The sequence below is a fragment of the Narcine bancroftii genome, chromosome 6, assembly GCF_036971445.1.
Source record: "Narcine bancroftii isolate sNarBan1 chromosome 6, sNarBan1.hap1, whole genome shotgun sequence".
NCBI classification, from domain to species: Eukaryota; Metazoa; Chordata; class Chondrichthyes; order Torpediniformes; family Narcinidae; genus Narcine; species Narcine bancroftii.
In genome coordinates this window covers 9892241-10168532 of record NC_091474.1, presented here as the reverse complement: position 1 = coordinate 10168532, position 276292 = coordinate 9892241, and the positions used below count along the sequence as shown (strand labels likewise).

The following is a 276292-nucleotide window of genomic DNA, read 5'->3' as shown; positions in this document are numbered from 1 at the left end:
AACCGTGCATCTTGGCGCTCACAGTTCGGCAGCAGCAACCTCCTTTGAAGAAGACCGCAGAGCCCACCTTACTGACAAAAGACAAAGGAGGAAAACCCAACACCCAACCCCAACCAACCAATTTTCCCCTGCAACCGCTGCAACCGTGTCTGCCTGTCCCGCATCGGACTTGTCAGCCACAACGAGCCTGCAGCTGACGTGGACATTTACCCCTCCATAAATCTTCGTCCGCGAAGCCAAGCCAAAGAAAGAAGTTAAACTAGTATTATATGAAAGATTTTCTTTCCTTTGCTATCTATTGACTAATAAAGACCATATCCTTTGGCTTCATTACTGTAAGGGGCACTGGACAAAGTGGCGACTTTCTTCCTTACAGTAGACAAAGTTAAAGAATTTCATTTATGTTACATTCTAAATGGAGTGTTACACTACAATAATGGAACCTTTACATTTATTACTGAGCATTTCACTGTGTTGATGTTATTTTCCACTTGCGTTTTCATTTGATCAGTCTCTTCATATGGTCGTGACGTCTATCACAAAACTTGTCAGGATTTCTGTCTCACTCTGTGAGGAAAAATGGAATGAAACAGTTCAGTCTGCAGAGCTGTGATTGTAGTAAAACCACATCAAAATGCTGGAGGAACTCAGACGGTCTTCCAGCGTCCACAGGAGACAAAGATATAATGCTGATATTTCGGGCCAACATATCAGTACTAGATCTTTGTCTCTTATGGATACTGAAAGAATGGCTGAATTCCTCCAGTATTTTGGTCCACCTCACTCCTCTACACCCCCACGTCAGCTCTGCTTTGGATACTGTAAACATTCCATCTTTCTCCCTCATTCTGATAATGGGCCACTGAACCGAAAGGTTGACTGGTTTATCCTTCTGTTTGGTTGAATTCTTCTTGAATTTCTAATTTTGTTTTAGATTCCAGCATCCACAGCTTTGCTATTTTGCATGTCATTGAACACCTTGGCATGTGCCCAGGGTCTTTTCTATACAGTATTAGCAAAGATAATGCAGTGAAAAATTGCAGTAATTCTTCAATTTTAGTGAATGAATGTTTATTTGTAATAAGTTAACAAGGTGAGCCACTTAGCGTAGCGGTTAACGCAACACTACTACAGTATCAGTGATCTGGGTTCGAACCCCACGCCATCTATGAGAAGTTTTTACCTTCTCCCATTATCTTCTTGGGTTTCCTTCGGATGCTCCAGTTTCTTCCCACCTTGTAGATTAATTGGGATATTTGAGTGCATGAAGTCGTGGGCCAGAATGACCTGTTACCGAAGTGTATATCTATATTTAAGTTGATATACATTGTACTCTGCCTATAAAACTTAATTCCATTGAACTTAAAAAAAAAAGTGAACTTTGGAAGCATGAAAAACATATTGCCATTTCTTTCTCAATAAAGTCTTGATAAAGGGTTCCAACCTAAGACATTGACTGATCATTTCTATCCATGGATGTCACCTGACCTGTTGAGTTCTCCACCACTTCTTTCTTTGCTTACCTTTGCGATGAATGGTGTTTTAGTGAATTTCTAGCTGTACATGTTGTATGAAACCTTATCATACTTGTATTAAATTTACTTTCCTACTATTTCAAAATAATTATTGTAGTGTTCAAAAGAAATGGGTTGATATTTTGATTTGAATAGCATGGAGAGGAAATTAATGGGCTAAATTAAATGCGCTATAACACCATGAACATACCTGTCATTTTGTTAAGCTGTAGTTGGAAATGAAATCTATTTTAACTTTGTGTCTGATATGATTGTTATGGATTATTAAAGATCATTTACTCAATGTAATGAACTTATTGTAATAAAGGTTTTGTTCAAGATGGAAAACATTATTTCATTTTGCAATCTCTTAAAGTAAAATTATTAGAATATGCAGGAACTTTTATAGGTTACATTAATTAACCTTAAGCATCAACAATATTTCAGTAAATGAGAAGAATGGTGATCCTATGGATTTAAATATTTTTTCACTGGAGAGAAAAAGTTAAGCACATTTTCCCTGGACCATAGGAGAGGCTAAGGGAGGGATGTAATAAAAGATTTGTAAATTCATGAGATGGTAAATAGGCACAGCCTTTATTCCAGAGTTACTGAATTTAAAACTAATAATTTGAAAATCCATGTAGAGAGTAGAGAAAGAGCAATAAAGTCATGCCATTATGGATATTTCATTAGTTCTTGACCATTATTTTTTTCCATCCAACTTACAGCATCTACTCATTTTTACTACAGAATTTTCAGATATGTGAGCAGAACAATCAAAATAAATTTTCAATAGGTTTGTACCTGATTCCTGTTCACAGACGGACTGCAGGTGAGTCCAATTTTACTAGAATTTCATTTGTCAAAGACTCTAAAAAAAATCTCTGAGACTGATACATGTTTAAAATATAATTTCCATATAAACCAAGAGCAATCAAAGAAACAAATGAAATTACTCAATGATTCACCTGGTGTGAACAAAAATTCAAAGGGCTTTACAGAAGCATTTACTTTTTTTTGTAAGTGAGTAGGGATTGCGACTCATTTAGCAAAACATATAGTGCATCAAACTAGAAAACACTTTCCAGATTCATCTTAGTTGGGAGACTTCTGTGCCTTCAGTCTCATTACAACATAACACCAACTGTGATATGATTATCATTATTCGTGTGGGTGTTAGGTTCTGTTTCATATCCATTTCAATATGCCACAGTAATTCTACATACGTAGATGATAAGTGTGTGTGTAAAACAAAAATAATCTTAAACCGTCTGTGCCATGGTCCATGACATTTATTCAAATATATCAAAGTAATTACTATACATATTTTAATTTCAAAATTCTAAAGAATTCACATTTATTCACTGCAAGTTTGCAAGCTAAAGATCTTTATCTCAAAAGGAATTAGTTAATTGGCACATCAAAGTATTGTTTCTCATTTGAGGTTGGCTGCACACTGATTTACTTAAAATTATTCCCATAAGCATACTAAATATATCAAATAAAAAGTAATTGGAAATCATATTGGTGCGTCATTTTATACAGTTGTTCTCCAAAGCACTAATTAGATGACAGGAAACAGGAGCTTGAAAACCACCTCCCCAGGACCTGCTCATAATATTCATGGAGTTTTTCTTGCACAATATTCCAAAGCTTTTCATCCTATTCTAGACATGTGTTGTGTTTTTAATGGGGATATGAAAGCTTTGCATGTATAAAATAACAAACTCATCATGAATAGTTTATAATTGGAAAATGTTCAGTGTATTTTGATAAATAAATCCTTTCACTGTTTTGACACATTAACAATAGTCGATTAAAATATTAACTTCTTGCAAAGTATTTAACGACAGAAGTACCTCTTGAATTGCACCTTTTTTTCCAGATTGGACTCTTGCAGTAGAGTTCATTATAAAGCAGTTATTAATTACCTTTGATAATTGTTAATAATCATTGATAAGTTACAGTCTTCACCTCTTAATGTCCTAGTAATAATTTTAAGGAATGAATCTTCTGAAATCAATAGTACAAAAATATTGCAGTGGATCGTTAGCAAATTACTATTTGGGGAACTTGCTGCACATAAATTGTAATGTTTCTTAAAATATAACAGTAACTAAACTTCAAAATTATAAACTGCTGTGCGGGGGGGGGAACAAAGATTGAGAGATATTAAAGTTGTTTTAGTTTCTTAATTGAAATAAATACCTGCCATTTCTTTTGAATTTTCCTTTCTCTTTGTGTAGTTCCTACATAATATTCTATATCCAACATTTTGCTTCCTTTTGTATTTCTGTTTTCCTTTAGAATTTTATACAATTATTTTTGCTATCAAATAACCCACTTTGCCAATTTAAATTGATTTCAAAACTGTCACCAAAATATTCTAATATTATTCAGAGAAATTATAATGGGAGACAAGGAGATGTCAGAGGAACTGAATGAATACTTTTGGATCAGTCTTCAATGTGGAAGACATTAGTAGCATACCAGAATTTTATGACTCTCTTGGAAGAGATGTGAGAGTGGTCAAGATCATGAGAGAGAAGATGCTTGGGAAGCTAAATGGTCTAGGTGTAGATAAGTCTCCAGGAGCAGATAGTTCTGAAGGAAGTATTTGTAGAGATTGTGAAGGCATTGGTAATAATCTTCCAGGAATCATTGGAGCCTGGCTTGGTCCCAGTGGACTGGAAAATTGCAAATGTCTCTCCACTGTTTAAGAAGGGAGCAAGGCAGCAGAAAGGAAATTATAGACCTATTAACCAGACATCGGTGGTTGGGAAACTTTTGTGTTGATTGTCAAGGATGAAATTAAAGAATACCTGGAGGTTTATGAAAAGGTAGCTGCAAGTCAGCAAGATTTCCGTAAAGGTAAATCATGCCTGACAAATCTATTGCAATTTTTGAAGAGATCGCAAGTAGTATAGACAGGGGAGATGCAGTGGATGTTGTGTCTTTGGACTTTCTCAAAAGGACTTCAAAAATATGCCACACATAAGGCTGCTAAACAAGATGGGAAGCCGTGGAATTACAGATAGGATACTGGCATGGCTACGGCATTGGCTGATCGGCAGGAAACAGAGTAGGAATAAAGGGATCCTATTCTTGTTGGCTATCAGTTACCAGTGGTGTTGCACAGGGGTTGGGGTTGCTTCTTTTGTATATAAATGATGTGGATTTATGGAATAGATGGCTTTGTAGATAAATTTGTAGATTATAACCAAAGTAAGTGGTAGGGGAGGTGCTGAGGTTAACAAAAGGCTGCAGAGAGATTTGAAAGATAAGGAGAAAGGGCAAAGAGGGGACAGATGAAATTACAATGTTGGAAAGTGTATGGTCATGTACTTTGGTAGAAGAAATAGATGGGCTATTATTTAGATGGGGAGAAATTTCAAAATTCCTAGGTGCAAAGGGACTTGTGAGTCCTCGTGCAAGATACCTTTAAGGTTGACTTCCAGGTTGAGTCAGTGGTGAAGAAGGTGATTGAAATGTTGGCATTCATTTCTAAAGGAATAAATTACAGAAGCAAGGATGAAATGTTAAGGCTCTTATAAAGCACTGGTGAGACCTCACTTGGAGTATTGTTCAGTTTTATGTGCCGTATTTGAGAAAAGATGTGCTGATGTTGGAGAGGGTTCAGAGAAGATTTACTGGAATGAAACCAGGAATGAAGGGGTTACTATATGAGGAACGACCGTCATCTCTTGGACTCTACTCGTTGGAGTACAGAGGATGAGGGGGGATCCACATGTTTCCCATGGTGGGGGATTCTAGGATAAGAAGGCATAATTTCAGGACAAAAGGGCGTCAATTTAAAACAGAGATGCCGTAAAATTTCTTTAGTCAGAGTGTCGTGAGTTTGTGAAACTTGAAGCCGCAGGTGGCTGTGGAAGTAAGGTTGTTGGGGATATTTGTGACCGAGATGGACAGGTATTTGATTAATCGGGGCAGCAAGAGTAACTGGGAGAAAGCCAGGGAGCGGGGCAGACTGGTGGATGGATCAGGTTCAGTTTATGATTAGAATGCTGCAGCAGACTCGATGGGCCATTGGGCCTACTTCTGCTCCTATATCTTGTGATTATTTGCAGTTTTGGTTTGAATTGAAAATATTACTTATGTACATTTGTAATCTTCATTCCAGCCAACCTGCCTAAAATCTTCTTTGTATCTTCCTTAATCCAATTTTATCTTCATATTTTTTTATTTTCTAGATGGATCACAAAGTAATCACGACTACCTAGGTATTTATCCACAATTTGCACTCAAGCCTCAATTGTTTTAGTATTTTGTATGCAGATCCAGCAATGTCAATTTACTTTAAGGTGAATATTTGAAGAGAAGGCCTTTTATACATCAAGAGGCCTGTAGGGTTTTTAATGAGACATTAGTAGTTATGGTACATGTACATATACTTAATCAGTTTGAAACTACATAATGCAGAACTAATTAAACAATGTTAAACAGTTTGATAATAAGTGGAAAAGATAACTTGAACTCTCTGGAGGACTGAATATTCTTGCCTTTTATAATTGTGGGAGAGTGAGACATACATGTATGTTGATTCTACCAGAAACTGCCCGCATTCTCCTGAGTTATGCTTATTACTTTAATGTGATCAGTCATGTTGCCTGTCACTGGACAGATGAGGGTTCAGTGCAACAATTATGACCTTGTGCCAAAGATTACCCGGAGTATGTACAATTACAGCTGGGACCAAAATACAAATTCCCCGTCACGCCAATTTGGGTGTTCCACCCTTCTGAAGGCAAACATGTACACCTGCTGCTCTTTTTCCAAGGGCAGGGGTGAGTAAAATGGAGTGATGCACCTGAGGGTAGCCCTTGAATATGATGTGGTTGGCTAACTCCCTGCGTGAGAAATCACATTGCTGATTGTTGCTGAGGCCACAGACTGATTATTGATCCACAAATTGGTTGAAAAAGGAGAGCTCACTACCAGGCTGGGCAAGGAAAGGGCAGTGGGTAATGATGATGATGCATTGGAAGATTGCTTATTGGGGGTGAATCAGGGGACAGAGCAGTAGGATGTGGGAAGCGTTTATCAAAGAAGTGATGGAATCGAGAGGATGAAAGCTAGCAAAGCGGGGGTAGGATCTGAAGGTTGGCAATATGCTTAAAGTTCAAAGTTTATTGTCAGAGTATATACATGACATCATATGTAACAGATTATTTTTCCTGCAGGCCATGCAGAATTTCTAATTATTGGTAATTATGAACTGTACTCAAGAAAAAAAGATACATATGCAAAAGAAAGAAATGTAAGCAAAAAAAAATGTAAACAAACTGCAATACAGAGAAAAAATATTCAATAATAAATAATGTGCGAAGTAAGAGGCCTTAAATGAGTCTGATTGAGTGTTGTTCAGGAGTCTAATGGTGGAGGGGAGGCAGCTGTTCTGAACCTGGTGGTACGAGTCTTGTGGCATCTATACCTCTTTCTTGATGGCAGCAGTGAGAACAGAGCACGTCCTGAGTGGTGTAGACCCTTGTTGTTTGCTGCTGCTTTCAGATGGTAGCATTCCATGAAGATTTTCTTGACGGTGGGGAGAGTTTTGCCTGTGTCCACTACCTTTTGTAGGGCTTTCAGCTCAGAAGTACTAGTGCCCCCATACCAGGCCATAACGCAGCCTGTCAGCACACTTTCCACCAAACATTTGAAAAAGCTTGCCAAGGCTTCCGGTGTTGCACCGAACCTCCGCAAACTCCTGAGGAAGACTGCAATGGGAAGGGATGGTGATTGATAGGCAGTCTCGTTCTCCTGTTGTCCCCATCACCTGCTTCATCAAAGAATGAGAGAAGAGTTTGAGACAGGAACACATCATTTGTTAAAATATTGATTCTGACGACGCTATTTGCAAATACCTGTGAATTTTTGTGGGTATTTGACAAGTTGCTTGCGGTTGTCAAGCACTCTACATCAACATTCTGGTGTGAAATCAGTTCATTCGTAAATCTGGTGCTTTCTGAGGTGGGGTGTCTATTAAGGCATATTCCAAGGTGAATCGTCATAGTTTTATTTTCTCCATGTAGGGGAGTCTAAAACTCAAGGACATTGATTTTAAAATGATAGGAAAAAGATTTAAAGGGACAAAGAGGGTGATGCATATATGGAATAAGCTGCCAGAGGATGCTGTGGAGGTGGGTACAAAAATAAAACTTGAAAGCTGTTTGGACAGGTTCATGGATACAGAATCTTTAGAAGAATATGGGTCTAAAGATGGGCATGGATCAATTGGACCACAGGAACTGGACCATTCTGAATCGATTAATGAGGAAAATGTGGGATATATTTGGACCGAAATCAGAAGAGGGTCCCACCACACTTGTTTTGGCAGACTCTATCCATGCCATGCAAAATGAATCCTATTTCATCACCTTTAGGCATAACATTAGCTATGTTAAAGCAGATTACAGTATATTAAGATATTGATAGTTAATCCACTTGTGAAATAAACAAGCGCATCTGGCAAATGTCCTCTTTAAGACTGGCATACTGGATGTTATTGGAAAACTGTTAGTATATTACTTATAAATTATAAAGCAGATTGGTTGATCATTAATGCTAAAAAAGGTCCGCCAATCATTTTGGTGCAAGCTTAATGCAGTTGCCTGTGCGGATCCAAATGTCAGCTACTATGGTAACCAAGATATGAAATACAAGTCCAGAAAGAACATTGATAAAAGCCAGACAGATTGCTACATAATTATCTTTCATTGTTCACATTTAAGTAGTTGTCGCATTAACTAGTTGTTACAAACAACAAAGACAAATTATACTTCCATTTACAGCTTTAAATTGAACATTTTACTCATAGATGTAGCACTTTATCCTATATTTCTCTCAACTACATTAAATCGTGAAGAAGGTTCAAATTTTTCTTTGCATATGATGAAACAAAATTCTGTATCCTTCAGAAGACCGGCAATTCATCAAAATAAATCCGTATAATTATGTTTATTGCTCTGGAATATATATCAAAGGCTTTAACTCCCAGTTAAGCATAGAATGTTCTCTTAAATCTCTTCAAGATCAATTGCTGATTAAAAACTAAAAATGGATAATGAAAGTGGTCGAGTGCCATGGCTGTGGGTGCTCCAGAGACATGAATACTATATGACTTTAGGTGCTATCTATAAGTGGGCTCATCTTGTGATTGTGTAAGTTTTCCCAGATACTCCATTAGACGTCCATCCCAGAAACCTAATAGCCTGAATACGCCTGGGATTGTCTGATCTTAGAAACTAAGCAGCCTCTGGCCTTGTCAGTACCTGGAGGGGGAACCGCCTAAGATCATCGGGTGCTGTAGGTTTCTCTGAGGGGCGCTGGACTAAGTGACGACTCTCTGTCTTACGGCAGACAAAAGTTAAAGAATTTCATGTGTATTACATTCTAAACAAATGCAGTATTACATAACAATAATGGAACCTTTACCTTACCTTTACATCCCAAGGACGTGCTGTTTGGTCATTTAATCAGCAACTGTAATATCTCTTGGTTCAAGTCAGTGACAGGAGAATTAGAGGATGGTTGATAGGTGTGTGGGAGAAAATTGGGAAATAAGAAAAGCAGTTGACATTGACTCGGTGGGGCAGATAACCTCCTTCTACATCATAAAACATGGTGCGAAATATGCAAAAGGTAAAATGGATCTTAATTTAAATGATGACAACAAAAAATGAAATACATGGGAAGAAAATTTAGGGATTATCCATTCTCCAAAGTGCAAAAATAAGCTATGATCTGTTATTTATCTTTCATGAATCTTTGAGATTCACAGCAGTATTTTAGGAAAATTATGGCACATTTATGATGGTACAGATATTGTAGAGCAATAAATTACTAAGCAGAGACCTGAAAGTGGTGATACAAATCAAGACATTGATATTTTACTGCAGGGGACATCCTCTGTGATGTTTTGAGCTGTTGTGTACATTTATTTGGGGGTTATGTATGATTTTCATCTCAAGTTCAAGTTCGAATTTATTGTCAGAGTACATACATGACATTACAGACAATCATAAGATTCTTTTTCTACTTATTAGTAACTATTAACTGTACTCAAGAAAAAGATGCAGATACAAAAATGAAATGTAAACAAACTGATAATGTAAATATAGAAAAAAAAATTCAGTCATAACTAAGTAAGAGTCCTTAAATGAGTCACTGAATGAGTTTGATGTTTAGGAGTCTGATGGAGGGGTAGCAACTGTTCCTGAACCTGGTGGTAAGAGTCTTGTGCCACCTGTACCTTTCCCTGATGGCAGCAGTGAGAACAGAGCATGTGCTGGGTGGTATGGATTGTTCATGATTACTGTTGCTCTCCGACACCCGCATTCCATGTATATTTTCTCGATGGTAGGGAAAGTTTTGCCTGTGATGAACTGGGCTGTGTCCACTACCTTCGGCAGGGCTTTCCGCTCAGAGGTATTGGTGCTCCCAAACCCGGCCATGAAACAGCCGGTCAGTACACTTTTTCTACCACATATTTGTTGAAGTTTGCCAAGGTTTCTGTTGTCACACTGAAGCTCTGAAAACTCCTGAGGAAGTAAAGGCACTCACGTGCTTTCTTCACGATGCACATTAGTATGTTGGGTTCTCCGGGTTTGTGACCCCCAGGAATTTAAATTTCCTCATCCGATCCATGAATAACAGGAAGCATTGCATCTCATTTAAGTATTAAGATAAACAAGAATGTCTTTTCTTTGGCTTGGCTTCGCGGACGAAGATTTATGGAGGGGGTAAAAAGTCCACGTCAGCTGCATGCTCGTTTGTGGCTGACCAGTCCGATGCGGGACAGGCAGACACGATTGCAGCGGTTGCAGGGGAAAATTGGTTGGTTGGGGTTGGGTGTTGGGTTTTTCCTCCTTTGCCTTTTGTCAGTGAGGTGGGCTCTGCGGTCTTCTTCAAAGGAGGCTGCTGCCCGCCAAACTGTGAGGCGCCAAGATGCACGGTTTGAGGCGTTATCAGCCCACTGGCGGTGGTCAATGTGGCAGGCACCAAGAGATTTCTTTAGGCAGTCCTTGTACCTTTTCTTTGGTGCACCTCTGTCACGGTGGCCAGTGGAGAGCTCGCCATATAATACGATCTTGGGAAGGCGATGGTCCTCCATTCTGGAGACGTGACCCATCCAGCGCAGCTGGATCTTCAGCAGCGTGGACTCGATGCTGTCGACCTCTGCCATCTCGAGTACCTCGACGTTAGGGGTGTGAGCGCTCCAATGGATGTTGAGGATGGAGCGGAGACAACGCTGGTGGAAGCGTTCTAGGAGCCGTAGGTGGTGCCGGTAGAGGACCCATGATTCGGAGCCGAACAGGAGTGTGGGTATGACAACGGCTCTGTATACGCTTATCTTTGTGAGGTTTTTCAGTTGGTTGTTTTTCCAGACTCTTTTGTGTAGTCTTCCAAAGGCGCTATTTGCCTTGGCGAGTGTGTTGTCTATCTCATTGTCGATCCTTGCATCTGATGAAATGGTGCAGCCGAGATAGGTAAACTGGTTGACAAGAATGTAACACTGTGACATCTCACAGAAACCAACGGTTCATAATTTAAGAAATGTACCTGAAGTTGTAAAAGTGAGAGCTGACTTTTCATGGACCTGGTGCCAACAGAAGAAAAATAGCCTCTCAGGAATGCATTTACAAGAAATAATTTCTTTATCTGTGGTACAAGGAGCCACCTATACATCTTAAAAAAAATTGCACATTTAAAAGAATTGCTAAATAATTCATCAGAAGCTGCGGATATTCATGATTTCCCTGTGAATTGAAAGTCACTACTGAATGATTGCTTGTTGGCCATTATTATCCTCACTTCTGTTTAGAAGAAAAAGCTGAATGAAGGAAGAAAACCTGTTCAAGGACCATTCTAATGATTTCAATTGAAATGTACATTAAGATCTTAAAGAGTCTCCTGTATTTCATGATGTTAAATTAGACAATTTGAGACATTCTGTAGTCACCAAGGCTTTGTTTTCTACTTCTCAGACTTCCACCTGTGGTGGGAGAATAAATGTGCTCCTTGCATGAATCTTTCAATTTTGCAGTCATTAGGAAAATAGATGTCTGTCATTAAATAATGTAACCACACAATTAGTTCTTTTTAACTGCCAAATCATAACTTAACTATTATCACTTTAATCTGTAGTCTATACGGTCACTGCCAATCAATGGCTTATCCAATCAATGATCTTGATTCTATTTTCCTGCCCAATTCCAATTTGGAGGATAATCTAGAGGTGACCATGTTTCCATAAGACTGCTGTGCTTGGCCTTGGAAGTAGAGATTGTAGGTTTATGGATGTACCATCAGCAGGTAAATGAGTAATATAGTGTATTTTGAACATTCTGAAGTTGCCATATACACCAATATTTAAATTGGTAGAAGATGTCAATGGCTACATAGTCCTGGATGCTATTTTCACAAGCATTGTTAGGGCTACACTCATCCAGACAACTGGAGCATATCCGATCATGCTCCTAGTTTTGGTTTGTCAGAGTGAAAATGGTTTGGGTCAGCTGATAGAAAAGACCGTGACCCAGCCAGATATGCTCTTGTAGTCACGGTATTTATGTTGTTGGTTCAGTTGAGTTCCTGGTTAATGCAATCTGAATAATATTGTTTCTTAGAGACTCAATGGTGGCAAATCCATTAAGTCTCAAAAGTAGATGGTTAGATTCTCTATTGTTGGAGGTGACTTTATAATGGAAGAAAAGTCATTGATGAAGCAGCCGTACATGTTTTGGCCTAGGAGATTGCCTGAGAAACAAGAATAACAAGTGGAGCAGGAGCTAAAGTAATTGCTCTCATGAAACTGCAGTTCAACCAAAAATAAATGACAGCAAGCAATTGGGAGATAGAGATTCAGCAGAAAGGTGGAAAGAGAGAGAAGTGAGAGAACATAATGCAATTTCAATTCTGCTCTGGGAGTCTTGCCTATACCAAGTACCTTCTTTCTTGTGAATTTTGACTCCCCTCCCTTCCCTTCCCAGAGAGCATCACTTCCTCAGTGACCAGCATTCACTAAACTAGCACACAGATTATCTTGTCTTTTGTTTTAATGCTGCATATTAAACTTTGGTTTGCTATATTGATAATTAATTGTCTCTGCATCTTCTCAGCAATTGTACTTCAAATAGTCATTCAGTCTGAAGCTGCCCTGAACTAAAAAAAAGGCTGAATAACAAGCTGAATTTCATTGTTCATTCGTAGTGGGGAGGAGTAGAGAAGTGTGTGTGTATGTACTATAAGTTCAACCAGCAACCTGTCGAGCGCTGAAGGCATGAAGTGGTCACCCAGGTAGTGGTAGCAAAATTATTAATCTTTGGCAGCTTAATTGAAGTCTCCTCATGAAAATGTGAAGGCATCTATTTTGTCACTTCAGCAGCTATTACAGGTAATGAATAATCAGGGTTGGTATAGCTTTCATTGGAAATTAATTTTCCACCATGCTACTGAGGAATTTTGTATTAATTCTGCAAGTGACTTCAGAGTGAATAAATGAGGAGAGACCAAAAGACATAAAGGCTTCATACTCGTGCAGTCAAAACAGGTCTGACATAAAGTCTTCCTAATGGACTACTTAACCTTTATTGTCAATTCTCAGGATATAAGCTTTTGAGTTAAAATGAACATAAGAATCAAGGATAATTATGCAGTGCCTAGTTTCTCTAATTCTCTCTGGCAAGGATCATTTGCAAAAAAAAAACTTCCCCCAGAGAATATTAAGAGCTCCAGCCTAATATGAGAAAATCTTGAAAAGAATCCAGGCTCTGCTTTAATGCTGCCGTGAGAGAGTGTAGGGTTGTCAGGAGTACTGCCTTCAGATGAGGCTTTAGTTTAAACCAAGGCCCTAATTTGTGATCCTGTAATAGATTTTCAGAGATTAACAGGGCAGTTATCCCTGATACCCTGACTATTATTTCACTTCCAATGAATATCTTTGAAAACATTTTCTGATGATGACCTGATGGCTATTAGTTTTGTGTTGCACTATTTCTTATTTTTGGTGCAATTGCACTTGGAAAGTACTTCATTAATTGGTAGGCCCTTTTCGATAACCTAAGAATATGAAAGGCACTACCAAAAAGCATTTTTTTAAAACCATGCTTCATGTTTTGAAGATGTTAATAGCATTTGTAATGTTAAAAATGTCATGTTTAAAAACAGAAACCAGATTGATGAAAGCAAGAACAAAGCATGTTCTAATAGAGGACAGATTCTTTCCATGTCATAAGAAAATATTAGAAACTATTTAGCTCCTTCTTGGGTTTGTCATCATTGACCTTGTAATATAAAAATGGATAAAACCATTGCTTCAACTTGCACCAAGAAACATTTCTGGTAACTCCAGCAGACCTCAATTTATATGTTACAATGACAAAGAATTATAACCACTGTAAACCTTGCATAGATGGGGGGGTCTTTATTCCTTTGAAGTTGCCTTGCTAACACTCATCAACGCTATTGTTAAAGTAGACCAGAGGTTGCTTGATAAACAAACAAGAATACAGATGCAAAATTTAAAAATTCCCTTTGCAAAGCGTGAGAACTCCATTACAGCAAGTAGCACTGCCTCGTGGCTTACAAGTTACGTAGTTATACAGACAAACTTCCAGTTTTCCAGAACATTTGAACAAACTTTTACAATATAACTAGATGTTTCTTAAAATTCTCTTGGGATTTGTTAATCAGGGTCATGTCCCTTGCCTAATGATTAACAGTCTTTTACTATCTTTGCCAAATAAGGAGTTCATAATCGGCTCTCGCCTTGTTGAATTATTGCAGTAGGGCAATACATTTTTTTTTAAAAGTACCTGACCAATATGGATCGCTCTGAAATGTATAATTAATAAGTTAATTTTCCATGTCAGGAAAACCACTGCAATTCAGTGACAATGAACCTCTGACTTTTCAATAAACTCAACTGGCAATTGAAGATCCTGCAAGCAGCATGTACCATGGACGATTACTCATGATGTAGTAGATGCAAGATTTAATATGACTAAATTTATTTGTGAGCAGCAAATTGCTACAATTTAATAAATAATAAAAAAATCACAACACACTCTAACCCAAGGCTCAATTTTGACACATTTATTTTGTATGTCAATGACTGACCGTTAAACCTTGCTTTCAGTGTATTAAAATGATGAGATGTTTTCTATTTAAATTAATGCTGCCTCCTCTGCATTTATAATTAACCATCTGTTGTACTACGATAAAAAAAATTTTGAAACTAAAATACATTCTGCTTTTCAGTCGAGCCATGCTATGATATAGTCAGCTCTATTTCATTACGATGGCATGAACTGAAACTTAAGATCACGTCTCCAGAATGAAGGACCATTGCCTCCCCAAGATCGTGCTATATGGCGAGCTCTCCACTGGCCACCGTGACAGAGGTGCACCAAAGAAGAGGTTCAAGGACTGCCTAAAGAAATCTCTTGGTGCCTGCCACATTGACCACCGCCAGTGGGCTGATATCGCCTCAAACCGTGCATCTTGGCGCCTCACAGTTCGGCGGGCAGCAACCTCCTTTGAAGAAGACCACAGAGCCCACCTCACTGACAAAAGACAAAGGAGGAAAAACCCAACACCCAACCCCAACCCACCAATTTTCCCCTGCAACCGCTGCAACCATGTCTGCCTGTCTCGCATCGGACTTGTCAGCCACAAACGAGCCTGCAGCTGACGTGGACATTTACCCCTCCATAAATCTTCATCCGCGAAGCCAAGCCAAGAAGTACCAATAAATACCACTTGTGACTTCATTATTCTTGTTTACTGTTTAATGATGCTGTACCATAATTAATTGTTACAAATATTTTCAACAGGCTGCAGAATCTGCTAGTATACAATTTAATTTGCCACACATTTTGAAAAAATCTTTGACATCTCTATTGGTTTGCTAACAAATATGACTATAATGTGCGTTTTGAGAATGTTAAAGCCGCCTACAGATATTCAATCGTGTGGCCAGTGAGCTGCATATGTGGGGGATATTGGGTGGAGAGATGGTTGCAAGTGGAGTTGTGGGTCCTCACTGTACTGACAATAACCACACCAGCAGTCTGAGTAAAAGACAGCTTTAATAAACTAACATGTACACTAAGAGGGTCTTGTCTCTCTGCAAGACGAACCTGAAAGGCTAGACTGTAGCTCTGGACTGCTTTATATACAAGGTCACCTGGATGACCCCTGGTGACCTAGTGGTGTAATTCACCCCCCCTTTAAAAAATTGTTATTCACCCCCCCCCCCCCACCCGTCCTCCTTCCCTTGTTTGTAAGTTCATAAGTTCAAAATTTTTTGTGACTTCCACTTCTGGACCTCCTCGGTAGTGGTATAGGGGTGGGGAGTGCGGTCTACCTTTCTTGGTGTAGGTGTGGGAGTGGGAAGTACTAGATGGCCATGTGGCTCTGTGGGCTGGGGATCCTCTTGTATGGGATTAAGTCCTGCCATCAAGTCTAGGGTGGTGATATTTTGTGGGGCGGGCATACCCAGGGTCCTGATTTCCAGGGTGGGTGGTTTAGTCCTCTGGGGTGACTCGATGGACGACTGTTCTAGTGACTACTACTGCGCTCCTTGTTGATCCGTAGACATCTGTGTTTCCTCCGCGTTGTTCACACATCTGGCCGGCGCGAGATCCCTGGTGGCCACCGAGTCTTCTCTTCCATCTGGTAATGTGACGAAGGTGTACTGAGGGTTCACGTGCCTCAACTCCATTTGATTCACCAGCAGGTCCGCTTTGTGGAGTCTGCAGTGCTTCCGGAGGAGAACAGGTCCCCCCGATGTCATCATCCATTTAGGCAGTACTGTGCCCGTCGTGGCTTTCCTTGTGAAAGAAAAGATACGGTCATGTGAGTTCATGTTAGTGGCAGTACACAACAAAGAACGAATAGCATGTAGGGCTTCTGGCAATACTTCTTACCATCTAGTAACAGGCAGGTCTTTTGCTTTTAAGGTCAAGAGGACCGTTTTCCAGATAGTTGCATTTTCCCTTTCGACTTGTCCATTCCCCTGGGATTGTAACTTGTAGTGCGGCTGGTAGCAATCTCTTTCTCGTGTAGGTACTGCTGTACTTCTGCGCTCATGAATGCAGCACCCCCGTCTGTGTGTATGTTGTTTGGGTACCCAAATATGCTGAAGGTGGGTTGGAGGCATTTTATAACAGTGGGTGCTGATACATCAGAACACGGGATTGCGAAGGGGAAACGGGAATATTCATCTATTACGTTTAGGAAATAGACATTTCTATTATTGGACGGAAGCGGGCCTTTAAAATCGAGGCTGAGGCGCTCAAAAGGTTTGGTAGCTTTTATCAGGGTGGCTTTGTTAGCCGGTAAAATTGCAGTTTTCATTCCATACAGATAGGGCAGCTCTTGTTCACTGACCTCACTTCTTCTACCAAAAATGGGAGGTTTTGGGTTTTAATGAAGTGAAACAGTCTGGCGACCCCCGGGTGGCCCAACTCATTGTGCAAGCTCTGCAACTGGGACGTGTGGCTAAGGATGGCACAAGTGCGTCTGGACAGCGCGTCCGGGGGCTCGTTGAGTCTCCCAGGGCGGTATAGAATGTCGTAGTTAAATGTAGACAATTCTATCTGCCAGTGCAGGATTTTGTCATTCTTAATTCTCCCCCTGTTCTGGTTATCGAATATAAAAGCCACAGACAGTTGGTCCGTGATGAGGGTGAAGTGTTTGCACGCCAGATAATGTCGCCAGTGCCTTACTGCTTCCACAATGGCTAGGGCCTCCTTCTCTACTCCTGAGTGTCTTACCTCTGACCCCTGTAGGATTTGAGAGAAAAAGGCCACCGGTTGTCCGTCTTGGTTTAGGGTGGATGCCAGAGCCACATCGGATGCATCCGTTTCAACTTAAAATGGGATCGACTCATCTATGGACCGCATGGTAGCTTTAGCGAAATGGTCCCTAATGTCCCTGAATGCTCTGGTGGCTGCTGGGCTCAGTGGGAAAACTGAGGCTTTTATAAGTGGGCGGGTCCTGTCGGCGTAGTTGGGGACCCAATGGGCATAGTAAGCGAACAGTCCAAACACCTTTTTTAGTGCTTTCAGCGTGTGTGGCACTGGGAGGTCTAGGAGAGGGTGCATATGGGCTGGGTCTTGGCTGAGTTCCCTGTTCTGCACTATGTAGCCTAGGATTGGCAACTTCCTGGCGCTAAAGACGCATTTGTCCCTGTTGTCTGTTAGGTTCCTTTCCTCGGCTGCCTGGAAGAAGCATTTTAAGTTCGTGCTTTCAGTTGGAACTTATCTACTATTCAATCCATTTCTCTCTGAAACAGGGACACTCCATTGGTGACACCGAAGGGGAGTCGCAGAAATTGATACAGCCAGTTGTCTGCCTCAAATGCCGTGTAAATGCGATCGCTGTTTCTAATGGGCAGTTGGTGGTATGCTGCCTTCAGGACTATGGTGGAGAACACCTTGTATTGCACAATGTTGTTGACCATGTCTGCTATGTGTGGCAGGGGTCAGCATCTAGTTGTGTAAATTTGTTGATTGTCTGGCTGTAATCCACTACCACGCGCAGTTTTTCTCCTGACTTTACTACAACCATCTGGGCTCTCCAGGGGCTGATGCTCTGCTCTATGATGCCCTCCTGAAGTAGCCTGCGGACCTCTGTCCTAATGAAGGCTCTGTCTCTCGGGCTGTACCTCCTGCTCTTTGTGGCTATTGGTGTGCATTCTGGAGTCAGGTGTGTGAACAGCGGAGGGGGTTTTATGTTCAGGACAGACAGGCTGCAGTGTTGTTTCTTTGTAAGGCGTAGTGGGGGGGGGGGGGGGGTGAGACCTGTTGTGCACTATTGTAATGCTTTCTAACCAGCACTGAAAATCTAATCCCAATAGTACCGGGGCACAGAGATGAGGGAATACTAGTGATTTGAACCCTTCATATTTTGTGCCCTGGATTTCTAGAGTAACCCTGCAAAACTGTTTTATCTCAGCTGCAAAGCTGCTGGCTGCTAACAGGATCTGGTGCTCACTCGGGCGTATGGGGAGGGCAAGGCGCTTGACTAACCCCTGGTCAATAAAACTTCAGTGCTTCCACTATCTATTAAGCAATTTACCCTCATGTCATTAATTTTGATGCACACAGTAGCATCAGAAAAATTGTGTGGACTCACCTGATTCATGTGTAGGGAAGCAAGTCTGGCGTGTCCTTCGTGTCCTTCAATCTGATAGTACTCAGTGTCATGTTCATCTCCTGAAGACTGTGTCCTCTACTCTGTAGCAGTTGTCCAAGATGGCTGGCTCACATGGCATTCTTCCACTTCTGTTTATATATGGAGAAAGAAGAGCTTTCCTGCCTCTCATTAGCATGAGAATGGCCTTGGGGCTTCTGTAGACTTTTGGATAATGCCCACTGTTTTCCACAGTTGGAACAGACATTTTCTCTGGCAGGGCAGAGGGCTCTGGGGTGCTTTCTTTGTCCACAGAAAAAGCACTTGGGACCCTCAAGGTGCTGCTGCTGCTATGAATTCCTGTGAGGCAACAAACTTTTCTTTTCTTGGGGATAAAGAGTCCAGGAATGTGATGTTTGTCCCAGCCCCAGGGTCCTGTGAGTACTCCTCCAATTCTTTCCTGGTGCTTTCTAAAGCTTCTACAATGGCAGTCTCTTCAATCTGAGGTGCCTGCAAGCTCACACCAAGACACAAGAGCAACTTGTCCGTGAACTACTCTTTGCAGACGATGTCACTTTAGTTGCCCATTCAGAGCCAGCTCTCCAGCGCTTGACGTCCTGTTTTGTGGAAACTGCCAAAATGTTTGGCCTGGAAGTCAGCCTGAAGAAAACTGAGGTCCTCCATCAGCCAGCTCCCCACCATGACTACCAGCCCCCCCACATCTCCATCGGGCACACAGAACTCAAAACGGTCAACCAGTTTACCTACCTCGGCTGCACCATTTCATCTGATGCAAGGATCGACAATGAGATAGACAACAGACTCGCCAAGGCAAATAGCGCCTTTGGAAGACTACACAAAAGAGTCTAGAAAAACAACCACCTGAAGAAACACACAAAGATCAGTGTGTACAGAGCCGTTGTCATACCAACGCTCCTGTTCGGTCCAAATCATGGGTCCTCTACCAGCATCACCTACGGCTCCTAGAACACTTCCATCAGCGCTGTCTCCGCTCCATTCTCAACATTCATTGGAGTGACTTCATCACCAACATCGAAGTACTCGAGCTGGCAGAGTCCGCAAGCATCGAATCCACGCTGCTGAAGACCCAACTGCGCTGGGTGGGTCACGTCTCCAGAATGGAGGACCATCGCCTTCCCAAGATCGTGTTATATGGTGAGCTCTCCACTGGCCACCAAGACAGAGGTGCACCAAAGAAGAGGTACAAGGACTGCTTAAAGAAATCTCTTGGTGCCTGCCACATTGACCACCACCAGTGGGCTGATATCGCCTCCAACCGTGCATCTTGGCACCTCACAGTTCGGCGGGCAGCAACCTCCTTTGAAGAAGACCGCAGTCTCTGGTCCCTTAGGTGTAGCAAGGGTGGACCCTGGGGTACTGGGAGCTGCTGGTAGAACCTCTGTGGGCTTGTGTCTGCTGGCAGAGTAACCTGGGTGCTTGGGGCTGTTGGCTGAGTCTCTGGTTTTGGGACATTTGCAGAGGGCTTAGGAGGGATCCCAGCGATAGCATCAGGTCTCCGTAGTACTGGGGAAACTGCTGCTGGGGGAGTGACGGTAGTGGTGTCTGCTTTCCCTGGCTCTGGAGTGGTTGGGAATTCTGCACATATGTGGCGATTGGGAGCACGACTTGTGGAGATCCTTCCACCTGCGCTTATAGTGACCCCTTTCAGATCAGACCGGGGTTTAGGGTCGGCGGTGCCTGTACCAGCGAACCCACAGGCAGGCAGGGCTCTTGGCTGTTTCTTATCTGCCCTATCATACTTCTGTGGTCTTCCCCGCATTCCACCATGATTCCAGTACAGCGTTTCCTCGCCGTCTCTGTCCTCGGATGCACGTCGTCCCCGGATTCCATTCCTCAGGAAGAGTCTTCAGGTGGTCAGCAATGCACATTGGAGCAGAAGCAGCTTCCATCCTAGTAGCTACCATATTAGTTTATTAAATTGTACTGACAATAACCAGACCAGCAGTGTGAGTATAAGACAGCTTTAATAAACTAATATGTACACTAAGAGGTCTTGTCTCTCTGCAAGATGAACCTGGAAGGCTAGACTGTAGCTCTGGACTGCTTTATATAAAAGGTCACCAAGATGACCCCTGGTGACCTAGTGGTGTAATTGCATATCACCACACTCACCACTGTCAATGCCATTTGTGTCACTGCATCCAATCACCCACTTTGGAGAGAGGCCTTATCCACCAAACACAGAAAAACAACTGTGCCCAGGACCACACCAAAAAAAACCCAAATGCTATCGGTAACCAGTGAACAGAAATGCAAGAAGCAAACCATGGCAAAGGTGGTTTGCTTTGGATCTTGGGCAGTTACATCTCCACACTTTGCTCTTGCCATCACTCTGATACAGGTTAATCTTGGTCTTATCTGTGCACAAGACCTTTTTCCAGATTTTTTCAGGCTCTTATAAATAATTCTCAATGTGATAAATGTAAGAGAGGAAAGACTTCTTTAATCCATATGTTTTGGATGTGTTCTAGCCTTGAAAAATAGTGGTGCGATGTGTTTCAAACTTTATCCTTAGACCTTAATTTAAATCTAGAGCCTAATCCTTTGGTCACTCTTTTCGGTACAACTGGAGAGGATGATGTTATTTTAAATCCATTCAAATGTCGTACTCTGTTTTTTGCCTCTCTTTCGGTGAGACGTGCAATACTGCTTAGATGGAAGGATGCTGCCCCATTCACTCATGCTCAGTGGCTGAGGGACATTATGTCCTGCTTAAATTTAGAAAAGATTTGTTAATCAATTAAAAACTCAAATATAAGGTTTCAAATGTTGAGGGGACCATTCCTGAATTATTTTCACAACCTTTAGGCATAATATAAATCTGAAATTTCAGCATTTTATCGTTTTACTCCAGGAATGAAGTACTTTTTAAAAATATGCCATACAACATTGGTATGTGGATGGGGTTTAGAGACATGGCTATCTGTGATAAAATTAGTATCAGATATGCTTTTGTATTATGGATCAGTTCTTTGTACCTTTATATTTCGCTGAGCTATGTAATCTATCACTTTTATAGTGTATTCCATAAATGTTTTGTACATATATGTATATTTGTGTAAAACCAAATAAAATATTAGAGAAAAAGTTCGTGCATCAGAACTAGGAATGAGAAATTAATCCTGTAAAGCTGCAGAGAATGGGAAAGAGGCATGTCTCTGGGTAAAAACAATGACTGTGGGATAAGCTATAAACATTATCTGGCCATTAGTGAATTGGACCCCGAACATAGACAAAAGTAACAGTTGCAAAATGCAACACGGGAAGATGACCCTGGACGATTCAGCTGATATGTCTGTTACAACCAGCAAAGAGATCAAAAGAGGAAAATGTACAACAAACAAGAAAAGTCAATTCCATATCCATACCATTCTATTTTCCTCAGGTCTGTGTACCCTTAGCATATGCATAACTTTTTACAGTGCACAGTCTTGGTAACCACACAGTCAAAAAAGAAGTGAATGCACTGAGAAGGTGCAGAAGAGATTTACCAAGATGTTGTCTGGCATTAAATATTTCAGTTATGAGAAAGAGAATAGGCTGGATTTTTTTCTTAAGTTGAAGGATACTGAAGAGACCTCTGATAGAGATGTACAAAATTATGAGGGGGGATACTCAGGTAGGTGGTAGTCATTTTTTTTTCCTTTCCCATAGCAGAAATATCTGAAATTAAAGGGTGAAGGCTTAGAGAAAGAGGTGATCTGATGGAAAAATTTTTTCAGTCATATGGTGGTTGGAACCTAGATTACAAACGCTTGCATTGGTGGTGGAGCCAGTTATTCTCACCACATTCATGAAATATCTGGACGAGCACTCTAATTGCTAAGGTATAGAAGGCTATGGTCCAAAGGCTGATAAATGCGATTAATGTGGATGGGTACAGGACTTCATGGTTGGCCTGAATATTATTGACCAAAGGGGATTTTTTGTCTTTTGTATGAATTTATAAATTCAGCAAATTTGCTGAACACTTTTTATGAAATTATGCTGACTCTATTTGATCACCTTGTAATTCACTATATGCACTGTTTTTACCTCCTTAATAATAGATTTCAGCATTTTCCTAATGACAGATGTTAAACTAACAGGCTGATGGTTTCTACTGTCTCTTTGCTTTATTCTATTTGTGGTTTTACAAGTTACAGCAAATGCAAATCCTTTGACATCATCTGGGTGAGTTTGCCATGAAGAAAGCAGCACCAGTATATTTCAAAAACCTCACCCAAAAATTAGTAAATAATGTTTGCGAGTGCCCAGTTGAACACTCAGGAAAGCATCCAAGACTACATAAGACTTTCAACTCCAACTTTTTTTGTGTGTTGTACAGCACATTTCTAGCCCTTGGTCTTTTCCCATTTGACAAGCAGGCTGAATAATGGGAAATAAGCAAGTGGAAAAAGCAATCGATGTAATTTGTTTTTTATGTCCCCTCAAGAAAGGAAAAATGAGTGAGGTCTTAAGTGTGCAAGACTATGAATGTTACTAAGTCAGTGTCCGCTGCACAAACCATCTCCTCTCCAAATGGTGAACTGAAAAAATATTTGAATTGCAAGAATTTTTTTTTAAATTTGGTAATTTACTTTTCCAACAGGCAATCCATCATTTCTCTGACATCTCATGTTTTTATTTTCCCCTTTTGTACAACATTCACTGATATGTAACTGATAGCCAACTATCTCAGTGCAACTGAGCAACTGTATACTTGATATTTTTCGTTGACTATGTCAGACAAATGCAAAATAGTTTATCAGATTGCTAGTCATAAATGACAGGAAGATCCAGAGCAGAAAATTGAAATATACCATTTATATAAATTATGTTTTTGTCTATGCTGTTCTTACATAAATATTTTTTTTTAAATGACAGGATCATTGAGATGGAGGCAGGAATGTTTCCTCATAAGACTAGAACTGGGAAATAACACCTCAAGATTCAGAGGAGTAGAGCATCGATGAGGAGGAACTGCTTTTCCCAGAAAAGAATGGATCTGTGGAAATTTCTGCCCAAGGAAACAGAGGAGGCTACCTCATTCAATATACTGATTTAAGACCGAGTTGGATAGATATTTACATAGTAGTGGAAATTAAGGTTTAAGAGGAAAAGGCAGATAGATGGAGCTGAGTCCATAGTGTAAGGTAAAAACATCATGAGTTGGGACCGGAGAAGGAGTCACCCAGTACTAAGGAGTAACAGGATGCAGGTGTGACCTTGTACACTCAAGATAAGTGTGGCAATAACAAGATGATGTGCAGCAGACTAACAGAGAAGGGTAGCAACAGCTTATTCATTGGACAATGTAATGGTATGATAATTTACTAAGTGCGTGTCCTGAGGTATAAAAAAAACACCATTTGCTGATATCGGGAGAATGCGCCTTCTCCAACTAACACTGTTAGTTGCAAGTGTTACAATCCGGTAATAAAGAACCTTGATTTCGACTCAGTCTGGTGTCTGACTCACTCATTCTTGAACAAAGCAGACCTAACAATAGTCATGTCAGCCATGAATGATCCTGTTGAATGACAAAGCAAATTTAATTGGCCAGATGGCTGACTCCAGTTCTATTTCTTCTGTTCTAATGAAAGATGTTTGTGAACCAAAGTGTTCTTCCTCTAAAATCTTAATACAAAAGTTCCCTAAAGATACTTAATTACTTAACTAATTTCATCTGATAGATCAATGGTGCTGACTCTCTGATTTCTACATGAGGCCAAGGATATAGAGATTCCTTTTGAATTAACAATGTCAGCAAATAAAGAGCATAGTGAAGGTAAAGCCAATTCAAAATGGCATTTTTTAAAAAAGGTATTAATTATAGCAACCAGGCTTCAACCCGGGGGAAAAAAATGTGGCAAGTGAAATTTGTGAGCAGCAATATCTATTAGATTCACATGTTGCATTTGGTGACCTGTTGGTTGCATGGAAGCCTATTAATGTGTTCTTCTACACAAGCTGATAAACCTCTCGATGCAAACTTTCGGCAATTTATTGCATGTGCATAGAATGTGCTTTTAATACATTTGTTTCCATTCAAACAGCTGAGAAAATGTAATCCCAAAAGGCTGTGTATGTGATTTTTCTGTAACAAATGGTTTTCTTTCCAAGATTTGACTTGGCAAGACTTAATGTTATGAATGTGTAACAACTTCCTCCTGAGATGCCTGTTGTTTGAGAGATATTGGTGAGAGCACAGCAAGATTGGGAATTGCAGAAATGAGAGTAAATGAAAGAAGGCCTGATTCTGAGAGGACTTGACATGTTGATTGTGAGAAAGATATTTCATCTTGTTGAAGAATCTCGAATCAGGGGTCAGAGCAAAATTACATTTGAGCCACAAGGGCAGTAAATATTATTGTTTTCCAAGTGGCGTATGAGTATTTGTAACAGCCTTCTTCCGAGGGCAGCAGAAGCATGATTGAATACTTTGAATGGGGGGGGGGGGGAGTTGGGGGAGGTAGACAGATATTTGATAAGCAAGTGGATGAAAGGTTAGTATGGGTAGATGGGAATGTAGAGATGAGGTTAAAATCAAATTGTTCAAGATCTTGTTAAATTGCAGAACAGGTTGAAGGCCAGTGCCCACTCTTCTAATATGTTGAGGATAACCTGATGAACATTCGTCCCACAGATTAACTGATCATTAATGCGGTCTACTGTTACGGTAACCTTAGTCGAAGGAAAATTTTGGTTTTTTTGTTGCCGAAGTGATTTTAAAAAATTAGCACATGGAAGTGAAGGGCTTTAAACCATCTTCAAAAGTGTGTTAGGATACTGTGTAAATGCAAATTCCTTTTTCAGATAGAGTAAAAACCTCTGTTATCCAGAATTCAATCAACCAGCAAAAAAAAATCATGGAAAATAAATAAGTAAAAAATATGGATGTTTTAAATTGGCATGCTTCGCTGTTACTTCGCCAATCTGTGCAACATGCAATCTCAAGCAACTAGAAAATTCACTTATCTGGCATCTACTAATCCCCATATGTGCCGAATACCAGGGGTTTTACTGTATTGTGACAAATGATTATTGGATATGGTTCCAAGGACAAATAAAGCTTCAAACAAATATATTAAGAAGAGATTATGACAAACATTTGTATCGTAAAAATGCTGAAGACAAATCTATGATAAGAAATTGGATTAACTAGATAAAGATCATTGACAGGAAATTCACTGATAGATTTTATCAAGCACTCACTAGAATACATTAAAAAAAGCCTCACCAATCAATGTAGTTAAAGGTCACTATGGTACATTTCTGTCATCAAGACATTGTAACTGCTCCATTATTTATTCCCAGTATTTTCAATGGATACCTTAACAATTTTTGAGTAATTTATTTATTTTGATGACAAAATTAAATATAATTCTCTCTTTTAATAATTTATAATTTAAAAATAGAATTTATTTTTCTGCTAAATTGTTCTTTGGAACTGAGATCCAAACAATTTTTGCTTTAAGTCCACTTTCCTAACAGAGTCCCCTTATCTAAATTGAGATGCAAAAATGAAACCATTGGCAGATCAAAAGAATCTGATGAAATATAGCTTAAAACAACCTGAACCATCCAAGGAACCAACTGTAGCTTAGGCCAGGGATCCAAATTATCTCACCCAGGTTTTATTTATGAATCCTTACATGAGTGAAGAATCTGATCCTTGAGCTACAGACACACTGGTTCAGGTTGAGGGCAGAAATGGGCTACATTTGCCATCAAGATATTTCTTTGCTTTTCTTGGTGTTTACCTGTAAACAGGGTGAGATGATTTTCCTCCAAGGTAATCACTTGTTTCTGAAAAATCTTCACAAGACAACCTTGTTCAAAGCTACTGTCACTTATTGTGTGATGTTGATGGCATGTGTCTTGATGGTTTTCTTGATAGTATCTTTAATTTTTTTTGGCCTTCCAATTTCAGTATTTGCACATTCAGTGCACAGCATTTCTTTTGCTAAGTGTGCATCAAGCATACATACTGTATACTGTGCAGTACCCGTTCTGTCTCTGTTAGTGCTACCAGATGTCTCAAGACAAAAGTTATTGATGATAGTGACTTTACCATGTGACAAAAGAAAGCTGGCATAATAAATTCTATTCTGCATCTGCTTTTGACATTTGGAAGAGATAGCTACCTTAGTGGGCAAGGTGGTCTTCATTCTATAGTTCTTCAGAGATATGATAAGGCCTCCCTCTGTGCCGTATGTTCATGTGAATATATGTGTCAGCTCATACCCAGAATCTAACCTTTCAAGTTTAATTTATGTAAGTACAATGTTCTTCCTTGAATAAATTGTTGTATTTACCCTATAGTGGTATATATTAGAAAACACTGCAAACCCCCTATGATCCGGAAACTGGTAGTGTCAAGCACCCAGCAAAAAAATTGACAAAATTAAATTTTAAATAAATAAGAATAAAATAATAGGTAAAAATACATAAGTTAAAAATTGTAAAAGTAGCTGTTCTCTGAAGTTACACATAAACCTTTGGTGAAGATGGGAGCAAACATTCAGCCAGTGGAGTGACATGGTTGTGCTTTGCTGTTGTAGCATCTATTTGAATAAAGTTGAGTGAACACCAATGTCACCCAGGATGAAGTGTTAGTTGATACCACTTGCCGTTGGGGTGACTCTCTTAAAGTGCCTCCTTATCCCTGCTTAGTATGAGTGCCCTTCCCCCCACCCCCCCCCCCCCCCAGTCAGAGGCTTTATCTGTAAATTTGGGGGAGTGGAGGGTTTAATTATCTATAATGTTATTGTTCATCTTTTGGGTGGCTCTGTAGAGAAGGAGGAACCTGCAGATGCAGTGATAGTTAAATGTTTTCAAAGAGTGTGACTGAAAATAAAGTAAAATATTTTAAGGTTTATAGATTCACTCAAGTGAAATTTGTTCATGTTAGTACAGTATAGTATCTTCCTATTTTCTTTTAAACTGTTTATTCTTAATGCAGGTGTATTAGTCAGGCAGTATAAGAGTAAGTCTTAAGCAAACGGAAAATACACTTATCCAGCATGTACCAATCCCATAGATGCCAGGTTCCAGGGGCTTTACTGTATAAGTCAGTACTCCTCAACCTATTTTTCCCATTCAAAAACCGCCTTAAGTAATCCCTGACTAACTACAGAGCACCTATGACATCCTATGGTTTCATCACTAACATCGAAGTACTCGAGCTGGCAGAGGCCGACAGCATCGAATCCACGCTGCTGAAGACCTAACTGCGCTGGGTGGGTCACGTCTCCATCTCCTTCGACCATCGCCTTCCCAAGATCGTGTTCTATGGCGAGCTCTCCTCTGGCCACCGAGACAGAAAGGTGCACCCAAGAAGAGGTACAAGGACTGCTTAAAGAAATCTCGGTGCCTACCCCATTGACCACCGCCAGTGGGCTGATCTCGCCTCCAACCGTGCATCTTGGCGCCTCACAGTTCGACGGGCAGCAACCTCCTTTGAAGAAGACCTCACTGACAAAAGACAAAGGAGGAAAAACCCAACACCCAACCCCAGCCCACCAATTTTCCCTTGCAACCGCTGCAACCGTGCCTGCCTGTCCCACATCGGACTTGTCAGTCACCAGTGAGCCTGCAGCAGACGTGGACATACCCCTCCATAAATCTTTGTCCGCGAAGAAGAAGAAAGACATAAAGTGGTATATGTGAGTAGCAAAAAAAATGGTTGAGGACCACTGGTATAAGTATTTGTGATTGCTTTCAGTGGCTTCTTTTTCTCCAGACACAGTTATGTTATGCTTATTGAGTAATCGAGCTGATCTCCCATTATATAATTGAATTGTTGTCAATAGTTTAATATTTGCATGAAGCTGAAACCCTAATTTTAGTAAGTTTCTCCATTGAACCATAGAGTTTATATTTAAGCTGTTATGTTTTACCATGGTACATTGATGCTGTACTGAGTACAAATGAAAATCATCAATCGGGAAAATCATAATTTCCAAAAAAAACAAATCAGTGCTTATAAGTAATGAAGCTTTTTGTATGTAGAAATGTTCTTAAGACCTGTCACATTAATCCAAATGTAGAATGTAAACAAAAATGAAGTGCATTTACACAATGCACCTCAATATCTGAATCTCTGCCTCAGGAAACCTGCCAACTTATTTGTATTTTAATATTTCTCTTATTTGTTTTCTTTCCAGTTAAAATGTGATTTTTGACATCCATTTTAAAAATATTAAGGAATGATTACGGTGCTTTTTGATAATTTGTTAATTCTAATTCTGTAACTGTGGTTATGACTTTGTTTTCTAATAAATAAAATATGAAGTCCACTCCATTCATTTGCCACACAATCAAGTCAGTCCCTTTTCCCACTCTTTCACCCGGCCCTGCAAAATGACTTTCCCTCCTCTGTCTATCCAATTTCCTTCTGAAAGCCTGATTAATTCTAGTAGTAGTGCAATGAGTTCTGGCCACAACTAATCTCTGCATAAAATTAAGATTTCCTCACCTCTGATCCTCTCATAAATTTGTGTTCCCTGTTCCTCTCTATCCTATCTAAGCACATCATCATTCTGTGGAATGAGAACTTAAGATCGCTTCCCTTTTAACATATTATGAACTTAGTCTGCCCTCTCTTGCTGAAAAGAGATGACATTTCCTGTTGGTCTTTAGATGCTTAAACAGTAAATTAGATACATCATTAATTAATGAGCATTTTCATTTCTTGTAGTTAAGCATGAACTTACCTTTTGATTTAACTGTTTCACTGCAAAGCAAACATTATAAATCATTCCATTCATATAGTTTCCACTTATCATGTCCAGCATGCAGAAACAAGGAAAAAGTCATTCTTTGGTATAGCTTCATACCTCAAACTTTTTTGTCACATTTAGAACGTTAAACAAAAGTTTGCTTTGTGATACAGAATTGGCTTGCCCGCAGAAGGTGGTGTTCCACGGGGATCAGTTCTGAGACCCCCTCCTCTTTGTGATTATTTATAAATGACCTGAATGAAAAAGTGGAAGTGGTGGGTTTGTTGATGACACAAGGGTTGATGGTGTTATGGATAGGCTAGGGCAATTGTTTTCAACCTTTTTCCCACTCACATACTACCTTAAGTAATCCCTTATTAACCACAGACCACCTATGGCATAGGATGCTGGGCAAGGGGATTGCCAAAGGTTATAGAGGGGCATTGATAGGATACAGAGCTGGGCTGAGAAATGGAAGATGGAGTTTAATTTAGAAATGTATGATGTGGTTCATTTCAGTAGGTCAAATTTGAAGGCAGAATACAAGGTTAATGGAAGGACTTGAGCAATGTGGAAGAATTGAGAGATCATGGGGTCCATACCACAGGACACTCAAAGCTGTCACACAAGTTGATAGTGTTAAGAAAATTAACCATGCGATCAAGCATGTGTAAATTTTATAGGAGCACAGTTGTAGTGTGAATCTGCATGCCTCGCCACTCTGCCTTCCTTGTCTATCCTTCTATTGAGGGAGAGGCAGAGGGGTTCCATTCCAGCCCAATCAAGTAAAGTCAAGAAAAATGTAACAGACTGGGCACTGGCTGTCGGGCTGTGACAAATCCCAGATGTGTTCCCAACCTTTGTTGCAGGTGTCTTGAATGTTGTATGTAATTGTGGTCTGTCAAATGTGGGGAGTGGGGATATGGCTCGGACTCGACGGCAAATCTTGTACGTAATCAGTCACAAATTACGGTTATCTATTATGGAAATAGTTTGAGTTTTGAAAATTTATAATTTTTTTTTAAAAACCCATGGGATCAAGTTCAGGAGCTGTGAGGTAATGTTGCACATTACCATAAGACCACAGTTAAACCCCACTTGGAATATTGTATTTAGTTCTGGTCACCTCACTACATGAAGGAATGGGTGTAGAGGGGATTTGAAAAGATGAAGTTTGGATTGAAAGCCTGCCTTTTGAGGATAGGTTAAGTGAACTTGGTCCTTCCTCCATGGAGTGACAGGATGAGAGGAGACCTGATTGAGGTGCATAAGATGATGAGAGGCATTGATAATGTGGATGGCCCACAGCCCACCAGTCCCTGGGAGATGCATTGCCCATGATTCTGTTCATGACATTATAGAGCATTTAACAATCTCCCATCTGTCTTATCCATATGTTACATTCTTACAGAAGCTTATTAGGCAATTATTAGTATTTAACAGGAGAGATGTCCTGTGAGTCTTGCATTTACGCAAAGCATTTTCATATTGAACTCTTGAAACAAATTCATATTACTTTTATATGGAGTGAATTTACATTGACTATTCAGAAGAAATAAAAGCTGAAGCTTTAATTTCAATGCAGCTTGTTAGAAATCTTTTGAAACTTTTAGTTTTTCAAGTTATTCAGCAGATCTTTTCTTCCCTCGGGTAGAGATTAGAGAGGACGTAGAGGAATTTTGCCTTGTGTTCACTCACAGTGCAGTGCATTGCTCAATTGCAGAACAAGTCAGAATTTTAGATGCTCAATTTATGCATTAATATGCTATTGCAATCTTCCCTTTATTGAGATTAATCACGTTGTACAGAACCTCGTTTGACAGCAGGATATATCAGTTGATCAGCCAACCAATTTATGGCTCGCTGATTTTCTATTTGCTAGGATTAAGCATCAAAATGCTGGGAGAATCAGGCACGCTATGCTACTTCTCCGCAATATGTTCCTTCAAGTAAAAATGCTTTCAAGGAGCCTACGCTCACAGTTTTTCCCATTTACACTGTTTTATCACGTTGACTTTTTAAAGGTTACAAACCCTACAATATTTTAAAGGAGGCACTGGTTGGACAGATAAATGGGAATGGAATCAGTCTGTATAAACCACATTTACAAAGGTAATTGATATACTGTTTATATCAAACATGCCATAGAAGATGCAGGAATAATACCAGTGTGGACGATGAGAAATGCTGGAAATAGTCCATATTAGGTGGCATCAACTAAGAGAATAAAAAAGAGTCAAGACTTTGCTATCAGCTACAAGTCTGTACTTGCCGTTGATTAATGATACATGTTCTTTCTGCCTCTGCCAGGCCTCTGAATGACAGTTCTCTTTTCAAAGTTGGCTCCAACTTCATTGGCCAAATCCTCACTATTGAGATTGGATTGAAAGAGTCCACCCCCTCCATACAAATGCTGCCAATTGAGGTTCTCTGCCTGTGAAACCTCCCTGAAAACATGAGAGCTTGTGAAGACACGTGCACTCTGAGTGAAAAGCATTCAAAAACATTCCAAAAATGTTAATAATATTCAAACTTTTTTTCAAGCTTTTGACATTAAACCATGAAACTAAAATATACTTAAACTAACAGATGCAATGAAGGAATGCATCAAATGCTTTTAAGGGAAAAAAAAACTACATAGGATGAAAATCTAAATTAAAACTCAAAATGATGAAAATACTCATCAAATTGAGTTTTCCACATTTCTGTTCCATACAAATGAAAAACAGAAAAGACTAGATAAACTCAGCGTGGTGATACTCACATGGACAGTTATTAGTAATGCACAGAACTGCTTCAAACACTCCACAAATTTCAGGCCAATGTTTCAATTCAGTAATGTGTGGTTATCATTGGGAAAAATTAGATATATGTGCAAATGGGTGAAGTAAGGAAAGAACCAAAACTTGAAGGGTTATCTGATTTAATGAGACGGTAACAGAGCAAGTGAAGACCTGAGAAGAGATGTAATTGGCAGTGTCAATTCTTCACTAATAGCATTTTTTTTAAACATTAAAAACATTGGTGTTCGCCTGAAATTATTTAAGAGTTGGTCTAAGAGTGCTCATTAAGTTTTCCTTTAACTTTGTGAGAACAACATAGGAAGTGACGGACAGAGAAGTAATAGTATGAACGGAATTTTGAATTAAATTTAACAAGTACCGGTGCCTTCGACGCATCCTGGACATTTCATGGCAGGACAGACTCACCAACACAGAGGTTCTGGATAAAGCTGATTCTCTCAGCATGCACCTCCTGCTGCATCAGAGATGACTTTGGTGGCTTGGCCATGTACACCATAAGGAGGATGGTCGCATTCTCAAAAAGCCTGGTGTATGGTCGTCTGGCTGAAGGACGTCAACCCACCAGCTGGCCACAGCTGCGGTTCAAAGTTGTCTGCAAGCGTGATCTGAAATTCGCTCACATTGATGTGCTCAACTGGGAGCTCCTTGCTGATGACCATGGCCACTGGAGAAGCAGAAATGGAATGAAGAGCAGTGAGGAAAAGCAGACATGCCAGCTGGAAGACAAGAGGACACAAAGGAAGCAGAAACAACAGAGCCAGTTGACCACAACTCTGACTTCATCTGCAGCAAGTGTGGCAGACATTGTCACACCAGAGTAGACCTTTATGAGCTATTTCAGATGCTGCTCTGAAACCAACTGACTATCCATTGTCTTCTGAGACAGAAGGATGCCTATCTCTTTCTTCTTCCACAGCTGAGGATTTCATTCACTGCAGACATCACAGCTTGATTGTGTTAATTCCAGCTCTTGCACTCCATCTCCACCCTCACAGAATCAGTACTCCCCTGGTCATCATCTTCAAGAACACCAATCTCCATAGTTCTGACATAACATGAGAACATCTTCCTTTTCCCTCCCCTCCCAGCACATTAATTGGCACCAGACATTTCTCTCCTTTTTGTGATGGCTTCCTACAGCAGGAGATACTATTTTAGCTTCTCTCTATCCACTGCCCAGAAACAGAAATATGTTTATTAAAAAATGTCCTTACAGGAAGCAAGTGGGAAATTTAGATAGGGTGGCTGTGGATTGAGAATAGAAATTGGTGGGTATTTTTTTTTTACTAAGATGGAAATGGAGATATCCAGAAAAGAAAGGAAGAATAGAGTGAATCTGAGGGCAGGATAGAAGTTGGTGGCAAAAGTGATGAGATCTGCATGTGTGTATGATCGAGGGACCTAAACAGCCCTTCCAGATGAGACAGAGCCAACTTTGTCTATTGCATGCAGTGCTCTTGATGTGTCCTCCTTTTCATCAACGAGACCAATTGTAAACTAGGTGACCATCTTACAGAGCACCTGCACATTGTCCATAGGGGCCATCATGAACTTCTGGTTTCCATGAAGGCCTGTCTGTCCTCAGCAGTCTCCATTGCTGGAGCGAGGCCTAATTTAAACTTGTATGCCACTTGAATGGTATGAAACATTGAATTTTCCAATTTCAGGTAACCCACATTAGTCCATCCAGGCTCTCTCTTCCTTTGTTCATCCTTTCCAGTCTTCCCTTGCACTTCCCTCATTACCACCTGATTTCACTGTTCATCAGTCCTCTTTTATATGGTTCTACCCATTATCTCCCACCCTCTGTCTCTACCCCTCCACTTCCCCACCCAGTTCTTCTACCTTATCTCTCCACTGTAGATTTCCACTTATCAGCTACCAATCTCTGTTATACATATACCTCCCACTTCTATATAGTGGCTCTATGTTCTGCTGTAGGATCTCCATCTGATTCATCATTTTACCTCCACAGACGCCGCTTGATCCACTGAGTTCCTGCAATAATTTATTGTATCATCATCTGCAGTTTCTTGTGTCTCGGTAGTCAACTAGCTTTTTATTTCAACCGTATAAAACGTATTCATAGCTTACTATGTGGTTGTCTCTTCATTGAAGTGAAATTTGAATTAAGTGAGCATTTAATAAACCATCTCTGTTCGGCCTGCAAACCTAATTTTTAGCTACCTGTCACTTCAAATCTATTCCCTATCTATGCCACTATCTATGCCTCATTTCCTCATCAGAGAGTCAAAATCCTGACCTGCAAGTCCAATTGTGTAGCCAAAGTTTGTGTGCAACTTGTGAATGAATTTTTATGAATATAATTTTGTTGAATAAAATTGGGAAATTGCAGCATGGATATTAAGTCTGCAATTTTTTATTTTGAATTCCATGTGCACCTGATGATTTAACAGATAAAGAAAGACAGATCTGGCCAATGAAGACATTTCCATAAAGGGCATGTACTATACTTTCATCTAGCAGCAGGCTTTCATTGTTCATTTGAGAAAGCCTGTGAATACCAGCCTTTGAATCTGTTTTGGTTATCCATTTTAAATTCAGAAATTAGCCCCTGTAGGACTTTGTCTCATTGTCTTTAAACACTGCCTCTGCTCAATCCCAACCCTAATCCCCTTAATGTGTTCATGAGGCTGCCCCTCTCTTTTGGCAGCTGACTGCAGCTGAACCCCACAAATGCCAGTCTTCCTGCTCATTGATTGATGCCCAACACCATCCATGAGTGCACCCCATTCCCTGAGACCTATTTGATTGGTTTTCTTCCACGTTTCTGATCATAGCAGAATGTCAGAGGAGAGGCCTTCAGTGTATTAAACATTCATGGATCTATATCACTCATCACTGTGAGCCTTGGATACAAATTAATTTTGTCACATATGTTCCATGAGAAAACCTTTGATTTTTCTGGTGCATCCCACCAACTTAACATACCTTTATATGCACCAAACAATTTCCAGGTACTCAATTAAGACTATCTTGACTGAGCTCAACAATTTCAGTTATTAATTCTACTATTGTCATTTCCATATTCTCTGCCTTTCTAATGTTTACATAACATTACATCTTACTCTTCATTTTTCCTCTATTTTACCATTTATTCTTTAAAACCTTCTATGTGCTCACTCTTCCTCTCCCACACCACCACTAACTCCAATTTTTCCAATTAAAAGTTCACTGACCTGAAATTTTATCTCTTCTTTTGACTGCATTGCCTGGCCGAATGTGATTGCATTTTTTGGTTTCGACAAAGTTTGTGATTGATGAAAATTCAGGGTAACACAGGCATGCTTTAGCTGCCTGATCAATATCCTTGCTCTGAGTAAAACACTAAAAGTCTGCAGATGCTGTGATGGTAGTAAAAACACACTGAAGTGCTGGAGAAATTCAGCCGGTCTTTTCATGTCCATAGGAGACAAAAATATGTTACTAACTAAATCTCTGAGATTTCCTGCTTCTGGCTTATTCTGCATATTCCTTGAAGAAGGCCTCAAGCTAAAATGTTGGCAATATATTTTTGTCTCCAATGGACGCTGAAAAGACTGGATGAATTCCTCCAGCATTTTTGTGTATCTGTGCTCTGCAGAATTCTGTACAAAATGACCTGAATATTCTGAGAAGCTGGCAATAGAGGTTTTAGATCAGAACTATACTAAAACCCACGTTATCCGGAATTCAAGGAAAATAAATAAATTAAAAAAACAGAAATTTAAAATTGGCACACCTCACCATTAGTTCACCAATCACGTAACAAGTAATCTCAAGCAACCAGAAAATTCACTTATTGGGCATCTAGGTGCCGAATACCAGGAGTATTACAGTATATGGATGAGAAAATCGCAGTAATTTTGTTTGGGATTCACTCATTATAGCAATCAATACATGTGATAGTATGGATTCTATCATCAATGTGTATATGTACAGTTGGTAGTGTAGGATGACTGTGATTGGCTGAGAGCGTAGCCACACCTACTGACAGGTCTTAAAGGATTGCTCCTAGCCAGACCAGGTCATTCTGGACTGGTCGACCTACTTGTGATATGCTCCAGTCTTTTAGTTAATAAAAGCTTTGGTTTGGATCTTTTGACGCGCATTACAATACACACCGAGGAGAGTGTCAAATAAAGATTGGTGTGACTTCTAAATTTTTTTTTTAAATTTAAATTTAGATATACAGCATGAAAAAAGGTAATTTCAGTCCATGAGTCTGTACCACCCTATTTACACTTAATTAACCTACACCCCCAGTATATTTTGAATGGTGGAATGAAACCGGAACCCTGGTGAAAACTCGAGTAGACATGGGAGAATGTACAAATTCCTTACACACAGCTTGGGATTCGAACCCCTGTCCTGATCGCTGGCATTGTAAAGGCATTGCGCCAACCACTACGCCAACTGTGCTGCCCCTACACCAACCGTGCCACTCTTAACATACTTCTACTTAACACAGCCTACCTTCAATGCCAGTGACTAACCTCATTCTCCTCTATGGCCTAGCTTTCAAGCATCCCACTGAATCAAGCATTGCACTTTATGCCCCTTTTACACCCGTCGCCTGTTTCTGACAGAATGGACAGTTCAAGCCTTCATTGTGACTTCCATGCTGCTACCAACGTTATTCATATTTTGCGGCATTTTTCTTCCAATCACTGCATTGTAATGTTCTGGTATAATTATCCCCCTAATTATCAACAGATACTGTTTGTTTTCAATATATTTGAAAGTGCTGCAGTGCATCATATGGAAAACTGCATTGGTTTAGAAAAGGTGTGACTGCAAAAAAATTCCTCCCTCCAAATGCAAAAATAAGAATGACAATTTTAGATAATTATTAACCATTTTTAAAAATTCTGTTTGGTAAAGCTTGAACAGAAAAAAATCCAGGAAACGCAATCATAAAAATCTTTTATTTTTATGATGAAACATTTCTTACTGATCTGCATGTGCACGTTCCAGCAGGGACTGATTGTTTACATAAGCAGTATTACAATCAAACGTTTGGAAATGACACTTCCTGCAAAACAAGAGCTGAGACCAATGTGATCAGAGGACTGCAATTTTCATCCGAGGATAGTCTTATCCCACTTCAGTTTGATATTGCATGAAGAATAAATATATGAGAATAATAAGGAAATTCTTGTGGAAAGGGAGGAAACCGAGGGTAGCGTTAGATCAATTAGCAGAGAGGTATAATCAAGGTGGTTTGCAGTTACCAAATTTTAGAAATTATTATAGAGCCGCACAATTAAGGTATTTATCAGATTTTTACCAGACAAGGGAAAAACCAGACTGGACTAAGATAGAACTAGATAAAATAGGGGAGAAGGTACCGGAACATATACTTTATAAGTGAGAAGAAAAGCTGGTGCAATATAAAAACTCACCAGTACTGCATCATTTACTTAATACATTGAAGAAGATGCACTTAGAAAGGAAAAAAACAAATGACCAAATACCAAAATAATTATTGACGCAAAATCCACTAATCCCTTTTACAATAGACAACCTTTCCTTTAGAGAATGGGAGAGAAAAAGAATCAAAAGAATAGAAAATTGTTTTTTGGGAAATAATTTATTAACATTTGAACAGTTGAAGTACAAATATGGAATATCTCAGGGTACAATGTTTGCATATCATCAATTGAAAGCTTATTTGAAGGATAAATTGGGAAACAGCTTGAGATTACCTGAAGGAAGCAGCTTTGAATATGTGATTACAAACACAATGATAATTAAAAGATTTTTAACTAACATGTACATTAAGATGCAAGAGAAGGAAAATGAAATAAACTATAAACCTAAAAAGAAGTGCGAAAAGGATCTAAACATAAAGATAAAAAATGAAGTATGGGAAAAGTTATGTTCTGGATCTATGAATAAACACAAGGTTACACATGATACAGTATAATTGGTTACAAAGGGTATATGTTACTCCTCAAAAATTAAAAAAATAGAATTCAACATTATCGGATAGATGTTTTTGCTGAAAGAAGGAAATGGGAACAACATTACATGCAACTTGGGCATGTACGAAAGTGAATACGTTTTGGGAAGAACTAAATCAGATACTAAATAAAATTACAAAAAATAACATACCAAAAACCCAGAGATATTTCTTTTAAGTATCATAAGAAGTAAAGAATTAAGCCTCAAATTGGATAAAGTGCAAGAAAAATTCATTATGATAGCCTTAGCGATAGCAAAAAAAATGTATAATGTCAACTTGGAAAATGGAAGAGAGCATGAGAATACAGCAATGGTGAATGGAAATGAATAAATGTATTCCATTGGAGAAAATAACATATAATTTAAAAAATAAAGTCTCAATATTTGAAAATATTTGGAAACCATACATGGAACATATCAGAGAGAACTTGCCTACGACCTCCATCCCCTAAAATGAGAATGAAAATTATAAGATGACAAAACGACTAGATTCAGTGGGTAATAAATAGATGACACATTTTTCTTGTTTATTTTCCTTTGTGTGAAGATATTGTTTTATGGTTTTATTGTATATGTTGACTATTTATGGATTTTGGAGGGGGTGGGTAGAGGGGAGGGAAGGAAAGGGGGGAATAAAAGGGGAGAAAAGACCAGTGTGTAAATTTAATGAGAAACGTTTGTACATATTTTGGTTGACATGGTTCATAGTGTGAAAAAAATTTTAAATTATTTTTAAAAAATGAATAAATATATGAATCTGCCTTAGTAAGAAATTGAGTTTTAAAGTGAATGGAAAATTATCAAAGAATGCTGAGAGGTTACTACCTTTTAAAACACAAAATGTAAGTGGACAAGCTTTCATATCTTTTCAACTCGTGTGGAGCACTCATGTTAGCAGGAGGGCCTAATTAGTCTTTGCTGCGACTATCTCCCACTGCCACATCTCAGCACTAATCTAAGGATTGCTACTACAAGGGCTGAAATGTGAACCACAAAATGAGCCACTGTGAAAGTACCACAGGTCACTGAATCTCATCCGTGGTATTGAGGTAAGTCCTTACAAACAACCTCAGACAGGCCTTAGGCATCCCCGTTCAGGGCATCTATCACAGATATATCATCAGTTTTGCTCCTAATTCCAAGCAATGACAAATTTTTATCTCAATGGGCAAAATGTTAAAGTTTGGGTTGGTCACCTGCTGCAAATGACCTATTGCAGCCAATGAAATCAAATTTGTTCAGAATTTAGAATTGACAATCAAACTAATTCATCTAGTTGGCATAAAGTTTGTAAAAGACTGAAAATGTTAACATGATCTTCTTTTGTTTATTAATTTAATACCATCAATGCTTATGCTCAAGGATCAGAGAAAGCCAAGTGTTCCTCTTCCAATATTATGACTGGGCACACTCCAATTGGATGACATTAACATTGACTTCTCCACACTCCCCATTCTCCCTCTCTTTCCCCATCCCTCTGTCTTCTTTACTTCCTCTCTCCACTCCCTTGCGTATCCATTCACAGAGCTAATCTCCCTTTCCCTGTTTGCTGGTGTACCCTTCTTCCCTTGTCCACCCATTACTTCCTGCCTCTGCTCCTCCCCCCAACCATTTTATTCAGGCACCTGTCTACATTTTGCTCATACCTTGATGAAGGGCTCAACCCCTAAATGTTGTTTATGTATCTTTATCATTACTCTATAAAGTACACTGTTTGACCTGCTGAGTTCCTCCAGCAGTGGGTTTGTACTCCAATCAGTTCTTTCAGGCACACATGGATCTGCCTAACCTGGTGGTCTTTGAAAGGAATGCTGTCATCAAAAATGTAAGTTAAAATTATTCAACTGGGGTTGTTTTCTGCCTCCACATAACCTCCAGCCCCTCCTGACAGACTTCATTATTACCCCAATCATTTAACCTCTTCACTAACAATACTCCAGCATAGTTTCCCAAAATAAAGAAACTGCCTTTGAAAGTGTTCATGGTTTGTTGAGATCTAGGAAATCAATTTCCTGCAACCCTATTTTGGAAATAAGTACTATCCAATGAACTTGAATCACATCTCGTTCAGATATGATTGAATTTACAGTCCCATATCCATGGCCTTAAAAGTACAATTCCATTATTTTGATGATCATATAAATTATGTATACTTTCTCAGTCACACTGTTAAGATTTCCAGTTGTATTAACATTTTGTTTTCTTTCCCACATACTGTTCTTCTAGTGCACTGAAAAATGCTAAGCTAACCTAGCTGATTAACAGTTTACCAGAGGGGATGAATGATAAACCTCTAAACAACATCACAATTTTTCTATAGTTTCTATTTTTTTTAAAATAGGAGGCATAAATGTGAAAGGTGGATAAATACACACAAGAAAGCTGACTTTCAGATTTTTACATGTATTTTCAGACCCTGCTTCATGTATAGCAATGTGATTCTGCTTTCTCTTTCCCATGTTTTAAGATCAGCTTTTTCATTATAACTGCAACAAATATTTCAATATTTCCTACTCATCATTTGACCGTGTTTTTCCTTGCTATTGCTGAATGCTGTAGTTCTTAATTAGTGTATGCTACCAAAATATATTTTTCCAACTGACTGGTAGCTCATTGGAAACATGCACAATGTAAAACCTTCATTTCTTTCTCTATTGATCTCTCCTATCTCTACCACCCATGATAAGGTGCTACCCTATGAACACTAGGAGGTGCTCTTGCACTTTTCTTGGACAAGAATCAAGTTTCTATTTCAGGTCCATCCAGATATTGTTTCTTTCCCTCATGACAACAGTGGAAATAAACAAAATGGCCCTGTTTTTCAACTACAACAAGAATAAGTACGAAAGCTTAGTACTTTAACAATTACGTGAAAATAATTTCCAGCATGGAACACACTGTAGAAAATCAGGTAGTTGATAAACCATATGCTCCAACCATTAATTAAACCACAGCTAGGTATCTTATGTTTTAATTTTTACATGTGGTTGAGAATGAAATCCTTTTGGGGCCCAGTTATTTTAAGTCTTTGCTAACCTTTAAAATTATTTTCACCCAAAATAAATTCTGTTAATATTTACAGGATTTTTTTATTATTTCAGACTGAGACTGAAAACCTAGTTGTGCAATCCACTTGTGATTTTTGTCCATCAAGTAATCTCTTTAAATGAAAATATTAAAACAGAACATTCACAATTTCCTATTACTTTTGACAATCGGTGAATATTTTTCTAATGTTAAGTGACCTGAAACTTAGCTCTGTAATCACCAAAACATTATGTGAGGAGTGAAATAAAAAGCGAACATGCTAGATGTACTCATCCTCTGTGGAAAGAGGAACAAATTCAACATTTCAGGTTGATCACCTTTCATCAAAACCCAAACTTTGTTTTAAATCTTCAACTGTTGAAACCAAGTGATATTAATTAAAAATTATCTTTAATGTCACATGCATTCCTCTTCTTGAGTGTCAATTTTAGTCTTTTGATACCATTGCCAAGGTTTTGGTACTGCTTGGCACAGTTCTCACTTAGCTGACAATCAAGAAAAGGAAAATTGCATTTGTTCTAGTGTGAAAGCCAGTTTAAAGAACCAAAATGCCATCCACACCATGTTGGTGTCACATCAAGTAGAATGCTTCATTTGAGAGGGTATTTACATACTCAAAATCAACATCAAATGATAAGATTAAGAAAAAAACAAGAGAAAAAGAACAAGCCCTAACCCTCCCCCACCCCATCCAACCCAGGAAAAAAAAGGAGAGAAACAGTCACTAGAATTGAAGGGAGAAAAGGAAAAGGTTTCATTGGATTCATTCATCTCCTGCCAAGGGACAAATATCCTGACTTAACTGGAATCCTAGGTGGTTCCCAGATGCAGGCGGTTGAGGCCAAGGGGAAGGGGCATCATTAAGAATCTACACCTACATATTGAAGATATGTTCTCCAAATTTTTAGAAAAACATTGTATTTTTTCCTAAGGTTCTAAGTCATTTTCTCCAGGAGAATACAAGCATATATTTCTGCTTTCCAATGAGTCATATCAAGAGAGGAATTAGATTTCCAGGAACCACTATATACTTCTTGGCCACAGCCAGTGTGATCTGTAAAAATTCTAATTGGTGTTTCGACAGCCTCATTTTGGGTCTTAATTTGAGAGGGTATTTACATGCACACACTGAAGAGCCATCATAATATATTCAGAGCAAAATATTAATTGGTCTGAGATGCTGATTTAATATCGGTGTTGATATTTGGGAGTATAATAGTCCAGCTAATTCCTTCTTGCTTCTGAATACTAACAGTTGCTAGTATTCAGAAGCAAGAAGGATCTCTGTCTCTTTCTCACATAAAGAAACTGCAACAGAGAGGGAAAAAAAATCATAAAGTGCAAAAGTATGAGTCTTTAAATAAGTCCATGAATGAGTTTGTCTTTGAGGAGTCTGATGGTGGAGGGGTAGCTGATCCTGAATCTGGTGGTGTGAGTCTTGTGGCACCTACATCTCTTTCCTGATGGTAGCAGCAAGAACAGAGCATGTGCTGGATGGTTTGGATCCTTGATGATTTCTGCTGCTCTCCGACAACAGCATTCCCTGTAGATGACCTCGGTGGTGGGGATTTTGCCACTGATGTCTTGGGCTGTGTCCACTGCTTTTTGCAAAACTTTCCATTCTGGGGTATTGGTGTCCCTATGCCAGACCATGATGCAGTTGGTCAGCACACTTTCCACCACCTACCTGTAGAAATTTGCCAGGGTTTAAGATTTCATACTAAATTTCTGCAAACTCCTGAGGAAGTAAAGGCGCCGATGGGCTTTCTTCACGATGCCATTAGTGTGTTGGGTCCAGGAAAGATCCTCTGATATAGTGACTCCCAAGAACTTAAATTTGCTCACCCTCTCCACTTCTGATTCCCCAATGATCACTGGATTGTGCACCTCTGATTTATCCTTCCTGAAGTTAATAATCAGCTCCTTGCTTTTGGTGACATTGAGTGTGAGATTGTTGTTGGTGCAGCCAAGTTTTCAATCTCCCTCCTGCATGCTAACTCATCACCTCTTTTTAAACATGGTACCGACAGGAAATTTGTAAATGGTTTTGTTGTACTGGGCCACATAGTCATTGGTATAAAGTTAGATCAGGAGGCTGAGAATGCAACCCTGCGATGCTCTGGTGCTGGTGGATATCCTCCTTACTGATTGTGGTCTGGTGGTGAGGAAATCCAGGATCCAATTACACTGTGGGGTATATAGGCCCAGATCCTGGAGTTTGCTGATCAATTTTGAGGGGATGATGCTCCACATTGTGGACAACAATAGTGGGGAAAAAAAGAGGCAACATTTCTGTCAATGACCCTTGGTCATTTTTTTAAAACATCTGTAAGTATCCAACCATTAAACTGAGAATTTCTAATGAAGGATTATGGGCCAGACACATTGAATCTGCTTCACTCTCTGCAGATACTGGCTTATAGGTCAGTTTCTGGTTGCTCTCCTGTACTGTTGTTGGAATTCTACGTGTTTGCTCATTTCTGCAGTTGTTCTACAGAAATAGATCTGTCAGCATCATTATGCGATTAAACATGCTAAATTCAATAAAAGTTAACGTTTCTCCAGCTTCCTGCATGAAAAAGGGTTCAGCTTGAAGCTGTCTATCATAATCCCCAATTTTTTTTCAGGAAGCAAACCTTTTTATAAAAAAAATTGTTGTCCAGTGATATTGATCCTCATCAATATGACCTTGCAGAGCATTAAGTGCAATTAAAGACAATTCTGGATATGATTGTTGCATGATGAAGCCACAAAGTAGTTTTGAGCTGTTTTTGTCAGATGATAATTGTCTAGATCTAATTTCACCACAACATGAGTGGCATGCTGAGCCATTTCACAGAGCCATTAAAATTCAGCTGCATTGCTGTGGATATGCAATTTGAAATAAGCCAGACCAGGTATCAGATTTCTTTTCCTGGAGTATTAACAAGGCAGGTGGTTTTCTGCAATAATCTCATAGCTTCTTCAACACCACTCATGATAATTATGTTTAGAGTAAAAATCCATTATCTAGTAGGCCTGGGTGATGTTGATGATGTGGAACCAGCAGATTTTCTGAACTATTGGTGTAGCGGTTAGCACACCACCTTTTCAGTGCCAACGATCGGGACTTGGGTTTGAATCCCCTGCTGTCTGTAATAAGTTTGTACGTTCTCCCTGTGTCTGCATGGATTTTCCCTGGGGATTCTGGTTTCCTCCCACCATTCGAAGCATATTAGGGATGTAGGTCAATTTGGTATAAATTGGGTGGCATGGACTCATGGGCCAAAATTTGTTGTTACCGTGTTGTATATCTAAATTACTACTTCAACATTCATTTTATTCTTTTTTTTAATTCTTACACCTAATAAGGTTAGAGAGACCATGAGTACAAGGCCCCACCTTACAAAATTCTGGATAAGTTTAAACAGGCCACTGGAACCAGGGCCAGTGAGTTTTAAAGACTCTGTGGGTGCAAGGAATGCTGGAACCAGTGCTTCACTCAGCACAGAACAGAGGCCCTCAAGAGTGGAAGGAAACACAGAAACCAGCATCCAGTGAGCCAAAGGCTGAACTGTCAAGATTTCTGAATAGCCAGATGATGAATTATTGACTGTTTATTCCAGAATCCTTATTAGCCACTGAATCTAAATGCTCCAATTGCTGCAATGAATTCATGTTTCTGGATCATTAATCCAGAACTCTGGAATGCTTATGCAGTCATTTATTTACTTCACTAATATTTCTGACTCCAGTACATCCCATTATTTGTTCAAATGGAGTTCTATGGTCATTGATTGTATTGGAGAGAAGGTTTACAGTCCAGATTACATTGCTGAAGGAGGCAAGAAAAGGGAGGAGGGTTTTGTCAGAGTGTTTGAGTGAAAGTCCTTGTAGTTCCAGTAGTTTTGCATTATGTTGTTTGAATCCTGAATGTGATGTGGATGCAATCTCTCACTCTTATGTATATCTACAATGTTAGTGATGCCTTTTGTAAATGCTTCCAGCAGGAAATGAATTTCCTTTACCCTGATTAAGAAAACCTTTATAATTTTATAGTTCTGCTTCTATGACATGGTCTTATTATAGATAAATACCTGGTAGCATCTGGAAACAATGTGATTCTGGGTATGAAGCTCAGATGGAGATGGGAGAGGGTACCTTTACTTGTTTGGTATCGATTACCTCTTGGCCCCTCACTTACCCTTTTCACCCTCCTTTTCATGCTTGCTATCTTCCTTTGCACTTTCATCTCAAAACGATCCTAATGTGAAAAGTTGACTGTCCATTTCTCTCTCTATTCTCTACTGACTGACTTGCTGAGTACCTCCAACCTACCATTTTCTCAAGATTATAGCATCTGCATTTTCTTGCCTCTGATACATTATATTTTTGTTTTACTTAATGCCCATTATCTCTACACCTTATTTTTCATTTAAGTTTAGAGATCAGCAATATTTTGCACTCTCTTAATAGTTTAACTTGATGCTTGAAATGCATTAGTTAAAATGTGTTGTTTGACTGACATTTGATCTGTCAACAATAGATAACTGCTTTGTCGAAATCTGCGGACAGAACTTGAAAATCAGTGGAACAAAACGATTTTTCAAGGAAAATTAAATTGTTCATGAACTAATTGGGGTATGAAGAATAAATGGCAAAAAATAAATACTCCTTCAATGCAATTATATGCTAATAACCCTAAGATTAATTATGAGCAATGATTCATTACGTGAGGAGGAAAAGAGAAATGTAGTCATAAATAAAATAGAGATAAATATTATTAATACAAGCTACAGAAATAATAAAAAAACCAAGGAAAGAAGCATGAGGAGGCTTGGAACAATTAAATTTTGGAAAGATAAGGATTTAAATTACTAAGCTGATGTGGAATCAGAAATTCATGCTCTGAAGTGTTGATTAACACTGGGAGTTTTTAAAAGGTAGATTCTAAAATAAAAAGATAAAAATAGCACATACAAAAACAATTTTGTTTCAAAATTCTGTTGATAAAAAGGAGATCAGTGAAGAACTACAATGGATGAAGATGGAGATACTCAAAAAATGAATAATAAGCTTACATGTTAGCTCACACAATGCCTTGTTTTCCATACATAATTATCAAATTTGTTTGAAAAATAAAATATGAAAGGCCTGCGATTTGTGGTCCACAAATTTAATTCCAGCTTGCCCCTCTTGCCCTGTGTGTAATGTGTGAAGGACACAGGACTTGATCAGTACTCTCTGGTGATATGTAACACACACCTGGACACCATTTCCAGCCATGTTTTACTTATCAATGAGGACAGCTCCTGCTTCTCCAGGAGGCAAACTTCTACTTAATTTAAAGGGGCTCTCTCTGTTCAGCTATGGGAACCCGATGAGTCAGAAATTTCCTTTAGTTATATTCTCACCAGTTTTGCTTCAGAATAGGGATGGCGTGGTTAGCATAGCAGTGAGTGCAATGCTGTTACAGCACCAACGATGGGGACCTGGGTTCAAATCCCACGCTGTCTGTAAGGAGTTTGTACATTCTCCCGGTGTCTGTGTGGGTTTTCTCCAGGCGCTCAGGTTTCCTCCCACCATTCAAAATGTATCAAGGCCCATTGGTTAATTGGGTGGCACAGGCTTATGGCCTGAAAGGGCATGTTACTGTGCTGTATGTCTTTTTTTTTAAATTCCTACCCAAACTTGTAATGACGCTAATTACACCAACAATGGTACCAAATTCGTGACCTTTGTGCAACACACTCTAAAGTCCTCAATCATCATTCACCTGATTTGTTTTACAAGAGGTCACCTATCAGAAACTTGTCAATCATCTGACCTAACACCCCTACATCTAATCAACTAATTCCTCCCCTGAACTGAAGGTTAACTCCATCTTCCTCCTGAGGAATCCTTAAACCTCACATCACACACCCCATTCCTGATTTAGAACCTTTCTCCGCCCCCCCCCCACCCCACCGCATTCTTTGACGTCCCCTTTGCACACCTGCCTCCAACGCCAACATTGCTGTAAAAGCACAGTGCTAGAGAAACTCAGCAGGTCAAACTGTACATTATGGAGCAAGGATAGTAGGCTAACCTTCTCCCTGTACTCTCTCTCTCTCTTCCCCATCCTTCTATCCTCTTTTCTCCAGCTCTCCAACCCCTTCCCTCTCCATTCACAGATCTATCCCCCTCCTCCCCTTGTTTGCTGGTGTGCCCTCCTTCCCTTATCCACCTATTACCTCCTGCCTGTGGGAACATGCTCTTCTCGCTGCCCCTTCCCCCCCCCCCTCACCATTTTGTCTGGGCGCCTGCCTAAATTTTCACTCCTACATCGACGAAGGGCGCAAGCCCAAAAAGTTGGTTCTGTATCTTTGCTACATAAAGGACACTGTTTGACCTGCTGAGTTTCTCCGGCGTTGTGTTTTTATTTCAATCACAGTTTCTGCAGACTTTTGGGTTTTACTCCTGTCAATGTTGCAGTGTTGGCTACTGCCTTCAGTTTTATTTGTACACTGCTGAAGTTATGCCCTTCCTTCACACATTGTGGTGTCTGATGCTTTTGAACCTTGCTGCAGACCAATGAGCAAAATGGTCATTGATACATTATACAGCAACCATAATGCCTCATGATACACAATATGCACAAAACACCTTAAAATCTACACCAACAATAAGGGCATTAAAAGTTATAAAGTACCAGATTTTCACCAAGAAATTAAAATGTTTAAATTTGGCCACAAAATAAACATCTATATAAATGAAAATAAAATTTTATCAGGGCCACCATTTTTCAGAAGGATGTCAAGAACAGGTTGAATACAGTTCATATTCACCAGATGTACGAGGAAATCAAAATGTGGATACTTTTTAAAACAAAAACCATGTTCTTTTATTAAGAGTAAAGAATAAAGGAGGCAGGTTCAGTTATGATGGCATTGTAAGTAGAAACACAATGCTAAATCTTGCTGTTTTTCTTTAATAGAATCTCTCAGGAACAGATGACACTTTACAAGAAGAAACCGGAGGTAGTGAGTGGGATGGGAGTCAGGGAGATGGGACATAAAACATAAAGGCAACTTTAATAACAACTCAATAATCTGTAACATATTCTTCATTGAATATTCATATAATAATATGCTTTCAAAGGAACTCATTAAAGTAGCAGATTAAATTTTTCGAAGTACTTTCATTTAAAAAATGTATGCCTATCAGGGGATCAACTTTAAAAAACTGAATTATGATCTCTAAGGCAATAGTCACTCTCTATTGATAGAAGCAAAAACTATTCCTAAATGGTCTGTGTTCCCATATATTTGGAAAAATGACATAAATTGAACATATATTTCTGTTATTAACATTTTTAAAATAATGAGCCTCATTTCATCTTTATTACTTGTATGTGGTAAAATGAAGAGATGAAAACTTCATTTTGCATGCAGAATTTACAGTGTACCAGTTCCAATTTCAATGGCTCTATGAACCATTTTTTTGGACCCATTCTTATTTCATCTATATCTGTCTTGAAAGATGGCAATAACAATTTTCAGCTTCCTTTTAAGTAATGCCACCTGGCTAGTCTTTGCAGAAGAGTAATTTAATTGTCAGTCAACATTTAATAAAGTCATTTCACACTGATTATACCAAAATGACCCTGCAATATTTCTGCTCTTTTGTAGGGCCAATCATTCAGGTTGTGCAATCACTTCCACTCATTCCCTGATAATAATCGGCCCCATAATGTGTTATTTAACACAATGAGTGGTGATGACAATTTTTTTCTTTCCACAAGAGTCCTATCTGTTACATCAGCAACGTTGCACATCCTATAGCAGAACAAGCTCGTAAAACCATGCGCCTCTTCATCAGTGATTGTTGGAGGAAAAACAATGAGTTCATTAGACACTCTGTTCCTTCAGTCGCAGTGAGGGTTAAATGCAGATCCTTCTGAGTGCTCAATGTAGTTCCACTTGCATTCTCTCTCTCAATTCTTCAATTATCTTGTCCCTCTTTGAAAGCTGTAATCAATTTAAGTTGCCAATTGAAGGAACTACATAATGCTGATTTCCAATGAAAAAAGCTCTGAACTACATTTTTGGTCATAACTACCTGCCATTTTCCCAAATGCAGTATCTGCCTGAAGGCCAGTTAATGTTATTTAGGCTTCAAGTAGTGCCTGTAGCCTGCTTTGCATATGTCCTAAGACCTAAGTAATGAAATGTCTCCATAGAAACCAAGCACCCAGAGTGATACTGTGTGCACAGCATGTGTAAAAGAGGTGACTTGAAACATTTTGTTTACATCAAGCTATTTTCCATTGCATGTTGTTTTCCCTAACAGCACTCGTTTGTCCTTGCCAATATTTTGTCATTCCTAATTTCTTGGCACATCCAGAATATTGAGACAAATACTCTTTCCTTTCTTATTTCTGGAAGAAGGGAAAGAGTACAGATTTCCAATCGTCAAATTGCGACAGAAGCAGACCCTCGTGCCCACAGATACACGTCCAGCTGTTTGAGCACGTGTAGTTTGGTATGGAAATCTCAAAATTATTGTTGATCATTCAATAAACCTCTATGGACCGTACTGTTTTCAGTATTCCCCATCGCATGAAGAAGAAATATTTGGATGGATGTCAATTCAAGCTATTTGCAAATTAACCCTCCAGCAAAATATTTCAAAGATCTTATGTTTTGTTCTATTTGGTTTTAATATTGTTCTAAGTCATAGTTACTGCTTAACCAAAAAAAATCCTGTTTGTCCAATATAAAAACTATTGAAAAATGCAAAAATTTAAAACAATATTTTAAAAAATAATTTGTAATGTTTCAGTTTGTACATGCATGTTCAAATTTTTACTTGGAATTCTTTACAATATTTAGCATTCCATATAACTTAGTGCTGACTACAAGTTCATTGCTACTGTACCCAGCTTTATTTGCCTATCCAGCTGAAGCCTTGTTGCTGACATATCTTTTATTGATAATCACTATTTCTGCAAATATTTTACTACAAATTAAGTGAAATTATGCCCACTTTCTCACAGCAATAAAAAATATTTAGATTCAATCTCTTATGTACACAAATCAAAAATTATTGAATAAAACAAATTTCTCAGGAACACATATCATTAACCCAGTACTTCACAATTTGAGATAATGTCCAATAATGATTTTAAATATTATTTAAGTAATCATCTGCAATTTCTGCCAGGCTCGCACCTTAACCAGAAAATGCCCTGCAATAACAGAACAATTAATCAGGGAGGATCTGCATGGAACATTTTCCAATCACATTGAGTGTGATTTGATCTCCTCTTCAAGAAATGAAACCAATCAACTTCAAATTAATGACATTTAGATCAATGAAGATATTGGCCTGTGTTTTCCCCAGGGTGGAGATACTAAGATCTTTGACCCACAGCAATTCCTCAAAGTTTTAATGGAATAGCCTAAATTAGAACAAAGTTTATGATCACCCACGAGATCAGCCAACATTATTCCACAATACTTTTCCCAGCATTATGCAGATTAAATATTTTGCCTCATCTCAAAACACTTACTTGAAATGCATTTTGATTTTGATGGTAAACTATCTGATTAGTTGAGCTGGAAGATGCAGGAAATTACAAAATGTAATTTCCCAACTAGAGAAGATAGTAATTAGGATTAAATTAGCCTGAGCTCTCCAAGGTAGTGGAAAAATCGATCAGGATTCATGTTCTTATTTAATAACAAACTATGGAAAGTGTATACACTTGAACATAGGCCAAAGTTTGGAGCTGTTTTGCTGTAAAAGTTGTAGTAATTGTTTGGCTCATTGGCATTCAAGGGTAAACCTATATTAATTAAACACTATAATGAATATAGCTCTTCAGAAAAATCACTACTCAAGTATTACAAATGATTTTTAAAAATGTATATTTTAACAATTTCAGGATTCAAATCTTTTATTTATATGAATGCATAAAAATTGTTCTTGTTGCCTACGCTCTTAAACATGAATAATTCCAAATAACATCCTTCTACAAATTATCTCCCCAGAAATTTATCTCTGTTCACAACAGCATTAATGGAGTTAAAAGAATGCATTTCAGAGGTAGGGTACATTATGACTACGCGGTCCATTTAACACAAATGAGTAGGATTAATTACTGGGCACTGGCAATTGGAATGAAATCAGATTTTGGTTGGGGGAAGGTCTTGTGAGAATTAGAACTTCACCCAATAAAAAAGATTGCAGTTTCTAAAGCATAAATAAGTAAATAAAAACCTGCTAAAGGAATGAGGTGAGTCAGGCAACATCAATGAAGGAAAATGGATAGTCAAAGTTTCAAGTCAAAATATTGCTCCCAGACTAGCATTAGTAGTTGTGTATGTAACTTGCTGACATTTAATAATTCCCCAGATATTTTCTTCTGGTTTGGCAGATTTTACCCAGACTTTATTTGTTCTAGTTTAAAAGCAACCAGTAACTCAATTCTGTAGTACATAGTTTCATTGCCTTTAAAAGTGCAAGTTTCCATATCAATCTTCTATTCAAGCATTCTATTGAACGAATATCACTACTTGTCTTGATTTCCTGCCATGGTTAATTGTGGCTCCTCTCCCATTTACCATTTTATTCTGTTATCAATGTGAGACAAGACTGTTATATTTTAAGCATAAATGTGACAGTGTACTTTAACGTGATATGTCAAAACATTGATTAAACTGTAGTGTAACTCCAGCATGGATTCAAATCCATGTTATACAGTGGGTTTTCAAACACCATTTTAACACTTTTTTTAAATTTTAATCTGAATATATTATTTGCTAAGAATATGCAGATTTGAGAAAGTTCTAACAGTTGAGATGGATTTTACACACTGTCAGCTGTATATTCCCTTATCAACATTTCAATTTTGCAGTAAGTTGTTCAGATTTTCCTAAAAGTGAAACACAGAAGTCTACAGACACTGTGATTGTAGTTAAAAAAAAATACAGTAAATGCTGGAGGAACTCAGCCGCTCTCTTGGCATCCATAGGAGATAAGGATATATTACTGACGTTTCAGGCCTGAGCCCTTCTTCAAGGTAAAGTAGGGAGACATCTGAAGAGACTGAGAGAGAAAGGGGGGAGTCCAGACCAACAAACTCAAGGTGTTAATTGGATATGATAAGAGGAAAGGTGAGAATTGAAAAGAGACAGAGGAAAAAGGGAAAATGCTAGCAAATGTGGATCACTGCTGGTAATGCAGACCCCAAAATTTGGCCATGTAATTACAGCAAGTTAACATTTGATGCTATCCTTCAGAATTATCATGTCGATATCATTTAGAGCCAAGACAGTGAGATGGGTGGCTTTGTTTGGATGTTCTCTGTGCAAGCATGACTAAAACCCATGGAGGTTCCCTATTCCTGAGACATCAGATAGGAACTGTTTATTTGGGATTGGCTCCATGACAATGAGGGTTCCTTACACAGAGTTCAATGGACAATAACAGAACAATGAATCAGGGAGGATCTGCATGGAACATTTTCCAATCACATTGAGTGTGATTTGATCTCCTCTTCAAGAAATGAAACCAATCAACTTCAAATTAATGACATTTAGATCAATGAAGATATTGGCCTGTGTTTTCCCCAGGGTGGAGATACTAAGATCTTTGACCCACAGCAATTCCTCAAAGTTTTAATGGAATAGCCTAAATTAGAACAAAGTTTATGATCACCCACGAGATCAGCCAACATTATTCCACAATACTTTTCCCAGCATTATGCAGATTAAATATTTTGCCTCATCTCAAAACACTTACTTGAAATGCATTTTGACTTTGATGGTAAACTATCTGATTAGTTGAGCTGGAAGATGCAGGAAATTACAACATGTAATTTCCCAACTAGAGAAGATAGTAATTAGGATACCTTGCTTTTTTTTAAAAAAAACTTGATTAACAAGACAATTAAGTTGTCCAAGTGCAAAAACTGAATTAAAGAGCACAGGGCATCTTCTTTAACTCGGACATTTCTCTGCTAAAAATACTTTGAACGATTAGGTTTTAATTCATTGCAACTGCTCTCACTTTTCTCGACGTCTGCTTCCGCCGCCCGCCTCACGGTCATTCAGCTTGTGGGCGCCATTGGCCGCGAGAACTGGAGCCAATGCGGTGGCGCGAGGCCTCGGCGACCACTCCAGCCAATGGGCGGTGACGGCGCGGGCTGGGCGGGGCGGGGCTCGAGCCCGTCCTCGCGCAGCGTCAGCCGCTGGCATTTGCCCGGGAGCCCTCGACCGGGAGCGATAGAGAGACGGAGACCCCATGTAACAAAGAGCTTTGCACGGGTTGTTGATATTGTTACCAAGTCAAACGCGAGTTATTTCGTCGAAAGGCCGTTTTAAAGGCAATCTGCCCGAAATCAGAGCAGATTTTGCCTGGATGGCGGTTTTTTTGGGGGGGTTTAATCTCTATTTCTTCTCGGTGCAACTCTTCACAGAAGGGATGAATTGCTCAGTTCTTTTTACCATATGGTGGCATCAACTGGCAGGCTGAGGGCAGCCTGGGCACTGGAGGTCACACGCAAAGGCACCCTCAGAGGATAAAATGCCACCAATGTGTAGTGTCCTTCAGCTTTAAATAATGGTCTGCAGAATCTAGAGGACTCCAAAGTATGGTGATAAATCAACTTGCCTGTAGTTTGGCCTTTTAACCCACATCTAAATTGTAGGCCTAAATCTCTGTTCTGAATGCATCTCATGCATTGTACAGGGTGGTGATGATGGCGTCACGAAGGACCTGAGGCAGCTTTCCTTGGTCCCAGCAGAGCATGAAAAACTCATGCAGTTTGGTATGCAGAGCTTTGCCACCAGCCTTCCAGACCTCTGGGGGGGATTCCATCCATACCTGCTACTTTGCCACTTTTCAGTTGTTCATTTGCCTTATATGTCTCTTCCCGGGTAAGGACCTCATTTACATACGTAGGGTGTTTAGAAGGATTATAAGATTGCCTGTCCCGCATCGGACTTGTCAGCCACCCATGAGCCTGCAGCTGACGTGGACATTACCCCTCCATAAATCTTCGTCCGCGAAGCCAAGCCAAAGAAAGTGGCACTATCATGCAAATGAGTAATTGCTTGCAAGGAAAATACCTTGAGCACACTGCTCACTTCTCCAGTTCTGAAGAAACGTTAAATCCACGTATACAGGCTGCTGCCAAACCTGCTGAGTATTTCCGGTGCTCTCTCTGCTTTAATTCATGACATTTAATGTGGGTCACACCGTTTGGGCTTCTTGTCACTCGCTGTGATCCCATTCCCATTTGGGAGCAAAACCATGCAGAAAGTTGCCAACTCTGATCTAATTTGTACAAATTTCGACCACATCACCCATTGCCTCCAGCTGCTCTACTCGGCTAAACACAAAAAAAAAGGAGCAGGAATAGCCTTGCAAGCTATTCAATACAATCATGACTGACCGATGCTTGTCTTAAATGTATGCCAGTGCCCCATGACCCTCAATTGTTGATACCTGTCTCCTTAAATCCATCTAAATGCAGGTGTTTCAAATAAATTTCTGCTGCACCCTTATTTCAAATTCGTAAAGCTAATTAGTTAAATTTTACATAAAACTTGAAAGACACATGTCCCTTTTTTCCTTGAGATTGATCATAACAGTGTCTTTGAATTTACTCATTAGTCTCCACAGAATGCATGACAGCTATGGAGCATTGGAGTTGTGTAAAGTTTTCTCTTGTTTCAGAAGATTGAATGTTTATCAAACTGAAAATTTAAACTGAGAAATTGTTAAATCATAAGATAAATGAAAGCTGATTAAATTGCAGGTGAAACCAGCACTGGGTGGGGGTCTTCAAACGTGGGCTTAGCTATTTAAAAATGTATTGAGAAAGCACTTCTCACTTATTTTTGGTTGTGGTTGCTGGGTCTTTTAAAATGTTCTAGTAAGGTGTGAGTAGTTCAAAGCTTGCAGGCGCCTCAGATTGAAGAGACTGCCATTCGTGCGGTACCGGATGTAAACAGCGTCTTCATTGTTGAGGTCTTTCATTGCTTGTTTCAGCATCATGCTGAAGAAGATAGTAAAGAGGGTTGGTGCGAGGACGCAGCCTTGCTTCACGCCATTGTCAATGGAGAAGGGTTTGGAGAGCTCATTGCTGTATCTGACCCGACCTTGTTGGTTTTCGTGCAGTTGGATAATCATGTTGAGGAACTTTGGGGGACATCCGATGCGCTCTAGTATTTGCCAAAGCCCTTTCCTGCTCACGGTGTCGAAGGCTTTGGTGAGGTCAACAAAGGTGATGTAGAGTCCTTTGTTTTGTTCTCTGCACTTTTCTTGGAGCTGTCTGAGGGCAAAGACCATGTCAGTAGTTCCTCTGTTTGCGTGAAAGCCACACTGTGATTCTGGAAGGACATTTTTGGCGACACTAGGTATTAGTCTATTAAGGAGAATCCTAGCGAAGATTTTGCCTGCAATGGAGAATAGCGTGATTCCCCTGTAGTTTGAGCAGTCTGATTTCTCGCCTTTGTTTTTGTACAGGGTGATGATGATGGCATCACGAAGGTCCTGAGGCAGCTTTCCTTGGTCCCAGCAGAGCATGAAAAACTCATGCAGTTTGGTATGCAGAGCTTTGCCACAAGCCTTCCAGACCTCTGGGGGGATTCCATCCATACCTGCTGCTTTGCCACTTTTCAGTTGTTCAATTGCCTTATATGTCTCTTCCTGGGTAAGGACCTCATCCAGCTCTAGACTCAAGGGTTGTTGAGGGAGCTGGAGCAGGGTGGATTCTTGGGCTGAGCGGTTGGCACTGAAAAGAGATTGGAAGTGTTCTGACCATCGATTGAGGATGGAGATCTTGTCGCTGAGGAGGACTTCGCCGTCTGAGCTGCGCAGAGGGCTTTTGACTTGGGGTGAGGGGCCGTACACCACCTTTAGTATCTCATAAAAACCCCTGAAGTCGCCAATGTCGGTGCTAAGCTGGGTTCGTTTGGCGAGGCTAGTCCGCCACTCATTTTGGATCTCCCGGAGTTTGGGCTGAAGATGGCTGCATGTGAGATGGAAGGCTCATTTTTTTCTCTGGCCAGGAAGACTTTGCAAGGTGAGCCTGGTGCGTAGATCACTTCTTTCAGAGCCAGCTCTCCAGCGCATGATGTCCTGTTTTGCGGAAACTGCCAAAATGTTTGGCCTGGAAGTCAGCCTGAAGAAAACTGAGGTCCTCCATCAGCCAGCTCCCCCACATCTCCATTGGGCACACTGAACTCAAAACGGTCAACCAGTTTACCTACCTTGGCTGCACCATTTCATCTGATGCAAGGATCGACAAAGAGATAGACAACAGACTCGCCAAGGCAAATAGCGCCTTTGGAAGACTACACAAAAGAGTCTGGAAAAACAACCACCTGAAGAAACACACAAAGATCAGCGTGTACAGAGCCGTTGTCAGACCCATGCTCCTGTTCGGCTCCAAATCATGGGTCCTCTACTGGCATCACCTACGGCTCCTAGAACGCTTCCATCAGCGCTGTCTCCGCTCCATCCTCAACATTCATTGGAATGACTTCATTACCAACATCGAAGTATTTGAGCTGGCAGAGTCCGCAAGCATTGAATTCATGCTGCTGAAGATCCAACTGCGCTGGGTAGGTCACGTCTCCAGAATGGAGGACCATCGCCTTCCCAAGATCGTGTTCTATGGCGAGCTCTCCACTGGCCACCAAGACAGAGGCGCACCAAAGAAGTGATACAAGGACTGCTTAAAGAAATCTCTTGGTGCCTGCCACATTGACCACCGCCAGTGGGCTGATCTCGCCTCCAACTGTGCATCTTGGCGCCTCACAGTTCGGCGGGCAACAACCTCCTTTGAAGAAGACTGAAGAGCCCACCTCACTGACGAAAGACAAAGGAGAAAAAACCCAACACCCAATCCCAACCAAGCAATTTTCCCTTGCAACCACTGCAACCGTGCCTGCCTGTCCCGCATTGGACTTGTCAGTCACCAACGAGCCTGCAACAGACGTGGACATACCCCTCCATAAATCTTCGCCCGTGAAGCCAAGCCAAAGCGAATGAGTAAGGTGTGAAAAGATGCGGATTAAAAGGGGGTAATTAGAATTGAGATGCAGATCAACAACAATTAAATAACAGTGGGGTTGAGGAACTAAATAGTCTGCACTTGATTCTTAGTGCTGTAATTTCTTGAGAACATGTTCTCCACATTATTTTTGAAATCTGCTTTTTTATTCTGGGTGGGAAGCTCTAGTTTTTACAACATGTGATCCAAAGTCAAACTTTATGCAGTTCAGACATACTTTCTTGAAATGAATCAAGACCTACTGAAATCTGGCAAATGTAGTATTTAAAACTTGGGTGATCATGATTTTGTTCCATTAATACATCATTATGGATATTATTTTTAAAGATTGGAAGGGGGAACTCTTCTATCATATCCAGATGTCACTGCAACTTTTTGAAGGATGGCATAATATTTGCAATAGTTGGAAGACTTTTCTACTCTTCCAGTCTAGAAATTATTTTTGCTGGGTTCTTCCACATTGTACAAAGAGTCAGAGATGATTGGTAAAAACAAATATTTCAGATATTTTCTTCATCAGTTGTTGTGAGCTCTTTATTTCTTTCCATTAGTTATTTGAATTCAAATTGATTGTGTCTCTTACAGATGACAAATCTAACCGGGAAGGAGATCAGCATTTCAAAATCTGATTGGAATGGTTATATTGATGTCATCAGCAAGATATCACTCACTTGCTTCCTTCCCATGATGTGGATTCAGCATCATCCTCTGAATAAGAAGATAAAAATGAATTGCAAAGATAATCTTTTAAACTGTCACTTTTCTTAGGTAATTGCCCATACCCAGAGTGAACCTTCATTAAAAAAATTATAGAAATATGAAGAAAATTAGCTGAGGCCTAAGAAATAGATTCATATTTGCAGAACTGAATGCCACATTTTTAAAAAAACAAGATATTTTCTCATCAAATACATAAAATCATTGGATGAAGTTTATCTCCATCAGATTTTCTTCCTCTTGCTAAAGATTTTGTGTGTTTATTTTTTGACCATAGAGTAGGAGAGCCTAGAGGGTAACAGGCTTTCCTAAGAGAAGAAAAGATACATACTCAAGCAAATTTCCAGTTTATGGAAATCAGACAATGGTATTAGATTTTGATTTAGGGAGCCAGACAGTTTGCCACTCTTTGCTCAAGCATCTCAAACTAGTTTTCTTTAAAATTGATATACTCAATCTATATTGGCCAACCAAAAAAATTATAGAGTGGAATGTTCAACGACACAAGGTGTGTGAGTGACTGTTTTGAACACTATCTTCGCCCGTGAAGCATCGAATGAATGAGGTCTTGGTGTTACTGAATTGATAACTTTTTTTTCCATTTGAGTGGAAGGTAAATAAGCTGTTCAGAACTGAGGCCGGCTTGGAGGTGGGGAAGCATTGTGGTGCAGAAGTGATCAGGGCTTGATGAAGGTAGTTTGGATGCTGAGTTTGGCTCAGTGAGAGGATGGCCAATGACTAAAGGGTTGGGGCCTGAAAAAGGTCCCATTGATTCAGCCCTGCAGAAGAATAGTTAGGGTCTGGGAGTGGTTGATTGCTTGAAGGGGGTTCATCAGATGTTTGACAGCCAATGAAGAGCCTAACCAGGGATTGGTAAAGTAGTGGGGTGTGGATTTTAAGTGTTAATGGATGATAGGGTGGGAGGACCAGAACAGAGTCGGCCTCTTTAATTGCAATTTTGTAGGGATTTATTTTTATTTGAATCTCTAGGTTTCTCTCTTCCACCAGTCAGCACATTTCTCTTTTATTGATCTTGATCTTGTTTTGGGTTTTCATTCTGTGCATTTAGATTTTAGTATTATTCTAAACTGCCTGAGATTGTCCGATCTTGGAAGCTAGGCAGGCTCAGGTCTGGTCAGTACTTGGAGGGAAGTCCGCATAGGAACACCAGGTGCTGTAGGTTTCTGTGAAGGGCACTGGACAAAGTGGTGATTCTCTGTCTGCCTTATGGTAGACAAAAGTTAAAGAATTTCATGTATGTTACATTCTAAATAGAGTATTAACATGACGAGCCTAAAACGTGGGTTATGTATCTTTATCTTTGTTATCAAAAGTACACTGTTTGTACTCCTGATTTTCTCCAGCATTTTGTTTTTACTTCTGTATATTCTTGAAAACTTATTTCGTCCTCATTAATATTTCCAAAATGTCTACTTTTGTATCATCATTTCACTTTATCCACATCATTTCTATGAGGCAAGTTAAATTGGAAGAATTAAGAAGGCCAACTATTGTAAGGTCAAGAATATGTGTGGAGGTATTACCATTAAAATCTAGCTGATCTCACATTACGTACTGAAAAGATGCATTTCAAAATGTCTTCAGTAATTTTAAGTTTTGTAAAATGTGACTTTGAAAGATAAAGTTCACCATCAAAATGTTTGTGAATCAATTTGGAAGAAGAAAAAACAGAGCGAAGTGTCATTCAATGTGGGAAGTTGAATAATATGGGTTGCTGTGCTGACCGACCATGGTTAGCTATTACTCTTGATGTTTGTGATTCAGAAAGGATTCCTTATTCTGATACAAAATTAATTCCAGATTTATTTAATTTGATTAGAAACTGACATTTTGGTGAAATGTATTTAGGCTCGTGGTCATGCATCTCTAGTCAGCTGCTAGCCTGCTGCTTAGATCCAAGACCCTTGGCTTTTTGCCACCACTTCCTCTTCTAACCAGCTGTTGAACAAATCCAGGGTAAATGTAAGAAAGTGATTTCAAAAACAGAGAAAAAGTGTAGCAGAAAATAGGCGCCACTGATCTGTGTGAAATTATGCTGTTCATTTAGACTAAATGGTTCCAAGCACAATCCACATTTATAAATATAGAAGCAATTTGATAAGCATGCTATTTTTTTCTCCTTGAAATAAACAGAAGGTAACTACTGAATTTCTCAAACAAAATAAATGAACTGATGACTGACTTTTGTTACAATCACTCAAATTATTTATTGACATCAAAACAAATCCAACCAGACAAAGTTTTTGGGGCCTTTTGTGGTATGTGAGAAACTGTTCTCCAGGTTCCGATCCCGTGATAGCGTAATTCTGCATTTATTATGAGTACACAAAGTTGTGATTTAACTTCACTGAAGAATCAAAAGACTTGAAATAAGCTCTTTTTATTGAGCAATCCAAGTAAAATTGAATAGAATGCAGCCAGTGTGACTTTAGACAAACTTGGCTTCTGTGTCACAACCTAAGAGTGAAACCCGTTTGTATAGATTCTTTGTTCTACTTTAGAAATTTAAATTGGGAACATAAATTGAGTGTCAGAAAAGAAAGAAATAATTGGAAAACTGGATTTCTTTGCTTTGAACTTCCCTAATGACATAGCAGACTTTTAATTTATCTTGCTAGAAACAGTTTATTTAGTTAAGATACATTTTGTGAAAATAGTTGGCATTTTTGATAGATGAAATTTCAGAGCAGTAACCTCTTCCTTGTCTCAAAGCAAACAACATTGTAACATTTTAACATGTTTGAAGCTTTTCATATCTGTTTATTGCAATACTTCTGAAATCGAATTGAACATTTTACTATGGTTATTTCTGTTGCAGAATCTGAACAATTACAAAAATGTAACAAAAGAAAAATATGGCAAAAGAGCTCCATTCCCAGACGTAAAGCAGAGAGACTGAAGGTGCTGGGAACATTATCAAGTACAGAGATCTGGAGTTTATTCCACTTTGTTGCAAACTACAACCATAATGTGTGCAATAGCCAACTGCATGCATTAAAGGAGTTTCTGAATTTTGTAAGTGTTCTTGGCATTACTGCAATATAATTAAATCTCTTCCATTGTATCAAATACTCTGTCCAAATGAACATTAAACGCCACAACCCTAATGCAGAAGAGATTATCCTTGACTTACGGTCAGGTTAGCAGGTGCAGGGCTGGATGTCTCTGGGGGTGAGGATGGTTTGGGTGAGAGTGGGTTGGGATGTGCTGGGATGGAATGTATGTTTGGCTGTCAGTACTATGACCAGATTCTCAATCGCATAATTAAACGAGGTATGTTGTCATGAGATTCTATGGATTCTTGGGTGAAAGTTGAACCCGCAAATTAAAGACAGCTTGCGACACAATATTGGATTAACTTCCTCGCATTGCATCCAAAGAAAAAAAAAATGACTGACTGAAATAAGTATTTTACTGTATATAATACAGAAAATGATTGAAACGTTCAGTTCTTAATAATAAAGAGAACAAAGGGATTCTATTTTGTAATATTTTGCTACACTATTTTACTATTGACCTTAAAATGTGATGTATAAAGTTTTTAATGTAGGCAATTGGTGATGCTATCTTGGATTTTGCAACGTGAATGGACATCCTCAACCAGTAGAACTGCTGCCTCATAGCTTCAGTGATCTAGATTCAGTTTTGACCTCTGGTATTGTCTGTGTGGGGTTTGCATGTTCTCCCATGACCACTTAACTTTCTTCCAGTTGCAGTTTCTTCCCACATCCAGAAGCTGTACAGGTTGGCATATTACTTAGTCACTGTAAACTGTCCCTTGCATGCATAGGGGGCTGGTAAGAACTTGAAAATTCACAGAATAAAATGGGATTAGTGTAGGATTGGTGTTTCACATGGTGGGCTGAAGAGCCTGTTTCTATGCTGTGTTTATCTATAAATATTATGATGGCAAATTATGTGTATGTCAGTGAATTTGTATTTGGAAGGAAACGTGGCCATTGAACAAATGTGCAAAATACAAATGTCCTTTATTGGATAGGTTCAATTGTTGCAGGTGTTGAAGGGTTTGTGTAATTTTGCTATTGTTCTCTGAATCTTCATTTGCTGCCTTTGTGTGCCTTTTTCTTTCCCTTCTGAATTACTTTGAGGAAACTTCATCACAAACAATTATTTTTGGAGTTATGGCAGCACTTAGTGTTTTCCTTGATCCATCCTTAATATGCAATTGGAGTGCCAAATTGGCACCAAGCATCTCATAAGGAAAAATCTCAGTCAGTGTTGGAAAGACACATAGTTGTCATCAGTCATTCACTATAATCTAGAAAAACAGAGAAGCACAAAAACTGCAGATGCTGCAATCTTGAGAAAACAACAAGAAGCTGTAAGGACTCAACAGGTTAGGTAGCATCCATGAATAGAAATGGTTAGACACGTTTTTGAATAAAGACAATGAAGACTAAAGTGGGAAAGGCTAATATCAAGTATTTCAAAAGGAGGGAAGAGGGTGTTGGTGGGGAAAATACAGGGATGGGGCTAAGAGGAAGTAGGGTGTAATTGGGTGAATTTGACTTTCTTATGAAAATACTGCCTCAAAATTAAAGAATTATTGCAGCTCTGGGGAGACAAGTTGGTAATGTGTAATGCAATGCAAATTTGAAATTAAGTGGTAGTTCTACAGAATCTTACAAAGATTGAAGGTAGCCAACTGACTCGTTCAAATTATTATCCACTATACCACTAATTTTTGGTGTTATCCACAAACTTACTAACCATGCTGACTGCATTGTTAACCGAGTCATTAATATAACTAACAATTGGGCCCAACACCAATTTCTGCTTCAGAGGCCTCCAGTCTGAGTCAGAACTCTCTACTATCACCCTCTGTCTCCTACCATCAAACCACTTTTGTATTCAATTGGCAGCTCACCTTGGATCCCATGTGATCTGATCTTTCAAGCTATCTTTCGGGAAGTACCTTGTCAGGGGCTTTGTGAAAGTCTGTATAAATAATGTCAGTTACCCTGATCTCAAAAATCTTCTTGATCACCTTTTTTTAAAAAAAAGCTCAATAAAGTTAGAGACCTGATTTCCCACACCCAAAGCTAGACTGACAATTCTGAATCATTCCTTGCTCCGAATCCCCTCGAGGACACCTATTGTCAATGTTAAACTCACTGGCCTGTAGTTCCCTGGATTATCTTTACAGCCTTTTATAAAATAAAGATACATCAGCCAACTGCCAATCTTCTGCTCTTCACCGTGCTTTTTATGGAATTCCCCGCCCCTTAAACTTCAAAGTTCAAGTTTATTGTCAGGGTTTCTAAAATTATTTTTTCTGCGGGTCAGGCAGAATTTCTAATTACCGGTGATTGTCAACTGATCTCAAAGAAAGAAAGAACTGTAACCTTCCCCTCCTTCTATCAGAGAACTTTCTTACCCCTCTGCCCTCTCTCCCTGTCATTTTTCAGCTTCTTTCCCTTCTTCCCCTTGTCACCTATATCCACCTGTTATCTTTTAATTCTGACACTGCCTTATTTTCTGCGCTCCTGAAAAAGGGTTCCAGCCCAAAATGTTGACTGGCTTTTGCTTCGATGTTGCATGTCCTGCTGTTTCTCAAGCACTTTTGTTTTCTGTACTGGACCCCAGCATCTGGAGATTTCATATTTACTTTCGCCTTGATTATTCAATTTTCCCTTTAGAATAAAGCATGACTGGGAGAATTGGCAAAGAGCATTCAAGGCATGGCAAGCTGTTGAAAGGGAAGGAGCATGGGAAATTGTACTTTCAACATGAAATAACATACCTCAGGTTTGATTTTGGAATCCTCCATGCTTCTTGAAATTGAACTCATGGTGTCTGGCTTCCCAGCATATCATGTATTATATTTTTCAAGTGAACAGAGAAGTAGAGATAAAGACCATTATGTTCAATAGTTTCTGCTCCACTGCAAAACACAGCTCTTATGACTGGTCCAGTTATACTAAACATCCATCTTCCTTGTGGGTTTTTGATAGATTCCATTGCTTTTGACGTATCTTGAGAAAACAGGAAATCATTCCTTCTTTCCACTTTCTGCTACCAAGGATTCCAATGAAGTGAGCTTGGCATCTGCTATCTCTTGATGTTATCATTTGGAGTTTTTCAAGTTGTGTTCATGTCTGTTAGTATCTCCTGAAGCCACAATGCACCTGCTGTTTCAAGAAGTGCAGACATGAATTGGAAGCTTGCTTCAGCTAGTACTACTCACTTTTGACATTGAATTCCTGCTGGTGTAAAAGCAAAGTTAATGCTGGCTGGACACAGAATTTATTCAAATAACCAGGCAGCGTGAAATTGCCGTACTGTCTGCATTGCAATCAAAGGAAATGGCTGTTTTCAGGGCTTTCCCATTTAGTTCTTCCTTTGTTAAAATGTCTTTCTGGTATTTTGTATCTCAAAACAGTGTACAAGTAGTATTCTGTTAGTTTTCTGTTTGAAAAAACACTTGGGCAGAAGTTTTTCAATGCATTGGATCAGTAGTTTGTGGGGGTTCATGCCTGATTCATGTCATGGAAAAGCTATTTTCTAACTCACATCATGTTTAATGTATTGTGCGCATTATAATTGCAAATCCTCATCCCTGAATTCAATATATATATATATATATATATAAATAACTGAGAAGGGCAACCGTATCACTGTGATTCCTGTCACTAAAAGTGCCCTGTGAATTTGAATTGGTTGAGTTTACTCAGTACAGGTGTTTCATGAAATACAGCAACTATACCTCTCTGATGACCAGTATGAAGAACTCCCAGACCCTTTGCTGGTTATCCAGGCACTATGTTAGGTAGGGAGAGGGCTTTGAGCAAACATTGAACTAAGAGCAACAATCTTCACAAACTGCCTAGTTAGCTTATAACAACAAGTGATTGGCATCACTCAAACATGTTCCTTGACTGCTGTGTATAATCAAACATGTGCTTGGAGCACCACAATTATGTTTGCAGAGGTGCATCATGCTTGGTGGACCGACACTTCCAAAAATTCTATGCTTATGACCAACTGGGTTTTATGTTAGACTTCATCCCAAACATATAAAAATAGATTTCTAGCACTGAATCACCAGAAATCAATGTTTGTAAATATTTTTGACAATGGTTGTATTTAGATCTCCTCCCCCTTAAAGTCATTTCCCCCAATGATATCTATAAAAATAACTATCAGGGTACAGAATGTATGATGGAATATAGGCACTTTGATTAAACTCAACCTGCCAAAATAAAATGGTGATCATTGTCCACATCTTCAATTGAAATAATGTTCTATGTTCTGTGTGGTACAGGTCAACATGAAGAATGTTGAAAAATTTGTCATGGTAATCTTTTCAATATCCAATGAAAGCTGGATTCAGAAATCAACAATTTATGAAAAAGTGAAGGAATTAGAGAGGACCAAGAACAATATTGTTATTGAATAGGAATAAAGGTAAGTTCAAGATTTAGGCAGCAAATTAGATTTTGCTTCCAGCAGTACAAAGCTGCACTTTTACATTTTGATGTGATGTTTGATTCACAGTGTTTCATTTCTTTAGTTTTGATTGTTGATCTATCCTTGTTTCCTGTTGCAAATAATTGATAGATAGCTTTGTAATTTTATGCGTGCAGCAGTAGTAAATGCCAGTGTAACTTTAGTGTCATATCATAGTAACTTTAAAGACAATGAAGAATTTAGATTTGTAATTATTTGTGGAAGTTGAAGGTATTCACCAATAAATAAATTTGTACAAGGAAGCTTGTTTAGTTCAGAATGATTTCAGATCATTTATCTGCAATAGATTATTTTTGAAACTCGAAATATTGTGAACCAGTGTTTGACATATAACCACCTTGCAGTGTGGTTATATTTTAGAGGTGTTCTTCTTGCAATTGGTTAAATGTTTATGCTTTTTTTCAAATTGAGGAGTACATTTTTCAATTAAACACTTACTAGTTTGCCCACTGTATTTTACCACTCTGCAATGTATTCTTCAGACTGAAACTCATCACTTGCCACAAGACTGCAATATGGTATGCTGCACTGTTCCACAATTGTAAATCCATGGGATTACATCTTCACCCTTTTAAAGAACTGTAAGATCAGCCAGTGTATACCATTAACAAGGCATGTCAAAAGGACCTGTTAATACATTGTCTTCAGAGCTCATTTGTCTGATTCGGTCTGCATACATAATTTTGCACAAAATAGGATTGGACAGTTCTTTTAAATGAACCACTTGACCATATTTTGAATCATGAAAACAGTTCTTTCTTGTATTGATTATAGCAATGTTATTTTATCTTTTATACATTGTTTCCTATGATTCTAATTATTAATCAGATGAGATGCCCTAAGATACGCTGTAAGAAATTTCCCTGCGAGATACTACTACTAATGCGAATGTCTGAAATAATTTTCTAGTTTTTTTTCATTGTTTTGTTAATCCATTGAATTAAACATCTCAGTAAATTGGTGATTGATGGTATTTCCAATTGATGAATTATTCTTTGATACATTCATAGCTCACAAAATAATTTAGTGACCATGGCATTATGTATGAATCAAAATTCTGGGGATGCTATAAAATTTGCCTGCCTGCTGAGTATTTCCAGTGTATTCTTGATGCTATTCCATTTTAAAAAGCATAATTTCACTGCAGCAGAAATGACAAACACCATTGATCTTAAATACGTCATTTTCTTTTAACCAAAAGCACATTGTTGAGCATGAAGACATAGTCGTAATTTTTGATTGGAGTCAAATCTTCAACAATTAACACGTTAATATAGTAGTAATGATATAAATGTGCTGTTATCACAAAGAAGACAATAATCCCATCTTGTTGGCAGTGGTTCAGAAAGATAGCGATTTTTAAAAAGTTAGAGAATGAAGTGTATAGCATGACATCGTCTCTTGAAATATGTCTCGACGAAGAGAAAAAAACTATCTAGCTCTTTAATAGGGTTCAGAATTAACAGTCGTCTGTCACACAGAAATTGGCAATGGACCAGTGATAGTGGGAGTGGAACTGGAACTGACCCACTGGATCATTTAATACATTCTAATGCTGATCCACTTTCACTGTACTAGGCTTGTGTGTACACAAGAAGCCCCTTGTACAGACTTTTAAGAAGTAATTTCAGTATCAGTGCTTTAAAAGGTGAGTAGCTTTTAATTTTTAAATTGTCAGTTGATTTGATTTTTCGTTTGAACCAGCAGCTTTTGTGAGGGGTAGTCCATGATCCTAAGGTTCCAATAGTGTGACTTGCATTCACAGAATCCACTGAGAAATTGTAAAAGTAAATGTTAACTGAAGCTGGCATGTATTGCCATGTTAAATATAAACTATATCCAAACTATTATTTTCAGTATGACAAAACATTCAGGAAATATAGTTATATAACTTTTACTTTTTGCTTTTGTTCCCCACCGTCCTGTTTAAAAGGCAGCTCAGACATTTGCAGCATAATATTGGTCACAATTATTTTCAAACAATGAAAAAGTGAACTGTGAGTAAATGTCATGAGCTTTGTAATGGTTGATTGGGTGTTAGGTGGCAGGAGTGATGGCAGGTAGGGTTTAATAGTGAGCAGGATTAATTAGAGACCAGTTTTCCCTACAAACCATAAGTTGAATTAAATTGGTAAGTCTTTTTACCATGGTCCATTTTAGGACAGTTTTATAATATTCAAATCATGACGTTTTCTTGCAGTTAGTTTTGAAATCAGTGATATTTTTGGATATTATTTAAAAAAAAAAAGGAGCTAAACATACTGCCTTACAGCATCAACAAAGCAAACAGAATGCTGAGCTGTGTGGTCAGATCAGTGGAATATAAAGCTGAGGATGTCATGCTGAGACTCTATAGAGCTCTGTCAGGCTGAACTTTAAATGGTGCGCTCAATACTTGTGACTGAAAGAGATAGCAAGACTGAGCCTCAGGACCAGACAAATGATGAAAGGTTAGATAAACTTGATTACTTTAGCATAAATAGAGTTTGATCAGAAGATTATGAGAGGCACATGGTGAAATAATAACCTGGAAGACTGAACGATGATCTAGAATAATATTTAAAGCATAATTATTGTGTGAAATTATTTTTATCGGTGCACTTTCAGGAAGATAGAAGAATATACAAGGTAAGATCATATGCAAGCTTTCATGCAGTCAGTGGCTTCATTATTATGAGCCTTGATTGATCAGACAATCAGATGATGATTGGACAGTGAAGGAAAATAACTATTCAAGGAATGATGAGGCTTATCTGGGAGGCGTCAATGACAAAATAGGGAATATTGAATCAAAGCTTGTACAGACATATTCCTTCATACTTTTGTGATTTACATTAAAAACTGTTGTTATTGTGCTGGAACTAGTACAAAGATTAAAATGAAAGAAATATTGCAGGCCATCTTCTTAAAAACTAACTCGCTGATGATTTGAGCAATTGAAGATTGAATGGGCGAATTCAGCAGTTCTGAAAGGGACCACATAAGTCAAGCCATCCCCAGGTAAATAATTCTGCATTTAATGTATTCATCTGACATATGCTGTGAGACAGATATGTCAGTAACAAACTTCTATTGGACTTTAGATGGAGTTAGTTGGTGGAACCTAGCACTTGGTTCCTCTGCACTGGGAATGTTAAGAAAGGGAATGACATTGAAATGTTTAAAGAATAATATCCAGCACAAACTTCTCATTTAACTATGCTTTTCACAAAGCCAGAATTTATAAACATCTTGTAACCAAAAATATGCAAAAAAATGTTTGGAATATATGTAAAAAAAAATTGAAGGAAAATAATTTTTTCCTGATCTGCAAGTGAAACATCAGAAAAAGTGTGAGCTACACATCTCCAGGCCCATTTCTTCATTATGCATGAAAGAGCAGCTCCTTGTATGTTCAGAGCCAATCTTTTACTTTTTCTGCGTGGACTAATTCCATAGTCGAACATTTCAAGCAGGGAAAGGCACGCAGGACTGGGAATTAAGAGCCCTGCATCCATTAAATTAAACAGATGGAAAATCACAGGCTGCAAGCAAGCTCTCTCTTAGCATCTGCTCCCCATGAACAGTAATCTCCAATTAGGAATCACCCCTCATTTCCCAAGTAAATATCTGGCACATTTTTAAATATTCCCCTCAGCACTTTTATTTGATCAGTGATGGTATTGTTTGCATTATCTAGCTGTTAATATTTCATTAAGGACATACTATAAAATGCTTTGCCCAGAAATTTATCTGCATTTTTTGACACTAAAACAACCTCAACACTTTTTAAAAAGAAAGGAATTTCTTAGTTGTGGTTCCAAAGCAGTGTTATAACCATATAACCATTTACGGAGCGGAAACAGGCCATGTTGGCCTTTCGAGTCCGCACTGGTTCACTGATTTTGTGCGCCCTCTAATGGTCCCGTTCTTCTTCTTCTTAACCAGGGTCTCAATATCTCTTGAAAACCAAGGTTCCGTACACCTTCTGTACATCTTACCTGTAATTCAGATCCTTTATATAAAAATGTTAGACAGAGTTTAATTAAACAGGTCTTAGATAACTTGCAGAAGCTGAAATGCATGTTTATAAACATTCATGTCATTCATTTGGGAGTACGTTCAAACCCCAAGACTAATGTACTTCAATCTTCACAGCATCTTCTCCTTTTGCCACATTGCATATTCACAAAATTATTATTATTGGCTAGGTTTGTCATTTTCTGCAGCCTTCTACATGCATCTTGCCTCTGTCATTTCTCCTGAGCAGCTCCAAGTGATGCTCTTGGTGCAATAAAGTGAACATCAATTGGCTTCATATGGTGGACTCCCTCATGTAAAACCATTCTGTTTCAGAAACAGTGGTTGTCAGGTATGATATTTCCTGGATTTGTAGCCCCTTTCTTCATAGCTGTAATCTCAGGAAGTACCTCATAAAGAGTCACTCCACAACATGACCAATACTCCTTCAGATACCGATGAGTGTTGACTTGGAATGAGAACATGCTACAATGATGAAAGACAAAGCTTTCTCAAGGGAAGAACCTGGAAGGACACTGCAATCAGCTGCAGCTTCCTTGCGTAAAAGGCTCTTAGAGCAGAAGTTGTTGTTGGGAGCACAAGTGCTCTTGATGAATGCTTGCAGTTTTGGTGCAAAAATCGTATTTATTCAAAATGGATTATTTTTTTAAACTGAAGAGATACAGCATTCCCTGAAGGTAGAAACTCACGTGAATAGGGTGGTGAAGAAGGCTTTTAGTATGCTGGCCTTTATCAATCATTGCATGGAATATAGGAGTTGGGAGGTGATGTTGAGATTGTATAAGACGTTGGTGCGGCCTCATTTGGAGTTCTGGTAATGTGCAGTTCTGGTCGCCTAATTATAGGAAGGATATAAACAGAGTGGAGAGAGTGCAGAGAAGGTTTACCAGAATGTTACCTGGGTTTAAGCATCTAGAGTATAGGGAGAGATTGGACAGATTAGGTCTTTATTCTTTGGAGCGTAGAAGGTTGAGAGGGGATTTGATAGAAGTATTTAAGATTATGAAAGAGATAGACAGAGTGGATGTGGATAGACTATTTCCATTAAGAGGAGGAAAGATTAAAACAAGAGGACATGAGTTAAGAATTAAGGGGCAGAGGTTTAGAGGTAACATGAGGGGGAACTTCTTTACTCAGAGAGTGGTAGCCGTGTGGAATGAGCTTCCGGGAGAAATAGTGGCGGCGGAGTCAATTGTATTATTTAAGAAAAGGTTGGACAGGTATATGGATGAGAAGAAGATGGAGGGTTATGGGCATTGTGCAGGGAGGTGGGACTAGAAAGGGGTGTTTGGTTCAGTGCGGACTAGAAGGGCCTAATGGCCTGTTTCCGTGCTGTAATTGTTATGTTATTATGTTATGTTATGTAATGCACCCTTCCTTCTCATAAGCCTGTGCCACCCAAATACATCCATGTGATCAATTAACCAACTAACCTCGTATGTCTTTGGAATGTTGTAAAAAAACCGAGCATCTGGAGGAAACTCGTGGACACAAGGAAAATGTACAAACTACAGAAATGAAAGGGTCATCACTTTATCAGTAGAGCTTTTCTCAACCTTTGCATTGTGGCAGTGGGCAGCAAAGTATGGTGTAGCATATCTCATTTTTATTAGCAGCATTTGCCAGCAAACCAAGATAACCAAGGTAACTCTGGGCTCCGCTCTTAATTTAAACCCTGTCTCAAGATTCTTTCAAGCTGACTTCCCTGAGAGGGCACATGCATACGTTCAGACACTTCTCTGACATCTTCCTGCCTTGGGTACCACGCCGTCTATTGCATCTTTCTCTAAATGCATTACCCACTTCTGATCTAATAAAAATAAAAGCATTTACCCTTATCCAAGTATTCTTCTGGAATTTCTGGCTATTTAACCATGAAAGAGAATCTGATTTGATGGCAGCTGGGATCCTGGTGCGTCTCAGTTGAGATTTTTTAAATAATTGTCTATTGTTTCTGCATGTATGTGAGGGAGAGAAGTTTCACATTTGTGGCCCGAAATGTGAAGTTAATAAAACATCGAACGCAAGTTTTATCAGGTAAACTTCTCAGTGTCTTTATTTTCCAGTTTCCTTTGTTCTCCTGCTTGTGCTCTTATCTCTCTCTCATACCACGTGACTTCCGGTACATCTCATACATATTCATTATCATGACAAGAAATGTCTCTTTTTTTTTAAAAAATGCTCAGAGTGGATATTTTGCATTGTAAAAATCTATCTTCTCTGTGAAAGAACAGCACCAATTGTGACTCAGACCAATGTGAGTTAACACTTGTTGAAGTGAATTTGGGATATTACACTACTGTTGACATCATTTTATAAGTGGAATATGAAACCCTCAATGCTGATGTGCATTTATTTTTTTGTACCAAATAGATTTTCCCAGTTTAGTTCAATTTTGTCACATGTACTGAGAAAGTTTGTGTGCGAGCAGTACAATCCAATGAAACAGCTTGTCCTCGGGCCAGTGCACTGACACACAGTTCACCCTCCATACAAGCAAGATATATAAATAGTGATCAAAATATATGCGTGTGTGATATATTTCTCGGATTGTTCAACAGTCTTACTGAATGTGGGAAGAAGCTGTTTCCTAGCCTGGTAGTCCTACTTTGAAGGTAGTGTCTCACCCAGTGGACTGGGTGGGAAGGGTCCTCCTGTTGTGTGGTCAAAGATATCATGGAAGAAAACAAAGCAGCTGCTTATCTATTGGAACATTCAAGCAGGAATGGACAATAGAGTGAACCTTTTAATGTTGAAGTCCTGTGAGAAGCCCCAGTATGAGTCAATTAAAATGTATATACAATCTTATTACACATTTGGATATTGTCAGTACTGATTCTTTATGATCACTTTTCAGAAATAAAGAAAATTGAATAAATAAACGTTTGTAAAAAGAAGAGAATAAAAGATGTAGGGGTCCCAGATTTACTTAACAGTTCTGTTCTGAGAACTCATGTGAACTGATTTTTCTTTAAGTGAGAATTGAACAATTTCTCCCAAATTGCAAAGGGAAACATTTTTCCTCGACAGGCCCTGGAGATTTGCAAAGATTTGGGGAAGGTTACCCTCAATTTAACTCTGAAATATGTTTGTCTGAATGCAGCCCAGTTGAGTGACGAGGAGCTAGTTGATCTGCTAATCAGCGAGGAAACTATTGGAAGCATTTTTTTAATTGTATGTAAATGAGAGGCAGCTAAGGATTTGTAATATTTGATCTTATCTGAAGGAGAGTTTGGAGAAGGCATCTTTCATTGGCGATCTCTTCATTGTTTCCTGGTGAAGTGGCTTGAGTGCTATGTATGAGAGCACAGTTTGGAAAAATTTGATTAAAGCTGACATCTTTTACTATTTCCTTCCATAACCCAGGGGCTCCCCTTTACAAATATTTCCCAACAAGAAAAGAAACAAAAATGAGAATCTAGCCTGTGGTCACATTATTTAATAATAGCTTTTCTTGGGCTTGGCTTCGCGGACAAAGTTTTATGGAGGGGTATGTTCACGTCTGCTGCAGGCTCGTTGGTGACTGACTATTATATAACTAACTATAGTTTGTCCAAATCCCACTTATCTTTGGGAAGAATAATGATTTTTAATGCTTTAGATGATATATAGCCCTGATCATTATTTGATAAGATCTAGATTCACATTATAAACAAACATTAGGAGAGTTTCCTGTGTTTTGGAACAAAAAATGTTTAACTCCATTAATATGAAATGCTCTGACTGAATTTACTATTAAAGTGTAGTATCTGCACATGTGACCAAACTCAAAAGGAGTTTTCAGAAGAATCACATATTCGTCCTGATGACTTTCCTGTCAGCGTCAAAGTTATCTTCTAAATTGAACCAAAGAAGCTGTGATACAAATCCTGAAGACCAAGATTCTGGATCATTATTCTTATGGTTCAGATTTAATCGTAAAGATGTGGTATAAGCATAATTCTATATATAATTGCATGGAATCTCCTCCTTTTCCTTTGGCTTGGCTTCGCGGACGAAGATTTATGGAGGGGGTAAATATAATTGCATGGAATCTACATCACAGGGAATCCACCCAAGCCAATTGGTCTGTTGCAGTATTTATACTGCCCACAAACCTCCTGTCCTTTCATCATGTAACCCTATCAGCATTTATTTGTTTTCCATTCATTATTCTTCTTTGGCTTGGCTTCGCGGACGAAGATTTATGGAGGGGGTAAATGTCCACGTCAGCTGCAGGCTCGTTGGTGGCTGACAAGTCCGATGCAGGACAGGCAGCGGTTGCAGGGGAAAATTGGTGGGTTGGGTGTTGGGTTTTTCCTCCTTTGCCTTTTGTCAGTGAGGTGGGCTCTGCGGTCTTCTTCAAAGGAGGTTGCTGCCCGCCAAACTCATTAATTTACAGTGATTTTTATACATTATTCAGCCAAGTAACTTGTGTTGTTATGGTATTGCAGACTTATCAAGTCACCTTAAGAAATTGTGATGCCTGTGCTTTAGTTCAAAGTTAGTCATTTTGTGGATCTTTGTCCTGGCACAGAATGAAATCAATAAGCTCTTTTTTTTTTAAGATATTTGAAATGTACAAATATTAAGACATCAGTTAATTTGTTTGGTCTTTCCTGGAGTCCGGAGGTAGTGAACCTTGATTCTATTGAGTATTATAATAGAAGAGATTATCATTGTGACTTCAAAACAGTACTTCAGTAGCAGGAATGTGGTTTGAGGTATCTTGAGGAAAATGTTATAGAAATCCAACTTTTCCATTATTGCCAGATTGAGGGGACATCCAAAAGACAACATACTTTGGAGTTACTTTTGACATTTTTGCTAAGTTAGCATTTTTGTCTTTGCTTATTATTTTATACAACTGTCATTAGTCACTTCACATCCTCAGGGAAAAAAATATCTATAATTGATGCAAACAAGGAAGGAAATCTTGGAAAATCTTGTAACAGAAGATGACTGGTGGGGTTGAATGTTCTGAAGATTTCTCTTTGAATTAGTCACTTTATCTTTTTGAACAGTCTGAGAGAAGACAATTAGAAATAAAAGACTATTTTTTTCCTCCTTAACACCACTTTGGCTTTGTGGACATCACTATCAGGAATTTTTTTAAAGTATAGCCAATTGGCCCAGTAATACTTTTAAGAACAGAAAATCTACCATACTTGCATTTTATATACTAAATGCATTCCTAATACCACATTAGGATGATTGGTCCTTAACTAAAGGTAACCTTTTAAACCACTTGGCTGTATCAAACCTGGTAACCATGAATGGGTATTAAATATCAATCTTACCACATTGATCTCATCCTAAAATTTAAAATAAAGCCTCTGAAATAATAAGGTAATGCTGGCTTTAATATTCTTTCTTCTTTGGCTTGGCTTCGCGGACGAAGATTTATGGAGGGGTACGTCCACGTCTGCTGCAGGCTCGTTGGTGACTGATAAGTCCGATGCGGGACAGGCAGGCACGGATGCAGCGGTTGCAAGGGAAAATTGGTTGGTTGGGATTGGGTGTTGGGTTTTTCCTCCTTTGTCTTTCGTCAGTGAGGTGGGCTCTGCAGTCTTCTTCAAAGGCCCGCCAAACTGTGAGGCGCCAAGATGCACAGTTGGAGGTGAGATCAGCCCACTGGCGGTGGTCAATGTGGCAGGCACCAAGAGATTTCTTTAAGCAGTCCTCGTACCACTTCTTTGGTGCACCTCTGTCTCAGTGGCCAGTGAAGAGCTCGCCATAGAACACGATCTTGGGAAGGCGATGGTCCTCCGTTCTGGAGACGTGACCTACCCAGCGCAGTTGGATCTTCAGCAGCATGGATTCAATGCTTGCAGACTCTGCCAGCTCGAGTACTTCGATGTTGGTAATGAAGTCATTCCAATGAATGTTGGGGATGGAGCGGAGACAGCGCTGATAGAAGCGTTCTAGGAGCCGTAGGTGATGCCGGTAGAGGATCCATGATTCGGAGCCGAACAGGAGCATGGGTATGACAACGGCTCTGTACATGTTGTTCTTTGTGTGTTTCTTCAGGTGGTTGTTTTTCCAGACTCTTTTGTGTAGTCTTCCAAAGGCACTATTTGCCTTGGCGAGTCTGTTGTCTATCTCTTTGTCGATCCTTGCATCAGATGAAATGGTGCAGCCGAGGTAGGTAAACTGGTTGACCGTTTTGAGTTCTGTGTGCCCGATGGAGATGTGGGGGGGCTGGTGGTCATGGTGGGGAGCTGGCTGATGGAGGACCTCAGTTTTCTTTAGGCTGACTTCCAGGCCAAACATTTTGGCAGTTTCCGCAAAACAGGACATCATGTGCTGGAGAGCTGGCTCTGAAAGAAGCGATCTGCCCACCAGGCTCACCTTGCAAAGCCTTCCTGGCCAGAGAAAAAAACGAGCCTTCCGTCTCACATGCAGCCATCTTCAGCACAAACTCCGGGAGATCCAAAATGAGTGGCGGACTAGCCTCGCCAAACGAACCCAGCTTAGCACCAACATTTGTGACTTCAGGGGTTTTTATGAGATACTAAAGGCGGTGTACGGCCCCTCACCCCAAGTCCAAAGCCCTCTGCGCAGATCAGACGGCAAAGTCCTCTTCAGCGACAAGATCTCCATTCTCAATCGAGGGTCAGAACACTTCCAATCTCTTTTCAGTGCCAACCGCATCGATGGTCAGAACACTTCCAATCTCTTTTCAGTGCCAACCGCTCAGCCCAAGAATCCGCTCTGCTCCAGCTTCCTCAACAACCCTTGAGTCTAGAGCTGGATGAGGTCCTTACTCGGGAAGAGACATATAATGCAATTGAACAACTGAAAAGTGGCAAAGCAGCAGGTATGGATGGAATCCCCCCAGAGGTCTGGAAGGCTTGTGGCAAAGCTCTGCATACCAAACTGCATGAGTTTTTCATGCTCTGCTGGGACCAAGGAAAGCTGCCTCAGGACCTTCGTGATGCCATCATCATCACCCTGTACAAAAACAAAAGCGAGAAATCAGACTGCTCAAACTACAGGGGAATCACGCTGCTCTCCATTGCAGGCAAAATCTTCGCTAGGATTCACCAAAATCTTCTTGGCTTTATTGTAATGTTGAACTAAAAACCCAGGAGCTCGTTTTTTTTTACAAATGTAATCTTTAATCCTTGGCAATATCTTAAGAGTCTTAAAGTGGGAAAACTTGGTCCTTATGGTTAAAGTATGTTATTTGCTTTATCTGTGGCAATTTCATTGACAAAATCTATTTATTTTTAAAATCTGGTCTGAAAATATACTCTTAAGTGTGATGTTCTGGGGCTTATGGGTATGCAGAACCATGTGAAGCAATAATTGACTATTGCCGCCTTTAACTTTTCTCAGTCTTCATTCATTAGTTGAAAATGAAAGGTTTTTTCATGCTGTAAAATGTATATTAGCCAAGTGATCATATCACCAATGTGGTGCATAAATCATAATCCATATTTTCTGAGATGCCCAGCAAACTGTATTACTGGATGATTTTCTGCCTGCCTTTGATGTTATTTGAAAACAGTGATTGATCTTATGCTCTGGGTCATTCCTCCTAAGCTTTCCTGTATTCTAGCATTAAAAGAATTTTTGTTCTTGAAACAAAAAATTTGAAATAACTCGTATTCAAAAGGCTAATATTTGCATTAGAACTTGCAGGTAGTGTGCAGGCTCATGTTCTTGACAGAATTTTTCCATGATTTTCAAAACTCCAGCAACTATTTTGATCTAGCATTAATTAGCTTTTCTGCTGTTTTAGTGTGCAGCTAACATTGGACAGCTGCAAAATTATGATACGTCCCCTCCTTTGTGGCTCTATGTTCCTTTTTGCTGACGATACCACAGTAGTGGGCTGTATTAAAGGAAGGGGATGAACCAGTCTACAGGATGGAGATTGAAAATTTGGATGAATAGTGCAACAACAACAACCTTGCACACAATGTCACCCAAACTGGAGAGCTGATTGTTGACTTCAGGAAAGGAAAGCCAGAGGTTTACAATCCAATGATCATTGAGGGATCAGAGATGGAAAGGGTGAGCAAATTTAAGTTCTTGGGAGTCACTATCTCATGGGATCTTTCCTGGATCCAACACACCAATGGCATTATGAAGAAAGCATGTCAGCACCTCTACTTCCTCAGAAGTTTGCGGATGTTTGGTATGACATCTGAAACCCTGGCAAATTTCTACAGAGGTGTGGTGGAAAGTGTGCTGACCATCTGCATCATAGTCTTCTATGGGAACATCAATACCCCGTTCATAAAGCCCACCAAAAGGTAGTGGACACAGCCCAGGACATTGCAGGAGAAACCCTCCCCACCATTGAGTACATCTACAGAGAACGCTGCTGTCAGAGAGCAGCAGCAATCATCAAAGACTCACACCACCCAGCACATGCTCTGTTCTCACTGTTGTCATCAGGTATATGTGCCACAAGACTCACACCCTGAAGTTCAGGAACAGCTGCTACCCCTCCACCATCAGACTCCTCAACAAAAAACTCAATCAGTGACTCATTTATGGACTCGTGCACTTAATTGATTGATTTTCTTTGTTCTCTCTGTATTGCAGAGTTAGTTTGTTTACATTTGTTATCTGTTCACAGTTCTTTTAATTTTTTACTTGTTTAAGCTGTGAGCAGTTTATTTTTTGCACTACCAATTTGGGGTAATTCTGTTGCACCCACAAGTACATTGACAATAAATCTGAAATCGTTTTAATCCTATATAATCCTGAAACTAAAGACATTCCAAAACTGTTCATCCAAATATTGAATTACTGGCTCATGTTCCTTTCCAATGCTCCAATTCTTTAACTTCAACATCAGGTATGAGATGTTCTCATTTGTGTGTTCTTCATAGCCTTCCTGATTCCCAAATCCCATCTCATAGTATTCTTCAGTTCATCTTTCATCACTTTATAAACATAGGCTTCACCAAGGAGAGGTAACCAATCCTTTAACTCACTGCTACCTAAGTTTTAAATGTAAAATAAATTCTCCTTGACCTGATATTACCATAACCAGAAGACCATAGAGACAGGAGCAGAAAAAAGGCTATCCAGCTTTGGAGTCTGTCCTACCACTTAATCATGAGCTGATCTATTTTCTTTCTCAGCTCCACTGCCTGGCCTTCTCCAAATAACCTTTGATGCCCTGGCTAATCGTGAAACTTATCAATCTCTGTTTTAAATATATGCAGTGACCTGGCCTCTGCAACAGCCTGTGGCAACAAATTCTAGAGAATTACCAGCCCCACGTTCAGTTCTGTGGATGCCTTTAAACCCTGGAGCTGTGCCCTCTTGTCCTAGACTCTCCTACCATGGGAATCAACCTTTGTACATGTACTCTGTACATGCCTTTCAACATTCAAAATGTTTCAATGAGATGCCACCTCATTCTCCTAAGTTCCAATGTGTACAAGGCAAGATGTTTCAAAAGCTCCTCATGTGATAATCCTTCCATTCCCAGAATCATCCTTGAGAGCCTATATTCATTAATATCATTATAGATGTATTTCCTCAAGAACTGTTGTTCCTTCCTTCAAAAGCATCAGCCTCCATCCATTCTTTATTCACCCAAAAGCTCATCTTCCAAAACCTGCCATATGCCCTCTGTACACATAACCATAACATTACCTCAAAGCTTACCCTTTTCCTTCTCATTTTAACCAAAATAATATCAACTAAAGTATTGAGAGTCAACTTTTATTTATAACCTTGTACCCTTAGCTTTACAATTGCTACTGTTCTGCTTGTTCAACTTAAGGTTGTGGAGGTAAAGTTAATTCCCCTCTAATTTATCATCTGGTAAAGGACATTTATTTTTTTAAAGTGGCTTAGCAATTGGGGAAGTGGGGACAATGGGGATAGAAAACAAGCCTCCAGAAAGGTGAAATAAATTAATGACAGTTAGCCAACCCATCCTCATGACTGAGGCAGAACTGTCTAGGTCTGAGATCTAGAAATTTGTCATGGTTCATTTTCTGATGTTAAAACTGGGTTATCTAAATCTTTTAAGCTCTTGATAAAATATTACCCATTCAAAACAGTGTTGTTGAGCTCCTATATGTAACATTATTTGCATTAGGTATGATGGGTATGAATTTCTGACATTAGAAGACCATTTCCTCTCAGTGGTAGTTTTAGAAGGTCACACCACAAAATAACATCACTGCTCTAACTACTGGGGAATTTTGTCAAGGAATATTTGCTTGGTCAAATTGTAAGAGGGTCTCACTGGTGTCATTGTCAGTGAAAGAAGCCTTTGGGTGCCCAGCAAATTTGTTGGGAGCCAGGCTTTTAGTGGAAGACCTTACCCTGGATCAAACTCGAAGAATTAGCAAGGTGCAGGTGGCATGAGAGCTTGGGGAACCAGGTGTTCTTTTCAAATACTTTAAAAAAATAAATATGAATTAAGAATTGTACATCACGGGATATTTTGTAGGATATTTCCAAAAAATTGGATGAGATCAAAATAACAAATTGCCTGAATATGAAAAATATGCTTTAGTTTAGAAATGATTTTGAAGTGTAATCATGGTTGTGTTATAGGCAGCCATGATGGTATTTTTCTGCATGAGCACCTGCTTTGAAACTTAGTCTGTTAAATAGTGATAATCAAATGAACAATGCTAATTTACAAACAAAGTAATGATGGCCCAAATATGTGTATAATTTCAATCTGGGCTTTGCTTAAATTCAAAGCTCATTTATTATTACACCGATGAAGATCTGGTCTAAAGTTCCTTGAGCTTGATGGTCTCTGATCAAAAGCAAACAATTCCTTTCCCATGGGGAAGGAAATATCAGCCATTATTTTTAAAATATGGTATGGAAAACATTTTTGATAAATAGACATTGGTTTTAAAATTGTAGAAAAAAGCAAAAGTATTCTTGCTCATCCTCAGGATTTGGTTGCTGGCACATGAGATTTTTTTTGCACACTTCTCTTGAATCACTGAAGCCCATGCAATGGAATTGCTCCTACAGTGTTGCAACTAGAAGTGTTTAAGATTTTTACACAGAAAAAAGAAATATGTTCAAGTTTGAATGAACCTAGAAGGAACCTGTGATTTTGTTTTAAATAGTCATAATGTGTAAGTGAATATGCCGTAAGTGAATCTAATTAGACAGATGGAAAGTATTTCATCACTGTTCTGACTATAGCCTTTTAGATTACTTTTTTAGGTCATGGAAAATGAAATGCATTTGCTGAGAAAGAACCTATGTTGCAGATTTTGAAACCATACAAAGAGATATTGTCATTTCTGGCTCAAGGTGAATTAAAGTACATAATTCTTTATTATTTACTTGTTTTCTTTTGCTCTCAGTCACCTCCTTCTGTTATTTGTTTATTTGAAATTATATGTGGATGTGGTAGTACCACAGAACATTAATCTGGACATTTAAATATGGAACTTTTCAGCTCATTTCGCTGTAGATGGTTAGAGGCAGCCAGAATGTCCTTTTCTAAAATTCCCAAATGTGATAGATAAAAAGTAACATTTCTGGTAAATTTCTTGGCTTAAATCTAGCAGAGTAAATATCTTTATGTCAAGAATGAATGCTAATTGTGAGTAAATTTTTCAAATATTCATTGCCAATACATGATTCTGTCCTTGTCACACATAACATGCTGCAAATCTTTTCATGTCATGAATTTCTTTTACTTTTCCCGTGATCAGAGGTGTGCATAACAATGTCAGAAAGCATTGGGTGAGGTGAGAAAAGATTTTGGCTTCAAATTATCTTCAGAGAACAAAAAAAGTGTATTGTTCATTATTTGCTCATGCTGCGATATTTCAGGAATAATATACAGACCATCATTTATTGGCTCATTTTAAATCTCATTCCATATTTATTTATTGAGGCTGCAAGCAGCACTTTAAAAATGCATTAGTAGTTCCCTCAGAATACTTCAAAGGAATGAGGGGTATGGTCCAAATGCATTTACTTTACTTTGTGCTTTGAAATACAATGTTACTATGTACAAAATTCAGTGTGAGAAATGGAAAATTATTATCAGAAATGAGAGCTTGAAAACTAGGTGTTTTGGAGACATTTTCAGCTCATAGCCAGTAAGAATTCTATCTCCTAAATAAATACCCATGCACAGAACTGGCTGAATAATTGATGAGCTGGAAAAGCTGGGGTTTTTGCAGGAAGTGGAGATTTCAAGAACACTGGGCCCTTGTGTCACTGTCACAGCTGGCAGCTGTACGCTTTCTGAGGTATTTTCCTTGACTTTAAGTCCTTATACAAATTTACACATCCTCCTTACTGCTGGACAAAACATCACTTGAAATTTTAAACTATTCTTTCTATTTATCAATGCGAGATACATTGATTTAGTGGATTTATATCAGTTATTTTTGTGAGTGTCAAAACTGCTGTGAACAGCAACCTGTTTAAAGTTATTGTCAGAAGGTTAATAAAGAAAAGACTGTATGAGCATTCATATTATGTTGTGTGTGTATTAGTAGACAGGATAGACTAGTGGGAGAATTTAAATTCAGAGGGATGTGAAATGTGTTTTGGATTAATATGATACCATAGATAAATGCAATGAATTTACAAATGGAAGATGATGAAAACCTCTGCACAACTAGTAATAATACATTTGGTTTAATGTCAGTGGAATGTTATTATTTCTTAAAATAACTTTGTGGATAAAGTATGTGAACAAGTCACTGTTGGATTTCAAAAGTGAGGATCAAACTATATTGACTCTGTCGAGTAGCTTGCTGTACAGATGATCAACCAAAATTAACAGTCTGTTGGGTCTTTTGGGTGGAATTTTGTCCCAGGCCTTGATCTTTAAACATGCAGCACTGTTATAACTGTATATTTTACTCCACTTCAAAATTTTAGTTCTCTGGAATATCCAAATAAAAGTAGAAAGTGCAACAGCAGAGTTGCAATCATTAATGCATTAATATTCTTTGTGGGCTTTTTCAGGAACTTTCTTTGCTTGTGTCAGATCAGTTTGTGAATGTTCTGATTTATGCATCACCTCAGTTTTGAAAATCAGACTTTTCCACAGTGGTATGCAGTAAAGTAATGTTACCGTCTGAATCGTAGCAGAGTGGATAATTGCAATTCTGATCACAATGTAGGATTTGCACAGGTTCTTATGCTATTGTCTTCCTAAGTGAAGACTGACACACAATATCCATTTGCTCATTGAAATCACTGCGGGATCAATTTGGATCGTCGCAGACTGCACATGCTTGTATATTTGGTCACCAAAGTACTATATTTCTGTGAAGTGGCACATTTTAATGAGACACTCATATTTTGTACAAATGATCTGCAATTTTTTGCAGATTAAAGGGGTAAGCTGCTGAATCTTGAGTTTTCAATTAAGAAACAACTTCAGCTTTAAGGCTCTGTTTTTCCGGACATGTCGATTCCAAAAATGATCTCTTTCTGAGTTTCTGTAAATACAGTGTGGCCTGTGTGTGACCCTGTATCCAGCCCACAAACTAATCTACTAAGAAATATATATTTTCACAAGATCTCAAGAAAAAGGAACAGAAGTAGACCATTTGGCCCATCAAATCTTTTCCACAAATCCACCCTGGCTAAACTGATCTTGTATCTACTTCCAAGTTCCTGCCATTTCCCCCTATCCCTTGATACCTTGACTAATTAGAAACCTCTCAATTCCCCCCCCCCCCAAAACTCCCCCAACAATCTGGCTTCCACAGCTGTGTGTGGCAACAAATTCCACAAATCCACAGCCCTCTGGCTAAAGAAATTTCTCCTCATCTCTGTTTTAAATGGGTATCTTCTAATTCTAAAACCATGCCCTCTTGTCCTGGATTCACCCACTAAGGGAAACATCTTATTCACATCTACCCTGTCTAATCCTTTCAGTAATCAAAATGTTTCTATGAAATCTCTCATTCTTCTATACTCCAATGAATAGAATCCAAGAGCCGCTAAATGTTCCTCAAATGTTAGCTCTTCCATTTCTGGAATCATCCTGGTAAATCTTCTCTGTACTCTCTCCAAAATTATTATATCCTTTTTAAGATATGGAGCCAAAAACTGCACCTCCAAATGAGGTCTCACCAGTGCCCCATAGAGCCTCATCAACACCTCTTCACTCTTGTATACTATTCCCCATGAAACAAATGCCAACATACCATTTGCTTTCTTTACTGCCAATCCAACCTGGTGGTTAATTTTTAGGTTATCCTGCACAAGGACCCCCAAGTCCCTTTGCACTTTTGAATTTTCTCCCCATCCAAATAATAACTTGCCTGTTTATTTCCTCTTCAAAAATGTACAACTGTACATTTCTCAACATTGTAACTCACCTGCCATTTATTTGCCTACTCTCCTAAAATGTCCAAGTCTGCAACCTTTTGGTTTCTTCAACATTTCCCACTCCACCAGTTATCTTAGTGTCATCTGCAAACTTAGCTACAAAACCATTCAATCTGTAATCTAAATCATCAATGTATATTGTAAAAAGAAGCAGTCCCAACACCGACCCCTGCAGAACACCACTAGACCAGGATCCCTTTATTCCCACCCTTTGCTTTCTGCCTATCCAACCAACCTAATATCTTTTCTGCAATTCCATGGGCTCTCATCTTATTAAGCAGTCTCTTATGCAGCACCTTATCGAAAGCCTTTTGAAAATCCAAATACAGAACATACACAGCCTCTCCCTTGTCCATCCTACTTAAGATTTCCACAAAAAATTCAATTAGGTGGGTCAGGCAGGATCTTCCCTTCATGAAACCATCCTGGCTTAGTCCTATCATGCCATACACCTCAAGGTATTTCATAACCTCGTCCGTGAGGATCAACTCCAATAACTTTCCAATTACTGACGTCAAATTAATAGGCCTATAATTTCCTTTTTTCTGCCTCCCTCCTTTCTTAAACAGCAGAACTATATTTGCAACCTGCCAATCCTCTGTAACCATGCCAGAGTCTATTGATATCTGGAAAATCAATTCCAATGCCTCCAAAGCCACCTCTTTCAGAACCCATGGGTGCACCTCATCCGGTCCAGGAGACTTATCTACCTTCAGTCCATTCAGTTTACTAAGCAAAGCACCATCTCTCTAGTAATCCTGACTGTACTTAATTCTATTCCCTGTGACTATCACGTATATTGCTGTTGTCTTCCTAAGTGAGAACTGACACAAAATATTCATTTAGTTCCTCTGACATCTCTTTGTTACCCATTATAATTTCTCCAGCATAATTTTCAATAGGTCCTATATCTACCCGTGTCTCTCTTTTACTTTTGATATATTTTAAAAAACTCATAACTAAAGATTAACACAAATCTGTTACAACCTGCACACAGCATCTTTCAGCTGTTCCTGTCAGGAAAGAGATAGAGGAGGATCAGAGCCAGCACCAGGTTGAGGAACAACTTCTTCCCACGGGCAGTGAGAATGCTGAACAACCAAAGGAACTGCTCACACCAATCATCTGAGATTCTCATATTCATGAAATAATATTTATTTATTTGTATGTATCAATACTTGTCCTGATATGTATTGTTTGTCTATAAATGTTTTGTGTCTGGTTGTGAGTCTGCATGTTTTGCACTGAGGACCAGAGAACTCTGTTTTGTTGGGTTGTACTTGTACAATCAGATGACACTAAACTTGATTATGTAAGCCTGCCAACAGGAGAACAGAGCATTGTTTGAAATTTGATTAGGAAATGGCAAAATAGATGAATGATGGAAAGAGAGGAGACTGGAGCAAGATAGGCTGACAGAAAACAAAAAAATGGAGAAACATGTAATGAATTTAAGACTGAAAACAACCTGTGACATTGAATGACACATTTGTAAATAACCTACAATCAAGATCAAAAAGTAAGGCTCACAAGAATTGAGATGTCAAGCCAAAGATAAATGTTCAAGAATAAATGGAAATAGATTACTTTCAAACATAAGGGAAGGCAGAACGTGTCTCCTTATAATCTAGAAAGAGACTATTGAACCCATCAAGTAAATGTCAGTTCTCAGAGTACCTATATCAGTCCCACTTCTCTACATCTCCCAGCAACTTTTTCTCATGCCCATCAAATCTCCCATGGTTCTCCTGTTGTCCATCGAACTTAGGGCAGTTTATTAGCAATTAATTTGCCTGCCTTAAGATGTGGAACAAAAAAAAATCACCTGGCAAAAGCCCACATAGACACAGGAAGAACATTGAAACCACAAGAACAGTACAAAAAGTCAGGGTCAAACCCATGTTGCTGGAACTGTGTAGCAACAGCACAGAATTTTCAGATTTTAGCATGCATTATAAATGTAGGAAATATCAAATGTTTGGTATTAGATAATATGAACATATCACATTCACAGTGTCGAGAAGCACGCTGTATTTCTTAACTCAAAAAGCTTTCAATAAGGTTAAATTTTATGGCTCTCATTATCGAGCTTTGTAAGAATGGGCCAGTTCCTAATATTTTTAGAGCAGTTTTTAAAGAAAACTTTGAACCAATGATGCTAACCCCTTCCAGTCAAATTCCCACATTTTTCCATTCTGTAATCTCTATGCCAGTATCACTTAATCTTGATATTTAAGGTATGTGTGCAGTTCAAATTGTTTTTAGATGTATGTTGATTCATTAGAAAGTAATCAGTGGATACTTAAAAAAAAACATTTCTCCAGTGGATAGAAATCTAAGTTATGATGAGAAAATCATGACAGAGATTGATTTATTAAAACATTTAAAATGAGGCAAAACAACTTTTCCAAATTCTATCAGAGACTCTGAGGATCACAATGGAATCTTGCCCTTGTATTGCTTTGTTTGGTTATTCTCAACAGGAAAATGTTTCCTTGAATTTAATTCAAAAAAGAATTGTAGTTTTTACTTCATTGATAGCCAGGCAAGCAATTTTGATGAAGTGGAAAGGTAGTTTACCACTAACTCGTATGCAATGGATACATGATTTATGTCTTGCTTGAGCTTGGAGAAAATTAGACATGACATTAAAGAGACTATGATTGAACCGGGAGCCGTGACTTTATTCTTTACATATTATTTGATGGTGACCATCTTTAGTAGAAGGGGTAGGATTATTATGGTTTTTTTTTCCTTTTATCTTTCTTTTTCCTTGTTTTCTTTTTAGTCGAAGAGTACATTAATTAGATAATTTATCATGAATACACTGCAATATTAGAATGTGAGCTAAAGATTTTTTTAAAGAAAATTTACATGGTCTTAAATACAATGTTCAAATGCAATGTACAAATTACTTATGACTCTTCCAAGTCCAATTTGTAATGATTGCATTGGCAGTGGCCAGGAAGTGCATAGTGGTTACCTGGAAATCTGACTCCCACTTGAGCATTGCATGCTGGAATACAGAAATGCAAATATATTGTTTTCCTTTACAATGTGCCAATATTTAGCATTATGATGCACCTAAGTATCAGTGGTGTGAAATGGGTCAAAAACAGTGGGGCAGAAATTTGTCTTTGGTTTCTAATGTTAAACACAGGTGAGAATTGTGCTGGATTCCTGACAATCTGTTCCATCAGCTTCCAAAGAATTGAGTATGGGAATATGAGAATAAAGAGCACCTGATACTCTTGTCACCATCTATCACTGGCTAAAAATAAGACAGGATTTTCTTCTGATTTTTTTTTTTCCTTTTTAGTTCTAAAATTTTTTTTTTTAAATGTTCATACTTCACAATGCAATAATATCTTTTTCACTTATTGCAAAGCAATTTTGGCACTTACCTCCATGGTTACATGTTTAAATCAAAAAAATACACAAATAAAAGTGCCTGAATTGCTATTTCTCCCATTGTCTCATGACATTACTCGGGAGAAAAAAAAGATGTCTCCTGGATGAATTTTGGTCTGACCAGCTGAGTGATCTGATTTAAAGGATCAAAATCTAATGAAGATACAAGGCCAAAGCAAAAGAAAATAATTATGTGGATCCTATGAGATAGAATGAATTGATTTGCCTTTAAAGCATATCTGCTAACCCAGTGGTGTGAGCGCTTCTCCTTTCTGGTGCAGAAACAATCTTACTCTTCCTTTTGACAGGGTGTAATGTCTTTAATAAAGTAAGGCAGAGCTATGTAATGGTTCAATGACCTCAGACTGGTGGCTATTGACCCTTTGACCTTCATCCTGATATTTTACAATTCACAGCAACATTTCTACAACAATAACTATTAAAGTAAGAATAGCTTATATGATACCAAATATATTTGAACATTTTAAGTAACAACTCTTATAAGTTTTCAACACATGAGAACCTCATCAGGCAGCAGTTTGCTTCAGAAATTTGCATGATTCCTTGGCCGTTCGAGTTCCTGAATTTCTTTGGAAAGGGCAAACAAGTCGCCACTGGATTGTATTGTATATTGCATATGATAACCATTCTCCCACAGCTGAATTCATGGGGAATAAATTAGTAACCTTTGAAAATGAGCCTGAGGATTAGAGTACACTGTTAACCCATGTGTGTTCCTTCTTCAATAAGAAGAAAGCCAGTATCATACTAGCTCCTCATTTGCATAATCCTGGATGCAGTCAGTGCTAACTGTTGTTCATTTGCTGCATGCCTCACTAAGACCTAATAGTGCAAGTGGCTAGACCTATCCTTATCTGCACTAAAAGCCTGCCAGCACTTATTGAAGGGGAATGTATTATAACTGCGTATATTACAGGCTGGCATTATGGAAGCCATGCTGGCTGAATAATTTGGAAGAATGGCACATGTGAAAGACCAAGCTCAAACATTTTCCAATAATTGCTTGGAGATGATTTTTATATTTGATGGAGGGAATCAGAGCTTGTTCCTCAAAAAAACAATGCCCTTCAGAAAATACTTTGAAGACAGAGAATAGACATCAATGATGGCTAGTGTTCAAATGAACACTAGTGTTCGAATGAAGGCCATGAATACGGTGGCTGGAGAATTTTGCATATGCATAGGCAAGTGAATGAATCTTCAAATGCTGTGTCCCACCAGCTCTGAGTCTGGTTGGGTTTCCTTCCTCAAATTTCTGAAGCGAAGATATGCAGTTTGTAGATTGGTAGCACTTGGGGAGACTTCAAGGGAATGTGGGAAAAATAAAGTGAAATAAGTGTAAATACATGCATAAAGGTTGGCATAGACTCTATGAGGTAGAAAACTGAACTCATTGTATTAATGTACCATTAACAAATCCATCATTGATCTTCAACAAATGCTATCATTCAGTACTCCTAATTTAATCATAGCTGCTTCTCACCCCTGCACAATTAATAGTGTGGCAAGTCTCACATTTACATCTCGCATCTGCCCACACACATTGCAACAGATTGCACAACATTCACAGACGCACTATTTCCACCTGCAAATGAGTCTAAGGCAACAAGAGTTAACTGACAAGGAACCATTGTTGATACCTGCAACAGCTCTTGCTCATCAAATTCAGTGAAGAATGAAGTCACCAGTTCTCTTATCAGTTTGGAAGAGAAGAGGGACCTGCAGTGGTCACAATCCAAGGTTGGCTGACTCAAGGATCCCTTGCAAATTTGGAAATTTGGAACCATAAAAGGAAAGAACCAAATATCAGCTTGTACAATTTCCACCAAAGATCTATGTTTTATAGAAATAACAACTTGGCAGAATTGGATGGTGCTTCCCCAGGAAGAATGGTGATAATAGTCTTAATCATCCCTTTATGATTAAGCATTCATTGTAGTATTCCTACTCATAGTTGTTGGAATTCACTTGCCATTTGTCACCAAATATGCAATTTTATTGATGTGTTCCTGGATTCTGCCACGGTCATTCTGTGTTTTAATTACAATCCTTTTTGTCTTTTGCTAATTTGGCAACTGTTTCCAAATTCTTGATTAACATAAATTGTGAACAACAGTGGCTTCTCCTCCAAACATTGTGGCAAAATTCTGCAGATATGTAGTGGCAAGTGTGCTAACCGGCTGCATCACTGCCTGAAATGAGGCCATCAATACCTCTGAGCGAAAGCCTAGCTAAAGGTAGTGGATACAGCCCAGTATATCACAGACAAAACTTTCCCCACCATTGAGAAAATCAACATGCGGCACTGTCGTCAGAGAGCATCAGCACTCATCAAGAATCCACACCACCCAGGACATGCTCTGTTCTCGCCGCTGCCATCAGAAAAGAGCTACAGGTGCCACAAACCTCATACTACCCAGTTCAGGAACCTAATACACCTCCATCATCAGACTGCAAAACAACAAACTCAGAGACTCAATTAAAGACAGTTTGTACATGAATTATTATTGAATATTTATTTTCTGTATTGCAGGCAGTTTGTTTACATTTCTCTCCCTCTCAAGTACATATCGTTTCTTTTTTAAAATTTTTTATTTTTCACACTATGAACCATACTGACCAAAATACACACAAACATTTCCCTCTTGAATATACAGTGTCATTTTCTCCCCTTTTCCCCCTCCTTTCCCTCCCTCCTTCCCACCCACTAAACGTTCAACATTTACAATATATTAAACCCATTAAACAATGTCATCACACAATGAAAATAAACAAGAAATTTGTGTCATCTACTTTTACATACTGGGTCAGTTCATTTCATCTTCTCCTTCTGTCATTTTAGGTGGTGGAGGTCCGCGGTAGGAATTCTCTGTTGTGTTCCATGTACGGTTCCGAAATTTGTTCGAATACTGTGATGTTATTTCTTAAATTATATGTTATTTTTTCCAATGGAATACATTTATTCACTTCTATGTACCATTGCTGTATTCTCAGGCTATCTTCTAATTTCCAGGTTGACATAATACATTTTTTGCTACAGCTAAGGCTATCATAATAAATCTTTTTTGTGCTCCATCCAAATCGAGTCCAAGTTCTTTACTGCTTATATTATTTAGAAGAAAGATTTCTGGATTTTTTGGTATATTGCTTTTTGTGATTTTATTTAATACCTGATTTAGATCTTCCCAAAACTTTTCCACTTTCTCATATGCCCAAATTGCATGTACTGTTTTTCTCGTTTCCTTCTTACAGCAAAAATATCTGTCTGATACTGTTGGGTCCCATTTATTTAACTTTTGGAGCATGGTGTATAGCCTGTGTAACCAATTATATTGTATCATACGTAACCTCGTGTTTATTATATTTCTCATAGTTCCGGAGCATAGCTTTTCCCATGTTTCATTCTTTATGTTTAGATCTTGTTCCCATTTTTGTTTGGGTTTACAACTTGTTTCCTCGTTCTTTTTCTCTTGCAGTTAGATGTACATGTTTGTTATAAATCTTTTAATTATTGATTTTTTTAAAAATTGAACTACCGAAATTGCAAGAAGAGGAGCTAAATAAATTAATAAAATCATTTGAAATAGAGGAAATACAGGATATATTAAAAAAAAAACTACCGAACAATAAAATGCCAGGAGAGGACGGACTCCCAATAGAATTCTATAAAACATTTAAAGACTTATTAATTCCTCCTCTCCTGGAAGTAATGAACCAGATTGAAGAAACACAAAACATGCCAGATTCATGCAAAACAGCAATAATTACAGTAATACCAAAGACGGGGAAAGATCCACTAACACCAGCATCGTATAGACCAATATCTCTACTTAACACAGATTATAAGATAATAGCTAAACTATTAGCAAACAGATTGGCTGACTGTGTACCAAAAATAGTAAAACAAGATCCAACTGGATTTATTAAGAAAAGATGAACAACGGACAATATCTGTAAGTTCATTAACTTAATCCATGCAGTACAAGGAAACAAGACGCCAACAGTGGTGGTTGCCTTAGATGCAGAGAAAGCCTTTGACAGAGTAGAATGGAATTATTTATTCAAAGTACTACAGAGGTTCAACCTACCAGAGAAATATATTAATTGGATTAAAGCATTATATAAGGGACCATTCGCGAAGGTGATAAGTAAATGGATATATATCAAACCAATTTAAATTAAGCAGGTCAACTAGGGTAAGAACAGAATATAAAATAAGAGGGATAAAAATAAAAGAGAAGGAATATAAAATCAGTCTATTTACAGATGATGTCATAATATACTTAACAGAACCAGAAATATCAATAAAAAAATTACATAAGAAATTGAAGGAATATGGAGAAGTATCAGGGTACAAGATCCATGCAAATAAAAGTGAAGCGATGCCAATGAATAATGTGGATTTCACAAAGTTTAAGAAAGAATCACCATTTAGATGGCAAACACAAGCAACTAGGTATACAACTAGAAAATAATCTAGGCCATCTACACAAACTAAATTATCAAATTATTAATGAAGAAATTACAAGACGACTTAGAACAATGGAAAGATTTACCACTAACACTGATAGGAAGGGTAAATTGCATTAAAATGAATATCTTCCCAAGGATACAATACCTATTCCAATCGTTACCAATACACCTAACAGAGAAATTCTTCAAGGAGCTAAAGAAAATAATAAGGAAATTCTTATGGAAAGGGGGGAAACCGAGGATAGCGCTAGATAAATTAAAAGAATGGTACAAATAAGGGGGCCAACAGCCACCAAATTTTAAGAATTATTATAGAGCAGCACAATTAAGATATCTATCAGATTTTTATCAAACAAGGGAAAAACCAGATTGGACCCGATTAGAGCTAGATAAAATAGGGGAGAAGGTACCTGAACATATACTATATAAGTGGGATGAAAAGCTGGTGCAACATAGGAATTCACCAGTACTGCACCATCTGCTCAACATTTGGAACAAGATTCACGTAGAAAGGAATAAAACAAATTATCAACTACCAAAATTAATATTGACGCAAAATCAACTAATCCCTTTCACAATAGATAACCTTTTCTTTAGAGAATGGGAGAGAAAAGGGATCAAAAGAATAGAAAATTGTTTTTCGGGAAATAAATTATTATCTTTTGAACAAATGAAGTACAAATATGGTATAACTCATGGTACAATGTTTGCGTACCACCAACTGAAAACCTACTTGAAAGACAAATTGGGAAGTAGACTGAGGTTACCAGAAGGAAGCAATTTTGAATATGTGATTACAGAGTACATATCGTTTCTTGAGTACAGTTTTTTTGCACTATTGATAATTAAAAATTGTGCCTGGCCTGCAGGAAAAAGAACCCAGGGTTGTATGTGATATCCTGTATGTATTCTGACAATAAATCTGAACTTTAAACTTTCAACACAACTTCCTGCTTTTGCTAATCTGAGGAACCATTTTTTGGCACCAATTACTCGGATTCTCTTTTAATACAAGATTCTACTTCCTTCACGTGTTCCTGATTACTTTGCAGTGTGTTATTGAAGGCTTTTTGAAAATCCACAAATGATAGCTTTGATGTTACTCACATCTGTCCTTTCAATTCCTCACAGAGTCTACTGAATTTGGTCAATTATCACTGTTCCATTTTTAAAATCACATTTCAGGTTCCTGAATATTTCTCTGATGCATTTTATAGTGAGGATTTTGCTATCTTTCTGATCATCGACTTTATCAAAATGTTTTCTAGTTCCGTGGAATTATTTTTTTTTTATGTGTAAGAATTCATTCAGCAGAATAGCTTTTTTTCTCCTTTATTTATATCTACTGTGCTCTAACGTTTCACTATCAATACCATGTGGACATCTGAAGTGTAGAAACATCTTCAAGTATACTGGCTATGATTACTTCCTCAACTGGAAGCACTTTCAAATTATTTTCTTCATTTATTCATTGCAGTTTGTTGCATTTTGTATACAAAGTAGGTATTCATACAGTTTAAAAAAAAGTAGCATTTTTATAGAGTTGAACAAAATTTCAGAGACCAAGTGCAACATCTTATGCTAAATTGTACTATTATTGGAATCAGCCAAGGAGCAATTACCACCCCAGTAGTATGGATTATTATGGAAAATAATATAATACAAGGTGGTCTTCTTAGCTGAGGATTACTGTTGGACCAAGCTCTGCTGTACCTGACCAGGAAGATTCAGTAGGTAGCCTGAAAACCAGCCTAAGAGATAACTGGGGACTTGTTGGAAATGGTAGCTTAGTGATTATGTTACTAGACAAGTATCCAATTATCTGGAGTTTTGATCTGAAGGCATGACTTCATGCTGGAATATCTTTTCAGACTAAGCTATTATGTCTTAGAAAGTGAGCATGCTTGTGCTGGTCAGTGGAAACCTTGGCATCGAGCCATCTATGGTCAACATGAAGTAACGGGTACTTGCATATCAATCACTTTTATCTATGTGAAGTTTCTTATAACCTTCCGCAGCAGCACACCCTAGAGGCAGCCTCAGGAAGGACCCTCAGACTCAGTATGAAACTTTCTCCCCTCACCCATGCTGATCCTTACAGATGTTCTGAGAGACTAATAATTTATGCCAAATTAGGAGTCATTTTATGCTCAATGTCAATTGAACTCAGATTCCTGCATTCATTTCACATAGTATCTTCATAGCCAGAAAGCAGAGGAGAATTACATCCCATTTTGGATTTGCAGACACATCCTAAAGACAAAAGGGTAGTGTTTTACCGAGTGTTCAACTTGCTTCATCATTCCAAATATTTTTTTTTGGAGTTCACTGGTTCTTCTTTGTTACTAAAGAGTATTTTTTGTTTGGAGGAAAATAAAAAAGTTGTGGTCTGAAATTTAACAGCTACCATAAAATAAAATTATACAGGTTTATACAATTCTCTCTAGATTCTTGACATGCATTTTATCTTCATGTTTTGATAGCTCCAGCCATTCAATAAAGCTCTCCTAGAATTCAAATGGCTGTACTTGTGCTCTGCAGTATAATTGTATTTGCCATCTCAAATTAAATATTGTTTACCGTGACCTTGGTGATTTGAAAACTATTAGCAATTTATTTCAGTGTATTAAAATTACAGCTGAAAGCTCAGCATTGAGCTTGGTTAAAATAATAGTATGGTTTGTATTGGTTGTTTATGGTTGAGTACACACAAATATATTCAATATCTTACTCTATGTTTACAATCAGAAATAAGTTTCTGATAACTGAAAGGCCTTTTTTCTCTACCCAGATGAAATAATAATTTTTAAAAAACAAAATTTCAGCATTTCAGTTAACTTTAGTGAAGAAAAGCCTGTATTTTACTGATTGTACAGAAAATGTTTTCATTATTATATTTTAGAATAACATTTATGCTGCTCTAAAATAGATTTTAAATGCTGTGTAAATCAACGTACAGTCACCTTTTATGATTGCTAAACATTTGTTTGCTGTGCAGCTAAAATGTGACCAGTCTTTCAAAAATTGTTATTCAATGTTAATGTTATTCAATGTTAATATTATTTCTTGGGCAATGTTATTACAATTTGTTCGTGGAGCTTAATTTATTCACATTTGCTCGTGTCTGCATTGATTTTTATGAAATGTGTTAAAGCCACTGCTGGTGCAGTAGCTGTTCTATTTCCTTTTTACGAGACTGTTCAAATAGGCCTTTGTGAAGAGTAAATAAATTACGCACTGCTTTGTTGGCTTTTTTACAGCAGCAGGCACTGTTCCAAGCAGCTGCTTTATTATAGATGCAGACCCAGCTGAACACAAAACAGGCAGCAGGCCGCACACTTCAAGGTCAAAGGTTGACAAACTGATGGCCTCATGCATCACTGAAAAGTTTTGTTAGTTGTACACCTACAAGTCTTCTCCATGAGTTTTGGTTGTCAGCAGCTCAGACTGAACAGCTGAAATTCTTAAAGGGGGAAGTAAAGACAAAGAAAGAATAATCATGACCAAAAAATGATTTGTATTTGTTCACATTTTCCAAAACTTGTGTTTTCACTTGTAATAAATACTGCCAGTGAAAGCAAAGGACTTTCATGTGGAATGTGATACAAGTACAACAAAACATTCAGAGCAATGTGGTATACAGTTTAAGTCTGAATATATAATTTCTCTAACATAAATATTTATTTTGGAAATAAACACAAGCTTGAAAAATTCTGCACCTTTAATATTTATTCCCTTTTCCAACAATAGAATTCAATGTGCAAAATAATTTTGTACAGAGATTAGAATTTCTTGACAGTGTGAGGGGAAACAACCAACCAGTACATGTGAGCAGCTGCTTTAAATGATTGCAAAACAAACTTTTTCAGTCAAAGAATGTGACTGAGAGACTAACGTAGATATTACCATGAGCAATATTAATGTGCAAACATTTAATATCTAATCCTTTGCTGTTATAATGGACCAATAACCCATTTAAAATAAGCAGATTAAACTATTTCTTGAATTAGCAGAGAATGAAATTTGATATGACATTGCAGAATAACATCACCCATAAGGGTTAATCTTATGTCTGAGCTCCAAGCAGGCAGCTCATCTGAAACCAGCAAAGGCTCATGAAGCTACCCCTACAGCCTCAAACAAAATGATGAAGCAAATCCTCAATTGATAAAAAGCAATTAATAGTGAATAGATTTTTCACAAAGTCATTGGCTCTGGTGGAAACTGCAGCAGAACTTTATCTATTTTTATCACTTTTCTCACTTTTAATGCAATAAATGAGAAAAAGCAGGGCTCAGCAGTTAATCTCTGCAGATTTTCAGATCAAAGATAACCAGACTCAGCTTGACTAGTTTTCATTTATTGATGGAGGTCTCCATATTAATGTGCTCAGATACCGACATATCAGTGGGTATATGATACATGCCTTACTTCCAATGTAGATAATAAATGGGAGGTGAAATGAGCAAGCTTTGCATGATGCATAGGGGGGAAAAAAATCCATGAATTGAATTGTAAACAATACGGACAGCTGGTGCTGTCCTAACTTTGTTCCAGATGGGGTTATTTGTTTTGTAGCAAAGTTTTTGAAACTTCTTTGTGTAAGTTAAGACTTCATTGTGCAGCCTAAATGAAGGCTACCCCAGGCAAAATTTGCTGCAACAGGTGTGGTAAGCTAATTACATAAGCACTGGAGTGGTTGATGATTATAGAAGTCACCTGCAGAACAGGGTGAGCAGGAAAATAAGGGCACTTAAGGGCTTTAAGAAGCTGCTGTCAGTGATTTTAAGTAAATCAAAGCCTAACTAAATATTTTATGAACTACTGACCTAACTAAAACTTTAATTGTTTCCTGCAATCTCAGAGTTTCTCTCTTTTATTTAATGCAAAAATGTATGCATTAATAAAAGTTTACTGTACACTTTAAATTAAACAAAGGTTATAAAAGTACTGTGTAGGATGTCAGAATCCAAAAGACTAACTCATTCATCTGAAACTTCTCTTTCCACCATTTTAGGATTTATTAATTTTGCACACACTTTAAATATTGAGAAGAGGAATTTAACATCAATGTATTAATTATGTGATTACAAGTACTGCACATAGTAACTTTGGATTCAAGAATAAAACAACATACATGAATGAAACATCATACAACAAAGTATAGTTTCATAGAACTGCTTTAATTAATTTAACATGCAAGTTTTATTTGAACATGTTTATGTCTTTATAGTTCCAACATCATTACCACAGTATATGATACTATAATTAAATCAATCAGTAAATGTGACATTTATTTTATGCAATGTTGGTTTTAGAATTTAAAACAAATAGTAATTACTGCCAGGGAGAATAATCAGGAAGCATTTCAAAATTTGGGTTTAATTTTAAAACACAATTTTATGAACAGGGTATGCATTCAAACATGTGTTCATGGAAGCTACCCAATCATGGGTTGAAAATATGCCCAGTGATGCTTTTGCAAAACTCTTTTTTTGCTTCTGTTAAGAATTCAGGGAAAATTTTCACGGAAACATTGCCCCACTAAATTACTGAGGGGAAAAAAATCCATCCTTTATTTAAAACACTTTGCTTGAATGAAATACTGTGTCGGGTTTAGCTCCAATTATTTATTAACAATTGGTGTTAATTCTGACAGCACGAGAATTCTGGATTATCAGCTACTGACACAGAAGAGGATAGGAAATAGGAGCAGGAGTAGGCCATCTGGCCTGTCAAGCCTGCTCTGCCATTCAGTGAGATCATGGGTGATCTGATGATAGTCTCATCTCCACCTAACCCCTGCCTTTTCCCTCTATCCCTTAATTCCCCTACTATGTAAAATCTATCCAACCTTGTCTTGAATATATTTACTGAGGTCACCTCCACTGCTTCAATGGGCAGCAAATTCCACAGATTCACCACCCTCTGGAGATTAATCCTCATCAGCAGATGAGGCTTGGGGTGTATCAGGATGATCACATTGAATGCTAGGGCAGGATTGAGGGGTCAAGTGCTCTAATGTCTCATTGAAACTGAGATTCAAGAAATGGAAATACATGATGATTTGAATGAAATTATTCAGTTTCATTCATTGTTATAGCTATCAATAAAGTAACAGCACTAAACTTCCCAAATTAGGTTAAGAGATAGGGGTGATATCACAGCCATCTGCTGCAGCATTGTAATGCGAGTCTCTGTCTGCAACAATTCAAACTTAATACAAGAATTGGATAATTCTGGTGCCACATTAAGTGCCAAACATTGATAATCTCCATGCTGGCCTTCTCCATTGGTTGTTCAGTGGTTCATCATTACTAAATTGAATTGCTTCTCTATGCTGGGGATTATCATTGATCAGAATATTAACTGGACCAGCCTTAAAAGTAGTATGGCTCACAAGCATGTCAAAGGTTGGATAGCTTGCAGTGAGAACCTCATCCTTTGAGTGCCCAAAACCCTTCCAATGTCTATTTGGTACAAGTCAAATCTATGTACTGTTTACTCAAGTTATAAAAGTGAATGTCTATAAGGACTACCATGTCCAAAATGTATTATATTAATTTGCTAATAGATCCTCCAAACCTAGAATACCTATCACCCAGAAGGTCTAACTTGGAAATAAATCACCATCCCTTCACTGTAGCTGAATCAAAGCTGCAAAATTCCCTATCAAACAGAGTGGGGTTTTTCTGTAATGATTCCAACATTTCAGAAAGGTAGTCCTTTATTTTATTCCTCAAAATGTTAAGAATGGACATTAATTTCCATCCTCAACTGCTATATCCTCATCTTGCATATGCCTTGGTAAAAGAGATACCATTATTTCTCTTTAATCCCCTCTTCCAATGTAAAGATTTGATGTTGCTTTGATAAAGCTCTTGAGTATGCTTTTTACGTTATTGTATTCATAATGCCATGTCTAGACTTCTGTTTGCCTTTTTATTTCCCCTGACTGGATAAAACTCTCCAGATGTCAGATGAGAAACAAACTGTTGGAATTTGATGGTCTAAAGTAGTTAGTGTCGTTCAGTACCAAGTTAATTTTCATTGCTTGGGGAGAGTATTCCCGTACAGGACGAACACACTTGCCTTTGAAGTAATACATGGAACTCATGTGAAGGTTATAATCATAGATAAATAAGACTCCAATCTCACCCCACACCCTGCTTTCAAATTTGACAGTTTCAAGATTACTGTCCAATCAGTTTACTCTCAATCACCACATCACGAGAAACGCCTTAAACAGTGCTGTCAAGTCATGCTTAGGATCCCATCAGCAGAGCATAGTTTGGTTTACATTGGGACCTCTCTGCTCCAGTTTCATCACAACTAGGTCCAAACAAGGACCAAGGAGCTAAATTTAAGAAGTGAAGAGAGAGTGACTGACCATATGAACATGTATCTACATGGAAACTGGTAAAACAAAATCAATGGGAATCAAGGGAAAACACTCCAAAGGTTGGACTCGTGCCTCAAGCAAAGAAGCATGACCTCATTTGTCAAAGGTCAATCATCCTGCTCCAAGACCTCAATGTGTAGGTTCATTGAATTTTGCCTGAAGTCCAGACATCTTCAAATGCTTCATCAGAATGTCAGAAGTGAAGAATTTTTGTTGATGATTGTGCAATGTACAAATCCATCTGTGACCCCACAACAAATGAATTAGTCCATTCCTCCATGCAGCAAGATCTGGACAATGGGCTGATAAAGGGCAAGTGACATTTGGACCACAGATATGTCAAGAGATGATCGCATCAAACAAGAGAGAGAGAGAGTCTTACCACATCCCCATCACTCATGGATTGCCATTACCGAGACCTTCTTCATCAATTTACTGCTGATCGTTATTGACCAAAAACTCAGCTTGAACCAGCCACATAAATACTAGGGCTACAGAACCAGGTGAAATACTGAGTTCTTTATGGCAAGTGACTCACTTCCTGACATCCATTAGCCTTTCCAGTATCTATGAGGCATCAGGCAAGAATTCAATGGAATATTCTTAAGATTTAACTCCAATTTAACTCTGAAAGCACTCAACACTATCCATGGTAGAGCTACTTGATGATTGGTACCCCATTAATCACTCTGGGTCTTCATTCCCTCTACCAACAATGCACAGTTGCTTCAATGCATTCTCAAACTGCAACCCAAAACCGCAATCTTTGTCATTAAGAAAGACAAGGCAGCACATGGGAATGCCACCAGGATTCTCTCCAGATCACACATACCTTAATTTGGAAATATTTCACCAATCATCATTGCTGGATCGAAATGCTGGAACTCCTTATCGAACAGCCTTGTGTGGGTGACCATGATGCTAGCTTTATCATAATGCCGGTATCTGAAAAGATGAATATAATAAAAGAGAAAAATCATAAGATGAGATACAACATCTGGAATTGTTGATTATCTGAATGTTAACATTCATTTGGTGACAAGGAATGAGAAGGATGGTATCAGTAATGGTGAACATGAAGTTGAAAGCATTCATGGAGATGATGAACAACGACTTTGACTATTTTAGACAGAAGCAGAACCTAATTTCTCCTGCACCTTCACATTCTGGTTTGTCCCAAGTCTCAATTTTCAAATTCCTACCTGCCTCACCAATTTCCCTATTTCTCTAACATCTTCCAGACCTCATATTCTCCTCCTTTATCTAATTCAGGCCTCTGGCATGTCCCATACTTTAATCACTGTGCTATAGATATCTATAGTATCAACTTCCTGGGTCCTGAGCTCCTTTCTAAGTTCCTTCAATTCTCCACCTCTCCTTCTTACTTTGGGTATTTCTTTAAACAGCCTTTTGACCAGGATCTTCCTATTTGGTTCCATTTTTGAAGACCATTCCTTAGTCATGATATTACTACAGGCTCCAAAATCTTTATGACATAAGGCAAGCCAATCTTTCTGATTGAAAAGATTGCCTAAAAGAGGTTGTATTGTATTAGAAAGGACTGCATCAATAAATTGTAATTATGTTATGTCGTATACCAGCTACAATGGAAATTCACCAAGGCAGTGTTATATTTTTCTTTTAAAACACTATTTATTAGTAACTACTAGTAATATAGCACATTAGTCAAATCAAAACCAACTACGTGCAGATGTTATTTTTTTGCCTGTGATACCCAAACCATTACAGCTTAGGCACAATTCTGAGAGTCATTCCATAGTTCAATCTTACAAATCCATTATCTAAACACAGACTTTTAAACTTATGCACAGAAGTCATCATGAAGGAGATGAGCGTGACTGAGTGACCAGACTGCCAAAAACTCAAAAGTCCTCATTGAGTTTCTTCCAGAGAAATATCCTTTCTTACGAACAGTTGTCACAACTCCCCTTTTTCTTGCGTGGGGAAACAAAATGTATAACTTCCACGATGCTTCCAAGCCTAGCTACGGATCAATTAAAGTGTCCTTTCCTTTGGTCATGGTAGGGTTCAATAATTCTGCTGACAATGAGAATCAGCCGAATTGTCCATTATCACACTGGGTCATTCCTGCTCCGTGTTCGTTGAGGTGGCCGCTGGTCATAAAGTGCTGTTCCTTCAGTGTTCCACACACAGGACTCTCTCACCACCTGTGTCCCTGGAAAAGGCATCCAATGTCCTTTCTCCTCTACAAAGTAGCCTGTACTAGATGATGCCACCCAGTCTCCCCAAAGCTGTGAATGGCTGCAGCCTGTACTAGCCCTTAAAGTGATACATTAAATGAAATGGGAGCTCGTATTAATTATAACTCTGGACAACATTTTTTTCAAAGTGTTTGCTTCCTGGAAAAAAATGGGTATTAACTTCAAGCTGAACACAAAGATAATTTCAGATAAGTTGGAGAAACATTAAATGAACTTTTATTGAATTTAGCTTGTTTAATCACATAATGTCGCCGACACATTGTGCAGTTCAACTGACCTAAAAATGTTTTGTTGCTGATTTTCATTTGTACTCAGCATCTGATGCCTCTTGTATCAGTGTCCAAGAATAGTTGGCCAGCATTGATGGATTCCAGTTGCACTGCTACCGATTTTCCATGGTTGCAATGTCCTGGTGAAACCTTTCACCAGGTTCATCACTGACTGTAGCAAGATCAGCAAGGAAGACGTCCAAGTGCGAATGGAGAAAATGAATTTTCAATGACACGTTGCATTTCATGGTTTTGTAGACTTGAAGTAGACAAAATATTACAGGTGATCACAAAAATAGGTTATATCTAAAAAAAACAGTCCACAGTAGGAAAATTTTAGGGTGATTCAGGAAGCAAAATCTTCATTTTCCAGTGACTTAAAGCTACTCTTCGGATTTGGTTGCAAAGGAGAAAATAAATCTTGACTTAAGGTAGAATTTTTCTGGCTTCAGCCTTCAATCCTAAACTTGCAACCCTTCTTTTAAAATGATGCTTGCTTTTGGACAATTACCCATTGATATTTTGATTTAAATCACTCATTTAACCTCTTTCTGAAAGCACGTCATGAATTTCTGGGTTTTTTTTCCTTTTTCCCATTTTAGAAATTACCGTTGATGGTATTGGCAAACATTTAAAACATTCACAATTCCTCCTCTGTCCATTCTTCAAATCTAAATGTGAGCTAGTTCTTTTATTTGAGTCATTGCTGGGTTAAGATGCTATTTTTCAAGGCAAATGAAAAATTAATGTCATCGGCAAGCATTTGGAGATTTGAGAACTTTGTTTTATTTATTTTCCATAATTTGTATACACTTTGGATTTCTAGCGGGTGAAATGGTCAGCATTAGTAAGGCTCAACTTACTGACCATGTGAATCCATTTTACACCATGCAAATTTAATTAGCCATTGTCTACAACAGTGAAGGAAATGAGGCAAAGCATAACATGTGCTGCACTCGCTGTTAGCCTGTTTTGTGATGCTGGAATCGAACAATTTCCATCTTACCCAGTAATTTTTATGTTAAAATTGCCTCTCATTGTACTGTTGTATCTTTTCCTAGATTAGAAGATGCAGTTTCAAGTTTACAATTTACTTTTATGTTGCTTAAGTATTTCTTGTCTGAAAGAGCAGAGTTTAATAATGAAAATTGGAGACTGATGAAGTGAACAGGAAGGGAAATCAAAAGTCACAAAATCAGCTAAAGATGATTTTCCAAAAAAAGTTCTCACAATTCGAACCACAGTCACTATTCACTGGAAAGTAGTTTATTTCCTTTGTGTGAAATTGTGTGACCAAAATATTGTACCACCGAAGCAATGTCTTTGAAAATTAGATTTTCCCATTATCTAAAGCAGCATATTCTATCTTTTTTGAGAGTTACCCAACCATCATGACCCAGAATAAATTTCAGATTCTAATATTGAGAACCTTTTGAAATTTATATCTAGAAATTTCATATTGATTACATTTTCATAATCAAATCTATTGCTTGTATGGCAGAAAGATTTAGTAATGATCTGCATATGGACCTTTTCCTTCATTGGACTGCTATGAAATGGTTATTACTTCAAAATGTTCAATTTTCTTAACCAAATTGCTTTCTAATGCTGTATTTTTTTTAAAAAGAAATTGCATTTGCTGAAAATTACTTTTTCTGGGATTTCTACTGTGTACCCTTGTCTGTCCTTGTTATTCACACAGCCAAACAGAATCCCTTCTAGGCTAAAGTGACTCACTTCTATGTTCCACATCAGAGTCTCTTCTAATAAATCATGCAAAAAGTTAAGGAAAAACATTTCCTGGGGTCCAAAATGGGATTATCATGAGAAGTTTTAATGAATGGTGCTTGAAAGTCTGCTCTTCCTGACCATGTAATTAATTCTAAACTAGGTATTAAGTTGGAATATTTGAATGAGGGTCTTGACGGCCTATTGCTGATTATTTCTCTTGAGCAGAGGGTCCATTTCCCATTGATCCTTGTGCATAGAATTACGTTGAAAAAGCTGCCCTCGTAAATATTTATTGCTTTTGAGGTAGAGATACCGACGACCAATGTAATTCCATTTGTGTTCTTATCTCAGTTCAGTTTAGACACAAGATGTATGGTGTTACCATACATGGTGTTACCATACATCTCGAGCTACAATGTGTCTCAACTAAAATTGTGGAAGTGCAGAGCTGGACTTCCATAGCTGAAAAAATATAGATCAATGTTTCAACTCAGTTCTGCAGGAAACTGTATACTCACATCAGTAACATGACTTCTTGCATGCAGATATTAACTGCAAGCTATTTCTAATTTAGTTATTCTTTTATTTTCATTTCATATTTTCAATTTCCAGTTTATCTCTTCTATTTTCCATTCTGTATCTACCAATACAAATTATGTAAACAACTTTACAAAAATATTGGCAGGAATATCTAGATTATAGTCGTTCTTTTTGTTCTTAGAGCGCACGATGCGTGAATAGTTAAGTGACGAAGTAATATTTTAAAACATTGAAGCAGTGCTCCCAAAAAAAAACACCTAACCTCCCAAAAAAAGTTTTGAGGATCACAGTTCAATGCAAAACAACTACAGTATCAATATGGTAGGTATATCTAGTCAAAATAACTTGTTTAGAAATTAATTTTCAATTTTTAAAGTTTATTTCTGTGATTCCAGGAATAGTCTTAAGGTTATAAAACATCACTAAAGGAAGAAAAATACCTCTACCCCAGAAGTCCATTAAATTACAGCACTTTAAAGAGAAGCTGGCTTCAGTACAGTTGTTATGAATAATTCATGTTGTATTTTGAGTGCCTTCTGCTAAAATGGATAAAAGTCTTGTAGCTGCCGTTTATGAATTTGAATAAATTAAAGATATAAGAAAGGCGTGGTATAAAAATAAAATACTGTTTGAGGGAACAGAGCTGTAATGGTTGAAGCAAAGTAATAACGTTGCATGTAAAACATAATATGGAGAATAAAAAGCCACAGTGAAAGCATAATAAAGAATGTTAAAATACTGGCTCAGTATTACACCTCTGTATAAAGTACCCTGACACCAACTCCATAGCAAAATGTGATTTGCATACAGATGTCAAAATGGTTGGTTCTGTTAAAGTTAAGACTTGCATGTGTGGCCACCTAAATCCCCTGTAGTACATGAGTATGCTGACTCAGGGTGTCCAGGTGGTTGAACAATAACCATTTATTTGGAGGCATTATTTTCCCTGGGGTTTCCCCTTGCTTGTAGATGGTAATCCTAAAACTCAAGATGAACACATGGTGAGGCATTATGTTTTGGTCCATGTTGATTGCTCTAAATTTTATCAGGAGGAGGGGATAGAATGGAAGGCAGTGGTTAGTAGGAAGGAGGTGTTGTTAAAATAATTGCTATTGGCTCACAGGGTGACATTCTTAATTCACTTTCTTCCATGACTGAAATTTAAAACAACGTAAATTTTTTCTCTGAAGTGTGCCACATTACTTTAGGACATCTGCTAAGCTGATTTATGGGGCTTAACAGCAAGACTATCAAACAGATTATGTGTCACTACAACTAATACAGCAGCAATTTCATTCTTTTAAATCAAGCTGGCAGTAAAGTTTGTCTCTTTCTCAAAGCTGTGGTAATTTTCTGTAAAAAAAACCCCACAGTGCATTCATGCTATTGAGGAGCAGTCTTTGTTTCTTTTAGAAAATCAAATACTCATTAAGATGGTAAGCAATTTATTTGAATAAATATTTTTACAAAATTACTTTAAAATATTTTATGCCTAACAATATTCACTGGGCTCGCATCATGAAATAAGCACATACCTGTTAGAAAATATTGATTGTCAGTCTTAAGAGAACTGATTAAGCTTTGTGTGTGTACCGTGCATGTCTTGGCTATAGAGCAAGTGGCATTTTCACAAAGGATCATGATAAACTTGTACAATGCTTTATTTTGTGTGTTGTAAGGTGCTGATTTGAGTACTGTCCTTGAGCAACTAAATTTTCCTAGTCACTTTTGATTTAATCATTGGACACAATCCCTAAATTGTGCTTATTTCATTGGTTTTTGTATTAATTGCTCCCTTTGACTGGCTGTCTGTAAAACCACAGTCTGGATCATTTTGATATTCTATAGTGACAGCTGGTAATGGAAGCCCAGGTTTCTGTAGAAAGCCTATTAAGTATGCTACACACTCAATGGCCTGTGGTCCGGAATAGAGAGCTCCTCCCATAAGTGTGTCAGGCTTTTGTCATTGTAATTGGGCTCTGTTTGTAGAGTGTTGTCTGTATTTACTCTTTGCCAGAGCTCATATTTACACAGCCTGTTAGGGGGTTTGATGTCTCCCTGCCTTGCCACAAATGCATCATATACTGCCACAATGCCTTTTGGCAGTTACATCTTTTTGGTCTTCTAAGTTACTTTGTCAAAGGGTGCAGCGGGGGAAAGAGGCCTTGAGCGGCAGGGGAAGCCTAGAGGTTGATGACATTTGCACTTTAACAATAAGATTAAAGGTATCTGGTGTTATGAGATTTTGATAAAATAAATCTATCCATAGACATTATCTGGCCATGCCTCTTTCACAGAGCTCATTCATTCAGGAAGCAGAAAGCACGGAGCAAGCAAATTTAATAAGCACTGCATCCATTACACATTTAGCTTCTGCCATAGCAACAGAGTCAGGGCCATTCAATCTCCTGTGCTCAGCCATCATTATCTCCTGAGCCATCTGTTGTAGAGGAGTGCAATTCCATCTTATTTAAATGAAGAGAAGCTAGCATCTATTTAGTGGGACATATGTCACAGAAAGCATACAACTTGAAATATGGCTGCATGAATCTGATTTGAGTTTTCTTTCAAGATGTTTGTGTGCAATTATGTTTTATGTGATGTACAAAGAAGAAATTCTGAAATCTTGGTAAGGTTTTAAAACTCTGATGGAAAGTAAGAATGAGGTGACTTTGGACTCAACTGTTGTGTGTGCCATATCCTGGGGAGTTACCATATGAGGCCTTTGTAAACCTAAAATCAACAAACAACAAAGTAGAAATGAAGTTTTAAAATCTATGGTGAGGCTGTAGGTTTTCGTATTGTATTCATCTTGAACGACTGAATGACAATTGTGTTGTGTACACAGCATTGCTGTAACAGGATTGGCTCTCAGTCTGTGGCATTGAATTTTAATTATGTGCAAAATTGGCTGTGATTGGTGCAGCTGTCAGGCCACGCTGCTCCTTCAACTGATAAGTTGTATGCACTTGGCAGAAACTTTCCAGGAATGATACTCACTTCTGTACTGTTCATCCAGATATACAGAGACTAGCAAGAATGAAGCTGTGTGGAACATTTCTTGGTTGGTAGAAAACATAAATCATTTCTTTTCTTTACAATTGTTTCTCTTGTAATAATACTGTAAATTCTCGGCTTTGGATAAGCTATAGGAATTTAATATAAACATATGATTGCTCAGTGTCATTTGTACTTGGTTGATTTTTTTTATCTAAATGGAATAGTTTCAATTTATTCTATGTTATTCCAGACAATATAAACTCTATATTTTTGCTCTGATCATTGTATTATTTTATAGTCTCAGAATGATGTCTCCGCTAGATGTCTTCAGATATTTTATGTCTCATTTGGATTATGTTAATTTATACTGTGAAGACTATAGATTTGTTGTCATGCACAGTAGGCATATACAACACTTTATTTAAATGCAAGTTTCTTTAAAGCCATTTTTGCACTGAAAAAAATGAAAGGAATATTATATTATTTGTGAACTTTAGACAAAGAAGTTTTGTCTCCTTCGTGTTTCTGATATGCGCCTGACAGGGATCATTAAGACAATGTTAGCCTGAAGGCTTATTAAAAGTTTCTGTATGCTGTTTCCATCTGCCAGGATCTGCCACGGGCAGGTCTCATTCCAAATGCTCAGCTGTTACGTATACAATATTAATGCTGACCAGTTGCATACAGCATACAACAGGACTAATTGTAGTCTGGTGAATTAGGGTTACCCATCTGCATAGGTTTGAAATCTGTTGTAAGACTAACAAGAAAAATGAATTGAGTTCCAGCTGGTAATTGAAGGAGCTTCCTTAATTGACTATGCAAAAATGTTTTTAACTCAGAGCTTACTCATTTATTTATTTATTAGTTTAACAGTCATTGAAAAAAAACATTTTCATCAGTAGGTGGATTAATTCTAATACCAATATTTTAGTCAAATATATTTAACATAATTGATAGAGCAACTTTTCTTTTGTAGATATGTAAGCTTTTTAAAATTAATAATTACATATGAAACTTAGAAACTTTATCATCAAAAACTGGAGAAGGCTCTACAAAGATGAGCAAACTTTCAGTGAAAGTTGGCCAGAAAACCTCAATATTTCTACTTTTCAACACTGGTACAATTCTACTTCTGAACTAATAAAATTTATTCAAATTCTAGTAAAGTTAATGAAGAATGCTTAAATGCCTCTCAACTTGCTGATTTTGGCATTTTCACTGAAGCATTATTCAGTTATTATTAATATAATTTGCTTACTTAAAGGTACTTGTACATTTGTAGAGCACATGAATTAAAAAAATGAAAACATAACAAGTTCTTAAAAAGTTTAGGATTTTTTAAATCAAATATTTGTCAACCAGTATATTCACTTTAGCTTAAAATGTGGATCAGAAATTATACTTCTACTTTTTTGTTGCTCTTAGTAACAAAATGCTATGAATTGAAATCATGTTTACAATAGCAGCTTGAGCTACGTGCACTTCAGTTGAAAATCCTGGAGCTGGCTGAAGTGCTGAACGCAGCTGATAGAGCACAAGCTGGGGGGAGCTGTCCAAGGTGTCTGTTCTCAAGATATTTTCTTTTTGGCTTACCAAGATTTTTCAAACAAAGTTTGCATGACCAGAACTAAAATTTTGCTTGATAGATAAATATTAATACAGTTTTACATTTGTTCTGTAATTATTTTCATGTAAATGGCACTTTCTGAACATCTCCAAAAATGTGATATCGGACAGAATTGTACATTGTCTTTTTCTGCTCTTGTTCCATCAATTGTTTGTTCCGCAGTTCATTTGTTTTTATTAATATGAGTTAAAAGTAGACTCCAGAAAGGACATTTTGTTATGGGTCTGGAAGAGACCTTTAGTTTGAGTCTTCTGCGTGTATAGTTTTTATGGGTCTGGAAGAGTCCTTTAGTTTGAGTCTTCTGCGTGTATAGTTTTTATGGGTCTGGAAGAGTCCTTTAGTTTGAGTCTTCTGCGTGTATAGTTTTTATGGGTCTGGAAGAGTCCTTTAGTTTGAGTCTTCTGCGTGTATAGTTTTTATGGGTCTGGAAGAGTCCTTTAGTTTGAGTCTTCTGCGTGTATAGTTTTTATGGGTCTGGAAGAGTCCTTTAGTTTGAGTCTTCTGCATGTATAGTTTTTATGTGTCTGGAAGAGTCCTTTAGTTTGAGTCTTCTACGTGTATAATTTTTATGTGTCTGGAAGAGTCCTTTAGTTTGAGTCTTCTGCGTGTATAGATTTTATGGGTCTGGAAGAGTCCTTTAGTTTGAGTCTTCTGCGTGTATAGTTTTTATGTGTCTGGAAGAGTCCTTTAGTTTGAGTCTTCTGCATGTATAGTTTTTATGTGTCTGGAAGAGTCCTTTAGTTTGAGTCTTCTGCGTGTATAATTTTTATGTGTCTGGAAGAGTCCTTTAGTTTGAGTCTTCTGCGTGTATAGTTTTTATGTGTCTGGAAGAGTCCTTTAGTTTGAGTCTTCTGCGTGTACAGCACTATGGTCTTTGCTGGTTGTTTGTTTCTTTGTTATTCTTTTAAAAATGGCATGATACAGCTGATCCACACCAGACATTGCTGATTGATTTCAGCCATAATGCATAACAAAAGAAGTGCAATGTATAATACTGCCTGGTTCTCAGAGATAAGAATTTAATAGAATTTTGGCAAAAGGAGATTGGCTTGCAGGAGCTTAATATATGCACAACCTGGTAAAGTGAGATAGAAAATGGCATTTGAATGCAAATCTCAAATGATCTTAATGAATGGCTGCTGTCCTTTGCCTCTAATAAGGTTTGAAGCCAACAAAGGAAGTAGCTTTGATAACCTAGGGCATCTGTCATATCCTGGGCTGCTTACAGTGTTTCGAATAGGAATCCTAGGACTCTACCACAACTATGGTGAGAGGAGGTAGGTTGGCAGTGATCTTTTAGTTTCAAATCATAATTCATAACAGGTAATCTTAATGTCTAAATATTAATCAGATTGGGGGTATTACCCACTGAGCATCGTATCCATCTTTAAAACTCTGCGCTTCAACAATATTTGAACTATAGTTCTGAGATATTTAAATTTTAAGGACCACCTATTAGATGGTATACAGTAAATTCATTTCTCCTCATAGAGTAAACAGATATATTGCAACCCCAAGGGTTTATGGGTAGTGTATTTACACAGAAAATGCATCAAGCCTTCTCTGCAATCTAACTAATGAGACTGGTCATTAAGTAAATGACACACAGCCTTTAGCAGGCTTATGCAACACACTGGAGTATCAAATATTTAATTCAACTACCACATGTCTCATGCTCCGTTGTGGTCTGCCGTGGCCCAGCCCCTGCTGTAGATTTCATTATTGCTTTCCGTGATGTCATTTCACCGAGGTGGACAATAGCTGTGGGGAAAAGGTAAGTCAATATTAATGTTCTCCTACTGACAAAGGAAGACAAAGCTTGTGTTCTTGGCCTCTGTTGAAGTCTGATGAATGTAACTGAAACTGCTTTCCCTGCCTTGTTAGGAGAAACAAATTGTTTGACTGGGACAGCTTAGAGAGAGCTTAATTTACAGCCACAAACAATATATTGTTGGATCTCTTCTATTCTTTAAGCTGTGTACGGCACAGCTGATCTGTTTGTCAATAGAAGGCACTTCACGTTGAATTTACATCACTGTAGTGATATCTCATGAACCTTCTCTTCTTTGACTAGTTCTGTTATCAACGGCGCTTGTGAATACTTTAATTTTGGGAACCATAATCAGCTCACACTAATTTCAGAAATGTCTTCTCAACAAAGTTGATCCGTGCCCTCCCAAGTTAAAAAAAAATGTGATGCTGCTTTGATATGTCAGCTGTTTTGGTTGAACTATCAGGCTCCTGATGGTACAGAAACTGCGTAGCACGGAGATAAGTTGCGTAGAGGCAGAATGAAAGGTGACTTTTTTATGCTCTTTCTGGAGAATACTTTTGAATTTGACAGACAAAGGTGTCACAATTAGACTTTTTTTTCTCTCCAAAGGAAGACAAGGGTACTTTTTGATTTCATTGATAATTTTTTTTCTCGTTTTTGTGTTCTCTGCCCCAATCCATGCTCTTAGTAAACTCATTCCATGTAATTTAGGCAGGAAAGTGAGGGCTACCCAAATAACGAATCATGAAAACATTCAGAGCTCTTGCAGAATGACTTCAAAAGACAAATTGCTTGGAACTTTTGCTTGGATATATAAAAAAGATTAATGTAATTATGTTAAAATTTAATTTAGCTGATACATGGTTCTCGCTTTACAACTTTGCAAAAAATAATATATCTCTTAATAAAATGTGTACCAATACAATTTTTACTTAACTATTGCTTCTTCGGCTCCTTTATCCACAAACTTTGAGTAAGGATTTATTCACTCTTGTAAGCCACATTCTTGTAAATATGTAATGCAAAATTACTAATTCTGTCAAAGAAAAATCATAATTGTAATATCCATGAATTTAACTATTTTGACATTTTTCTCTGAATGGTGTTTAAAAAATGTAATTTTATATGCACGAGTACTTTATTGCTTAATATAAATAGATTGGATATATTTAGCTATTTGGGTTTTTTTAGTTCAAAGCCATTTGCCAAAATGTTTACAATGCCGTTCAGGTAATTTGGTGGAAGTGTTCTCCAGGACTTGCTCTGCACAGATTTGTTTGCATGAATTGTGGGAAAGTGCTGATTTCTATCATTGATTACACAGTGACAGGAACAGGTGACTTGCTAGTAAAGACCTGGAAAATGCAATTAGCTGTGAGAAAGGAACAGCTGTTTGAAACAGCTTCTTGCCTTCCAGAGAGCATGGTCAATAACCGGTTAAAAAAAGGTACTTAACCTGAGAAACAAATCCTATCATTGAAGCAAAGAGGAACCCCATTATTCACTCTTAGTTGCCTGGTCATTTGTTCGACCAAAATCAAATAAATTGTTTTCTTAAATCAATGTTCTGAATTTGCTTTGAAAAATTGTAGGTCTTTTCTCATTGCATGTGCAGAAATCCTTCTTGAAATGGTCATTATAATAAAAGAGATGATTCATTGAAGGTAGAGTATTAGTCCTCCCAATGCTTCACTCTGCATACAGCTTTGAGAAAACAAATGTGCAGAGTTTTATCTTAGCTGCTCGAATATATTAAAGATGAGATCCTTCACTTCTGATCTGAAATATTAATTAAACTCCAACTGTATAATAAATTCAAGTACAGGATGAGACATAAAACATGTGTTGTACTGTATATCTCCTGCGAGCTATAAAGGGGCCATTTACATTTGCAAGAAAAGAATCACATGGTTTCTCTAAATGTAGTCAGCAGGAAGCCTTTGTTTAACCTCACTACACTTGTCACATTTCAAATTGAAATAATGCATAACATGAAAAGAGTCACAAAGGATTCATTTTTAAACATGTATGCAATTGGTTATTTTTAATATAATCAAATGATTTGAATGTTTATATTATCTAGTAAAAAGTTTATAATTACAATAACTTCAAAATGCTGAACGTGATAACTTTGATATGCATGTAAGTGCATATACCCTGTGCAAGGGTAAATGTGACAACCTAGTGAAATATTCCTATTATGCATTATGAAAAGTTTCAGTTTTATAGATGTTGTACATACAAAAGGATTATACGTTAAAGCTGATCAAAGTGAGCAAATTAAAACAATTTCATTACTGTTGTTCTATTTAGCTGAGCAATACCAACAACCAATTGAAGCAGACTTAAGTCTTGGCATTGGGTTCATTGTTTCAATTTAATATTGCATATGTTATACTTAGTGCTAGTGCTTTTTAAGTAAAATCAAATTGTACTGTTCATTTTTATGGAAAGGGTTTTGTAGACAATCACAGGTTTTGAGAAACTTATTTCCAAAATTCCAAAAAAAAAACAGAAACTACCGTATTTGATGACATATAAGATCCACTTTATTTCCCCAAAAATAGCTCAAAAAAATTCCCCAGGTCTTGTATGCAAAGTTAAAGTTATGATGGTAATGGTGAGTAACGCCGACAGTGATTTTTGTGGCATAGCTCACCAGCATCAGCACCATCTATCGTTGGGGGCTGGTTGCACACTGTTGGGGGGGGGGGGGAGTGGAACAGTAGGATCAGTGTGGGGGCTGGTGATGGGCTGTTGGGAGACTCTCCCAGCAGTCTGCTGTCGGTCCCCACACTGGTCCCGGTGGCCCACTCCCCCCCCCACAACAACCATCAACCAGTCCCCACACTGATCCCACCAGCCCGCTCAGGAGACCAGCATGGGGACTGACTGCGGGATTCCAGGAGAGAGTAGGGCAGCAGGACCAGCACGGGGATTGATAATGGAAGTTTATCTTTATAAAATGTTTTCTGCTATCGTGAAGCTACTTTTGTTTTCTCTTGTAAATTACAGCAGCATTATTTAAAAAGAATTCCTGTTGTCCTAGTTGCATGTTTTGCCCAAGGTTTTTTCTGCTATAAATACACTAAAAAAAATTCTTAATATTCCCTACTGAAATGGGGGGGGGGGGGGTCTTATATGCCCATGGGACTTAAATGCCATTAAATACGGTAATTGTTTCCAAATTATTTCATTGTTAACTAAAATATGCCAAATTGTCAGCACTAAATTTCTGATTGCAGCTGCTAACAATGTAAAGCACGGGTGTAAGGAGCTTAATAGTAGTGATACAATTTAAAAGAAAACTAGTCTTAAAAAAAATGTATCATGTACTTCACCCATTTCTAATCTCCAGAAAACAATCTTGAAGCAAGAAAGCTTATACTGTGCTATGTGTTTCCTTGTACAGTATTTAAACTTTGACAGAGACAGTAGTATAATGCAGTTTTACTTGGAGCATAAAACCAGGTAACAGCTGCTTCAGCTCAGTTCAGTAGGCTGAATTCTGTATTTTAATTTAAAAAATTTAGACATACAGCATAGTAAAATAGGCTCTTCCGGACCATGAGCCCTTATCTCTCAATTACACCCAATTAACCTACAAACCTCCATACATTTTGAAGGGTGGTGAGAAATCAGAGCCCCTGGAGAAAACCCACACAGACACAGGGAGAACATATAGACACCTTACAGACGGCGCCGGATTATTAAGTCCCTACAATGCAGATTGGTATATGTCAAAACTGTGAAAGACATTGGGAGGACAGTTTACAAAGATGTATCCATTTTCATAGTGATAACACGAAAGAACATAAGATGATTATTAATGTTGTTAAGCCTTCCTAACTATTGGTGAAGAAATTTTAAAGTATCCAAATGCAGGTACTAGATAGTTGTAACAGTGAGCTATTAACAATTGTTTCAGTTGAGGGACTGCCTACTGCAAATTTCAGGCATAATTTAAAGGAAGTTACATTATTTCTGCTGGGAAAATGTGCTGCATGGACCAGTGCAGAGAAAGGCCAGTGGCTGGAGGATGAGGATTGAAGTCTGGGGTTAGGTTTCCAAGGAAGTAAGTTCTTGTGAAAGTTGTTCAGAAATGATCAGAGACTGGAAGGGAAATTTCCACCCGTGATCAAAGCCAGGTACCAGGGCCTCGGAAGCAAAAGTTGGGTCTGCGCAGCAGGAAATGTTCACTTCTGATCAGAGACTGCAGACGACATCTAAGAGGATATCTTTCATGAGAATTGGGGCTTGGCATTTGGCTTGCCAATGAGTGGCGAGAGCTGGAAATCTGATCTATCAACACAGGCCTCTAAGGACTGCTGGGTTAGGAGAAGGGAATGGTTGCTGAAAGGACATCATGAGTGGAAGGGTGGGATATTTTAGAGTTTCACTGGAAAGATGAACCCATAGGGGTTCAGAACATTATCATAGGATAAAGGCCTCTAGAAAAATGGATAGTTAGAAGTGGTGAGGTCATGACTTGCTTGATAAAGAGCAAAATCAGGAATAGTCATGGCTATGTTATGGATGGAGAGCAGGAGATTCAAATGCAAGTCAGATACTTACTTTTCATGTGTCCTTGTCCAGTGCTACAATACTGAAATTGATCAATGATGAATGCTGTGGCAACAACTTAGTTTTGGTTCCCACAAAAGGATTGGTCACATAGGGAAGTGACTGGTTGAATTTCTAGAACAGCATGAAAAGATTTGGAAGTAGTTATTACTGTGATTCACTCTGGAAAATACCAATTTTCAAGTGCATATCCCTGAAAAATAAACAGCATGGTGCTTTCAAATTTCTATGCATAAATTACAACTCAAATGCAATGAAAATGCACCATCCTATCCATTTTAAGCTTACTACCTAACATGGATACAGACCAAAAGCACTTTTGTTTTTGGCACAAGTTCTATAAACACGTGCCTTATCCTTTACCACAAGTACTTGATCCTAATAATAAACCAGGAAATAAATTATATTACTAAGGATAATAATTGAATGATATGGAGTAGTTGTTAATGTGAAAGCTCAAAATTAAAAAGCCAAAGTTCGTTGAATTTTTGTTCGAGTGTACATCTGTGCAGGAGGTAAGTTGTCAGCTGTGCCCTATTCCTTCCACTTGTTTTCTGGGAAAAGTAACAGATGGGGTTGCAGTCAAGTCTGCTGCTCCACCCAGGAAATTAACCATATGCGGTTAATAAATACTGATTTCTGGATAGGAGTTTTACCATGGAAAGGAAAGTGAATAAAGTTTGAGGGTGTTTTCACATGGGAAAGTAAGAACAGAAAAAGAAATATCTGATTATTTATTGACACAACACAGTCCACTAAACCAGTGGACACCCATACTTCCATCAAACTAGCTAATGGGGAAATGTCATATGTTTATGCTGACAAATCCAGCTGCACAACTGATAACTTATGACAAGTACGAGGATAGACAATTCTAGACATTAAATTTATTTCATATAAATGAGAAATGGTAATTGTAATGGCTTAAGAAAATGGAGATGTCTACAATTTTGTTGCTTAAAGCTGAAATGCTGTTTTATGTTTTTATCCAAAAAAAATAAATTAAACCATACTAATAAAATTGAGTATTATGCCTGGAACTTGTGTAATCCCTCATAAATAAATTGAACAATTGTAGGTCAGTATAAATTAATGGAGATATATTATAAATCTATAAAATAAAAAGGATGTGGTTGTAAAAATTGCAAATGATAAAGAATGGCAGAAAATTTAAAAAATGAAATTTAATGGCTTGATGGCATTTATTTCTGAGTATTAGCAAAGAATGCGGTTGATAAAAGTATGCAAAAGTGGAAAAAATATTCATTATTTTCTGCTTTGATACTCCATTAAGTTCTTCAGTTACTGTTAGCCTATCAAGTTGCACTTTTTCCACTGTGAAGGATACTTTTTGAAATACAAAATTAGAAACTGTTCTGAAGTTCCATTATAAAGAAACTATGTTTTTGTTCAGACAAGCATTAATGTCGATCTTGGCTGAGACTTGAATGTGTAGTATGTAAATAGGAGTACAGTACATTGTTTCAACTAGTGCCAAGTTTAACTATCTCAATCAAAAATATCTTTTATAAATAAGGTCGTTTTCTTTTTCTTTGCAATTTTCCCACTATTTTTTCATCCAATAATGAACCCCTTTTCTATGTGTAATTTATTTCCCTTATTTGTCATTGAAAAGAAATAGACACGCTGTTATGAGATTGTGTGATTTGAAATGGATAAAACATTGTTACTGATATCTGAACTATGTACTTCAGGATTACATCAATGGTGGGACTGGATTTTTGTTACTCTTCAACATTGGATCCTGTAAAATAAGTGGTAAACACAATTTTAAAAATTTATTTCTGGTCATTATTTCAGAAATAGCTTTATAAATAATGATTTTTTTATTCTGATTATATGAAACCACTGTAATTAAGTTGTCTGTCTACCACAGGAAGTGATTTAAAATATTCTCTTGTGCATGTGCAAATACCAGGGAGACAAGAAAGTTTAAGGTATTTTTCTTTTATCTAAAAAATCTGTTGATGCTTTTTAATCAACTTGGCTCATTAAGAACACAGAGAGAAAAAAAGACCGTTCGGACTATGGTAATGGTGCGGAACATTTTGATTAGATAGGTATGTTGTGTATAAGGCCCACCAAAGCAATTCTTTTGAATATTAAATGAGTGTTTTGGTATCCACTTCTAAAATCCCTCCTCCTTTACCTTCCTTTCCATCTTTAGAATCCTCCATAAGATCTGAATCTTTGACCAAGCTTCTAGTCAGTTGTATGTCACAACTTCATTTTCCATTTGATACCACTCCTGTAAGGCACCTCGAGAATAAAAGGTGATACGTAAATGGAAGTTGCTGTTGAGTTTACTCTGACCCATATGAAGTTTCAGGGTTAAACAAAACTCTTATTTGAGATAAAGGAAGAATCTAACTTTTGGAGTCACTGACTACCTTAGGATGGAGTTTTTTGGTGAAGTTCCTTGGCAACATGAGGACCTTGGTAAACCATATTGCAACCATGTTCAACCCTAGGGGCCACAGTACATTTAAGTAAAAGCCTTGTTTTCTTTTCACCTCATGCAACATAATCAGTAGGAGAGAAGTAAAATCAGAGAAGAGGATTCATAAACTTTGAGCAGAATTCTGTGCGTGGGGGAGTTGGTGGGGGGGGGGGATATAGCCAAAAAATGGTTGAGAATGGCTGCCATATGGCATAGAGCCTTGAACGTGGTCATTAAGCTGTCTGTCACCCACATTTTTTCACGGATTATTAGTGAAAACTGAGACTGAGGATAGCAACTGGAGGAAGCTTGGCTTCCATACAAATGATTAGATTATGGAAAAAGGAACAATTATTCTCTAGCTGGTAAAGTTCAGTAAGAATTTACTTTTTAATGATGTGGTGTTATGTCAGATTCAACCTATTTTTATCCAAATTATCCTTCAATGTCCTTTCAGAAAAGTTTGTCTGTACTACTTCATTGCTTGATTTTAGCCTGTTAAATTGATTGATCTTAAAACTTTCATGCATTGAAATATTCTTGATTCCGATTTGAAAGTTTGCCCTTCTGTATGAAAGCTGTTTATTTCATTACAGACAATTGGAAAATCCTCAACCTCTTGTAATTCTAAGTCTTGATATGATTTACAATTTACGTATGTTAGCGATATATGGGGCATCTTATTTAGTTTATGTAACTGTCCGTACTACTTATTGAATTGTACCCTTTTTGATTGTATATATTTACATTGAAGGATTTGGTAACCTCGAAAAGAATAATGGGATTGAGCAGAGTCAGTATGGATTTGTGAAAGAGAGATCATGTTTGACTAATCTACTGGAGTTCTCTGGGATTTTGACTATTAAATAGATTTGGGAGTCACCATTTGGTATGGTGTATTTAGATTTTGAAAAGCCTTTTGATAAAACTCTTCACAGGAGGTGGTTTCAGCACATGGAATTAGTGATAATATTCTGGCATGGATTGAACATTGGTTAACAGAGACAAAGCATAGAATGAAAATAAATGGGTCTTTCTCAGTTTGGAAGCTGTAACTAGTAGCTTAATGCAAGGATCAGTGCTTAGGCCTCAGCTACTCATCATTTATATCAATAATTCATTTAAAGGAACCAAACAACATATGCCCAAGTTTACTTATGATACTAAACCAGGAGAAATTAAGAATAGGAAAAAGTATGCAGACAACCTTCAAGGTGATATGAACTAACTGAATGGCGAGAACTAGGGGTACTTGTCCATCAGTCTCTGAAGGCGAGCATGCAGGTACAGCAGGTGGTTAAAAAGGCAAATGGTATGTTGGCCTTCATATCAAGAGGGTATGAGTCTAGGAACAAGGATACCTAACTGCAGCTGTACAGGGCCTTGGTGAGACCCCACCTGGAGTATTGTGTGCAGTTTTGGTCACCTTATCGAAGGAAGGATGTTCTTGCAATGGAGGGAGTGCAGAAGCGATTCACCAGGCTGAGACCTGGAATGGCAGGAATGACTTAGGAGGAAAGATTGCGCAAATTGGGATTGTACTCCCTGGAGTTTAGAAGATTGAGAGGGGATCTCACAGAGACCTATAAAATTCTGGCAGGACTGGACAGAATGGATGCAGATGGGATGTTTCCAAGGATGGGAAAATCCAGAACCCGGGGCCATGGTTTGAGGATAATAGGCAAACCATTTAGGACCGAGATGAGGAGGAATTTCTTGACCCAGAGGGTGGTGAATCTGTGGAATTCATTGCCACAGAGGGCAGTAGAGGCAGGTTCATTAAATATATTTAAGAGGGAATTAGATCTATTTCTTCAGTATAAGGGTATTAAAGGTTACGGAGAGAAGGCGGGGACGGGGTACTGAACTTTAAGATCAGCCATGATCTCGTTGAATGGCGGAGCAGGCTCGAAGGGTCGAATGACCTACTCCTGCTCCTATCTTCTATGTTTCTATGTTTAACATTGAATACAATGTGATAAAATATTTGATATTCCTCCTTTGTACACCAAACAGAATAATTGAGTATATTTTAGATGGTGACCGATTGAGAAATGTTAATATCCTAAGTGACCTAGTGTGCATGCAAGAGCAGCGAGCAATGGGGAGGCCTTTTTATGAGTGGTGTGTGCCCTCGTTGGTCGTGGTTGACCATGGTTTCTGCACCTTTGGTAGGAACTGGAGTGGCCTCTTCAGGGCAAGCCAGGTCAGAGTTAATATGGAGATCCATCTATTGCCCAAGCAGTGGGACCCTGCTCTCCATGCTAATAACAGGTCAAAAGGAACAACAAAAGTCAATACATTTTGGTGCTAGCAGTGTCGCAAGAGTTGCCATTCCGGTGTTGGGTACAGCAGTCAGCTGCCTTCGGGACTCCAACTCCGGAATTTTTATTGGGGTTTACTCCCAAAGCCTTTCCCATGAGCAGCAGAGATTAGAAATCAGAGTTTTCCCTCTCCAAGATGTTACCATCTGCCCAGAGCAACTGGTTTCAAGGTGCAAGTGGCCCATCTTTGCCCCTTCTCCTGTCAGTGAAAACAGCTCTGTTGAGCATAAGAACTATGCCACATGTGATGGCCAGGAGTTGGTCTTGGTTGTCAGAGGCACACCATGAAGAGCATTTGTGTAGCAATGGGAGCTCATCCCCATTACCACCTTTCGGCTATGCCATCCTTTACTATAAGTGGTAGGGGTGCAGAAAAAAGGTAAATTTGCCCAATGTGATTGCTTCTCTGGGAGTGAGACTGGCCCAATGGGCACAGCGACTTCATCTGTGTTGTTATAAATATAAGATGTCTATTGCAATTATGAAAGGCATTGGTGAAACATCACCTGAACAATTGTGAATGGTTTTGCTCTCCTTAACTAAATGGGATACCATTGCCACAGAAAGAGGACATTGAAAATTCGTCAGACTGGTTCTTGGAATGTTATGCTTGACATAATGAGGAAGCATTGAGTCAAATAGGCCTATGTTTGCGACGGTTGTACAAGATCGGCTGTGATGCCATTTAATTTTTGAGGCAGGCCAAAGGAAGGGAGATTCTTCCCTGGATGAGAAATCAAAATCCAAGGAGTAGAGTCTTAGAATGAAGGGAAAACCATGTGGGTCATTTCGTCATTCATATCAAGAAGTTGCTGGAGGCACTCGGAAATTCTCTGGAAGGAACATAATTTTTTTTGCCCACAGATGCTTCCTGAAACTTTTTTTCAGATTTCTAGCCGTTCTTGAGCTTGATAAATGGTAGGGCAAGCTCAAATGGTTAGATCACCTACTTCCTTTTCTAATTCTTATATCTTTGTATCTGGGGAAAACATGAAACTCTTCAGTTCATTTGTTTTTGTTCAATAGCTTGAAAAATAATTGCATTGCTTGTTGGAAGGTAGAATAGAAAATATGGGGTGTAGAATTTAGTTGCGCAACATTCAAATGATGTGAATAAGTTAATAGTAAATGTTATTGCTTGATATAGATTTAAAATGCTATTTCAATCATTTGTACAATGAGCTGGAAGATTAATTAAAAAGAGATGAGTGATCTCATTAATATTATGCAGGATTCGTAGGGTAGCAGCTGTGCCACTGATGGCCAAATAGCTAGTTTGCATGTTAGTCACCATACACTAGGCATTTTTCTCTTATGAAGCTTGGCAAATTTTCAGAATGTGTTCAAATTGACTATAAATTGTCTTTTGAGTAGTCACAGAATGCTTCTTATTTATATATATGAAAAAATAATAATCTTGTTTTATCTTAAATTACAGAAAATGAATTTAGAGGTGAGCTGTTGAATCAGACTTGGACTCGCGGCAGTACTGAGAAGCACAGTACTTGTGAAAAACCCAGTAGCCTGCACTGCAAACACATCAAGGTGACAAAAGGCTTCCCTCTATATCAAGGATGTATATTTGTTGAAGTAAAATTAGTAAGGGAATTTTGCTGTGGTCCTGGTTGTAGCTAATGCAAATTGACTTCTAAATACTATAAATTTGATCAAATACAATATATGTTGCTTGTAATATGCTTAAATATCTGCTTTGCACATGTATTAGAGTTGTGTTCAGGACAGCAACCTGATTATATGGCAATATTGGGAATGGAGGGATTTTTTGTGTTGCCTTTAATAGTTTCAGAGTAAATGGCAACAATAGTACAAAATATAACATTTAAGATCCTATTCTCTTACTTTATTTAATGTGTCATTTCCCATGTTCACTTGCTAATTTGATCTTTACTTTTTCAGCCAATCTTAGAAGGAATTGATTATTGTTAAATTTACAAAGTTGATATGCAAGGCAACTTGAAAGGAATGGTGCATCATTTTAAAAAAAATCTCTTCTGGCAATATATTGGAACTTTTAAAGCATAGTGTGCTTGCAGTCTCAAAGTAAGTGTGTGTGGTGTGTGCGTGCGTGTGCATGCGTGTGATGTGTGTGCGTGCGTGTGGTGTGTGTGTGCGTGTGCGTGTGGTGTGTGTGTATTTATGATTTAGAGTGATTTAATATAAATCATTTATTTGAAACTAAATATTCTCGGTGTCTTTCTGGTAAAATCAGGCCGTATGTTCCCTATTATTTGTTCTTGGCATACCCACCTAAATTTAAATCTTTTGTGTTACACATTCAAATTTTACGTGACATCTGTTTTAATAATTTATTTGCTGAAAACAGCAATTGCAAATTCATAGTATATATAATTTGCATTGCTGCCAAATTCCATATGTATGTGAATAAAATGTGTAAAATGTAATTTAACTGAACGTAGGGCACTATATAATGAAAAATAATGTCTATTGTGAAAAAACCCTCTGAGATCATCAAAATGCTGAAGTGCTGTATTTTGAAAGCTTAACCCACACCTGCTCCACTGCAGTCAGTGCAATGGGAATTTACACTAAAAATAGAAATTAATTGCATTTCTGTTATTGCTGATGTAATAACACAGCATGACACTTCTTTGGTCTTAATATTAAATATGAACTAATCTTAATTATATCTGAGTTACTTAGAACAACAATGTTACCATTAAAATGTTTGATATTTCAAAACTTATAAGTTCTTCTGTTCAGATGTCAGTTCTGGAATTTCCTCACTAAATTCCTCTACTTTATCTCTCTTTCCTTTAACCCTCTTTAAAATCCATTTATTTGACTTCACTGTTACAAGATCTCTTTTATTGGCATACATTTATTTTGATGAACTACAATAAAACTCCTTCAGTTTTTTTTACATCAAAAATGTTGTAGAAGTGCAAATTGCAATTGTCATTTATATGCATCAAATTACTCATTCTGCTATTTTAACTAATAGATTAACATAAAAAGGTTAGTACGTCCATTAAATTGATGATTGTATTGGAGCATCTTAAGGATTTATTCTATAATTATGATAAAATATGAGAATTTTCTCAGCAGTTTCTTTTTCAATATTTATTAGATTTTTACAGAAATAGTACATAAATCAAAGCTAATATATAAAAAGAATATAGAGAAATAAACTGTTATATAAGAAAAATAAAACTAATGAATATAAACTCAATATCATAACAAACAGAAAATAAAGTAGTAAACTCTGAAACAATTATAACATATGGCTAACTGAAAAAGATTTTTTAAAAAGTAAATATTATACTATACTACAAATTCTACCCCTTCCCTTCTGAAGTTATCTGGTAAGCACATATAATTTCACTACCATTAAAAGAAACCACAAACTCACAAAACAAGCTCCAAGTGATCTTATAAATTACAAAAATAATTAATAAGAGGACCCTGTAAACTTATAAAATTTAAATCCATTCATTACAATAGAAGAACATCTGATTTTTTTTCCCAAAGTTAGGCATGCCATCATATCAGATAGCCATTGAATATGAGTAGGAGGGACAGTTTCTTTCCATCTTATCAGTATTGAAGGTCTAGCAATAAGGGAGGCAAAAGAGACTACATGGGATTGAGACAGAGTTAAATTCAAATTTGTTGATTTAGCTGATCCAAAAAGGGAAATTATAGGATCAGATTCATATTGAGAACTAAAGATAAGGTATGAAAAATATCTTCCTAAAAAAAAATGGAAAGAAAGGAACAAGACCAAAACATATGCAACAAAGTACCTTCTTCAGTCTTACACCTGTCACATTTTGAGGAAATGTTAGAATAAAATTTAGTCAATTGAACTTTAGAAAAGTAAGCTTGATGTACTACCTTAAATTGTAAAAGCCAATGTCAGGCACACAAAGAAGATGATTTACTAATTTTAATATAGAATCTCATGTAGAATCCGAAAATGAAAGTTGAAGATCTTGCTCCCATAATTTTTTAATCTTATCTAGGGAATTATCCCTGGATTTAATAATAAATCATATTTAGCTGATATCAGCTTTTTTTTAATTTGGTTTGAAATTGTAGATCATCTCTATTGTACATAACAAGGTCTTGAGGAAGTAGCAACACAACAGAGTTCAAAAAACTCCTCCTAATTTGTAGGTATCTAAAGAAATTATGTTTGGATAGTTTAAATTTAAGAGATAGTGTTCAAATGAAGCTAAATTATTATCAATGAATAATTTGGGAAAAGATTGGATACCCAGCTTAAACCATTCACAAAAAGCAGAATCTTGCACAAAAGGTGGGAAAAAAAATTAAGTAATTGAGAATTAAGGCTAGCAAATAAAAATCTATGATATCCAAAAATATTTTTAAATTGAAACCAAATTCTCCAAGTATGCTTAACAACAAAATTTATCGGTTAATTTGGAAGCAGGAAAAGGTAATGGCGCTCCAAGTATTGAAATAAGAGAAAATTTTTTAGTAGAGTTAATTTCTAAATTAATCCAGTTTGAAGCATCCATTCTATCCTTATAATGAATCCAAAAAAATGATCCACCTAATATTAGCTGCCCAATAGTGAAATCTAAAATTGGGGAATGCCAAACTACCTTTCTTTTTAAGGTTTTGAAGGAAAACTTTACTCAGACAAGAGCGCTTATGAAGAAATAATTGAGTCAAGTGAATCAAAACAAGTTTTGGGAACAGTTTGAAAAATATATAAAAAGTTGGGTAAAATATTAATCTTAATAACATTTTAACCCATCCAATTAGGGACATCAAGAGAGAAGACCATTGAGCTAAAGACTTCTTAACATAGTTCATTAAAGTAAGAAAATTCTCTTTAAACAAATTATTATAATTTTTAGTAATAGTAACATCAAGGTAATTAAATTGATTTTCAGTTATTTTAAAAGGAAGGGCGGCATCTCGAGAGCCAGAAGAGTTCAATACAAACAACTCGGTTTTCTGAAGATTTAGTTTATAACCTGAAAATTTATCAAATTGGTGGAGGACTGACAGAATAGATGGAATCAAACGATCAGGGTCTGAAATATACCACAAAAGATCATCCACATGAATATTCCCACCTCTTAAGATTCCACATATGTAATTAGGTTGCTGAAAGGCCACAACTAATGGTTATAATGCCAAATTAAATATTGACAGGCTTAGAGAACAACCTTGTCAAGTTCCATGGGTAAAGATTAAAGGGTTTGGATTTTAAAGAGTTGGTAAAGATTGATGCAACAGGAGATAAATATATCAATTTAATCCAATTGATAAATTTAGGACCAAAATTAAAATTCTCTAGTACTTTAAATAAATAGACCCATTCTACCTTATCAAAAGCATTTTTTTCAGCATCTAATGAGATAACAGAAGATGAGACAGGAGGAGAGAAAAGAATATTTTCTCAGTTGTTTCTTCAAACATTACCATGTCTATAGAGAGAGAGAGAGAGAGAGAGAGAGAGAGAGAGAGAGAGAGAGCACAATTTGAACATGTTTTGGGGAAGAGTAAATGTACAGTCCATTTACTAAATATATTGGTATTGCAGATGAACCAAGATGTTGATGAAAAGAGACTGCGAACTCGCTCAAAGGGTATCAGAAGTATGTGTAACTATCTTTTATTTCCTTTTATTTTTGTACTCATTGATTGTGAACCAAGTTCATTTGCAATAATTTTGTTGCTAATTTTATTATGGCCAGATCATAAAACAAAATTATTTGATTTTAATTGGTGCAACTGCACTTATAAAGCTTTAAGTGGTCTATGTACTGATTTTCACCATGCTTTTAATGAAATATCCAATAATTCTGTGTTACTCTTCTGTTTGAGATAGAACATAAAACAGTACAGCACCAAAGAGGCTCATTGCTCCACATGTCTATGCCAAGCATGATGTCCAAATCAAACTAAAACTCTGGATCTTGCCCTTGATATATCTCCATCCCCTCCATATTGATGTATCTATTTAGATGCTTCTTTTATGTAACTATTGTATCTACTTCCACCACTACCCCTGGCAGCCCATTCCCAGTACCTATCACTCGGTGTGTAAAATATTTGTCCTGCACATCTCCCTTAAATATCTTAAATGCACGTCTTCTCATGTGTGACACCTTTACCTCAAGAAATGATTCTGACTATCAATGTCTACTCTATCAATGCCTCATGATTTTATAAATCTCTATAGTTCTTCCCTTGCCCTGGATTGTCCAACCTCCAATCCAGTAATACCCTGGTAAACCTCCTGCATCCTTTCCAAAGCCTCCTGCAACATGACTTCCTTACTTTTATACTCAGTGTCCCACCCAATGAAGCCAAGCATACTACATGCCTTCTTTAGCATTCTATCTAACTGTGTGGCCATTTTCAATGAGCTATCGACTGGACCCCCAGGTCCCTCTGCATATCAATCCTTTTAAAAACCTTACCATTGACTGCATACATTCCCTTTGCAGTGGAAATGCAAAAATCTTATGTCACAATTAAATATAAATGTTCATTATATTGGCAATAACTTAAGTAATAATTCATTAGCTCAGAAGACTGTTAAAGTTATGGTTACTCATTCTTCTTTTTCATCAAATTGTGCAGTATCTGTGGAGCCTATGGGACAGGATGTAAGGTATGAAGTTCTTATCAGAATTTAAATGCTTCCTATTGGATGTAAGTTTACAGTAAGGACATTCAAATGAGAGGCAGGGAATATAGGGTGGGCAGCTGTGGAAGGATGCCATAAATATTTTACTTATTCAGCAGGCCATTGACTCCAGAAAGGCTTCATCATTTCATGAATGCCCAATGATGGGTGCCTCCAGGAAAACAGGGACCAATCCATGCATGGGAAATGACTTTGTGGCTGGGTCACAAGGATAACTGGTGACATGATGTGAAATGACTTGGAAAAGCTGAAAAAATAGCATTAGTCAATTGAATTTCTGGACACTAAGATTGTCTTTGATTAAGAACAGAGAACTCTTTGAGCAAATCTATCAAGCAGAGCTAACACAATCTGACAGCCTTGTCCCACAATCCTCCCAGTTCACAGGAATAATGTAGAATCCAGCTGCAATAGACTTCTCTACCTTCCCTCAGTACCCATCATTCTATTAGTCCCCATTAAAATAGTTCCATTGTATTTTTCCCATTCCAGAGACTAATATGCTGTTGGCTGAGTTGTCATCTGGGCTACAAGTATTGGATATGGCAGATCCTGTGAGTTACACTGGGTGCATTTTAATGTAATCAGACTTGGCCTTCAAGATGGATTGGGTCATTTGAAAGAACTGTCCCAAGGAGAGTAGGCCAGTTAATTAAAACCAATCCCTATCATTATTGAGAAGGAGACACATGAAACATTAAAAATCCAGATTCCCTGATAATATTTTTTAAAAGATTTATGTCCAATGTGATTTTAAATCAGACTAAATCAGCTTGTTAGAATCATTTGCAGAAAGGTCAAGCAACAATTTGGGAGATAGAGTAATTTAACATCAAGGGGAGAAAGGCACAGCAGAGTCTCTGTAATCTGAAAAGTGCTATGTAAGTGCTTTAAAAAAATGTACAGACATTATTCCAGCTTTAAAATGTAATCAGTAGACTTTGAACTGTAGGCTTTGAAAAGTATAATTTTATCAATCAAATGAAGCAATATATTGCAGTCAAACTGTAAAAATGTTTCCCAACATTGCAATGCCTATTAACCAATACCTATTAAGTGACTATTAACTAAGCACTAATTCAAAACTGTAGGTTTACTGGGAATGAAATAGTAGCAAATTTGATGTTCAGCATTAGGTTTCTAAGAAGGAGAAAGTACAAATTAAAAATTGATATTTTAAACTCTCTTTGCTGAATACACTATGTTATTATCTTTTGCATTTATTTCTCAATTATGTTTATTTCTTGTTCAAAAGAGAATGAATTTTCACCATCCATAATTTTCATTTAAAAATTCATTGGCCATAGCAAGAGGATAATATGAAATGCAAATCCATTTTATGACAAATTTACACTTGTATTAAAATGGTCTTAGAATCCTGAACAAATATTTGTACAATATTGTACCATGACATAATTTTAAAGTTTATACAATTATCAAGATGTTAAATTCTGTCTTTATTCTTGTATACCTTTTACCTAAAATTATTTTATGAAGCACCTCCACCCCTAAGTTCAGTAATTAAAGTGAAAAAAATTAGCAAAGCACTGTTTTGTGTTTTATTGCGTAAAACTTTTAATATCTTGATAATTTTATTGTCCAGCTGCCCAACTCCAGGATGCAATGGCTCAGGTCATGCCAGTGGAAAATATGCACGGCACAGAAGGTAAACCTCCCAGTTTTCTGAACTTAAAAATAAAGTTATTGAAATTACACCTTCATTATTAATTATTTTTGTTCACCAAACAAAAGCGGATCTTCATAAGTAGGTCACAATTCAGCTTTTTTTGGTAGGTAGGTAGACTATGGGTGCTAAATATCTCAGCTATGTTCCTAGTATGTTCTAAATTAAACGTCATCTTTATACAAATAGAAAAATAATGAATATTTGCACAGTTTACCTGGTTGTGTAATTTCAAGGTATAGCAACAACTTACAGATACTTCAAAAGTTGTAAAGCATGTTTAAATAAATGGGTGTACTTATTCAAAGTTTTATGTTGTAATGGTTTTCAAATAATGGTCAAGTTCTCTTTTTATTAAAAGTTCACAAGGCTGCCCTTTGGCCAAGAAGAGGAAAATACAGGACACTGATTCTGATCAGCCTCTAACTAAAAGGAAATCCCATCCTTTGAAACTTGCCCTGGATGAAGGTTATAATGGAGATAGTGACGGTGTAGATGATTTAGAGATAAGAGAGGAGTCAATTGTGGATGACTCAGAAGAAGCACTTGAAGTTGAAGAGGAAATAGAAGATGAGGAAGAAGAAAAAATTATGGATGAAATTGAAAGAGCCGAATTAGTACCAGGTGTAGTAAAAATGAACAATTCTTTTGAAATATTGCACTTGGTTTTTGAATGGAGAGGATAATAAAAGAAACAGACCTCTGTTCAATTTGATGAATGCCATGAAACCTAGTAATATATTTAACTCTTTGATATTAATCTATTTTGCTACAGCTACAAATCAGCTTTGCTGGATTCTCCTGAATTGGAGCCAATATTTCACAGCCAGCCACAACTACTTGAAATTTTCTAGCTAACCACCCCCCCCCCCTCTTCCTGTGTAATAATTGAACAAAAACCATAAAAGGGCTGGCAAAACTGAACAGAATTAATTTTGCATAATGCTAAATAATCCATACACTTGGTCCTAGACAGCCCTTGATCGATGCTGCAGATTTTTCAGAATAACTGTTTTGATTGCATATTACATCTGTAAAATGATTATTAATTTTTACTGCTAAATTGTAAAGGAAATCTTTTGAAGTCACCAAGTTCTGCCAATTTCAATTAAGAAATACATTGTAGGCTCTCTGTTCTTGGATTTGTCTACCATATCTGCCGGCATATAAGACGACTCTGTATAAGATGACCCCCTGAATTTCCACCTAAAATGTAGGTTTTGAGCTGTACTCACTGTATAAGACTACCCTGTCTTACTGCCCCAATAGTCCTTTACCAACCATCCCACTGACCTACTTCTGAAGACCTGCCTTTGTTTAAAACCACATTACCTAATAAAGGTTGAAATTTTATTATCTTATTTTAAAATAAACCACAGTCGACTCCTTTAACAGGCCAGTTAAAGCCTGTGTAGAGCCAATGGCAGTTGGACTGGATGGATGGATCCCGCAGGGAAGTGTTGAGTCTTTGCTGTTAAGGTTCCGATTTTATACTTGGCGTATAAGACAACCCCTGATTTTGGGGTGACATTTTTAAAGTTTTGTCCCATCTTGTACGCTGGCATATAAGCTAATTATTAAAGCATATTCACAAGATTTCCCTCGCACAGCATCATTTTCAATCAACTCAAATAAGTGTAATAAAACATTTACTGATCTTGATTATGTTTTATTTCAGAGGTAAGGCATAAAGGGCTAGATGACAGACCTTACTGGGAGGATGGAGCCAAGAATGTCAGCACTCGAAAGGATGATTTTGTTAGCTATCAGGAATTAGTTGCCAAATCACTTCTAAATCTTGGCAAAATAGTAGATGATACTGCTATTCCTTCATTCCCAGATAAAAAACAAAGTAACAGTGAACCTCAACCTAATAAGACTTGCTTTGATGGGAAGGACAGCATGCATCAGGAAGCAACAGCAGAAGAAGGTGATCCTGTAAGGGAAATTATTGATCGTGAGTCTGTAACTGAAGATTCTGAATGTGAGAAGGAAGTTGACCAGGATCATGACTCAGCTGGAGAGCACACTGTCAAAAATATGCTTTCATCTGCTGAAGAAGCAAATGAAGAAGAGAGTAAAGAACTAGAGGACATGGCTGATTCCACTGTTTGTAGTAAGCAAATGATTGTTTACCACCAAGAGTTTGATGAGTCTGATAAACCGGATGTGGAGGAGAACAGGACCAAGGATGTGCAATGCAAGGACAGTGCTGAAGTACTAATGCAGATATCACAAGAGACAGAACATGACATTCATTGTGAAGGGCAGCCAAAGTCAGAAGCCTCAGCATTTGCAGAGGACAGTGTAGAGGAATGCACTGATGAGAGCAAAAGTTTACCTCCAAAGTCTGCAATAACTGAGGAGTCAGAAATGTATGACATGATGACAAAAGGAAATCTTGGGCTTCTTGAGCAGGCCATTGCCTTGAAAGCTGAGCAGGTGAAGATGAAGCGAGAAGATATAAACAGAGAGTCCAGTCGGTTATCAGGGGAACAAATGAGACATATCCACATTGAAGACAAATCAAACAAATCTTTGGATTCCATCAGGAAGAGTCTTTATAGTAAAGGTAAGTGGCAGGCGGTAGCCTGGATGACAATTACTTGATTATTCTATGTACATGAATTTAATTTTCAATGTGGTGTGCTTTGTTATTCCATCACATTGAGCATAAAAAGTGCTGTACCGTCTGCATATAATAACCAAGCACACACTGAGAAAATTACAGACGCTGCAGCTGTTCTAGTTTTGAAGCCAGAGCTATTAAACACATTGAAATATTTCTCTGAATTATTCAACCAAGTATAGTTTAATAACACAAAACATTGTAAAAACAGCAGTTGATTATTTTTGGCATTCTGGTTAAAAAAAATGAAGAGAATTTAAAAGTGGCTTCTCATTTATTAATAATGTATCCATTTGATGGGCAACTAGATGACTCACAGGCTAACTATGCTGTATGGTGTTTTGGAGATAAGGTCTAGTTTCTAGCACTGGGGTGCAATGAATGCAGTTAGGGTGCCTCTACACACTCGCATTGGAAGGACAAAAGAGTTGCAAGTGTCCCTGGTTCCAATCTCTGCGAAGTGACCTCTGTTAAAAATCTGTGATAGGTCCATGGTTAAATAGCCTTGTCAGCACTCATGTGCAGGATCAGTCCTTGCAAAATCCTGTCTCTGAGAGGCAGAGAGTGTTTATTATCACTGTGGTATGTCAGCATCAGTAAACAAGGACAAGTCAGAAAAAAAATCACAGGCCATAAAATTGTGCTACAGTGCAAATACTTAATACATTATTCTGATATTCTTGACTCCACTATTTTATGGAGTCATTTACCTGTTTAAAATAAATAGGTATTGCTTCTACTGAAATAACAAGTGAGGAATTCAGACAAAGGCATTAAGTGTTTATACATTAATGTCACATGTAGTAATTTCAGAATAAGAGACTCAATGCATAAAGAATAAGCTATTTGTGAATATGTGTTAGAACAATAAATTATTGCAGAGAACTTTGAGACAATTGAAAGAGCATCAGTAACACATCAATGAATAATGCAGTAGTCTATTTATTCGATGTGTGATTCATTTTTGAGATATGAATCCATCCTGAAATGACCATTAAATAATAATTTGCTAGAGTGAACTATATATTTTTTTTAATTTTGCATTGCTCGATAGAAGAATTATAATTCACGGCTTTGAAATAATGGGCTTTTTACACTCATTATCTACCATAATCAACTGCAACCCATGTAATTTTCCATATTTAATTGAATTACATTTTGTTCAGTGAAGATTATATGAAATGATTATCATTTTAAATGTATTTTCGAATGTTCATTAACATACAGTTAGTACAGTGTCTTTTACTTCACTTGAATGAAACTTTAAAATCCATCAGCTAAAGGTTTGCCTAATATGTGAGAAGACTAAACTGTGTTTAAAACAATAAAAACATGCAAAACATACTGTAAATAAAATTTCAAATTAAACGGTAATTTGGAGATGGGAACATTAATTCAAATCAGTAAAAAGTAAATATTATTTACATTAGGTAGTTCTTCACACAAGGAATAATCAATGAGTAGTATGAACATAAAGGTAGAATTTTAAATTTTAAATTTAGAGATATAGCACAGAAACAGGCCCTTCTGCCTGACAAGTCCGTAGTGCCCAAATTCCCCAATTAACCTACAACTATTGTACATTTTGAAGGGTGGGAGAAACTGGAGCGCCCTGAGGAAACTTTTGTAGACAGACAGCACCGGATTTGAACCCAGGTTGCTGGGGCTGCAATAGCCTTGTGCTAACCGTTATGCTAATTGTGCCATGCTTTTAGAGGCAAAAATTCAGAAAATTTATAAGCAAGTGTTCCATGTTTTAGGGATCTATCAGTTATCTTTGGATGCATAAGATAACTGAACGATCTCCAGCACCTGTTTTGTGCTTTTCCTTTGACTTAACTATGCACTAACTTTGTTCAGCAAAATGTAGTTTGATTATGGTATATTCATTGTGGCAGAGATTATGAATGTGACAAGACGACAATCTTGCTCTCTGCAGCAAACATAAAATTGAACATCTCAAGCTCCCTGTAACGTTAGCTAGTTATACGTAACACACATAGAAATTCTTAGTTTTACTGTTTTTTGTGCACACTGTTTTGTAGATCCCTCGAGATCTGAGAAAAGGGAAATCAAGTGCCCCACCCCTGGCTGTGATGGCACCGGTCATGTAACAGGATTGTATCCACACCATCGAAGTCTGTCAGGATGCCCGCACAAGGATAAAATACCTCCAGAAAGTGAGTAGAATGGAACTAAACACTGGAGTCATCACAAACATCTGACTACTGATTTCATGATGGAGGGACGATCATGACTGAAACAGATGGCCTAGGATGCTGGCTGTGGAACTACTGCAGCAATGTTTAAAGCTCCTGCTTTCCTTGTAGACTGAATTATTTGATCTATTGTATGAAATCGATACTGATGAGGTTGCACAGGGATAAAATTCTTTCAATGTTAGACATATTAGCATGGTTTATGATACTGTCTGTGATATGATTCTCCTATAATCACCTTAAATTTTAACTTTCTAAAGACTAGTCCTTGTGCAAGTTTAGAATGAGATTGAGAGTTGGGGAATTTTGATATTCTTTTCTCAGCTTATAATACTTGTATTCATTTGAAAATCCTGATTTTTTTTTGTGTTTAATTGCAGCCTAGGTCAAAAGTTACAGAAATAACATCACCCTGTACAAAAGAGAAGCTGGAGGACCTCAGTAGGTCAGGCAGCATCCATGGAAAGAAATAGACTGTCAACAGCCCTTTCACACTGCCAAATAATGTGGGTTGAACCAGGCAAATTAATGGGTTATTTAGAAGGTTACCTAGCAGTGTGAAGGCTCCCAATAGGATACAGGGGAGTGGGGGAGGGGGGTGGTAAAAATCAACCGAGTTCTGATACTTGACAGGGGGTTGTATCAGAGCCCAGCCGAGTTGACTTGGCTGCAGTGTGAACAGCTAATCCGGTCTCATTAATCACATTAGTGCCTGCGTGCATGTGTCAGTCTGGTAGTTTTAATATCAGTGCAGTTATATTTCACAGGGCGGCTGGTGGAGCTGTCAACATGTACTTGTGTTTTAAATCATCTCAAGATTACTTATAATACTTAATACTATGTAAATAGTTGTTATACTCTATTGTTTAGGGTTTGTCCTAAATTTGAACAGTCTGAAGCCCTCTGCACTAGATTTTCCCATGGTCTTTTATACATTGCGCGTGTATGTCTTATTAAATTGAGTATGTTTTTTCTCATGGTCTTTTATGCATCGTGCGTGTATGTGCTTTATTCCAACTATGATTTCACTGCCTTGCGAGTATGTAATACGTCACTCGGGATGTGTGGAGGTTGGGCACCCCTTAGAGCCACATGGTCCAGTGTGACTGACTCACCCGGTACTGCAACACGGGTCGTTTACTCTCCTATTTAGTGGGCTGCCAGTGTGAAAGGGCTATGTTTCAAGTTGGGATCCTTTTTTGAGTCTAGACTCTCTCCATGGATGCTAACTGACCAGCAAAGTCCCACTACCTTCTCAATGTTTACTCAAGATTCCAACATTTGTAGTTCTTGTATATCTCCAGCATCATCCTGTACCTGGTGATTTGCAGTTGGAGGTCATTCACAACACAACCTGCGGCCTCTGCACCTAATTGATTTATCGGCTTGGAGGGCCACATATTAAAAAATTGCACCAACAAGAAACTTCTGGACCTTGTAAAATTGTTCTTTTAAATCTGTTCTCGCATCCTTCAGTGGTTTATTTGTGTGCAAAATAAGCACACAACTGCATCCTATAAACTGCAAAGTTGAACTGTTACTCTGTGCTGACTTAGCTGAAATTGAAATATTAAAGTTAATCGCAAGGAAGGGGAAATTGGAAAGATTCTTGCCCTTATCAAAATCCTACATCACATAGGTGGTGGGTGTGACAATCCCATCCTCAGTTATTTCTCTGCTTACTTTAGCTGCCACTCTACCCTCCCTCTCACCTTCCCTACAATCCTTTCCAGCCTTCCAACCACTATCTCCATCAAATACCCTGCCAATTCTCACAATAACATAGTATTTTTAATATACAGCTTAGATGAAGTTGCCTATAAAATCCACTACATAACACAATACTTTTGTGAGGTATTTATATTCTCTACAAAAGACAGTAGATGCTTGATGCAGTTTACTTTTCCTTTGCTCATTCAGTACTTGCCATGCATGAAAATGTTCTGAAGTGTCCCACACCTGGCTGCACGGGACAGGGACATGTCAACAGCAACCGAAACACACACAGGAGGTAAGAATTATTTTGCTCACACACTTTGTTGTTTATCATCATTTGAAACATTGCTGTAGCCAAGGGCTCTGAGGGGGAGGGTAACAGTTCCAGGTCCTCATACTATTCCTTACCAATGAGTGGAAATATTTGTTAAAACCCCATGAACCTTATGGTTTAAGGTTATAATGTTAACTAATGATGAGCCAAGGTCAAGTAATGGGACTAGTGTTAGGTAAAACATCATGAGATGGGAATGTACAGGGCTGTAACAAGATGTGAATGCATCCTTGTACTTACAAGATAAGAGAGACATTGATGGATTGAGAGGCAGGAAGCTAGCAGGGAAAGGATAGCAACAGTTTTAGTCATTGGACAAGTAATGATATGATGATGTTCTAAGCACATATCCAAGGGTATAAAAAATCACCATTTTGCTGATAACGGCAGAATGCATTCTCCGACTAACATGTTTAGTCGCAAGTGTTACAATCCGGTAATAAAGAACAAAGAACCCTGATTTCGACTCAGCCTGGTGTTTGACTCACTCATTCATGAACAAAGCAGACCTAACAATAGCACAATATGTTAAGAAAGCATTAACTCGAATGGTCTGTATAACGTGTTTTTCAATAAATGAAGTTTTTTTTGGACATTGAAAATCAAGTGTTCAAAATGAACCGGGGGGGTTGTAGGCCAATTGGGTGTAATTGGGCGGCACGGGCTCAAGGGCCGAGGCCTGTATCTTGCTATATGTCTAATTTTTTTTAAATAAAAGACTAGACCTGATTGTTGGACTCCATGGAAAGTTCAGTGGTGTATTTTAATGAGTGGTTGTGATTTATACAACTCATAGCATGTGTCCTGAAGTCTAGGATTTACTTCCCAGTTTCCTCATCCCTGCTTCATAGCACAAGTTCTTGGGTCTAAGCCATACTTTAATTTCAGTGGTTCTGTTTGACCCAATGTGAGAGGTGTTCTCATTAATTTTTATTCATTTTCATTTTAATTTATTTCTGCCTGTAGTTGTTTCCCATTGCGCAATTTAAACAAATCAGTCCAATGCAACTTTGACTGTTTCCTAATTGTTCATGGATAAGGAAAAATCACAAAAAATAGTAATGTTTTTATATCTTTTTTTAATTTTTTTTCAGCCATTCTTAAAAATGTAGATAAACAGAATTACTGCTCTCTTTACACAGCCTCTCTGGATGTCCTATTGCGGCTGCTGAGAAGCTAGCAAAGTCTCATGAGAAACAGCATAGCAATGAATCTCCCAAAAGCAGCCAAAGTTCTGATCGAGTGTTGAGGTATGTTTACCACACCAAAACCACTAAGAACGAGAGTTGAAAAAATCAAGTCATATTAGAAACACCTACTGGGCATTAAATTATTGGGAAGTAATTGCCAGACATTATATTTCCATGATAGTTAACTGAGACACTGTTCTTTATATTGGCTTGCAGGATGTTCTTGTATTTTCAATTTTAGGATAAAAATTCAACAAGATTGATCTTTTCAAAGTAAATAATGTTATTTACATAAATGGGTATAGTGCACACACAGATTATTAGAGGAGATGTACTCTTTGGGAATTCAGGTACAAAAGTTTGCATATCCTTCAGAACTCTCCATACTATTCCTGATCAGTGCTGAGTCTATTTATATAACATGGCTTAAAGGATTAGAGCTGTCCTTATTCATATCCTTATGCCATACAGTACTAGGGCTCTGCTTATTCCATGTTTTAAGTGAATTTGCTGATATCAAGAAACTAAAATAGTGTATTAAAGCATGGAACTAGCTTGTCAACCTCAGCAAATTTTTGACATGTGACATTCAGTTAGATTGCTGAATAGTGTCCGTGCATTACACAACTGTGGACAATTGAGCAATTCTGATCCAGTGGCGTTCTTCCCAGTGAGTTGTTTTCACATTTCTATTCTTGGAAATTTTAGTAAGATTCTGTTTTAGCAAAAATTAATATTGCCTATTAGCTTAAGTTCCAGTGACCAGGAATCAAATCTGCCACTGTCTGTAAGGAGTTTATACATTGTCCCCATGACCAGCCTGGATTTTGCTCAGGTGCACCGGTTTCCTCCCACCCTCCAAGAATGTACATGGTTGGTAGATCCATTCAGTTTAATTGAGTGGCAAGAGTTTCAATGGCCAGAATCGGCTTACACTATTGTAAATAAATTTAAATTGTTAAAAAATCAAAAATCCAGATTGCCTTTTACATTATCAATGTTTTCTCTGAATCAGTAGAATGAGACACAGGCTTGGACAGAGCTTTGCAAATCAGTATTTAACTCCTTGTGACTTCCAGGCCGATGTGCTTTGTGAAACAGTTGGAGATTCCGCACTACAGCTATAGACCTAATATGCTACCAGTTACTCCTCGTGCTAACCTAGCGAAGGAGTTGGAGAAGTATTCCAAGGTTACTTTTGATTATGCTAGTTTTGATGCACAAGTTTTTGGGAAACGTGTGATTGCTCCAAAACTTCAGGCATCTGAAAGCTCACCGAAAACCTTTAAATGTAAGTATGTGCTTTGAAACCCAAAACAATCAAACATCAAGATTAAATGAAAGCTAAAAATTTCAGTTCCTGTCAGTTAATATTAAGAGTGACAGAAAACCAATTTATTTCATGCTTCAGATTAAGTACTACTGAATTGATTGTGTTATTAGCAATTTTACCATGGAGATTCTGCATAATAAAATGACAAAACTAATTCTCGAAAGAGAATATAAACATTGACTTAAATATGTGCATTCATGATTATTTCCAAGAGCATCTCAGCCAGATTAAAAAATATTGTATTATACCTGCAAAGATAAGGACAATTCAGAATATAGATCTGCTCCAAACAACTAGTGTTGATGTGATCCATACTAGGTTGCAAACCATAGAATTAAAATTGAAATTATTGGCAATAGAATCTTCTTGACAAAATGCAATGTTTCTTCACATAGCAAAGCCATTTCCAAAGGCCTCCTCACCCAGTCACAGTTTGTCTACTAATTATGTCAAAAGCTCATCCTCATCTGGTGGCTATGACTACACTCATGAAGCAGAAGCCGCACATATGGCTGCTACAGCTATCCTTAATCTATCTACACGTTGTTGGGAAATGCCAGAGAATCTAAGCACCAAGCATCACGATCATCCGTCCAAGGTAAAGCATTTAATTTAACTATAATTTTTTTAAAAACCCAGAAAATGTTGACAACACTCAAGGAGCCAGACAGCATCTGTGGAAAAGGAACAGAATTAGGGTTTCAGATCAAAGACCCTCTTACAGAACTGTTCATCAGAAAGATTTTCTGAGTGTTTTGAGTCTTGCACCAAACCATATGTCTCTATCACTCACTCTTTAATGTAAAGTCAATTATCATGGTTAATTTCTACTGACCTTTGAGCACCTAATCATGACTCTCCAGTTGACTTCAACATGTGTCTATTCATGTCTGTTGCACTTTTGTAGCCCAAATGAGACCAGCCAATTTGCACACAATTCTACGATACCTAGAATGACACTGGTTCGCTCAGCATCTTACTATGAGGAAATAAATGTCAAATCCTGACCAAATGAATGGAGCAATTCATTGCTTTTTCAAAAATATGAAGCAAATTACTTTGTGGTAAAATCCTTAAATAATTATTTTGCAGAACATGGACATTGAGGTGGATGAAAATGGAACTCTGGACCTCAGTATGAATAAAAAACGAAAAAGAGAGAATGTGTTCTCTACTTTAAGCTCTAATGTGAGATCAGCAGACTTGTCGTCCTCATACCTTCACGGTAGCAGCAGTACATGTAGCAGTGTGATGGGTTCTCCACAGTCCAGTCAAACTTCCAAACAAGATGAATATGATGGCCCTATTGACTACACAAAGCCAAGCAGACAAAGGGAGGAAGAATCTGAAGAGGTGAGCCCTTGGAAGTGTCTTACTTGATTTTCAGGTAGTTTCCGACTTACACCTTATGTAACTTACAACCACCTGCACGTTAAAAAAATATATATAAGATGTATAAAATGTACATGTTTATTTGAATTTCACAAACTATAACAGGGCATGTAAGAGCCAAAATATGCATACTTAGCCTGTTAGTCAACATTCCAGGGTCCTGGGACATCTTGTGGGTTTGTGTATTGGAGTTCAGTTGGCGCACCTGCAAGTATTAAGGATGCAATTTCAATATTGTCAGGGAGCTTAACTCTTGTGCGTGTGCCAACCAAACTTCAATACCCAAACCCACCAAAGGGTTTGACTGAAGACTCATGCATACACACAGAAATCAAGATGGCTGCACCCAGCCCCGGAATGCCGACTAACAAGGTAACCGTGGACCAGAATGTGGTAAGAGTTGCCAAGGTTGATCAACAAATTCAGGAAGCTTTGTTATTGTAAATGTACAATGAAAAAAAGATTTAATTAAGTTTGCTTTAAGACTTCACTATTCTGCATGTACAGGCACAATTCTGACTTGCATCCATTCCGAGATATGACCGATTCTTTGGATCCCATTACGATTGTAAGTCGGGGACTACCTGTGCTAATTTGAGAAGCCTCCTGTTTTTCTGTAGTTGGTGCTCTTAGCAACAAAAAACAATGAAAGGTTTGGCTTCAGAACAAACTCCGTTTTAATGAAGGATGCACCATTTGCAAGTAATTTATTTCATTTGTACTTTCACCAACAAATAGTGACCAGTTCATAAGGGTGATCCGAATTAACTCAGCATTTAGTTTCTCCTTCCTGCCATTTTAGCTAAAAGCTCCAACTGCCAATGCAGGAAATTTTAATAATCAGTCATGTGTACCTCGTTGAAAATATATGATTGCCTTGCAACCTCAAAGATGCCCTACAAAAAAAAAGTAACTATGATTTGTGTGTTAACGAATGTGCAAGCTCTAAAAGGCATTCCGTACTTAAAAGGATTTGTATTATTATAATTCACTATCAGGGCAATGGCAATGGATTTTTTTATTCCTTTTGATGCTGTTTGATTGCTTTACTTTGAATGTTCTTGCATTTTGTCATTTTGATTGCAAAATAGCAAAACAAAAAGTTGAAGTTACATGGTCTTCCCTTTTGCAATTTCTCTCAATTTTAAATAAAGGACTGGACTGTGATGAGAGTGCAGGGAACAGGTCCTAGGCAACAGAGGGATTTTTGAGAACATGAACTGCAGGTTATTAACAGGTGCTTTAAATTAAATTATTCTTTCTTGATCCTTTGGTGAAAACACCTGGCCAGTGTGAAATCTAATTTTGCATTCAGACTCAGATCACTGAGATAAAATTGGACCCTAGAGGCTCTGGAACAGCTGGATAGAAGCTGTTCTAAGATTCCATTTACAATACTTTCCTGATCTAATTTAAATATCAAGTGAAGATATTTCTCAACATAGAGTGAATGTGAATCTAAATAATTTCCAGCTTCTCAAAAAACAAAGACCTGAAAATGGTGGTAAAACTTGAAAGTCTGTAGACACCGGTTGAAGTAAAAACACAATGCTGGAGAAACTCAGCAGAGCAAACAGTGTACTTTATATAGCAAAAATAAAGATAGATAACCAATGTTTTGGGCTTGAGACCTTCATCAAGGCATCAGAAAATGGTACTGTGGCTTTATAAGGGCACAATCTAAATGTTGCATGGTAGACCAACACCCTCCTCATTCACCTGAGGAATTCCATTTCAAACATGCATCCTGGACTGAGGCCAGGTCTGCGGAATTGTGGTAACAGGAGAGGGAGGGTTGTGGGGGGTTGGGGGGGGGGGGGCATGGAGAGAGAGAGAGAGAGAGAGAGAGAGAGAGAGACCCTGTTATGTCCTGGGGGCATGGAAAGGTAGTCAGCTGTCAACAATCAAAAGATCTTAGCTCAGGACTTGGTTCTGAGGCCGGTTGGAAATTAAAAATGTCAGGAGTGATAGAATATTGATCATTGATTAGAGGGTGGACATTGAGGTGGTCATAAAAAATACCAAAAGTATCAATAAATAATCATAAATAGCTCAATTCAAATTATATTTATAACATGGATATGCCATTGGCCTGATCTACTACTATTGCCAACAATGTTAACATTAGGTTACAATGGACTTCTGACACCTTGTTCCATGAGCAGATGAGTGACTGACAGCTCTTTGGAAATATTAATACAATTCAAAAATTATTTAGTAATCAGCTGAAAATTTCAGAATCCAATTCCTATGGCAAACTGCAGCCATTGTGCACTCATTTTGAAAGGTTCAATGTTTAATGAATTTGTGAGGAGTGAGGAGTGAGAACTAATCTATTGTCATTACAGATCTCAGAAAGATAAAGGAAGTGAAAGAGTCTATGGTCACTAATCAAACATCTTTATGATTCTAGATGGAACCTGCCACCTCTTCATTCCCTTCCTCAGAGGCAGGAGATCTTGAAGTGATGGATGAAAGTTTGGAAGATAAAAAGTACCCAGGGGAAGTTACAAGCTCCAGTATGAAACTGAAATTTTCATGCAAAGATGCCAAGAAGGAATTAATAACGTAAGTATGCTTATTGCTTGAATATCTTGTTACCTTGTTACACAAAGTACTGGTGTGCCTGAGTTAATATAATGAGACTTTGTAATTCTTTTTATTACTAAAGCATATTGTTGTAAATTTGAGCTATAGAACTGCCTTATATGCTGAATTTCCATTTTCCATTATAGTTGTATATCCAATCGTCCAGTTGCTTAGTGGGTGCCTTTCATTGAATCACTAAGTAATGATGGTGGCACAGAAATTTAAATAAAGATTATTTCTCCTTTCAAACAACTTGCAATTTATAGTTTAAAGAAGCAGAGCTAGAACATATTTAAACTTCTGAAACTGCATCTACATGCTTTATTTTGAACAAGCAAAGCTAGATTAATATTAGACAATTAATTAGAATAGAAGACTCTGATAGACCCAGCAATCTTACTGAGTTTTGTTCAGATACATTTCTCGTAGACAGTTTCTGCATTATAAAAGGAAGTTCCCCCTTCTAAGTGCTCTCTGTTTCTTCAACAATCTTTCAGTTGCCCAACTCCTGGATGTGATGGCAGTGGTCACATAACTGGAAATTATGCTTCGCACCGCAGGTATTTTGAGTGGATTTTTTTTTTCTGCAACTGCTACTGAATTATTTGCGGCCCAATAAAAATTCAGTAAATTATTTGTTTAATTGTTGTTGTAAAAATACATCTTTATTCATTTATATTACTTTCTATTGCAGCCTTTCTGGTTGTCCTTTAGCAGATAAAAGTCTAAGAAACCTAATGGCTGCCCACTCTTCAGAACTCAGGTACACTTGCTTTTTGAGAGGTCACATCTTCCTTTTATTTCATAAAACATAACATTATTTTAATCACTTGACTAATAAAAAAATTCTCCAGTAAAATCTTATTGCTGCAATTAACAATGGCTGTCCACACATAATAGAAATACCTAATTTCTGCAATGCAGGTCTAAAAGGAGCAAGTTCTTTTTAATATTTGCTGCACAATCGAAAACCTTGCAGTTTAAAATATATTTATTTTCAGGCTAGATTTTGAGTCAGACTCTCTGCAAAGTTCTGCTGATAGATGAATGTCTGCTTTGGCCATTTTTCTATCATTCTTAGAGAAAAGTTGGAGGAAATAGCCTTTTACAAGATCAATAATTCTTTGTGTTTTGGACGAGAGCCAGTACTGTTAAAGCTACATTAAGTGATTCAGTTTCAAAGCAACCATTTTGTTGTTTAGAATGATTTTCATTTGAGAGGAATCTGAAGAACATGTTAAACTAACTTTTGTTTCAATCTAAGGTGTCCAACTCCTGGTTGTGATGGCTCTGGTCATGTGACGGGGAATTATACTTCTCATAGAAGGTGAGGATTACAACAGCAATCACCATTATTTTTTTCATAATATCAGGATGATTTTATTTTGCTCAGGTTTGGACAACTGGTTCATTTGTTCTAAGACTGGAATTTACAAACCTTGAAGAAAGTTCAGGGAGATCTTCAGATTTTAGTCCACATCTGTGTCTTCAAAGCACTGTTTCAAAAGAGCTTGGAATTCTGTTTTTTTTAATCTGTGTTACTTCTTTCCATACCTTTGTCGCTATGTACATTAAGTGTGTTGTTGGTTTCCTTTATCTAGAGTCAAGGGCAGAGGGTTCTCCATGAAGTTGGCAATATTTGGGAAGGATCCTCACACAGAAATATTTGAAAGTTGCTGTTGAAGTTTTATGTTTATCATATAGAACTATTCTGAACCATTCTATACTGGGCAGTTTAAAATACAAGAATTAAATAAGAAATTTTAAAAATACTATACATCACTTCAGTGTTAATAGGGTCTAGGTTTCCTGGTAATGACTTTCATTGGTTTGAACCGTACTTTTTTAATTTAAATTCTGTATATATTTGAACTGTTCAATTACAGTACAGTTTAATTCACTTTTAGACTCCAAGTCTGTCTTATTAATCAATGTCCTGAATTCATTATTCATTTTTTAATTAATGACAAAGCAGTGAAATAATTTGTGAGAAGCTATCTCTCTGTACAATCTAGGAATCAAAAACTTAACAGAATGACCGACTACCCTGAAAGGCTTTTAATGCTGCAAAGAAGGAATGACAATTACTGTTGGCAATAATAGTGTATGAACACTTATTAACATGACATGCCCACTAGTTTTATTGAGACGACCAGTTTAATTTAAATGCACTGATAAGTCCACAAATAAAACTAACAGAATGACTCAGCAAACCTCTGGGACTGATTTAACTGAGCCAGGCCCCATAGATTCACCATTCAGACAGCACTAAAGTCTGTCAATTCATTTTTATATGGACCTCTCCCTTGCTAAGTTAGAGTACCCACCCGTTTCATGTGGAAAATTCTTGAATGTGGGCATCAAGCTCCTCTGACAAAGTTAGGGGCTAGTGCACATGGTGGCTCTCCTACCAACTTTGGCACTCAGTGGCCTGAAAGGCAAGCTAATAATTTCACCTAAATGTTAGCGAATTGAAGACCGGTTGATCTGTTCCAAAACAAACTGCTGGTCAATGTGGCCCTTAGCTTCAGCTGACCTCCCAGATCCACATAACGGAAAGTTAACACAACCTGAGAGTTGCCTGATTCAAGTTTGCCCAGAGTTGCAGCAGGGCATTTGCTCACCTTGAACAGCACACCAGCACATGGATTTAATGCACACTATTCCAAAAGACCAGAGTCTCATGATCGCAAGAATTGATGGGCAATCAGAACAGCTCCCAGTTATCCACCTAATATCTAATCTATTAAGCCAATGGTTCTTAACCTTTCTTCACCCACAGTCCATCTTAAGTATTCCTTCACTTATTGCAGACCACCCATAACAAACCTGCAGATCACCACTGGGGTATATGAGAAGGCAAGCATGAGCCCCTTAACAAATGGCAATCAAAAGGAATTTTTTGTTTTATTATGGTGGGAATTTGAAATTTTTTTTGTCATCAAAGTTACAACTTTGTTTTACATATTATTTGTTTGTTATATCAGTCATATTTGTCTTAACCATATTGCTGCAAATCACTTATAATAAACACACTGACTATAAGTTGAGAAATACTGTATTAAGTGTTCTTTCCTTTTTCAATCATTTTATTAAGATTTCATAATATGTGTAAGAATAGAAATAACACAATTAAAATGGTCTGTCCAAGTATAAGTATCATATAAATTCCAAAGAGTGAAAATGTGACATATTAGAAATAATTCTCCTAACAAAGAGAGATAAAGAAATTATAATAATGTATAATAAAAACAACTAATTAACTAAAAAAAAAATTTTTTTAAAGTTTAAAAAATGAGTGGTCTATCCTGAGGATCTGTTGATTATTTGAAAACCTAGCTTTGGTCCACATCGACAGATAACAAAAACGGCAAGAATTATATTATGTCTGGAAAGGAAGAGTTAATTATAACCATATAACCATTTGCAGAGCGGAAACAGGCCATTCATAGAATAATGCCAGTTATATCCCATGAAAGTAATCAATAAATGGTTTCCATGTTTTTTTCAAATTTAGTAGTTGTATCTAAAGTACGACCTGATTTTTTTTTTCTCTAGATTTAAGAAATACTTAACATGAGGAAGCCATTGAAATAATGTAGGAGAATCGGAGACTTTCCATTTAAGTAAAAGGGCTCTTCTAGCTAATTGTGTAGAAAAAGCTACAACTCAATATGCAGAAGTAGGTAAACAACCTACTTCTGTAATTCCAAAAAGAGCAGTTAAGGGGTGAGGTTGTAATTAAATAACCAGTATCATTGATAGAGTTTTAAAAATATCTTTCCAAATTTTTCTAATCCAGGACATGACCAAAACATGTGTGTCAATGAAACTGCCTCCGTATTGTATCTATCACAAGTAAAGCTCATATTAGGAATGATGCGAGCTAGTTTTTCTTTAGACAGACAAGATGTATAAACTATTTTAAATTGTATTAAAGAATGACATGCACAAAGTGAAGAAGTATTAACTAGTCTAGTAATTCTTACCATGTTTCAGGAGATAATGTCAGTTAAAGTTCCGATTCTCATGTTTGTTGAATCTTATCTATGGGGACTGATCTCAAATTTAACATAAGAACATAAATAGTATCAATTAAATCCTTCTGAAAAGGGTTTAATTGGAACAAATTGTCAAGTAAAACTGGTTGTTGTAATGTTCGGTAATTAGACATTACCATATTCAGGAAATTTCTAATCTGTAGATATCTTTAAAAAAATGCATGTATGATAAATTATATTTGGTAGAAAGTTGTTCAAAAGACATCAAACCGCCATCAGTGAATAAATCTACAAAAGAGTTAATTCCTTTAATCTTCCAAATAAGGAAGGTTCGGTCAAGAGTAGATGGTGCAAAAGAATAATTAAGATATATAATATTAGCCAAGGTAAATCTTTTTAGTTCAAAAAACCTTTGAAATTGAAACCAGATACATAATGAATATTTAATAATTGGATTGGAAATCTACTTACTGATCTTAGATAGTCTAAAAGGTAATGCTGGTCCGAAAAAGAAGCTAAGGAATAATTCTGGGCAGATCTCAATTCCAAATCTAGATTATCAAATTTATCAAAGTAATAAATCTAAAAAATAATATTAACTGCCCAATAATAAAATCTCAAATTTGGTAAGGCCATACCACCTTATTAGGTTGCTGTAAGTGAAGCTTATTCAATCTGGTCCCCTTACCATTCCAAATATAAGATGAAATCTTAGAATCAATATTATCAAAATAAGATTTTGGAATAAAAATTGGGACAGCTTGAAATGGGTAGAAAAATTTAGGAAATATTATCATCTTAACAACATAAAGATGGGGACCATCTTTATTAAGTGTTCAACACCTATTATCACAATCAGTAACTTCTTCCCAAATATCTTCTCAACTAACGCACAGCAATCAAAATTATTCATTTGCGTGAGATGCGTCGATATGGAACAACAGCAGTCATCCCCTTCATTGCCAGTCAGTCCTATTCTGGTTGTTTTTACAGCTTGTCAGGTTGCCCACGTGCTAAGAAAAGTGGACAGAAATTAACACCTACCAAGGATGATAAGGAGGATCCTGAGCTCATGAAGTAAGTTTTGAACGTATTGCTCTCCTCTGGTCTTCAATGACAGAAGCCAGTTCAGTTGTGTCTCACACCATCCCCCACCAGAAACCGCAAAAAAAAACAACTACCTACTCATCCTGCAAATGATTAGAGGTCAGCTTGTTTTTCACTAAATCATAACAGCATTTAGTTGCAGTTCATGCAATAAAAGCCTCAACTTAAACTTTTATATCCATTATTATGATCAAAGCAGAATCTCCCAGGGCTCTTTAGAAAAACAATTTGTGAAATGAGGAATAATTAGGAAAAGCGGCAGAGGTGACTGAAGGTTTGGTTGATGAGATAGATTTTGAAGATGATGTCCAAGATGTGGAGAGATAAAGTGGATGTGGAAGTTTGAGAAAATAATTCCAGTGTGGAAGGTCTGTGGTGGTTCGATGTGCAATAACTGGTGGATACAGCTCAAAGTGGAATAACAGTGTGAACTAAGTCATACTGCTGGAGAAAACATCTGAGGTAAGTCAGGCCTCAAATGTGAAAAAAAAATTTGAAAGGAACATGGTTTGAACTCTGTGCATTACCCAAGTATTGTGGAGGTGGGAAGTGCGATGTTGAACGAACAATTCTATTAAATCTCATTGTGGTATACCCTGTGGAGGTGTACTTTTGTAAATGATACACATAACATCTTAGAAAACCTTGTCTGCAAAACTGATTATTTTTACCCAACTGTACAGAAACTGTTGGTTTCACAATAATGCAGAAGAGCAAAGTCGTTTAAACTCTTCAGTCATTAACAGGCTATGTTAGAACAATATTAAAATGGGCAGTCTTAAAATTGTCTGTTGAAACTCTACCAATTTTGGGAAAGAGACTGCTTGCTAACCAGCTCCGTGCATACCTGCGACTCCAGATTCCACCAGATGGTTACTATTGTGTTCAGAACAATCTAAGATGGGTAATTTCCACCCTCCAAAATTTAAAATATTTGTGCAGTGAGATAGACAACATGGCTCATTTCCTGTTTATGAATGAGCTGACTTTTCATAATTGGACCTTGGACTTCAAATGATAAAGCAAAAATAACAGTTTTAATTTAGAATTTTTCAGTGCTGAATGTCCAAAAATGGCAAATATTGATTTGAAATGATTCTTGTTGGTTATTACCAACTGAGACAAATGATACAATGTTGGCTCAACAACAGAGTCTTGCACTGTCGACATGTACAAATCCCTGCTAAAAATAAGCACTGTTGTTCTGTCCACCAATATCAAATCTCCACATATTCAGCAGCCAAAAAGATCAACAATTGTTCAGTTATTTCCACTACCGATGTGGCATTTATTGTGTGGAGTAAAGTAAAAATATGGGTCATTAATTCTGCAGAATATTTTGCATCGATAATGACAGTTTATTGTGTCTAGTTAATTAGAACACGTTGTAGTTTATGCTTTTGCTGTTGGAAAGCATTTTTTAACATTTTTGGAGCACGAAGCGACAGCAGTAGCGTTTTAGTTTAATTTCGGCATCATGTTTAGTGCAAATTTCATGGGTTGAAGTACTGTTCCTATATTGCACTGCTCTATGTCATATGAACATCCCACCAGCATATTAAAATAATGCATAACCATCAAAAAGGCTCGTCTCTCGACAAGAATTTGTGCGCAGCCGTCCTATCTCCCAGTTAGCCACCTGAAAGTCAATATCTATTTTAAGCATTCATATCTAATGTCACAATCAATCATTTAATCCTATATATGTTGTCAACAAACACATGGACCTTTTTCTCCATTATTGTTTTTCTCAATTTAAAAATTAAATTCTTATCTCAGACAGTTGAAAAATCAGAATATCTTCATGATAATCCTTTAACATTCATAAAGCTAATGCTCTGATTAAGGTCTATAATGGTCCCAACATCTACTAACTCAGCTATGAAGAATATAGCTTTTTGAGTTTTTTTTAAAAAAAAGCAAAAATTAAGGACACTTGATTCATCCCAGAAACATGGGGTCGTAAAAGACACACATTCCAATTTGCAAAATTCTTTTTGAAGAGCTATTCCTTCCCATCTAATTGCACAATAAATATTCTTTGTCCTTTTAATAGTGATCTGAAAGATGTAGAATGGAATAAGAAATTAAAACCTTTGATAGGCATTAGAGTCAAATGAATGAGCTTCCATTGATCACTTTCGATTGAAAAGCTGAAGGTTTTTTTTTGAAGGTGTAAATGCCCTGCAGCTGATAATGTTCCAAACACCAGCAACAGGATCATTTCAGAATTCAGGGACTACACTAACATCTGTAGTGAAAGAACAGAAGTGTGCACTCTGCTGGAATAAAGCAAGTTATATCGACACTATTCTGTTAACAAACATAATTTAAATTTAGATATACAGCACAGAAACAGGCAACTTCTGCCCACGTGTCCATGCCACCCAATTTACCACCAATTAATCCATACTCCCGGTATGTTTTGAACGGTGGGAAGAAATTCCGAGAGAAAAACCACACAGACACAGGGGGAATGTACAAACTCTTTAGAAACAGTGCAGGATTTGAACCCTACTTCTGATTGCTGGCGCTGTAAAGGCATTGTTGTAAAGGCATTGCACTAACCATTTCACCAACCATGCCACCCCAGTTTGAATCAGACTAAAGCAAAATTGCCAACAATAGCAGCTTTTTTCAATTGGCAGCTTTTATATTTTGTGCAATTAAGACTCTCAGCGATCTCCTAGTTCCCTTTCCTTTTGCAAAGCTAATGGTGGAGCTCAATAAATTGACTTGAATACCTTTGTCATGCCTTTACAGCGCCAGCAATCAGAACTTTAAGTTGTTCCTGGTTCTACTTGTAGTAGGTTTAAGAAAGGCTTTTTGATATGGAGGGTGAAAAGCAAAAGTAATGCAAAGGACAACCCTTACCAACTAAAATTTTCAGGCTTTCCTTTCCAATTTCTTATTATCATGATTGTTTTAAAAATACAATTGTACAAGAAACTTGTGAACAAATGGTGTGGCATGCTATCAACATGTTGCCCTGGAGACTACTGTAATATTTCAAATAGACACAAGCTGCACCTACTGCAGTTAAACTGATGCATTGGCCTTTCTTCTGAAGTAGGCCCTTGGACAAAAGGATATCTCTTGTCCAAGGACCTACTTGGACAAGAGATATCCAACCAGAGGCTTTGAATGAACAGTGAAATCTGGAACCTGCTGGGAGCCAGATCACAGGCATTTAAGTCCAGAGGTCCAGATCAGTACAGCAGGAGAAGATGTGACCTGTGGAAAGCTATCTTCTGCATGGTGGAGATTCCAGATGAAAATGGAAACAAGGGACACCTGTCCGCTGTGGCAGGGCCTAAATGCCATAACATGTTATAAAACCAAATCTGGTAAAGTAGCAGTTCCCAGAGGAACTCAATGCCTTCTACACCCAATTTGACAACAGTAAGAGTGAAGAAACATCCCTCTGCACCCCCATGTCCCCTGATGATCCCATCCTGTCCGTATTTGAGGATAACGTACATACCGCCTTCAGGAGAGTGAATCCGAGGAAAGCATCCAGCCCAGATGGAGTAGCTGGCAGAGTATTAAAGATCTGTGGTGACCAACTTACCAAGATGTTCATGGATATCTTCAATAACTCACTCTAGCATGGCATGGTGCCCACCTGTTTCAAACAGGCGTCAATCATACAGGTGCCCAAGAAGAATATAGTAACCTGCCTTAATGACTATTGACCAGTAGCACTTTAATCAACAGTGATGAAGAGTTTTGAAAGACTGGTGATGAAACATATCGGCTTCTGTCTGAGCAGTGATATGGATCCATTCCAGTTCGCTTATCATAGAAACAGATCTATGCCAGATGTCATCTCACTGGCTCTACACAAAGCCCTGGACAGCAAAGATGCATACATCAGGATGCTCTTTATCGACTACAGTTCAGCATTTAATACCATCATCCCCTCAAAACTGATCAGCAAACTCCAAGACCTGGGAGTTAACACCCTTCTGTGTAATTGGATCATGGATTTCCTCATCTCCAGACCACAATCAGTGAAGATTAGTAAGAACTTCTCCTTCACAGTCTCCATCAGTACAGAGCACCACAAGGCTGCGTCCTTACACCCCCCCTCCCCCCCCCCCCCCCCCCACTGCGCTCTACTCACTTTACACCTATGACTGTGTAGCTCGGTACAACAATAACACCATCTACAAATTTGTTGATGATACCACAGTAGTGGGTTGTATAAAGGAAGGAGATGAGTCAGCAGATAGGATGGAGATTGAAACTTGGCTGAATGATGCACCAATAACAATGTTACCAAAACTAAGGAGCTGATTCTTGACTTCAGGAAAGGAAAGCCAGTGGTCATTGGGGGATCAGAGGTGGAAAGAGTGAGTAAGTTCTTGGGAGTCACTATCTCAGAGGATCTTTCCTGGATCCAACACACCAATGGCATCATGAAGAAAGGACGTCAGCACATCTACTTCCTGAGGAGTTTGCGGAGGTTTAGTATGACACCAGAAACCTTGGCAAATTTCCTCAGAGGTGTGGTGGAAAGTGTGCTGACCAACTCCATCACGATCTGGTATGGGAACAACAATACCTCTGAGCATAAAGCCCTCCAAAAGGTAGTGGACACAGCCCCGGACATCACAGGCAAAACTCTCCCCACTATTGAGTACATCTACAAGGAATGCTGTCATTGGAGGGCAGCAGCAACATCAAAGACCCACACCGCCTGCCACGCACTCTGTTTCGCTGCTGCCATCAGGAAAGAGGTATAGGTGCCACAAGACTCGCACCACCAGGTTCAGGAACAGCTGCTACCCCTCCACCATCAGACTCCTCAACAAATAATCAGAGACCCATTTAAGGACACTTACTTGTACACTTCATTGATATTCTTTTGATATTTGTGTATTGCACAGTTTGTTTACATTCATTTTCTGTTTATAGTTCTTCTATTTGTTTACATGTTTATGCTGTGTACAGTTTATTTTTTGCACTACCAATTAGTGATAATTCTGTCTCGCTCGCAGTAAAAAAGAATCTCAGGGTTGTGTGATGTCATATGTACTCTGAGACTAAATCTGAAAATTTTACTTCCACTCCTGTTTTGTGGGTTTGAGGTGGCTGATGAGGCTACAAGGCCACCCATATTCTCTGCTAGAGGTAGGAAGGAGGTGCTTGATTGGATTGAACTGAGGAATTTATAGGTGTGTGCACTCTTGCTCTTTATGGTTGTCTTCTGCATATTTCTACTTAATACCATCCTGAATCCTGCATCCCCATTTTGAAAGGTCACAGGCCAGGGATTCACATGTATTGGTGAGCTTGTTACACTTTTTAAAGGAGGATTTGAGAACATTCTTGATTCATTTCCTCTGTCTACCTGGAATCCCTTGCCCAGCGATCAGAAAAGAATGTCTGTTGAAGGAGTCTGATGGCAGTTAAGCAAACAACATGCTTTTTCCAGTGGAGCAGATTGAGTGCAATTAAACCTGTGCCTGGGAGAGTAAAATTGTATTTGTTTGCTTATCCTGCCACTAGATCTGTAGGATTATTTTAATTTTTAAAATATATTTACAGTATAATAGAAGCTGATGCCGGCCATTGAGACCTGTGCTTAACCTACAACTCTGTACGTTTTGAAAGGTGGGAGGAAACTGGATCTCCCAGGCAAAAGCCACACAGATTATGGGGAGAACATATAAACTCCATACAGACGGTGCCAGATTCAAACCTAGGTCGCTGGCCTTGTAACAGTGCAGCGCTAACCACTACACTAAGTTAATTGTGCTGCCCAGTGTGGAAACAACATTGTAGATAACTCTCCAGTGCCTTAAGGTACATCCTGGAACTAGTCCATGTATTAGTCATAGAGTTTCACAGCACAAAAATCAGACCATTCGGTCAACTTGTTTATGACAACCTTTGGTTGTTCCATCAGCCTGCATTTGGCCTATAATCCCTCTAAACCTTTCCTGTCCTTGTATCTATCTAAATGTCTTTTAAACATTACAGTTCCATCTTCACCATTTCCTTTGGCAGCTCGTTCCACGTACCTAACACTCGCTGTGTGTGAAAAGTGCCCCTCTTTAAATCTTTCCCTCCCACCTTAAATCTGTAGCCTATATTTTTTTTAGACTCCCCTACTCTGGGGGGAAAAAAAGTACTCCGGGAAGAAAAATTTCAGCCCTTTCACCCTCTCCTTATAATTCAAGCCCACTTGTCCTGGTAAAATTTCATACATCTTTTCTGCATCCTTACCACCTAAATGACATATTTCATTCTGCTTCAGTCTAAACTCTTGTATTGTGTTTTAAGGTGAAGCTCATACTGGGCCATTATTCCCATTCAAACTCATCTTAATGACTATACAGCTTTAGCTATCAACTACACTGAATGGAGGGGAATTTGATCAACCTTTTTAGTGGAAAATCATGGAAGAAATGATACTTAGTTAATTTTTTGTCAGTTTCCTCTCTTTGTTCTTAATTCGAGTAAAAAAAAATAGTCGACTTGAAATTATGCCTTGCACTACCAGAAGAGCATAGATAAGCATAAGACCTTAATGAAGACTGAAGGCCAGCAGAAGTTGGTCATCAAGCCTCATTTACATCATTTCAATGATATGTCTGTTGATGCTTCCAAAGGCTTCTTGCCTATTTAAACTGTTGAATATTTGACTAATCACTACTTCACCCATCATAATTCAATTTAATAGAAGTGCTAAAACACTCGTACATATTTGTGAATCTAATGCTGTTTCAGATGAACCAGAAAAATATTACTTGAGCCAAACATCTTTCAGTCAGCTTTGAGGTCGTAAACATCACTTCATGAATTTGGCACCTTTTTACCCACAATGAAATACAGTCAAATTTGTCGAAAAACAAAATCTCATCAAATCAATCCCTACGGAAAGAACAGCTTTAATAGTTAAGGTAAAATAGCTCCATAATAAGTATATTCATTACAAGATGTGGTTGTTTTGGTTTTCAATAGCAGCTTTCATTTATGCCTGTTCACCTTTTTAGATTGCTGTGCTTTGCATCTGTATCATTGATGATAATGTAATAGGAGCACGATTAATGTGACCTTCACAGCAACATATTCCCAAATTAATAGAAGTGGTTAATAACTGATGATTCAAGGCTCCAATTCTGAATTTACACCCACACTCCTGATAGATGAATGACATTATTAAAATTTAATTTAGAATGATTCTGATAGCGTTACTAAACTGCATCGCTAAACACTTCTCAGAAAATTATATTCCTGAGGAGGTTTATGTAATGTACAGGATAAAACTCAAATTGATGTATTATTATCCAGAATATTTATATCAAGTGGTTTTTCAAAGTAGAGTTCATTTGTTTGCATCATATCATAAAAATTCTTTAAACCAAATGAACCACACTAATTTACATGATGTAGCTGTATCATTATAAAGGAACTACAAATATTTTTAAAGTTTTATTATTATTACCATCTTAGTTTGCAGTCTCATTCGGTTTTGGAATGAGAGTATCAAAATTATTTTTGATTTACAATTTAAACTTTTGAATAAAATGCCATAAACTAAACAAATGTTATTTCATTGCAATAAAATGTTAGAATTTAACCTCAAATTGAGCAATTAAGAGCAATTTCTAATGTCTGAATCTCAAGCATCTGGCTTTTTGGTATGTACAGATCTCCCACCAACATTGGCAGGACTGTTGGCATTGCAGTTAGCGCAATGCCTTTACAGCACCAGCAATCATGACTGGCCTTGGGTTCGAGTCCCGCGCTGTCTGTAAGGAGTTTGTACGTTCTCCCCATGTCTGCGTGGGTTTTCTCCAGGGGCTCCGGTTTCCTCCCACCATTCAAAATGTACCGGAAATGTAGGTTAATGGGGTTTAAATTGGGCGGCACGGACTCATGAGCTGAAATGGCCTGTTACCGTGCTGCATATTTAAATGTTTTAATTTAAAAAATTAAATATTAAAAAATAAATATTATATTTTATATTAAATATATTTCAGCAATGGCTGAAATATCTTTCTCCTTTGGAGTTAAACAGTATGCATTTGACACAATGCAATTAAAAGATTAATATACAAAACTTGGAGACAGGGTAATGGTTATGATGAAAGCATATAATGGTCAATAAACCCAGTCTGATTTTCTTATCAGAATGTAAGATGAGTTGTTAATTCACAATTGCATATTTTATCCTCTGACCACGACCATCTTTAACTCACTTTCCAAAAGGATATGAATTCTGAAACAGTGCAAAATAAATTCCACATGCAATTTTACGAGCTTTGGAATCTTTTTTATTAATTTGTATAAATTTTACTAACCTCAGCAAAATTGGAAATTTTACAATGTGTTAATGAGGTCTAAAAAATAATCCATTTAAATAAAGTACAATTATCTTAAGATATATTGCATTATACTTTAGAGGAGGGAAACATATGGAAAAACAAAGTAACAGCCTCTTTCCCAGTGCAACTCTCAGTGCATTTTAAGGGAATGCTATTTAATTAATCAATTATCTCTGCGTGTGCTAAAGGAACAATTTTCACCAGATGTTAAATATAACAAGTTTAGGTTTTCTAATTACCATTAAATGTTGCTATATTTTATATAGTTACCCACATATATGTAAGAAAGTGAACCCCCCTGCTGGTAAAAGCATTGTTAAAAGTTGGGGTGAATGGACTAAGGCAAGTAATTTAGACAAGTCTTCTATTTATTTTCATTGAAGAAATACAGTTGGTTCTTCTCAAACCACTTAAATCTTTTGTCTGACACATAAAGTTGTTTAAAACTAATTTAAGTATCCAAAAATCAAGAGTCAAGAGTCAATTGCATATAATTGCTGAAATTCCTTTTTGTGAATATTTTATTTTGAGAATTTTCAATCAACATGCAATCTAAACAAAGAATAATCAAAAAGTAAAACATCAAAATCTATAATATTAGCAAAATAATACAAATATCGATCCTCAGTCGATATTAAAGTGAGAAAAAAAATGAGTCAACATGTGATTCAATTATTATAAAGAAAAAAAATTATAATAATGCTACAAAAAATGCAAATTCAGTGTCCATGTTGAACCAAAGGTAGAAAAAGATAATAGAGAGAAAGAACAAAATAAGAGGAACCCTCCCACCCCCTCCCCAAGAAACAAGAAAGAAGAAAAAGTAAGAAAAGAGAAAGAATAAGAAAAAAGATTGGCTTCACCTCGGGTAAACCCCACTCCCATCAATGGACAAATAACCTATCTAGGGTCCTTGGTGCTGCGAGCACCAGGGGGAAGAGGGAGGGGAATTGTTAAAGATTTACCCCAATGTACCTTAGGTATGAAAATACATCATACCTGTTTCTGAGGTTATAGGTGATCTCCAGGAGAACACAATTATGTATCTCTATCTTCCAGCGGGCTAAACCTAGTTGGGAATCTGATTTACAAGTAACTGCTATATATTTCCTGGCCACTGCTAAAACAAGCTTAAGAAATTTTAATTGATATTTTGACAGCCACATTTTAGATTTCCCAAATTTCCCAATAAAAATAATTCAGGTACTTGAGGGTATTGAATTCCAGTAATTATTGTTCCAGGAGATTATCCAAATCTTCCCAGAAAGGCCTCACTTTAGGGCATGACCAGGTTGAGTGCAAAAAAAAGTACCTATTTCTTGACCAAATTGAAAACATTGGCCTGATATTTCCAATTTGAATATATGTAACTTTTTTGGAGTAAGGTATAGCTGATGCAAGAAGTTATATTTCCCCAGCCAATACCTTACTCTAATTGAGTTAATCATGCTGTTCTTACATGTTGGACCTGCAAAATGGATCAATTTGTATAACCCAAATCTGATTCCCACCCTTGTCTTGATTTATCAAGCCCTTGATTGGAGGTTCCCACCTGAAGTAAGGAATCAGTTTTTGAAATAATATTTTTTGTGCTCCCCTTTCGAACCAGTCTCTATTTTGCCACATGGTGGTAAGGTTAGTGCTGTATCTAATTTGTCCCTTAAATAGGATCTTAACTAAAGATAGCAGAAAAAAGATATTTAAAACTACATATTTATTCCTAATTTGCTCATATGTTGTAAATTGTTCCTGCTCATAACAATCCTCAATACACTTGACCCATCTTTGGGACCAAGTGTAATTGCTGAAATTCTACCACCTGTTCTTCCCTCCAACATATATAGTCATAAAGGATAGTGAGGTGAATTTAAGGGGTAATTTTCCAAACAAAATAAATGTTACATATTGTCTGTTAAATGACATAAAGTCAGTATTTTAATTAATTATATTTGCAAGAACCTCTTAAAATTACATTGTAACTTTTGCCATAAGAGATACCAGTAGGACTGTTTATCAAATGTTTTAGATTGACTTATTTGACAATGTATGCCTCAATTTCTTATTTTTTTTTTCTTATTTAAAATAATTATTTGAAGGAGATTAACTGATATTACAATTTTAAAATGTGTTTTTTTTGTGATGAAAATCACTTTCTCCACTATTCTTGTTACCTTTTTTAAATATATTACAAGTATTTTTCAAGCATTTTTTAATTATTTGATTTAAATATGTGCTTCTTTGTGACATGTTCGACATTCAGCAATATGCAAATATGTTTGAATAGGAACTTAGAAAGCAAAAAAAAAGTCAAGACAGATGTATATAAATAATTAATCACAAACTGGAAATATCCTCACATTTCAAAATGTAACTTTATTACAGATATAAATCTTTCAGAAAAAAACATTATTTTTGAATGGCCTGAGCTGGCATTTAATGTGACAGTAACATTTTCAGTATAGAATTCAGTGGTGAAATAGCAGTGTAAACATTTGTAATATGGTCGGTTTCATTTATATATTAAGCCATGACTCTAAAATGACCACATGATAAATAAATGAAATGTTAATTGCCACTCTTGTAGGAACTGAATGGAATGTGTGCCTGCAGATTATATTTGCCAAAAGCAACCCCATAAAAAAAGTCACCAAAGGTTATGTCTTGCATCACTTCTGGTGGCCTTAACTTGGCTGCTGTCACTGGGGGTCATCATCCTGATAACTTTTAATTTCCTGATAGCACTTCCAACATTTCGTCCGTTGGTGATTTTGACAATCCTTGTTAGCAAAATTGGCAGATGAGAAGAATACTCAATTGGTTGAGTACCCAACAATCCAAATTAATTACATAACAGCTTCTTCAGATTTGGAATTGTAAATTGACAAGCAGAATACTAAATCTGCCTGTACAGAAACTTATTCAGAAAGGTCTTTCAAAGTCATGTCAAATTTAACACTACCCCACTTTGACACTAATCAGTGCAACTATCATCCAGGTTATGGGGAAGTCATAAAATTGAAAAGGTATCATAAGATACAGGAGCAGAAATAAGCCATCCAGCCCATCAAGTCTGTCCCGCCATTTTATCATGAGCTGATCCATTTTCCTGGTCAGCCGCACTCCCTGGATTTTTCCCCATAGCCTTTGATATGCTGGCTGATCAAGAACTTTTCCATCTTTGCCTTAAATACACATAATCACATGACCTCCACTGCAGCCTATCACAAAAATTTACCTTGCTCTGGCTGAAGAAATTCCTCTGCATCTCTGTTCTAAGCAGATCGCCTTCAATCTTGAAGTTGTGCCCTTTTGTCCTGGACTCTCCCTCGATGGGAAACAACCTTTCTACATCTACTCTGTGTCTTTCAACATTTGAAATGTTTCAATGAGATCCCTCTCATTCTCCTAAATTCCAACAAGTACAGGCCAAGAGCTGTCAAACGTTCCTCATATGATGATCCTTCATTCCCAGAATCATGCTTGTGAACCTCCTCTGAACCTGGTCCCACATCAGCACATCCTTTTTTAAATGAGGAGCCCAAAATTGCTCACATTTCTCCCAAGAGAAGTCTCACCAGTGTTTTATAAAGCCTCACCCTCACATCTCTGCTTTTATATTCTATTCCTCTTGAAATGGATGTCAGCATTGCATTTGCCTTCTTCACCACTGACTCAAGATGCAAGTTTACCTTCAGACAATCCTACAAGAGGACTCCCAGGTCCCTTTTGCATCTGGATATTTTCAGTTTTATCCCCATAGACTACCCATTTATTTTTTCTGCCAAATTGCATGCCTGTATACTTTCTGACATTGTGTTTCTTTTGCCACTTCTCTGCCCATTTTCTTAATGTGTCTAAGACCTTCTGCAGCCTCCCGGTTTCTTCAACACTATCTGCTCTTCAACTGACCTTTGTATCATCTGCATTACTCTACTTGGAAAATAAGTTGCTTAAATAAAGCTAAATAATAAATATCACTTATGACAGGAAATACATTTGTGGATTTGACTAAAGAGTCAATATTTTATTCAGTTGAACTCAACAAGATATGTTACTTACATCTAATATTTAGTTTATACAATAACTGTCAAGTTAAAAATAGTACAATAAATAGCAATTTTGGCTTCTCATTTTCTTGAATAAGTGTATAATTTTGGAGTTATACTTTGCATAAAGGAAAAACATTGTACTTGTTTCATGTCAATAATATTAGCCTCAGAACACCTCTACAGGATTTCTTCAGGCCAATGTCCCCAATAACTTGGGCCCAACCATCTTCCTTTGGCAACGACCTTCCTCCATGAATATAAAATCATCATTATAGTTGTTCACTGGTGATTGCACAGTCATTTTCCATTACCATTGCCTCATATGATGTGGCAGTCTGCACATCGTGACTGAGAAGTGGCAAGTACATCCATGCCGCTCACATCCCAGCATTGTCCATCTCTAAGAAAATAAAATAAATCAACTGCTTGTTCACTTTCATCAATGCCCAGAAACTTAAGGAAACCCTAAAAAATAGTCTGACCATGAAAGCAGGTCAAAAGCAATCTAGTTTGAAGGGAAGACATTCCTCAAGAGCTGGTCGGGTCTGCATCCCAAAAGCACCGCAAGTCATTAGACAAACAGTAGTGGGTACCTCCATCCCTTCTAAGTAGCAATTATAGTTGGTCAATAGATGCTGACCACCGCCCCCCCCCCCCCCCCCGCAGTAATGGAGAAATCCCATGAATGAATAAAAACTTGTCACTAAGCGAGAGCTGGAAAGGCAGTCCTCATGGTACTTGTCAGAATTGCGGGAGCTTCATTCGTAGCCAAATATTCAAATTATGGTATAATGAGATGGACAATGACTTTTTAATTTTTGTTTTGTATTTTTACCACACTAAATTCACCTATTTAAGGTATGCATTCATACCATTTTAATTGTATTTCTATTCTCCTTGTGCTGTGTGTATTATGAAAGTTAATAAAAAGAAAGAAGATGTGCATTAAAATGCAGAGATTGCATTACTCTTTAAAGCTATAAAATGAAATCCTGAGAATTTTAGAAAGAGCATGTGATGTACCCTGTTAAATTATCACCCAAAATGTGAAAATGAAATCTATCTCTGTTTTAAACCCATAACATATGGGACCAGAATTAAACCTTTCAGTTTATCGAGTCTTTTCTGCTATTAAATCATATCTGATATATTTTTGCTCTTAATTCAATTTTCCTACCTTCTCCCTATAACTTTTGACATCTTTACTAATCAAGAACCTGTTAGCCTCCACTTCAAATACACCCAATGACAGCCTCCACAGATTTCTATGCCAGTGAATTCTACAGATTTACCACCTCTGGTTTAAGAAATTTCTCTTCATCTCTATGCTAAAGGGATGTCCTTTTATTCTGAGGCCTTGCCTTCTGGTCCTAAACTCCCACTACTGGAAACATCATATTCATTCTATCCAGGCCTTTCAATATTTGGTAGGTTTCAATAAGATCCCCCTCATCCTTCTAAACTCCAGTGAGTACAGGCCCAGAGCCACCAAATGCTGCTCATATGTTCACTCTCACATCCCCAGAATCATTCTCATAAACCCCCTCTAGACCTTCTTTAACACAAACACATCGTTCCTTAGATACGGAGCCCAAGACTACTCACAGTATTGCAATCCACTCAAAATTAATGTTGACATTGAATTTGTCTTCCTTACTCCCAACTCAACCTGAAAGTTAACCTTTAAGAAATCCTGCACTTGAACTCACAAGTCCGTTGGACCTCACCCTCCCTACTTAGAAAATAGTCTTCAACTTTATTCCTTCTGCCAAAGTTGTGGCCACACCTTTCGCTATAATCCATCTGTCTCTTTTTTTCCCATTCTCTCAACCTGTCAAAGCCCCTCTGCAGACTCTCTGCTTCCTCAACAATATCTGCCCTCCACCTATCGTTGTATCATCCATAAACCTGGCCACTAAGCATTCAATGCTATGGTCCAAATTATTTACATGTAACAGGAAAAATAGCAGACCCAACACTGGCCCCTGTGGAACGCAAGTGGTCAACAACAGCCAACTAGAAAAGGCCCTCTTTAATCCCTCTCTTTGTCTTCTGTGAGTCAGCCAATCTTGTATCAATGCTAATATCTTTACTGTAATACTCTGGGCTCCTATCTTGTTCAGGAGCTTCGTTTGCAGCCCCAAGTTAAAGCCCTTCTGAAAATCCAAGTAAACAACATCTACTGACTTTCCTTTGTCTGTCCTGCTTGTTACTTCAAAAAATTCTGACAGATTTGTCAGACAAAATCTCCCCTGAAGAAAACAATGTTGACTTCAACCTATTTTATCATGTGCTTTCAAGTACCCCAAAACCTCACCCTTGATAATGGGCTCTAGAATTTTACCAACCATGGAAGTAAGTCTTAATTTCATGACTTTGGTCTCTGAAGAATGAAGTGATATTTTCAATTTTCCAGTCCTCTGAGGCCATTAATGACTAGTGATTCTTGAAAGATCATTGCCAATCTCTACACAATCTCTTCATCTACCTCTTTTGGAATCCTCAGCACCTTCTCTTTAGTAATAGCTATTAGACCCACTCCTGTCCCCAACTCTCAAATTTCTAGCATGACACTGGTTTCTTCCACAGTGAAAACTGACAAAATACCAATGCAGTTCACCGTTTCTTTGTTCCTCGTTATCACTTCTCCAAGGTAATTTTTCAGTATCCACTGAAAGAGCCAGTAGTATCTCTTTTACTCTTTATATATCTGAAAAACGTGGATATCCTCTTGTATATTATTACTCACTTACTTTCATATTTCTCTTTTCCCACTTAACTGCTTTTTTTATTATTGTCATCTGTTGTTTTTAAAAGTGTCCCAATCTTCCAGCTTCCCTCCAGTATTTTTTGCTTTGATGCTGTCTTTGGCTTTCTTTGTCAGCCACTGTAACTTCATCCTCCCTAAAGAATGTTGCTCCTTCTTTAGGATGAAATGATCCAATATCTTCTGAATTTCTCCCAGAAACCTCTAAAATCATCCTTGCTAGGGTCCCCATCCAATCAACTTTGACCAATTCCACTCTCATGCCCCTGTAGTTACCTTAACTCAACTGTAATATCGATGTATTCACTTTTAGGTTTTCTGTCACAAACTGCAGAGTGAATTCCATCAAATATGATCACTGCCTCCTGAGAGTTTCTTTACCTTAAACTACCTTAATCAAATCTGATTTATTGGGCAACACCAAATTCAGAATTGCTTCTTTAGCTGCTCTAAAAAACATTCTCATAGGCATTGTACAAATTCCTTCTCTTGGGATCCAGCGCCAACCTGATTTTCGCAGTCTCCCTGCATACTGAAGGTATGATCACTATAAGAGTGCATCTCTTGTATGCCTTCTCTAACACCTGATTTAATTTGTACTCTGCATCCTGGCTGCTACTTGAAGACCTGTATATAACTACCACAAGTCATTTTACTCTTGCATTTTCTCAACTCACAAGGACTCGATATCTTTTGTTCCTATATTTTTGTAAAATAAATTGCATTTGGTAGAGATACTAACTGGTTCACTTAAAAACAGAGCTAAATGCAGAACATTTTTTTAAAAAAACCACCTTAAATTATTTGCAACTGAGTAAAAGTATAAAAGTGTTGGTTAATATGCATAGGTACTTAAATTCTATGAATGCAAAGAAACCTGGGGCTTGTCATTTACATGCAATTTTGTGTCTATTTAATGTAAATAACAAGAAACTACAATAATATAACATGTCATTGAGCAGTGGCTAAAGGGCATTCCTGGTTAACAACTGGATTTATAGATCTCAACACAGATCTCTTTTACATTTCCATTGTTTTAATTATATTTTAAGTATATTTTTGTTGAATTTTTATGATATTATACTTTTTACCTCGTTGCCATTATTGAACAAACAGCCAGTAGTATCAAGTCTCTGTTTTCCTTTAGATGTCCTGTTCCTGGATGTGATGGGCTCGGGCACGTGAGCGGCAAGTATGCATCACATCGCAGCGCGTCTGGCTGTCCTGTGGCTGCTCGCAGACAAAAGGAAGGATTCCACAATGGGACACCATTTACTTGGAAACCTGTGAAAGGAGATGGACCAGCCTGTCCAACCCCAGGGTGTGATGGATCAGGGCACGCTAATGGGAGTTTCCTTACACATAGAAGGTATATGACACTGTCCTACAATTAAGTATTGCAAATAATACTTAGGACTTCTACTTGTATTATAATTAAAATACAGTCCTGATCTAATTATTCTAAATTAAGTGCATTATCAAGACATAATGTTTTTTTCTCTATCAATTAAAATGATGAATATTTAAAAATAAATGGGTTAATGCCAATTGAAAAGGCAGTGGAGAGTTTAAGATATTATGGACCCTATTTTTCTTCCATTTTATTGCAATCGATATAAAACATAGAATTCTTTTTTATTAGAAATAGTTCTTCATCCTCAATCCATAATATTTCCAAAGGGTAATATTTATTACTACATCCAGGCAGGATATAGCATCTGTAAAATGAAACATATGATATAGGAAAATAGAACATAGAAGAGTACAGCAGAAGAATAGACCCTTCAACTAATGATGCCTGCACTGAACATGAGCCCAAATTAAATTAAATCTCTGCTGCTTGTCTATGATACATATTCCTCTATTCCATGCATGTCTATCTGGGAGCCTCTTAAACACCAGTATCTTGTCTGCTTCCACCACTACCCCTGGCAGCCCGCTTCAGTCACCTACCATTCTCTGAAAAATAAGTTGCTCAGCACATTGCCTTTAAACTCCCTCTACACTCCCCCACCCAGCACCTTAAACATGTGTCCTTCAGTATGTGACATTCATGTGAAAGGAGGTGGGCTAATCTGTCCAACTCCAGGGTGTGAAGAATCAGGGCACACTAATGGGAGTTTCCTTACACATAGAAGTTATATGGGATAAAAATTGACTGTGTGCCCTATGCATCTCATAATTTTTTTTAACTTCTATCAGATCTCCCTTCGGCCTCCAACGCTCCAGAGGAAACAAGCTAACTTTGTCCAACTTCTCCTCCTTGCTCATCCCCACCAAGCCAGGCAATATCTCTTCTATAGTCTTTCATAAGCTTCCATGTCCTTCCTGTAATGGAGTAACAAGCTAATGCTCCAAGGATTGGGGAAATAATACAGTATTAAACTTGAATGCTAAAACATTTAACCATTGCTGCAACTTTTTAATTAGATTTAGCTGTAGCCCTGGCATTGCCAGAGTTCCTAGATCACACATGTCAAACTCTGGCCCGCGGGCCAAATTTGGCCCGCGATATAATTATATTTGGCCCGCAAGATCATTTCAAAAATGTATTAGAGGTGGCCCGCCCTGCAGCAAGAGCCAATGCTGTTTTTTGGTAGTGTCACCCCCACCATCCTCCCCCTTCATTGCACATCCTTCCCCACCCCCTAACTATCCCCTCCCACCTAAAACCACCCCCCTTAAAAGATGGCCAGAATATTCTCAAAAAGGAATCCAGAATGGTAAAGTTCCACAAACCTTCTGCTGGGAATCCTAACAACACCTGGGCATCAGATCCACAGGACGCGGAGGGAGCAAGAGTGTTGCAGGTTGACCGTGCAAACTTTGAGAACGGGGAAAACAAAATTGTAACACGAGAAGTCTGTCGATGCCATCAGCCGGCAAGCCAGTTGGAAGGCTCCCTGCACAACCAGTCACTTCTCCCACCTGTTGAGCGGTGCGGCGGATTGGCGAGCGCCTGTGATTTCCTGTCGGCGCGATGGACATGGCAGACTGCGCACGACCCCCGCTGTTCCGCAAAGGCTGATCGGCAGCGCGCTGGGCCTGAGTGGGTGGGTAAGCAGGGGTGGGCAGAGGGTGTAGGTGAGGAGTAATGGGCAGGGGAAGTTATGGTGGTGCGAGGGGCAGTTAGAGGGAGGGATGAGTAGAAGGAGGGGTGGATAGGGAAGAAGTAAAAGGGGAGGGGCAGGGCGAGTAGGGGAGGGGTGATTAGAGGGTGAGAGACGGGTAGAGGGAGTAGAGGGGCGTGTATAGGATGGGGTGGGTAGAGGCAGAGCGAGTGGAGTGAGGGGTGAGTAGAGGTTGGGTAATGGATTGGTCAGGTAGAGGGATGGTGGGTCGAGGGTGAATAGAGGCCTAGAGCCTGAGGAGTGAGCAGGAAATGCTGAGTCCTGATGCAGGCCAAAATGGACACAGCCTGTGAATGCTGACTACATCTCCACAGGGACCAAATATGTTTCTCTTCAGGTCAAGCAAAAGGTGAACTTGAGCTACCTACTCCTGACCTGTAACATTATCCTCCTAAAGTTATATCCTAAAGTTTAACATTACATATGTTGAAAGAAAAGAAAACATGCAGATGTTGTTGAAAATTTTCAATAATTATTTAGTTCGGCCCTCAACTTAGTCCAAGTTTTTAATTTTGGCCCTCCATGAATTTGAGTTTGACACCCCTGCCCTAGATGAAACTGCTCCCTGATTTGTTGTCTTGAAAATAATGTTTTGTTAACCTGAGCAAAAGGCCAAAAACAACTTTGTTACCTTATGTTACTCTTATATGTTAAAAATATAATTCTTTATTATTTGAGATAATAATAGAAGCCTGGGATTTACAGTTAGTTTATTCATGAAAATTTAGTGCCCTCAAGTGCAATTCCTGGTTTTACTATTTTAATGAAGACATCAAAACTAGAGTCAGAAAATTATAGGAATGCATAGACAATTTGACAACAAATTATACCACTGATAATTTCTTGGCTCATGCCTGGTAACATTGAGTTTTGCAATCGACTCCATGGGAACAGGCCATTCAGCCCACCTAGTTCATATCAACCAATGTGCACCTTTCCTTATTGATCCTATCTCCCAGCACTTGGTCCAGCGCCTTCTAGAACTTGGTGATATCAGTGCTTATGTAAACTCTTCTTAAATGCTGTCAGTAACCCAACATCAACCACCCTCTCCAGCAGTGTATTTCAGCTACTTATCACTGTCTGGATGAAGATCCCCTTCATATCCCCTCCAAATCTCTTCCCTCTTACTCTAAATCTATGTCCTCATTTGATCTTCCTCTGAACTGCTTTTTCTATAAATACCCCTCATCATTTTATATACCTCAATTTTTCCCATCTTAACCCCCTCCGCTTAAGCAAAAACATATCCAACTTCTCCAGTCTCTTCTCATAACTGAACTGCTCTATCCCAGGGAACACCCTGATGAATCCTTTCTGTACCTTCTCCAGCACTCTCATATCTTTCTGATTGAATGGTGACCAGCCTGCATGCAGTACTCCAGAGACATCTGACTAAGGTCACAAAAAGTCATGGCACAACCTTTCTATTTCTGTATTTGATGCCCCATCTAATGAATCCTAGTATTCGATATGTCATCCTAATTGCATTATCTACCTGTGTTTCACCTTCAAGGATCCGTGAACCTCTGCTCCAAGATCCTTTTCCTCCTCAATGTTTCCTAAGACCACAGCACTCATACTGTATGTTGTACCTTTGTAATGCTGTGTAATACTGTACTGTGATGGAATGCTTTGAAAGGCTGGTCATGGCCAGAATTAACACGTACCTAAGCAAAGAGCTGAACCCACTGCAATTCACCTATCGTCACAATCGCTCCTCTGCAGATGCAATATCGCTAGCTCTCCACGCAGCACCAGATCATCTCGAAAACAGCAAATCATACATACAACTGCTCTTCATTGACTCAACTCGGCTTCAGTATCATTATTCCCTCAGTATTGGTCGAGAAACTACAAACTCTAGGCCTCTGTACCACCCTCTGCAACTCATTACAAGACCACAGACAGTACAAATTGGAAACAACATCTCCTCTTCAATGATTATCAACACAGGCGCCCCCCGAGGATGCGTGCTTAGCCCACTGCTCTACTTGTTATACACCTATGTGTGGTCAGGCATAATTCTAATGCCATCTACAAGTTTGCCGATGACACCACAGTTGTCGGCAGAATCACATATTGCAATGAGGAAGCTTACAGGAGGGAGATAGATCGGCTCGTTGAATGATGTAACAACAACAATCTTGTGCTCAACGTCAGCAAAACCGAGGAGATGATTGTAGACTTCAGGAGGAAGTCCATGGAACATAACCCAGACCTTATCGAGGGCTCAATAGTGAAGAGGGTTAAGATCTTCAGATTTCTGGGTGTCAACATCTCCAAGGATCTGTCCTGGAGCCTCCACGTTGATGCAATCACAAAGAAGGCTCGCCAGTGATAATACTTTGTCTGAGGAGATTCAGCATGTCACCGAAGACTCTCGTAAACTTCTGCAGGTGTACTGTGGAGATCATTCTGGCTGGTTGCATCACTGCCTAGTATGGAGTCACCAACTCTCAGGAGAAGAATAAAGTCCAGAGGGTTGTTAACTCAGCCTGCAGCATCATAGGTACTGGACTCTACTCCATCAAGGATATCTATGAGGTGGTGTCTTAATAAAGCAGTCTCTATCCTCAAAGACCCCCACCACCCAGGCCTTGCACTCTTCACTCTGCTACCATTGGGAAAAAGGTACAGGAGCTCAATGAGCACTCAATGGCACAAGGACAGTTTCTTCCGTCTGCCATCAGATTCCTGAATAATCAATGAACAATAGACATTGCCTTACTTTTCGTGAACTATTATTTTTATTTTTTATGGTATAATATGAATGTTTGCACTGTGAAGCTGCAGCAAATTTCATGACTTGTTCAGGACAATTGATTCTGGTTCTGAAATGCCTCAAATGGCTTAAGTTTCATTTGCGATTTTCAGTCCATTTCACCAAAAAGTTGATATCTCTCTGCCGATCTAAGACGATCAACAATTCCGCCAACTTTTGTGTCAGCTACAAATTTACTGATCATACCTTCCACAGACATTGGTCCCAGCACCAATCCTTGTGGGTTACCTTTTATCAAGGATATCCAAAACAACTCTCTATCATCACCCTCCTATTATCAAGCCAATTTTGTATCCATTTTGCCAATTGACCCTGAATCTGTTGGACCTTAACTTTTTGAACCAGTGTCATATATGAGACCTAGTGGAAAGCCTTGCTCAGTGTAGGCCACTTCTACTGTCCTGTCATCATCAATACAAAGCCATGTTACTGCCTCTGGTTAGTCTCTGCATTTCCAAATGATCTTTTACCCAATCCTTCAGAATTTTATCAGGCACTGAAAATGTAGTGCATTGATCAGGTTTTAATTATTTTACTTTAATCCCAGTTTTTTAGAAATCTCCATCTGTAAATATCTAGTCATAATTGTAAGGGTACTACCAAACTCACACAATTGACTTGTTCACTCATAACTTTTATTTCTCTTTTTTAAAGTCTTTCTGGCTGTCCAAGGGCAACTTTGGCCATGAAAAAAGCAAAATTCTCAGGGGAAGATCTACTAACCACAAAATTTAGAGCTAGTGATGGTAAGATACAATAGGAATTGAAATTTAATGCAATCTTCTATTGTGATTTGAAACCATATAAATATTATTTACAAGGCCACTGTTTACAGTTTCATAGAAAATGCTTGGAATACAGAAACTTCTCCCCAAAATGTTGGTATCAATAGACAGAATTTAATTTTCTACATGACTTTAAATCAGTCATTTATATTATAGAACTTCTGTTTTCTGCAATGCAAGATGTATGTTTTTGGAACAAATGAAATTGATATGTGCGAATGCAATGAATGATATTCACCTTAACCTTAAACATTAATGTGCATTTAATTGAATTATTGAGAGCGATAAAGCAAGCAACAAAGTATTATTTATAGGAAGGAAAATGTTGGGGAGTATTCCCAGCTTATATGAAAAACTTTTACTCACAGTATAGATCTTATAAATAGTCATTGTTAAAACCAATCTAAAAACTTTTAAACAAGATTGCATTTTCTACTAAATTTTGGTGGTACACAGCATGATGTCCAAGTGGCTCAGTTCTAAGTACTGATCAATTTGTTCAGACCAGCCTGAGAGCAATTTCTAACATTAGCCAGCCAGAGTAAACTTTCATTGTGGGTTCATAAATTTGTAGTCACAATTATAATGATTTTTTTGGTGTCCACTGACTGCAAAATAGCTAATTGTGAGCTCACCAGAATGGCAACACTGCAAATCCAAATTGCTGGACACTAGGAGTGGAGCAACAAGATCCCACTTATGACACCATTTGCTATGCTGTTGAATGGAAATACTTTCAAAAATAAGCACTTCCCCAACATCTTCCTCTATTTACTGAACATGTGAAATGATGTTTACAAATATTATCAGCAGAGCATTTAATTTATTCACATAAATTATTTAAAAATACTTTGATTAAAATAACAACAAGGGAATGTTGTGTGAACATTATTTTCGGGATTGGCTCAAATATGCTTTTGTTTCCTCAACAGCAATAGAGAATGATGAAGAAATTAAACAACTTGACAAAGAGATCAGTGAGTTGAACGAATCTAACACAGAGATGGAATCCAATATGGTGAAGTTGCAATCACAGGTATTAATTAAAGAGAGCAGTCTTGGGCAGCATGGTGATAGAGTTAGTGCTGCTGCCACATGGTGACAGGGATCCAGGTTCAGTCCTGGCCTCAAGGGCAGTCTGCAGAGTTTGTTCCCTCCATGACTGCACATGTTTCCTCCAGATTATCTGGTTTCCTCCCACATTCCAAATTCAGGTTAATTGACCCCTACAGTAACCCTAGAATATAAAGTAAAATATCTTTGTTGGCATATAACCATATAACCATTTACGGAGCAGAAACAGGCCATGTTGGCCTTTCGAGTCCGCACCGGTTCACTGATTTTGTGAGCCCTCTTCAGGCATTGGTCCCGGTAGATCGTCATTCAATAACGATGGACGAATTCACTGCAGGTGGAATCAGTCGTTGAGCTAGCATGGAACCTGATGGGCTGAATGACCTGACCTCATTTGCTATTATAAGTACAAACATTTACAAAGAAGTCATATTTTACAACATTTTATCCCCATATTGCAACACAAATTGCTGATTTCAAATCATGCAATTTTCAGTAGAGCTAGATAAAAAGAAACCTAAAACCAAATACAGATTTACACAAAAACTCCAACAACGTCTGACAATCTAATTTCCTTTCATTAGAATACAAAGTGCTCAGCAAAATGCTCATAATTCATTGGCTATTTATTCAGAAATCCAGATGGTTTGGCATCTGGCTCACCTGGTGATGTTTTTCCTTGCTCTCTTGGTTCCCATGCTCCCTATAGAGCAGTGGTTTTCAAACTTTTTTTTTCCCACTCACATACCACTTTAAGTAATCCCTATACCATAGGTGCTCTGTGATGAGTAAGGGATTACTTAAGGTGGTATGTGAATGTAAAAAAAGGTTGATTTTGAAGGTTAAGAAAATGGTTGAGAAAAAGCTTAAATACCATTGCTATAAAGCAGTGCTTCTCAGCCTTCTTTTTTTCACTCACATATCACCTTAAGTAATCGCTTATTAACCAAAGAGCACCTATGGCATAGATAGTACTCTGTGGCTAGTAAGGGATTACTTAAAGTGGTATGTGAGTGGGGAAAATGGAGGTTGAGATCCACTGCTATAGAGCAATTGGGGCCATTATTTTCTTGCTCTCCTTTTAAACTCACTAGGGCCCTGTTTCCCATGAAATGTAGCAGGGCCCTGTTTTTCATCCTCTCTTTAAATCTACGGGTTCACTGCCAAATTGATTTTACTACATCTAAAAAGTGAATTAAAAGTGAATAACAACCAATTAATAGTATGGAAAACCTGCCAGTCACAGGTGTGCTGGATGTGCAGAGTTTTACCGTATCTAAAATTTTAAGCAGATGAAATAGATCAGGTTGTAAAACACAAAAGTATTGTTATTGTGTTCTTGATGTTTGTCATCCTTCACACATAGATTGGACCACCACCATTGTTTTTCCTGCAAAAGTTTGAAGAACAAAATAATTAAATACACTCGATTTGGACACGATAATGTTATTGCAAGATCTTTCCTGTACACAGCACCTTGAAGCTGAGTAAAGACATCTTTAGCTTGTTCAATCTCAAAAAAACACTTTTTACTTCAGCAGGAAGATTTTGTATTTCCTGTACTGACCAACCTTGGCCTCTCTGGGTGACACCCACAATTAGTCTCATTTTTCGGTTAAAAATTTATATCCTTGGAACTAAACTGTGACTTCCATAGTACCATTACAGGCAGCAAGCAAAGAAGGCATTTGTTGTAATAGTTGGATTTGAATCCCCGAAGATGTAAGGGATAAAAATCCATGTGCTTAAGCATTTGGCTTTCTCACTGAATCCTTCAAAGTACTGCACTGCTCATGGTGAAATATTCCATTCACATTTACTTGTTAACCCCTTTTTTTAAATCATTCATTCAATCACTGGCAAGAACACAATTTATTGCTAATATTTAGAACTGTAAAAGAAAAACCATGAAACATGTTATTTACGATATACTCTTCAAGAGTATAGTTGATAGTATTTGTTACATTCACATATTCTTTAATTTGCCTAAAATAATGCTGGCAGAAATGGAAACCACTGTTGGTATCTAATTACATGTATTCGTTAATTAGTTGGGAAGAGTCTAAAGTCTTTTAGTGTTCACTGAATCAATGGACTAACATTCAGTGCTATTGTTCAGATTTGCAGCATGGAAAAAAATTTGAAAACTATCGAAGATGAGAATAAAGTAATTGAAGAGCAAAATGAAGCCTTATTTAAAGAGCTGGCAGGCTTGAGTCAAGCCCTTATTCGTAGCCTTGCCGACATCAAGCTGCCTCAAATGGTAAGCTACTGTATATTCTTTTAAATACCTGATCGGTCACGGTGATGTCACGTGTAACAATATCCTGTTGATATTGAGGATAGTTGCAAACCATTGTGCTGCTAATGCCGCATTTCATTCCCTACGTGTACATACTGGTCGTTCCAGAATTGAGCTGAGAGGACCAACACAATTTTCCATTCAGAATTTTCATCTTTCTAAAAGTTTTCAGTATTAGAATTCAAAGTTAGCTTCATCCGTTATTGTTTATTGTCACTTGTACTGAATACAGTAAAAGGATTTGTTTTGCCTGTTCTTCGGTATTAGTGTTTGGCTTTGATTTGTTATATTCACGATTCAATGATGCATTTTGAAATCTGTGCTCAAGTTAATCTTCACTTCTGTGAGTTTAGCCAGGAATAAAGATTTCAAACAAGATAAAATAATTATCTGCTACACTGGTCTCAAATATTGTGACCATGTGCTTAAAAATGCTAAAGACCCTACTTCCACTACCTCTGCAGTCCTGTGCTTCCTTAAATACACGTACCCTTTCGCTCATTGTTCCATTTGTTTGTTTATCCAATATATCAGTAAATAAACTGTATGCTAGGGTGAACCAGTTAGTCGACCTTTGAGGCTCATTAGAAATTTTGGTGAATATTCAATTGCAAGGTGGATACACTTTGAGTTTGTGTCATGCATAAACTAGAAACAGGTCAACATTTCACCACTCTACAGAGGAGCAGCAAACAGAAAACTCAGTGAAAAATTGGTATTTTTCAGTGCCAAAATAAAGTTCTGTAGGTGTTGTAGTAAACCACTGTAAGGTATAATTATCTGGTCAAGCATACCTAATGGCCATTTGTACCTGTGGCCCCTCCCCACAGGTTCCTGTATAAAGGTAACTGTTCCATAGCCCCCAAAACCATTGTTTTTCCTGCAAAAGTTTGAAGAACAAAATAATTAAATACACTCGATTTGGACATGATAATGTTATTGCAAGATCTTTCCTGTACACAGCACCTTGAAGCTGAGTAAAGACATCTTTAGCTTGTTCAATCTCAAAAAAACACTTTTTACTTCAGCTGGAAGATTTTGTATTTCCTGTACTGACCAACCTTGGCCTCTCTGGGTGACACCCACAATTAGTCTCATTTTTCAGTTAAAAATTTATATCCTTGGAACTAAACTGTGACTTCCATAGTACCATTACTCCACAATAGCCTCCTGAGTGATTGATGGTGTGTCAGGTATATCATAACTTGGCCATCAGATTCAATAAACCCCTACCATGGAAAGAACAAAGTTAAACTTGCAGACCTACAAATTAGGTTCAGGAATAGGCCTCTGGTCCAAACTTGCTCTGACATTCAGAAAAATCACAGCTGATCTGTTTACATTAACGCTGCATCCATCTTATCCCCGTAATGTTTTCCATCCCCTTGCGTATCATGAATCAATCTACCTCTAATGTAAAAATACTTAAAGATATTTTATCTTTCAATCAAGTCACCTCTCAGTCTTCTCAACTCCAGCAGATACATGTACAGTTTGTTCCATAGTTCCTCATTAGACAAATTTTAGAAATTTACTTGCTGTGGCTGCACACCAGCCTTTTGTTAATTTTTTATATGACAAAGCTCTACAATCTATTACCATTTAGATAAAGTTTTTTTTTCCTGCCGAAGTGGAAAATGTTGCATTTTTTTAACATTGTACTCCATTTGCTAAATAATTTCCCACTTGCTAAACTGTGCTGTGGGAAGCAAAATGGTGCAATTAGTAGAACCACTGCTTCACAATGCAGAGACCTAGTTTCAGACCTGACTGGGTGTTTACTGTGTGGAGCCTGCATATTTCCCCTTCCACACAAAATGGAGTGGGCACAACCCAGTACATCACAGGCAAAACTCTCTCCATCATCGAGAACATCTACAGGGAATGTTGCCATTGGAAAGTAGCAACAATCATCAAGGATCCACACCACCCACACACACACTGTTCTCGCTTCTGCCATCAAGAAAGAGATACCAGTGCCACTGGACCTGTATCACCAAATTCAGAAACCATTGCTACCCCTCCAGCATCAAACTCCTAAGCAACAAACTCAATCAGGAACTCATTTAAGGGCTCTTACTTTGTACATTAGATATTACTGAATATTTTGTTTTTTCTGTATTTGCACAACCAATTTGTTTACATTTCTCTCTTTTATATACATAATTTTCTGCTTGAGTACAGTTTGCAGTTACCGTTAATTAGCAATTCCGTCTGGCCCGCAGGAAAAAGAATCTCATGGATGTATGTGATGTCATTTTTATACTCTGACAATATATTTGAACTTTGAACTTTATTGTATTGATAAGTAATAGAACCCAGGAGGACAATGTAGTGAATGGAGCAAGATTATCCAATGATGAGAATGTTGGGAGAGTTCTAAAAAATGTAATTATTGAGGTGCAAATGGAGGACGGATGATGTGTGAAATTGTTGGGCTGAAGGGCCCATTTCTGTGCTCTATCACTCTATGAATCTGTATCTATATCCCTCTGCAGTTTTCTTTCTGACCTCTTCATAACTTGCTTTCCTCACTATTTTTGTATCATTAGAATTTAGCAACCATATCTTCTGTGCTCTCATCCAAGTCATTTATACAAAGCACTTTACTGTTTTGTTATTATGTGCCTAACAAATGAAGTGTTTGAAATTCTTCAGCAGCAGAAACTTCATGTTTGTGTTTCTAAATAGATAACAGGAATATAGCAGCTGCAAAGAGACTTTAACAGTGTGTTCAGAATCCCTTTTACATTTGTGCATCCATGCTATATTTTTCAGCTGTTTAACAGGAAGGGACAATTACACCCATGAATAAATAAGTGTGTGACCTGATCTTTGCTATCTGCTTTAATAGAACGCTCTAGTCAGAAACCATTATGAATTGTGAGCTGGGGATCATTGGTGGATCTGTGTTATCATCCGCGATCTGATTACTTTGGTACAGCTTCTATACTTGATATTGACGTCAGAATTAACCCTGCTTCATTATCTAGATCATCGTCTTTTCAGTTCTTCTGGACTCTATTTGTACAGTTTTCAGATACTCTGGGCCCACAGTCTTAAAGCTTTTAGCCCCAAGTGTCAAAACAAAAGGATGGCAAATGGCATTTGGTGATAACCAAGATGCAGAAATTATGATTATTTACTTGTTAAATCACGTAAAAATTATGAAGTAAAATGGTTTCTTCAGTTTCTAAAAGGTCATTATCGATATCATAAAGTATATTTTCTTTCTTTTCTCTGTGTTAGAAAGACATACAAATATGAACAGATCATAAAAATTAAACCTCAAAGTCCAGTTAAGTCAAATTTATTATCATCTGATTGTACAAGTACAATCTGACAAAATAGTGTTCTCTAGTCCTCAGTGCAAAACACGCAGACTTACAACCAGACATAACACACATACAAACAAATAGTACATTCGAAGGACAAGTATTCATACTGTATATAGAAATACATAAATCAATGATAGGGTTGTATTATAGACCGCCCAATAGTCAGAGAGAATTAGAGGAGCAAATGTGTAGAGAGATAGCAGACCGATGTAGGAAACAAAAAGTTGTGATACAGGTACACGATCCTTTATCCGGAACCCTTGTGTTCCGAATTTCGGATTTTTCCAGATTTCGGAAAGCCCACCCGAATTGTGATGCCGTATCCACACCCATCCCCTTCCAGTCGCCCGGCCGTCTCCCCCAACCTCGGTCCTTCGGACGCCTCCCACAACCGCCGGTCCCCACTTGCCAGATTTTGGAGCTTTCCAGATTTTAGATGTCCAGATAAAGGATTGTGTACCTGTAGTAGGAAATTTTAATTTTCCACATATTGACTTGGAGTCCCATACTATAAAATGGGCTGGATGGCTTGGAGTTTGTCAGATGTGTTCAGCAAAGTTTTCTAAATCAAGATATAGGGGTACCAATGAGAGAGGATGCTGTACTTGATCTCCTATTAGGGAACCAGACAGGTCAAGTGACAGAAGCATGTGTAGGTGAACATTTTGGGTCTAGTGACCATAATGTCATTAGTTTCAAGTTAATTATGGATAAGGATAGGCCAGGACCTCAGTTGAGATTCTAAATTGGAGAAAGGCCAATTTTTGTGGAAATGAAAAAAGATCTAGGAAGAGTGGATTTGGGATGTTGTTTTATGGCAAGGATGTGTTAAATAAGTAGAAGGCCTTTGAAGGCATAATTTTGAGAGTTCAAAATTTGCATGTTCCTGTCAGGATTAAAGGCAAAGCTAACAGGCATAGGGATCCTTGATTTTCAAGGGATATTGGTGAACTGGTTAAGAAGAGAGAGGTGCATTGCAGGTATAGGCAACAAGGAGAAAATAAGGTCCTAAAAGACTAGAAAATGTAAGAAAGAAATCAGGAAGGCAAAAAGACATTATGTTGTTTTGGCATATAATGTGAAGGTAAACCCAAAGGGTATCTACAAGTATATTAAAAGTAAAAGGATAGAAGGTGGGGGGCAGGGTGATGGTGGTAGCAGGGATCAGCCAGTCGACCGGGGAGGGGGATGCTAACTGGGACCTACCTGTCATTAATGCCATCCACCACTCTGACATTGGACATGAGGGAGCTGTTTTCATTGCATCAGGTATCACTGCGTCACTAGACGCAGGTGAGGTGAGGTTGTATAAATATTGGCGAGGTCAAATTTGGAGTATTGTGCACCATTCTGTTGCCAAACTACAGGAAGGACATCAATAAGATTGAAAGAATGCAGAGAAGATTTATTAGGATGTTTTCGGGTCTGCAGGAGTTGAGTTACAGGGAAAGATTAAACAGGTGAAGACTTTATTCCTTGCAGCGTAGAAGAATGGGAGATTTGATAGTGGTTTACAAAATTATGAGGGGTATAGACCGGGTAAATGCAAGTAGGCTCTTTCCACTTAGATTAGGAGAGATAAATACGAGAGGACATGACTTTTGAGTGAAAGGGGAAAGGTTTAGGGGAACATTTGGGGGAACTTCTTCACTCAGAGAGTAGTGGGAGTATGGAATGAGCTGCCATCTGACATGGTAAATATGGGCTCACTCTTAAATTTTAAGACTAAATTGGATAGATACATGAATGGGAGAGGTCTGGGGGGTTTTGGAATGGGTTTAAGTCAATGGGACTAGCGGAACACAGACTAAAAGGCCTGAATGGCCTATTATCTGTGCAATAGTGTTCTATGGTTCTAATGTTTCATATATATGAGATATATATGAATACTTCATGTTAAGTTAATGTTAAGAAAAAAGGACGATTTTGGAGCATTCTCTTTCACTCAATGTGTGCAACCATTTATGGCATACAGGGCTTTGCACATAAAGAGAGCCCGTTAAAGAAGATGGTAGGTCCCTCATGTATATGTGAAAATAGTCAAAGGGGTCCCTCAATTACATAAGTTAAAGGGACTCTTGGCTAGTCTACAGCTCCTGACAGAATAGGGATCAGATTAAATAGAGTAAGTGCCAGGCCTTTGCAACTTTGAGGAACAGGAATATTGACCCATTCTATTTCTAGAACCTGTTGCCCCTTACTTTGCACTTATTTTCCAGGTACTTCCAAAGGGACCTGGTGACTTTTCACAGGGATTACTGCATGCTAGAACACCAAGCTTTTAGCAAGCCATGTAGTATATTTGCCTCAGTACAAAAGGATTTGAGTACAGAAATAAAGAATATCCTTCTGCACTAAGATGGCAAGACTGAACCTGAAACATTGTGGTGGTGTGTGCGCGAGCACAGAGGGATGAACTGAGACAGCAGGCTGTGAGCTCGTTATACACAACTAGTTTTCTTCGAGTTTTGCACTGCAACCTTTACATACCAGAATTCACATCATGCGGACATAAGCGCATACGCGTACTTCCAATCTGTACCGGAAGAGAAGGACCCACGACACTAACTTTGTCACGGCTGCTCTGCTGACCATGCGTATTAAGTGGAGCCAGTTCACTGCTACAAATATGTGCGCCGCCACACAAAAGAAATTCACACTTGCAATGCAAGGACTATGGCAAAAGTCCCCGAAAGATTGAGTCCTGGGAGGAGATACTGTCCCATGAGGAAAGATTAAGAAGCTTGGGCCAATACTCATTAGAGTTTAGAAGAATAGAAAATGATCTCATTGAAACATAATGGAGCTTGACAGTAGATTCCGGAATGATGAATCCCCTATGCACATAAAATACTAAATTTTGTTAACTTCTGTTTGCCATAAAGGCACACAAATAGGCACCACCAGAATCACACCCCCAATAATAAGAGAAAGGGAGGCAAAAGAGTCCCTTCAGAGACATCAAGTGTCTATGGATTCGCCCCCTGTTCTCCCCTAACCTCTGTGGCCGCATGGCCTCCATCCATTGCAGCTGTGAATGAGCTCCTGGTTCCGAGCCTCCGATACAATTAGTACCTGCAGCCTTTTGGGAATGGTTAGTGCAGGAAAGTGGGACTGAGGTAAATGATAACCCATAATTTTAACAAATAGCAATGTAACAGAATGAGTTGAATGGTCTATTCCTGCTTCTATTTCTTATGACTTATAAAAAATATTCACTCTTTGATGTTAGTTAAATGAACTGAATGTGATCACTGAAGAGGCAGATGAGGTTAGCTTATTTTGTTTGTTGCAGAAATTGTCTAATAATCATTATATGTTGTGGAGTAGGGCTTTTCTGAAAGAATAAAACAATCTACTCTTAGTATTGAGTATTGCTTATTTCACTCACTGGAAAAATGAATACCAAACAAAAAATAAAGCATAAATTTGAAAGAATAAAAGATTGATATTTAGCTGGTTAATATAGCTACTGTTAAATTTTCGATGAAGCTTTCTTTGCACTTTTACCATTTTCATATGAAATTAAATAATAATCTTCAAGCCTATTGGTTCAGTTGAAACAAGCAAATAAATTGTGGCTCAAAGTGGATTAATCGCATGCATCATGAACAAAAATCATACTTGGCATTACAAAATCCATGAGAGGTTATTGTAATCTACAAAAAGCTTCTATTTGAGGTACTGACTTCAGTTAAACCTCATCAAGAATTGAGATTGAGAGGACTTTAATTTCCTCTGGATTAATAACAAATGTTTTGAGGCAATGACATCTACATCTTTGTACAGTGTTTGTGAAATAAGCATTGTTTTTGAATTGTGTACTGCAGCATTGAGATCTAAAATTCAACTGAGATTAAAGGGCACCTTTTGGCTTTTCTCAGCTACATTCTGTATTGCTTTTAATAACAGCCACAAGATGTTATCTTTATTAAAATACAAGCTTTTTTTCTCCAATTTGAAATGTATTAATCAAATTACCACATTACAAATATCCTTTTAAATTTGAAAGATGCATAAAAATAATACCTATTCCAAATTTCTGAAATAGCCATAAATATTACCCTTTTTCCTAATTATTTATTGCCATGAATCTGAACTATACATTGTCTCAAACATGTATTGAATTTTCTCAGCCCCGTTGACCAGTGTCCATCCAATGAGTTGCAGAAACTCATATCTACCCAGATATCAACTCATTGTGTGACAAATGTAAAAGATTTGAAGCTTCTTTGATACTTGTGTTTTGGATTTGTCCCAATTTAGCAGAATATTGGATATCTATTTTCAGAACATTTTTAGCCATTTTTAGGGATCAATCTAGAACCATATCCACTGATTGCAACGCTTGGCTTCTCCAGTGATGTAAAGTTATATTTAACGTCTAACCAAAAACGGGTCTTAGCATTTTCTATATTACTGGCTAGAAGAGGAATATTGGTTAAATGGAAAGAGGACTCTCCACCCACTCCTAGTCAATGGTTACTGGATATTATGTCCTTTCTAAGTTTGGAAAAAAATCAGACATAATGATAGGAAGATTTAGATCTCCTTTGATAAGACTTGGGGTCCATTTATAGCTTATTTTCATAATTGGAATGATCAAGGTGCAGAGATGCAGTAAATAGGCATGTTTCGTTGGATCTCCGGATACCATTGCTCAATTTCAAGTCTGCTTGAATACGAATTTCAACGTTGATTGGTGGATGGGGTTAGATCTTTACAATCAACCTTTTCTCTTTTTTCTTTTTTACTAATCACTATATGTTTAGATTGGAATAAGTGTCCATGTAATATTATTATTTCTCTATGATATGATTCCAATCCAAATGTATATTATATTTAATTTATATGGACTTATGATCAAAATAATTTTAAAAGAAAAGAAAATGCATATTGCATTGTTAGATGTGTAATCTAATTCAACTGTATCTTCCCTACCCGCTTCCTCACTGCCTCTACACAATGTTCATAGTATCAGTGCACATTGTTTTATTGGCTCTATTTAAAATAAAAGGATGATCATGTAGTTTGTGACAGCCAAATTGTAGATTTTGTTAGCATCACCCAGTTTAGAGTAAGTTGCACATATTAGTAGCATTCCAACTGGCCAATATAAACAGCCTTGCTCACTACATGGCTGTCCATATTATGGAATATTATCTGCATACTGCATATTTTTCATGGTAACTAGCCTGCATAATTGGGATAAGCTGTAGTTTCTGTTCTTTAAACATTATATATTCTAAGTCAGTCACGTTATTTGTTGAAATGTAATATAGCTTCTGTGAGTATAACACCCTATCCATCTTCAACAAATTGGCTGGCAGTGGGACAGTTAATGACAACGAATTTGCATTTGAAACAGAAAGGTCTTAAAATGGTATCTTGAGGTTATCTCATGCTCAACGTCGTCGTGTTCTCTGACCGAGCCCAAAATTTGACTTAGTTGTGGAAGATGGAAGTTTGCAAAGAGTCCATTCAAGCTGTGTAAATAACAGATTGACTTTCAGAAAGCATGTGTTCATATAAAGATAAGAATTACAAGCTCCAGTCAGACAAATGTTAAAATTTCTTTACTCAGTGTGCCCTTGTAAGTCATTTCTGTTTTAACTCTCATTTTTTTGTTGCTTCTGTTATTGTTCAGCAGGAACCAATCAGTGAACAGAACTTTGATGCCTATGTTAATACCCTCACAGATATGTATACCAATATGGAATGCTACCAGAACCCAGAAAATAAAGCACTACTGGAAAGCATTAAACAAGCTGTAAAGGGCATTCAGGTCTAAAGAAAAACATTGTATATGAACTGTTCAAGTACCCTGTAAATACAGTACATTTGTGATTGATATTGGTTTAGAAATATTTATAGCAATTACGAAAATAGAAATTGCACTTGTTTAGAACAAGTAGTCTGTAACCTTATTGTGTAAATTTCAAAATAACGTTTAAATTGAATCTGGAAAACAAATATGTAAACTATTCTGTATGTTGACTCTTTCTATTTATTTAATGTTTGTCTATTTATTTAACTTTTTTTTAATCCAGATAAAACTGAATTTTTAAAATAACCTGATTCTGGAGTGCGTGAAAGCAGTGATATTTTTATGTTGCTCCAGATTAAGCTGTTTTACGAAGTTAAGACAAGTCAAGTTATTTTTGTATTGTATTATTTATTACTTTATTAATGTGATTTATTCCCTTTTTATGTGGAGTGAGAATATTTTATAACTGACATGTTTTGATAATTTTTCAGAAAATATTCTGATTTTGTTAATATTTTTTCCTATTCATGAAAATATTTTTCAGACATTGCCACCACTAAAGCAAAATTATGAATTAACTACTATTTATTTGATATTTAAGAAAATTAATTTAAAGAGTCCTTACTGTAATACTTAAGAGCCATTTTTTGTGATTGATGTATATTTATTTTGTAAGTCTATGTGTCTGTTATGTGACATTGGATTTGGAATCAGCATAGTCTGAGAACTTAAATGTATTGTAGAATGAAGCAGTTAGAAGCCTTCTTCTTAATAATTTGAACAGTTTCAAAGAAGATGAAATGATAAAGAAATTTTAATATGGGACGTTTACAGCCTTTTTACAGTAACATCAGCTTTACACAATTACATTGTGGTTCTATTTCATTTTTTTTTCCTTCATTGGACAAAATAAAACAGAGAGAAAAAAAAAACAATAATTGGTTTAAAGTTTAAACCACTCATCATTTCTAGGGCAGTAAGTACAAAAGGAAAGAGCAATGGCAGACTTCTGTACAATGTACTGGAGTCCTGCTGTACTTTAACGCATTCCAGATACTGAACTGTGTTTGAATTTGTTGAAGTCTCAGGTCATTAATACTTGGGATCAGGGCATTGAGTGGCATTCTTGCCTCAATGAAAGATATGTAATTTATAAGTTATGTTTGTAAAAAACTGAACTTTGTTGCAGTGCTGAGTATTGTAATTATTTACTGAAGTAAGCACTGGTTCCAACACTGTTTTAGTGCAATTTTTTGTTGTGATTGTGCATCCAAATGTATGTATCTATGTTAAAAGACAAAATTACTGTTTACTCGTATAAATACTTACATCTTGTTGTTCCATCTACATAATGAAATAAAACAAAACTAATTAAAAGATGGATGTGTCTGATAGTTACAGTGAAGAATCATGTTTCATTTGCAGTTTTAAGTAAATTTACTTTCACTGTTGGTTTATTTCAACAATAAATCTCTCTCTCAAGCTCTGGCTACCTGTTTTATGACAAGAAGGTACTGCTCAAGTGATGCTGAGTTTTAACCTTGTCGACCATGTCATGTCATCGCTGAAAATAGTAACAGTCTAAGAAAATTTTGAGGTTGATGGCATTTATCGAAAAATATTTTAAGATTGACAGATGCTTGGAATCAGCATGAAATAATGTATTAAAAACCTTTTAAGTATCTGCAGCAAACCTTAAGATTGGCAATTTTATACAATCACATGTATATGAAAAGGTATTCTTCTGTTTACATGTGCTTGTATATAAGATTCTACCTTCAAAGGCTAATTACGGTGATTAAGTATGCTTAAGATCTGTTAAAGGCTTTAATAACTTACAGATCAAATTACAAGTATTTTCTGTGAGAAAGTTACTTTGAGATTGACAGATACTTATAAATCAGCCTCTCTTCAAGATCAGAAGGAGGGGTGTAGAAAAATGATGGTCAATATCATACCAGGAATCAGCAATGAATGGATCTGAAGAGCACAAGCATCCAGAGGGAAAGGTCTGGGTGGATCAGGATTACTGAAGTCATGATAGGGTCTGCAGGTTGTGATGAAGGCTTCTGGCCAAAGAAGGAGGAGGCGGCAGAAGAAGAGTTTGATGTCTTTTCTAGTGGGGAACCTATTGAGATGGGAATAATGGGGGGGGGGGAGGAGGGGGGCGGGGAGGGGAAAACCTGAGGTCTCTACTGAGAACTAATCGTTGTTGATCCAGGAGAGAAGATCAGAGGTAGTGATGAAAACAACTTAGGGATGAGACTGGGGGATAGATAAGGTCTAAGGAAAGGAGGGAGAGAACAATCTCAAGGGATATTAGAATGCAAAAACTGTTGGAATTGTTTCCCTTCCCTTCTTTTTCCCTCTAGAAGTGGAGGACATATCCAGTGTTCCTGTTCTGTATTTTATAATAGCTACATTTTTTCAGTTTTATTTCTCTAACTCTCTAATTCATTCCTTGCAGTAGAAATGTGTTTACAGCTTATCCTACAGTCATGCTGGTTTTGCCTTACCAGAGACCTCCCTCACCCCAGCTTCCTGCAGCTTAATCGGCTTCTTTTCTCTCCTTCCCAGTTCTGATGAAGGTCCATAATCCTGAAATGTTAGCTTTGTTTGTCTTCCCACAGAAGTGGCCTGCTGATTATTCCATTTTCTGTTTTTATTTTAGAATTAGTAGCATCTGCATTTTTTTAAATTTATGATCGGCACTTTAAGTCAGTGGACAGGGGGAAAGTGTTTATAAGCTTTAGGCTCTTTGTAAAAAGCGTTCATTATTAAGGGATTTTCCACCTCAACAAGACATGGCAGTTAATGACCTTGAAGGTTCTCCTGTTTGGCCAGTATTAGATCTTCTGTTGAAGCTTTTGTCTGTATAGGGAAATGGGAGATGGAGGTAATGAATCCTGTTGTATTGAATTACAAGGAGAAATAACCCATTAGAATATACTGTATAGTGATACAAACATTTCAGAAGATCTCACCTTGTAGCTGCTAAGATTAGTAGCATCAGGATGGCCAGTGCTCAAACAATCTACTCAGAATCATGAACCTTCTCTCATCAGCGAAATTCCATTATATCATATTTCTTCCATGACCTTTTACTCTTGGTTACAGCAGGTACTCTCACTTCATTGGGAGAATCAGAACATAAGTTTAAAAGTTACATATAATGCCTGATGAGAATCAATAAAAGATCCTGATTTGCAATGTTGACTTATTATTTCTACCCGTGGATGCTTTCTGACCCACTGAGTTCCTCCAGCTTCACAATAACTGAGACCATGCTTGCAAACAGACTTTGCAGTTTTGTGCTGTCTTGTTTGAGTTTCAAGCAATCATTGCACTGACCATTGCAGCCAATATAGAAAAATTGTCTTTAGTTGCTGGTGATACATAATAGCATACTTTATTTTGAATTGTCCTTAAATACTTGTGAACATCAGGGACATTACTAGATCTCAAAGTATTTCAATGGGATTTACAATCACTGAACCCTAAGTTTTCTGGAGAATTGATTCTAAACTACTGATTAGGTAAGAGCTGGCTTTCACAGAAAGCTTGAATTGGCAGATTTCAAACTGGCAGATTTTAGGTTGAGGAAATGAACATCCGATGTGCTTGAAAATTATTACAGTGCTCTATCACAGAATATATAATGCATTATTAATGAAATGGAACCTTGTTTAATGTGGACTTTCCTTTAAGATGACTAAATGCTGTAAATAAACTCTTTGTTAGCAGTCCCTTGGATTCGAGGATGAGTTGCTTCCGCTTTCGGTTGGTCCTCAGGTGGCTGATGAGACCAACATGGCTCCTGCAGATTCTCCCACTGGTGACTGATGGAACAAGCAGGTGAACAGTTTCGGAGGTCGTGAGTTCATTTTGTCACTTGTACTAGCTTTCTATATGCTCCCTGGTGCATGGATTTGAGTTTCTTAATGCCATTCCAAGTGCTCTTCACTTTAAGAAGTTGCGTGCCAAATTTTCTCATGTCATTTGGAAATATGTGCTTTTCATGGAAACATCCCTGTTAGACTGGAAGAGGTCATTGGAATTGATGGAGTATGTGGAGACAGTGATATCTATCCAGTGCTTTGAGTTGCCTGATAGGGGTTTCATAAGCAAACAGGAGGGCAGCGATCTTCGCTGCCCCACAGATGAAGGCAATGATGAATTTCATCACTGATGGCTGCTTTAATTGATGACTGTGAGAAATGCACTTCTTGAGGGTCACCAGAATTTAAATTTCAGAGAATTTTGCAAATTGAAATATGTATTTTTCTCATTGCTTATCAGAAGACTCCAGTATTTAGAAATGTTTCCATCTGGAACAAAAACGTTTTCTGAAGAATTGAATCTTTATACTAAACTGTTATTGATTTATTGAAAGATGCGTTAATAAGCTGCTGTTTTGAAAGCACAAGCATATTTTTATATAATATTCAAAAACCAGAATTGTCAAGTAAATCAAATGTTACGAGCCCAGAGGACCCCAAAACCCAGCAGCAATAGAAATTCACCAAGACAAATGGTTACTTAAACAAAAATTGCTTTTAATTATCTTTAAACATGAAAACAGGATCAAACTTTAACTTATTACTATTAATTTAACCTTACTTAACCCCCCTTCTAATTCTAACCGCATGTGTATGTAATGTGTATAAGTTCAGGAAAGTTCTTTGATTCACAGTCCAATCTCACTTCTCATTACTCCAAGTTCAGCAGTATCAGGCAATTCTTATACTATGCATAGAATGTAACATTTATGAATTTTCACCAGGCTCTGGTGTTGAATGGTTCCTGTTCAGGAAGGTTCTTGTCAGTTTAAGAGAGAAATATTTGTTGCTCATTGGACACACACAAACTGATCTCCCACGATCAGTCACTTCAGTGTCTTGCCGAAGAAACTTGGCCCATCGTGGGTTTTCCAAATGATAACCTTTTCTTCCAGGTCACCACAGAGTTCCTCTTGTTTCCTTATTTCAGGTGAAACACTCTAGCCAACCATTTCCTCTTGAAAGGACTACAAGGATTTTCAACAGTTTGAACTTAGAACTTACAACCCATCTTCAAAATGGGGTTTTCAACAAGCCTGCCAGCTTGCCAATTTGCAGCTTCCAAAAGCTACTGTAGAACTAACCTCTCTCTCTCTAAAAGTGAAATCCTGTTTTTTTTCCTCTCTCTGCTTGTAAAAACCAGAACACCTCGTCAAGGCTCCAAAACCCAATCCTTGAAAGATCTTATCAGCACTTTGAGCCTGGACTGTTTCATTTGCACCTGCTTTGGAAATTCTTTCCAAAGCAGTTTCATTGTCTTTGAAAAATCACTGGTGCCTAAATGTCTAGCTTCAGCCAAAGCTCCTGCATTTTAAATGAGATATGTTTTGTTACTCTGTTTGTGGTGGCCTACACTGACCCCCACAATCTATCTCTTTTAATATAACCTGTAACACAAGGCTCATATGAACTGTAGCTTAATTGTTAATTCAGTCAGCAGAATATAATATACTTGTCATTTTCAAGCTTAAGATTGGTAGTGTGAGTCAGATAATTCTACACTTAGCAAAATACAACATCCAAAACAGTGCCTGCTGGGGCATTTTTTCTATGCGTATATGGAGAAAATAATGAGTGTCATTCTCTGACCTAGAAAAAGTTAAATGGAAATGTTTGCTTGCTATAAGGTGTGAAACTTGCGCAATAAATTAGAGCTTTGATCACCTGTTGACCTTAACCCTGTATTTGTCATTCAACAAGCAAACCTTTGAAGAGTTGCAGTAACATATTTCACCAAATCTAATTATATAAGTTGCGTGAAGATTTTCTTTTTCAGTTGCAGGTTCATTTGCAGAGTGTAATAATTTTATTGATTATTATATTAATTTCAGGTTGTGTGCATGTGCGTGCATGTACATGTGTGTGCGCGTGTCCATGCGTGTGTGTGGTTGCGATCCTTATTAGACTAGTAAAAAGATTCCCAGCCACTGCCTCTTGGTCTATTCTGGCCAGATGCACTTGGGATTCTACAGAGAATTACTTTCAGGGTTCAATGGGGGTTGGGGGGGCTACACATATTGAAAGGAGATCGTGCCATTATCTTTCTTTGTAACTTTTTTCTTAAATATTTAAATTTAGACATACAGCCCGGTAACAGGCCCTTCCAACATGAGCCCATGCTGCCCAGTTGGACCCAATTAACCCACAACCCCACACATTTTGAAAGGTGAAAGAAAACTGAAGCACCTGGAGGAAATCCACACAGACGTGGTAGAATGTGCAAACTCCTTACAGAACCTTGCTGGTTCTGTAATAGCGTTGTGCTAACTGTTGCACTAACCATGCTGCCCTTCAAGTTTCAAAGTCTGCAACCTAGCAGGATTTTTCTATTATACCTTCATCTTGAATTCCTTTCTTAAAATCCCATCTCTTCCAAAGAGCCTGAAGCCATCACATTGACCTCTGCACTTGCATCCCAGTCAAAATGACTTGGGAAGTTAGGATAATGTGTATAAAAACACAGAAATGCTGGAGGAACTTAGCAGGTCTCGCAGCGTCCATCAGAGGTCATGATATACCTGAGCCTTTCTTTAAATTATGCAATGCCATCCACCCTTTTTAATAAAAGAATTCTGAATTAAAACCTCATTGAATCAAATACTAATTATACAAAGTGTAAGAAGATTGCTTCCATATTTGTGTTATAATGAGGTAGAACTGCTTGGGAATCTTATTTATATTCCATTTGTGTGTGGAAGATTACTTGACAGCATCAAACAGGAATTATTCCAACTAATGAATCAATGTCACCTTTAGCAAAATTAAGAGTTGTGATATGGTTCCCATTAGTCGAAAGTTACTGGAGTACTTCAAGCCATTCCAGGTTGTAATTATAATGTAATTTGTTCAGACCTGGTTACCTACCAACAACGAAGTAGTAATTTAAATTTTTATTTAATATTCTAATTGTGTTATTCAAATTGGATATAAAATGATTTACTATTTAACATTTAATTTTAACATTTATTTTACTATTTTGGTGTTATAATTTCTAAAAATAAGCGTAATAAATACAACAACTCTTATTGATTGCATCAAATGCTTAAGCCTTTATCATTACATGCTCTTAGCAGCATAAATAAATGTTGTGGTGGTAAATTATAGAAGTCAGGAATGTTATTTCTGTTGAATTAGCTTATGTCAGCCAGAATGAACTGACAATTTCTTCTGTTCCTGGGGTGCAGAGGGGAGTATCAAAGAAAATAAGTGAGTGATCTTGGGCCTGATTCTTCTTGAGTAACAGCTGTTATAACATATTTTTAGATGGCTGGTAAGAACGCTGATGGAAAGAATTATAAAGGGTCTGATCACCTGAAGGATTTATCAGGTATCAGGGACTGCCGACAAGGCTTCAGGAGAACGTGTCTTTCCTACGGACCTTAAGGATTTGTGAGAGCAAGAGCCCTAAATATTGGATAATGGCTGTTATGATTTATCTGGGTAGAATCAGCAAAACCAGCCCAAGGGTTTGGAAAACTTTAAGCATGTAAGTAAGTAATGCCCCAAACATTTCTGCAATCTTTTCTACCGATTTATAACTCAATTTGTGGAACTAGACAACACTACAAATTTGAAAACATACTTAATGGGATTCTGTAATTTGCCCATTAGGCAATGCTCTTCAAAGATTGCTCATATTCTTTGATGCATAGGTTCTTATCAGCATGGGTTTGTTTTATTTTCCAAGGCAAAAAAAAAGTTTAATAATGAAGTAAGTAACTAGTATGAATGAATGAAACTGATTTTATGATCAATTTGTGTGATAACATGCAAACTCCCTATGGTCAGCATGGGATTCAAACCCTGGTCCTGATCGCTGGTGCTGTAAAGGCATTGTGCTAACCTCTATGCCAGCCACGCTGCCTGTTTAGACATACAGTACGGTAACACGCCATTTCAGCCCACGAGTCTGTGCCGCAAAATTTACACCCAATTAACCGACACCCCCAAATGTTTTGAACAGTGGGAAGAAATGGAGCCCCTGGGGAAAACCCATATATACATGGGAAAAATGTACAGTGTGGGATTTGAACCCCGGTCCAAATCGTTGGTGATGTAAAGGCATTGCGCTAACCACAATGCCAACTGTGCCACACCTTCTGTCTGCTCCATGTCCATCTCAACTTCTACAACCAGGATACTCCTCCACCCTGCCTCCCCCCACTACTGATCCCTTCTCCCACCTTAAACCTTCTTCCTTCTCCTGGGCACTTTGTTTCTGCCTTTGCCCACTCTGGACCTTTATATTTCCAACTGCCCACTGAGACATCAATTGTCTTGATTTCACCACTCCCCTCATTATTCTAATCACACCCACTTAAAATGCCTTCCCCTCCAATCTCTCCACACCAATCCCAATCTCAAATCCACACATAAGAGTGGATCTGTTGAGGTCTGGTGCACTGTCCTCAATCTAGCAGAAGCCAGACCCTTACTCTTTCTTATTGCTTCAACAGGACCCCACCAAACCTCATCCAACCACCATTTCGCACACTATCTCTGAACACTTAGGCCCAAAATCTTGGTTGTATATCTTTACCTCCTTTGGATGTTGGGAGACGTGCTGACTTCGTCCAGCAATTTTGTGCTTTTACTACAAAAACAGCGACTGCAGAATTTCATGTTTCACTGTTCTCTATTGTGCTCTGCTCTAATGATAAATAGTTTCAGCATAAAACAAATGTTTTAAATTTAAACTTAATTTTTTTTAAATTTAGACATACAACACAGTAACAGGGCCCTTTCAGCCTATGAGCCCATGCTGCCCTGCAACCCTTGGTACGTTTTGAAGGGTGGGAGGAAACCAGAGCCCCCAGGGAAAACCCAAACTGACACGGGGAGAATGTACAACTCTCTTCAGACAGCGTGGGATTCAAACCCAGATCCCAATTGGTGGCGCTGTAATGGTGTTGCGCTAATTGCTACGTTAACCATGCTGCCCAAAATGGCATCACTGTCATTGAAAAAGACCCATAATCCCAAACTAAAATCTGGGCCTTTACTGGGTGACCTTTATTTCAATTTGCCGTTCATTCTCATTACTTTTTGTGAAATCTTGCTCTGCATAAAGTAACTGGCATTTTTGCCCACATACCCAAGTGCATCTTTGAAACCAATTAATTATAGGTAAGTACTTTGAGACATTTCAAAAGATGTGATAAAGTACAATTTAAATATAAGTGTTTTTTTTTAAATTTCATCCTCCTGAGAAGCATCTGCTTTCCAATTGCTGTCTCCCCACTGCTGAGATCAATACTCACTATGTCGAGAATCATAGGTATATAAACCCATGCTCCATTAACATGGCACAACACACTGAAGCTCAGTGTGTATTGCAACTACATCGGCTTGTAAAAGAATTAGTCTTTTGAAAGAAACATTGATTAGGAGTCATACTTGAATTACTCATTTACCAGCTGTTTCAACAAAATTAACTGTGCTTTTGTTGTTTTTGTAACCTGGGAAAATACTCCTTGACAAATCTTTCGTTCTGCCCTATCTATAATATTACAATTGCATTTCGAATTTAAGGGTCCCATTTGTACAATCAATAACACATTTCAATCATGTTGTAATCCTAATTTCTATGATTTATTTTAAGGTTAAATGCAAACATTCTTGAGCAATGATAATATGCTTTTCTTCAGATCAAACAAATTTATTTTAACACTTTAATATATTCATTAGTTGTATCTGACAGATGGCAGATGATGTCAGGCTTTCATGGGAAAAGCACTGAACAGCAGGAACACCAGCTTTCTGACTCACACCTAATCTGTTAATGTGCATAACTGTTTAGAAATTGTAACACAATGTTCCTTAGCAATTGATTTTAGGTTGGACTAGGATTTAAAATTAATAATAAATTGACTCAGAAATATCTAGAACATAAAATAGTGTTGACTTTCAAGAGCAAAATTTTAAAAAAACTTTTACAAAACACACAACTTTAGGAAACTCCAAAGCACTTTTAAAAGTTTGTATTTAACCGTCACCTTCTCATGTATTCGAGGCATTTCAAAACACTTCAAATCCAGTCATGTGGGTGAGTTATCTAAGGAAAGAATCTACAGGCAGCAAACAGAATGCCTGGAAACACAATGCTGGAGACGCTCAGCAGGTCAAACAGTGTCCTTTATATGGCAAAGATAAAGATATTGGGCTTGAGCCCTTCATCAAAGTCAAGCAAAATGTAGGCAGATGCCTGAGCAAAATGGTGGGGGAGAAGTACAGGTCCAAAGGCAAAAGGTAGATTCAGATTTACTATCAGAATACATACATAACATCACATACAACCCCGAGATTCTTTCTTCCTGCGGGTGCGGCAGAACTACCACTGATTGGTAGTGCAAAAAATAAACTGTACAGAACGTAAATATGTAAACAAACAAAGGACTGTAAACAGATAATGAATGTAAACAAACTGACTGTGCAATACAGAGAGAACAAAGAGAATCAATCAATAAAGTGCACAAGTAAGCATCCTTAAATGAGTCTCTGATCGAGTTTGTCATTAAGGAATCTGATGGTGGATGGGTACTGCTGTTCCTGAATCTGATGGTGTGAGTCTTGTGGCATCGATACCTCTTTGCTGATGGCAGCAGTGAGAACAGAATGTATGCTGGTTGGTAAGGGTCTGCTGGCCTCCAATGGCAGCGTACCCTGTAGATGGGGTGGGTTTTACCTGCAATGTCCTGGGCTGTGTCCACTACCTTTTGGAGGGCTTAATGCTCAGGAGTATTGGTGTCTCTATACCAGACTGTGATGCAATCAATCAGCACACTTTCCACCACACCTCTGTAGAAATTTGCCAGGGTTTCTGGTTTCATATCAAACCTCCCCAAACTCCTAAGGAAGTTGAGACACTGATATGCTTTCTTCATGATCTCATTGGTGCATTGGATCCAGAAAGATCCTCTGAGATGGTGACTCCCAAGAACTTAAATTTGCTCATCCTCTCCACCTCTGATTCCCCCAATGGTTACAGGATTGTACACCTCTGGCTTTTGTTTCCTGAAGTCAACAATCAGCTCCTTAGGTTTGGTAACATTGTTGTTGGTGCACCATTCAGCCAAGTTTTCAATCTCCATCCTGTATACTGACTCATCCTGTTCCTTTATACAACCCACTACTGTGATATCATCAACAAATTAGTGGATGGTGTTATTGTCATACTGAGCCATGCAGTTGTAGATGTAAAGTGAGTAGACCAGTGGGCTAAGAACAATACCCTGTGGTGCTCCAGTACTGATGGAGATTGTGGAGGCGAAGTTCTTACCAATCCTCACTGATTGTGGTCTGGAGGTGAGGAAATCCATGATCCATTTACACAGGTCTTGGAGTTTGCTGATCAGTTTTGAGAGGATGATGGTATTAAATGCCGAAATATAGTCAATAAAGAGCATCCTGATGTATGCATCTTTGCTGTCCAGGGCTTTGTGTAGAACCAGTGAGATGCCATCCGCCATGATAAGCGACCTGGAATGGATTCATGTCACTGCTCAGAGAGGAGCTGATATGTTTCATCACCAGCCTTTCAAAACACTTCAACACTGTTGATGTAAGTGCTATTGATTGACCGTCATTAAGGCAGGTTACTACACTCTACTTGGGCACCGGTATGATTGACATCCTGCTGGAGTGAGATATTGAACTACTCCATCTGGGCTTTCCACAGATTCGCTCTCCTGAAGGCGTTATCCTCAGACATGGACAGGATGGGATCATCAGGGGACATGGGGGTGCGGAGTGGTTGCTCATTGTTATTGTTGCCAAATTGGGTGTAGAAGGCATTCTCCGGGAGAGAAGCTTTGCCATCTGCCACTTTCCGGATTTGGTTTTGTAACAGGTTATGGCATTTAGGCCCAGCCACATCTGTCAGGTGAGTGACGTAAGAACATAAGAAATAGGAGCAGGAGTGGATCATTCAATAAGATCATGGCTGATCTGATCATTGACTCAACTCCACCTATAAAATATATATTTTTTAGAAAAGGCTTTGTAGACGCACACAATTGCGCAGAGAGAAGCCATTTTCAGAGAGGCAGCATCTGGAAAAAAGAACAATAAAAATTAGAATTGAATTGTTTGTTCAGTTGCTGGAACAATAGTGTTTGCTAAGGAGAAGCGCCTGTGTACACAAAGCGAACTCTTGGCTTCAATGATCGGTGTACACAAAGCCATGTTTGTGGTTTCAGCAGATAATATCAACTTATACTTTTGGAAGAGATGAGACTTCAAACAGAACCAGAAGTGATGATCAAAGCAAGTCATGTGACTAAAGACATTTTGAAAAGCTGCATTTTAATATTGCACCAAGGAATATCTGAGGTCAGAAATGCAGTAACATTTTGTGAGAAAAGAGCTGCTTGTGTTCTCTTTGTCAAGGGAGGAACAGAGAATTGCAGTGGCTTCAGAAAGGATAGCCACTTTGCTGCTTCTCTTGGTCAAGGGAGAGAGCAGTGCTGTGATGGCATTTTAAATAGCCACTTGTGACCGACCCAATTCTGGGTAAAATAAACTAAGATTATTCTTGTTTCTGGATCATAACCATTCTGATGGTTACTTGGTCAGGCTCATACCTGAGTTTGTGAAATCATCGTGTGAAACACAGATACTGTAACCTCCATGCAAGAGAGGAAAATCATTCATATGACGAAATAGTTCTCCGAAAACAACTCTACAACTATTTCATGAGTTTTGAGAAGTCTGAGGCCTCACATCCACTCCATAATTACTTTTGAGCAACAACTTAAAGAATCTGACTTTCAACACAAAACTGACTACCACACTTACACATATATACATTTGCGCATAGTGGGGTGAAGTTAGAGTTAAGCAAGAAGTGTAGTGTTATTAATAGTTATGAATAAAAATTATAGTTTTGAAGATATTGTCTTGGTGAATTTCTATTGCTGTTGATCTAGGTCATAACAGGTGACCATCATTGTTTCCATTTTCATCTGGAATCTCCACTTCATCCAGAAGATAGCTTTCCACAGGTCATACCTGCTCCCACTGTACTGATCTGGATCTCTGGACTTAAATGCCTATCATCTTGCTCTCAGCAGGATCCAGATTTCATTTTTCATCCAGCGCTTCTGGTTGGGGAAAACCCTAAATGATTTGGTGGGGACATCCACAGCTGTTTTGATAAAGTATGTAATAGCCTTAGTGTACTCCTTCATATTCTCAGCAAAGTTCTTGAACACCGCTGACTCGAGAAAGTCCTGTAACTGTTCTTTAGCTTCCTGTGACCATTGTCTACTGTCCTAACCTCCAGAGCCTATTTCCATAGGCTCTGTCTATATGAAATGTTGCAAGCCTCCTTTTTTTAGTAATTTACTTTGGGGGTTGGTACCAGGTGCAGAAACATTTACAGATTTCATAAGATAATTTTTACAGATGCAGGGGAACCTGACTCCAAGCCATAAACAGAGTTAATTGTCTCCATTAAGAATCAGAACAATGGATGTTTACTCAAGGAAGTGACATCTGTTCAGAGAGAAGTCATCTGATTATTGAGTCATGTTTTTGTTGGGACATTGAGATGAAACTAGTATTGATCAATCAAGTGATCTGAAAACAGAAATAAAATAACTTTGTGTGAAATGTCAGGGGAAAACAGTGATCTACTGTGACCATTGTAATGGACCTTTTTGATTCACCCGTACCTGTGTAAAGAAAGCATTTGGATTATGTCCATTCTAATGGTCATTTCATCTGACCTTTGCCTGGATTCATGGAAGCATCATGGAAGTCACAAGTTTCATTTTCCTTATGCAAGGAACAGGAGAGTTGTGACAATCATTCATATGAAAGAACATTTCTCTGGAAGCAACTTGTCAAGGATTCATAAGGTTTGAACAGTTTGAAGATGCATTGTTTCAACTACTGCATAATTATTTCTGCACACCAGTTTAAAAGTTGGGAGCTTCAACGCAGGATTTGTAAGACTGAGCTTTGGGAATTGACTTTGCATAATTGTGCCTAACCTGCAATGGTTTGGGTAACACACACACACACACACACACACACACCAATGCGTGTCTATTAGGACATAGTTGGGGTTAAGTTTAGATTTAAGTAAGATGTTATATTAATAGTAATTATTTGGTATTCCCACACGTGAAAAATATTTTTATCTAAAATGAATGATCTTGAGTCTTTTGGAAAAAGCTCCAAAGTTTTGTTTGAAGTGCTAAGCATTAGAAGAATAAAATACTCTCATCAACTTCCCTGAGCAATGAATCCCTAGTTTCCTCCAAAGAGAATTCACAATCCAGATCTACTTTTAGGAGATGGATGCTCTCTGCATTTATATGTATAATGGTACAGATGGTATTCCTGTAAATGAGCACTAATGTGAATTACAACCTCCTGTGCATGTGTAGACTGCCAATGGCAATATTTGGATATAAAGTACTGGCATTATAGTATCCGTGATGTTAGTGGAGTGAATCTAACCATACATGATGATGTAATAAGCAGAATCATGATTCACTCTGTAGCAACAAAACATTTATTTGATTCACAAAGGCCAATAAAATAAGGATTGACAATCTTTAAAACACTGATATGTTTAGGTGTTGATTGCTACCAGCTCCATTACCTTGTGGATTGACAGCTGATGAACAGAAATCTTGTTAAAGGTGATGTTTTTTGAAAATGGTACTGTTGCAGACACATCTAGCCTAAACACATTGATTTGGCCAGGATATTAGTGGAGTAATTTGGAGCCAATGCTTTAGGTTAACTGTAGCTCCAAATGTAACATAAATTTAAAGTGATTCCATAATGATTTCCTCAAGTATTCTGATTCTTCAATCTTACCAGATATCCCAAAATGTTTTTTTTTTAATTGGCTTACTTAAGAACATGATTTTTTAAAGTAATATTTACTATCACAATGAATTTCTTGATAGTGTCTAAATGAAGAAACTGAAGAAATTTTTAGAATGATGAGAAGAGACCTTATTGCAGCCAATGAGGAATCTCATCTGGAAGCCATTCCAATTTTTATGCATCAGCCCATCCAAGTTATTGTTACTCTTCTGCAGCCAATCCACTCCGTCCACCTCCACCAGGCTCAGTTGTTCACTTCGATATGAGGCCAGAGTTGTTGAAGCTTCGTGTCTGTGGATTTTGCTGCTATTTTCAGTCAAGGTCATTTTTATGGGATACATTAATAGAAAGGAACCGTTCGTTCCTAGTGTATTAGTCCAAAAGCTTTACCTGGAGACTTACAAAGGAAGGAAATAATTTTAAAAAGGTACTTTTGCTCTCTACCTACTAACTTGCATTTGATCTCTGTTGATAAATATTAGCCATTTGTTGACCCTATTTTACTGGTAAGAGGGGATAGGTTAGAGGTTTTCCAAGTTTTAAATGTATTTATTAATTCATTTTGCAGTATCCAGACATTGCTCGCATTGCAATTATTTATTAACATCTTTAATTGCTCTTGAGAGGTGGCATGAGTTGACTTCTTTAACCAACTCCCAACAGACCCGTCATGTAGGGGGTTCAAAAATTCACACCCAGTGGTGTAGAAAAAAATTGTAATATTATTCCAAGTCAGATCATGTGCAACTTGAAGGGGGTGAAACCTAATCCTTTCTTGTTCTGGAGAAGTGAGGTTTCAAAATAATGTAAATGAGTAACTGAACGTGGATGGTAGAGATATTGAATGATTTGCGTAGTCAAGAAGGTACTTATCAAGTTTTGTTCTGGGTGGTGTTAAGCTTTTTGAATGTTGTTGATGTGAATAGAAAGGGAGTGAATTTCAACACATTCTCTACTTGGGCCTTGGAGCTGGTAGAAAAATATTTGGGTGACAGGAAATACTTCAGTCAGTCATCACAGGAGACCCACTAAAAACAGTCAATGTCGCCACAGAATTAATATGACTCATTTAGTTGAGTTTCTGGTCAATGTGACACACAGTTGTTGATAGTAGGAAGCTTAACAATGATAATATCATCAAATGTCAACGATAGATGGCCAGACTCTCTCTATTGCCTGCCAATGTTTTAAATTTAAATTTAGACATACAGCATAGCCACAGGCCTATAGAAACATAGAAAACCTACACAACAATACAGGCTCTTCAGCTGACAAAGTTGTGCTGAACGTGTCCCTACCCTAGAAATTACTAGGCTTACCCATAGCCCTCTATTTTTCTAAGCTCCATGTACTGATCCAAAAGTCTTTTAAAAGACCCTATCAATATCCACCTCCACTACTGTTGCCGGCAGCCCATTGTACTCACCCACCACTCTCTGTTTAAAAAGCTTACGCCCTGACATTTCCTCTGTACCTACTCCCCAGCAACTTAAACGTATGTCCTCTTGTGGTAACCATTTCAGCCCTGGGAAAAAGCTTCTGACTATCCACATGATCAATGTTTTTCATTATCTTAAACACCTCTATCGGGTCATCTCTCATCCTCTGTTGCTCCAGGAGAAAAGGCCAAGTTTACTCAATCTGCTTTCATAAGGCCTGCTCCCTAAACCAGGCAACATCCTTGTTAATCTCCTCTGCATCTTTTCTATGATGTCCACATCCTTCCAGTAATGAGGTGACCAGAACTGCACACAATACTCCAAGTGGGGTCTGACCAGGTTCCTATATAGCTGCAACATTACCTCTTGGCTCCTAAATTCAATTCCACAATTAATGAAGGCCAATACACCAAATGCCTTCTTAACCACAGAGTCAACCTGCACAGCTGCTTTGAGCATCCTTGACTCAGACCCAAAATCACTCTGATCCTCCACACTGCCTATTCTCTTACTATATTCTGCCATCAAAATGAACCACTTCACACTTATCTAGGTTGAACTCCTTCAGCCACTTCTCATCTGCCACTTCTCCATCTGCCACTTTTTGCATCCTATCAAGGTCCTACTGACAGCCTCCACACTATCCACGTCACCCCCAACCTTTGTGTCATCAGCAAACTTACTAACCCATCCCTCCAATTCTTCATCCAGGTCATTTATAAAACCATGAGGTGTAAGAGTCCCTGAACTGATCTCTAAGGAGCACCACTGGTCATTGACCTGCATGCAGAATATGATCTATCTACAACTCCTCTTTGTCTCTGTAGGCAAGTCAGTTCTGGATCCACAAAGCAATGTCCCCTTGGATCCCAAGCCTCCTTACTTTATCAATAAGCCTTGCATGGGGTACCTTATCAAATGCCTTGTTAAAATCCAAATACACTACATCTTCTGCTCTTCCTTCTTCAATGTGTTTAGTTACATCCTCAAAAAATTCCATCAGGTTCTTAAGGCATGACCTGCCCTTGAAAAAGCCGTGTTGACTATTCCTAATATTATACCTCTCCAAATGTTCATAAATCTTGCCTCTCAGGATCTTATCCAACATCTTACCAACCATTGAAGTAAGACTCACTGGTCTATAATTTCCTGGGCTATCTCTACTCCCTTTCTTGAATAAAGGAACAACATCCACAACCCTCCAGTCCTCCCATACCTCTCCCATCCCCATTGATGACTCAAAGGTCATCGCCAGAGGTTCAGCAATCTCCTCCCTCACCTCCCACAGCAGCCTGGAGTACATCGCATCCAGTCCCGGCGACTTATCCAACTTGATGCTTTCCAAAAGCTCTAGTGCATCCTCTCTCTTAATATCTACATGCTCAAGTCTGCTGTAAGTCATCACCAAAATCCTTTTCCATAGGGAAAAAACTGAAGTAAAGTACCTGTTATTTTCTACTGTTCCATATACACTTTCCCACTGTCACACTTGATGGATATTTGCAATTATCCCCACATCTTGGTGGAAGGAAAGTCATTGTGAAGCAACTGAAGATGGCTGGGCCTACGAATGGACTCCTTCTTTCACTCTTGCAGTAATGTCCTGGAGCAGGGATGATTGACCACCATCAAACACAGCTATATGTCAAAAGCTAGCAAAGCCAGAATTTCTCGCCCTTCCTTTGATAGATGGTTGTGGACCACCTTCCTGAACCACAGCAATGAGTGCGATGGTGCAACTGAGAGTCTTCCAAGCTCGCATAAGAGATAAACACTAGTCTCAAATTTCCTCTCGGCCAGACAACTTTCTCTCTTGCAGGATATTTATGAACCAAATGGGTTTTTATTTCAGTGTAGTGTGGGTCACCAATCTTATTCATTTCATGTCATTCCATATTGCCCGACGTTGATGAGAAATTTAGGGGATAATCATGCATTTTGTTACTTTGCCTGCCTTCTTAAGGATATGGAATATCCTGTGAAAAATTTTGACAGTATCAGGTTTGAGGAAATTGACAATTGGTACCACAGCCTACCAATAGATCTGAAGATTCTGAATAGCCTGGTAATTCCCCATACAAGATGAATATTCATCCTGCTATCAGCAATCTGCTGAAGATGATGTTAAACATTATTAATGAACCAGTTCGGTACCATGCCTTGGTTCCTCTGAGAACACGTAGTTATTGAATACTCAACACTCTCTTCAGATATAATATTGTTAAAAACAGTCAATAGGGTTCTCAGAGAGTGAAATGAAAGTCGAACATTTTTTAAAAATCTTTTGGTTCTTCACTGGCTACTAAAAAGTAAAATTAAATTGTTTTGAAAGTTTACTCCAATGTTTGCAAAGTTTGACATTAAATGGAAATGTGAACCAGCAGATCTTGTAACTTGTTATCTCCCTCAGGAGGCTGCTGGTGGGAACAACAAATCTCAGAAAGGTATAAAAGTCACATTGTGTGAAGGCTAAATTTTGCTGCCGTGTGGAATTATGTACTGCTGTTTCTGCATTATTGGTTTTATTATCACCTGCTTTGCTACTTCATGTGGATTTTTTTTGCAGTTCAGGACTCTTTTTGACAACTCTCAAGCCTCAGCATTGTTGCTTACGGCAGCTGCTAACCTCAGCGTTAAACTCCCTGATCAGCTTCACTGTTACACTAAGCCTGCCAGTGGCTCTCAGGAATGTGAGGGAGGCAGAGAAGCTGATTAAAAAAAGGAAGGGTAGATATAAACTTGTCTCAGAAATTTGGCAAAGAATTAATATTAGTGGAGTCTTCAGGCTTAAACACATTTGCTTGACTAGTTCTGTGGATGCCTGACATCTCCAGCTGAGACAGGGTTATTAAAACAACATTGCCGATACTGGAAGTTTAAATAAAAATGTAGCAAATGCTAGGATCACTGCATCCTTTGAGAGAAGTGGCCAGTGACATAAAGATGAACATTGAAGTAAAGAGGTGAAGAGAATTGCAAAATACTTGGCTCAGCATAACTTTTCACATCTCTCAAAGACAGCTGGCGAGCAGCACACACTGTCCATGCAGAGACACGGAAAATGAGATTAAAAAAGGGAGAAAACCGGGATCCAATTGCCAAAGTAATTAAGGACAAGGTAACTTCTTTGGTTTGTCAACCACATGAATTAAACTTTTTTTTCAACTTGGCCAAACAAGATCTCAGACATATATAATTAATTTGGAAATTGTAAAAAAGGATAAACCCCAAGAAAATTCCAATCATTTAGTGCAATAATATGAAGCAGATTTTTCGAGCTGCAGGCTGATATCTTTTGGTTGTGATGGATTTCATCAAGATCTTAAAAGAAGTAGCTATTGAAATATTTAATATGTTCATTTTAATTTAAGAAAAAAAACATAAGTTTTGGGAAAAGTTAGTTTGATTGGAATAAATCAAATATAATCCCTTTATTCAAAAGGTGAGAAACACAAAAAGTCGGGAATGACAGATCAGTTAACATCAAAATGCTGGAAGCTATTGTTAAAGTTGTTTAAGCAGGACATTTATGGAAAATTTAGAAGGAATCATACAAAGTCAAAATAATTTCATTAAAAGGAAAATATGTTTTCTAATTTGTTGGATTTCATGCACTGTGGATAAAGGGGACACGAATGACATACAATACTCAGATTTACAGAAGACATTTAATTAGGGTCTGCATCAAAGGAAACAAAGGTCACGGTGCAGAAGGTAACATATTGGTGTGGAAAGAAGATTAGCTGACTAGCAGACAAATAATAACGACTTATTGGCAAGATGTAAAAAGTGTGTGCCACAGTAATTGGGGGCAAAACATTTTACAAGTTCTATAAAGGGCTTATAAAAAGCACTGAGGGTGGAGTTTTTAAATTGCTGAGTTCAGATAGTAAATTGGGAAGAGAATAAATGGAGACTACAAAGAAATATAGAAGAGTTAAATGAACGGGCAAAGATTCATTCTTCAGAGTTTAATGTGGGGAAAATATATTTGCGGCCAATAAGCATTGAGTTTGGTTGTGGAAATTTGTGGCTTGCTCATAAATATATTGTCAATTTTTCAAGAAACTTTTAAAAAAGCATATAATGTGGTATGTGGTCACTAAAAAGATTAAAATAAATGGAGAAACAAAAGAGGAATGATGCATTGAAGTGTAGAGAAAATAGAATAAGTTACTTTGATAACAATTTCAGGAGTACATTCCTGATCAAGCCATCTCAATCTGCCATTCCTCTGGATGTTAAAGTTCAAGTTTATTATCGTCTGGCTGCACATATACAACCAAACAAAACGGCTTATCTCCGGACCATGAAACACACACATACACACACAAATCGCAGTACATAATAATCAAATGAAGATATCATTTAAAATGAATATATATATATATGTGTGTAAATAAATATCTTGGGATAATTTACTCAGTTACAGGATACTGCTCATCAATCTCACAGCCTGTGGGAAGAAGCTATTTCCCAGTCTGGCCATCCCGATTTTGATCCTTATGATTTTCACGTAGTTCCATTTAAATACAACCCAAGCTCAAGAAACACCACTTTATTTTTCTATTACAAACTCTGTGGCCTTGAAAATATAGTATTAAATGCAAAATTTCAAATGTACCCCAGTTCTTAATTTGTATCAGGAAGTGGTAGTGATGCAACAAGAGCTTTGGCATTATCTAGGAGGGGGAATTATTTATTGATTGAAGTGGAAGATCATTAATACTACACTACAGCATGCTCGTTTGGCACGTGTACTCTTGGTATGTCATGTAGATTGTGGAGGGTCATGAGTCCGCTTCAGTGTAACCCTAGTTGAACGTCACCTTACTTGCCAATCGATCTCCCCACCTGTGAGGTTGATGCATGATTGATCCTCCAGGTGTCAATCAATGTTTACATCTCCCCACAAGTGAGGCTGATGCATGATTGGTCCTTGCAGGTCATGTGGCCCGGTGCTGCATTGAAAAAGCAGCAGTTCTCTCCTGCTCTATCTCCCTCTCTTTTCTCCCTCCTTCCTTCCCTCCCACCCTTCAAACCATCCTTGAAACCCAGGCTGCAGGCGGCTCCAGATGGCCGACTGCAGTGAGCCTGTCCTGGATCCCAAGCCAAGGTTGTTGCTGGAAAGCAGATTTATATATATACTTGATAGTTGTGACAATTGCTGAGCTCCAGGCTGCAGGCAGCTCTGGGCAGCTGTCTGCGTTGGGTCAGATCCCAATCAGGGACCAAGTTTATGTGTATGTGCTGTTACGCGATGCATTGTGCCTGTGGGTGGTGGGTGCTGAACAAGATAAACCCTCATTTTTCGGTACACCGTGTCTGTGTACTGTGTATGTTAGTCTGTCAGTGTCCCCTTTTCATGAATTCCCCTGTGTGTAAATAAAGACGACTGTTTGTTCATACATATCCAGTCTTGGTTCTCTTTGAATCCATCTCACCTATTCTGAACATACTAGTGCTTTTCTTCCACTTTGCTAATATTTCCTGTTTCCATTTTGAACATGCCGCTGCCTCATTTTCAATCTGAATGTGAGCTTTTCACAGTCTATGTCTTTTTATGCATTTAATTCCTTTGAACATTATTTTTCCTGTAATCACCTGCTACTCTCACATGAGTGTATTTGTGCAGTTTTATCAGGAACTTTTTTGTACATATGCTGTCTAACCTGTTGTGATTCCAGCAGCCTTGTTGCAGATATCCAACATTTGATCGACTATTTTTACTGATAAAGATGTTGTTTGAACAAAATAAAGCATTGTCAGTATGTTTGAAAAGTGAAATTAATAATCAGACAATATATCAATCACATCCTTTAACTCCTGACATTGCACAGAGTGAGTTTGGAAGCAAGTTTTATATCCCCAGTGGTAAGTACATTAGAAAGCTCATTACTTTCTGTCAATACAGTGACACCTTGTGGTTATTCATACATGAATTCAATATTTAGTAGCAAAACACTGTTCAGCAGTTTGGATGTTCTATGGTAAAACAATCATAAAGATGGGAAAGATCAAATTTCAGAGACTATTTATTTTCTCAAGCAGTTGAATTATAGATGGCAGAGTTTGACACAACATAAAAGCAAATATTCCAAGAGATAGGGGTTACAGTTTAGATGAAGTTTGCTGGATTAATAAAGATTGAGGAAGTTACATAGACGTTTAAGTAAAGCAATAACAATGATAATAGGTTCATTGGATCCTATTGAAATCTTGGGAGTGCCATGGTACCTTAGATGCTATATCTGAGGCAAAGAGCAGGTTTGACCTTAAACTTTAATAAGATGCCAGCCATAAAACCAATTTCAGGGTGGAAATTAAAGGGCAACATGGCATCTTTCATATATATGTTTTAAAAATGTATTTGTGGCTCAATATGTCTTTGGAGTATTTTAATTTAATTTTTAGTATATGCACAAGATTTGGTGGCAATTTATAAGCCAGCTATTTTTTCTTCGAAATGCTTGCATACAGTAATTTATGGTTGTTAATTTAAGCGACCCAAGGTACTGCTCAAAATTTGAATTAGTGAATGAATTAGTTTATTGTCATATACAGTATTCAGATATAATGGAAGTCTTTCCTGTTACAGCTTCCCAATTACATAAGGCGCACTGTCAGAAATTAAGTATAATTAAGATGGCAAGAGGAGAAAAAAAGGGCGATAAATATAAAAGGAAGTGAAAAGAAATAATATATCTTCATGGTTGGCCAGTCATGCAAAAAATTATTTCTGTCAGTAGAACAGACAGATCTTTGGTGGGTTTGTTGCAGAGTTGTGGTTTGGGTGATATGGGGTGATTCAAGAGCTGTTGGAAAAAAAGTATTCCTGAACCTAGAGTTTCTGTACCTTCTGCTTGAAGGTAGCAGCAGGAGGAGAGCATGGTTAGGGTGATGTGGGTCTTTTATAATGTCAGCTGCCTTCTTAAGGCATCACCTCATTGACAGGGGTTCGGTACTTGTGACTTTCACTTTCTTCAGCCTTAGATCTTGCGGCCAATAAACATTGAGTTTGGTTGTGGAAATTTGTGGCTTGCTCATAATTTTAAGCTTCATGTCGAAAATTGTCCAGCTGTCTTTCTCTTGTTATACTTTAGAGTCTGATATGAATTAAAGAACTATTGGATGAATTCAAAGGGTCAGGCAGCAAGCAGCATCCATGAGTAGACATGGTCAATCAACAAGGCCCCTCATAGAACCTAGTCTATCTGAAAAATATCATAAAATTGGTTTGAAATTTACTGAGAGTGATTCATATTCATCACCTTCATTTAGGCTTAGACTGGGAGGCAGACAATCCACACAGGAGAGGCTTAGGGCCTGTGGACACTATTCTGCAATGGATGGGCAGCAGGTTACTGATGTATAGGCTTGTCAGAGGGGCGATCCATGCATTCATACTAACCCAGTGAGTTCTGATAATGTCATGACAAGGCTGGTGTGGATGCAAACTGAGATGGTGAGTGTGTTATTGGGCCTGCCTACCTGCCTGCCTCAATTTAAGAGGTATGAACTCAAGAAATATTAGCAGGGGTGGGCCATTTAGCATTTCAAGCCTGTTCAAATATTCATCAAGATCATGCTTTTTTTTCTGCCTCAATACCATTTTCTTGCACAATTCCCAGCTCCCAGAATTCCCTCAATGCCGAGAAATCTAACAGTCTCAGTTTTAAATGAACTCAATGACTAATCCTACACAGAGCTCTGGAGTAGAGAACTCTAAATAAACATCCACATGAAGAAAATTCTCCTCAGCTTAGTTCTAAATGGCTTACAGAGTATTCTGAGTTGTGACATTTCATTCGAGGCTCCTCAGACTGGAGACACACCCAAGCTCGGTAAGAATTATACAAGTTTTAATGAGATTATTCCGATTTCTGTAGACTCACTCAGATCCAGCCAAAGGGACTGGTCTCTACCATATAGGGAAAACCTGAAGCTCTATATAACCAGACAATAATTTGATGTCTTTAATGAAAACCAGGATGTAATTCATGGTAAGATTGCTACTCTCAATGGATACAGGGACTCTGCTTACAAACAGATCAATGTTCTCTAGACCAGAGAATGTTGCATGTCAGCAAATTGTCTTGCATGGGCAGAGAAGTACCATGAATGAGCAGGCTGCACTCTTGCAAGAGCAGAGAAATGGCAGGTGGTAATTAATCTCTCTTCTGTAAAAGCTGAGACACCCCAGCACCATTCCCAGAATTCATTGTGGGATGAATTCTGTGGAGATCAGGAAGAGTACTGGCTCAATTTTGGATCTGGGGTTTAAAATCATCGAGCAGGCTCAAGGTCAACCAGTGTTGCAGCATTATCTCCTTGTTCCCCGAGAGGTTGCTTGGTGTGAAGGTCAAAAACTCTATTTGCCAAATATCCATGACTGATCACCCATAGTTCAGAGCCAGACATCCCAGATTGTTCCTTCTCTTGGCTCTGAAAGCAAACTTCAGCCAACACAAGAGTTTCCCATGGGACATCTTGGATAGTTGTGCAGACCTGAGATGAAATAGCACAGCTTCCTGGTACTAAACTAGAGCTTCATGGGGTCAATTAAAAATACCAATGGCATATGCTGACAAGGATCAGCCCTTGAAGGATGTTAATGAATTAAGCTTTAATTTCTGTGGTCATAACTCATTTACCATTGTAATAAATGATTCACAGAACAATCAATAGTGTTAAAAATTGTTTAGTGATAGTAACATGCTTAATCAGGCAGAGATAAAACACATGGCATGCAACGGTTGAGCAAGTAGAGTTGTTGCCCTCTGCTTCCATCAATATGGATGCAATTCTGATCTCTGGTGCTGTCTTTCTGGAGTTCACATGTTCCCTTCATGACTATTTAAATTTTATTTGTCTTCCAGTTTCTTACCATGTTCCTAGTGTGTAATTGTGGTGGTAATGATGGAATCCGAGAAGAATTTGTGGTAATGTGGGGAGAATAAAATAAGGGATGCTGTAGGATTGCTGTAAGTGGACGTTTGATTGATGAGTTGAAGGTTCTGCTTCTGTGGTTTATGACCTAAATGGCACACTGCTGCTATCATTACTGCATACATTTACACGTCTCAGCCAAAAAGATTGGTACTGACATGTAAGGTTGCTTACTATATTATAAATATTATCTCCGTTTGTTTTGCTCTTAAATGCTCACTCCTAAGACAGGGACTCCTTGAGACAGAGGCAGTGAAATTTGTGGGAGATGCATGATGTGAGGACACATGTGCTTTACTTTGTTCCTTTTCTAAGATACCCCTCTTTGAATTTTTTTTTTATTCATAACACGGTAGAAGCCGATTCCAGCCATTTATACCCATGCCACCCAAATTAACCTATAACCCCGTACGTTTTGGAGGATGGGAGGAAATCGGAACACCCAGGGAAAACCCACACAGACATAGGAAGAATGTACAAACTCCTGACAAGGAGTTTGAACCCAGATCACTAGCACTGTATAGCTTTGCACTAACCGCCACATCAACTATGCAATGAGATTATATCATAAAGCATATTGAGAAAAGAAGTGTTGGGCAATCACATTTATTGCAAGCTCACTAAAACATGTCCTTCTCCCACTGTTATTCATCATCCGATAGGCACTTTGTATCTTGAAAAAAAATCAGTAAAATAGCTTAAAATGAACCTCAAATAGGGTTTCACTGTGGATTCTCATTGGTGAATGTTCAGGCCCTTTGCTAGCTTGAAATGTTAGTAACGTACCTCGCGACCCATTGAGTGCCAAACTAATCAACGTGTTTCCACGTCCAAAGCAATAAGGAGGTTTACTAATGTTTAGATTTGCAGAGTTCAGCTGTTCCAAGGGAAGTATATTTAGTATAGAGTTATGGTTGTTTAAATAAGTCATCATACATCAGGAATTGGAGGTCTTTGATTTCAAGCCATTATCTTGATTGGATCAGGAAATCATTAATTGAAGTGCTATTGTAGGCCGTCCTGACCAGCAGGATGTGAGAAATTAGTTTGTGTCATATGGACTTTCCTGGCCAAATCTGGTGAAATCAATTGGTGTTAAGAGATTAGAGTGTGTTGCGGATCACTTCCTTTTGATTTGAAAGTATGACTGTGCGGGTTACCAAAGTCACCCTGCATACTGTTATACTGAAGTTACCACAGTGTTGCATACAAGCAGCGCAGATTGGAAGATAAGTTTGATAGCACTTAAAAATTCCAGTCTGAGTTTCAATGCACAATCAACCTTGCCAGTTCAATCTTGTGCAAAATGCACAAAATGTTCACTTTTCCAACTCATGATCTCATTTCGGCTTTTAGACAGTACTAAGCACAGTGTTATTAACTAAACACATATCCACCGGGACAAGACCCAGTATATGGTGAGTGACCTTTATCAACAGATGTTGAATAGCACTTCAGTATGTTGGAAGTGAACTTCTTACAGGAAAAGTGCTTTTGCAACTTGTGGTGGTAATTATTCTACTAGTATTGGATGCTCAATTGATCCAGGGGTCAGCACATGGATGAGAGGCGCACTTTGATTTTCAGACACTGTTCTGGATGTGTTCATTTCCATGGTATAATCGAACCTCTCTCCTCAGAATCCTTCAGCTTATAAAGATGAGCAAATGTTAGCTTCTCTGGAGATTAGATGAGGCTACCACAATTCCAATGGTTGACTGCAAAAGGCTCAAGAACTTTACAAAATTGCCAGTGGATATGCAAATCACTTGGAGTCTTATGAAATAGATTTGGTAGCAAAGTTCTTCACTCTGTTGGACAGTTCCCTTGTGAGTGATAAAGCACCCCACAAGAAGTGAATCGTCAAAAAGACTGATGTCATTAGCCCTATACTCTGCACACATGCAGTGTAGAAGTGGAAATGGTCCATGTGCTACCATGCTAGCAGTTTGCTGTGTTAAGTCTGTTTGTATGCAATTCACAAAAAAAATTGAAAAATAAACTAAAACTCTGGACTCAAATAAACTTAAGCTGGAGTTCAATTTCACCCCCAGTTACACGTTTACCCTGAACCCTTGGTTGATAATTACTCCCCCCCCCCCAAAATAATAAGCATGATTTTTTTGTAAAATCTTTGATTTATGATCGATTAATATTTTTACTGTATTTGACGGCATATAAGACCCCCCTTTTTTCCATACAATATCCCCAAAGTTGAGGAATCTGATATGCTAATATTTACCCAGACACCACAGACTACCAGTACTTGTACTGAGCCTGACTCCATAATATTGTAATATTATTCTTCTCAAATATCATATTGTTGACATTATTACTACAGGTACTTTAACTAGAAAAAGAATTATTGTAAAAATTAAAGCTTGATTTAGCACGCAACTCTAAAAAGTTAAGCAGTAACCGTTTCCAAGCTCGTATGTGTATTACTGCCTATTTATGTCATACCTGTCACATATGTCTTCTTATTTTTACATTGAAACATCTTTTATTTTTTAAAAGAAACTTGGTTGGGTGATAATGGTGAGTAATGCTGACAGCGATCATCATCGCTGTGTGGCTCACTAGCATCACCGCCTTCTATCGTTGCGCTCCGAAAACTCCTCATCATGCTCATAAGTCTCTGCCATTTTGTGTATTTGGTGTTTATCACAATAAGGGCATCTTAGTACAATGAGTATTAACACAACAGCATCAACAATGGAAATACAAATCCATGGTGATAGATTTTGCCCTCGAGATGACTACAGGAGGAAAGCGGTTAAGCTATACTATCAGATACAAACTAAAAGTGGTGAACCATGCTAAAGAGCATGGTAATACAGCAGCAGCAAGAGTTCTGGGGGCACTGCCTACAACAAAAATGATATGAAAAAGGAGAAAGCAAGAACAACAGCTACAGATTGCTAAAAAGGTAAACGTAACCTGCGATATCCCGCCCCACATTGGCCAGAACTTGAGGAGTTAGAAAATTGGGTGGTAAATGAGAGAAATTCAGCTAAGTGTGTTTCTAACAAAATGATAATTAATGAGGCCAGGGATTAGGAAAAGAACAAGGGGATCATGGTTTTGCAGGAACAGAAGATTGGCAGGATTTAAGGCAGGATTTATCAATGCGTACAAAAACAGCCATTGTACAGAAAATGCCAGCGGATTATGAAGACGACAGTAAGAGTGAAGACAACAGGAAGAGTGAAATGTCCCACCATTCCACAGGTGTCCGAGTGGCTGAAGAAATCTTGGGAAAATGCAAGAACTAAAAATTATTGTGAAGGCTTTTATGTCTACTGGTAGCTTGTTTTTTTATAAAATGTTTTTTTGTTATAGCGAAGCTGCTTTTGTTTTATCTTGTAAATTACAGCAATATCATTATTTAAAAGATTTTTCTTGTTGTCCTAGTTGCATGCTTTGTCCATTTTTTTTCTGCTATACTGTAGCTACACACAGGTATTTCAATAACATTAAATGCTTACCCATAAATACACTTAAAAAAAGTTTCTTAATATTCCCTGCTAATTTTAAGATAGGGTTCACTGCAGCCAAGCACAATAATCTCTTTCTGCTACTTACTTCTATTTGTTATTAATCTAATATTCAGGTGTATCCCTTCTACACTTACTGGTACTTTCTAAACCTCTACTCTCTGGAATTAATCCGTTCCTTTACCAACCACAATCAGATCCAGTTCAAAATTCATTTACTTTTTCTTTTTGCCTCACTGGTATGCAAGCTGCTATGGCATGTCATCTCTGCACAAAGGGGCTGCAAAAACTGTTGGTCTTAAATGCTTGCCTAAAATTGGAGACAGTGAATGTTGAAAAGTTTGCAATGTATTTTTTGTAACATTCAGTCACAGCTTTTAAAATGTACATTTCATCTTTTTAAAATTCACTCAGTGTTGGATAGAGATTCAAATATTATGGCGGGATTAATTAATGAAAGATTTAAATAAAACTGATTTGCATTAATTTCATCATGAAAATCTTTCAGAGGGCTTCACGAAGAGGTACAATGTACAGTATATTTTGTACCCCGATTAAATTATGTTTATTCTAGGGTGAAACAAGATGTGATGAAATTTTTTTGTGGAAATGTTACATAAAGACTGAGCATTCTCACATAAAATATCAATCGTTGACAATCAGAATATTTTCAATTGCCCATTGTGATTTAGTCAGTCATTTTTACTCCTTTCTGCAAAAGGATGCAATATTTCCAAATATTAATATGGGAAATATTTTTCAAACAGGAGGATTGTTATGAATGAACACATTATCTTTTCCCTAAATCAACTACCATTAAAGAATAAGGTGTACTGATCATGATGTAGCATTTTTCATATCTTGTTCAAGATATACAATATCTTGAAAATGTATTTTCTAAAATATGAATGAATATAAATGTACTGTTATAAATATACAATTACATTAGGCAACCTTCCATATTAACTCCTCAAATGGACAAAATAATAAGCAGATTGCAAATTCACGAATGAAGCTAGTTCTCCGTAATTAACTTTTAAATATCATTCAGGTGCCTTGCTGTTCAGTGTGGGCGATCATATCTTCCCATCCATGGTATGTGAGTGGGAAGGGAATGCTGAGAACCACTGCTCTAGACCCAGTTGTTAAGGAAATATTTTGCTTGAGAAAAATTCTCATTGGCCCATTTCCTTTGGAGTTCTGAAACCATGCACATAACAACTCAATTGGGTACAATTAAAACAGTGGATTTCAAAATTTTTCTTTTCACTCACATGCCACTTTAAGTAATCCCTTACAAATCACAGAGCACCTATGGCTTAGGGATTACTGAAGATAGTGGAAGGACAAAGTTTGAAAACCACTGGTCTAGTGTGACTCATCATTGTTGCTGATGAGGCCAGCTATTGTTGTGTCATCTGCAAATTTGATGACATGGTTGGAGCAGGATCTGGCGATGCAGTCACGATTCAGTAGTGTGAACAGTAGGCTGAGCACACAGCCTGCGGTGTGCCAGTGCTCAGAGTGATGGTGCTGGATGTTCTGCTACTGACCCAGGCAGACGAAGGTCTTTCCGTGAGGAAGTACAGAATCCAGTTACAAAGAGGGGTGTTGAGTCCCAGTGAGGATAGTTTTCCACCAGCCTCTGGGGAATGATCGTATTAAATGCCGAGCTGAAGTCGGTGAACAGCAGCCATATGTATGAGGTGTCATTCTCCAGGTGGGTCAGGACGGAATGAATGGACAAGGCTAAAGCATCGTCTGTGGAACTAAGTAATATGTTTTCTAAGCAATATGTTCAACCACTAAATATTATCAAAATGTTAATGTAGATGAGTAACTACAGATAAAGAACTTGCCTCTATCATTCTCTCATACCACCAAGCCAATCTTAAATCCAATTAACCTGCTCACCCTGGATCCCATGTAATCTACCAATGCAGCTCAACTTCAAATGCCTTTCTAAAGTCCATATAGACAACATCCACTATCCTGCCCTCATCAATCCCTTTGCTGATCTCTTCAAAATCTCTCAGATTTGTGAATTTGCCATGTACAAATCCACGCTGCCTTCTCTGCCAGACCCCAGCAAAGCCTTCCCTACTTCCCTCAATGTCCAAGGATACAGTTGGTCAATACCTGAGGATTTATCCACCTCAATAGGGGTTAAGACTGTTAGCAACCCCTCTTTTGTAATTTGGATATCACAACAGATTTCCCACAACACATTTGCTTCAATTACCTTTTTGACAACAAATACAGATGAGAAGTATTCATTTAAGACTCACTCATCTCCTGTGACTCCAATTATAGATGACCAAGTTGATCCTTAAGGAGGCCTATTATCTACCAAGTTACACATTTGTTTATTATATAATCTGTGGAATCTCTTGGGATTTTCTTCATTTTCTTTGTTATTGATTTTTTTGTCCTTATTGTCAGAAATAAAACTTCTCACACATGAGTCTCTTTAAAACTGATGACACGACAAGCTTTATTTACAAGTCTGCAGAGTTGGACTCAACTGGTTTCTCACCAGTTAAGCCCCGATACATACAGTGCATTGATTTTTATACCCTTGTTGTTTGCCCTTCCCCTTCTTATTAATACTGTTTTAATTGGTTAGTATTACAAAAACATTCTAAGTATAACTGCATTATTAATTATCACGTTCGTTACGTACGCTGTGAACTCTACATTCACTGAATTCTGTTTCTCACACTTCTTATCAATCCTTTGTCTCCTGCATGTCTCTCACTATGACCATGAAAAGATAGGTTTAAAAAAACATATTCAGCAGCTCCTTCTGTCCTTGACTGCTAGTAAGCTCCCTGTCCGTTCTGGCTTCCCTTTTTATGATTAATCATCACATTTTAACTTAAGTCATTTTAACCTAAATTCTCTATATCACAATCCACCCCTTTCTCTCTTTAAAATGTGTTGAATATATGTATAGATATGAATGGGGATTCTAAGCTAGGGAAGAGAAATGTTTTATGCAAAACCAGAGTCCATCAGGGCATGGTGGGCTTGAGTCACCTTTCCAACCGTTAAGAGGGAAAGGAGTGGTATTAGGAATCTGTATATAATGACCCATATTATTTCCTTCTTTTTCCACACAAGGGGTATATGGATGTTGGGTGGTATTTTCTGCCCAACATTTCTCAGGAACTGAGGTATGGGAAATGAAATTACCTTCCTTTCTTCCCCAAATGTGGTCCTGAAACAGGACCACTGTGTCTCTGCATTTCTTACATTTCACACCTGATAAAGACATAGGCAAACTAAGAAAAATCAAAGAACATAACAATAACATTGTGAATCAAGTCTTTCTGCGAAATCGTAAAGTAAGAGGTTTTTCTCCAGGAACACAAGTCCAGTCTGAGTTCGTATCAGGGTCCTGTGGCGCCTCTACAGGTCCCTTAAATCTGGATGCGTGTGTCCACCCCTTCTCTCTTGTTCGTGCTGCAGCTTCTGTAGTTAAGAGAACTTGGTATGGACCTTCCCACTGGGGCTGGAGTTTTTCAGTCTTCCAGGTCTTGATAAGAATCCAGTCTCCTGGTTCCACTTTGTGTAAAGAAAAGTCTAGAGGCGGTGTTTGTGCCAATAGTCCTCTCTTTCGTAAATCTGTAAGAGAGCGTGACAGTGCCTGTAAATAGTTCCTAACAAATATATCCCCTTCCCCCAAGGTGGGACACCCCTCAACTGTACTCCAGAAGGGAAGCCCAAACATCATTTCATAAGGGGACAACCCTACATCTTTTTGTGGGGCAGTACGAATTCTCAATAAAGCCAGGGGCAGACACTTTTTCCAAGGCATTTTAGTTTCCACCATTAATTTTGTCAATTGCATTTTTAGGGTTCCATTCATACGTTCAACCCTCCCTGAGCTTTGTGGATGCCAAGGGGTATGTAATTTCCAAGAGACCTGTAATGCATTACAAATCAATTGCTGGATTTTTGAAGAAAAATGTGGACCCCTGTCTGAGTCTATAGAATCCATTATACCATATCTGGGGATTATCTGCTCTAGGAGGAGGCGAGCTACTGTAGAGGCTGTAGCATTTACTGTTGGGAAGGCTTCCACCCATCGGGTAAAGTGATCTATTATCACCAACAGATATTTCCATCTTTGAACTTGAGGTAACTCTGTGAAGTCGATCTGGATACGTTGAAAAGGGCGTATGGCTAATGGTTGACCTCCCATGGTCCCTGTCCTCATTACCTTCTTATTAATTTTTGTGCATAGGTGACAATTCTGCACCTCCTGTTGGGCCAAGGTGTAGATTCCCTTACACACATATTCTCGAAGCACTGTGTCACATAAGGCTTGGGTGCCCCAGTGGCTCTGTTGATGCAGGTGTTTTAAAATATTGCGAGTTATTTCTTTATTTAGAACAATTCTTCCATCTGGTGTTTTCCATGTTCCATCAGGTAACTGGCTTGCGCCCAGCTGATCCATGTTCTTTTCTTCCTTAGCAGTGAAAATGGGAGCTGTCTTTATGCCTTGTCTTATTGGGATTAAAGTCAGCAAACGGACTTCTTGTTGCATGGCTGCTCTTTTGGCTTCTTCATCAGCCAGTCTGTTTCCAATTGCTGTCGGGTTATCTCCCCTTTGATGGCTTGGTATGTAGACTACTGCTATTTCTTGGGGTAATGTTAAGGCTTCTAAAGTCAGAGTAATCATCTGTTCGTGTGCCAATTCCTTTCCTCTTGATGTAATTAGACCACGCTCCTTCCAGATCTTACCAAAGGTATGCACTACCCCGTATGCGTATTTGGAATCTGTGTAAATCGTTCCAATTTTCTTTGCCAGTATTCTGAGGGCTCTCTGCAAGGCATATAGTTCACAGGATTGTGCTGACCAGCTTCCGGGTAGTCTCGTGGATTCTACTACTTTCCAAGTATTTCCTTCTATTATAGCATACCCATTTCTTCTCATTCCGTCAACACATCTGGTGGAGCCGTCAATGTAGAATTCATATCCTTCTCCCAGCGGAGTATCGCAAAGGTCTTCTCGGGTCTTGGTCTGAAGATCTGTCAACTCGACACAGTCGTGCTCCACCTCTCTCTCTGTTTCACTGCCGTATAAAAACTGAGCTGGGTTGCAGCTATTAATCTTTGCAAACTGTAGATCTTCTCCGACCATTAAAATGGTTTCATACTTTAATATGCGAGAATCAGTCAGCCATCGATGGGCAGTTTGTGTTAATAAAACACTCACAGAATGGGAGGTGTACACAGTCATCTTTCCTCCAAAAGTAAGTTTACGTGCTTCCTCTACCAACAGAGCAGCAGCCGCTACTCCCTGGATACACGTCGGCCATCCGCGAGACACTGGGTCCATCATTTTGGAAAGGAAAGCCACTGGGTGTCGCTGACCGCCTTTTTCCTGTGTTAAAACTCCCACAGCTGTTCCTTGGTTATGAGTGACAAATAGCTGGAAGGGCTGTTTTAAAGAGGGCAGAGTGAGCACTGGGGCTCGTGTTAGGCGATGTTTCAAGTCCTCGAACCATCCCTCCTCCTCCTGGGTCCATTTCAATGGATAGTCATTTTCATTTGTCAGTTTATCATACATAAACTTCACCAAAACTGAGTAGTCCTCTATCCATAACCTACAGTATCCTAAGAGTCCCAGGAATTGTCTTATTTCCTTCTTATTACGGGGTAAAGGCATTCTAGTGATTCCCGCAATTCGTTCAGGGGTAATCCGTTTCTGTCCTTTACTTATCTGGTGTCCCAGATATACCACAGTTCTCTCAACGAACTGTAACTTGTTCCTGGACACCCGTAGACCCTTTTTCCCCAGATAATTCAAGAGTCTAATTGTATCTTCCCTCATTTCTTGTTCCTTGGGTCCTGATAATAGTAAATCGTCCACATACTGCATTAGTTGGGAATCATCAGATTGTGGATAGTCCACCAGGATTTGTTCTAGCATTTGTCCAAACAGGTTTGGAGATTCAGTGAACCCTTGGGGCAATACAGTCCACCGAAGCTGTCTCCGTCTGCCTGTCCATGGATTTTCCCATTCAAACGCAAACATATCTCTACTTTCCTCTTCTAATGGACATGTCCAGAAGGCATCCTTCAAGTCGATAACACTAAACCACTCATGGTCTGGGGGAATCCGACTCATAATAGTATAGGGATTAGGCACCACTGGGTGGCGGGTCTGAACAATAGCATTCAAACTTCTTAGATCCTGAACTAGGCGATAGGATCCATCTGACTTTTTTACTGGGAGTATAGGGGTGTTATAAGGTGACATGCATTCTTCTAATAGTCCGTCTCGTATTAAAGTCTCAATTACCGGCTGTAGCCCTTTTCTCCCTTCCAAAGAAATAGGATACTGACGTTTCCTTACCGGCTGATGACCTGGTATTAATGTGACATGTAAAGGTGGGATGTCCAGACCTCCTCGATTTCCCTCCTTATACCAGACTCTCTCGTCAATCTGCCGTTCATCCTCTTCCTTTAAAGCGCAGAGGTGGACTCGCACTTCTCCGTCCACAGGGAGAGCACCCAAACCTAGGAGAGCCTGTAAGTCCCTTCCTAGGAGGTTAAATCCAGCCGAAGGTAATAACAAGAGGTCTTGTACCCCTTCTCTTTCTTCCAGTTTCACTGTTACTTGGGGAATTATTGATACCATTCTGGGAGCCCCTTCTATCCCAGAAATTGTCAAATTACTTTTTATAGGCTCAGTTCCGATTGGCACAGTTATTACACTACTTCGTTCCGCTCCTGTGTCCACCATAAACACCACCTCTTCTCCCTTGGGACCAATTTTTAGTTTTACCAGGGGTTCCCTCTTATATTTGGTCCCTAACATTTGGAACCCCTGACACCCCTAATCTTCTTCCATAAGTTCGAGGGCACGCAATTCCCTCTTGTATCGGGGGCATTCCCTCTTAAAGTGTCCTTCCTCATTGCAGTAATAGCACTTAACGAACCTCCGGGGTCTTCCCTCTCTTGGATATTTTGGATTGTTTAGAGGAAGGTTTTGTTTTCTTTCCCCTCTGGATTCAGCATTCATCTGTCGGATAGTCTGTACCATAACCTTTGTCGCCTTCTTTTGATCTTCTTCTTCTCTCTGCACATATACTTTTTGTGCCTTTTTTAACAGTTCACTTAGGGGTTTTTCACTCCAGTCCTCCTCCTTTTCTAGTTTCTTTCTAATGTCTTGCCATGATTTGGAAACAAATTCAATTCGAATAAGCTGTTCACCCATTGGTGTACTAGGGTCCACGCCCGCATACTGTTGGACATTCTTTCTCACCCTCTCCAAAAAATCAGTAGGGGACTCATCTTTCCCCTGGTGGTTCCCAAATGCCTTGGTGAAATTGTGACCCTTTGGCACAGCCTCCCGTATCCCTTTAATTGTCCACTCTCTATATTGTCTCATACTTGCCAATCCCTCGGGTGTTCGTTTGTCCCACCTGGGTTCATTTAAGGGATATTTTTGTTCATGGGGTCTAGGGTCCCCAGGTTGTTCATATTCCCACATGAGGAGGGCAGCCCGTCGAATCATCTGCCTCTCCTGGGGTGAAAATAATGTTCCCATTATTGCCTGCATCTCTTCCCACGTATATGTGTTTGGTCCCAAGAATTGGTCAAGCTGTTCAGCCAGTCCTATAGGATCTTCCAATAACTTTTTCATTTCTTTCTTAAATCCCCGCACCTCTGTACTAGTTAGGGGAACATTCACACATCCCGTTCCCCCTCCCGGTCCTCCCATAGGAACTTCTCTCAGGGGATTTAGGCTTACTGAAAACTTTGATGGTCCTGGACCAGTCTGGGATCTTGTCCAAGGTCGGTTTACCGGTGGAAGTTTAGGGTCCGACTCCCTTAATTCATTCTTTTTATCCCGGCCCCCTTCGGGGCAATCAGATTCATCACCTTTCCCCTCCGGTAATGAGCTTTCCTCAGGCGCAGTAGGCACCGGGGGAATATAAGGAGGGGGAAGGTTGTCCAGAGGTTCCCACTTCTTTTCTCCCGCTACCCTCAATTTAAAACATTTTGTTAAGGATCCTGGCCAGGGAACCCAACAAAATGCATACGCTGACTCTTCTTGATTCACCTTTGGTCTCGAATTTACATATATGTTTAATGCTTGTCTAACCCAATCCTCATCAGATCCAAATTTCGGCCACCAGACCGAGGAACCTTTAATAGGTTGTTTTGACCAAAGGAGACAATATTGGACCATCTTTTTCTTGTTTTTGTCCCGATATCTTTTACTATCCCAATTTTCAAACATTCTCCCCAAAGGGCTGTCAAGGGGAACTCCCAGGAATTGTCCTGAATTTTCAGACGAGCCCTTAGATTTTGATCCTCCCATTTTCCCACCTAGATCTGTTTATCGTTGCTGAGGACCCTCTCGCTCTGGACCCTACTCCCTTCCTCTCAGACGCCTCGTCGGAGGTGCTGTCCCTCCTTCGGTTACCGCTGAGGTTTTCCTGGGGTTGACCCCTCTCTTCTCGGCACTTCGTCGGAGGTGCTGTCCCTCCTTCGGTTACCGCCGAGGTTTCCCTGGGGTCTATCCTAGAGTCCCGCGACAGGGTCCTCACACAACGACAAAAGATCTATACCTAATCTATTACGTTAGGTTTTTATCCAAACAGGTGTATCCCGTTACACCTGTTACCCAATCCCCACACCACAATTGTAAGTCGTCACTTACCGGTGTCTTCCCGGGGATTGAACCGTCACCCTTCTCCTCTCCGTCTTGTCGTGTCACCTTGTCCGGATACCACTCGCTCAAGCCGCCCGAAGCGACGAGCAAGGGACTAGGAGCCGCTGAACTCAGCGGGGTGCACCGCCTCCGATGTCCCTCTTCTCGCCTCCCCTCACGGCCGGAGTGTGGATCCCGGACGAGCCCCCATTTGTCAGAAATAAAACTTCTCACACATGAGTCTCTTTAAAACTGATGACACGACAAGCTTTATTTACAAGTCTGCAGAGTTGGACTCAACTGGTTTCTCACCAGTTAAGCCCCGATACATACAGTGCATTGATTTTTATACCCTTGTTGTTTGCCTTTCCCCTTCTTATTAATACTGTTTTAATTGGTTAGTATTACAAAAACATTCTAAGTATAACTGCATTATTAATTATCACGTTCGTTACGTACGCTGTGAACTCTACATTCACTGAATTCTGTTTCTCACACTTCTTATCAATCCTTTGTCTCCTGCATGTCTCTCACTATGACCATGAAAAGATAGGTTTAAAAAAACATATTCAGCAGCTCCTTCTGTCCTTGACTGCTAGTAAGCTCCCTGTCCGTTCTGGCTTCCCTTTTTATGATTAATCATCACATTTTAACTTAAGTCATTTTAACCTAAATTCTCTATATCACACTTATGATGTCCCTCTTACTCCTACATTTGTTCTACTCATTGAGGGATTTGCTTGATCATGATTGGATATACCTGATATATACCTGATATATTTCTTTTCCTGACTAGACTCTCAATATCCCTCAATCTGCCAGCCTTGCTGTTCACTCTAATAGGAACATGCTGGATAGCCCTTTACCTGTAAACATACTCTCCCAGTCAACTTCAACAAGTTCCTGTATAATGCCTTCATAATTGGCCTTGTCAGAATTTATGACTTGAACTTGTGGACCAATCTTATAATTTCCATAATTATTTTAGAAAGAAGAGAATCATGGTCACAGGGTCCAAAGGGCTCCCCAACTAACACTTCAATCATTGTCCTGCCTCATTCCCTAAAAGGAAATCCAGTGTTGCACTCTCTCCGGTAGATCCCCTTATATATATGAAGAAAATCTTCCTTGACTCTCACCGTCAAAGCCCTTTACACTATGAGATTCTTGGCCAATATGAGGGAAGTTAAAATTACAGTCCTATTATTCCAGCAGTTGTTTATCTTTTTACAGATTTGCTCTTCTCGTTCCCACTGACTGTTGGGGGCTTATGATACAACCTAATCACATGATCACTCCCTTCTTATTTCTAAGTTTCCAGCCATTTTCACTTCGCTTTTGTCACCTCAGAACCCACAAAAGCTGAGTCGAAGCAAATCATCTTCACCCATGAGGGACTGACGAAGAAGTGATGACTGATATACAGAAAGTCAACATAATTGGTGAAATGATGAAATTAACAAGGTTTCCACTAAAATTATGCAACTGTGCAAATTGTGGATCCTTAATAGAAAGCATACTAAGCATATGGAAATAGTTCATGAGGCAACGTCATACATTGTTTTGTGTTGGTGACAAGAGTATGAACAACTGGATGTACTTGCTGCACCATCAATGGACAAAATCAGAATTTATTGTCAAGATTAAGTCATGAAATTTGGAGGTTTGCAACAGCATCACAGTGCAAACATTCATATTATAATCATCTGACACATTACTATTAAAAAAATACACGAAAAGTAAGGCCGTGTCTTCGGTTCATTGATTATTCAGGAATCTGATGCCCTTGTGCTCGTCTTTAGGCTCCTGTACCTTTTTTCCCCATGGTAGCAGAGTGAAGAGGACGTGGCCTGGGTGGTGGTGGGGTCTTTGAGGATAGAGGCTGCTTTTTTTTAAGACACCACCTCAAGTAGATGTCCTTGAAGGAGCGAAGTCTGGCGCCTGTGAGGTCGCAGTTAACAACCCTCTGGAGTTTATTCTTGTCTTGAGAGTTGGCGCCTCCGTGCCAGGGAGCCAGAACGCTCTCCGCGGCACGCCTGCAGAATCAGGTGGTTTCCAGAGAATTGGAAGAGAGCAGGAAAGGACACATTGGGCAAAAAGGGCACGGTCGATCCACTGAAGGAAGGCATTGCTTCTGGGGCACAATCTGGAGGCAGCAAGGACAACAATGTGCTGAAATGTGACAGCAAGATTAGAAGGATAAACAGGAGGTCTTTCTCAATGTCTGAAGCACACTGACCTATCTTGTCCATCACTGTTGAATGCACACCTGAGTTCTGATTACCAGAAACTTTTGAGAGGTCATAGCAACCCCACTGCGCAGACTCCCCGCCTTTATTAGCATATGCTTTCCCTATAATTTGCATACGGCTGACGCACTTCCTGCTGCCGTCACTGTTTTGTGTTTACATGGTGAAGTGAGCCGAGAGCTGAACGGCAGTTTGAGAAAAGAGTCCAGACGGCGTTGACGGGGTAAGCAGCGAGCCTGTGCTCGCCGTCTCCTCGGCACTTGCGGCGTGACACGAAGAGCAAGTGAACGACGTGAATGTCAAAGGCTGGCGGGTGCCGATCCCCCCCCCCCCCCCCCCCACTCCCCGCGGCTGCCACGGCCCCGTTGTGTTCTGTTTGCAGGCTCGACGTTCGCGGCTGGCGACGGATGGGACGGGCGAGGCACAGCGCCACCGGCAGGCCAGGAGGGGGAGGAGCCGCAGAGTTTGAACAACAAAATGCGTGGCTGTGATTTTTTTTTGAACTTCGTCCCCGATGCAAGATACTCGAGGCACCTGAGGACGTCGCGGGGTCTGGCCCTCAACAAGTCCATGAACTCGATGAATTGGCCACATGGGTAGTTTAGACTTGGACCTGGTAATTGCACCGAGTCAGCAAATAATGCTGAATACTTCAATGAGAATTGAGGTGCCCTTTGAGGAAAAGGGGTGGTTTATAGATCGAGTCTGGCTGAAGAGATGATAGGGGTCTCCGGTGGGGTCCTCTCGACCTCTCACTGGGTAAACATCAAATGCACTACTTTGCAATTCATGCCCAAGGGCAGGCTATTTCAAATAATGTATAATATAGTTTTTAAATACTATTTGAATCTTATTTCAGGAACTGATTAGAATATGTTTTATTATTATATTGATATTTATTGTATAATATAATTTAAAATGAGATTAGAGTTAGTATATATTCTTCAACTTCAAATGTTGTGCTGGTGCATATTGCATATGCTTTTTTGTAAGATTGAAAAAGTAAAATATTACCTTGAAGCCTAAATCCTGGTTGCATTGCCCTAAGAGGTCAAATTGGCTGAAAACTCCATTCTCTTGCATAATAAACATAATACGCACATCAAAGCCTAATATTACCCTTCCACTTTGAAGTGGAATACGCACTGAACTTTGTTTATTTTTCTCCAGTTTTGCTGGCAGAATAGATTAGCAGTTTTAAAGTGGGAGCTTTATAATGACTGTTTCTGCCTGACACTCTAGTAATTTAGTCCCATGTATTAAAAGTTAATTTAATTTAGGAAAAGATCTGTTGTTATGAATCTTGTTTGCTGCTTTGGTTGGCTTTCAAATTACAATTGGAGTCCAAAATTTAAAATGCAATGATGAGTGTTTACTTTGTGAGGTAAAAATAAGATGAGTTCTGCTTACTCTCATTTAATCTTGCGTGTGAGCACATCTAGCTTTTTTGTGTCGGGTGTATTTTTGTAGTTTGTCCACTGTCCCAACTGAATTGAAAAAAGATGTGCATTTATTTTTGGAATTTTCTGACTTGTTTGGTTAAAATTGAATATAAATATTTGATTTGCTCAGTATTGTGATTACATGCCTTGCTTGGATTATCTTGGATTATTTGGTTCTTTGGATTGATTTACTTATTGAATAGTTTTCTTGCTTTTAATTGTTGCTGGATCATTTTCAAAATATTATGAGAAATTGTCCATGGATGAACTAAAATAATGTATAATCTTAGACACTGTCGGATTGAATGTTGATGTGGAAGAAAGTGACATGAAGTAGCAATGGACAAGAAAGCATCGGTCAGAGCATTTATGATGGTGTGTTGGGATGAGATTTGACTGGGGGAAAAAAGGAAAACAATTTATTTTCATGAACGCGTCATAACATTTGTTTTGCAGTAGCATTATTATGCATAACAGGTGCAAAATTGCTATAAATTACATTTCCATAAATACACAATTTAAAAAAGCAATTAGTACAAAAGAAGAAGAAAAAGTGAGGTAGATCATGTTCCGTTCCAAAATCTGATTGAGGAGGAAGTTGCTTTTGTACTACTGTTGGGTGTTCATCTTCAGGCTCCTGTACCTCCTTCCTGATGGTAGCAGTGCGAAGAGGGCATGGCTTCTTCAAGGTGAGGGTCCTTGATGATAGAGGCTACTTTTGTGAAGCACTGCCTTTTGTAAATGTCCTTAATAGAGAGAAGACTAATGCCCATGATGGCTAAGTTCACAACTCTCTTTTGCCTTTTCCTTTCCTGTGCATTAGCACCTCCATACCAGACCGTGATGCTTTCCACGGTACCCCTGTAGAAATCTGCAAGTGTTTGGTCACATACCAAATCTCTTCAAACTCATAATGAAATAGAGCTGCTGGCAAGCCTTCATGATGACCCCAGATTAGATCTTCAAAGATGCTAACAGCCAGGAACTTGAAGTTCTTTTTTAATTTTTTTTTATTTTTCACACTATGAACCATATTGACCAAAATACACAAACATTTCCCTCTTGAATATACACAGTGTCGTTTTCTCCCTTGTTCTTTACCCTTTCTACTGCTGACTCCTCGATGAGGACTGTTCTGTGTTCTCTAGGTTTCACGGACATCACCAAGTAGTGAGTTATAATGCAGGAATGATGAGTTGCTAACTTCCACAATGTGAACAAAGTTACAAATGAGCTGTGTTTTGCAAGTCTTGTGATCAGGGAGAATTTCTATTTTTATTTTTGATTCTCTAGTCACCTAAAGCAGCGAACTGTTGGCATAATCCCAAAAGCAGTTTACTCTCATAATAGCAACAAGTTTGAGTGGAGATTTACCAGTGTAAGGTTTTGAAACTGCTTGATCCTGTTGACGATACACAAATCTCCAAGATCAGCTAACTTGATTTGGAGTAGATAGTGAATCTGGGACCACCTTATCTATAAATAAACTGTAAAACCCCTGGCATCTGGCACTATGGGGATTGGTAGATGCTGGGTCAGTGTATTTTACGGTTGTTTAAGGCTTGCTCTTTACAATGACTAACCTACATCAAGAATAAACAGTTTAAAAGGCAAAAATACAATACTGTACTTGCACTGAACAAACTTCACTTGCATGAATATATAAAGCATTTTACTTTCTTTTCCGTCACATTCTTTGAAACATTTAACCATCACTGCGTTTGCAGGTTCCTCCCCCTCCACAGGGGAAGATGAACAATAACATTATGGATAAGTAATTTCACCCCCACCCAAGTTTATAGATAAAACCTCTGACCGGGGCAACTCTTGCTAAGCAAGGACAAGGAGACATTTCAAGATGATCACCCCCAATGGCAAGCAGCATCAACCAGCTCTTCATCCTGGATGATGCTATTCAAACAGCTGCTACAAACAAAGCACTTCGCTGGCTGGATATTTGCTCCCATCTTCACGAAAGATTCATGAGTTATGTCGGAGAGCATTGACTTTTACAGTTTTAAACTTGTGTATATTTTACCTATTTTATTTTTTTTAATTTTTAAAATTTGTTTTCCTCTTTTTTTCCAGTTGCTTGAATTCCAGATACCAGGGGTTTTACTGTTTTTTTAAATCCTATCAGTGTATATAATAGTATAATGGTAGATGTAAATAGCTGCCAGGAGTAAATATGGAAGCAGATACAATAATAGTGTTTAAGAGGCTTCTTGATAAGGTATTTAACTTTTTGATATCAATGGTATTTAGCTTTTTTTGAAAATGTTATTCATTCTGTGGATTAAAAAGTTTTCAAACTTGCAAGTTTAGAGTTTGTAACAACTGCAAGCAAGGTAGCTGAAGAGTTTGATTTCACATAAACTTCAAAGGTGAAGGCGAACTAAAAATCCAGCACCACCATACTGGTTTCAACAGTGATAAATCTTGGTGGAGGTAAAACGAGATGACCAGTACCCATAAAAATGGTTTGCACAATCCAGAAACATTCCTGAATGCTACTGGCAAGTCATGTTCCGTGTCAGCAATTCTGGCTTTTGAAGAATATTGGAAAATACCAATTTAAATGTAAAATTTAGCTCCATTTATGTCCGAACTCTTGCTCAACATTAATTTAATGTATTGTTGAAAAGCAATGAGATGGGTTTCGTGCTCAACAATTTCTTTTAATTCACAGTCTTAACCACTGGAAAAGATGGGAGGTGCTGTGAGTGCTGGTGAAGACAATGACGATTTAATCGACAATCTAAAAGAAGCACACTACATCCGAACAGAGGTAGTAGAGCAAGCTTTCCGAGCCATAGATCGCGCTGATTATTACTTGGAAATTTATAAAGATAATGCCTACAAAGACTTGGCTTGGAAAAATGGTAATATCCATTTGTCTGCACCATGTATTTACTCTGAGGTCATGGAAGCGCTCGACCTACAGCCAGGATTATCCTTTTTGAATCTTGGAAGTGGCACTGGATATTTAAGTACAATGGTTGGTTTAATTTTAGGTGAGCAAACATTTTGCAGTTTGTTTTGAAGTTTATATTAATTACAGTATGTTGATTTTTTTTTTTCAAAACAGACTGTAGTTCATAAAAGCTGCTGGTCGATCTCCATTGGTTCCTGGTCTAGAGCTGCTGGTTGATCTCCATTGGTTCCTGGTCTAGCAATGTTTTAATTTTAATGTACTCCATCTCTTCCATGACTTCATTCCTCTCCAACCTCAAAATATCTGCACACCCTCTGTTGCTGGTTCCATGTGCCTTCCATATTTCCATTTTGATACTTTTTTTCCCCACTTCCTTTAATGCTCAACCATCACCTATCTCAGCTTAAATTTTGATGGTTTTTTTGGCTGATTTCTTGAAATTTATTCAAAAACATAGATTTTTTTGGTAATCTGTCAAGTATGACCTGCTATTGACCAAATTGGATTTGTGGGGGATAACGAGGGGAGGTTTTTAAAGGAGAGGTGCAGGACAAGTTTTTAAAAGAGTGGTCGCTGCTTGGACTGGCCGTCAGGAGTAGTTGTGGAAGTAGATACAATAATAGTGTTTGAGGCTTCTTGATAGACACCTGAATGCACAGAGAATAGAGGAATATGTGTATTGTGTGCAAGCGTCAGAGTTTTAGTTTAATTTGGGCATTGTGCTTGGTGTGGACACGTGAGCTGAAGACTGTTCCTATGCTGTTCTGTTCTATAGTTATGTCAAATCTTGTTGGAAAATTGTTCTTTAATATTGCAAACCTAAGAGAAATTGCCATTGGTAACTTATTCGAGTTAACACTGAACACTTTATGTACCATGTTTTGTCAGTTTTTCAACAAGAATGGGGTCACAGTAATGTCAAACTTGCACAAGACTCTTTTTAAACTTGGATGAAACACGATCAATATTGTGATAATCTTTCATGCTGCAATTCTTGTTCCATTTAAACATTTGCCTAATATCTGACTAAAATTATAGCTCGTATCAATAAATATTAACAGAGGACACAAATCATAATACAGCATGACAATGTTGGGTAAATTTATCAGCTTGAAATTATTTTCTTATTTTTGAAAGCAGTCCCTTTTCTGGCATCAATATGATTTCACATAAAGCAGTTGTGGTGTTTTTGTGTATTTATCACTGATCAGGTGTGGTGTATTATGCTATTTCAGTAGTATTTTAAAATTTTATTCTAAAAAATTTTGACACTTTCTATTAGTACACAATATTTGGTAGGCCATGGCCCATGCTAATGAACTTAAATATAATCTTCAACTTGAAATAAAAGAAATCAAGTTGACTTCTAGGAAAAATACCATCCATGTCCTCGGTATCAAGTTAAACAGATTAGATTTCCTTTACTGATTACAGATCTTTATTAACTAGTGAGCTTCTGCCCGCAGGGCCCTTTGGCATAAATCATGGAATAGAGCTGCATGTTGATGTGGTCGAATATGCCAACCAAAAGCTTGAGAACTTCATCAAAACGAGTGATAGCTTTGATAGGTGAGTACTCTAGACTGAGCAAACACTTCTAATTGCTTAGATACTAGGGGAGAAATCATGGGCTTTTATAAAATGTCAGAATCAGTACTAAAAGTAAAGTTGCTTGGTGTGATCTCATTAATTCTGTGTATGTGAAGAAAAGATGATGAGAATGAAGGAGGGGCTGCTGAAGGATAAAGGAGACAACATGTACCTGGAGGCAAAAGAGTTTGGGGAGGTCCTAGATGAATACTTTGCTTCAATATTCACTTGATCAGGGTGAGGTCAGAATAGAACAGGCCTCTGTGCTGGACAGTGTGGAGATTAAGGAAGAGGAAGTGTTGGATCTTCTTAACAACATCAAGATTGATAAGTCCCTGGGGCTGGATATGATATATCCTGGGTTACTGTGGGAAGTGAGAAGAGAGATCTAAGGCAGTAGCTATGATCTTTGAGTCCTCTTTGGCCGCAGGAAAGGTGCTGGAGGATTAGAGAATGGAAAATGTTGTCCTCTTGTGTTTTTTTTTTAGAAAAAGGTAATAGGGAGAATCCTGGGAATTAAAGACTGGTGAGTCTTGTGTCAGCAGAATGCATCTATTGGAGAGGATTCTTAAAGATAGGATCTATGAGCATTTAGAGAAGTACAGTCTACTTCACGGTAGTCAGCATGGCTTTGTGAAGGAAAGATAGTGCCTCACGAGCCTAATTGAGTTTTTTGAGGAGGTAACAAAAGAAATTGATGAGGGTAGGGTGATCGAAGTGGTCATCCAAAAAGTCATGAGGCATGGAATCAGTGGAACCTTAGCTTGCAGGAAGAAAACAGTAGTAGTGGAAGGAAAGTATTCTGTCTGGAGGTCGGTGACTCATTGAGTGCTGCATGGATCTGCTCTGGGACTCGTGCACTTTGTGATTTTTTTTTTAATATAGATAAGATCTGGATGAAGAGGTAGAAGGATGGGTCAGTAAGTCTGCTGATGACGTGAAGGTTGGAGGAGTTGAAGGTTGTTGAAAGTTACAAGAAGATATAGACAGGTTGCAGAGATGGGCAGAAAAGTGGCAGATGGCATTCAATCCAGATAAGTGGAAGGGCAAACCAGAGGCTGAGTACAGGGTTAATGGTCAGTTACTTAAGAGTGTGGATGAACAGAGGGACTTTGGGTGGGGGGAGGGGGGGTTCAAGGTCACTGCACAGGTTGATAGGATAGTTAAGGAGGCCTATGGGATGCTGGGCTTCATTAATAGGGGAATTGAATTCAGGAGTAGAGAGGTCATGTTGCAACTCTGCAAATCTCTTGTGCGACCACACAAAGAGTATTGTGTTCATTTCTGGTCACCTCTATAGGAAGGATGTGTAAGCAATGGAGAGGGTACTGAGATTTGCCAGGATGTTACTTGGATTAGACAATAAGTCTCATGAGGCAAGGTCAACATAGCTGAGACTTTTCTCTTTGGAGTGGAGAAGGATGAGAGGAGATGACACAATAGGGTGGACAACAAGCGCCTATTTCCCAGGGAGATAAGTGAAGGCGGGGTAGTTTAGGAGAGACATCAGGGGTACGTTTTTTTAAGCAAAGTGTTATTGGGGCCTTGAATGCCTTGCCAGGGATGGTGGTGGAGGCTAAAACATGAGGGGCATTAAGAGACTGTTGGGCAGACACATGAGTGGACGGTTACGGGGTAGGGAAGGTTTAGTATTTTTTAATAGGAATATATGGGTTGGCATAACATTGAGGGCCGACGGGCCTGTACTGTGCTGCAGTGTTCGATATTCTAATTTTTCACAAATTCATAATAACTAATCTACAACAAATTGTATTTAATGTTTGAAAATACATATTCTTGTCCAGGTTAGCAATCCATGCTTTTGTGCTGACTTGCTCGTGTAAATGATTGCAAATCGATTTTTTTTTTACACTTAACATGATTGTATATAAGCATAACATTTCTCAACACTTACAAATAGTAAAATTCTAATTAATCTGGGATCCAACTATTTGGAATCCCAATAGTCTGGGTTCGACTTTACTGCTCTGTATTGTGAACTGGGATCCAAAATGTAAGTGGGTTATTCAGCAAAAACTGGTATTCCAGATGGTGGAGTGGCTGTGGGAGTGCAAATATGGTAAGAATCTGGATCATCAGTTCAGATTTTTAGCTAAAGCTAGGGTCAGAAATGCTTGAATATTTGCTCCCTGTAAACTTATGGTATTCGCTAGAAAACTTGTATACTGCGGTGTAACATTTTTTTAAATTGTGAATTGTAAGCATGTTTGGGTATTAATAGGGAGTAACATTACAATAGTTTGAAAAATAAACTGTCAGTTCAGCACTACTTGGGTTCCAAGGGTAATGGATTATCTGAGTTTTGCAGTACTTTGTTTCATGGATAGATTTTTTCAGTGCTAGTAATTGCTATGATGTTTGCAAAATATAGTTCGCAAGTCATTCAGAGAGCAAGCAAACCTAATATTGATAGAAAGGTTATGCCTTTTTTTGTTAATTAAAGAATGTAACTCAGTGTTTACTTTTAAAGTTTTCGTAGTTTTGATCACTATCTAGCGACTGCTTTGAGGTGGCTCCTATTTTATAAATGCAGATTTAGTTTTGTGATTCTTTCATAATTGCATCTTGTTCCATCCTCCAGTCTTTCCCTAAATCTGTAATGCACTTGTCAATAGCTGCTCAAAATTTTTGTAACAGTGACAAAATCAATTTATGTACATACATTTTTACTCTTTGCATTTTCTACTATTAAAATATGACATTCCTATTTAAGTCTTGCATGGATGAACTTTTTAAATAAGATAGATTTGGGTATGTACACGTTAGAGCTCCATGCTTCTCACTGTTAATTTTGTCATTTCATTTTATTTCTTTTATCCACTCTATTTTGTTTTCACCTGCTCTTTCTCGGTTTATACAGCCTCCTGTGGACTCCTATATTCTTAGCTACCATCTTCTATGCTTGCAACATTATTATCCTTTTCATCATAGTTCATCTTTGCTTTTATTCAATTAACACATGCATAGAAAGCAAAGATTCCCACTCAGATTCCAGCAAACTATACTTGTGTTAATCCAAACAAAAATCCTCTATAATCAAGATGAACTTAAATATAGTAAAATCATTTTTTGTGTGATTTAGGTTTGAATTCTGTGAGCCTTCCTTCGTGGTGGGTAATTGCCTGGAGATTGCTGAAGATAGTCGTCAGTATGACAGAGTCTACTGCGGGGCAGGTGTTCAAAAAGATCACGAAGAGTACATGAGAAATCTCATCAAAGTTGGTGGAATCCTTGTGATGCCATTGGAAGAGAAGGTGAGTTTTTATTTCAATTAATTCAAAATAACCAATATGCCTTCAGGACTTGCCACATTTTTTTAAATTTCTTGTGGCTCCCATAAATTTGATCGCAGATATCTATATCTTTACTTCCTTGTATTTCTCTCACTCATTGTATTCTTTTAACTTTTTTTTGCCTTGTATCCCATCCTATTTCTACCCCACCAACCTTTGCATCTACACTCTTGTCCTTGCTATTCTGTTCTCTGATATTTCGACAGCTGGTTAAGTCTGTTCATTTCCTAAGTCATTTCCATCTGCCTCTCAACCACTTAAGGAAAGCAGACTTAAAAATGAATCTACCTAGTGCATAGTTCTTTCTTGACAACATCAGCTCAATGTAATCTACTAAATGACACGATGGAGCAGGTAGTGGAACTGCAGCCCCACAGCTCTAGAGACTAAGGTTTAATTAGGACCTTGGGGCTGATTTGTAGAGTTTGTTCGTGGTCCCTGTAGCCATGTGAATTTCCTAAAGGAATGAATTGGTACATTAATTAGCTACTGTAAATTGGCACTGATGTGTAGGTAGATGGTAGGATCTTAGGGGAAGTTAAAGAAATGTGGGGAGAATAAAATGGGATTCTAGATGGAGGAGGAAAAAATCTTCCTCTGATGCTCTCTATGCTTCTTACTCCTTTCCCTAAACCTATACCCTCTATGATATCTTTCCTATGGTGAACGGTTTCCTGGTATCTACATCCCATGCCTCTCAGAATTCTGTCTACCTCGATCAGGCAACCCATCTGCCTCCTCCCCCACATTCCCTCCCCTACTACCTCTGCACCTTGCTCTGGCAATTCAGCCCATGATGTTTTACCTTGTAATTAAAATGCTCCCATCAAAAATTTCCTATAAGTTGTTAACAAGAGCTTTACTAAGGCCTAACTAATGTTTTGTAAAGTTGTACCATAAAATCCATCTCCTTAGTGATCCCCGAACCAAACTGTCCCATCTTCATGATGGATGTTGAATCCTTTTTTACTTCCATCCTCCACACAGCAGGTCTAAAGCTTCTTCCTTGGCCAAAGACCGGACCAGTTACCCACTACCACCACCTTCCTCTGCCTGGCAGAACTTGTCCTCACTCTAAATAACTTCTCATTTAACTCCTCTCACTTCCTCCAAATTAAAGAAGTAGCTATGGGTAGCCACATGGGTCCTAGCTACGCCTGATTGTTATGTGGACTACTCAACTCTTCCTCCAGTATATCGACGACTACATCACGGCTACCTTATGCACCCGTGATGAGCTTGCCAAAGTCATCTGCTGCCTCATGCACCCAAGATGAGCTTGCCAACGTCATCCACTTCGCAGCCAACTTCCACCCTGATCTCAAACTCAACTGGTCCATCTCTGATAACACTTTCCCCTTCCTGGATCTCTGTCTCCATCTTGGGAGACCAGCTTTCCACTGACAAATACTACAAGCCCTCTAACTCCCACAACTACCTGGACTACACTTTCTCATATCCTGACCCCTGCAAGGGTTCCATCTCCTTCTCTCAATTTCTGTGTCTCCACTGCATCTGTTCCCAAGAGGAGGTTTTCCAGTCCAGATCTTCCGAAATGTCTGCCTTCTTCCACAAATGTGACTTCCATTCCATCACTATCAACTCAGCCCTTACCGGCATCTCTTCCATTTCCTGCTCATCTGCCCCCAAAACAAATATGGAATCTCCCTCATCCTCACCTACCACCCTACTAGCCTCCACATCCAACATATTATCTGCCAAAATTTCAGGGACAGTACAGGATCCCACTACCAGACACATTTTTCCTTCCCCTCTCAGCCTTTCGCAGGGACCACTTCCTCCATGATTCCCTCATACACTCATCCTTCCCCACCTATTTTCCAACCCCAACACCTTTGTGGTTGCAGGAGGTGGAACACTTGCACCCACACCTCCTCCCTCACCAAGGTCTGGGGCCCCAAGCAGGGCTTTCAAGTGAAGCAATACTTGACGTATATCCACAGGATTTGTTTACTGCATCCAGTTTTCTCTTTGTGGCATTCTCGACATCAAGGAGACTGGTCGCAGACTGGGAGATTGCTTCGCTGAGCACCTTCTCTCCGTCCACAACAGCAGCGACCTCCCAGTAGCCAACCATTTCAATTCTGAGTCACACTCCCAGACATGTCTGTCCTTGGCTTTATATACTATCCTTCCCTGACCACCTGCAGATTGGAGGAACATCACCTTATTTTCCATCTGGGCACTCTCCAGCCAGATGGCATTAACATTGACTTCTCTGTGTTCTGCTAAATGTTCGCCTTTTCCTTCCCATTCCTCTTTCCTGTCTTTCCAATTCTCCCTTCCCCATTATCTACCCAGCCATCCCTCCTCCTCCTCTGTCCCCCTCCCTTCTTTCTCCACCTATCATCTCCTGCCTTTCCTATCCCCCCCACCTTTTTGTTTGGACACCTGTTGGGATTCTCTCATACCTTGTTGAAGGGCTCAAGTCCGAAAAGTCGGTTATGTATTTTTATCATTGCTATGTAAAGGACATTGACCTACTGAGCTCCAGCATTTTGTGTTTTTACTATTACCATAATATCCTTCATGTGAATTGAATTCCTCAGCTAACAATGCCTTCTTCACCAACTTGTCTATTTGTGTTGCTACTTGGGGATCCTTGGACTTGTACATAGAGGTCCCTCAGTCCCTCAATATTTCCCTTAAGTCTATTACTAATTTGTTAGTAATTACTAGCCCTACCTTCATTTGTCTCGCCCTTGTTGATCCTTTGAAAGTATATAACTTCACAGTTATAATGAACAAGTTAATTCTACTATTCCTCTGCCCTGATCAAATGATCGGTATCAGCCTGTACTACTTCTGTAATTGGAACTTCTAGTTTCCCTCAGAGTGTCTTTCACACCTTATTTCCTATTAATTTTATTTTTACTAAACTGTCAACCACTCAGCTTCCCTTTCTGACCTTGAGATGTCTGTCTGAATTCCAGTCATATCGTCCTAATAGTTAGGAGACCTGTTTATTAAAAATAAAAGTATCTTAAATCTTGGGTTCTGATTAATTGACAGCACAAAAATCCAAAAGCGTAGAATTGTTGAAGGAAGTTCTCAGCTATGAAAAGTTTGTTATAATGAATTGCGTGAGGTGAACAGTATTCCTACATGTATAAATTTTACATTTTAATTTTTTGGGACTTGTTCCTTGATAATTTCTCCTCTTAAAGTTATTTTTAATTTCAACTTTAAATTATTTCTGGATTCTTTGTTGCAGCTAACTAAAATAATACGTACAGGATTGAATACTTGGGAAACAGAAAAGATTTTGGCAGTCTCCTTTGCTCCTTTAATCCTACCTTGTAGTGCAGAAGGTGGGAAAGTACGAACAGTGCAATTACGTAAGTTTTAGTTGCTGATTAGATTATCAATGGTCTTTTGTACTTGAAGGTTTTTATTTTCTTATAATTAAATTATTTAAATCCAGCTACTCATCTATATTTACATATCCCAGTGAGTGACTTGTGATGTCATAAATATTGCATCAATATGAAGTACAAATGGAATTTCATACCACTTTTTTACAGATTGCTCATATTTTGTACTTTTTTAGTATTTTAGTTGGCATGGTGGAAATCTTAGTCTAAATCATGCCATTGAAGTCTTCAAGATAGATAGATAGATAAAGGGTTTTGGTGTTCACAGGTAATTTAGTTTAAAGGTGGAATTGCATCTGGGCCCAAGCTGCATTAATTATGCAACGATGATCAGTTCCCCACACTACCATGTGGTCAATTGGATCAGCATGTTTGGTGATGACACAAAAATGAGTGGCATTGTGGACAGTGAGGAAGATTTTCAAAGCTTGCAGAGGGATCTGGACCAACTGGGAGAATGAGCCAAAAAATGACAGAGTTTAATGCAGACAAATGTGAGGTGTTGCATTTTGGAAGGGTAAACCAAGGTAGAAGATGCACAGTAAATGGTAGGGCACTGAGGAGTGTGGAGGAGCAAAGAGATCTGGGAATACATATTCATTGTTCCTTGAAGGTGGCATTGCAGGTGGACAGAATTGTAAAGAAAGCTTTTGGCATCTTAGCCTTTATTAATCAAAATATTGAATATAGGAGTTGTGATGTTATGTTGAAGTTGTTTAAGACATTGGTGAGGCCAAATTTGGAATATTGTGTGCAGTTCTGATTGCCAAACTATAGGAGGGATATCAATAAGATTGAGAGAGTGCAGAGAAGATTTTCGAGGATGTTGCCAGGTCTTCAGGAGTTGAGTTACAGGGAAAGATTAAACAGGCTAGGACTTTATTCTTTGGACCGAAGAAGACTGAGGGGAGATTTACAAGATTGAGAGATATAGACAGAGTGGATGCGAGCGAGTAGGCTTCTTCCACTTAGATTGGGGGAGATAAAAATGAGGGCTCAGCATTTTAAGCTGAAAGTAGAAAGGTTTAGGGGGAACATGAAGGAAAAGTTCTTCACTCAGAGTGGTGGGACTGCCATCTGATGTGGTGAATACTGGTTCAATCTTAGATAAATACATGGATGGGAGAGGTCTGGAGGGTTATGGAGTGGGAGCAGGTCAGTGGGACTAGCAAAATAGTGGTCAGTACAGTCTAAAGTGCCTGTTTTCTGTACTGTCGCATTCTATGGTACCCCATCCCACTGCACCAAAATTCCTTTTGTCTGGTCTGAAGCATCCTTGTTGTCTGTCCTTCCCTTTGTTGGTTCTTTGCATACCAAAGGACAGTGTGTCACATGAGATGTTCCCTGCCTGCTCTCATTTGGTACAAGAGTCTTTGTATTGGTTTAAGGGACTTTACTCATAGCAGTCACTGCATCACGGTACAAGTGACAATAAACTATTCAAAGTTTCCATGTGAAGTCCTGAGGATGCAGTAGAGATGGGGGCACAGTTGGGGTAAAAAGACAACACAGTGGGGTGGTGAGAGACAAAAGAGGAATGAAGGAAAGGGAAGATGGTGGGGGCAAGTTTTGCTCTTGACGTGACTAGTAATTGCTCTCACCACACTTGTACACCTTGCCTCTCCATGACCTATTTCTTGTGAAATCCTAAGCAAAACTTTCCTTGTGTAAACTTTAACATGAATAAAGCCGCGCTTTTTATTAGTGAGCCAAATGATTGACACTGGTGAGCAGAGTGTGGATGAGGGAAGAGTGTGCAATGGTTTTCCTGTGGGCAAAATTGACAATGAACTTATGATTCCTCTTTAATTGTGTGACAAACATTAATGTTTGAATGGTGTGATATTAAAGTATTAATATAGATGTTTCCTGCTATTTTTTAAATGGGCAAACAAACTTTTTTTGTATGTTAGTCTCTGAATTAGGATGATTGTGTTCAATTATGCTGGTTTGCCTTGTGCCTACATAGTTGGGAGCTACTTGGGATTTTCTTGCATTTGTGGTTATAGTGTATTAAATTTTACAATTTGAATAAATCTTCAGCAGCTTTTAACAATTAGAATTGACATTTAATGATTTCAGAAAAGAAATAGAATTGTTCATTGATGGTTGGCAAGTACACCTGTTAATTGATTAATTCTCTCAGGATTTTATTATTCCAAAATTGACTTTCAAATGCAGCACTTGCCTGTGAACATTGTTTTGGTTCACTTACCTTTGTAATCAGTGCGGTTATACATTCATGTAGGTTGACTGAATATGCTTGTGGTTAGTTGAAGTTTCTACTATAGCTCAAGATCATGGTGAGAATGATTACAGAAAAAAGAAGGAAACCTAAAATAAAAAGAAAATTCTCAAAATGCTCAATGGATCAGGGTGTATCTGTGGGAAGACAAATGGTTAAAGTTTAAAGTCAAAGCCTCTGTCAGAACTGGGTAATGAAAAGTATTGCACGCTTTTTCCGGATTTCAGTTGTAATACAATTAGAGTCATGGGTGGTCGCGTTAATTTTATAACCTACATTTTATAAGATAATTGAAAAGTAGGATTAGGTAGCTCATGAAGCTGCCATGAACATAATGGATCAAACTGCTTGTGGCCTTAAATTTGTTAGACCAATTTTTGTTTTAAAGAAATGGCTGCAGAGCAAAATCAATTTATTTGAATTTTTTTCAATTAGCATTTTATATGTGATTTTACATGCAGAAATAAAATTAATCTTTACAGATGTATTTGGTGTAAGAATGCTTACTTGAAGGCTTGATATTGTATACCAATTCTTTAGAATCGTACATGTAAGCACTGAAGGCACCATCAATTTCTTTAGAAAGAAAGAAGATGATGTGTTTTGACTATTTGTTACTAATTACTTGCTGTAAAGAGAAAAGGTTCTTTTTATATTATACAGAATTGTAAAATTGTACCAATATTTCTTTTCTGACTGCTTGGTTTTGTTCAGAAACAGTAACTTAGATTTATTTCATATTTTTAATGCAGAAAGCATTCCGTGGCCCTTATCACAGATTTAATTGAGGGATGAGAAACATAGTGAGGAAGAGTGGTCATGAAGTTGGTCAATGTCACTGGGGGGGCTATGAGGTATCTTAAGAGAAGAATATGATGCAGCTTAAGCAGGATTTTGTTTGGAATCTGGATGGTGCAGGAGACCAATTATGGGGCTGGTGAGAGTGAGGGAATGAGCTTTGAAGTGATTTGAGGAAGATCATTCTAAAAGCAAAGTATTGAGAGAGCAAGAAGCAGCAGTCCGAACAACACAGACCCAAGTGATGGGTGAATGGAATAGTAATCAAATCAGGGATTAATTTTTTTTTAAAACTTATCAAATTGTTGCTATCTAATCGGAGTGTAAAAGCATAAAAATGAAATTATTAAAAGCTGAAATAAAAAATTCAGAAATGTTCAAATGGTTAAGCAGCAGAGAGAAAATTAGTTATTGTTTCATGTTAATGACCTTTCATCAAAACTGATTTTGCATGTTAAATGTTGTGATAATAGTTTTTTTTATCAAGGTAGAATGATTTTGCGTGGCTAGCAGCTAGGGCTTGAAATGCACTGATGGGTAACGGTAGAGGAAGATTTAACTGTAGCATTTAAAAGGAGCTAAAATGTGTGTATGACAAAGAATTGGCGATAGTGAGAGAGTGGAACTTGTGGAATTGCTTTTGCTTGGAACCAGATAGGGCTTGTTGGGCTGAATGCCAATCTCCCCTGATATATTGGACAAGGCACAAAACAAGAAGGTAGTAAGATAGATTACCTGAAACATTTTTTCCAGCTGTGTTCTTGTCTTTTTTATATTCTGCTTAATTTTGATAACTGTACAGCACTTTAGTTTTTTAAAATTAAATGCTATAGATATGTTATTTCTGGAGTGGCTTGAAGATTATCGTACTTAGTCCCAATACCTTACCCTTTCCATCAATCTTATTTATTTCTAAATATTAATTTAAATATCTGTTTTAAAATGCTGATAGATTATATTTCAATCACTAGTAGAAAACTGTCCTTTGTTGGGACTGGGCCTATGTTGTATAAACATTTGATCCGGAAAATTGTTCATCTTTTAAAAAACTGCCCAGTAGCAGCAGCAAATAACTTGTGTCAATGTTTAAACAACAGCAAACAAAAAGGAAAGGCTTTTAAACATTAAAATAATCTTTAATTTTCAAAAAAAATGCTGGCCATGGCTGATCACTGAGACCTCCTCGCTGCTGATCATCAAGACCGACCAACTGCTGCCGCCGATCCCTGGGAAGGCTTCCCTGGCTGGTGGAACTGCCAAGTCTGTGGGGTCCCAACTCCAAATCCTCCCTTAAGCCTACAGCGCATGCATACTGGGGAGCCCGGTGTGCATGTGCAGTTGTCGGCCGAGGGGAGCATTTGACATCCGGAGCTCTGTTCAGCTGAGAAGGGAAGGGGAAGGTGGGGGGAGGCCACTGAGCTCGAGGTCCCGCTTCTGACCGCTTGCGACTGGGAGACAGCGATACACCATTGGAGTTGGAGAGAAAAGTCAATAGGGGAGGTAAAGAATAAATGGAAAGAGAGAGGGGAGGGAATTGCCTGAAATGAGGTCAATCGTTGTTCTAATTTCATGTCGAGTGAATTTTTCTCAACTTGTGAGGTCGGTTTGGCTCCGAGAAAAGATTTGGATAAATGAGGATTTCTGATTTGTTTTCGGATATCCTCATTTATCCAAAATTTTTAAATTTTATAATAATTACCAATGCTGAGGTAATCTATATAAAATTGCATTTGAAGTGAATAAACTATTCTCTTTTTTATTCTGTAAGCTATTGATAACCAAAAGTTGATCATTTTAATGGTTGTAATTTTAGGAAAAGTTTCTATGCGGACAATTTTTTAATGGTTTATAAACCAATTTGGGGTAATGTATATAACCATATAACATAACCATATAACAGTTTACAGCATGGAAACAGGCCATATTGTCCCTTCGAGTCCGCGCCGGTTCACTCGAACAACTATTTAAATTGTGAATTTTTTAAAAAAATGACAATTGTGAATTTTTTTTTAAAAATGGATTCCACAGCTTCGGTTAGTGTTGGAAGCCTCCAAGAATTAACTCGGATCTGCATTCGTCGGACTCTTAAAAATACCATAAATCAGGACAAGGCTAATAATGGAGTTCCTCTAAAAGTTCCATCCAGGTTTAAAAGAAGGCGGATCCGCAAGCGACGAATGGATACAATTGTCTTGGTTGAAAAACAGGTCTTTGCAAGTCGAATATCAAATCCTTTTGACAACAACAATAATGAGGACTTGGAGGATGTTCGGAGAGATGATGATGAAAAAGAGTACTGCGACTTGAAACCAGAGCCTCCATTATATCTGCTTCGAGAAAAGATCTTGAGTCTGCCTTTACCAGAGCCATTAAAGTTATACCTGCTGTACTACAGGGATAAATAAGTTTTGGAAATAACTACTGGTCATAACTGTAATATTGCACTTAAGTTAAAGTTCAAAGAAATTATAAGGGGACATGTACTGCAATGAAATAATTGAGCACTTTTACAGACTTGTTTTGATTAGCAATTTTCCTATTAAGTTTCATATTAAATTTGTTTCTCTCATTTTTTTAAAAAATATAGCATTATTCATGTAGAGAATTTGTAAAACTAAGCAATGCTTTGCTCTCTGTATATTTACTGCATCGTTTGTGGCAAGCAGTTCTTAAAAATACATACAAGATTGAAAAGAAACTGTCAATGGCTAACCCTTTAAAACTTTCTGGTGGCTTGTATCTTGTCTATTTAAATAAAATATTGTAATTTGTATTAACTTAGTTGAATACTGTTTAGCTCAGTAAATATGGTGATTTTGAGCACAGTTTCTGTGCTTTATATGCCAAAATTGTTTTTTTAAAAAGAAAAGTTGAGATGTAACTTCAGAATGTTTTTCATATTAGCTTAATTTAAAAATGTTACTACTGTAACAAATTCATATTTTTGCAGATTGCTTGGTAGATGAACTGATGTTATCAAATACTTGTTCAGTCATTTCTCTGCAATAAATAAATCAAAATTTTAAAAATGGTGCGAGTTAATCAAGGATTTTTCTATCTTAACACTTGCTCCTGAAAAGTTTAGATTTTCTGTTCAAATTGTAACTAATAGGCAATATTGAGCCTCCTTCCTTCAAGTCCAGGATCTTGTATTTGCTGGTTGGTCCTCTTTTGAAGAAGATTCTTACACCTCTTGCCTCTCTGTCAAATCAAGTGCACATCACCGTGCATCTGTGGTATTCATCTTGAGATGCAAATGTAATTTGGTCAGATATTTTCTGCATCGAAGCAGTTAAATACACAGGTTTGCTGTATGCCCATCTTGTTTCCTATTTAATTTTCATGGAAGTGGGGAGGAATTGTGGGTTGAGTTGACTTGGAATATATTTACCCACATGAAGGTGGACATAATATACTAATTATAGAAATGTGTTAAAGGGGATGTATATTCTATTATTTATGCCACAGCAACGTGAGTGCAGGAGACGCCTCTGTCTACTGACATAACTTAAGCAAAGCAGATAAAATCTGAAATTTTATTTTTTTTTTTTGCAGGAATAATTGATTGCATCCACTTTTTATCTGTTAAATAAGTTTTGGTTTTTTTGTGGCAACATAAAAGCAGTTGCTTGCATGATGAAGTGGCAAGCCTTTTAAGTGCACAACCCAACTGTCTTCTGAGTTGATATACAGAAGTGCTGGAGAAACTCGGCAGGTCCCACAGCATCCATAGCGGCAAAGATCTATAACCAACATTTCGGGCCTGAGCCCTTCGTCAAGGTGCCTGAATACAAAGGTGGGGGGAGGGAAAGAGCATGGGCCAAGAGGCCATTGGTGGATGTTGTAGTTAATACATAAAAGTTCTGGAGAAACAGCCTTCCAAGTGGACTTCTCCAATGGACAAAGGTTTCAATAAATTTATTAACTGGACTGATTTGCCAATTTGTTAATCCCTTGTGGAAGTTATGGAATAGTGAGCTTCTACTCCAGTTATAACATCCACAGGAGAACAAGCATGGGGATACTAAACCATGAATGCAATCATGGATAAATAATTAATGTTCCTCTTTTTGAATATTTTGTTTTTCCATTCATGTAATTAGTAAATGTACAATATAATAACTCTGAGTTGAAGAGAATTATGTTTGTATTAATGTTCCTTTTTTAAAAAAAGTGAAATATCTAGGGTTGTGCAGGTTGTTTTTACTGTTATTTATGAAATTAGGGGAGATGGTCAAAAGAATAGTTGAAGATTAATGGACATTGCCTGTTGTATCTCCCTTTTTGAATATATTATTTGGTTATACCAAAGCACCCCATTGTCCCTGATGATCTTCTACTATCAGTATCAGATGTGTGGGCTCCCTTCAGGAGGGAACATCTGGATGGAGTACCTGAAAACTGGTGATCAACTTGCCAATGTATTCACAGATATATTCAACATCTCACTCTGCAAGGTGTGATACCCATCCATTTCATACAGGCCTCAATTGTACCTGAGCCCAAGAAGAGTGTGGTAGCCTGTCTAAGTGACTACTGATCAGTGGCACTCAAATTCAGTGATTAACTATTTTGAGAGGCTGGTGTTGAAGCATATCACTTCTCTGAGTGGCAACATGAATCCATTCTAATTTGCCTGCCACAGCAACAGGTCTCTAGCAGATCCTATCTCACTGGCTCTACACAGCCCTGGAACATCTGGTCAGCAAAGGTGCACATATCAGGATGCTCTTTGCCTACAGTTTAGTATTTAACACCATCTTCCCCTAACACTGATCAGCAGACTCCAAGACCTGGGATTCGACACCCCACGATGTAATTGGATCCTGGATTATTTCATCTCAGGACCACAAACCGTGAAGATTGGCAAGAACATCTCCATCAGTACGGGTGCGCCACAGGGCTGTGTTCTTAGCCCCCCTCCCCTCCCCAGCTGAACTAATTTTTACACCTCTGGTTCGGAATGACAATAACACCACCTACAAATTTGCTGACTATACCATGATCGTGGGTTGTATGAAAGGTTGGTGACGAGTCTGCGTGCCAGAAAAAGATTGAAAACTTGGCTGAATGGTGTACTAACTTTGCACTCAATATCACCAAAACCCAAGAAGCTGATTGTGGACTTCAGGAAGGGAAAACCAGAGGAATATGATCCAGTGGTCATTGGGGGAATCAGAGGTGGAGAGGGTAAGCAAATTTAAATTCTTGAGAGTCACTATTTCGGAGGACCTTTCCTAGACCCAACACAAATGTTATCATTGAAGAAAGCATGTCAGTGCCTCTATTTCAGGAGTTTTCAGAAGTTTGGTCAACCACCAACTTCTACAGATGTATTATGGAAAGTGTGCTGACCGGCTGCATCGCTGCCTTTTCTGGGGGCACCTCAAGTTCCGAGCGGAAAGCCCTATAAAAGGTAGTCAAGGATCCACATCACCCAGGACAGCTCTTCCCTCTCTTTCTCCTGGTCTCCTCTCCTCTAGCCCCGTCTCTCTTTTCCCTCTGTCACCTTTCACAGAGCCAAAATCAATTCTCAGCTTTCTTCTTGCCTGTCAACCCTTCATCCCATCCAGGTGACACCTTCTGTCTGTTGCTCTTTCAGACGGTCGCCTGGCTCTTCCCCCTACCCTTTCTGCTCATCCCTTGAAGAAAGGCTCAGACCTCCAAAAGGAGGGCCGGCTGAGCTCCTGCAGTCTCTCTGCCTTTTGTGGGTGACAGATTTTACCCAGTTCAGGGAAATCAAGTTCTGGGAAACAACTCCATCGTGATTTGACGAGCGTCTTTTTAATTGAAGAAGGAAGAACAGTTTCAGCCACCAGACGGCTCCTGTGCATATATTCTGATGGGGGTACATTGTTACCTCGACTAAATGAATAAAACGAAGAGCATATTTTCAGATACGTGATTTGTTCAACTTGTTCTTCTTCTGATTAAAGTTTGGATCTTTGGAACTGAAAGAAGTGATCCCTGATCTCTGGAAGCATTTATACATCAGGAGGGAGTATCTCCCGTCTTCACGAGTTCCCAGAGCTGGACGTTCAGTGTTTGTCGAGCAGGATGTTGCGCAAGAGGACACTTGAAGTGACCGGCTTGGGACGGACTGGGTTGATCCCGTCCACGTGCCCGCTCTCGGCTCCCGGCTCGAAGCTGGCGGCTGCTGCACCATGTCGCCCCGAAGTTTCGTGTTCTTCGCCAGCGCCTTTTTGTTCTTCTCTCCCTTTGGCTCGTCCTGCCCCAGCCGATGCCTTTGCTTTCGGACGACGGTGCGATGCATGCATTTGATGCTGGAAAACGTCCCCGAAGTTTCTGCCCAGACAACTATTTTGTAAGTAGACCGCTTGCACCCCAGGTTTATTTCGGACCGGCGGCGCCCCTCGAAATGTACGGATAATGAAAACGAACCCGAAATACGAATCTTGCCGAATTCTCCGGGACAACTTTAGATCTTGTTGAGTTGGTCTCGGTTTCGAATCAAAATTGTGGACCGGACGCAGGGTGCAGGGGGTCCCACTTGCAGTTCGGGCAAGTTTTCTCGGGAATGGCCCCTTCTGGAGAGGTGCCGGCCCGCCGTGGATTCGCTGCTTGGGGCCGCCGAGATTTGCCCAGATGTGGCCGGAGCCGTTGGCTCAACTTGCCCCAGTTGTGGACCATCCTCTCCACGTTGCGGGGCGGCCGGTCGGATCTTCAGGACCTTCAACACCAACCCAAAAGACTTTCACCCACCACGCTTGTTTTTTTGGGGGAGGGGGGACTAATTTCATGAAATTGACTGCCAAGAAGGGGGTATGTGTCTATTAACAAGACTGGGGCGTTTATTATTGGGTAGTGGGCAGTAGAGCCCCACTGATCTGGCCTCTGAGAACTTCCCCTTGAATCCCCAAACACGCTTCTTTGACGAGCAATAACCGAAACTTCACTTTATAAAAGAGAGAGAACATTTTTACTGGGACTTGCAGGAGATACCACTGGCTAAAATAGAATTTCCTAGCGTTATTCCCAAGTCATGCATTTAGAAAACTAGTTTTACAATAGTTCAGAACTTGCACTGCTTTGAAATCATATTTTTGGTGGATGTCTTTAACTTTTATCCTACGCTTGTACCAGCAAATTTTGTGTGGGACAAGAGACCTTGAATAAAGTCCTCTCCAGCTTTCAAAGAAGTGGGGGGGGGGGACTTGAAAACAAAAATGGTCAGTCTTGAGCATCTAAGTAACGTAGACTGTTAGGGTAACTGCATTATTTGGTGCTATCAGTCAGATTTCAGACACACCTTTAGAAAATCTCCATTAGCAATTCACATACATGAAAGGGAATGTCTGCTGAAGAGGCCTATTTTCAGGATTCATTTTTCCAAAGCAAATATTACAGAAGGTTATCGTAAATGTAAGTGATTTTTAAAGTATGTTCTCCAGCTTGATCATCTGTGTATTTATTCCTTTACTTAAAGCTAATCCATATTTATTCTGACCTTTGACATTCTTCAATAATGCTCCCCAAAACATTCCAGCAACACCAGATGTGTGATTGATGTCGCCATGTGCACTTACTTCTTGGGATCTCTCCACAAATGAAGTATGATAAAACTTTCTATTCCAAGAAGAAGTTATCTAATAATTGCTCTGTCTACTTGTGGAAGTAGGTTTTATGGAGGTATTATTTGGATTTGTGTCTCTGAGGTTGCACCACAAATCTTTGCAAGGGACAAATTTAAAGGTTTAGTGTGCCATTAAAATGTACACTGGCTTCAATTAAAGCCAATGTCGGTAAAGATTTCAGATTTATTGTCAGAGCACAAGCTTGACATCAAATACAACCCTGAGATTCTTTAAAGAGGGGGAACAGTGCTGCAAATAACATATTGTATACTTTAGGGCCCATAAACTTCAAATTGACATGCAAATAAAAATGGAATTGAGACTGAGTTGCAGAGCTTCTAACGGTCAGATTGCTTGAGTTTGAGGCCAGCATATTACCTTAGTGACAGTGAAGGTGGTTTTGTGGTGCAAGTTTTAAGGAGGTATCTCCACTTTTGTAAATAGTAGATATATTAACTCTACGCTGTGATTGTTTTAATCTATTATACACTTTTTATTGTTTTATTTGAGGAGTTTCAAGGAAGTTTTAAAAACTAAACCTGTAGGCATTAATGATGGAATATCTGTTCTAATCATGATGGTTTAATTGGATATTGGAGAACAGAAAAATAAACTGTCTATGTCATTGTGCAAACCTTTGTAATTCAGTCTGTTCACCTTTCTGCCTTTGGCCATTTTTTACTAAATTGGCTTAGCATCTACTGAGTGAAAAGGTTCTAAATTCATCTCTAACTCTAGAGACATGAACACACAAGTCTAGACTAACATGGAGATTTTTTAGAGATATCGTCCTTTGGTATCTACTTAGAGGCCCTGTCTGCTCTCTCAGTCAAACATTAAGGATTCAATGAATCCCTTTTGGGAATTATTCAAGTGTAATGGTCAACATTTATCCCTCATTTAGTATTAATTAACAAAACAGATGATCTAATTGTTATAAATTAGCATGGGTGGGGGGGGGGGGGATTGCCCTATCCAAATTGGCTATTGTGATTGCAGTTTGGCATAGAACTAAATCATCTTGGGTGGGTGGGAGCGGGGAAGGTCAGTGTTGATTTTGATCCAGCTGCAGGTCAATAATCTGGACTTTGACTATTTCCATAGAAACCGTTTAAGTAGCTCTTGAAGTACTGAGTGGTGCAGTCTCAATGATATCAAGTTATTGCATATTATTTAACATGGTTCAAAGAGGACATTTTGGCCACGTCATCCTTCTCCACCCTTGCAACATTTCCTGTGAAGAATTACCAATTTGGAGTCATTGAATGATGGTTGTGATTTTTAAATGTTTGGCATTGATAGATTGTAAGGAAGGAATAAGGAGAGATCTGTTCTGCCTTTAGCTTTTGTTATTCTTGACCTGCTAACGCTTAGTATAAATATTAACACATGGATTTTTCAAGTAGACTGACTATTACCCCCTATATTTTAAATGATTTAGTGTCAGTGTTAAAATAATACAGATGGAAAAATCTAAATGTGAATCTCAAACATGAGAAAGTATTCTGCTATTCAGTTGATTTTAAATTAAATTTTCTCACTCATTTTGTTCTGAATTTTTTTAACCAAATGTTATGGCTTAATCACTATTTTTATGCACAACTGAGAAATAAATTCTAGTTATTTTTTAAATTGTACCCTGGTTTTGATAAGTATTATTAAAAGCATTTTCGTGTATGAGAAGAATACAGTGGAAAATAGTTTGTTGAGGAAGTTCAAGAAAAAAGTTCAAAGCATTGTGCCTATTCCTTACCGAACACTGAAATTCAGTGGAACATCATTAAAGGAAGTGTTAAAAATTGTCAGTTTTAAGGATAATTAAAGTGTGTGTCCACTGCGTGGTAAATTGATTATGATTACTTCAATTCGAAGTTAGCACAAAAGGAGATGTTTCCATGCAAAGCAATCTTTCTTTGGCTTGGCTTTGCGGAAGAAGATTTATGGAGGGGTATGTCCACGTCTGCTGCAGGCTCGTTGGTGACTGACAAGTCCGATGCGGGACAGGCAGGCACGGTTGCAAGGGAAAATTGGTGGGTTGGGGTTGGGTGTTGGGTTTTCCCTCCTTTGTCTTTTTGTCAGTGAGGTGGGCTCTGCGGACTTCTTCAAACTGTGAGGCGCCAAGATGCACGGTTTGAGGCGATATCAGCCCACTGGCGATGGTCAATGGGGCAAGCACCAAGAGATTTCTTTAGGCAGTCCTTGTACCTCTTCTTTGGTGCACCTCTGTCTCGGTGGCCAGTGGAGAGCCTCAAAAGTAACAACAAAGCGAGAGACTATTACATCATTAAAATGTGGATTGCCTACATATCCTGAGGGGAAAATGAAATAGAATAGAAAGAGCCAATTGAATCACCAGTGACAATGTCTGTTGTTTCATTTTCGATGTTTTAAAAACACCTTCAAAACTACATAGGTCATTTGCAAAGGTTTGATTATTTATTTGGAGTGATAGATCTATTCATTATTGATTCACAATTATTTAAAATATTCTGCTTTTCCATTCCTAAAGCCAGTACATTTATAAGGTATTAGTATGGATTAGAAGTACTGTATTTGGGTTAGTTAACTGAAACTTTTTTTTAATCACAACTTTGCTGTTAACACCTATTCTAATACTCCTTATTTTTTAAATTTGATTTGTCATGTAACTTTACAAAGTAGAGTATTTCCTTTTTTATTCAATATCAAATGTTCATCTATTTGTTTGAAATGTCGAAGCTGGTAGATTACTACAAAGTGTTTATGAAGCCGAGGTGACTTTTGAATGTTGTTTTTTTTCTATTTGACATGTCAGAAAATTTAGTCAACGTTAATCCAGCATATCTGAGATTTCTTCTGGTGCTGCACTTTGGGAGTATAACCTCGTGTGTCCATATCTGTGTGGAAAAACTTTGGAAATGTCTATATATTTGTTTCCTTTCTTCCTTGTTGTCGTTGAGTGTAATCTTCAATTTGGAAAGCTGTAAGATGTCAGGTAACGTGCAAATGTTTTCCTGAATTTTTGTAGATGAACATAATTTACATAGCTCAATAATATTTTAATGTTTAAAATGTTGATTTTCTTCTCTAGATCAATTCTTAATGTGTTGTCACCTTGCAATGCTCTGGTGAGAATATGCACTCTCATTCAACCTGCTAAAAATAACATGCATGTTAACATTATAAGGTTAGTGTCTGGAACATGTGTACATTTCAGCATGTACAGTGCTAGGTAGGAGGGCCAGCTTTACAAAGAGAGAAGAGGATGGTGCCAACCTAATCCTATGTGTATAAAGTACTAAAACTGGGAACAAGAGAGCAGCAACAGAACAGCTTTACATTTGGGGATGACATCTAATTGGAATGTGCAGTTCTGAGAACAATATGCAAAGATAAAATTGGGCTGTTTAACATAGACCACTGTGCGTAAATGAGTCAATAAAAGGGAAATGAGGAAAGGGCATGTATTTAAAAATAACATGAGGTGCAGGGCCCACCATTTGAGGAAAATTATGTAGTTCTGTTTGAAATCAACAGTAGAGTGTGTGGTCTTCAGAAGAGTGCATAGATGAATCGAGGAGGCAGTGGAGTGCCAAAACCTGGCAGCGTCCTGAGATTTTTGAATGTTATGAGGCAGATCATCAGTAGGATCGATGTGATGATGAGGGATTTGTAACCCGAGTTCTAATTTGGTTCCTCCTCCATTCTACCATATTTGCATCTTGTATCGAAAGTGAAGGACAGAATTGGATCTGAAGGTGCTGAAGTCAATGCTAAGACCAGGCAACTGCAAAAGGCCAAGAAGAAAGATAAGTTGCAGTCGTTCTGGTTTTGTGATATTGAGTAGAATGTGGTTCTTGGAATTGGATGGGATTGATTGAAAATTGAAATGACTACTAATTCTTCTGTACGGTTGAGCATTCCAATGTTAATTAACTGATATAATGCTCTCAAGAAAAGGAAATGTATTTGTGGAATGTCACAGTTTGTACAGGACAGAGTGTTACGTGGTGCACAGTTAGCTTAGGATTGGCACAGTCACATTTTGCAGAATCCTAATATTTGTGCATTGACTGACTGGATTGGTCAATCAGGATTTTGAACTGTCCACGTTTTTCATGGAAGGCCATACCCTGAGGTTTTATTGGAATTAAAAGGTTAGTTCAGTTGGAGACTTCATTCTACTATCTTATCTGAGCTTCTGCATTACTGTATCCTGTGAGGGCTTGTCTGTGTCTGGGAAACAGAGTAGTGAGGTAGGACATTCTTTAAATTTGGATGGAGAGGTTTTAGCTGTCATTCATACAGATGATGTCTCTGTGTAGATTTTAGGGCTGTGCATTGCAGCATTTAACTAAACATTGCATTTTGGTATGAATGCTAGCAGCCATATAACCATTTACGGAGCGGAGGTACATAGTGCTGAGCCTATTTTCAGAATGGTCCGTTTTTGCATGCAGTTCATTCCAACCTTTATCTCTACAAAAGGGAATTGTGAAAAGTTATGGCGCAGTTCATTTTTACACTGAGGTTGGATAGAGTTTGAACACCTTAAGTGTTTATCTGAAAAAGATAACGAGATGTATATGGACTTTGTAACTGTTGAAATTACAGTAAAAGTCTAAAAATCCGGGTGTCAGAAATCTGGACCATCTGAGAATCCAGATTTCTCGAAAACTCTCGGCCTTTGTCTGCGCCCATGTGTGTGTATGTGCCACAGATGCACAATGGCAACAAGTGACCACGCAGAAGTCGTGAAAATGTAAGAAATTTTTTTTTAACCATATTTGGTTTTTGTACTTTGTATTTTATATGAAAAATGTCTTGTTGATAAATTATCAAAATCTACTAATGTATTCTGCCTGGGAATCCGGAAAATTTGGACTGACCCAAACCCCGGATGTGAGGACTTTTACTGTAATTGGTGAGATGACAAATTTTGCAGGATTGGTTGCATCCTCTTCTTGCATTGACAGGTCTGATGTTAGTGTCTTCATTATCTTTAAAGATCTTTGCCCATTTAGTTAATCTATGTAATCAGTCTACACAAATTCCTTTAAAGAGGTAACAAGCATAATCCTTTATTTAAAAGCCCTGAAGAAGTTTAGGGCAATGACTGTTCTCTACATGAGGCTGTTATTCAGATTCCCCATCTGCCTGGTTTGTGTCAACACTAGATTTGTATCAACTATGCAGGAATATCAGAAAAGGTAGAGTTGTATGGCAAGTTCAAGAGACTGTTGATGCTGGAATTAAGCAACAATCTATTGAGGGAACTTAGTGGATCAAGCAACAATTATGGGAGGGAAGTAACTGTCGATGTTTTGAGTCAAGGCTCTGCATCAGTGACTTGATCTGAAAGGTCGACTCTTCTTGTTCTCCCACAGTTGTTGCTTGACCCGCTGTGTTCCTCCAGCTGATTAGTTGTTGCCTGGCATACTTGGGAAGGTAATGTGAAGGTTGAAACCGTGTGGTTTTGAATCTTGGTTAATTTTCTGCCTATCACTTTGAGAAGTGTTGTTTGTAGTGTTACCTTGGTGATTGATGTAATAAGTCGTGATGTCCGCGTAGACTAAGAGCCTGCATCTCATTCTTCCACGAACTATGAAAGAGATGCAAGCTCAAGATCATTTTCTTTGAATTCGTCATTTCTTGTATATTTCTTTGAGGTTGAATATAGTTATATTTTTAAATACAGTATATGCTTTGTTTGTTCGTCATTATGAAAATCTTAATGTGAAGTTATGCAAAATGTTTATTTGTTTTATCAATGGATTAAAGCTACATCTACAAAGTTTGGTTTATTGGATTAACCAGAAGGTCATTCAGAATATCGTCCCCACGTTTCCTTGAAGATGACTCATTTTGAAAGTTGGGAATACGACAGGCAACACAGTTTTAATAGTCAACCACATTTCCAAAAATCTTTGCATGCTTCAAAAGGATCAGCAAATGCCTCATGGGTCACACGCAGCAAAGTTGTGCTAGAAGCCAGCCGTTTTGTTTCTGCTGAAGGCATGAACATGTCCACAGCAATTTTGGTATTGATCAATACTGGGTGTGATGGTAATAAGGTGTCCTTTGGGGGATGTATTCCTCCAGTTCTTAGTGAGTAATGTAACTGAATTATATCTGTAGCTCCTGGGATTACTGGCTCATTTGCCTGATTAAGGTTAGGGTCACTCAAGTGATAAGTGAATTGGATTACATGATTATGCATGCAGACAGAACTGGTGTATGTATTGAGGTCCTCACTCAATATCTAATTAGTAAATCCAGCACAGATGTAGACTCTTTGCAAGCACTGAATAGTTTAAAAACTGGATTGTAGGAAGTATATATAAAGTAGTATATTGTGCAAAAGACCCAAGGACATTGTGAGACGAGGCAAACAGGCAATTGTGATGACAGATGATTTGACAGTGTCTGGTGGACTGGAGAAAGTACTTTCCAGAGAGCATAGGCCTTTCAAAATGCAGAACAAGAATTTGGATAGTGATTTATCAGGGGAGGCAGGAGGAGTGGAAAACCAGAAAGTGAGAAAGATGCTTGTGAAAGGGAATAGCTTCTATCTTTCAAGGTAGAAAAGAATCCTTGGTTAAGGAAGATATGGTACATTTCAGGATCTCTGAAGGAAAATATCAGAGCAAATGTTACAAAGCCAGATAAACAAGAACAGTGAAAAGGGATCTAGTCAAGGTAGATGTAACTGAACTCTGAAAGATGTAGCATCAATGGAAGGATGAGATTAAATTCAAAACTAATGACATTTTCTGGAGAGGAATTCATTGAAAAAATAAATGTGATGTGATTACTTACAAGTTGACATCTTACTTTGCAACTGTGATAACTGAAAGCAAATTGCTTCAACCATTTGAATGACCAATGTTAAATGCTCGGGATGCAAAGCCAAAATAAGAGCTTGCGATGAGTATTATATAATTGCCATCAAGGCCAAGGCTGTCATGAAGCTGATGGTATTTGAGCATGGTTCTTTTGTAGCACAATTAAATAAAGCTTTTGCTGTTGTCTGAGTAGTTCTTTCAGCTGCTTGCCTTCCACAATTGGGTCGCTTTCAGAGGGTTGCACCAGGCTATATGATATTGTAGAATGTGAAATCGAACATAGATCTTTCAAACACTAAAAGTGCCAACATTGGAAGTCCTACCAGTAAATTTACAATTATTTAGCTATTGTTGTTTGGATAGGCAAGTTTGAATATCTATGTGTTGCAAATAATCTTTGATTCTGTCTAAATGACTAAGTTGAATGAACTGCCAGGCTTCCTGATTTTTCTTTTTGTGTGTGTCTGATAACCAAGAATTCAGATTGCAATAATCAGTGCAAGTGCCCAAGCTGCAGATTTCGGTTATCTACGGTTTATATAATTGATGGCTGTGAGTAGCAAAGAACATAGAATGGTATTGTGTTTGGAAAGGTATAAGGTTTGGTGAGTTCACAGAGAGGAGAGGTGAGTCTGGACCCAAGTGTTACAATCAAAGGCAGACAAACAGGGGAAGTCATCAAACAACACTGGATGAAGAAGCAGTAGGGTGGGTCAATAAGCTTGTGGATGACACAAAGGTTGAAGGAGTTATGGGTGGAACTGAATGTTGTCAAAGTTTACAAGAGGATATAGACAGGATGCGGAGTTGGGCAGAAAAGTGGCAGATGGATTTTAATCTGGATAAGAGTGAGGAGATGCATTTTGGAAGGACAACCAGAAGGTTGAGTACAGAGTTAATGGTCAGTTACTTAAGAGTGTGGATGAACAGAGGGACCTTGGAGTTCAAATCCATACATCCCTCAAGGTTGCCGCACATGTTGATAGGATAGTTAAGAAGACCTATGGCATGCTGGGATTCATTAATAGGGGATTTAATTCAGGAGTTGAGAGATCATGTTGCAACTCTACAAATCTCTGGTAAGACCACACTTAGTGTTCAGTTCTGGTTACCTCAAAATAGGAAGGACGTGGAAGCAATAAAGAGGGTGCAGAGGAGATTTACCAGTATGTTGTCTGGATTGAGAAGCAAGTCTTGTGAGGCAAGGTTAAAGGAGCTGGGACTTTTCACTTTGGAGCATAGAAGAATGAGAGATGAATTGATAGAGGTCTATAAGATTATGAAAGGCATAAATAGGTTGGACAGCCAGCACCCATTTGCCAGGGCAAGATCAGCAAATGCCAGAGGACAAATGTACAAAGTTAAGGGAAGGAAGTTTAAGGGAGGCATCAGGGGTAAGGATTTTTTTTTACACAGAGAGTTGTGGGTGCTTGGGGATGGTGGTGGAGGCTGAAACATTGGAACATTTAAGAGACTTTTAGACAGACACATGGATGAAAGGAAAACAGATTATGGGATAGTGAGGGTTTCGTGTTTTTTTTTTAGGAAGGAATACATGGGTCGTGACAACATTGAGCATTGAAGGGCCTATACTGTGCTGTATTGTTCTGTGTTCTATTTCATGTGTGGTTTTAAAAAAACTTGCCTCCACATCTCCTTTAAACCTGCCCCCCTCCTTAACTCGATGCCCCCGGAATTACACCTTTTCACTCTGGGGAAAAATATTCTGAGCGCCCCTATCTACACCCCTCATAATTTTAATATAATTTCATCAGGTCACCCTCTTATCCCCCAAAGCTCCAGTGAAAATAATCCAAGTTTGTCCATCCTCTCCTTGCAGCTAACAATCTCCAATCCAAGTGATAGCCTGGTAAACCATTTCTACACCCTATCCAAAGCCTTCACACCTTTCCTATGCTGGGGTGACCTGATCTGCACTCAGTGCTCCAAGAATGGCTGAACTGAAGTTTTACACAGCTGCAACACAGCTTTTCAACTTTTATACTCAGTGCCTTTACCACTCATCAGCTTGCACATCAATGCTTCTTAGGTTCCTGTCATTTAGTGTAGATGTATACTCTTCGCCATGAAAGACCTCAACAATGAAGACGCTGTTTACATCCGGTACCGCACGGATGGCAGTCTCTTCAATCTGAGGCGCCTGCAAACTCACACCAAGAGAAACTTGTCCGTGAACTACTCTTTGCAGACGATGCCGCTTTAGTTGCCCATTCAGAGCCAGCTCTTCAGCGCTTGACGTCCTGTTTTGCGGAAACTGCCAAAATGTTTGGCCTGGAAGTCAGCCTGAAGAAAACTGAGGTCCTCCATCAGCCAGCTCCCCACCATGACTACCAGCCCCCCCCCCCCACATCTCCATCGGGCACACAAAACTCAAAACGGTCCACCAGTTTACCTATCTCGGCTGCACCATTTCATCAGATGCAAGGATCGACAACGAGATAGACAACAGACTCGCCAAGGCAAATAGCGCCTTTGGAAGACTACACAAAAGAGTTTGGAAAAACAACCAACTGAAAAACCTCACAAAGATTAGTGTAAACAGAGCCGTTGTCATACCCACACTCCTGTTCGGCTCCGAATCATGGGTCCTTTACCGGCATCACCTACGGCTCCTAGAACGTTTCCACCAGCGTTGTCTCTGCTCCATCCTCAACATTCATTGGAGCAACTTCATCACCAACACCAAAGTACTCGAGATGGCAGATGCCAACAGCATCGAATCCACGCTGCTGAAGATCAAACTGCGCTGGGTAGGTCATGTCTCCAGAATGGAGGACCATCGCCTTCCCAAGATCGTGTTATATGGCGAGCTCTCCATTGGCCACCGAGACAGGTGCACCAAAGAAGAGGTACAAGGACTGCCTAAAGAAATCTCTTGGTGCCTGCCCCATTGACCATCGCCAGTGGGCTGATATCGCCTCAAACCGTGCATCTTGGCGCCTCACAGTTTGGCGGGCAGCAACCTCCTTTGAAGAAGACTGCAGAGCCCACCTCACTGACAAAAGACAAAGGAGGAAAAACCCAACACCCAACCCCAACCCACCAATTTTCCCTTGCAACCACTGCAACCGTGTCTGCCTGTCCCGCATCGGACTTGTCAGCCACAAACGAGCCAGCAGCTGATGTGGACATTTACCCCTCCATAAATCTTCGTCCGCAAAGCCAAGCCAAAGAAAGAAGAATACTCTTCGCTCTAAAGTTCATCAGTTGTATGTTCTTTCTTTCTTTTTAAAATATTTTATTAATATTTTACAATAGAAAAATTGAACAATATATTTATGAAATGTGATACAAGTCCAAGAAGGTAAAAAAGTTGGAAAGATGATTGTAAGTAAGACTTTCCAAAGCACAATCCTAATAATAAAATAGAATAAGAACATAAAGCAAATTAAATTTCAAGACCTCTTCCCCGAAACAAGGTTGAAAATTATTGTTAATGGCAAAATCCTAGAGTGGGACAAAACAACTCCACATTAACACCAAATTGTACATTCTCAAGTAACTATCCATCATTACGAGCCATTGCAGTTTTAAACTTTTGCATTTCGTAAGAGTTCATACATATTTTAAGACACTTCATAATATTTGCTGTCATTTCTTATAATTGATCTGCTCAGGCCGTTCTTCCACGCTACACAGCCATTGGTTTTAATTTAATTCCCCAGCCGTAATTTTAAAGACATTTGCTGGAGTACTGTTCTTTTGATGCTACAGCCCCTTATACCTGACCTATTCTCCAGTGTGAGCCTGAATGATTAACAATAAAAACTTTAATGATGTTCCTTGAGCAACATAATCAAATTGGGCTTATGTTAATAATTCTTGTCTCATTTCTTTACTCACTTAATGATTCTTCAGCAATCAAATCTATTTCAGTAAATGCAGATGAAGCTGAATGAAATTAAAAGTGTCTTATCATAAAGTCCATTCACTCCACTTTAGCATTCAGCAAGTCATATCGATTCCAATGCTCCATCATCTGAACAGTAGTGTGCAAATCAAGAGTCCTGCACAGTGCCATCTCCATGGAGATTGTTTTTGGTTCTGGCCACCGAAACAAGGGATATTCAATTCTTGGAGCAAGTTCAGAGCTGATCAGTGGAAGTGATTACTAGCAAAGGACGAAGACCGTGGTTCTCAACCGTTTTCTTTCCACTCACATACCACTTGAAGCAATTCCTATGCCATAGGTGCTCTGTGATTAGTAAGGGATTGCTTCAGGTGGTATGTGGGTGGGAAGGAACAGTTTGAAAACCACTGTTTTAATTGACTCGTTATGTGCAGCGTTTCATAACTCTAAAGGAAGTGGGCCAATGACAATTTTTCTCGGGCAAAATATTTCAGTAACAATTGGGTTTAGAGCAGTTATTCTCACCCTTCCCTTCCCACCCACATCCCACCTTCAGTAATCACTGAGCACTGATGGCATAGGGATCACTTAAAGTGGTCTGTGAGTAGAAAGAAAAAGATTGAGAACCACTGGACTAGGACATGAGAAAAAAAAGATTTAAAAGGAGACGCATCAGGAAACAATGCAGAGCCATACAAGATAATAATAAAAACAAGTAAACGCTCTTCTGGAGGGACTCAGCAGGTCAAGCAACATAAATGGGAGAAAAAGACAGGAGAAATGATCTGCCAGCAGAATATGTTTATCCTCAGATACCACCATCTACAATTTCATGTGCGTCTCCAATAATAAAAATTGTGTGAAAATTTTCCATGTGAAATATGCCTCAGGCAATGGGTTTATACTAATAACAGATCATTTAAAGACTGATATCAGGAGGTTCATATTCTCAGGGTGGGAGAGTGAAGCTGAAAATTCAAAAGTCATCCTTTGGAAACTGTGATGGGAGGAAGGAGCAGACCTGTCTCTATCTCCTGCCTTACCAGTACACGGCAGAGGTTGAACATGGACATTATTGTACAGAGAAGGGCCTTACTTGAGAGCCATAAAAAGAGCTCTTCCTATTTTGTAACTTGCTTTATTAAGTTCTTATTACCCTTTTTAATTAAACCTTAACATCATTCAGTTTTTTAATTTGGATTACTCTCGTTTAGAATTATATAACTGATTGTTAAAATTATGATCAGATGTAAAAAAAAAAAAATTGGTTTCCTACCAAAATGTAACTTGATGGTCATTCCTGGTGTGTTTCCAAGATGTGGAAAGTGTGCAGAGAGGATTTACTCGGATGTAGCCCGGACTTTAGGAAATGTTAAATAAGTTTGGACTTTATTCCCTGGAGTGTTGAAGAATGAGGGGAGATTTGATAGAGGTATTTAAAATTATGAGGGGGACAGTCAGAGTAAATGTAGGTAGGCTTTTTCCACTGAGGGTAAGTGAGATACAAACCAGAGGACATGGGTTAAGAGTGAAAGGGGAAATGTTCAGGGTGAACTTCTTCACACAGAGTGGTGGAATGTGGAACGAACTGCCAGCTGAAGTGGTGAATGCGGGCTCAATTTTAACATTTAAGATGGGAGAGGTGTGGGCTATGGACTGGGTGCTGGTGAATGGGACTAGGCAAAAAAAATGGTTCAGCTGTACACAGACTAGAAGGGCCGAAGTGGCCTGTTTCTGTGCTGTAATGTTCTATGTCTTGGCAGACATGTGAAAAGAGTATTTTAAAGAAATACCTCTTCTCCGCATTGAGTGGGTTGGGTATAATTTTAATCAGTGACACCTGCTGTGAACCATGACTCTACCATTATTTGCTGTAAAGTGGGTAAATTTGCAGATAAAGCTAAATTTAGAAAGATTACAAGAATCATTAGAACCCAGTCTCTACCACTGGAATCGAACAAAATATGCAGGCTGGCAACGTAGTGACCGATAAAATGTATTACAAATGAGTGCAGTACATAGAGAAGACAAAATAAAGAGCAAGAGTTTTCCATATCTATTATTCAAATAGATCAGTGACGTGATCTACCGGGACCATTGCCTGAAGAGGGCGCACAAAATCAGTGAACCGGTGCGGACTTGAAAGGCCAACATGGCCTGTTTCCACTCCGTAAATGGTTATATGGTTATGCTCGGAGTCAGAAATTGGGCCACATTGTGTGATGGCAGCCAGTTTTGAAGGACCAACAGCCCATATCCAAAACATGAATGACAAATTCTCGACCAATATTGGGTCAGACTGCATTTCAGAAATTCCTTGTTAATATGGTTTATTTTGCACTCTTTCATCTCTTCCTCCCCTCTGCATTTATCTCTTCCCACAACATTGGATGGTACTGAGCAACAGCAAAGGCTTTTCCACGAAATATTTGGTGTCTATGGCCAGAAAGGAACAGTGGCACAAAAGATGGTACTGGAACCCAATGCCCCAACATCCAATCCTCACCAGCTCCCCCATCCAATCCTCACCAAACTGACTTTACTCACCTTTGCCTCTCATCAACAGTATTGGGCATCAGGCTGCTACTAAGAAAGGGGCCCATTCCTCTCGTCTCCAGTTCCAAAGTTCTAGCAATCTCACAATAATGTTGAGGTCCTGTTTCAAGCTGGTCTCCTTACCTTTGTGGAGGGATTGTAGTTTGCAGTTCAAAGTAGATCCAAAGGAATTTTAACCTTTCAAGATTCAAACGCCAAGTAATACAACATTGCAATCAGTGAACCTCGTAACATTACTAAAATAGTGGAAAACTTTAACATAGGTAAAGACTGAGATTTTATTGCGAGCAAAATAAAATGGTCCTCGAGGGTTTTCTGGTAGGTCCGAATGTACAAAATAAAAGCTAATAGAAAACGTTGCTTATTCTATAGAAGCAGAATATTACAGTCACATTTAGACTTGAAATGGTAATTTCAGACTGATAGCAGAGATTGCAAACACATGAAATATGATCAACATATGGATTTAATATCTGCTGGAGAAATGACAAACAATGTTGCAGAATATTTGAAGAATTTATTGGCTGTTGCTTTTAGGATAAAGAGCAGGATCTTAATCCCCCTTTTAAGATCACAGTTCAGGTAATCTCAGGCATGAAGCATTGGGGTTTGGTGGGAGGATAGATGAAATAGGCATTTAAAGTCAAGTTGCCATGAAGAATTACTGATGCACAAAATTAGCGTAGCTAATCAAAATTAGCGTGGCCCATCAAATTTGAACCATTTCTCTGTGTGGAGAAATCCTAGCAGTCCTACTTCTCTGTCCTCTCCCTTCAGCCTAATAAATAATTTCCTTTTGGGTACAAAACCAGCACCACTTTGAAGGTTTATGTTGAATCTAGATTGACAATTGCTTGAGAAACCCTTTCCAGAGAAGAGGTCAGAGATGAAAACAGGAAACAATTTCTTCAAATGCTATTCCAAGACTTTAAAATGTATGGGTGTGCGCTGGATAAAATATTCCTACTGCAAATGTGGGAAAATAATCAAAAGAGAAATGCAAATTTCCAGGGCTGTTAATCGGGTCTACGATACTGATCTTCATTTTTGCCTGCTCTGTTCAACAGAGCCACAAGTGATTTCTTCCAGATTTCTACAGACCAATGCCCAAATTTATTAATTTGTTGGGAGATATTTAGTTACCAGCTGCCATTTCATATAGAATGGCAAATCTGCTCATAATTCTGGAAACTCTGAAGACAGAGATTGGGCAATTTTAACAAGTAAAAATGACTTTCTTTCTCAATATATCGTTTTACCATACACTCAAACATTTAGTGCATTGAATCTGTCCCATTTGTGAGGAACTATTCAGATTTGGATCTGGTGGACCATCTACAAAAAGAATATGCAACTGACCTCATCCAGAGTAGAGAAATGGTATAACTCTTTCTCTTCTCTTTGGCTTGGCTTTGCGGACGAAGATTTATGGAGGGGGTAAAAAGTCCACGTCAGCTGCAGGCTCGTTTGTGGCTGACCAGTCCGATGCGGGACAGGCAGACACGATTGCAGCGGTTGCAAGGGAAAATTGGTTGGTTGGGGTTGGGTGTTGGGTTTTTCCTCCTTTGCCTTTTGTCAGTGAGGTGGGCTCTGCGGTCTTCTTCAAAGGAGGCTGCTGCCCACCAAACTGTGAGGCGCCAAGATGCACGGTTTGAGGCGTTATCAGCCCACTGGCGGTGGTCAATGTGGCAGGCACCAAGAGATTTCTTTAGGCAGTCCTTGTACCTTTTCTTTGGTGCACCTCTGTCACGGTGGCCAGTGGAGAGCTCGCCATATAATACGATCTTGGGAAGGCGATGGTCCTCCATTCTGGAGACGTGACCCATCCAGCGCAGCTGGATCTTCAGCAGCGTGGACTCGATGCTGTCGACCTCTGCCATCTCAAGTACCTCGACGTTAGGGGTGTGAGCGCTCCAATGGATGTTGAGGATGGAGCGGAGACAACGCTGGTGGAAGCGTTCTAGGAGCCGTAGGTGGTGCCGGTAGAGGACCCATGATTCGGAGCCGAACAGGAGTGTGGGTATGACAACGGCTCTGTATACGCTTATCTTTGTGAGGTTTTTCAGTTGGTTGTTTTTCCAGACTCTCTTGTGTAGTCTTCCAAAGGCGCTATTTGCCTTGGCGAGTCTGTTGTCTATCTCATTGTCGATCCTTGCATCTGATGAAATGGTGCAGCCGAGATAGGTAAACTGGTTGACCGTTTTGAGTTTTGTGTGCCCGATGGAGATGTGGGGGGGCTGGTAGTCATGGTGGGGAGCTGGCTGATGGAGGACCTCAGTTTTCTTCAGGCTGACTTCCAGGCCAAACATTTTGGCAGTTTCCGCAAAGCAGGACGTCAAGCGCTGAAGAGCTGGCTCTGAATGGGCAACTAAAGCGGCATCATCTGCAAAGAGTAGTTCACGGACAAGTTTCTCTTGTGTCTTGGTGTGAGCTTGCAGGCGCCTCAGATTGAAGAGACTGCCATCCGTGCGGTACCGGATGTAAACAGCGTCTTCATTGTTGGGGTCTTTCATGGCTTGGTTCAGCATCATGCTGAAGAAGATTGAAAAGAGGGTTGGTGCGAGAACACAGCCTTGCTTCACGCCATTGTTAATGGAGAAGGGTTCAGAGAGCTCATTGCTGTATCTGACCCGACCTTGTTGGTTTTCGTGCAGTTGGATAATCATGTTGAGGAACTTTGGGGGACATCCGATGCGCTCTAGTATTTGCCAAAGCCCTTTCCTGCTCACGGTGTCGAAGGCTTTGGTGAGGTCAACAAAGGTGATGTAGAGTCCTTTGTTTTGTTCTCTGCACTTTTCTTGGAGCTGTCTGAGGGCAAAGACCATGTCAGTGGTTCCTCTGTTTGCGCGAAAGCCGCACTGTGATTCTGGGAGAATATTCTCAGCGACACTAGGTATTATTCTATTTAGTAGAATCCTAGCGAAGATTTTGCCTGCAATGGAGAGCAACGTGATTCCCCTGTAGTTTGACTATGGTATAACTAAGACCAATAAAATTAGACGAGTCTCCTATTTCTGACGTTTTGCTAGTATCAGACTTCGGCTTCAGGTTTAATGAATTGGGATTTGTTATGCTGTTGTCTGAGTAGGTCAAAGGTGACATTTCAGTGCATATTGAAAGAGTACTGCATTGTCAGAAACACTATCTTTGCCATTGCTTTTGGGAGGTGTTAAAATACTTTACATTAGTTGCAGAATAATTAATCATTTGAATCATCAAGAAAATGTCTCTATTCTGGCAGGCAATTTTTTTTTAAGCGGGTTGCAAAAGACTTTTAAACCCATGGATTTCGAAGAGCTAAGAAAATTAAGCTAGAAGTAAGAAAATATTTTTTGTTAATATTTTGATTTCCTTTGTTCATAAACCTCTGACGAAGTAGACAGTGTAATTTGGATATTTTCTCTCATTCTGCTGCCTGAAAGACTCGTACAGAAGATAAGGATGCATCAGGTTGGGGGTGTCGTATTGGCATGGATAGAGGATTGGTTTACCAATAGAGTTGGGATACAGGGGTGGGTTTTTTTTGTTGGCATTCAGTGGTGAGCAGGGAGCGCAGGGGTCGTGCTGGGCCCACAACTGTTCATGATGTGCATAAGTGATATCTGGAAGAGGGGACAGTGTAGTGTATCTAAATTTGCTGATGACACTATATTGAGTGGAAAAGCAGAATGTGTAGACGATCGAGATCCTGCAGAGAGATATACTGTAGATAGTTTAAGTGAGTGGGTAAGGGTCTGACAGATGGAGTACAAATGTGATCTCTTCCATTATGGAAGGAAAAATGGAAGATCAGAATATTACAGTACAACTTCGATTATCCGAAATAGGATTATCCAGAATCCTTAGTTATCCTCATTTATCCAAAATTTTGTTGGAGCCGAACTGACCAGGGACATCAGGCTCCCGGCGGCACCTGCAACAGCAGACCTTGGGCTCCTGGGCAGGAGCAGGTCCCTTGGGCTCCCGGCACGAACAGGGCCTTGGTGGGGAGGTGTCGGTGATTGGCAGTGCCCAACATTTATTTTGGTGAGAATTAAACATTATTTTAATGCTTAAAAGTACTTCTTGTTTGCTGTTGTTTAAACACTGTTACAAGTCATTTGCTACTGGGCTGTTATAAAAAAATGACCTGTTCTCCGAAAAAAAAAAAAAAAAAAAAAAAAAATTATCCAAAATGGCCCTGGTCCCGACCATTTTGGATAATCAGAGTTGTACTATATTTAAATTTTCAAGCGATTGCTGCATGCTCCCATGCAGAAGGACTTGGGAGTGGTTGTGCATGAATCGCAAAAGGTTGGTTTGCAGGTGTAGCAGGCTATCAAGAGGGCAAATGGAATGTTGGCCTTCATTGCTAGAGGGTCTGAATTTAAGAGCAGGGAGGTAATGCTACAACTGAACAAGGTACTGGGGTGGCCGCATCTGGAGAACTGCGTACATTTCTACTCTCCTTCCTTGAGGAACGATGTACTTGCTGGCTTTGGAGGCAATCAGGGATGAAGGGGTTAGCCATTAAGGAGAGAGTGAGTTGTCTGGGACTGTACTCAAATGAATTTGGAAGAATGAAAGGGGATTATAGAAACATAAAATTATGAAAGACATATATAAAAAATAGAGTTGTGCATTTGTTTTCTTTGATGGGGAAAGCTAGAACCAGGGGACATAGCCTCAAGATTCAGGGTAGAAGATGAGAAGGAACTGCTTTTTCTACAGTGAGGTGAATCTGTGGAAATTGCTGCCCATTAAAGCAGTGGAGGCTACCTCAGTAAATATATTTAAGACAAGGATGGATAAATTTTTACATAGTAGGGGAATTAAGGGATATGGGGAAAAGGCAAGTAGGTGACGATGAATCATTGATGATCATATTGAAAGGCCAACCAGGCTTGATGGTCCAGATGGCCCACTCCTGCTCCTACTTCTTACGATGCCACCCATCATAGTGTTCCGGAACTCCCGTTCACATCACCTTGTTGTCAATAATGATATTAAAGAGATGATTGAGGCAGCATTTATGGAAACAATCGATCCTCCTATTTCCTATTTTCCATGATTCATTTCCATGGAGCAGAGTATGAAATGCATGGATTTTAAATACTTTAGTGTTAGCTCTTTATTATTAGTTTAACTTTCCAAATGTTGATGATATTTTCCTGTTCCTGATGTTGATTTTGGCATCGTCAGAGATTCTGAGAGATGGTTGACTCAGGATATGCGAATTCTGGCACAGCCTTGAACATAGCCACGTATATTTTGGTTGATGATCCTATGTGCTGATTGACCAACTTATTGAATACCTGCAGGATTGACTCTGTTGTATAATAATCAACTTATTTCTTTTTCAATACATAATCAAAGTTTATTGCATTGGAGATTTAAAGGTGTGAAAAATTTGGGAGATTGTTTGAAAGAGGGTAAGTTTTTATCTTTTAATCAGATGAGGGATTGATAAGAATTCTTTATTTCTTTATTATCAAATTCGATCTTTGGTAAAATGTATGTTTGGTAGAGATATGATTTTACCTAAAATGACTAAATTTGAGATTTTTCTTATGAAGGTACCAGAGAAGGGGTATATTTCATTTATGTATCAAATATTACAGGACGGTATGGATAAAAAGGGTTGGGATACATCTAAAATTAAATGGGAAGCGGATATTGGTTTTATTTTTACTGAAGAGGATTGGTTAGATATCTGTTATGATAGTGTAACTAGATTGATAAATGCACGTTATGCAATGATTAATTACAATTTTTTACATCAATTATATTTGACACCTGAAAAATTAAAAAAATATGGTTTTAATAAATCAGATTTGTGTTTTAGAAGTGGTGATACGGTTGGAACTTTTCTTCATGCTGTTTGGTCATGTATACATATACAATCTTTTTGGAAGAAAATTCAATCGTTTTTAGAATATCTGTATAAGATTAAAATAGTTTTAGATCCAGCAGTATTTTTATTGGGTAGTTTGCAACTTTTGAAAGGTTTGAGATTAGATAAGTTCCATCTTGCTTTTGTATATTTAGCTTTATCTGTAGCGAAAAAATGTATTGCTAGTACGTGGAAAGATACAAATGTGATTGATATTAATAGATGGCATAATGAGTTGAAATATTGTTTAATAATGGAAAAAATTACGTATGTTTCGCATGATGATTATAATTTTTTAATTAATAAGTGGCTGTTATACTCAGAATATTTACATTTCAATTTATATTGATTAGATTTTAATATGTATATTTAATTTTTTTAAATATTCATTTTTCTTTTTTTCTGGCTCTCCTTAGGAGAGTTGGCTGAAGGGGGGGGTCTTTTTTTTCTATATATATTAAAAAAATGTTCATGTTTAATTGCTGTATACGTCATATTATTTGTTTTAATGAATAAATAAAGTTTTTTAAAAAAAGAATACCTGCAGGAGCCTTTTGTTGAAGGCTTCTAAGTCATCCTCATCTGGAGCCCCCAAAGTCTGTGAAACCTGGGCAAAACATTCCTCTTACAGCTCAACCAACCTATCAAAAAAATGGTAATCGGGTCCTAAAATTAGATTAATAAAGACCAGAGCAAAGCTGTTCTTGTGACCACTGCACTTCCCATTCTTCAATCAGTCCCACACCATCTCTCTGTTAGATTTTCAGCCTCAATTTCATAAAATACTTTGAAATCCATCGAGCAACTTTCCCTCTGCAAACTATTTTCATTCAAACTTCCCACAACCCACAATAATCTCTCTGCCTACATTTCTATATTGGTAAGGTTACTAATGACTTCAGATGTGATCAAGTTTTAACACAGTTTATATTTAAAGGTTAGTTATACACTGTAACATCAAATGTTTAAGCAGCTCGATAAAGTATCATACCTGATTTATTATCCTTTGCTAAATTGTAATTCCAATCCCTACAGTTATGCTTGAGCTGTTGAGCCGGATGTGACCTGTCACTTTCCAGCCATTTCAGAGGTTTATGCCGCCACAGTGCCATGACTTTGTCCCTCACTGTCTCATCCAGGTTTCTGAATGGCTTTCACGAAAAATATGACCAGTCTTTGTGTTTTCACACTCTCAAAATTATGCTGATATTACATTAGTGGTAAAAATAAAGGTGAGTGGGTTAAAGAGCTGAGGCAGTAATAAATAACACTCAAGGAAATGTTTTCTTTTACACAGTAGACTCTGGTTGAATGTTTCAGTGGGAGGAAGTGCTTGATATAAAACTAGTAGATCCATGTGCATTCTCCACCTTTTTTTGGCTATGACCCCTTAGGACTCTGTTCAAAGTTTAAAGGCCCTCTTCCCTGTGAAGCAGTGAAGTTTAGGTGGTTTCTTTCATTACTTCTTTCCTGCCAACTACATAAAAAAAACTTTCTAAATTGTGATTCGGTCCATTCCACTTCCCCATCCCCCCCCACCTTAAATGTGCTGTGGCCCCCTGTTGAGAATGGCAACTTCAAGACACCAAAAGTAGCAATAAATTGCTCCTACCCTCCAAAGGATATGTACCCTCTCTTTCTCGGAGGGAAGGAACGTCAGGATTGACCTTTAGGGAGGGAGGAGTCTATGGGTTCCCATTCATCAGCTCAAATGTTATCTGTTTTCAGAACCGTTTTTGCTAGGAGAGTTTATTATCCCATACGTGGGTATATAATGTGCAGATGCACCAAAGTTCTTTCTTGCTGTAACCACACAACTATGTCAGATGCACCAACAACAGTAGTATAAATTAAATAACCATAATATATGCCCTTAGTGTAAGGTAAAACATCATGAGATGGGAATGTGCAGGGCTGGAACAAGATGTGAATGCATCCTTGTACTTACAAGATAAGAGAGACATTGATGGATTGAGAGGCAGGAAGCTAGCAGGGAAAGGATAGCAACAGTTTTAGTCATTGGACAAGTAATGATATGATGATGTTCTAAGCACATATCCAAGGGTATAAAAAATCACCATTTTGCTGATAACGGCAGAATGCATTCTCCGACTAACATGGTTAGTCGCAAGTGTTACAATCCGGTAATAAAGAACAAAGAACCCTGATTTCGACTCAGTCTGGTGTTTGTCTCACTCATTCATGAACAAAGCAGACCTAACATTAGTCAGAAAAGGAGTTAATAAATTAATAAAAATAAATATAACAAATATTTACAGTTGCAGTAACTGGAAAAAAAAAGTGATGTTTCAATAATGCAGTACAAACAGATCTTTGGTGGTCCTGGTAGAGTTTATGGTTGGGTGTTTCAGGGATGTTTAAGAGTCTCATTGCTCTTGGCGGGGGAAAAAAACTGTTCTTAAACATCAAAATGCTGGGCTTTGAGCCCCTGAAGACAGTAATGCGAAGAGATTGTGACCAGGTTCATGGGAATCCTTTCTGATCTTGGCTGTCTTCTTGAGATAGCGCATCTCATAGACCTCTTCAAAGGGTGAGAGGTTGGTGCCCATGATGGACTTGCTAGGGTTGCCCTTTTCTGAAACCTCTTGCGTTCTTCTGAGCTTGATGCAACCAATCGGTATGCTTCCACATTGCACCATAGAAGTTTGATAGAATATTCAATGACATTCCGAATCTCCTCAGGCCTCTTAAGAAGTAAAGACATTGAAATGCCTTCTTTATGGTGGACTCAATATGTGGGGTCCAAGAGCTAGCTTCTGAAATGTGGATTTTACTAGCAAACGGTTTCTGTAGTGAGATATCGATGTTACTTTTTTCTACTATTCTCACATGCATTTATTTTTAATCTGTGTCCTTAGTTTTGCTGCAATATTCCTTGGCTATTTTTAGCCTTGTATCCAATAACATCACATCCTCTGAGATTTCCAGCAACTTGTCTCAAAAGTTCTGAATATTCAAGTCAATATTAGAGATCCCACAGTAGTGTTTTGAAGTTGATTTTTGTTTCTTGCATATGCTCTTTTTATTCATGCAATCAGCATTGCCTAAAACATCAAATCAAGTTTACTTGCTCATATTTACTATTTCATTTAATCTGAAATCAGGATTGACACTGCATTTTCAGCAATATTTAAATAAATGAAGGCCGTGTTGTTCTTGGGAAGTGGCTTGAGTGAATTAAAAATTAAAGAGGTCATCAGTGATTTTTTTTTTCTTTCATGCATGGAACATACAATGATCTGGTGCCAATTTGATTGAAGATTTTGGATTAGAAGGGGGAAATGAGAGGGTTGATAAAAAAAAAATATGCTCATTATTAATCTTGGAGCAGGATCCAACAATTAACGTGTTGCTTCTCCGAGATGAAGAGCAACTTCCACATGCAAAGAATAGTAGAAATTTGTAAAATAATATAAATGGCAAATGATGGTGTTGTTAATTTTGCATCTCAAAGTGATCTATTTGTAAGCAAAAAGGTTTGACGGAGCAAAGGAAGATGTATGTAATTAGGTCACAAATCAACCAGAATCTAATTGAAAACATGAGCAATTAAATGATACAACCAAAGAATACGAGACTATAAAGATAGGTGTGTATGTCACATTATAGTGTGAATAAATTGGAAGGATAACTAACGCTTTTATTAGCTTATAACTATGAGTTGGGTTTCACAATAGTCTTTGGAAGGGTTCTGGGTTCAGGCGGGAAACCAGACTTGTATGTGAGCAGATGGGGGTGGAGCCAGCCATCAGCACCACACACTACCAGTGAATCCCAGTTCACTGCCCACGTTGCTGTAGTAATTATAGTTTACTGAATGTTATGGTACCAATCTTTAACAATGTACATTCCTACTGATTTGTTTCATACTGCAAATGAACATTGCAAAACGTTATTTTGAAAGCCATTATGCATGATCGAATCCTGTAATTCAAGCATGTATAGAAAGTACATTGTGTGCTGTTCATAGCTTAGATCAAAAATCATCCAGTGAGGAAAATCCTAGGACCAAATACACATCAAATTACCAGAGAGAAACCTCTGCATTGCCCCTACTCTTAGCAGACCGGACTCTTTTCAGCATTTTCTTGATCACCATATAGAGGCATGGTGGTTCGATCCCACTGGGATGCTGTACACCAAAGCAAGGGAACACTTTGATCAATGTATGATGTGATTGGAGGTTCTTCAAATTGACGAAGTGTTCAGAGGAGATATTCCATTCTGTTCATGCAAAAGTGTACAGTTCTAGTGCAGTATTAGATGAACTTATTAATTTGTGTATTGTTAAGTTAGTTTTTGGAGTATTATTATAAATTACAACATGCATGGTGCAACCTGACTGATGGCTCTTCTAGCATTGGTTAAGCTTTCTGGTCTTGTGTTTAAAATCTGTTCACCGGTACTGACACTTACATTTATCTCCAGGAACAATATTCATTCTATTGGAGAAAATTAATGATTGTAATGTTAACCTCAGCTTTATTCACATGCATTTAAAGTTGTATTTGCTGTAGAGGCTTTAAAATTTGCTGCTTCATTATGAAACTTATTTTTGATCACATCATTCTAATTTATCACTTGGATCAAAATATTATCTCCTAATTTAATAGTTCTGGAAATTCAACTATTTGCTAAAAACAGGGTCTTTAATTTGTGAAATGACTTGTGATGCATTACAATTAGAGGCAGTTTTAATGTTTTTAAATTTAGATTTGTTTTCAAATTGCAAAATGAAAATGAATCCAAAAATGAGTTTGGGATCTATTTTTTGAACTGCACCACTGGAATTGTAAAATGTACATTGGCAGTATTCCACCAGCTCGACTTCAAACTAATCATCAGTTATATTGCCAGATTTTAGGTTTGATATGGCATTCTGACAGAATTCAAAGTTAATTATTTCAGAATTCTTCCACAGAATTGATGCACACTGTCTTTGGTTGGAAGAGTTTCTAGATTCCACTTTAAGTTTGGCAAAAATCAAACCAAGAGAGCAGGATAAGCTATTAATTGGTTCACTTCATTTGCACAAGTAGTGTGAAACATATGTACATGTCATTGTGGGACAATGCACTTATCTGGATTAAAATGAAATAGGAAAAAAAGCAAAGCAGACTTCACATTATCTTGCACCTTTCATATCTCATCTTGAGGTTCCCCAAATGCTTTACAGCCAGTTAATTATTGATGGAATGGTGGGCATTAATTATATGGATAGGAAATGGATTAGCAAATAAATATGCAGCAAGCACTAACAAGTGGTCACAAGATAATCGAATAATGTTTTGGTGAACCTTGAGCATAGTGCTTTTGGATCTTTTAAGAATAGCTGGGAGAACAAATAGCATCTTTTGATTTAACATCTCATCTGAAAGCTGGTCCATTGAATAGTGGGCAGTTACTCAAAAGTGCTAACCTAGTAGTCTGAGTGGTTTGGTTGCTCATATGAGGCTTGCACTTAGAAACCTCTGCAGAAAACTACTAAGCCAACTGAAGGTTTTTTCCAATTATTGCTTAACAAATCCTTTAGGCCCCTTGTGTGAAAAGATCCCACCTTGGGTCAGTTGGAAATGTCATGATGGCAGGCTATTAGATGATGATGCAACAGCTGTTTTCCTGACACTTGCTGCATTTAAATTGGTGTCCATTGGGTGGCACAGTGAATTTGCACAACGTTCCTTGAAGTGGGAGATCTAGTTTCGAAGCTCAACCGTCGCACAGATTCATGCTCTGGCTTTGACCCAGAAGCGTGAGTTTGCAGATCTTATCCAGCATTGATCTAGCAGTATCAACAGTGTATTAGAGAGAGAAAGATGTTGGCAGTAGGTGCATACTGGTCTCGACGCATTCCCCCCCCCCCCAGGTACTGGCTAAGATTCTGAAGTCCTGTGATCAAAACAGCCACAGGATGTATTCCCAGAAGCTATGAAAGAATGGAGTGATTTGATCATTTGGTTCAGCGAGAGAGTGGGTAAATGGAAAATTCTAGCCAAGATAAGGATTGTGCGTTTCTCTGTTTTACTATTTCAGTTGCAATATCTACACACCAAAATATTTGTCGCTTGAAAATTTTTGTGACCTGTTAAATATAAATCATACAATAATTGATTTCTGTTTTTCAAACCTTTAAATATGTTTCTGATGTGCGCTGACAAGATTTAGTCATGCTTGGAATGAATAGCATATTATTTGGGCCTTTTAGTAACCATAAGGAGTTCTTCCAAATCAGTTTAGTGGAGCAGTTGTTTTTCGTAAAACTACACTGCCTGATAATAGCCCTAGGGATTCTACCCCTTTACCAATTAATTGATGGTATTAGTGGAGATTGAAGAGAAAATTGTGCCCATATTCTTCAAGATAGTTGAGCCATTATTCTAGATGTGTCTTCGGGCTGCAAATGAATGCAGATATTTTAATGGTCTCCGCTCCATTTACAGAAGGGCAATGGGTTCACATGAATCATCCCAGTTGGCCTTTGCTGCTACCAAATTCAGACTGGGAATTAAGGAAAAAAAAATTGATCTATGTAACTTATCGGTGCCTGTAGTCAATCCATGGTGCCTTGCGAAAGTGTGTACCTGTGGCTATGGTTATACCCTACAGTGATATCCTTTGATCAAGTGCTTAGCTTATGAGTTACTTGAAAGTTATTGTTGATGAACAATATATAGGGATTATATTTAAAGCTCTCAAAACTAATGGAATGGGGTAGAGCAAGGTGGGGTGAGGGTGAGGACCATGTGCTCACTGAGAGCATTGTCACTAGATTATTAACACCTCTGTTCAATAAACTAAATATTTTTCTGAATTGAAGAGTTCTGGATATGTTTAAAATGAGCCGCAATTTTTTTTTAAACCAAATACCTCTGGTATTGTGCATGTAAAAGAAGCTATAGTAGCTTCCACAAAATATTATTTTTTTCACTGAACAACAGTGATTTTGTTATATTTATGAAATCTCAATTTTGTCTACTGTCTAAAGTGATGGGCTTTTTTCTTTTTTTTTTGCTTCATTCCACAAAGCACATCTAAATGTCATAGTTGGCTGTTGGTGCAAACCAATCGTCACTTGTTGAATTCTTCTGAACTAAATCAACAGTAACTCTTTTGTTGCCGATTTGCTCATAGTTTTCTTGACTGGAGGCACAACATCCTACTTGCAACCTGGAGAAATGTAGAAATTGAAATGCATCTTTATAAGCAAAGCCTTCCATACAGCATAGACAACTCTTGGGCACAAGGCCTTTGTTATTTGTTAACAGTTAGTTGTTGGATCCAGTACTCATGAGGTCAGCTGAGCATTACTGGAGGTATTGATACATGTGTTCCTCCAGACTCCTTTGCTGTAATTGTAATGACTGATCATTCTTACTTCTCATGAGATGAATTGCATTTGATGTCTTGTGGTGGCAAGTAGTTGAGTATCAAAAAGTAATTGTGTAATCAGAGCCAAGTAGAGAGGGCTTTTATGTTGAAGCTAAAACGTACGAGGTGAAACATTTGTAAACTTTTTTTATTTCCATTGAGGGGTTGATTGTTGATTGTCCTTGGTGTCTTAGTTCATTACCAGCAACTTATCGGTATCTGTGTCTTTTCATTATCTGCTGGCTGTCTATGCTCCTAACTATTGTGAATAGCGAGGACTGGCATTCTTTTATAGGTCATGGTTTTTGATCATTTTTTTTTTGTAACTTGTAGTATCAACTGTTTATTGCCATCTTAATGACTAAATGACTTTCCCAATTCCCAACAAGGGACACGAGGAAAACTCATTGCTGCAAGACATTTCTTTCATTTCCTGTATATTTTAAGAATTCAATTCCCATTTCTCTCTCCCATGGTCACTCATTTGCTTTATTCATCCATTTTAATGATACTCTCAGCTGCTAATATAGTGACATCGGCCCACGCATCTCTTGGCTCAACCCCTTCATTTCTAAACTATCCAGAACAACCATTTTTGTTCAGCTTCCAAACCTTCAATTTTAGGATAAGAAGCATGTTGAACATTTAAAGAGAATCCTTGGCTAAATTCCTCACATCTCTCCAAGACCTGTTCCAGAGTGGTCGACTTCTAATCTTGCGCATCGTGCACAGCCAAGTGCACAATGAGTCTGTTGAGGTTTGCCAGGAGTAAATGTCTGGAAAGTCCCCAAACAAACAGGATGCATGTCATTAGATGAGCCTTATTGAGTTTGAAAGAAGATTACAAATCACCAAATTCATTCATTTATTGTGAACAGCATTTGGATGATTGAGGCATCTTGTGTCAGTCAGTTGGAGGGAAAGGTAGAGAAGGATGAAATAAAGAGCTGCTTATTAATATTGTATATTTTGAAGAATATGTAATGCATCAGTGGGCGTCACACGGTTGAGAGACTTGCCAAATGAGAATTTCGCTTCCCCCGACCCCCTCTGCTGCCCATTTTTTTTCTTGTCCCTTGGATGCATATCAATAATTGAGGCCATCTGTGGTAAGCAATTACAGAGTTTTTGAATAGCCTGGAGGCTTCTGACTCACTCCTGGGCAGTTATTCACCCTGAAATTAACGGTTTCCGCCCCAAATTTCAAAGGTACATGAATGTTATATGCCAGAACTACTGATTGCAACATATGTCACACAAACTAGGTGGCATTCATTTTTCACAGCAGGCTTCTGTGACAGAAAAGGGCACTCAATTCTAAAGTAGGATTTTAAAATGCCCAAAAGCACACAATTTTCCTTGTAGTCTTTTTACCATTAATGTTAGGTTTCTTCTGTGCAGATTTTTATTCTAGGTTACCATGAATCTTGTGTGTGAATACGTGGGAAATGGATGGACGTTGTCAAGTGCAGGCAGAAGAGATTAATTTGTCATCACGTTCAGCGCAGACATCATGGACTGAAAGACATGTTCTGTGTCGGACTGTTCCATGTGACATTCTAGTTTTCCTCATTCTCCTCCTTGTTTCTCAGTTCTTTTAAAAATCAGGAAATTCTCCCACTGCTCCAGGCAACAGTTTTCCTTCGGTTCATAACAAAGCCAAACTACCTGATCATATGCTTTTAGTGAAAGCATAAAATGCATAGTACGCCCGCTTGCACCTTTTTTTTTCTACAGAGAAATGAGAATAGTGGAGAAATGATGCTATGGAAGGATTTCATTCTCGAGTCAGTGACTGTCATGTTGGATTAAAACCCGATTCCATGTGAATGAAGGCTGACATTTCATTGCTGCCCTGTCAGATTGCCATTCGTCAAAATCTCTACTCTGTTCCAAACTCTGGATTAAAAGATACTGTCGGGAGGGCAGGCAAAATGCTTTACAGTGTTTTTTTTCTAAATCCACTTTGGGGCGGGGGGGGGGGGCGGTGGGGGGGGGGAGGGGAATGTAACATCTCACCTGGCTCATTGGGACTCCTGCAACCACTCGAAATAGAGAAGAATCACTGAGCGCGCAGAGTTCATGTATAAATAGCAGAAGGATTGTGCAGCATTACGAACAAAACCACCCACCTCACCAAGCAGCACCTTCTCTCATTTGCCAAATCCACAGCTGCTTCAAAAGTCACAGAACTGGAATGAAAACCCCAAGGGACTGATAATGAAGAATGCCTGTCTGTTACAATTATTATGCATTGACCTTCATAGGTGGACATGAAGAAAAAAATCCCACGACACTACATATGTTTCAAATATTCATCCTTCAACCAAAAATAACACATTTGATCATTATCTTGTGGTTTATGGAGCCATGTTTCTGCAAATTGCCTGCTGTTTGCATCAGCATTTCTGAGTTTTTTTTGACTGGCTGCAAAGCGCTTCAAATTATGGAAAGCAATATAAATGCTTTCTTTAAAAAAATTATCACTTAAAATCGTGCAATATTCCAGACTGGTAATTTCTTGTAATTTCTGCACCATTATTGTGTTTTCCTACCATTAATTCCAATTAACAAATTAGATTGTTTGTTTTGTTTTGGGTGTGCTTGATTTCTCCAGCCCTGCACAGAATCGTGCATCTGTTATTCAAGGTCATGTTTGTTATGAAGAAGCAATTTAAGTGCAAATGATGCCTGCTATAATTCATTTTGTGCTGTGAGAAATGGTTGAACTATTGCAGCTGGCAGCAATAATTCAAGCCTGATTCAGAGTTTGTAGATTTTTTTTCTGAAATATTAGATAAGTTAGAACGAAGGTTAACAGCCCTATTCAACCATCATGAAGCAGATCTTAATTATTAAATTAATTTTGCAGTGGGCATGTGTAAGTGCACAAAATTAGACTTGGTGGAAATAATCTTGACGCCCATACCCCACCATGTCTCACCAATCCTATCATCCTGAAGGATGAGAGATTAATCTAAATCATTGCTTATTTAAATGCAAATTTTAAATGTAGACATACAGCACGGGAACAAGCCCTTCTGGCCCACAAACCTGTGCTGGCCAATTGACCTACAGCCCCCATACGTCTTGAAGGGTGGAAATCAACCGGGGCACCCACAAACACAGGGAGAACGTATAAACTCCTTACAGACAGCTCCAGATTTGAAACCCGGTCACTGGCACAATAACAGCATTACGCCAACGCAATGCTAACCTTACCACCCTTAGTAAATGTTCAGATACTTTTAGCTTTGTGTGTAAGGACCATTCAGTTCAATAAAATGAATGTTGAAGGAGAAGATGATATTGTGAGAACCCAAGACAGTAAGTGAACATTGAAAAAAAAACATCGGTCAAGTACATTTTTGTTTCAAGATGATGTGCAGAAACTGGAATATTTTGCTTACGAAAACCATTGACATTACTGACATTGCAGAGAAGGGGCATGGGGAAGATGCCTCCCAATACTCCTCCTTAGACCTTGTTTTGCCTAGTTTGAAGCCTCTCGGGTGCAGTGTATATTTGTCTGGGATCGCGGGTGTGTTGGCTGCATTCAACGTGACCCCATTTATTCAGACTTATTCATGTGCATTTTATTTTAGATTTAAAAATAAAACTAGTCCATCCTTTAGAACCTTTTATGATGCTAAACTCTTTCAGCTATTATTTATCAAATTTTGACTTTCCCTTTTCAGCTTGGATTCTTGCCACTTGCATAGCTGGAAAATCTGGGAATGAGTGAGTAGGAGCCACACTGAAATCAGCTGCAAATCAGAAAAACTTAAAATAGCATGACAGAGAACATAGGGGTGGGTATCTTTAGTTCTTGCTGTATGTTAGCTATAATGTACCATTAAGTTTTAACTGCATCCCATTGCATCTTTTTATCTAAGAAAAATAATGTGGTTGTTGTGTTGTTTTAGAATACCTGGTACAAATGTCTCAATGTGCGGCTTTTAATTCATCCCTCCAACTGCTTCAGTTACTGTTGGTTCTTCACACTTCTTCTTTGGCTTGGCTTCGCAGACGAAGATTTATGGAGGGGGTAAATGTCCACGTCAGCTGCAGGCTCGTTTGTGGCTGACAAGTCCGATGCGGGACAGGCTAACATAACACAAACTGCACTAGTGTAAACACTCCTTGAACACAAGAATATGCCATGGAATCATGCAGTGTAGAGCAGGCCTTTCAGCTGAACGAGTTCACGCTGACCATACAGCATTCAGGGCTAATCCCATTTTCCTGCACTTGATCCTTATCCCTCTAAAACAGTTTCATCCATAATCTTGTTCAAATCTCTTTCATTATTATACCTGCTTCGACAGTTTTCTCTGCTGCTCATTCCAGGTATGGACCACCCTCTTAGTGAAAAATTGCCTTTCAGGTCCCTCACAAATCTCTGCCCTCTCACCTTAAACCTGTGCTTTCTAAGTCTAGAATCATCCACGTCCTTTACGATTTCTTTCAGAGTTTGTACACTTCACCCTTCACTCAAGAGAATAAAGGTTCATGGTTCCTTTTATTGTCATGCAATAATACAAAAATGTTATCTACATGATGCACTGAAATGTTTACCTGTTGTAAAGACAAAGTCCCAGCCTTTCCAAACATTCACTCTGACTCACCCCCTACTATCCTTGCAAGATCCTCATGAATCTGCTCCTTCTTCGAATTATTGATGTCCTTTCTACCACTCTGTTTGCTCTCAACAATGCCTTGTACAGCTGAATCATGAGTTCCCAACTTTTGTACTCTACACCTTGCCTAATGAAGGCCAGCGTGCCAAACACTTCCTCCACCTTATCCACACAAGTTGCCAATTTCAAGGAGCTATGCACCAGTACCTTTGCTCTACAACATTTTCTAGGACCCTACCATTCACCATGTAAGCCCAACCTTGGTTTGACTTACAAAAGTGCAACAATTCACACTTGTCAGTGTTAAATTCCATTTGCCACACCATGACCCATCTTTCCAATTGATCTAGAACCTTTTGTAAACTTGGATACCATTCTGTATTGACCATCACACCACCAATGTTGGTATCATCCGCAAATTTACTAATCAAGTTAACTACATTGCCATCCAAATCAACAAGCAGCAGTGGACCCAGTACCAACCTTGGCAACACACCACTTCAAACAGAAAAAAAGACCATCTTTGCACAACTTCCCTTTGTTTCCTTCCACAGCCAGTTTTGAATCCAACATGCCAACTCACCCTGGGATCCCATGTAATTTAACATTCCAGATTAAACTACCATGTGGGACCATGTCAAAAGCCTTGCTAAGGTCCATACATACAATGTCCATTGCCCTACCCTCTTGAAAAAAAATCTATCACACTTATGAGACACAATCCCCCATGTGTGAGTCCATGCTGATCACTGCCAATCAGTCCCTGACTACCCAAACGCAGGTAGATCCTGTCCTTCAGAATCCCCTCCAGCACTTTTCCAATGACTGATGGTATGCTCACTGACCTGTAGGTGCTGCCCCATTTCCACCACGATGGCACAACATTAGCCTCCTTCACCCATGAAAATGCTCAGCAAGGACCTCCACAATTTCATCTCTTCCTTGCTGCAAGATGCAAGGAAGCATTTCTTCAGGCTCTTGAGATTTGTCCACTTTAATACACTCCAAGGCTACTAAAACCTTTTCCCTGGTAATTCTAATATAGTTCAGTACCTCGTCTCTTGTTTCTTCCAGTTCCTTGGCTTCCACAGGGAAGATTGATGAGTATTCATTAAAAATGCTACCTGTCTCCTGTGGCTCCATGCAAAGAAAGCCTTGCTGATCTTTAATGGGACCAGTTCTCTTCCAAGCCTTTTTTTTTACTCTTGT

At 38.4% G+C, this 276292-nt stretch overlaps 3 protein-coding genes and 1 long non-coding RNA gene across 19 annotated transcripts in view; 3 read left to right on the top strand and 1 right to left on the bottom strand.

The window, feature by feature from the left end:
• The first annotated feature begins 53431 nt into the window (after positions 1 to 53431).
• myt1b (myelin transcription factor 1b) lies at positions 53432 to 181209 on the top strand. Of its 8 annotated transcripts, XM_069883903.1 has the most exons (29): positions 53432 to 53510; positions 57875 to 58057; positions 60846 to 61042; positions 65313 to 65455; positions 68415 to 68518; positions 121141 to 121247; positions 121620 to 121763; positions 124476 to 124530; positions 125263 to 125317; positions 126309 to 126339; positions 127979 to 128041; positions 128421 to 128683; positions 129738 to 130631; positions 132734 to 132868; positions 134828 to 134918; positions 136100 to 136207; positions 137227 to 137438; positions 137876 to 138078; positions 138573 to 138833; positions 141286 to 141440; positions 141959 to 142021; positions 142156 to 142224; positions 142726 to 142788; positions 146456 to 146539; positions 162872 to 163093; positions 168295 to 168386; positions 169358 to 169461; positions 171619 to 171762; positions 180787 to 181209. In XM_069883903.1, the coding sequence occupies exons 9-29, from the start codon at positions 125263 to 125265 to the stop codon at positions 180928 to 180930; spliced, it is 3456 nt and encodes a 1151-aa protein (XP_069740004.1). In that variant the 5' UTR covers positions 53432 to 53510; positions 57875 to 58057; positions 60846 to 61042; positions 65313 to 65455; positions 68415 to 68518; positions 121141 to 121247; positions 121620 to 121763; positions 124476 to 124530; the 3' UTR covers positions 180931 to 181209. The 8 variants fall into 8 exon arrangements, with proteins under 8 accessions (XP_069740004.1, XP_069740007.1, XP_069740002.1 ...); XM_069883906.1 differs by lacking the exon at positions 124476 to 124530 and having other exon boundaries at positions 180790 to 181209; XM_069883901.1 differs by lacking the exon at positions 124476 to 124530.
• Positions 181210 to 211148: 29939 nt separating this feature from the next.
• On the top strand, positions 211149 to 239367 carry LOC138735685 (protein-L-isoaspartate O-methyltransferase domain-containing protein 2-like). 5 transcript variants are annotated; one of them, XM_069883892.1, is made up of 6 exons: positions 211149 to 211414; positions 224749 to 225073; positions 226461 to 226563; positions 229688 to 229859; positions 233134 to 233257; positions 238365 to 239367. In XM_069883892.1, the coding sequence occupies exons 2-6, from the start codon at positions 224767 to 224769 to the stop codon at positions 238739 to 238741; spliced, it is 1083 nt and encodes a 360-aa protein (XP_069739993.1). In that variant the 5' UTR covers positions 211149 to 211414; positions 224749 to 224766; the 3' UTR covers positions 238742 to 239367. The 5 variants fall into 5 exon arrangements, with proteins under 5 accessions (XP_069739993.1, XP_069739992.1, XP_069739996.1 ...); XM_069883891.1 differs by lacking the exon at positions 211149 to 211414 and adding an exon at positions 220749 to 220840; XM_069883895.1 differs by lacking the exon at positions 211149 to 211414 and adding an exon at positions 220865 to 221233.
• LOC138735688 (uncharacterized) lies at positions 212160 to 219071 on the bottom strand. The gene is made up of 2 exons (XR_011339872.1): positions 218378 to 219071; positions 212160 to 213321 (listed from the first exon to the last, which is right to left on the bottom strand). It is a non-coding gene; the product is annotated as an uncharacterized lncRNA (long non-coding RNA).
• Positions 239368 to 242436: 3069 nt separating the features above from the next.
• LOC138735682 (peroxidasin homolog) overlaps positions 242437 to 276292 on the top strand; it is a 179359-nt gene continuing 145503 nt past the window's right edge. For all 5 annotated transcript variants that reach the window (XR_011339869.1, XR_011339868.1, XR_011339867.1 and 2 more), the window contains exon 1: positions 242437 to 242661. Coding sequence is in view for 2 of the 5 variants with exons in the window: in XM_069883882.1 (XP_069739983.1) it covers positions 242501 to 242661 (161 nt within the window). In the remaining 3 variants the exon portion in view is untranslated. The remainder of the gene's footprint in view (positions 242662 to 276292) is intronic.

Excerpts from the sequence above, each read along its gene's own strand:
- myt1b (XM_069883902.1), top strand. The coding sequence starts at position 125,263 with ATGAACCAAGATGTTGATGAAAAGAGACTGCGAACTCGCTCAAAGGGT. Across the intron at positions 137,439-137,875 it reads CTCACCGAAAACCTTTAAAT|CAAAGCCATTTCCAAAGGCC; the intron begins GTAAGTATGTGC and ends TTCTTCACATAG. Across the intron at positions 138,834-141,285 it reads GGGAGGAAGAATCTGAAGAG|ATGGAACCTGCCACCTCTTC; the intron begins GTGAGCCCTTGG and ends TTATGATTCTAG.
- LOC138735685 (XM_069883892.1), top strand. The coding sequence starts at position 224,767 with ATGGGAGGTGCTGTGAGTGCTGGTGAAGACAATGACGATTTAATCGAC. Across the intron at positions 229,860-233,133 it reads TGATGCCATTGGAAGAGAAG|CTAACTAAAATAATACGTAC; the intron begins GTGAGTTTTTAT and ends TCTTTGTTGCAG. Across the intron at positions 233,258-238,364 it reads AGTACGAACAGTGCAATTAC|CTTCGGTTAGTGTTGGAAGC; the intron begins GTAAGTTTTAGT and ends TGGATTCCACAG.